This window comes from Chiloscyllium plagiosum, unplaced genomic scaffold (genome assembly GCF_037043375.1).
Source record: "Chiloscyllium plagiosum isolate Xiang-an unplaced genomic scaffold, Cpla_swu_hap1 HiC_scaffold_23, whole genome shotgun sequence".
In the NCBI taxonomy this organism is placed as follows: domain Eukaryota; kingdom Metazoa; phylum Chordata; class Chondrichthyes; order Orectolobiformes; family Hemiscylliidae; genus Chiloscyllium; species Chiloscyllium plagiosum.
The window spans coordinates 3,585,780-3,874,137 of NW_028270161.1; the positions used below are offsets into that span (position 1 = coordinate 3,585,780).

The following is a 288,358-nucleotide window of genomic DNA, read 5'->3' on the forward strand; positions in this document are numbered from 1 at the left end:
CAGTTTATAGCCATTCAAGTCAGAATTGTCCATGCTACTTTTGAAACCAAAGAGGATAGCCTCACAACTATCCACGTTATATTTCAGCTGTCATGCATTTTCCACTTAGTCAGCTTGTCCAAATAACACCCCAATAACTTTTCATTCCCTTGTTTAACAAGATTTGGAGATACCGGTGTTGGACTGGGGTGTACAAAGTTAAAAATCACACAACACCAGGTTATGGTCCAGGTTTAATTGGAAGCACTAGCTTTCAGAGCGCCGCTCCTTCATCAGGTGGTTTAACAAGAATCGATCTACTTCTGTCTTAAAAAGATTTAAAGACTCTGCAGCCAACGTGTTTTGAGGAAGAGACGTCCGCTGTGAGAAATTAAAACTTCTTATCTCTGTCCTGAATGTGTGACCCCTTATATTTAAATGGTGACCCTTGGTTCTAGATTCTCCCTGAAGAGGAAACATCTTCTCCACATCTTCTGACGCCTCAGGATCTTGTATGTTTCTTTTCCCGCTACAATCCACAGATTTTTAACTCTCAGGCATGATACCACCAATCGCATCTCTCTCTGTAGCTTGTCATCTCTGCTTCTCTTTTCTCACTTCATGCTTTGTCGTGTTTCAGGAAAATGACACTTGCCCCTCAAAGAGACTAGCTGCCAGTTATATTTAAGATAGAAATAAATTGAGGCAACGTTTTATTGCTGACAACCACTAGCATTTTATATTTTATTTATGTTGGGTTTATTCAAAGAGAAATATATTGTATGGATTTGTTCTAATCATGAATTTGCTAATCATAGAAAAAGTCATGATTCAAATGACGGAAGGAAGTGTTGTAAATGGAGACAATATGACATCAAAAGTCCATTTTTTAAAAAGTCAGCACAAGACCATACAGAACCTTCAGAAGAAATGACAATATATGCTGTACAACCAAAGGTGACAACTAATCCATATAGTGTAAACTGTCTAATAAATTTGAATACTATAAAATACAATAAGGTACCAATATTTGTTTTCATTCTATATTTTCTGCTAGCATTGTACTTTCTTTTCCTTCAGTCGATTTCAACAAAGTAATACTGCCTCTCACCGTGTGATGTTATTCAATTTGGCATTAGTGGTCATAGGGTCATACAGCATGGAATTTTTAAAATTAGAATCCCTACAGTGTGGAAACAGGCCCTTTGGCCCAACAAGTCCACACCAACCCTCCAAAGAGTAACCTTGACCCATTCCCCTACATTTACCCCAACTAATGCACCTAACCTACACATCCCTGAACACTATGGGTAATTTAGCATGGCCACTTCACCTAACCTGCACATCTTTGGACTGTGGGAGGAAACCCACACAGACACGGGGAGAATGTGCAAACTCCACACAGACAGTCACCCAAGGCTGGAATTGAACCCTGGCACTGTGAGGCAGTAGTGCTAACCACCGAGCTACCATGCTGCCCAGAAACAGACCCTTTGGCCCAACCAGTCCATGCCGAACATAAGCTAAACTTGTCTCACCTGCCTGCTCTTGGCCCATATCCCTCCAAACCCTTTCCTATTCATGTACTCATTCAAGTATCTTTTAAACGTTGTAATTGCACCCACATCCACCACTTCCTCGGGAAGTTCATTCCCTCACAAACCAACCTCTGTGTAAAAGAAATTGTCCTCTCAGGTGTTTTTTAAATCTCTCTCTTCTTACCTTAAAAATGTACCCCCTAGTCTTGAAATTCCCTACCCTAAGGAAAAGACAACTACCATTAACTCGGTCTATACCTCATTATTTTATAAATTTCTATAACATTGCCTTTTAACTTCCTGCACTTCGGTGAAAAAGCCTTTCTCTGTAACACAAACCTTTCATACCCAGCAACATGCTGGTTTGTTGAAGATCTAGTGTTCAAACACTTTTGGTAACCCTGGATAAGTGCCTTAATGTCTCAGTTATGAGTGTTTATACTTACAAACACAATCCCATACAGCGTTTAAAGTTAAAGATCAATGTTTCCTGTACCTGCAAAAGGCTGTTTTATTTTGTCCTGCATTGCATTCTGACGTGCGTATAAATCAGCTTGCAAACTGACTCAGGATCAGAACATCTCAGCAATTCAGGGACAGCATATATATTTTTTTTTCAACTCATCTGTGGGATGTAGGCATCACTGGTTGACCAGCATTTATTGTCCGTCCCTAGTTGCCCCTTGAGAAGGTGGGGGTGAGCTGTCTTCTCGAACCGCTGCAGTCCATGTGCTGTGGGTAGACCCACAATGCCCTTAGGGAGGGAATTCTCGGATTGTATATTTGCATTGTATAATCATGTCCAATTGTTTGATGATTTAGTAAAAAACCATCATCAGCATGTGCATAACAGGAGATCACTAAAAAATAGTACATTTGATTTCTTCTTTACCAGAAAGTTTTACAGTAAAGATGAGGCCCTTTGGCCCATCAAATCTACACTGACTATCTACACTTATCCCACTTCTAGTTCTTGGTCCATGGCATTGAATGTTATGATATTTCAGGTGCTCATCCATGTACATTTGAACATGTTAAGAGGTATAGACTTCAACTACCGTCTCAGGCAGTGCATTCCAAATTCCCACCATCCTCTGGGTGAAAAACCTTTTCCTCAAATCTCCTCCAAATCTTCTGCCCCTCACCTTAAAATGATGCCCCCTCACTACTGACCCTTTCCCGTGGGGTAAGTGTAGCCGCAGTATTGATGTGACCGCTCCAGATAAGTTTATATTGAATGGTAAGCTCCTGGAGATATTGTTAGTTTCAGAGGCACTGAATCCAGCATCTTCCAGTAGGTGAAATTCAAAACATTGAATGTTTTCAAGCAGGAGGTAGATATAATTCTCAAGGCTAAAGGAATCAAAGATTACGGGTGGATGATGGGAATAGGGGATTGTGTTGGATGATCAGCCATGATCAGGTTGAATGACGGAGCAGGCTGGAAGGGCGGATGGTCCCACTCCTCCTCCAGTATTTTCTATGTCTTTATTCTGATTGTCATAAAACATAATATTTTTACAAAACATGGTACGTCCTAGTTTTCTTTCTGACCGAGGGCGTGTAATTCTCTGCCCCCGTTCAGTCTTGCTGGAGTGCTGGACCAAGGGCCTGGATCTATATTTCCTTGTTAGTATTAACATATAGCCACAGCTTCTGTCTTAATCTTTCCCTGTGCATCGGGCCTTGCTCTGTGATGAAGACAAAAAGACTCAAGAAAATGTTGGAGCAACATTATGACGTAATATGCAAACAAGCAACAAGACTTTATATCATTCTCACAATTTGCATCATCAAATGTGGCATCATTTGACTCCTGCATAAAGAGTGGGGGAAAACCTTTTCCACCACTTTCTCACATGTATGCCAGCTCGATCTCTCAAAGTCGACTAGATTTGGGATGTTATTGTCTTCATTTGGAAAGATTTCAATAGATACTACATCCTTGACAATATTGTAGTCTAGCACGATACAACATATCCCCTTGAAGAGATTTTCCAGTTGTTCTTAACCTATCTGCTTCTTAAATTGTTAAATTTATGTACTTGAAGCCCTCTGACTGATAGAAATGGGAAAACATTGAGTTGTTATCACACTTCCGAATACTCAGAGTAATTATCCTCAACCAGCTGAGTTCTTGTAGATAGAAATATTATGTACATCTTTATTTGTGCCTTTTAAAACATCTTTCATAGGTCTTCGAATCCAAAATCCTCCACTAGTAGTTACTATTAATTTAAGTTTGCTGGTTTCCTTCATTATCCATTGTTCAGAATAGTTTTAGAATGTTCATTTGTCTTTTTCTTGAATTCACATTTTTTTGTGTAATTCTTCTCTTTTACTAACTATTACTTTTCATTTAACCTCCTCCCCCATTTCTAAGATTGCTACTCTCTTGTCTTGTAAATCCACACTCATTTCAGGTCTTACTTGTTGCTTACCCTGAAGAGGAGGTGATAGCTCAGTGATATTATCGCTGGACCAGAGATCTAGATAATGTTCTGGGGACCTGAGTTTGAATCCTGAAACTGCAGATAGTGGAATTTGAATTCAATAAGTATCTGGAATTAAGAGATTAATGGTGACCATGAATCCATTGTCAAGCAAAACACATAGACTATACAATAGAAAGATGCAGCAAACTGTTGAGTGAGTTATTTTGTATTTAAAATAACCTGGAATGGAAAAAAAATAGCAATCTATATTGACATGTTCTCATAGCACCATAGAGTCATAGAGATGTACAGCACGGAAACGGACCCTTAGGTCCAACCCGTCCATGCCGACCAGATATCCCAACCCAATCTAGTCGCACCTGCCAGCACCCAACCCATATCCCTCCAAACCTTTCCTATTCATATACCCATCCAAATGCCTCTTAAATGTTGCAATTGTACCAGCCTCCACCACATCTTCTGGCAGCTCATTCCATACCCGTACCACCCTCTGTGTGAAAAAGTTGCCCCTTCGGTCTCTTTTATATCTTTCCCCTCTCACCCTAAATCTATGCCCTCTAGTTCTGGACTCCGTGACCCCAGGGAAAAGACTTTGTCTATTTATTCTATCCATTCCCCTCATAATTTTGTTAATTTCTATAAGGTCTTTTCTGAATCTTTTCTGAACCATTTCAAGTTTCACAACATCTTTCCGATAGGAAGGAGACCAGAATTGCACGTAATATTCCAACAGTGGCCTAACCAATGTCCTGTACAGCCGCAACATGACCTCCCAACTCCAGTACTCAATACTCTGACCAATAAAGGAAAGCATACCAAACGCCTTCTTCACAATCCTATCCACCTGCGACTCCACTTTCAAGGAGCTATGAACCTGCACTCCAAGGTCTCTTTGTTCAGCAACACTCCCTAGGACCTTACCATTAAGTGTATAAGTCCTGCTAAGATTTGCTTTCCCAAAATGCAGCACCTCGCATTTATCTGAATTAAACTCCATCTGCCACTTGTCAGCCCATTGGCCCATCTGATCAAGATCCTGTTGTAATCTGAGGTAACCCTCTTCGCTGTCCACTATACCTTAAATTTTGGTGTCATCTGCAAACTTACTAACTGTACCTCTTATGCTTGCATCCAAATCATTTATGTAAATGACAAAAAGTAGAGGACCCAGCACCGATCTTTGTGGCACACCACTGGTCACAGGCCTCCAGTCTGAAAAGCAACCCTCCACCACCATCCTCTGTCTTCTACCTTTGAGCCAGTTCAGTATCCAAATGGCAAGTTCTCCCTGTATTCCATGAGATCTAACCTTGCTAATCAGTCTCCCATGGGGAACCTTGTCGAATGCCTTACTGAAGTCCATATAGATCACATCTACTGCTCTGCCCTCATCAATCATCTTTGCTACTTCCTCAAAAAGCTCAATCAGTTTGTGAGACATGATTTCCCACGCACAAAGCCATGTTGACTATCCCTAATCAGTCCTTGCCTTTCCAAATACATGTACATCCTGTCCCTCAGGATTCCCTCCAACAACTTGCCTACCACCGACGTCAGGCTCACTGGTCAATAGTTCCCTGGCTTGTCCTTACCGCCCTTCTTAAATAGCAGCACCACATTTGCCAACCTCCAGTCTTTCGGCACCTCACCTGTGACTATCGATGATGTAAATATCTCAGCAAGAGGCCCAGCAATCACTTCTCTCGCTTCCCACAGAGTTCTCGGGTACATCTGATCAGCTCCTGGGGATTTATCCACTTTTCCTCGTTTCAAGACATCCAGCACTTCCTCCTCTGTAATATGCACATTTTCAAGATGTCACCATCTATTTCCCTATAGTTTATAGATTCCATATCCTTGTCCACAGTAAATACTGATGCTAAATACTCATTTCGTATCTCCCCCATTTTCTGCGGCTCCACACGAAGGCCGCCTTGCTAGTCTTTGAGGGGCCCTATTCTCTCCCTTGGTTATCCTTTTGTCCTTAATGTATTTGTAAAAACCTTTGGATTCTCCTTAATTCTATTTGACAAAGCTATCTCCTGATTTCCCTCTTAAGTATACTCCTACTGCCTTTATACTCTTCTAAGATTCACTCAGTCTACCCTGTCTATACCTTACATATGCTTCCTTCTTTTTCTTAACCAAGCCCTCAATTTCTTTTGTCATCCAGCATTCCCTATACTTACCAGCCTTCCCTTTCACCCTGGCAGGAATATACTTTCTCTGGATTCTCTTTATCTCATTTCTGAAGGTTTCCCATTTTCCAGCCATCCCTTTACCTGTGAACATCTGCCCCCAGTCAGCTTTCGAAAGGGCTTGCCTAATACCATCAAAATTGGCCTTTCTCCAATTTAGAACTTCAACTTTTAGCTCTGGTTTATCCTCTTCCATGACTATTCTAAAACTAATAGAATTATGGTCACTGGCCCCAAAATGCTCCCCCACTGACACCTCAGTCACCTGCCCTGCCTTATTTCCCAAAAGTAGGTCAAGTTTTGCACCTTCTCGAGTAGGTACATCCACATACTGAATCAGAAAATTGTCTTGTACACACTTCAGAAATTCCTTTCCATCTAAACCTTTAACACTATGGCAGTCCTGGTTTTTTTTGGAAAGTTAAAATCCCCTACCATAACTATCCTATTATTCTTACAGATAGCTGAGGTCTCCTTACAAGTTTGTTTCTCAATTTCCCTCTGACTATTAGGGGGTCTATAATACAATCCCAATAAGGTGATCATCCCTTTCTTATTTCTCAGTTCCACCCAAATAACTTCCCTGGATGTATTTCCGGGAATATCCTCCCTCAGCACAGCTGTAATGCTATCCCTTATCAAAAATGCCACTCCCCGTCCTCTCTTGCCTCCCTTTCTATCCTTCCTGTAACATTTGTATCCTGGAACATTCAGCTGCTAGTCCTGCTCATCCCTGAGCCATGTTTCTGTAATTGTTATGATATCCCAGTCCCATGTTCCTAACCATGCCCTAAATTCATCTGCCTTCCCTGTTAGGCCTCTTGCATTGAAATAAATGCAGTTTAATTTATTAGTCCTACCTTGTCCCTGCCTGCCCTGACTGTTTGACTCACTTCTGTTCTCAACTGTACCAGTCTCAGGTTGATCTCTTTCCTCACTATCGCCCTCGGTCCCACTCCCCCACCTTACTAGTTTAAGTCCTCCCGAGTGGCTCTAGCAAATCTCCCTGCCAGTATATTAGTCCCCTTCCATTTTAGGTGCAATCCGTCCTTCTTGTACAGGTCACTTCTACCCCAGAAGAGATTCCAATAATCCAAAAATGTGAATCTTTCTCCCATGCACCAGCTCCTCAGCCATACATTCATCTGCTCTATCCTCCTCTTCCTGTCCTCACTAGCTCATAGCACCAGGAGTAATCCAGATATTACTACTCTCGAGGATCTCCTTTTCAAATTTCTGCCTCACTCTCTGTAATCTCCCTTCAGAATCTCAACCTTTTCTCTTCCTATATCGTTGGCTCCAATGTGGACAATGACCTCTTGCTGGCCCCTCTCCCTGTGAGAACATTCTGCACCCTCTCTGAGACATCCTTGATCCTGGCACCAGGGAAGCAACACACCTTTCTGCTTTTTCACTGCTGGCCACAGAAACGTCTGTCTGTACCTCGGACTAGAGAGTCCCCTAACACAGTTGATTTCTTGGAAGCCGACGTACCCCTCATTGCATTACAGCCAGTCTCAATACCAGAAACTTGGCTGTTCGTGCTACGATCCCCTGAGAATCCATCACCCCAAACATTTTCCAGAACAGCATACCTGTTTGAAATAGGTATATCCACAAAAGACTCCTGCCCTAGATGCTGACCTCTCTTACCCTCCCTGGAGTTAACCCATCTATGTGACTGTATCTGAGACTTTCCCCCCTTCCTATAACTGCCATCCATCACATACTGTTGCTCTTGCAAATTCCTCATTGCTTCTGTCTCTCCAACCAATGTAGGGATTGTGGCAAAATCAAAGTTCAACAAGGGTATAGGATAGCAGGATGGGCAGTTAGGTGGCAGATACAGTTGAATGTGAAAAAACAGCTGAAGAACTTAAATCTGATTTTTAATGTACATCAGAATAGACATTTCTTTGTTCACATGTGGGACGTGAGTGCCTCTGGCCAGCATTTATCGCCCATCCAAAGCTGTTCTTGAACTGAGTGGCTTGCTAGGCCATTGCAGTGAAGAGTTGACCATATTGCTGTGGGTCTGGAGTCACATGTAGGCCAGACCAGGAGAGGATGACAGATTCCTTCCCTCGAGGACATTAATGAACCAGATGGATTTTTCTCACCCTGACAATTTACAATTGTTTTATGATTATTAGTAAATTCTTAATGAGATATTTTTATTGAACTCAAATGTTATCAAATGGCAAGGCAGGATTCAAACCTGAGTCCCCAGAGCATTAGTTGAGTTTCTGGATTAATAGTCTGGCAATAATACCACTACGCAATCACTTTCTCCAACGTGATTAATTTTACCTGCCTCTTACTGGTGAGGCATAGGATAGGGGAGAACAGAATGGAAGGGAACCTGAGAAATCTTCATAAATGTGAGATAATGCTGTTGGGCAGACAAAAAGGCAAGGTCACAGATGATGAACAGTCAGACCCTGAGAAACCTGGAGGATCAGAGAGACCTTGGTGTGCAAGTACACTGGTCCCTTATCAGGACAGGTTAATAAGGTAGTTAAGAAGTATATGAGATACTAGCCTTTATTAGTCAAGGCATAGAATTTAAGAACAGGGAAATTATGCAGGAACTAAGTAAAATGTCAGTTAGGCCACACAGCTGGAGTATTATATTCAGTTTTGGAATCCACATTATAGGAGGGATGTGATAGCACTGGAGAGTGTGCAGAGAAGATTTACCAGGTGGCCTGGGCTGGGAAGCTTTCAAAATAAAGAGAGATTGGACAGACTGGAGTTGTTTTCCTTGGAACAGAAGAGACTGAGAGGGGACATGATTGAGATGGATAAAATTATGATGGGAATAGAGAGGGTAGACAGGAAGGAAATTTTACTCTAAGTGGATGGATCAATAATCGAGGTGGGGAGGCATAGGTTTAAGAAAAGGGACATGAGATTTGGAGGGAATGTAAAGAAAATGTTTTCACTCAGAGAGTGGTGGGGCATCTGGAATTCACTGCCTGTAAGGAGGGGAGAGGCAGAAACCCTTGTCACATCGACAAAGTATTTAGATGTGCACTTGCAATGTCAAGGCTGTGGGCCAAGTGCTGGATAATTGGATCAGAATAGTTAGTTGGCTGTTTTGACCAGCACAGACATGATGGGCTAAAGGGCCTTTTTCTGCATTGTAGTCCTCTGTGACACTGTGAGTAAGAAGCGTTAAGGAAGTGTGGATGGTGAAATGAAAGAAAGGAGAAGTGAGAAATGAAAGGGTTTGGGGCGAGAAGCCTGAAGTGTAATTTGAAGTGAAATTGAGGGGTAATTTGAGTGAAAACGGGAAGGATGTAAGGGAAGCTGCAAGAATGTGTAGACTAATGGAGAGATTCTCGGCTGGGATGGCTATAGGCATAATGGCGATGGAAGGGTGTGTCTTGGCTCAAATGAAGGCGAATTGTTTCCATTATTCTCTCCTCTGTTGGCCAGACTGTCCCCTCCCCTCTCTGCCTGTGTACACCCCAATACCATTTCATGGGGTAGATGACACCAGTCAACAACAGAGTAAAATGATTGTAATAGATGATCAGAGAATCAGGGCGGCGCAAAGTTCAGACTGCCAGGGAGCAGAAATCTCGGGTTAGCTGTGTGTTACAAGAGATGCCTGGTCAGGTCAATAGCTGCAGTTGGAGGTGGTTGCAATTTTCCACAAGTTTACCATGGGAGCCTTCACAAGAGCTCTGTTACAGAACTATACATGCATTTAGTACAAATCAATCCTATCCTATTCCTCACTTCACAGGAAACCATAAGACCATATGAGATAGGGACAAGAGTAGGCCATTCGGCCCCTCAAGCCTGGTCCACCATTCAATAGGAACATGGCCAACCTGACATTCCTCACATTCACTTCCCTACCCTTTCTCTGTAACCCTTGATTCTCCAAGTGATCCAGAGTTTATCAATCTCAGCCTGAAACAGGTGCAAGGGCTCTGCCCTCACAGCTGTCTGTTCCAAAGACTCACAACCCCCTGAAATAAGAAATCTGTCCTCATCTCAGTCTTAAATTGGCGCCCCTTTATTCTGGGGCCTTCCCATGAGGGGAAACATCTGCTCAGTAATTTCCCTGTCAAGTTCCTTAAGGATCCTGTACGTTTCAGTGAGATCACCTCACATTCTTCCAAACTCTGGTGAGTGGAGTGCCAATCTATTTAGCCGTTGCTCATAAGACGATCCCTCCACTCCAGGGATTATCCAAGTGAACTGTCTCTGAACCAATGAAATGATAACTTCCTTAAGTAAGGCCACCATTGATGCACTTGCCTCTTGAAAGACTTCTTTGTTCACCAGCTGAGTACACATGGTCAGACAGAAAGCAAACCCTGTCTCCATCCACTGTGAATGTGGCCACAGTATGTGGTTCCTTTCCACTGAGAATGGAAGCCATTGCAGTTTGTGTGTAACACAGTGAACCTCAGACTTAGCCAGGTCATCAAACAATCCCCCTCCCTTCACTGAAGCCCCATGATCCTTTGCTCACAGCACTCCCTGTCAACTGTGGGAGGTTTTTGCTCATGGGCATAACTTGAGACATCGGTGCTGGATTTCCAAGGCAGAGAGCTCTGTGGTGATCAAGTAGAGCATCTAGTGAGAACCTTTATGCATGGTCCAGATAGTAGCTGCTATTTCTCTTGTTCTCTGAGCAGAGAAAGGAAATGTCTGACCTGTTCGTGATGCTTTTGAAAGGCTGTGTTGCTTTTAGAAAACAATTTTTGGAAGCAGCATAAAGTATCTCTAATATTTTCAGTTATAATTCGATAAGTTTAATTTGAGACAGAGTGTCAGGCATGTCGCCTGTCACCCTGTGCACTGTGAAGGACAGCTTTGGATTGGTTGGGATTAACCTGGTACACGGCCAGGTGTTAAATATGTAGCCGGCATCAGGCATCCGGGAGGCTTGGGCCGTGGTGAGGACTTTAAGAGCTGGGCACTATGAAGACTCAAAGTGTAACAATGGAGGCAAGGAATGGAGAACAGAGTGAGAAAACTCAGCAGTACTCATGGAGAGAAACCCTTCAGGTAACTCACCGAAATCGACACTATGGTAAAATTCAGCCTCTCATCGAAACATAGAAAATAGGAGCGGGGTAGGCCATTCGGCCTTTTGAGCCTGCTATGCCATTCAATAGGATTATGGCTTGCTCAATACCTCATTCCCACTTCCTCACCAAAACCCTTTGATGCCTTTAGCCTTACAAACTCTATCCAACTCCTTGGAAATGTTCAATGTTTTGGCCTTGACCACTTTCTGTGGCATTTTTCCGATCCCACCATATTTGCCCAATGACTCGTCCCTGACCACATTGTTCAGGGGTTGGGGAACCTCAGTGTGGAGAAAGCCAGTAAAAATTAAAGTCTATAAACAGCAACTCATGTTTGACCAATCAGCAATGTTTAGTTATCTTCTGTCTGTCTGTCTCCTGTCAGTGTAGAAGATCTCTCCCTTTTAAGGCAGAACTGAGGAGACTTCTTTTCTGGTCTCAGACAATTGTGTTTTTAGATTAGATTTCCTGCAGTGTGGAAACAGGCCCTTTGGCCCAATAAGTCCACACTGAACCTCCAAAGAGTAACTCACCCCCCTACTCCCTTCTAATACACCTAACACTCCAGGCAATTTAGCATGGCCAATTCACCTGACCTGCACATCTTTGGGCTGTGGGAGGAAACTGGAGCACCTGGAGGAAACCCGTGCAGACACGGGGAGAATGCGCAAACTCCACGCAGACACAGTCACCCGAGGCTGGAATCAAACCTGGGACCCTGGTGCTGTGAGGCAGCAGTGCTAACCACTGAGCCACTGTTGTTGATCTGTGTAATTCTCATCCCGAGAAACAAATGACAGCTGGATCACGGAATCAATTCAAGGCTGAGATTGATTGTTTGTTGATGGATGAGGGAATTTGCAGCCATGTGAGGCAAACAGGGCAATAGAGCTGACAGCAGTGACCTTTCTGAATAAGGGATGTGCAGCCTACAGCCCACAGGGCATTTATGGAGCATTTCAAACAGCCCAACTGGTGGAAGAACTTTAATTCATTCATAGAGTTTCCAGAATCAATCATCTCATAACCTTACACAAGAAGAATTGTAGACCAGGAAAGCTAATGGAAAGTTTAAAATGTATTGTTTCTTGAAGTCTTTTTTGTTTTGTTTGTGTTTTTTTTTTAATCTGGATATTTAACTACAGGTAAATCAGAAGTGGAAGATTTTACAAAGAGCTGGCTCCTTCAATCAGATGCCCATGGGTGCTGCTGCAGGCTTAACAATGGGCCAATGAGCTGCAAATGTGGGAGAGAGTCTGTCTGTGGTGAGAACCACAAGAAGCCCGAGGCCCAGAGCCACAAGGAAGTCAAGGCCAGGAGCCATGAGGAGGCCTAGTCCTGTAGCCATGAGGAGGCAAAGGCTTGAGGGCCATGAGGAGGCAGAGGCCTGAAGCCTGCCTTTGAAAGTCTGCAGCCAGGTCTTGGGATAGGAACTTTTCAGGGAGTCTCTGGTTTGGAGAGGAGAGGAAGGAGATAAGAGTCGGCGAGAAGCTGATGAGAGTCAGATGGAGGAGGGAATCTGTGAGTCATGTTGTGACACTGAGGGAGTGATAGTTGGGTTGCTGCTGCCAATTTCTTTCTCAATTCATTTTTTAAAGACTTTTAGTCATAGAGTCATAGAGATCAATAGCACAGAAAGAGGACCTTCAGCCCATTGAGTCTGTGCCAGTTAAAAACAACACCTAACTATTCTAATCCCAATTTCCACCATCTGGGCCATGAAGGGCTTTTGCCCGAAACGCCGATTTTCCTGCTTCCCGGATGCTGCCTGACCTGTTGTGCTTTTCCAGCACCACTCTAATTTAGACTCCAATTTCCAGCATCTGTAGTCCTCACTTTTGTCATAACCTTGTGTACCTTGAACATCGAAATCCCTCTTCAATGTGATGGGGGTTCCTGCCTCTCCCACCCTCACAGGCAGTCAGTTCCAGATTCCCCACCAGCCCCTGGGTGAAAAGACTTCTCCTCACATCTCCTAAACCTCTGCCCATTACCTTCAGTCTCTGCCTCCTGGTCATTTATTCCTCCATCAAGAGAAAGGTTTCTTCCTGTCCACCCTAGCGATGTCCTTCATCATTTTCTATCCCAATCCTGTCCTCCCTCAGTTACCTCTGCTCTATTTAGCAAAGTGCATCTAAAACTCTCCGGAAAAGAAAGCTTGCATTTCAGCACAAAATGTTTGCTGATGTGGTAATGGAGCTGGTCGAAAGCTTTGGAGACCAGTGCTCTGTGGATCATTTTCCTGAAGTTATACGGTGCAGAGTATAACAGAGTGAGAGGGGTCAGAAAGAGGGGGAACAAAGGGTAAAGGGCACAGGGAGAGGGTTAGAAAAGAATGAGAAAGAGAGAAAGGGATTAGAGTGTGGGGGAAAGCCAGGGAAAGGCAGGCTGTGACAGGAGAAACCCCAGAAAGACATAAGAATATAAAAACTAGGAGCTTGGAGGAGGCCATTCAGCCCTTTGAGACTGCTGTCATTTAGTATGACCATGGCTGATCTCAGCTCAGCCTTAACTCCACTTTCATGCCCGCTCTCCAAAGCCCATCAACCTATTAGTCAGTACAAACCTGTCTATCTCCTCTTTAACTTTACTCAATGTCCCAACATCCACCGCACTGTGAGGGGAGTGAATTCCACAGATTCACAATTCTTTGAGAGAACGAATTTCTCTTCATCTCGGTTTTAAGTCAGCCAGCACTTATCCTAAAATTATGACCTCTCGTTCCAGATTGCTCCACAGGAGAAACCATCCTCTCTACATCTACTTTGTCAATCCCCTTTAGCATCTTACATCCCTCAATTATTCTACTCTCATTCTTCTAAACTCAAGAGAGTATCAGCCCAAACTGCTCAATCTCTCTTCGTAAAACAAACCCCTCATCTGTGGGATCAATCTAGTGAAGCTCCTCTGAACTGCCTCCAATACAACTTCATCCCTCCTCAAGTAAAGGGACAAAAACAGTGCATAATACTCTAGACACAGTCTCACTAATGCCACATATCATTGCAGCAGCCCTTCCCTATTTTTTAGACTCCACTTCCTTACAATAAATGACCAGGCTGAAATTGAACTCACTTCTGAGCTCCACTATTGTGTGAAGCTTGCCAAGGCTAGCTCAGGTTCTGCCTGACCAAATTAGAAGTGAAGATTTTACAAGGAGCTGGCTCCTCCAATCAGAGGCCTATTTGTGCTGTTGCAGGCCTTAACAATCAACCAATGAGCTGCAACTGTGAGAGAGAGAGTCTTTCTGTGATTGGAACCACAAGAAGCCTGAGGCCCAAGCCACGAGGAAGTCAAGGCCTGGGGCCATGAGGAGGCTGAGTCCTGGGGCCATGAGGAGGCCTAGACCTGGGGCAATGAGGAGGCTGAGTCCTGGAGCCATGAGGGGGCTGAGACCTGGGGCTATGAGGAGACATGTCCTGGTGCAATGAGAAGGCCGGGTCCTGGAGCCATGAGGAGGCTGGGTCCTGGGGCCATGAGGAGGCAGAGACCTGGGAGCCATGAGGAGACATGTCCTGGGGCCATGAGGGGGCCTAGACCTGGGGTCATGAGGAGACGTGTCCTGGAGTTATGAGGAGACAGGTCCTGGGGCCATGAGGAGGCCGAGTCCTGGGGCCATGAGGAGACATGTTCTGGGGCCATGAGGAGGCCGAGTCCTGGGGCCATGAGGAGGCCGTGTCCTGGGGCCATGAGGAGGCCGTGTCCTGGGGCCATGAGGAGGCCGAGTCCTGGGGCCATGAGGAGGCCAAGTCCTGGGGCCATGAGGAGGCCAAGTCCTGGGGCCATAAGGAGACATGTCCTGGGGCCATGAGGACGCCTAGACCTGGGGCCATGAGGAGACATGTTCTGGGGCCATGAGGAGGCCGAGTCCTGGGGCCATGAGGAGGCCGTGTCCTGGGGCCATGAGGAGGCCGAGTCCTGGGGCCATGAGGAGGCCGTGTCCTGGGGCCATGAGGAGGCCGTGTCCTGGGGCCATGAGGAGGCCAAGTCCTGGGGCCATGAGGATGCCGAGTCCTGGGGCCATGAGGAGGCAGAGACCTGGGGCCATAAGGAGACTTGTCCTGGAGCCATGAGGAGGCCACGTCCTGGAGCCATGAGGAGGCCAAGACCTATGGCCATGAGGAGACATGTCCTGGGGCCATGAGGTGGCCGAGTTCTGGGGCCATGAGGAAGCATGTCCTGGGGCCAGAGTCAGTGTTAGTTAAACCCAACACCTCACTCAGCCCCAGTCACCACCTTTTCCTCCCCCAGCCGTTACCATGACACAGACTGATTCTTTATCTCTCTCGAGCTCTGCTTCTTAATGAAGAAAGTAGAGATTAACTGTTAGCTGTATTATTAATATTTGTTTTAAGTTTGGAACTCATTGATGGTCACTTGTGTTAATTGCTCATCCAAATAATCAAATTACTGCTTACAAATTTTTTTTTGATGAAGTTCACATTTACTATCCCACCTTTCTGAAACATTCTCACCGGCTTCTGAGGTAGACAGAAATTGAAATGTGTCCTGTCCCCCCTCCCCATGTGAAAGGCTGACCCCCGCCCCACCCCCCCAGTCCTGAATGACAAACAGACTGAAGGCTTTATGTCTGTTCCTCAGTCCTATGTTGCCGTCCTCATACCTCTGAAAATTCCTCTAACAGATCATGACAGTGCAATTTGAGGCATTTTGTAGAGGAACCGTTCAAATTCACACGTCGATTTTGAGTTCATAAATCTCCCTTTGAGCAATAGAATTAATTAAATTCTAAAGTCAAGCTGCTGGAGATTTCCTCAAATGGGAAATGCATGGACATTCTACATGTGTTTCCCACTGGTTTGGAGTTACTGAACTGTTTAAAATGCATGAGTTAGGTATGGAATTATCAAGGTTTACATTTATACAGTGCTAAATTCACAATGTAACCCTAAAAATATGAAAGGTCAGTATCATTCTCTGAGGAATAATTTCATCATCCATAATGATTATGACAGTAATATTGATGATTTGGAGGAGCCGGTGTTGGACTGGGATGGACAAAGTTAAACATCACACACCAGGTTATAGTCCAACAGGTTTATTTGGAAGCACTAGCTTTCGGAGCGACGCTCCTTCATCAGGTGGTTGTGTACCACCTGGTGAAAGAGCAGCGTTCAGAAAGCTAGTGCTTCCAAATAAACCTGTTGGACTATAACCTGGTGTTGTGTGATTTTTATCAGTGACATTTACCTTGATTTTAAGGTACTTTCCTTCATTCAGTTTTGCTCATCTTGCTAAGCGTAAATATTCAAAGAAAAATGAATGGAAACAAATAAACAAATAAGTCAACAGGCAAAAATCATCCAAAATAGGTCTTGGGACAGAATTAGACTGCTGTGATAGTGAGGATTAATCTGTACTTCTGAAGTAAATTCAGAGGGCACATGCACACTTGTTACTGCCTATGAATGATAAAGATGGTGATGTACAGAACATTGCTTAAAGACTGACTGAGTAACTGTAAACCTCAGCAGAATAACAAAGCTGGCAGTGTTTAAAAGCTCACCATAAACTACTTAACAGGAAGCATCAACTCCACTCCTCTCACTGCAGATGCTGCCTGATCCATTGAGTAATTGTTTTTGTGTCTTAAAGCCAGTCTGACTGCGTTGAAGCAAGTGCAGTACATGTACAGACTGAAATAGGTGACACCCATTCCTCAGGGCAATGCCTTACCCAATTAGATTCAACCTGTCCGACATATAGTTTTAAACTAAACTTGGTGATTAACTGTCAGTCGTTATTACATTGTACATTCCCCATGACAATTCCTAACGTAAACCAGAGTCCATTTTCCAATCAGTTAGCACTCTCCCCTTGTACAGTACAAATGTCATTTTCCTGTTCCTTTGCTATTCTTGTGAATTGTCCTGTTGAGTACAAGACAAAATGTATATCTTTTCAAAATACCCAGGTTCTGTACATCTAAACTATTGATTATAACTCTCTTAAATGCTAATAATAATGAATACTGCAAACTGTTTTTTTAATGCCACACAGGGTCAGAAACTCCATCCAAGTGTGAGTCTCTGGCTGACTCCTCCAATTACTGAGATTTCCTACCTTACCCAGAAACCCCAGATCATTAATCATTACTGTGAACATCAGACTGTAGCAGCTTCACAAACAGGAGGTGTCTGACATTAGGACTTGCCTTTGCTGTAGTGTGCTGAACATATGTTAAACTATTTTAACTGCCTTGCAGTCAATAAATTCAAATGGGAAAGAAATTGCAAGTTAAAGCATTCATTTGATTGATAATCAAATATATTAACTTTTACTTCATCTTGTATTTTAGGAATTTTAAATGGAATATAGTTACTTCCAAATCAGTGGTGATTAAAGACAGAATGATGACAGAAAGCAGATTAATAAAGTGGCAAATTATTTTCAAGTTTGCAATTAAGACACTCAAAATGATTAGAAGGCCCCAGTGCAGCCTGAGGGGGTAATGTGAGGGGTAATGTGAGGGGTTGTGTGAGGGATATTGTGAGGGGCTGTGTGACAGAGTAGTTTGAGGAATATTGTGAGGAGTTGAGTGAGGGGTGATGTGAGGGGCTGTTGACGGGGTAGTCTGAGGGATATTGTGAGAGTTTGTGTGAGGGGTTATGTGAGAGGTTGTGAGAGGGGTGATGTGAGGGGTTGTGTGAGGGAATAGTGTGAGGAATATTGTCAGGGGTTGTGAGAGGGGTGATGTGAGGGGTTGTGTGAGGGAATAGTGTGAGGAATATTGTGTGAGGTGCTATGAGGGACTGTGTGAGGGGTTCAATGTGGGGTAATCTGCACGGCAGACAGCATGAACCGAGGTTCCAGGTGTAACTGTAAATGGGACTATATCGACAGACAAAGGGAGTGCCCGAGTGATATTCATAAAGAACATTTGAGCCCCCTCTGCCTTTCAATAAGATCTTGGCTGATTCTCCATCTCAGCACCATAATCCTTACAGTTAGTAAGTTTGCAGATGACATCAAAATTGGAGGTGTAATGGACAGCGAAGAAGGTTACCTCAGATTACAACAGGATCTTGATCAGATGTGTCAATGGGCTGAGAAGTGGCAGATGGAGTTTAATTCAGATAAATGTGAGGTGCTGCATTTTGGGAAAGCAAATCTTAGCAGGACTTATACTCTTAATGGTAAGGTCCTAGGGAGTGTTGCTGAACAAAGAGACCTTGGAGTGCAGGTTCATTGCTCCTTGAAAGTGGAGTCACAGGTAGATAGGATAGTGAAGAAGGCATTTGGTATGCTTTCCTTTATTGGTCAGAGTATTGAGTACAGGAGTTGGGAGGTCATGTTGCGTCTGTACAGGACATTGGTTAGGCCACTGTTGGAATATTGTGTGCAATTCTGGTCTCCTTCCTATCGGAAAGATATTGTGAAACTTGAAAGGGTTCAGAAAAGATTTACAAGGATGTTGCCAGGGTTGGAGGATTTGAACTATAGGGAGAAGCTGAATAGGCTGGGACTGTTTTCTCTGGAGCGTCGGAGGCTGAGGGGTGACCTTATAGAGGGTTACAAAATTATGAGAGGCATGGATAGGATAAATAGGCAAAGTCTTTTCCCTGGTGTCGGGGAGTCCAAAACTAGAGGGCACAGGTTTAGGGTGAGAGGGGAAAGATATAAAAGAGACCTAAGGGGCAACTTTTCACACAGAGGGTGGTACGTGTATGGAAAGATCTGCCAGAGGATGCGGTGGAGGCTGGTACAATTGCAACATTTAAGAGGCATTTGGATGGGTATATGAATAGGAAGGGTTTGGAGGGATATGCGCCGGGTGCTGGCAGGTGGGACTAGATTGGGTTGGGATATCTGGTCGGCATGGACGGGTTGGACCGAAGAGTCTGTTTCCATGCTGTACATCTCTATGACTCTATGACTCTATGACAATACCCCAGATATCGTTTCACCAAGGTCCACAGACCACACAGGAGAGGCCAACTGATAATATCACTGGACTCCAGGTTAATGTTCTGGGGACAACGATTTGAATCCCACAATGGCAGATGGCGAAATCTGAATTCCGGAAGAATCCGGTCTGAAGGTGACCATGTAACATTGTGGATTGTTGGAAATACCCATCTGGTCCCCTACAATAGAATAGAATAGAATAGTCTTTATTGTCATATGTATCCAAAGAGTATAGTGAAAGGTTTATACATTGCCAATTACAGCACAGATACGAGATACAGCTTCTTTTGTTACAAGGTTTTAGATAACACTGAAATAAAATGTCCAGCATTAAAAAAAAAGAGTTCAGTACTTCAGACCATGCTGGCACCTAGCTTCCAGTCTACACCGGGTCCTGACTCCACACCACACCGGCAACACGCCACGCTAGGAGGCCACTACACCAGACCGGGATTGTCACTCACCAGGCACCGGGGATCATCACTCCTCATCGGGATTATCACTCCTCACCAGTGATCATCGCTCCTCACCAGTGATCATCGCTCCTCACCAGAGATCATCGCTCATCACCGGGATCATCACTCCTCACCGGGATCATCACTCCTCACCGGGGGTGATCGCTCATCACCGGGATCATCGCTCCTCACCGGAGATCATCGCTCCTCACGGGGGTCATCACTCCTCACCGGGATCATTGCTCATCACCGGGATCATCGCTTCTCACCGGAGATCATCGCTCCTCACCAGGGGTCATCGCTCCTCACCGGGATCATCGCTCCTCACCGGGATCATCGCTCCTCACCAGAGATCATCGCTCCTCACCGGGATCATCACTCCTCACCGGGGGTCATCGCTCATCACCAGAGATCATCGCTCCTCACGGGGGTCATCACTCCTCACCGGGATCATCGCTCCACACCAGTGATCATTGCTCCTCACCAGAGATCATCGCTCCTCACCGGTATCATTGCTCCTCACCAATATCATCGTTCCTCACCGGAGATCATCAATTCTCACTGGGATCATCGCTCCTCACCGGGATCATCGCTCCTCACCGGGGGGTCATCGCTCCTCACCGGGATCATCGTTACTCACCGGGGGTCATCGCTCTCACCGGGAGTCATCGCTCCCCATCGGGGATACTCGCTCCACACAAGGGATCCTCGCAGATCACCGGGATCATCGCACCTCACCGGGATCATCACTCATCACCAGAGATCATCGCTCCTCACCGGGAGCATCACTCCTCACCGGGGATCATCGCTCCTCACCAGTATCATCGCTCCTCACCGGAGATCATCACTCCTCACCGGAGATCATCGCTCCTCACCGGTTATCATCGCTCCTCACCGGAGATCATCGCTCCTCACCGGAGATCATCGCTCCTCACCGGTATCATCGCTCCTCACCGGAGATCATCGCTCCTCATCGGTATCATCACTCCTCACTGTGATCATCGCTCCTCACCGGTATCATCGCACCTCACCGGGGATCATCGCTCCTCACCGGGATCATCGCTCCTCACCGGGGTCATCACTCCACACCGGGATCATCGCTCCTCACCGGTATCATCGCTCCTCACCGGAGATCATCACTCCTCACCGGAGATCATCGCTCCTCACCGGTTATCATCGCTCCTCATCGGAGATCATCGCTCCTCACCGGTATCATCACTCCTCACCGGTATCATCACTCCTCACTGGGATCATCGCTCCTCACCGGTATCATCGCTCCTCACCGGGATCATCACTCCTCACCGGGATCATCGCTCCTCACCGGAGATCATCACTCCTCACCGGAGATCTTCGCTCCTCACCGGTTGTCATCGCTCCTCACCGGAGATCATCGCTCCTCACCGGTATCATCGCTCCTCACCGGAGATCATCGCTCCTCACCGGTATCATCGCTCCTCACCGGAGATCATCGCTCCTCACCGGTATCATCGCTCCTCACCGGAGATCATCGCTCCTCACCGGTATCATCACTCCTCACCGGGATCATCGCTCCTCACCGGAGACCATTGCTCCTCACCGGGGTCATCGCTCCTCATTAGGATCATTGCTCCTCACTGGAGATCATCACTCCTCACCGGAGATCATTGCTCCTCACCGGTTATCATCGCTCCTCACCGGGATCATCGTCCCTCTCCGGGGATCATCGCTCCTCACCGGGGGTCATTGCTCCTCACCAGGTATCATCACTCCTCACCGGGATCATCGCTCCTCACCGGAGATAATCGCTCCTCACCAGTATCGTCGTTCCTCACCGGGATCATTACTCCTCACCGGGATCATCGCTCCTCACCGGAGATCATCGCTCCTCACCGGTTATCATCGCTCCTCACCGGTATCATCTCTCCTCACCGGAGACCATCGCTCCTCACCGGGGTCATCGCTCCTCACCAGGGATCATCACTGGGATCATCATTCCTCACTGGTATCATCTCTCCTCGCCGGAGACCATCGCTCCTCACCGGGGTCATCGCTCCTCTCCGGGATCATCACTCCTCACCGGTATCATCGCTCCTCACCGGGATCATCGCTCCTCATCGGGGGTCATTGCTCCTCACCGGGATCATCACTCCTCACCGGGATCATCACTCCTCACCGGTATCATCGCTCCTCACCGGGATCATCACTCCTCACCGGTATCATCGCTCCTCACCGGGATCATCGCTCCTCATCGGGGGTCATTGCTCCTCACCGGGATCATCACTCCTCACCGGGATCATCACTCCTCACCGGTATCATCGCTCCTCACCGGAGATCATCGCTCCTCACCGGGGGTCATTGCTCCTCACCAGGGATCATCACTCCTCACCGGGATCATCACTCCTCACCGGTATCATCGCTCCTCACCGGAGATCATCGCTCCTCACCGGGGGTCATTGCTCCTCACCGGGATCATCACTCCTCACCGGGATCATCACTCCTCACCGGGATCATCATTCCTCACCGGTATCATCTCTCCTCACGGAGATCATCGCTCCCCATCGGGTTCATCGCTCCTCACCAGGATCATCGTTCCTCACCGGGGTCATCGCTCCTCACCGGTTATCACTGCTCCTCACCAGGTCATCGCTCCTCACCGGGAGTCATTGCTCCTCACCAGGGATCATCACTCCTCACCAGGATCATCACTCCTCACCGGTATCATCGCTCCTCACCGGAGATCATTGCTCCTCACCGGTATCATCACTCCTCACCGGGATCATCGCTCCTCACCGGAGATCATCGCTCCTCACCGGTATCATCGCTCCTCACCGGGATCATCACTCCTCACCGGGATCATCGCTCCTCACCGAGATCATCGCTCCTCACGGGGGTCATCGCTCCTCACTGGGATCATCGCTCCTCACCGGGATCATCGCTCCTCACTGGGGTCATCGCTCCTCACCGGAGATCATCGCTCCTCACCGGGATCATCGCCCCTCTCCGGGGATCATCGCTCCTCACCAGGGGTCATTGCTCCTCACCGGGATCATCACTCCTCACCGGTATCATCGCTCCTCACCGGAGATCATTGCTCCTCACCGGGGTCATCGCTCCTCACCAGGATCATCGCTCCTCACCGGGATCATCGCTCCTCACCGTGGGTCATTGCTCCTCACCGGGATCATCACTCCTCACCGGGATCATCACTCCTCACCGGTATCATCGCTCCTCACCGGAGACCATCGCTCCTCACTGGGATCATTGCTCCTCACCAGGGATCATCACTCCTCACCGGGATCATCACTCCTCACCGGGATCATCACTCCTCACCGGAGATCATCACTCCTCACCAGTATCATCGCTCCTCACCGGAGATCATCGCTCCTCACCGGTATGATCGCTCCTCACCGGGGGTCATTGCTCCTCACCGGTTATCATCACTCCTCACCGGGATCATCAATCCTCACCGGTATCATCGCTCCTCACCGGAGACCATCGCTCCTCACCGGTATCATCACTCCTCACCAGGATCATCGCTCCTCACCGGAGATCATCGCTCCTCACCAGTATCATCGCTCCCCACCGTGATCATTACTCCTCACTGGGATCATCGTTCCTCACCGGAGATCATCGCTCCTCACCGGGGTCATCGCTCCTCACTGGGATCATCGCTCCTCACCGGAGATCATCACTCCACACCGGGATCATCGCTCCTCACCAGTATCATCGCTCCTCAACGGATATCATCACTCCTCACCGGAGATCATCGCTCCTCACCGGTTATCATCGCTCCTCACTGTGATCATCGCCCCACACCAGGGATCATCGCTCCTCACCGGTATCATTGCTGCTCACCGGAGATCATCGCTCCTCACCGGTTATCATCGCTCCTCACCGGTATCATCGCTCCTCACCGGGATCATTGCTCCGCACAGGAGATCATCGCTCCTCACCGGTTATCATCGCTCCTCACTGTGTTCATCGCCCCTCACCAGGGATCATCGCTCCTCACCGGGGTCATCACTCGTCATCGGGGATCATCGCTCCTCACCGGGATCATCGCTCCCATCGGGATCATCGCTCCTCGCTGGGGATCATCGCTCCTCACTGGGGATCATCGCTCATGACCGGGATAATCACTCCTCACCAGGGTCATCGCTCCTCACTGGGATCATCACACCTCACCGGGGATCAATGCCCCTCACCGGGGATCATCACCCCTCACCAGAGATCATCGCTCCTCACCGGGGATCATCGCCCCTCACCGGGGACCATCTCTCCTCACTGGGATCATCGCTCATCACCGGGGATAATCACGCCTCACCGGGGTCATCGCTCCTCACCGGGGATCATCGCACCTCACCGGGGATCATCGCACCTCACCGGGGATCATCGCTCCTCACCGGGATCATCGCTCCCATCAGGAATCATCGCTCATCACCGGGGGTCATCGCTCATCACCAGGATCATTGCTCCTCACCGGTATCATCCCTCCTCACCGGGATTATCACTCCTCACTGGGGTCATCGCCCCTCACCGGGGATCATCGCCCCTCACCAGAGGTCATCGCTCCTCACCGGTTATCATTGCTCCTCACCGGTTATCATCGCTCCTCACCAGGATCATCGCTCCTCACCAGGATCATCGCTCCTCACCGGAGATCACCACTCCTCACCAAGATCATCACTCCTCAAGGAGATCATCGCTCCTCACCGGGATCATCACTCCTCACTGGGATCATCGCTCCTCACCGGGAGCATCACTCCTCACCGTGATCATCGCTCCTCACCGGAGATCATCGCTCCTCACCGGTATCATCGCTCCTCACCGGGATCATCACTCCTCACCGGGATCATCGCTCCTCACCGAGATCATCGCTCCTCACGGGGGTCATCGCTCCTCACTGGGATCATCGCTCCTCACCGGGATCATCGCTCCTCACCGGGGTCATCGCTCCTCACCGGTATCATCGCTCCTCACCGGAGATCATCGCTCCTCACCGGAGATCATCGCTCCTCACCGGTATCATCGCTCCTCACCGGAGATCATCACTCCTCACCGGTTATCATCGCTCCTCACCGGGATCATCGCCCCTCTCCGGGGATCATCGCTCCTCACCGGGGGTCATTGCTCCTCACCGGGATCATCACTCCTCACCGGTATCATCGCTCCTCACCGGAGATCATTGCTCCTCACCGGGGTCATCGCTCCTCACCAGGATCATCGCTCCTCACCGGTTATCATCGCTCCTCACCGGGATCATCGCTCCTCACCGTGGGTCATTGCTCCTCACCGGGATCATCACTCCTCACCGGGATCATCACTCCTCACCGGTATCATCGCTCCTCACCGGAGACCATCGCTCCTCACTGGGATCATTGCTCCTCACCAGGGATCATCACTCCTCACCGGGATCATCACTCCTCACCGGAGATCATCACTCCTCACCAGTATCATTGCTCCTCACCGGAGATCATCGCTCCTCACCGGTATCATCGCTCCTCACCGGGGGTCATTGCTCCTCACCAGGGATCATCACTCCTCACCGGTTATCATCGCTCCTCACCGGGATCATCGCCCCTCTCCGGGGATCATCGCTCCTCACCGGGGGTCATTGCTCCTCACCGGGATCATCACTCCTCACCGGTATCATCGCTCCTCACCGGAGATCATTGCTCCTCACCGGGGTCATCGCTCCTCACCAGGATCATCGCTCCTCACCGGTTATCATCGCTCCTCACCGGGATCATCGCTCCTCACCGTGGGTCATTGCTCCTCACCAGGATCATCGCTCCTCACCGGTTATCATCGCTCCTCACCGGGATCATCACTCCTCACCGGGATCATCACTCCTCACCGGAGATCATCACTCCTCACCAGTATCATCGCTCCTCACCGGAGATCATCGCTCCTCACCGGTATCATCGCTCCTCACCGGGGGTCATTGCTCCTCACCAGGGATCATCACTCCTCACCGGTTATCATCGCTCCTCACCGGGATCATCGCCCCTCTCCGGGGATCATCGCTCCTCACCGGGGGTCATTGCTCCTCACCGGGATCATCACTCCTCACCGGTATCATCGCTCCTCACCGGAGATCATTGCTCCTCACCGGGGTCATCGCTCCTCACCAGGATCATCGCTCCTCACCGGTTATCATCGCTCCTCACCGGGATCATCGCTCCTCACCGTGGGTCATTGCTCCTCACCGGGATCATCACTCCTCACCGGGATCATCACTCCTCACCGGTATCATCGCTCCTCACCGGAGACCATCGCTCCTCACTGGGATCATTGCTCCTCACCAGGGATCATCACTCCTCACCGGGATCATCACTCCTCACCGGAGATCATCACTCCTCACCAGTATCATCGCTCCTCACCGGAGATCATCGCTCCTCACCGGTATCATCGCTCCTCACCGGGGGTCATTGCTCCTCACCAGGGATCATCACTCCTCACCGGGATCATCAATCCTCACCGGTATCATCGCTCCTCACCGGAGACCATCGCTCCTCACCGGTATCATCACTCCTCACCAGGATCATCGCTCCTCACCGGAGATCATCGCTCCTCACCAGTATCATCGCTCCCCACCGTGATCATTACTCCTCACTGGGATCATCGTTCCTCACCGGAGATCGTTGCTCCTCACCGGGGTCATCGCTCCTCACTGGGATCATCGCTCCTCACCGGAGATCATCACTCCACACCGGGATCATCGCTCCTCACCAGTATCATCGCTCCTCAACGGATATCATCACTCCTCACCGGAGATCATCGCTCCTCACCGGTTATCATCGCTCCTCACTGGGATCATCGCCCCTCACCAGGGATCATCGCTCCTCACCGGTATCATTGCTGCTCACCGGAGATCATCGCTCCTCACCGGGTATCATCGCTCCTCACCGGTATCATCGCTACTCACCGGGATCATTGCTCCGCACAGGAGATCATCGCTCCTCACCGGAGATCATCGCTCCTCACCGGTTATCATCGCTCCTCACTGTGTTCATCGCTCCTCACTGGGGATCATCGCTCATGACCGGGATAATCACTCCTCACCAGGGTCATCGCTCCTCACTGGGATCATCACACCTCACCGGGGATCAATGCCCCTCACCGGGGATCATCACCCCTCACCAGAGATCATCGCTCCTCACCGGGGATCATCGCCCCTCACCGGGGACCATCTCTCCTCACTGGGATCATCGCTCATCACCGGGGATAATCACGCCTCACCGGGGTCATCGCTCCTCACCGGGGATCATCGCACCTCACCGGGGATCATCGCACCTCACCGGGGATCATCGCTCCTCACCGGGATCATCGCTCCCATCAGGAATCATCGCTCATCACCGGGGGTCATCGCTCATCACCAGGATCATTGCTCCTCACCGGTATCATCCCTCCTCACCGGGATTATCACTCCTCACTGGGGTCATCGCCCCTCACCGGGGATCATCGTCCCTCACCAGAGGTCATCGCTCCTCACCGGTTATCATTGCTCCTCACCGGTTATCATCGCTCCTCACCAGGATCATCGCTCCTCACCGGAGATCACCGCTCCTCACCAAGATCATCACTCCTCAAGGAGATCATCGCTCCTCACCGGGATCATCACTCCTCACTGGGGTCATCGCTCCTCACCGGGAGCATCACTCCTCACCGTGATCATCGCTCCTCACCGGAGATCATCGCTCCTCACCGGTATCATCGCTCCTCACCGGGATCATCACTCCTCACCGGGATCATCGCTCCTCACCGAGATCATCGCTCCTCACGGGGGTCATCGCTCCTCACCGGGATCATCGCTCCTCACCGGGGTCATCGCTCCTCACCGGTATCATCGCTCCTCACCGGAGATCATCGCTCCTCACCGGTATCATCGCTCCTCACCGGAGATCATCACTCCTCACCGGTTATCATCGCTCCTCACCGGGATCATCGCCCCTCTCCGGGGATCATCGCTCCTCACCGGGGGTCATTGCTCCTCACCGGGGTCATCGCTCCTCACTGGGATCATCGCTCCTCACCGGAGATCATCACTCCTCACCGGTATCATCGCTCCTCACCGGGGTCATCGCTCCTCACCGGTATCATCGCTCCTCACCGGAGATCATCGCTCCTCACCGGAGATCATCGCACCTCACCGGTATCATCGCTCCTCACCGGAGATCATCGCACCTCACCGGTTATCATCGCTCCTCACCGGGGTCATCGCCCCTCTCCGGGGATCATCGTTCCTCACCGGAGATCATTGCTCCTCACCGGGGTCATCGCTCCTCACTGGGATCATCGCTCCTCACCGGAGATCATCACTCCACACCGGGATCATCGCCCCTCTCCGGGGATCATCGTTCCTCACCGGAGATCATTGCTCCTCACCGGGGTCATCGCTCCTCACTGGGATCATCGCTCCTCACCGGAGATCATCACTCCACACCGGGATCATCGCTCCTCACCAGTATCATCGCTCCTCAACGGATATCATCACTCCTCACCGGAGATCATCGCTCCTCACCGGTTATCATCGCTCCTCACTGGGATCATCGCCCCTCACCAGGGATCATCGCTCCTCACCGGTATCATTGCTGCTCACCGGAGATCATCGCTCCTCACCGGTTATCATCGCTCCTCACCGGTATCATCGCTACTCACCGGGATCATTGCTCCGCACAGGAGATCATCGCTCCTCACCGGAGATCATCGCTCCTCACCGGTTATCATCGCTCCTCACTGTGTTCATCGCTCCTCACTGGGGATCATCGCTCATGACCGGGATAATCACTCCTCACCAGGGTCATCGCTCCTCACTGGGATCATCACACCTCACCGGGGATCAATGCCCCTCACCGGGGATCATCACCCCTCACCAGAGATCATCGCTCCTCACCGGGGATCATCGCCCCTCACCGGGGACCATCTCTCCTCACTGGGATCATCGCTCATCACCGGGGATAATCACGCCTCACCGGGGTCATCGCTCCTCACCGGGGATCATCGCACCTCACCGGGGATCATCGCACCTCACCGGGGATCATCGCACCTCACCGGGGATCATCGCTCCTCACCGGGATCATCGCTCCCATCAGGAATCATCGCTCATCACCGGGGGTCATCGCTCATCACCAGGATCATTGCTCCTCACCGGTATCATCCCTCCTCACCGGGATTATCACTCCTCACTGGGGTCATCGCCCCTCACCGGGGATCATCGCCCCTCACCAGAGGTCATCGCTCCTCACCGGTTATCATTGCTCCTCACCGGTTATCATCGCTCCTCACCAGGATCATCGCTCCTCACCAGGATCATCGCTCCTCACCGGAGATCACCGCTCCTCACCAAGATCATCACTCCTCAAGGAGATCATCGCTCCTCACCGGGATCATCACTCCTCACTGGGGTCATCGCTCCTCACCGGGAGCATCACTCCTCACCGTGATCATCGCTCCTCACCGGAGATCATCGCTCCTCACCGGTATCATCGCTCCTCACCGGGATCATCGCTCCTCACCGAGATCATCGCTCCTCACGGGGGTCATCGCTCCTCACCGGGATCATCGCTCCTCACCGGGGTCATCGCTCCTCACCGGTATCATCGCTCCTCACCGGAGATCATCGCTCCTCACCGGAGATCATCGCTCCTCACCGGTATCATCGCTCCTCACCGGAGATCATCACTCCTCACCGGTTATCATCGCTCCTCACGGGGATCATCGCCCCTCTCCGGGGATCATCGCTCCTCACCGGGGGTCATTGCACGTCACCGGGATCATCACTCCTCACCGGTATCATCGCTCCACACCGGGGTCATCGCTCCTCACCGGTATCATCGCTCCTCACCGGAGATCATCGCTCCTCACCGGAGATCATCGCTCCTCACCGGTATCATCGCTCCTCACCGGAGATCATCACTCCTCACCGGTTATCATCGCTCCTCACCGGGATCATCGCCCCTCTCCGGGGATCATCGCTCCTCACCGGGGGTCATCGCTCCTCACTGGGATCATCACACCTCACCGGGGATCAATGCCCCTCACCGGGGATCATCACCCCTCACCAGAGATCATCGCTCCTCACCGGGGATCATCGCCCCTCACCGGGGACCATCTCTCCTCACTGGGATCATCGCTCATCACCGGGGATAATCACGCCTCACCGGGGTCATCGCTCCTCACCGGGAATCATCGCACCTCACCGGGGATCATCGCACCTCACCGGGGATCATCGCTCCCATCAGGAATCATCGCTCATCACCGGGGGTCATCGCTCATCACCAGGATCATTGCTCCTCACCGGTATCATCCCTCCTCACCGGGATTATCACTCCTCACTGGGGTCATCGCCCCTCACCGGGGATCATCGCCCCTCACCAGAGGTCATCGCTCCTCACCGGTTATCATTGCTCCTCACCGGTTATCATCGCTCCTCACCAGGATCATCGCTCCTCACCAGGATCATCGCTCCTCACCGGAGATCACCGCTCCTCACCAAGATCATCACTCCTCAAGGAGATCATCGCTCCTCACCGGGATCATCACTCCTCACTGGGGTCATCGCTCCTCACCGGGAGCATCACTCCTCACCAGGGATCATCGCTCCTCACCGGGATCATCGCTCCTCACCGGAGATCACCACTCCTCACCGGAGATCATCGCTCCTCACCGGTTATCATCGCTCCTCACCGGAGATCATCGCTCCTCACCGGTATCATCGCTCCTCACCAGAGATCATCGCTCCTCACCGGTATCATCACTCCTCACTGGGATCATCGCTCCTCACCGGTATCATCGCTCCTCACCGGGGATCATCGCTCCTCACCGGGATCATCACTCCACACCGGGATCATCGCTCCTCACCGGTATCATCGCTCCTCACCGGAGATCATCACTCCTCACTGGAGATCATCGCTCCTCACCGGTTATCATCGCTCCTCACCGGAGATCATCGCTCCTCACCGGTATCATCACTCCTCACTGGGATCATCGCTCCTCACCGGAGACCATTGCTCCTCACCGGGATCATCACTCTTCACCGGGATCATCGCTCCTCACCGGAGATCATCACTCCTCACCAGTATCATCGCTCCTCACCGGTGTCATCACTCCTCACTGGGATCATCGCTCCTCACCGGTATCATCGCTCCTCACCGGGATCATCGCTCCTCACCGGAGATCATCACTCCTCACCGGAGATCATCGCTCCTCACCGGTTATCATCGCTCCTCACCGGTATCATCGCTCCTCACCGGTATCATCGCTCCTCACCGGAGATCATCGCTCCTCACCGGTATCATCACTCCTCACTGGGATCATCGCTCCTCACCGGAGACCATTGCTCCTCACCGGGGTCATCGCTCCTCACTGGGATCATTGCTCCTCACCGGAGATCATCACTCCTCACCGGTTATCATCGCTCCTCACCGGAGATCATCGCTCCTCACCGGAGATCATCGCTCCTCACCGGTTATCATCGCTCCTCACCGGAGATCATCGCTCCTCACCGGTATCATCACTCCTCACTGGGATCATCGCTCCTCATCGGGATCATTACTCCTCACCGGGATCATCGCTCCTCACCGGAGATCATCGCTCCTCACCGGTTGTCATCGCTCCTCACTGGGATCATCGCTCCTCACCGGAGATCATCACTCCACACCGGGATCATCGCTCCTCACCGGTATCATCGCTCCTCGCCGGATATCATCACTCCTCACCGGAGATCATCGCTCCTCACCGGTAATCATCGCTCCTCACCGGGATCATCGCCCTCTCCAGGGATCATCGCTCCTCACCAGGGGTCATTGCTCCTCACCAGGGATAATCACTCATCACCGGGATCATCATTCCTCACCGGTATCATCTCTCCTCACCGGAGATCATCGCTCCTCACCGGGGTCATCGCTCCTCACCGGGATCATCACTCCTCACCGGGATCATCACTCCTCACCGGCATCATCGCTCCTCACCGGTTATCATCGCTCCTCACCGGGATCATCGCTCCTCACCGGGGGTCATTGCTCCTCACCAGGGATCATCACTCCTCACCGGGATCATCACTTCTCACCGGTATCATCGCTCCTCACCGGAGATCATCGCTCCTCACCGGGGTCATTGCTCCTCACCGGGATCATCACTCCTCACCGGGATCATCACTCCTCACGGGTATCATCGCTCCTCACCGGAGATCATCGCTCCTCATCGGGTTCATCGCTCCTCACCAGGATCATCGTTCCTCACCGGTTATCACCGCTCCTCACCGGGTCATCGCTCCTCACCGGGGGTCATTGCTCCTCACCAGGGATCATCACTCCTCACCGGGATCATCACTCCTCACCAGTACCATCGCTCCTCACCGGAGATCATCGCTCCTCACCGGTATCATCGCTCCTCACCGGGGGTCATTGCTCCTCACCAGGGATCATCACTCCTCACCGGGATCATCACTCCTCACCGGTATCATCGCTCCTCACCGGAGATCATCGCTCCTCACCGGTATCATCACTCCTCACCGGGATCATCGCTGCTCACCGGAGATCATCGCTCCTCACCGGTATCATCGCTTCTCACCGGGATCATCACTCCTCACCGGGATCATCGCTCCTCACCGAGATCATCGCTCCTCACCGGGATCATCGCTCCTCACCAGGATCATCGCTCCTCACCGGGATCATCACTCCTCACTGGGGTCATCGCTCCTCACTGGGATCATCGCTCCTCACCGGGGTCATCGCTCCTCACCGGGATCATCGCTCCTCACCGGAGATCATCACTCCATAACGGTATCATCGCTCCTCACCGGATATCATCACTCCTCACCGGAGATCATCGCTCCTCACCGGTTATCATCGTTCCTCACCGGGATCATCGCCCCTCACCATGCATCATCGCTCCTCACCGGAGATCATTGCTCCTCACCGGGATCATTGCTCCTCACCGGAGATCATCGCTCCTCACCGGAGATCATCGCTCCTCACCGGTTATCATCGCTCCTCACCGTATTCATCGCCCCTCACCGGGGATCATCGCTCCTCACCGGGGTCATCACTCCTCATCGGGGATCATCGCTCCTCACCGGGATCATCACTCCCATCGGGATCATCGCTCCTCACTGGGGATCATCGCTCATGACCGGGATAATCACTCCTCACCAGGGTCATCGCTCCTCACTGGGATCATCACACCTCACCGGGGATCATTGCCCCTCACCGGGGACCATCTCACCTCACTGGGATCATCGCTCCTCACCGGGGATCATCACCCCTCACTGGGATCATCGCTCCTCACAAGAGATCATCGCCCCTCACCGGGGACCATCTCTCCTTACTGGGATCATCGCTCATCACCGGGATAATCACGCCTCACCGGGATCATCGCTCCTCACCGAGATCATCGCTCCTCACCGGGATCATCGCTCCTCACCAGGATCATTGATCCTCACCGGGATCATCACTCCTCACTGGGGTCATCGCTCCTCACTGGGATCATCGCTCCTCACCGGGGTCATCGCTCCTCACCGGGATCATCGCTCCTCACCGGAGATCATCACTCCATAACGGTATCATCGCTCCTCACCGGATATCATCACTCCTCACCGGAGATCATCGCTCCTCACCGGTTATCATCGTTCCTCACCGGGATCATCGCCCCTCACCATGCATCATCGCTCCTCACCGGAGATCATTGCTCCTCACCGGGATCATTGCTCCTCACCGGAGATCATCGCTCCTCACCGGAGATCATCGCTCCTCACCGGTTATCATCGCTCCTCACCGTATTCATCGCCCCTCACCGGGGATCATCGCTCCTCACCGGGGTCATCACTCCTCATCGGGGATCATCGCTCCTCACCGGGATCATCGCTCCCATCGGGATCATCGCTCCTCACTGGGGATCATCGCTCATCACCGGGATAATCACTCCTCACCAGGGTCATCGCTCCTCACTGGGATCATCACACCTCACCGGGGATCATTGCCCCTCACCGGGGACCATCTCACCTCACTGGGATCATCGCTCCTCACCGGGGATCATCACCCCTCACTGGGATCATCGCTCCTCACAAGAGATCATCGCCCCTCACCGGGGACCATCTCTCCTTACTGGGATCATCGCTCATCACCGGGATAATCACGCCTCACCGGGGTCATCGCTCCTCACCGGGGATCATCGCTCCTCACCGGGATCATCACTCCCATCAGGAATCATCACTCATCACCGGGGGTCATCGCTCATCACCAGGGGTCATCGCTCATCATCAGGATCATTGCTCCTCACCGGTCTCATCCCTCCTCACCGGGATTATCACTCCTCACTGGGGTCATCGCCGCTCACCGGGGATCATCACTCATCACCGGGATCATTGCTCCTCACCAGGGGTCATCGCTCATCACCAGGATCATTGCTCCTCACCGGGTTCATCGCTCCTCACCGGGATCACCGCTCCTTTACCGGGGATCATCGCTCCTCATCGGAGATCATCACTTCTCACCGGGATAATCGCTCCTCACCGATATCATCGCTCCTCACCGGTATCATCGCTCATCACCGAGATTATCACTCCTCACCGGGATCATCGCTCCTCACCGGAGATCATCGCCACTCACCGGGATCATCGCTCCCATCAGGAATCATCGCTCATCACCGGGATCATCGCTCATCACCGCGATCATTGCTCCTCACCGGGGATCATCACCCCTCACCAGTGGTCATCGCCCCTCACCAGGGTCATCGCTCATCACTGGGAATCATTGCTCCTCACCGGGGATCATCGCCCCTCACTGGGGATCACTGCCCCTCACCGGGATCATCGCCCCTCACCGGGGGTCATCATTCCTCAGCAGAGATCATCGCTCCTCACCGGGATCATCACTCCTCAGCAGAGATCATCGCTCCTCACCGGGATCATTGCTCCTCACCAGGATCATCACTCCTCACTGGGATCATCGCTCCTCACCGGGATCATCGCTCATCACCGGGGGTCATCGCTCCTCACCGGGATCATCGCTCCTCACCGGGGTCATCGCTCCTCACCGGGATCATTGCTCCTCACCGGAGATCATCGCTCCTCACCGGGCATCATCGCTCCTCACCGGTATCATTGCTCCTCACCGGGATCATTGCTCCTCACCGGAGATCATCGCTCCTCACCGGAGATCATCGCTCCTCACCGGTTATCATCGCTCCTCACCGGGATCATTGCTCCTCACCGGAGATCATCGCTCCTCACCGGAGATCATCGCTCCTCACCGGTTATCATCGCTCCTCACCGTATTCATCGCCCCTCACCGGGGATCATCGCTCCTCACCAGGGTCATCACTCCTCATCGGGGATCATCGCTCCTCACCGGGATCATCGCTCCCATCGGGATCATCGCTCCTCACTGGGGATCATCGCTCATGACCGGGATAATCACTCCTCACCAGGGTCATCGCTCCTCACTGGGATCATCACACCTCACCGGGGATCATTGCCCCTCACCGGGGATCATCACCCCTCACCAGAGATCATTGCCCCTCACCGGGGACCATCTCACCTCACTGGGATCATCGCTCCTCACCGGGGATCATCACCCCTCACTGGGATCATCGCTCCTCACCAGAGATCATCGCCCCTCACTGGGGACCATCTCTCCTCACTGGGATCATCGCTCATCACCGGGATAATCACGCCTCACCGGGGATCATCGCTCCTCACTGGGGCTCATCGCTCCTCACCGGGGTCATCGCTCCTCACCAGAGATCATCGCTCCTCATCAGGGGTCATCGCTCCTCACTGGATTGTCGCTCCTCACCGGAGATCATCGCTCCTCACCAGGGACCATCGCTCCTCTCCGGGTTCATCGCTCCACACCAGAGATCATCGCTTCTCACCGGGGGTCATCGCTCATCACCAGGATCATCGCTCCTCACCGGGATCATCGCTCCTCACCGGGTTTATCACTCCTCACCGGGATTATCACTCCTCACCAGGATTATCACTCCTCACCGGGATCATCACACCTCACCAGAGATCATCGCTTTTCACCAGAGATCATCGCTTCTCACCGGGGGTCATCGCTCATCACCAGGATCATCGCTCCCATCGGGAATCATCGCTCCTCACCGGGATTATCACTCCTCACCGGGATCATCACCCCTCACCAGAGATCATCGCTCCTCACCGGGGATCATCGCTCCTCACTGGGATCATCGCTCCTCACCGGGGATCATCACCCCTCACCAGGGGTCATCGCCCCTCACCGGTGTCATCGCTCATCACCAGGGATCATCGCTCCTCACCGGGGATCATCACCCCTCACCAGGGGTCATCGCTCATCACCAGGATCATTGCTCCTCACCGGTATCATCGCTTCTCACCGGAGATCATCGCCCCTCACCGGAGATCATCGCCCCTCACCAGAGATCATCGCTCCTCACCGGGGATCATCGCTCCTCGCCAGAGATCATTGCTCCTCACCGGGGACCATCGCTCCTCACCGGGGATCATCGCTCCTCACCAGGGGTCATTGCTCCTCACCGGGATCATCGCTCCTCACTGGGATCATCGCCCCTCACCAGGGGTCATTGCTCCTCACCGGAGATCATCGCTCCTCACCGGGGATCATCGCCCCTCACCAGAGATCATCGCTCCTCACTGGGATCATCGCTCCTTACTGGTGATCATCACGCTTCACTGGGGATCATCGCTCCTCACCAGAGATCATCGCTCTTCACTGGGGGGTCATCGCTCCTCATGGAGATCATCGTTCCTCACCGGGGATCATCGCTCCTCACCAGAGATCATCGCTCTTCACTGGGGGGTCATCGCTCCTCACGGAGATCATCGTTCCTCACCGGGGATCATCGCTCCTCACCAGAGATCATCGCTCTTCACTGGGGGGTCATCGCTCCTCAAGGAGATCATCGTTCCTCACCGGAGATCATCGCTCCTCACCAGAGATCATCGCTCCTCACGGAGATCATCGTTCCTCACCGGGATCATCGCTCTTCACCGTGATCATCGCTCCTCACTGGGGATCATCGCTCCTCATCAGAGGTCACCGCTCCTCACCAGGATCATCACTCCTCACCGGGGATCATTGCTCCTCACCAGGGATCATCGCTCCTCACCGGGGATCATTGCTCCTCACCAGGGATCATTGCTCCTCACCAGGGATCATCGCTCCTCACTGGGGATCATCGCTCCTCATCAGAGGTCACCGCTCCTCACCAGGATCATCACTCCTCACCGGGGAGCATTGCTCCTCACCAGTGATCATCACTCCTCACCGGGGATCATTGCTCCTCACCGGGGATCATTGCTCCTCACCAGGGATCATCGCTCCTCAACGGAGATTATCGCTGTTCACCGGGGATCATCGCTCCTCACCAGAGATCATCGCTCCTCACCAGAGACCGGAGATCATCGCTGTTCACCGGGCATCATCATTCCTCAACGGAGATCATCGCTCCTAACCGCGGATCATTGCTCTTCACCAGGGTCATCGCTCTTCGCCGGAGACTGGAAGTTGTCATCACAGGCTGGGACTTGAAGGGGGAGCAAAAAGAGCAAAGAAGAAAAAAAAGCACTAGGAGAAAGAAAAGGAGGAGAGAAAGAAGGAAAGACGAAGGTTGAGTGGAGTGACCAGCTCCATCTGGTGGATCCTCCTCCACCACCATCTTGTAGCGAACAAATGTCCTTTAGGAATGGAAATCTGCTGTCGTTACCTGGTCTGGCTGACATTTGACTCCAGACCCACAGTGATGTGGTTAACTACTCTCTGGGTAATCATTCCTGGGCTAGCCAGTGACACTAATGTTGCATGAATAACTTTTTTTGATGAAGTCAGTTTGGATGTATGTCAATCATCTGTCCTAGTTCCTTTACTTAACTGCATCCTCCCTTGAAAATACAGTATTGCCTGTCATAGCCCGTTTCCTTGACTATTGAAGTACAAAATATACTAGGAGGTTAGTCCTGTTAATAAGTTCACACTCGAGGTGATTACCAGCAGAACCAGGAGCAGGATCCAGGCTCAACATTAGAGTGGTGCTGGAAAAGCACAGCAGTTCAGGCAGCATCCAAGGAGCAGGAAAATCGACGTTTCAGGCAAAAGCCCTTTATCAGGAATTGCTGATGAAGGGCTTTTGCCCAAAACCTCAATTCTCCTGCTCCTCAGATGCTGCCTGACCTGCTGTACTTTTCCAGCACCGCAGTCTTGACTTTGGTCTTTATAGCCCTAAGAACTGTATCTAACTCCTTCTTGATAACGTTCAATGTTTTGACCTCACCACTTTCTGTGTCAGAGAATTCCACAGGCTCCCCACTCTCTGGATGAACACATTTCCCCTCCTCTCAGTTCTAATCGGGTTACCCCTTGTCCTTAGATAGTTCTGGACTTCCTGCCATCAGGAAGATCCTTCTTTCAGTTACAACAACAAAATAGAGGTTGCTGTAAAAGCTCAGCAGGTCTGGCAGCATGTGTGAAAAGAAATCAGAGAAAATGTTCCGTGTCCAGTGACTCTTCCTCACAGCATTCTAAGGAAGGGTCACTGAACCCGAAACGTTAACTCTGATTTCTCTTCTGAGATTCTGCCAGATCTGTTGAGCTTTCCAGCAACTTCTGTTTTCATGCCCTTTAGAGAGGTCAGGTACTCCTGGGGAAATGCTCCCAGCACACCTTGTGGTGGGGGTGGGGGGTGGGGGGGTTGGAGGGGGGGGGGAATTTCAGGTCCTCTTTGTAAAAAGTACAGAAGAATGTGCCTGAAGATTGCATACTCCTCTTGGAACTGCCAAAAATGTCAAAACATTGTGTGGAATAAAAACTTACAGAATTGGACATTTCGGTGTGACATAGCTATGAGAGGGTTTGTGGTGAATGACTGATTTTTCAATGAATCATTTTCACAACTGGGTGTCTGACAAGTGAGCATTCAGATGGACGTCTACAACTGCTGAGACAGCATTTGTCTCAAAGAGATTGATTGAAGGAATTTCAATGTATTGAATTATTTTGCAAGAGGAAGATTTTTAATCGCGATGTTTTCAACAGGTCCGTAACTTTAAATTCTTCCTTTTTACTTTTCTAAGATCCAGGCAACAATGGTGGGCCGAATATATTGTGCGTCCCTGATTGTCCATGAGATAGTGGCATAAAATGCTTTCTTCGACTGTTGGTGTCCTTGAGGTGTGGGAATACCCATAGTGCTGTCAATGAGGGAATTCCACGTTAGAGAGGCAGTGTACCATTCATGCAATGCACTGCAAAATTCTACAAGGCTCCTTCAACAACACTTTCCAATAGCCCTCTATCATAGAGGAGGACAAGGTCAAAATCCTGGGAATACCCTCCCTAAGGGCATTGTGAGTCAACCCACTGCACATGGACTGCAGCGATTCAAGAAGGTAGCTCACCCCCACCTTCTCAAGGGGCAACTAGGCTCAGACAATAAACGCTGACCCAGCCAGCAAAGCTTAAGTACCAACACTGGATTAAAAAGAACTCTGGGCATGATACCTACAATAAAACTGAGACCCAGAAATAAACTCTCTGAGATATCTATAAATCTACAAGGGTGTATCTCTTATGGGACTATGGTCATAAGCAATGTGGCATCTACAGAATCAGTCACTGTTTCATTTCCCTGTGATTATAAACTCCAGTTCAAGGTCAATCTGAGGGCAGTTTGGGGCTCCATTTGCCTTTTTGTTTGCTTTGTTTCTTATAGAATGGTTGTTGCATGTGGAGACTTGTCTGAGGAAGGGCCTGTCAGTGTGAGGTTGATATGTGTTATCCTGCTTTTCATTGGATACGTCTGATCCTGGAATGAAATGTTTGGCTTTGTTCCTTCATTCCAATGATTTGCATAAATGATGGCTGAGAGTTTCATTGTGCATTCAAATGATCAGCTCGCTTCCTGATTTTTAATAAAGATTGTTTGAATGACTTTAAGCCAAATTGCTGTGAGAAATTTGACTGGAATATATTTGTCTATAATTAAATGTGACAGGGCAATACGGTGCTGGAGATGGAAGCTGATTAGCGTTGTGACATTTATTATGAGCAGAATGAAGCTGATTCCACTTATACATTAAACTGTAAAAGGGCAGGGATTTAAGCAAATCGCTAGTATCAGCATGGTGGGAGTATTGTAACCAACATTAGTGGCTTCAAACTCCATGGGTTTGAACTCAGAAGGTAGGGTTCTGTATAAATGTAGATCCCCCTGAATTGATCTCCCAAGGAACAACAGAATGGGAATAAGGATTAATTGTAACCTTAAACCAACATGGGGCTAAAGACCAGGGATGATTGGACCAGAACGTGCAAAGATCATTCCAACTCCATTGTAAAGTTAATTGTTATGTCCTTACTGATATTTTGGAGTGGAACTTTACTTTTAGAGCCACTGGGCAGAATCTAAGAGGAGTCGGAGTGACACAGACTAGTCCAAGGTTGGTTCCAGAATCAGTTGAGAATTTGGGTGAGGCCCAACTCAATATTGGGACAATTTCACTCTCCACCTTTACTGTTTTTGACAAGTGGTGAGGTGAGTTTCTCACTAGATAGCAGCAAGTTGCCAATTAAAGAAGATTATCAACACCAGATAGCCACATTAATATTCAATATCCTATCTCACCAAGTCGCTTGTTGAGAAAAATCAACATGGAAGCAAAGAATGGGAACCTGGTGAATTCATCTCATCCCTTGCCCTGAACAACTTCCATGTTGGACACTAAGCACCAAAATCCCAGGACAAGCTTCAAAGGGCACAAGATACAAACACACACACACACACACACACACACACAAATAAACTATCATGTCAAAGAATAAAGAACAAAGAAAATGTACAGCCCAGGAACAGGCCCTTCGGCCCTCCAAGCCTGAGCCGATCCAAATCTACTGTCTAAACCTGTCAGTCAATTCCTAAGCATCTGTATCCCTCAGCTCCCCACCTACTCATGCATCTGTCCAGATGCACCTTAAATGAATCTACCGTGCCTGCCTCTACCACCTCTGCTGGCAACGTGTTCCAAACGCCCACCACCCTCTGTGTGAAGTACTTGTCACGTGTATCCCCCTTAAACCTTTCACCTCTCACCTTGAAAGCGTGACCTCTCGTTATTGAATCCTTCACTCTGGGAAAAAGCCTATCTCTATCCACCCTGTCTATACCCACTCAACCTCTCTTCATAGCTAGCACCTTCCATACCAGGCAACATCCTCATAAATCTTCTCTGCACCCTCTCCAAAGCATCCACATCCTTTTGGTAATGTGGCAACCAGAACTGTACACAGTATTCGAAATGCGACTGAATCAATGTCTTGTACAATTTTAACATGACTTGCCAGCTCTTAAACTCAAAACCTTGACCAATGAAGGCAAGCATACCATATGCCTTCTTGACCACTCTACCCACCTGTGCAGCAACCTTCAGGGTACAATGGACCTGCACTCCCAGATCTCTCTGCTCATCAACTTTTCCAATGGCCCTTCCGTTCATTGTATAATTCGCTCTAGAATTAGTCTTGCCTAAATGCATTACCTCACATTTCTCTGGATTGAAAACCATCTGCCACTTTTCTGCCCAACTCTCCAGTCTGTCTATATCCTCCTGTATTCTCTGACAGTCCCTTATGCTTTCTGCTACTCCACCAATCTTCGTGTCATTTGCAAACTTGCTGATCATACCAACAGTCCCCTCTTCAAGATCATTTATGTATATTACAAACAACAGTGGCCCCAACACTGACCCCTGTGGAACACCACTGGTCACCTTTCTCCATTTCGAGAAACTCCCTTCAACTACTACTCTCTGTGTCCTGTTGCTCAACCAGTTCTTTATCCACCTAGCTAGAACACCCTGCACACCATGTGACTTCACTTTCTCCATTAGTCTATAATGGGGAACCTTATCAAACGCCTTACTAAAGTCCATGTATATGACATCAACAGCCCTTCCTTCATCTATCAACTTGGTCACTTCCTCAAAGAACTCTATTAAGTTGGTAAGGCACGATCTCCCCTGCACAAAACCATGTTGCCTATCACTGATATGCCCATTATTTTCTAAATATAAATAGATCCTATCCCTCAGTACCTTCTCCAGCAACTTTCCCACCACCGTCAGGCTCACTGGTCGGTTGTTACCCGGAATATCCCTACTACCCTTCTTGTACAGGGGGACAACATGAGCAACCTTCCAGTCCTCTGGCACCTCACCTGTGTTTAAGGATGCTACAAAGATATCTGTCAGGGCCCCAGCTATTTCCTCTCTCACCTCCCTCAGCAACCTGGGATAGATCCCATCCGGTCCTGGGGATTTGTCCACCTTAATAACCTCTAGCCTACCCAACACATCTTCCCTACTTATGTCAACGTGATCCAGACTAATCAAACTTCTCTCTCTAATTTCAACATTCATCATGTTCCTCTCCTCAGTGAACACTGATGCAAAGTAATCATTCAGAATCTCACCCATTCTCTCAGGTTCAGCACACAGCCTTCCTTCATTATCTTTTAGTGGACCAATCCTTTCTCTAGTTACCCACTTGCTTCTTATATAAGAATAAAATGCTTTGGGATTCTCCTTAATTCTGCTCGTTAAAGCTATTTCATGACCCCTTTTAGCCGGCTTGATTCCTCGTTTAAGACTTGTCCTACTCTTCCGATATTCCTCCAGGGCCCGGTCTGTTCTTAGCTGCGTAGACCTTATGTACGCTTCCCTTTTCCTCTTGGCTAGTCATACAATTTCTCCTGTCATCCATGTTTCATGAATCTTGCTCTTCCTATCCTTTGCCTTCAACGGGACATGCCTATCCTGCACTGCCGTTAACCTATCTTTGAAAGCCTCCCACATCTCAAATGTGGACTTCCCTTCAAATAGCTGTGTCCAATTCACATTTCTGAGCTCCTGCCTAATTTTGATATAATTGGCCTTAACCCAGTTTAGTGCTCTTCCCTTAGGACCACTCTCATCTTTATCTACGAGTATTCTAAATCTCACAGAATTGTGATCACTGTTCCCAAAGAAATGCCCCACCGCAACTTCTACCACCTGTCCTGGCTCATTCCTCAGTACCAGGTCCAATATGGCCCCTTCCCTCGTCAGACTATGGTCGCTTCTTACAAATTCTACCCCATTCAGACCTCTGACGCTAAGTGTATCCCAGTCAATGTTGGGAAAATTAAAATCTCCCATCACCACTACCCTATTGCCTCTACATCTTTCCATAATCCATTTACCTATTTGTTCTTCTACCTCACGCTCACTGTTGGGAGGCCTGTAATACAGCCCCAACAATGTAACTGTACCCTTCTTATTTCTCAGCTCCACCCATAGTGCCTCATTACCCAAGACCTCCATAGTGTGCTCCTTTAGCATAGCCATGACATCGTCCTTGACCAGCAATGCAACTCCACCCCACCTTTTACTTCCCTCCCTGTCCCTGAAGCGTCTATATCCTGGAACATTTAGTTGCCAATCATCATGCCCTTCCTTCAACTAAGTCTCTGTGATTGCTATAACATCATACTCCCGGGCACCAATCCAAGCCCTAAGTTCATCTGCCTTACACACTATATCCTTGCATTAAAGTAGATGCATTTCAGGCCACCGGTTTTTTTTGCGCTCATCTGCTCCCTGCGTGGGTGGCATGGTGACACAGTGGTTAGCACTGCTGCCTCACAGCGCCAGAGACCCGGGTTCAATTCCCGTCTCAGGCAACTGTTTGTGTGGAGTTTGCACATTCTCCCCGTGTCTGTGTGGATTTCCTCTGGGTGCTCTGGTTTCCTCCCACAGTCCAAAAATGTGCAGGTTAGGTGAATTGGCCATGCTAAATTGCCTGTAGTGTTAGGTGAAGGGGAATGGGTCTGGGTGGGTCACTCTTCGGAGGGTCGGTATGGACTTGTTGGGCTGAAGGGCCTGTTTCCACACAGTAAGTAATCTACTCTTCCCCTTGTTAATGCTATCTTCATAATTCTTACAGTCTCCAGTCTCCACCTTGCTGCCTACTTGTTTTCTCTTCTGGTTCCCAGCCCCCTGCCACATTAGTTTAAAACCTCCCCAACAGCAGTAGCAAAAACTCCCCCAAGGACATTGGTTCCAGTCTGGTTTAGATGTAGACCATCCATTTTGTAATAGTCCCACCTTCCCCAGAACCGTGAATCCAATGTCAATTGTCAGAAAAAACCATCTGGTTCACTAATGTCCCTTAGGGAAGGAATCTGCCAAGCTTACCTGGTATGGCCTACATGTGACTCCAGAACAACAGAAATGGGGTTGACTCTTAACTGCCCTCTGGGATATTAGGGATGGGCAATAAATGCTGGGCCTAACCAGCGATACCCTCAGCCTGTGAATGAATAAAAAAAGCCTTAGATTGCCACAGTAATTCCAATTGTAATGCCACAGCAAGGACACTGTGTGCCACCCCTCATCCACCAGCTCAGGGACATCACTGGGCTGTATCTCCAGGCTCCTCACTCACTGCCGTAACATACACTTACTCTGAGCCTTCCCCAATGCCCTCACCATCCTTGCATTGCCTTGCCTACCAGACTCACTGTTGTCTCACCTTTAAATCAAACATTAATGGCTTCAAATCATTTAGCACCAACACATACAAAGTGTTATTCAAAAATAATGATGCAAGGAGTATATGGCTGGATGGACATATACAACCATTCTCCAAGTTATCCAACAGCATCGATAAGACCTATCATTTTCGAAATCTGATTTGATAAAACTTGTGGATTATTACTCTCTTAACTAATGCCAGTTCCTAGTTCCTGATTGTATAACCATATATAAAGCAATTAGGAGAAAGTGAGGACTGCAGATGCTGGATATCAGAGTTGAGAGGGGGCACAGGAAAAGCACAGACAGTCAAGTGACACCTAAGGAGCAGCAGAATCGACATTTCAGGCAAGAGCCCTTCATCAAGAATCAGACTGGGAGCCAAGGGGGCTGAGAGATAAATGGGAGGGGTGGGGGGGGGGGGGGGGGGGCTGAGGGGAAGGTAGCTGAGAAGGCAATAGGTGGATGGAGGTGGGGTAATGGTAATAGGTCAGAGAGGAGGGTAAAGCGGATATGTGGGAAGGAAGATTGACAGGTAGGACAGGTCATGAGGGCAGTGCCGAGTTGGAAGGATGGATCTGGGGTAAGGTGTGGGGAGGGGAAATGAGGAAACTGGTGAAATACGCTTTTATGCCATGGGGTTCTTCCTCCAGGCGTTGGGTGGTTAGGGAGTGGCAATGGGAGGAGGCCCAGGACCTACATGTCCTCGGCAGAGTGGGAGGGGGAGTTGAAGTATTGCAAAGGCTATAAAGAAATGCCTATTAATTCAGCAGAAAGGATTATTTTAGTTTCCCCCACAAATTTGATGTGTAACTTTACCTATTGCATGGTGCCAAACCTTACAAATCAGCAAGATCCCATAATCAATCTTTGACTTTTTGTGAATTTAGAGTAATGGGCAGAATCCATTTTTGTCAGGTGTCAAGCTTGTTGATTCGATTTGATTTTCAATTGTCGCATGGACCAAGATACAGTGAAAACTATTGTCTTATGTACTTTCCAGAAAAACCATGCCCTCACATAAGTACGGCAAGTACTGACACTGACTGGTACACATTGGATGCCACTGTCCATAGACGTGTGTGTTAGACGTGTGTGTGTGTGTGTATGTGTATGTGTGTGTGTGTGTGTGTGTATGTGTGTCCGTGTGTGTGTCCATGTCCTTGTGTGTGTGTGTCTGTGTCCATGTGTGTGAGTATGTGTGTAAGTGTGTGTGTGAATATGTGTGTGTGTCAGTGTGTGTGTATGTCAGTGTACATGTGTGTGTCAGTGTGTGCATGTGTGTGTGTCTATGTGTGAGTGTCCGTGTGTGTGTCTGTATGTGTGAGTGGATGTGTGCGTGTGTCCGTGTGTATGTATGTATGTATTTATATGTGTGTGTGTGAGAATGTGTGTGTATGTGTGTAAGTGTGTGTGTGTATGTGTGTAAGTGTGTGTGTGTATGTGTGTATCTATGCGTGTGTGTGTGTGTCAGTGTGTGCATGAATGTATGTGTGTTAGTGTGTGTGTCAGTGTGTGTGTGTGTCAGTATGTGCGTGCGTGTGTCCGTGTGTGTCTGTGTGTGTCTCCGTGTGTGTGTGTGAGTGAGGAGTGAGAATGTGTCCACGTCTGTGTGTCTGTGTGTGTGTCCGTGTGTGTGTGCCTGTGTTTGTGTGTATCCGTGTGTGTGTGCATGTGTGTGTGTGCCTGTGTGTGTGTGTGTATGTGTCTGTGTGTCCGTATGTCCATTTGTGTGTCTGTATGTGTCTGTCTGTCCCCGTTCGGTGCCCATGAATATTGTCCTGGGATGTTGGTGTTCAGTGTCCAGCAAGGTGTCTGTATAGGGCAAGCAATGAGTTGAATTCACCAAGTTCCCATTTCTGTTTCCCTGTTCACGCAAACCAGCGTGAGACTATTTGAGGAAGGGCCTATGGAATCTTCTCAAAATTCAGGCAGTTCAGAAGGTAGCCTTGGGGGTTTCCTCTGAAGTTGAGTTACCGGGAGCAGAGGCCCTGCTCAGCTCAAGCCTGGTGGCCAATCGGAGGCCAGCAGTACTTGCACTCAGTAATATCATGGAGAAAACCATGGCCGTTGACATAAGGAGAATCAACATCACGAGGTCCAAGATGTCAGCTGACTGTTCTGTGCTCATATTTGGGTTTGGGGACACTGGGGGGTTGAGGGGGGGGTGCTAAGGGAAGGCTCAGGGAGGTGCCTCTTGTGGCCACCATTCTACTAATGACCAGACAGTCTGCCCTCACTGGCCTATCACTGGGTTATTACCTGGTGACCAACGTAGATAAATAGCAGGCCACACACACGGACAAACTCACACGCAGCCACACACACACGGACAAACACACACGCAGCCACACACACACACGGACAAACACACACACACATGGACACACACACACATGGACACACACACACGCAGCCACACACACAGACAAACACACACACATGGATACACACACACACACACGCAGCCACACACACACACGGACAAACACACACAAACACTCACACACACGGACAAACACACACACACACACACACACACAAACACTCACACACACAGCGCCTTATCAGAGGCTCACTGATGATGTTACCTAGCATGATAACGAAATGCCTGAGAATAAATCTACCAGCTCAGTGAGCAAATGTACAATCTGAGTGTCGGTAAGTCATGGTGCTACACTGTTTCAGTACCAGGTAGTGTTTGATAGAATCTTGGGCTGATCACATCAATAAAAGAATTCAAATCAGCCCAGCTTTTTCTAGCATGATCAGTGGGTAACTTGTAAGCAGGTCATGGTCAAGGTGTCCATAATACTTACTGTCATTTCTTGTAAAAGCAGAAAGAAGGAATTACAATGCCCAGAGTACAGAAAGAAGCCATTCAGCCCTTCATGTCTGCACCAACTCTCCAATAAGGATCCCATCCAAACCCACCCTAGTAACTCCGAATGAGGAATTTACCATGGCTGACCCACACATCCCTGGACACTACTAAGCATTTTTTAAAGAAAAAACACAGTCAATCCACCCAACCTATGCACCTGTAGACTGTGACAAAAACCAGAGCACCCAATGGAAACCCACATAGACACAGGGAGAATATGCAAACTTCACGCAGACAATTGCCTGATGCTGGAATTGAATCCTGGTCTCTGATGCTGCATGGCAGCAGTACTAACCACTGAGCCACCATGCCATTTGATAAGCTCTTAAAACTCTGACCTACATGTGACTCCAGACCCACAACAATGGGGTTGACTCTTAACTGCCTTCTGAAAGGGCTCAGTAAGTCACTGAGATCAAACACATTTGGGAATAGGTGGTAAGTACTGATTTTGCAACACCTCCCACATCCCAAGAAAGGCTTTTAAAAGTTAGTGTTGTCAGTGTCAACTTTATTCTCAATACAACCTACGGACAGTTATATTACACATCCAAAACAGACAAGCCCGGTGTCCGATTTCACCCCAGCTCAGACAAAAGGTGGGAGAATATTTAAAGGCTAGTGATCATAACACATTGAGATTTACAGTTAGATTAGTTGTTGAAAACATTTTTGGAGAGAAAAAGGTTGCAAATTTCAGAGAAAAGGAAGGAGACCTATTCCAAACATAATCAGTTGCTTCATAAAGAGACTGACAGTGAGAAATCACTAAATAAGTGATGGATACAAATATTCTAATCAATAAGAATGGATTTATTGTAAAAGTCATAGATAAATAAATAATTACTTCTGCAATCTTACAGCAGAAAATGGAGCAAAAGGTGACACATGATAAATGAGTTCCACTCTCTATATTTACAAAAGGTGAGGAAATAATTATGCTTTCTGAGTGAATTTCTTACACTAACAGCCTCTAGTTTTCTCATAAGAGGAAACGTTTTCTCTGCATCCATGCTGACAAAACCTTTCTCAATTTTAAAGAGTTCTATTAGATGGCCCATCAGCCTCCTTTCTGCAAGAGAGTAAAACAATCTGTCAAACCTTTCCCGATATTTAAGCCAACATTTATGGTATTGAAAAATTCTCTATATCCCGCTCCTCCTTGAGCTGGCCAATCTCACAGTAAATTTTTCTATCATGTAACATAGAAGCTAATTTCAATTTAATTTTTATTTTGAGCTACGCAAGATAAATATAGTGAAACCTGACCTGTGGTTTATTTTAATTAATTTCACAGGTTCATTATCCATAGAGCAGCAATTCCTTTGTTTTTAATCTATCCAAATCTGGAAATCAAACTTTGGAAATGAAGGAACTGTAATGACAGTGAGCCAGTGGCTCAAAGTCAATGTTTGATTGATGACCTTAGAGTTTCATATCAAAGTACAAATCAGGAGCAGAAGCAGGTCACTCAGCCCTTCAAGCGTGCTCTGACATGTCTGACTGCAACTTTCAATCTGCATTCCCAACAGCCTTTTCACCCCCTTGCTTAACAAGAAGCTATCCACCTCTGTCTTTAGATGTTGCTACCACCAGCTCATTGTCATAGAGTCATAAAGCATGGAAGCAGACCTTTCATTCCAACTCATTCACACCGACCATGTTTCCCAAACTAAACTAGTTCCATTCGCCTGTGTTTGACCCATATCCCTCCAAACCTTTCCTACTCAAGTACCCATCCAAATGTCAGAGTTCCAAAGACTTGGGACCTCTGAGAGAAAGATTCCATCCAATGTCTGGTCCAAGTGGTTGACCTTATACAGTGATCCGTCTGCCCAGTACCACACTCAATTCTTTCGCCATTTGGCTAATTAAATGGCCTCAAAGGGAAACGTACACTGCGACAGTGAGAAAGATATTTGCAACTTCCCTTACTGGCTAAGTGCATAAAACTAACCAAATCAAATCAAATTGACCAATGGAATTAGTTGTATGTAAAATTTAAAACAAATGTGAGAAATAACTCCACAGAGGCTGGTACACGTAGATAATACATGACACTGACCCAGCTAGTTCAGAGTCAGAGTGAGCAGAACCCCTGAAATTTCTATTTATATCTGTCAGCCTGAATGGACCAGGTTATCAGCCCCAATCAGGGAACTCATATTCTATGACATCTACCTGACTGACTTCATTACAATCATTACAAGACCAACATATAAAGTTATATTCTACTAACAGTATGGCATACAATGCACTAGCTGGAAATGTGGTGGAGGTAGTTTCAGTTGAGGCATTGAGTGGTTATTCGGATAGAATTGGTGTGCAGGGATATGGAGATAAACAGGAGATTGGCACTCAGTAATACCGCTTGAGTGAAGAACCACTGCAGGCACGATGGGTCAAATGGCCTCCTTCTGTGCCAAACAGTTCTGTGATTTTGTAGCATGGTCAGATACAAAGTAAAGATGATTCCATATGTTTGCTATCCCAGTGTGAGGACAGTTTCTACAGTTACCCCACCACACAGACCCAAATGTTGTGCTACACTGAGCCCACGAGTCAGCATTCGCTCCACAGATGACAGACTCAATATCAGTATGAATATCGTTAAAGTAAAATCCCCACATGATAAATCATCATCTTCCAGAAATGTGCCTCAGAGAAATGTCATTTCTGCCACAACAGAAAGATAGATTGCTGCAGGTGAATGCAAACATAAGGATTTTTGTTTAAGCCATACTCACTGTTCTTTGAAAGATTCAGGAACGCTTAAGTATTTTAGTTAATTTACAAATATTAAAATAGTCTTTTCATTACAAAATATATTTGTGTTGACTTGAATGTGGTGTAATTGTCAGTTCACCTGCAAATGTGAGCACTTTAATTTGCATTATAAAATGAAAGAATTTCTGAAAAGGGCGCAGTCTTCGGGACAGTATGAAAATCTCTCTGGATTTTTGCTGTTGCAATTGCCCTGACCCACTGGGATACTGAGCTTGAAATTCCCAGAATATGACAACATGAAAGTTGTATGAAACTATCATCGATCCCAATTTGCCCCTGACAGTAAGCTGTCCAGGATAAAAAACAAACCACACCAGATTCCTTCAGTAACAATTTAAAAAAAACAATTTATTGTAACACTTTTAACTTTAACATGAGCGAATAAAAAGAATTTCTAATTTATATATCCTACACTTTAACCTTTTTATAAAACACACGTGAGCGCGCGCGCACACACACACTCACAGACACACACCCGCGCACACACGCAGACACAAACACACACTCACCCACACGCGCACATGGACACGCGCACATGCACACACTCGCACATGCACACAGTCACACGCATGCGCACAAACACACCCACACACTCACCCACACACACGCACCCACACACACACACACAAACACACACTCACACACACGCACATGCACACACACACGCATGCGCACAAACACACCCACACACACACACCCACATACACGTACCCACACACACACACTCACACACACATGCACACACACGCACACATACTCACCCACACATGCACACACCCACACACACAAATGCACCCACACATGTACCCACACACACGCACCCACACACACACTCACCGACACATGCACACACACGCACACATGGACACACACGCACACACACACACCCACATACAAAAACACACACGTGCACATGCACACACACGCACACACACAGACACACATGCACGTGCACACACACCCACACACATCCACACACACACACGTACCCACACACACACTTACCCACACATGCACACACACACACATGCACACACACTCACCCACACACACACACACCCACACACACAAACGCACCCACACACGTACCCACACACGCACCCACACACACACCCACACATGCACACACACACATGCACACACACACATGCACACACACACGCGCACACACTCACCCACACACGCACACACACACCCACACACTCACCCACACATGCACACACACACACGCACACAAACTCACCCACACACGCACGCACACACCCACACACGCGCACACGCACACACTCATGCACACACACACACACACAAACACACACTCACCCACACACGCACACAAACACACACACATACACACACACACACACACACACACACACACACACACACACACACACAGTGGAAAGTATGAGACTTTTTCCTCGGGTGGAGGGGTCAATTACTCGGGGACATAGTTTCAAGGTGCAAGGGAGATGTTTAAAAGAGATGTGCGAGACAGGTTTTTCTCACAAAGGGTGGTGGGTGACTGGAACCTGCTGCCAGAGGAGGTGGTGGAAGCAGATACAATAGCAACATTCACAATGCACCTGGACAAGTACAGGAATACGAAGGCAAGTGAAGACAGTTTTAATATAGAAGGGCAAAATGTGTCAGCGCAGGCTTGGAGGGCCGAAGGGCCTGCTCTTGTGCTGTATTATTCTATGTTCTTTGATTCCCACTAGGTCTGGGTTGGGTAGGGGGACCTGTATCTCTGAAAAAAAGATCCAATGCCCCCCTCCACCCCATTTCTCTTTAAAAAAGGAACTGAATGTTTTATCACACTGTTTCTACAGCGCTTTAAAAACATTCAATGACTGTATATTTTGTCATTGCAAAAGATGATGAGTTGACTTTGTTGCTTATAAACAAGCTCCATTATTGACAACATTGAACAACATGCCCTACATTTTGCAGGTGTTAATGGGATTGGACTTTCTAAATTGATCTCAGCCATTCCAATTGGAATCTGGAATTGCTTTTATAAATGTTGTCGTTTGGTAATGTAAGTGTCGCAATGCTTAGCTGTTGATGCCAGATAATATAGATATGAACAATGAGGCTTCTTGTCCATCTGCTTTCATTTATCAAAGAAATAGAAAATAAAAGCAAGACAGGAATTTTCCAATTACGCACAAAGTGTTGACTTTTGTTGAGATGCTCATTCATTATATTTCCAACATGATGTGCAGATATACAAATCACTACTGTCTTACTGTGACTCCTGCAAAAAATATAAATCATCTTTTGAAACTAATCATCCAGACTTCACAGAGCATACACAACTTGATTATTCACAAATATCATTGGGATTCCCCACTGCCTCTATATATCCGGATAGTTAAATTAATCAGAAAACCAGAAGAGTTTACAAAGATAGTGTCAGCAAGAAGCCACATTTATCAGCTCAGTTTATCAAGAAGTAATTATTGCCAGTGACAACCACCACTCCAGTCTGTAATTTGGACCATATAACATCAATTAAAGTCTAACAATCTTCCATACGATGAGGCTTTTGCAGCATTTTATAAACGTTGCTGTGAGCTTATTGCTCCTCGTAGAGTCATAGAGTCATAGAGATGTCCAGCACGGAAACGGACCATTCGGTCCAACTCATCCGTGCTGACCAGATATCCCAACTCAATCTAGTCCCATTTGCCAGCAATTGGCCCATATCCCTCTAAACTCTTCCTTTTAATATACCCATCCAGATGCCTTTTAAATGTTGTAATTGTATCAGCCTCCACCACTTCCTCTGGCAGCTCATTCCATACACACACCACCCTTTGCCTGAAAAAGTTGCCCCTTTTATATCTTTCCCCTCTCCCCCTAAACCATTGCCCTCTAATTCTAGACTCCCCATCCCTGAGAAAATACCTTGTCTATTTATCTAAACTATGCCCTTCATGATCTTATAAATCACAAAGGATGTAGACATATTCCTGTGACTTCCCCAACTCCCTAGCAGTCAGCCTGCGACACTGCTGACATTGTCAACGCTCAGCTTAAAATCTATCCAGTGCCTTTCTTTCATCTTGCCAGTGAGTTTCTTGAAGGCTTTTCTGGAAGGTGAATGTGCTATTCTAATCTTCCTGTTGTGATTTCCTTTCAAACTGAATTCTTTGAGGTGTTGTTTCTTCTATGGCAGTAATGATTTTCATGTAATGATTTTCTGTCCTACCAACCATGGCTGCTATTTTATTGTCTTGACTGGGTGATAACTGAGTAACTCTGCCTCCTTTTCTTTATGTTCAGCAAGTGTTAAGGATAAGTCTCTCATTGATCCTGTTTCTAAAATGCTTTTATTGGCAGGGGTTTAACAGGTCACAGTATTTATAGAAGATCCACCACAAAGTCTGCGGAAGGTCAGCCAACAACCAATGGGATGGTTTAAATAACTGATGATAACATGATGATTGCAGTGGAGAGAAAATGATTGGTCAAATTATATAAGGTTAACATATGAGGTTAACACCTTTACATTCAGCATTTCATGTCTTCTAAAGACAATCTCCTGAAGGGAAATGGACTTGTTGAATTTTACACCCAATATTCTCTGGTTAATCACCTCCATCTTTATCCACTGCAGGAAACAACAAATTACAATCAACAAATAAATTGTTGTTAGTTTTGGAACCAATCCATCTGTTCCAGGTTAATAAGTGTTGTACATACACTGTTTGTTACAATGATTATGTCTTGGACTGTCTTTTTAATTCAACGTAAAATGGACTAGTGAAGAGGGTCATGTGACCTGCTATGCATTCACCCAACAGCAAGCATTGTGATTTGGGCCCAGGATGAGAATTACTGACATCAAGGTGTAAGATTGTTTTGTTTTATTCACTTGTGGAATATGGGGGCAACACAGTGGCACAGTGGTTAGCACTGCTGCCTCACAGTGCCAGGGGACACAGGTTCAATTCCAGCCTTGAGTGACTGTCTGTGTGGAGTTTGCACATTCTCCCCTTGTCCACATGGGTTTCCTCCATAACATGGGAATCCACCGAACATGGGTTAGGTGGATTGGCCATGCCACATTTTCCCATAATGTTCAGGGATGTGTAGGTTAGGGGTAAATGTAGAGCAGTGGGTCTGGGTGGGTTGCTCTTCAGAGGGTTGGTGTGAACCTTTGGGCTAAATGGCCTGTTTCCACGCTGCAGGGATTATGTGATTTATACAAGAAAATGGAACGTGTACATAACTGGCTGGCCAGCATGTTTATTAGCCATCCCTATATTCACACCTGAAAGGAGGACAGAAGCAGCTGGCCTGTCTATGGACAGAGAGTTCACACAGACACCGAAAAGCACTGGTGTGGTCAGCAGTCAGGGAATAGCAGTGAATACTCTGTGAGTGACCAGGAAGAATATTGCCAGACGGATGGTCTCTGGTGGAAGGGATACACCAAATGGCCATCTGAAAACTCTAAAAGATTGTTCTTGCTGTAGTCAGAAGAAGAAATTCCTGGAACGGGCCTTACTGCTGCTAGTCAGTTCAGGAATCCTCTGCTATTCATGTCTGCAGTTTAGAGTATTAGTTGATTTGTTCCAGTAAAAGCCTTAAAACTTCAAATCTTATTATACAATTCCTTTAAGTTGGTCTTTGGAAATTCAAAGCTCTTGTTTAAAAATATCTCCACAGATATTGAGTCATAGAGATGTATAGGACTGAAACAGACCCTTCAGTCCAACTCGTCCATGCCTACTAGATATCCTAACCTAAATTAATCTCATTTGCCAGCATCCGGCCCATATCCCTCTAAACCCTTCCTATTCATGTACCCATCCAGATACCTTTTAAATGTGGATTGTGTCAGCCTCCACCACTTCCGTCCAACAAAGGAAAACGTACCAAATGTCCTCCCCAACATCCCATCCACCCACAATTCCACCCTCAAGGAACCGCCAACCTGCACTCCAAGGTCTCTTAGGATGAAATGCAAGGCTGGTAGATGTAGGGAATGCTGGATGACTCATAACGAAAAATTTGAAACAAAGAGATGCTTTTGAGCTATATTACTAAGATGGGATGATATATATGGTGCCAAAACATTGCAAATATTCCACTCAGCTGTCCTTAAAAGAGGCAAATCAGAAATCCAACTTTCCATATCATCATACTTCAGATCATTGTGGTTTTTAAAAACCAGAAGTTTCTCTCAGATGTAAATGTACTATTCAGCCACTGGTAAGCACAGAAACATAGCAAACAGACACAGATGTCAGCCATTCAGTTCTTCAAGCCTCTCTACCATTCAATCTGGTCATGGCTGATCATCTAGCTCAGTCCTCTGTTCCTGCTTCCTCCCCATTCCCTTTGATCCCTTTCGCCCTAAGAACTATATTCAACTCTTTCTTGAAAACATTCAATGTTTTGTTCTCTGGGACAGAGAATTCCATAGGCTCCCCACTCTCTGAATGAAGATATTTCTCCTCCTCTCAGACCTAAACGGCCCACCCCCCCCCCCCCCCTCCCCTGCCCACCTCCATCCCTGCCCCAGTTGTGGATTCCCTCGTCATTGGGACCATTCTTCTGGCATTTATCTGAAAGTGGTTAAGGAATGGTGAAAGAACAATGCAAGTTCTTTAATTGAAGATAAGATTCAGTACAGATAATGTTCCCTTTGAGACTGTGTGCAGTATATCTGAATGCTACCACTGCTGCTTCAGACTGACTGACAAATCATGAGACTAACATTTCATATCCTGTTGAGGTGGGTAGTGATTGACAGTAGTTTTAAGATCTGTCCCTTACAGGTATATGCACAGCATCTCACTACATTCTGCAGTTATCTTCTTTCACTAAGTCACATTATATTTTGGAACGTACTTTTCATAGAGTTCACTATCATAAACTCAGAGTGCCATCTATAGTTACTGCAGACATTTTCATTCCTGATGCTTCACTACAATTTCTGGAATATATATTATCAACACTTTATGATCAGAGGTGTAAAGTGCTCTTAAAATGGAAAGATCTGCAGATGCTGTAGTTTTCCTCCAACTGGGAAACATAGACAGATCAGCATCTTGTTCACATTTGCTTACATGTCTGTAAAAGTAGAAGGCCAAAGAAAAGTGAGCATCAATCAAAGCAGATTTTACTGTATTAAGAAAAATGAAGGATTGCTCCGATGCTAGATCTGAGAATTTACAGACTGTCCAACTGAAATGTAACTCTCATTATGACAGCACTCTGACATCCCAGTGCAGAGGGTCTGAGACCAGCCCCTCGGGCAATTGCTTACTACAAGTCTTCACAATCTCCAAATCACTTTGACCCAAACAGTGACCTAAGATATACTCAGGAGCTGAAGAGAATGGAAAATGGAAAGATCTTCAGATACTGGAAATCAGAAACAAAAACAGAATTTGCTGGAAAAACTCAGTAGCTCTAGCAGCATCTGTGGAGAGAGAAACAGAGTCAATGTTTTGAGTTCAGTGACCTTTTTTCAGAATGGTTCTGAAGAATGGGTCATGGATCCAGAACACTAACTCTGTTTTCTCTCTCCAGATGCTGCCAAAGCTGCTGAGATTTTCCTGCAATTTCTTTTACTAAAAAGAATGGTCTTGCTTTGCACATGCTTCACTGTTTGCAATGACCATCGCAATATTGCCACCCCATGGCAGTCTGCTCTCGCTTCCCATCTTCTCAAATATTTACCCCCGCACACTTCTAATGACTCAGTTCAATAACAGGAAAGAAACTAATTTCTGAATTCGATCTTCATCTGCCACATATCTCTCTTCTTTGTCCTGGTGATTTGTTCCTGAGAAATTCTAAAAAAAATGTTGTTACATTGACTACCAGGCGGTGAATAAACTTGGAGGTAAAGGTGGACCATTCTCACTCACCCTGGACACTACACCAGAAAACAGGGTGACCCACTGGCCCATACTTGAATGGACTGTCCTTTAATCTGGCTATTTCTCCCAATATTTAAAGAGGCAACATTTGCCCTGTGTTTGAAGGAAACCCTGTTAGAGATTGAGCTGGAGGCTCAGCTGAATAACTGTAATGGTAATCATAGTCTCCCCACAGCATGAAAGCAGGCTATTTGGCCCATCGAGTCCACATGGTCCCTCTGAAGAGCATCCCACCTGGACTCCCTGTAACCCCGCATTTCCCATGGCCAATCCATCTTGCCCAGACTGTGGGAGCATGCTGGGGCACCTGGAGGAAACCCCCGCAGACAAGGAGAGAATGTGCAAGCTCCACACAGACAGTCGAAGATGGAATTGATCCCAGGTCCATGGCACTGTGAGGCAGCAATGCTAACCGCTGAGCCGCCGTGCCGCCCAATATTAAATTTGATGTATTGGTATAACATCCATTCACTGCCACACCTTGATGTTACGATCTGAACGCCCAGACCCCACTCTCATGCTCACTGACTCCCCTCCCCACTCTCCCTAACCCCACTCTACCCACACTAACCAAACCCGTTCCTCCCACTGTCACTAATCACCCTCCCCTCCCCCGACACTCTCATTAACTGCCCTTCACCCACTCTCACACACTCCCCTCCCCCCACTCTCACCCACTCCCCTCCCCCCACTCTCACCCACTCCCCTCCCCCTCAACTCACCAGCCCCTCCCCGACACTCACCCACTCCCCTCCCCCCACACTCACTGACTCCACTCCTCCACACTCACCATCCCCCCTACCCCTTGCTTACCGACCCCCCCTCTCCCCACACTCACTGACCCCCCCCACACTCCACTGTCCCCCCTCACTAACTAGCAAACTCCAGTCAGAAGAGGGCTTTGTGGCTGGTTAATGGGGGAAGAGGTTGACTGTATGACCACGTAATCCAAATCAGAGCAAAATGGAACTTAGGCTGTGTGTGTATGTAGAACATAGACCAGTACAGCACAGGAACAGACCCTTCAGCCCACAATGTTGTGCCAAACATGATGCCAAATTAAACCAATCCCTACAGCCAGTCTTTGGTCCATATCCTTCCATTCCTTGCATATCCATGTGCTTATCTAAAAGCCTCTTAAATGCCCCGATTGTATCTACCTCCACCACCACCCCTGGCAGTGTGTTCCACACTCCTACCACTCTCTGGGTAAAACATCTGCCCCTCACACCTCCTTTGAACTTTCCCCCCTCACCTTAAATACATGATCCCTAGTATTAGACATTCCAAATCTGGGAAAAAGATTCTGACTGTAAACCCTATTCATGCCTCTCATGATTTTATAGACTTCTATCAAGCCTCCCCCTCAGCCTCCAGAAAAAACAACCTGAGTGTTTCTAGCCTCTCCTTATAGCTGATACTCTCTAATCCAGGCAGCATCCTGGTAAACCTCTTCTGCACCCTCTCCAAAGCCTCCACATCCCTGCTATAGTGTGGAGACCAGAATTGAACATAATACTCTAAGTGTAGTCTAATCAAAGTTTTATAAAGCTGCAACATGACATCCTGGCACTTGTGCAGGAAGTTTCTCCACTATCTTTGAACAATTACTGTATATAGGATCATCATGTAGGCTGACCTTTTTAATGTTGTCATTTTGCAGCCCCATTCCGTCCGCCCGGTGATATGGACAGTGAAGTCAAGTTTGATGAGAATGGAGATGGGATTGGTCGTTACAATGTCTTCAATTTCCAGAAGATTGCAGGAAAATACACCTACATCAAGGTGGGCCAGTGGGCAAAGTCTTTGTCTCTGAACACAGCCCTAATTCACTGGCCCAGGCATCATATCCCCACGTCACAGTGCAGCGATCCGTGTGCCCTGAACGAGATCAAGAACATGCAACCGGGGGATGTGTGCTGCTGGATCTGTGTACCCTGTGACCCCTATGCGTACCTGGAGGATGAGTTCACATGCAAGGACTGTGGGCCGGGCAGATGGCCCAATGAGGACCTCACAGGTTGCTATGACCTACCGGAGGAGTATATCCGATGGGGAGATGCCTGGGCTGTGGGACCAATCACCATCTCGTGTGCTGGGATTGTCACTACACTGATGGTTGCCACTATCTTTGTAAAGCACAACAACACACCTCTTATCAAAGCGTCAGGGCGTGAGCTCTGCTACATTTTGTTGTTCGGGGTCTTCTTTTCCTACTGCATGACCTTTTTCTTCATCGCAAAGCCCTCACCTGCCATATGCACTTTGCGCCGATTGGGACTGGGCACCTCATTTGCTGTGTGCTATGCAGCACTGCTTACGAAGACTAACCGCATCGCCAGGATATTTAACGGTGTGAAGGAAGGGGCTCAGAGACCCAGATTCATCAGCCCTAGTTCCCAAGTCTTCATCTGTCTGAGTCTCATCTCCGTTCAGATTATCATTGTCTCAGTCTGGCTCATGCTGGAGGCTCCTGGTACAAGAAGGTACACTGTCCCTGAAAAAAGAGAGACAGTCATTCTGAAATGTAACGTAAAAGACTCCAGTATGCTAATGTCTTTGACATACGATGTGGTGCTGGTGACCCTATGCACTGTCTATGCCTTTAAGACTAGAAAATGTCCAGAAAATTTCAACGAAGCAAAATTTATTGGATTTACCATGTACACAACATGTATTATCTGGCTTGCCTTTCTGCCTATATTTTACGTGACTTCCAGCGATTATAGGGTAAGTGATGAACTCTTTGTATGTTATCACCAGGTTTTAAGATCCAAATGTGTTCAGTCGTATTTATATTTCATTTTATTCACTCATGGGACATGGGTGTTGCTGGCTGGTTCACATTTATTGCCCGTCCTTAGTTGCCTTTGAGAAGGTGAGCTGCCCTCTTGAACTGCTGTAGTCCACGTGCTCTTTGTGATTTTCATAAATGACTAGGATGAGGAAGTGGAAGGGTGGGTTAATAGGTTTGCCAATGACACGAAGGTTGGTGGAGTTGTGGATAGTGTGGAAGGCTGTTGCAGGGTTGCAATGGGACATTGACAGGATGCAGAGCTGGGCTGAGAAGTGACAGATGGGAATTCAACCTGGAAAAGTGTGAAGTTATTCATCTTGGAAGGTTAAATTTGAATGCAGGTTACAGGGTTAAAAACAGGATTCTTGGCAGTGTGGAGGGAGCTAGGGCTTTCCTCATTGGAGCAAAGAAGGATGAGAGGATGATAGAGGTGTACAAAATGATGAGAGGCACAGATAGAATCATAGCCATAGACTTTTCCCAGGGCAGAAATGGCTATCACAAGGGGCATAATTTTACGGTGATTGGAGGAAGGTTCATGGGAGATGTCAGAGGTCGGTTCTTTACACACAGAGAGAGATGGGTGCATGGAATGCACTGTCAGCAGTGGTAGTGGAGTCAGATACATTAGGGACATTTAAGCAACTTTTGGAAATGCACATGGATGATTGTACAATGAAGGGTATATAGGTTAGTTTGATCTTAGAGTAGGATAAAAGGTCATTGAGAGCTGAAGGGCCTGTAATGTGCTGTTCTATGTTCTATGTTCTATGTGCTGTAGGTAGACCCATAATACCTTTATGGAGGGTTTTCCAGGATTTGATCCAGAATTACTGAAGGAACGGTAATATATTTCCAAGTCAGGATGGTGAGGAGCTCAGAGGGGAACTTGAAGCAGGTGGTATTCCCATGTATCTGCTGCCCTTGTCCTTCTAATTGGAAGTGGTCGTAGATCTTGAAGGTGCTGTCTAAGGATCTTTGTTGAATTTCTGCAGTCCGTCTTGTAAATAGTACACACTGCTGCTACTAGGTGTCACTGGTGGAAGGAGTGGTTGTTTGCGGATGCAGTGCCAATCAAGCACATTGTTTTGTCCTGAACCCCCAGGATGTTGATGGTGGGGAATTCAGGGATGGTAACACCATTGATGGTCTGAATGTCTCTTATTAGAGATGCTCATTTTTTGGCATTGGTCTGATGTTTACTTGAATGTTACTTGCCATTTGTCAGCCCAAGATCAATTTTGCCCAGATGTTGTTGCATATGAACATGGACTGCTTCAGGAGCTGAAGAGTTTCTGATAACTCTAAGTACTGGCAATATTATAAAATGTGTTTAATTGAAACAAAATAATTTAAAGGTCCAGATGAAAAATCCCCAAAAAGATGTAAACTTATTTGTAAAGCCTGACCTACTGTGTCCTTTCAGATTGAGTGTCAAATTTGTGGCATTTGCCATTGGTCACATGTCTCCAATAGCATGTAGAAAATAGTCTCAGCTCCCAGTGTAACTCTTTGTGCAGAGAGTATTGATTTGATTTCTCATCTCTGTTTGCATATCTGATCTTATAAAACGTTTGTTTCCCTCACTATTGGATACGAGGATGATGTAAACCTCGACCTTAAATTAAATATGGATTTTAAATTCATTCACCAAATGATGACAATGGTGTCTGTAACTTTCTACATCATTCAGCATTCTCTCTGTATTACCCACAAAGATTGTATGTGGAATGAATTGCCAGAGGAAGTGGTGGATGCAGGTACAGTTACAACATTTAAAAGATATTTGGACATGTACATGACTAGGAAAGGTTAACAGGGCAATGGGCCAAAAGCAGACAGGTTTGGGAAACCTGGTCGACATGGACAGGTTGGACCGACTGTGTGACTCTCTTACAGATAGATTGGACAGACTGTGTAGGAGGCATTAGTTTAATGGTACTATCATTAGACTGTTAATCCCGAGACCAAGATAATGTTCTGGGGTCCCAGGGAAGATGGTGAAATTTGAATTCAATTTTAAAACGTCTGGAATTAAGAGTCTAATAATAACCATGAATCCATCATCAATTGTTGGAAAACCCATCTGGTTCACGAATGTCCTTTAGGGAAGGAAACTGCCATCCTTACCTGGTCAAGATATGACTCCAGACCCACAGCAATGGGGTTGACTCTTAACTGCCCTCTGTGCAATTAGGGATGGGTAATAAATGCTGCCTAGTCAGTGAGGCCCTCATCCCATGAATAAATAAATAAATAATTCATAGTCATACAGATCTACAGCACAGAAAAAGGCACGTCGAGGCTGGTCAAAAACAAACACCTAACCGTTCTAATCCCATTTCCCAGCACTCGGCCTAAAGCCTTGTCTTCACAAAAGCACATCTAAATACGTCTTCAATGTGCTAAGGGTTTCTGCCTCTATCTCACTTACAGGCAGAGAGTTTCAGATTCCCCACCACCCTCTGGCTGAAAAGCTTTATCCATTCCCCCCCTCTAAACCTCCTCCTGCCCCTTACATTCAATCTATGGCCCCTGGACATTGAACCCTCCATCACGGGGGGAAGTTTCTTCCTGTTTACCCTGTCTATGCCCCTTATCACTTTATACCTCTCAATCATGTCCCCTCTCAATCTCCTCTGCTCCCATTGGACAGAAATCCCCGTCTGTCCAATCTCTCTGTAAGAGAGTCACACAGTCGGTCCATGTTGACCAGGTTTTCCAAACCTGTCTGCTTTTGGCCCATTGCCCTGTTAACCTTTCCTAGTCATGTACATGTCCAAATATCTTTTAAATGTTGTAACTGTACCTGCATCCACCACTTCCTCTGGCAATTCATTCCACATACAAACCAGCCTCTGTGTGAAAAGGTTGCCCCTCAGGTACCTTTTAAATCTTTCTCCTCTCACCTTAAAAATATGCCCCCTAATTTTGAACTCCCCACCCTAGGGAAAAGACTCTTTGCTATCTACGCCCCTCCTGGTTTTACAAACCTTTATAAGGTCACCCCTCAGCCTCCTATGCTCCAATGAAAAGAAGTCTCAGCCTATTCAACCTCTCCTTATAACTCAAACCCTCCAGTTCCCTCTCCAATTTAGTAATATCCTTCCTAAAGAGAGAAAGTGAGGACTGCAGATGCTGGAGACCAGAGTTGAAAAATGTGGTGCTGGAAAAACACAGCAGGCCAGGCAGCATCTGAGGAGCAGGAGAATCAACGTTTCGGGCATAAGCCCTTCTTCAGGAAGCAGGGTGACCAGAACTATACACAATACTCCAAATGTGGCCTCACCAATGTTCTGTTCCACTGCAAATTCCAACTCCTATATTCAATGGTCTGAGCAATGAAGGCAAGTGTGCCAAACATCATCTTCACCACCCTGTCTATCTGTGACACAACGTTCAAAGAACTGCTAAATGTACCTGAACCTTTAGGTCTCTCTGTTCAGCAATACTATCCAAGCCTTAACATTAACTGCATAAGTCCTGCCCTTGTTTGTTTTACCAAAATGCAATGCCTCACATTTATCCAAATTAAACTCCATCTGCCACTCCTCAGCCTATTGATCCAATTGATCAAATTCTCGTTATAATCTTACACAACTTTCTTCACTGTTGACTATATCACCAATTTTGGTGTCATCCACAAGCTTACTAACCATGTCTCTTAAATTCTCATGAAAATCATTTATATAAAATACAAACAAAAATGGACCCAACTTTCCAGTCCAGGCAACATCTTGGTAAATCACTTCTCCACTTTCTCCAATGCAATTGCTAGACTCCAGAACTGCACATGATACTCGAGTTGAGGGCTAACCAATGTCTTTTTTACAGTTCCAGCCTAACCTCAGTGCTGTTAAACTCTGTGCCTTGACTAAAAATAAGAATACCATATGGCTTCTTAGCCACTTTATCTACCTGTTCTGATAACTGAAGAGAAAGGTGTATAATCTCCCCCAGGTCCCACTGATCCTTGGTGTTTCTCAGGGTCCTGCTGTTCAGTATTCTCTTGTTTGTTTGTCCTGTCCACATAGATCTCACCTTTATCTAGACTGCATTCCATTGCCAATGATCAGCCCATCTGACTAGCCATCTATATCCGCTTCTACTCTGATATCCCCCTCCACTTATTACCATCCCACCAATTTTTGTTTCATGTGCAAACTTACTAATGGACCCTCCTACATTCAAATCTAAATCATTTATATAAACCACAAATAGCAAGGGACCCAACACTGACCCCTGTGGAACCCCACTGGACACAGACTACCAGTTAGAAAAATACCCCTCAACCATCAGCATCTGCTTCTTACTACTCAGCCAATTGTGGATCCAATTTGACATATTTCACTGGCTCCCAAGGGGCCCTACTTTTGCTATCAGTCTCCCAAGTGGAACCTTATCAAAAGCCAAGCTAAAGTCTGAGTAGATGACATCAAATGCACTGCCCTCATCTACACATCTGGTTACCTGTTCGAAAAATTTAATCAAGTTGGTCAGACATGAGCTCCCCTTAACAAAACCATGCTGACTGGAATTGATTAATCCCTGCCTCTTCAAATGCAGATTAATTCTGTCCCTCAGAATTGCTTCCAATAGTTGCCCACCAGAGGTTAGATTGACTGGTCTGTAGTTTTCTGACATACCCTTGCTCCCTTCTTGAACAGGACCCCCATTGGCTGTCCTCCTGTCCTCTGGAGCCTCCCTGTGGTCAGAGAGGAATTGAACTTTATTGCTCGTATCCCTGTTATTTCCTCCCTTGCCTCACTCAACAGTCTGGACACATTTCAACTGCCCCTGGAGATTTATCTACTTTTAAGACTGTCAGACCACTCAGAGCCTTCTCTCCCTCTCTATTTATGCTAATTTCCTAAATTGTATCATAGATCTTCTTCATTGCTATGCTTTACTATAATCTTACAGTGAGCATGAGATGGTTTAGTGCTTTATTCCTCAAACTTTCCAAATATCTTTGATTACCTTCATGCATTTCCAGCAACCTTTCCTCACTATTCCTAGTTGCTAAAGTCTCTCTTTCTAGCTGATAAATGTTGTCTCATGATAAGCAGAAAGCACTATTTGGTGACAGGAATACAACAGTGAGTCTATGGTTTTAGGCCAGGAACATTATTTCTTTTACAGCCTTCCACTGAGATTCAGAAACTTTTCATAAAAACACTTCCTTTTTGTACTTCAGGTTTTGAATGAATTCTAGAGGGTGAGAAGTTTAGTCTGAGTTTGAGTTCCTACTTTATGCAGGTCAATTCTTCTACTAAAGTCGTCAAAAGACTGAATGTTGGCATTTCTTCCCCACGATCCAAAAGCAATGTTTACAGCAAAACAGTTTTGAGGTCAGAGCTGCTTCACTGCATTTCTATTGATATATTATTTGAGTAATCACAGAAGTGATATTTCAAATATGATCAAAGAAAATCCCACACCTATTTTTAAATAATTAATTCATGCGGTGCAGGTATCGCTGGCTGGACCAGCATTTATTATCAATCATTAACTGGCCTTGAACTGAGTGACCTAATGGTGCAATTTAGAGGGTTCTTAGGAATCAACCAGATTGCAGTGGGTCTGGAGTCAGATATCGGCCAGACCAGGTAAGGGCAGCAGATTTCATTTCCTAAAGGACATTTGTGAACCACATTGGTTCCTACATATAGCTACCATTAATTCCACATCTTTTTATTGAATTCGAATCTCACCAATCCCTGCCCTGCAGTGATTCATCCCCCATCCCAGATCATTAGCCTTAGGTTCCAGATTACTGGCCCAGCGATATGATTACTAAACTGCACCATCTCTTCAGTGTTAGCGAGACTTTGTCCCCACTACTCAGAGACAGAATAGTTTGTTTTTTTATTATTATTTACAGAAAGAAACATTGTATTGATTGAGATCAATAAGTGATCAGAAATGTTCCATTGCAATGTTCACTAAAAAAAATCAAAACAGGTTTAGTTCTGCTTTGTTCTGGGCTTTCTCACTGCAGAAAAATATTGAGCTGACTGCAAGATTGGGTGGCATACTTATCCAAAATACTGGTGAAATTCTGTAGGTCTGGCAATAACCGTGGAGAGAAAAGCAGAGTTAATGTTTGGAGCCCAGTAAGACTAATCTTTGGGACTGTATCCAGTTTGAATGAGAGACATATTATCATGTCCCCAGGGAGGTGGTGCCTTAGCTGTAATTGACATTATTCAGAGAAAATCAATTTCAAAATGGTAATAGATGTGGAATCCTGTTACAGGAGTTACTGATATCACTGAACAGAAAACCTACTTTAGCCTCAAATTTGTAGCAATATTTTGTTGATGTCATCAAAAAAGTGTAAAATAATTCAGTTATTCTGCCTGATGAGGTACAATGTTGGTTTTGTCCCTGTTTGGTTCCTGAAAGTTGATCGTGGTCTGCTCAAGTCAACTAGAGACCACAGTGGAACAGCTTTTCATTACCAACAAGACCAAAATTCATAATTAATTATAATGAGTCCAATAAGCCACTTGGAAATCAGGTACCATTCCTGATACATGAACTCTAACTTCTATTAATGAAAGCTGATGACAGATTCCATCAGTTGTTCTTTCCCATGAGGCCAGTAATCCCACCATATGTGATGGCTGATACAATGTGACAACATGAATAAGATTTAAAATCACGGGGATTAAAAGTAACACCCTCTAAGTGCTCTAAACAGAAGAGATTGAGTCGTTACTGCTTGTTCATCCCAAAGCATCACCAAGCCCCAATGTATTTATGCCAGGGGAGATATTGTCCTACCCAAACCACGTTAAGTCCTGTAATAAAAATGAAATGATCCTAATTCTGGTTCACTTCAACATTGCAGCATTTACGAATGTCATTCAGAAATTAACTTTTAATAAGTAGGTGATGCAAATGCATCTGAATGCTGCAAAGTAAAAGAATGCAGATCCAATCAACTGTTTAAATTGCTCAAAATTGACAGTCCCCGGTAATGGAGAGTAGTTAGCTCCATTTGCCCAGAACAGTTAGCTGCCTGAGTTCGGTGGAGACAGTGTATGTGAACCATATCCAAAGTGGGAACAAATGCTTTAAAATCACAGCATGACAACAGTGACTAATGTATCGGTACATTGTTATACTTTTCCTTTGTTTGAAATTTGAATGTAGGTGTTATTTCCATTTGTTAAAGTGGTGAACCGAGGGATTTTACAGGATCAACACTTTACAGAGTAGTGGGAGCGCGTGAATCCTAGGTCACCAGAACTCAATTGTCTCACTCTATTGCAACTCCTACTGAGGTGAGATAACTCAGTAAAATACAGTAATTAAACCTGTGAGCCTCTAATTTGTACAACTCTATATCACACCTTTCAATAGATTCTGGGTCATGGGGAATGAAACTTACATATTCACTGAAATCTGTGTCCTTTCCCTTTTGTGTGGGTTTACCCAAACAGTGCCTGAGTTTGCAGATGGACTATCAAATACTGAGCAATCCACTTCACCTTTCTTTACAACAGAGATACGTCTCCATTATGTTTCAATAACATTTTGCTCTCGTGTGAGTTATTCACAGGTAAATGGTTGAATCACCCAAGCCTCCAACACAGTACCAGCATTGTCCATACAAATAGAATTCAGCACTTTCTTTTGCTCCTTCATGGGATGTGGGTGTCAGCATTTATCTCCGAGCCGCGATTACTCAAGAAGGTGGTAGTGAGCTGCCTTCTTCACCCACAACATTCGATTATTTCAGTTTTATTTTAGACCTTTTGTACAGTTTTGATACAATGTGAGGCGCTGCATTTTGAAAAAGCAAATCAGAGCAGGACTTATACATTTAATGCTAAGGTCCTGGGGAATGTTGCTGAACAAAGAGATCTTGGAGTGCAGGTTCATCGTTCCTTGAAAGTGGAGTCACAGTTAGAATAGGATAGTAAAGAAGGTGTTTGGTACAATTTCTTTTATTGGTCAGTGCATTGAGTACAGGAGTTGGGAGGTCATGATGCAACTGTACAGGACATTGGTTAGTCCACTTTTGGAATCCTCCATTCAGTTGTGGTCTCCCTGCTATAGATACGATGTTAGCAAGTTTTGAGAAGATTTGTAGCTCAGGTTGAGGTTCTGGATGTAGGTTTGCTCACTGAATTGGAAGGTTCATTTTCAGACATTTCGTCACCATACTAGGTAACATCTTCAGTGAGCCTCTGAATGCAGCACCGGTGGCATGGCCTGCTTTAGATTAGATTAGATTACAGTGTCGAAACAGGCCCTTCGGTCCAACAAGTCCACACCGACGCGCAACCCACCCATACCCCTACATTTATCCCTTACCTAACACTACGGGCAATTTAGCATGGCCAATTCACCTGACCTGCACATCTTTGGACTGTGGGAGGAAACCGGAGCACCCGGAGGAAACCCACGCAGACACGGGGAGAAGGTGCAAACTCCACACAGTCAGTCGCCTGAGGCGGGAATTGAACCCAGGTCTCTGGCGCTGTGAAGCAGCAGTGCTAACCACTGTGCCACCGTGCCGCCCAAACATATTTATATGTTTGAGTTTCTTAGGGTTAGTGATGTCATTTCCTGTGGCAATGTCATTTCCTGTGTTGATGTCATTTCCTGTTCTTTTTCTCAGGAGGTGGTAAATGGGATCCGAGTCAATGTGTTTGATCATAGAGTTCTGGTTGGAATGCCATGCTTCAAGGAATTCTCATGCATCTTTCTGTTTGGCTTGTCCTAGGATGGATGTGTTGTCCCAGTCGAAGTGGTGTCCTGTGTATGTTCATGTATGCTGGTGGCTAGTGTCCTGCTTGTTTGTCCAATGTAGTGTTTGTTATAGTTCTTGCAAGATATTTTGTAAATTACATTAGTTTTGCTTGTTGTCTGTAGAGGGTCTTTCAAGTTCATTAGCTGCTGTTTTAGTGTGTTGGTGGGTTTGTGGGCTGCCATGATGCCAAGGGGTCTGAGTAGTCCAGCAGTCATTTCCAAGATGTCTTTGATGCAGGCGAGAGTGGCTAGGGTTTCTGGACTTGTTTTGTCTGTTATTGGTTTGTTGCTCAGAAATCAGTGGACTGTGTTCATTGAGTACCCGTTCTTTTTAAAGGACTCTATACAGACAGCAAGCAAAATTAATGCCATTTACATTACATGAAATCAAATAGCCACAAAACGACATGACCCACTCTCAGTAATATCTTTACAAATGGATGAGGAAGGACACCACTTCGACTGGGACAACACATTGATCCTAGGCCAAACAGAGACACGCACAAGAATTCCTATAAGCATGGCATTCCAACCAAAACTCTATCATCAAACACATTGACTTGGATCCCATTTAGCACCCGCTGAGAAAAAGTACAGGAAATGACATCACCATAGGAAATGATGTCACCACAGGAAATGAAATCACCAACCATAGGAAACTCAAACATATAAATAGAAAACGGGCTATACCACCTGTGCTTCATTCAGATGCTCACTGAAGATGTTACCTAGTATGGTGACAAAACATCTGGAAATGATCCTTCGAGCTCAGCGAGCAAACCTACATCCAGAAAGGGTTCAGAAAAGATTTACAAAGATGTTGCCAAGGTTGGAGGGTTTGAGCTATAGGGAGAGGCTGAATAGGTTGGGACTGTTTTCCCTGGAGCGTTGGAGGTTGAGGGATCATGTTGCAGCTATACAGGACATAGCTTATAGAGATTTATAAAATCGTGAGGGGCATGGATAGGGTGAATAGGTCTTTTTGCCAGGGTAGGGGAGTCCATAACTAGATGGCATAGGTTTAAGGCAAAAGGGGAAAACCTTAAAAGGGACCAGAGGGACAACCTTCTCCCACAGAGGATGGTGTGTGTATGGAATGTGCTGTCAGAGAAAGTGGTGGAGGCTGGTACAATGACAACATTTAAAAGGCATCTGGATGGGTATATGAATAGGAAGGGTTTAGAGGGATATAGGCCAAATGCTGTCAATGGGATTAGATTTATTTAGGATATCTGGTCAGCATGGATTAGTTGAAACAGGATCTGTTTTCATGCTGTACAGCTCTATGACTCTGACTGAGTTGCTTTCTGGATCATTTCAGAGAGCAATTGAGAGTCAGCCACATGGCTATGTGCCTGGAGTCACATGTAGGCCAGATTGGGTAAGGATAGAAGTTTCCTTCCTTGAAAGGTTTCACTGAGCTAACTGTGTTTTCATGGCCATCTGGTAGTCACCATTACTGGCTGGTAACCATTATACCAGTAGCTTTCTATTCAAGAACTGTTTCATCTGAATTCTCCAGATAGCACTGTCGAATATAAACCCATCTGGATCATTCGTCAAGGCTTCTGAACTCTTTTAATTAGAACAAAATCTGGAAAAGCTCAGCAAGTCTGGTGGCAGCTGGAGAGAGAGAGAGACAAGTCAAAGTAAAATACTGAGGCTGCTGGAAATCTAAAACAAACTCAGAAAATGCTAGAGAAGCTCAGCAGGTCTGTCAGCACCTATGGACATTGAGACAGAGTTAACATTCTGAGTCCAATATGACATTTTAGAACAGTTCAGAAGTGGAAAATGAGGTGTTGTTCTTCCAGCCTGCACTGAGCTTCCCTGGAGCACTGCAGCAAAAGCGGGACAGAGATGTTGGCCAGAGAACAGGATGGGGGGTTAAAGTGGCAGGCAACTGGAAGCTCAGGGTCATTTTTTTTTGCAAAAAGAACACAAATGTTCTGCAAAGCGTTCACCCAATCTATGCTTTGTCTCCCCAATGTAGAGGAGACCACATTGGGAGCAGCGAATGCAGCAGACTAGATTGTGGGGAGTGCAGGTAAAGTGCTGCTTCACCTGGAAGGTGTGTCTGGGCCCCTGGATACTGAAGAGGGAGGAGGGAAATGGGCAGGTGTTATACATCCAATTATATGGGTCATTCTCTATCTCTCTCTCTATCTCTCTTGGCTCCACCTTCGCCCATGCACTCGCTGTCTTTCCCCCCACCCCTGACTTCAGCATATAAGTGACCTTTTCCTAGGTTTAATCAGTTCTGAGGAGGGTCACTGGACTTGAAACATTCACTCTGTTTCTGTCTCCACAGATGTTTCCAGACCTGCTGAGTTCCTCCAGCACTTCCTGCTTTGGTTTGCCCTTACTTGATTGATTGATTTATTGTTGTCGCATGTACCAAGATACAGTGAAAAGGGTTGTTTTGTGTGTTCTACAAGCAGATCATACCATACACAGTGCATCAGGGTAACAGAACCGAGTGCAGAATACAGTGTTACAGCTACAGAGAAGGTGCAGAGAGAGAGATCAACATTAACATTTGAGAGGTCCATTGTAAAGTCTGATAATAGTGGGGAAGAAGCTGTTCTTGAAGTTGTTCTTTCGTGTATTCAAACTTTTACATTTTCTGCCTAGCAGAAGAGGTTGGAAGAGAGTATAACCAGGGTGGGAGGAGTCTTTGATGATGTTGGTTGTTTTCCTGAGGCAGTGGGAAGTGTAGATGGAGTCAGTGATTGGAAGGCTGGTTTGCGTGATGGAGTGGGCTGTGTTCACAACTCTCTGTAGTTTCTTGCGGCCTTAGGCAGAGCAGAGACCAAACTGTGCTGTGACACATCCACACAGGATGCACTGTCCTTTATTAAGTTCCCCTGCTTTTTCTCTCTCCCCAGTGTTCCCCGTCCTCAACATGCAGGTCCTGCCCTTCCCTGTCCCAGTGACTATCGCCTCTGCATGCTAGTTTGCTCCCTTCCTTCCTCATGCTCATTTCTGTGCCCCCCAACCACCACATCCTTGATTTTCCATTGCCTGCCAATCAATCCACCTAGCCCACTTTTCTGTCCACCTTTTGAGTAGATCTTCACTTGCCTGGCCCAATCAAGTCTGATGGAATCAACCAGAATGGGCCGGCTAGCCTTCACCCTGATCAAAGCAGAGAACTGATGACTCAGGCATGTCATTGGCTGGTGGATCCTGTGAGGCCTCAGTCCTTACATTGAAAGTCTTTGAGCAAATAAATGGTTTGTTTACATTAGAATCATAGTATCCCTACAGTGTGGAAGCAGACCATCCATCCCATCAAGTCATACCAACCCTCTGAAGATCATCCACCCCAACTCTGTAACCCTGCATTTACCATGGATAATCCATCTAATCTGCACAATCCTGGACTGAGAGAGGAAGTCCAGACAGAGGTTTGGAGAATGTACAACGCGCAACAGGGGCAGGGGTCACCTGAGACTGGAAATGAACCCAGGTCCCTGGTGCTGTGAAGCAGCAGTGCTAACCACTGTGCTACCATGCTGCCCACGTTAGTGAGGATGTTTCTACTCACCCAATCTTGGTGGGAGCAGTCTGCCTCAGCAGTTAAACACCTCAAAGCTATGAGGTGCATAAGCGTATGTTTCCCATTCCTGACTGACAACCATTGTACCTGTTAACAAAGTTCCACTCAGTTGAGGAGTTAATAAGCTTTATAACATTATAATCCTATTGCAAAACTGCTTCCCAACTATTGGGAGACCTGACCCAACTGAAAAGTTTTGAAAATTAAACCAAAGCACTTGAACCTGTCATCGGGAAACTATATTTTTGACTCCTTCCCATTAATGTTCCTGAGCCACCGTTCAGAAAGCATGAAGAATTCCAACCATTAACTCTGTTTCTCTTCCTCTCTTTCTCTCTCTCTTCAAAGATGCTGTCTGATTTGTTTTCTGTTTTTTTTTTCAGATTTCTGGCATTCATAGTATTTAGTTCTTTTCCTGTACAATATTGGCCCAGTAACATAGCCACTATGTTGCTGAAATGTACAATTAGCACATTAGAATAAAACTGTTTTGCACATTGTCATCAACTTAGTTTGACAAGTGATTTCAGACAATACGTAATACAGCAATCTCGGAGTCAAATTATACTTGGATCAGTTGGTATCTCCATGTAACATTACGAAGTGAAAATGTCGCAGAGTCAATTTCAAGCCAAAATTCTAACATGAATTTGATTTCTTATGTCACAAAGCTGGTCCCTTTTTTTCTAAAAGCTGTTCCTTGGCTCAAGGAGACTCTGTCCTTGGTTTTTCTCAGAGGGGTGATAAACTGGGCCGAGCTCCGATCAGACTGGTTTGGTACAGAGATGAAAAGGATTGAGAGGCCTTTTGTTTATATGTAAACAGATGAGATTTCAGGGCAAAGTGGTCATGTTTTAGCAGTGACCTGTATAATGAAAGGGGAGTGGTCAGCTCTCTAGCTGAGCAGTTTTAGTTCAGTCTTGAACTGGGAAATTCAACACGGAGCTGTGTGGGGACTCTTGCTCTCTCTTTTCTGTCCTTTAATTTTAACCTGTAAGCATGTGTTCTATTTATACTGGTTTTTAAAGAGAGTTTGCTTATTGAGACTGTTGTGTATATTCGGAACAGAATAATTAAGTCTAGTTGGATAGGCTGAGTTCTGTAGGGATTCTTTATTCTGTTCTTTGTGTTTCATTGTGTAATTTTGTGAATAAATTTTTGTCTGTTTTAAAATCTAGTAGTCTACCTAGCTATCTTACTCTGGGTAATTTCCGTTGTACACTTACCGAAACAAATTGCAAAGTTAGGTCTAGGGCTGTTGCTTTGAGTGGTCTGGCCTAGTCCATAACAGATTGGGGGCTCTTTGCGGGATTTTAACAGCGAGTGGTAGGTGCTCGTGTCTTTATTTCAGGTGTTGGTTTGGTTGGGTAGACAAAGCTTGGAATCGTAAAGGCTCTTTCAGTCGCCGAGGTTCTCTGGGTGTGGATGCCGTGACTTTGGAAGGTTTGTAAAAAGTGAATAAGACCAAGTTGCAAGAATTAGCAGAGAAGCTTCATTTGGAACTGCCTGCTTCTGTGAGGAAAGGAGAGATAACTACAGCAGTAGCTCAGCATTTAAACTTGCTGGAGAAACCATCAGAATCTATAACGATGGCAAGGATTCAATTGTAAATGAAGCAGCTTGAGTTAGAGGCGAGAGCTAAGGAAAGGGCAGCAGAAATAAAACAGTTTGAGTGACGATTAAAAGCAGAACAGACAGAAAAACAGAAAGCTTTTGAACTTCAAAAGCTGACACTTAAAAAGGAAAGGCAGCTTAAAAGGCTGGAGATAAAGGCTGAGGGTCGGCCTAGTGAGGAAGAGAGTGAGGAGGAGCAAGCCCCTGGTAGTCAGGAGCCGAGTCAAAAACTATTTAAGTATGTTCAAGCATTGCTTACATTTGATGAGAAGGATGTGGAAGCCTTTTTCATCTCATTTGAGAAGGTGGCTAAACAATGCAGTGGCCAGTGGCAATGTGGGTTTTGTTGATCCAAACAGAACTTGTAGTAGGGCTAGTGAGGTATTCACATCCCTATCAGAGGAGGTATCTGGGGTGTTTGAGGAGGTGAAAAAAGTCATTTTAACTGCAAATAAGCTTGTACCAGAAACCTACAGACAATGTTTCAGGAATCGAAGGAGGGGCCCTGGTCAAACCTACTTTGAGTTTGAAAGGATCAAACAGAGCAATTTCAATAAAAGCGAATTACTGCGGATGCTGGAATCTGAAACCAAAAGAGAAAATGCTGGAAAATCTCAGCAGGTCTGGCAGCATCTGTAAGGAGAGAAAAGAGCTGACCTTTGACAAAAGGTCAGTTAGACTCGAAATGTCAGCTCTCTTCTCTCCTTACAGACGCTGCCAGACCAGCTGAGATTTTCCAGCATTTTCTCTCTTGGTTTCAGAGTAATTTCGTTAGATGGATAAGAGCTTTAAAAATCGAGCAAATCTATGATGACCTTAGAGAGGTATTATTTTGGACATGATTTGGAGATGCTGGTGTTGGACTGGGGTGTACAAAGTTAAAAATCACACAACACCAGGTTATAGTCCAACAGGATTAATTGGAAGCACACTAGCTTTCGGAGCGACGCTCCTTCATCAGGTGATTGTGGAGGGCTCAATCGTAACACAAAATATATAGCTAATTCTGTGTTACGATCAAGCCTACCACAATCACCTGATGAAGGAGGGTCGCTCCGAAAGCTAGTGTGCTTCCAATTAGACTGTTGGACTATAACCTAGGAGGAGAAAGTGAGGTCTGCAGATGCTGGAGATCAAAGTTGAAACTTTATTGCTGGAACAGCACAGCAGGTCAGGCAGCATCCAGGGAACAGGAGATTCGACGTTTCGGGCACAGGCCCTTCTTCAGGAATGAGCAGTGTTGTATTATTTTGGAGGAATTCAAAAATTCACTGCCTGAAGTAGTGCGAACTCATGGGGAAGAGCAGAGAGTTAAAACAGCAAGGTTAGCAGCTGGAGGGGCTGATGTTTATGAGCTGGTTTAGCTTCCAGAATCAATCTCAGTCCATGAGGGATAGAAACTGCGGCAAAGAGAAATCCTCATGTGGAAAGGGAAAGGTAGATCTCAGTGATGATCATATGGAGAACTTAACACAGGGTAAAAAAGAAACCCTTGAGGGGGACAAAGAAGTTAAAAATCTCCGGTGTTTTCATTGTTATAAAGTGGGCCACACAAAACCACAGTGTTGGTGGGTAAGGAAAAAGCCAGATGTAGGTAAACCAGACAAGCCTGGGGGTTTTGTTGGACTGGTAACAAAAAGCACAAGGGAAGTTAGACAACTGCCTCAGAGTGTACAAGATGTCCAGAGGTTGGTTAAGGAGGAAGTGCCAGATCTGCTGAAAAAATGTACACGCAAGGGTAAAGTTTATTCACATAGGCCAGGAGCAGCAGGTAAGGAGGTTACAATATTAAGGATCACAGGATATGTACTCCTGAGGGACTATTGCCAGGAAGGGTGCTGGTAACAGGAATTCATGGTGAGACAAAAAGTGCTCAATTATGTAAAGTGAGGCTAGAGTGTCCAGAGAAGAGTGGAGAATCTGTGATAGGAGTACTGGACAAACTCTCCTCTAGCTTATCTCTCCATACTTCAGGCTCTCTGCCTTTATTCCTGATGAAGGGCTTTTGCCCGAAACGTCGATTTTACTGCTCCTCGGATGCTGCCTGAACTGCTGTGCTCTTCCAGCACCACTGATCCAGAATCTGATTTCCAGCATCTGCAGTCATTGTTTTTACCCCGTACTGGACAAACTCTCAGCTCAAAGAATATAATCTGTCCTTGCAAATGATAGAGCTGATTCACCAATAGGTGGGCTGCCTACTCTAGTTGAAAAGCCAGTGGAGACGTAGACAACTGAAGACCTGGAGAATGTTTATCCAGGAATGTTCCCTGATTGTGTGATCATAAGATCACAGGGGCACAAGTTGAAACAGGAGAGATCAAAAGGCACAGATAAGGAAGCTGATGTAGTGTTATCTGAAACTTTCTTTGATCAGATAAGTGGAGCAGAGAAGGGGCAAATAGGTAAACATGCCAATAATTTTAGCTCTGCTAAGCTGATTGAATTACAGCAAAAAGATGAGGAATAAAAACAGTTATATCAAAAGGCATTTACAAAGAAAGAAAGTGAATGCATTCCTGTGTGTTATTACTTAACAAATGATGTCTTAATAAGGAAATGGAGACCATCACACATTCAAGTAGATCAGAAATGGGCAGAGATTCATCAAATTGGTTTGCCAGTAGGATATAGAAAGGAGGTGCTGTGAGCGGTGCATGAGCTACCACTTGGAGGTCATTTAGGGGTGAGGAAAACACAGGCTAAAATACAAAGACATTTTTACACAAGGATGTAATTGAGTTTTGCCAGACGTGTCATACATGTCAGCTAACCGGAAAACCACAGGCAGTAATAAAACCTGCACCTTTAATACCTATTCCTGCATTTGAGGAACCTTTCACAAGAGTCTTGATTGATTGCATAGGTCCCCTACGTCAAACAAAAAGTGGGAATAAGGATTTATTAACAATAATGGATGTGTCGACTAGATTTCCATAGGCTATCCCATTACGCAACATCTAAAAGGGCTGTAGAAGAAATACTTAATTTTTTCTACTAGATACAGACTACCAATAGAATTCCAGTCAGATTAAGGATCAAACTTCACATCCAAACTATTCAAGGAGGTTATGGATAACTTGGGAATAAAGCAATTCAAACCTACTGCGTACCATCCGGAATCACAGGGAGCGCTAGAGTGGTGACATCAAACACTGAAGACCATGTTGAGGGCTTATGGTCAGGATTATCCAGGCGATTGGGAAAGGGAGTTCTGTTTGTACTTTTTGTGATCAGAGATTCACCGAATGAATCAACCAAATTCAGTCCATTTGAATTAATTTTGGGGCATGAAGTAAGAGGACCGTTAAAATTGATTAAGGAGAAATTAATTAGTCAGCATTCAGAGACCACCCATTTGGACTATGTGTCAAATTTTAGAGAACAATTAAATGGAGCTGGAGAACTGGCTGGGCAACATTTAAAGGTATCACAGCACACAACAAAACAGGAAGCCAATAAAAAATCACATTCGCAATTTTGTAATTGGGGAATAAGATATTGGTGTTACTTCCAGTAATAGGTGAGCCTTTAAAAGCAAGGTTTAGTGGACCTTGTCAAATTCATAGGAAATTGAGTGAAGTGAACTGCTTGATAAGGACTCCAGACAGGAAGAAATCTCACAGAGTGTCGTGTGAATTCGCTGAAAAGGTAATTTGATCGGGAAGGAAAGCAAGAGGAGAAGGTGTTAATGATTACAGCCCAGAAGGAAGAACCAAGTTCAGAGGATTCTGAATTAGACAATCCTCAAATCAAATCGGACAATGGGGAAGTTGCCAAAAATTGGGATAAATTATTCAGTTACCTTCGACAAGAAAATCGAAATGACCTGAAAGAGTTATTGCTATCTCATGGGAAGATAAGTGGAAATAAACTGGGAAGTACTAACATAATTGTGCATGATATAGAGATAGGAGATGCTATTCTGATTAAGCAACATCCTTATAGGCGTAACCCTCTAAAGTTGGCACAGGTTCAGAAGGAGATGCCAGTAATGTGGGTGTTGGTGCGGTGCTCCTGCAGGAGGATGACGAGGGAATAGAAAGATCCATTAGGTATTTTTCCAGGAGGTTAAACGTTCGTCAACAGAAATATTTAATGGTGGAGAAAGAGACTTTAAGCTTGATGGTGACATTACAACATTTCAGTGTTTATGTTACCAGCAATGCATCTGAGACAAACATATACACTGATCACAACCATTGACATTTGTGGAAACATTTAAGGACAAAAACACCAGCCTGTTTGGATGGAGCTTGTTGTTGCAGCCGTTCAATGTGACAATTGTGCAGGTGGCAGGTCACGGAAACGTGATTGGCGATGTGTTATCGAGTTTCAAACGAGATACGGAGGCATTCGGTGGTGGGTGTACAGGGTTGTGCATGTTTGCCATGTTTATTGTTAGTATAGTGCATATGTGTGTTTAGACTACTAACTGGGTTTTACAGGGTTAAAAGTGAAGCCATCTTTTGGTATTGACGGTTCATTTTTCTTAAGGGGGGAGATGTCACAAAGTTAGTCCCTTTTTTTCTAAAAGCTGTCCCTTGGCTCAAGGAGACTCTGTCCTTGAATACTTTCAAAGGGGCAATAAACCAGGCCGGGCTCCGATCAGTCTGGTTTGGTACAGAGATGGAAAGGATTTTTAGAGGCCTTTTGTTTGTATGAGACATCAGGCCAAAGTGGTCATGTTTTAGAAGTGACCTGTATAAAGAAAGGGGAGTGGTCAGGTCTTTAGCTGAGCTGAGGAGTTTTAGATCAGCCCTGAACTGGTGAGAAATTCAACAGGGAGCTGTGTGGAAACTCTCTCTCTCTCTCTTTTCTGCCCTTCAACTTCAACCTGTAAGCATGTGTTCCATTGAAAGGGAGTTTGTTTATTGGGACTGTTGTGTATATTCGGAACAGCATAATTAAGTTTCGCTGGATAGGTTAAGTTCTGTAGGGGTTCTTTATTCTGTTCTTTGTGTTTCACTGTGTAATTTTGTGAATAAACTTTTGTCTATTTTAAAATCTAGTAGTCAACCTAGCTATCTTACTCCAGGTAGTTTTCACCGTACACTTACCAAAACAAATTGCAAAGTTATGGTCTGGGGCTGCCTGCTTAAGAATGTTTTGAGTGGTCTGGCCTAGTCCATAACACTTTGAAAACAAAGGCAAGAATTACCATTAACATTGTAGCCATTGTAAATATCACAACACAATCGTCAAACTGCTTGAGAATTGTTACAATTCAGAAGGAGGCCATTCAGCCCATCGTGATTGCACCGTTTCTCTGAGCATTGACTTAGTGGCAAACCCCTGTCTTTTCCCCATAACCATGCACATTATTCTATTTAAACAATCAGCCAATACCCTTTTGAATACCTCAATTGAACAAACACATTGGCTGTTCCAAAGATAGCAATATCAACAGTAATTTATACTCTATGGCTTTTTGAAAAGTTAGATTGATTTTAGAACACCTTGATTCCTGGATTCTCAATCCATGGAATTCCCTCCTTAATGGCATTCTGGATATACCCACAGCATCTGTTCTGCAGTAGTTCAAGAAGGCAGCTCACCCCCACCTCCTCAAGACACAACTAGGGATGGGCAATAAATGCTGGGCCCAGCCTGCGATGCCCACATCCCCTGAATGAAAACCATGTCAGGAAACCTAACTCTTGATTTTGATCTGGAACAAGCACCTTTATAATTTGGGGTCAGTTTTATCTCCAAGCTATAAGAACGAGTTCAATAGTTTAATACTTGCTTTTGTTCTGCAGGTTCAGACGACGACCATGTGCATCTCCGTCAGTCTGAGCGGCTTTGTGGTGTTAGGCTGTCTCTTTGCACCAAAGGTGCACATTATTGTGTTTCAACCACAGAAGAATGTAACCAGCCACAGACTGACCATGAACAGGTTCAGTGTCAGCGGAACTGTCACTAGTCACTCACATTGTAAGTAAATAAAGGGGGATAATTCCGTTGCTTTTCTGTTTGTTACCTGCACCTTTGGCAGCAGAACATGTGAAACCCTGAAATAACAGACATCAATGCCGCAGCCACCACCACTCGGAAATTTTTAACTTGTATAAATTACCATGAAACCTTTTTCAATCATCCTCACCACTCACAAGGTTTTAGATCAGAGTGGTGCTGGAAAAGCACAGCAGGTCAGGCAGCATCCGAGGAGCAGGAGAATCGACGTTTTGGGCAGAATACCTTCATCAGGAATAGAGGCAGGGAGCCTCCGGGGTGGAGAGATAAATGAGAGGGGGGTGGGGTGGGGGAAGACAGCAGAGAGTACAATGGGTGATTGGGGGTGGGGATGGAGGTGATAGGTCAGAGAGGAGGGTGGGGGAAGGTAGCAAAGAGTACAATGGGTGAATGGGGGTGGGGATGAAGGTGATAGGTCAGAGAGAAGGGTGGGAGAAGGTAGCAAAGAGTACAATGGGTGATTGGGGGTGGGGATGGAGGTGATAGGTCAGAGGGGAGGGTGGGGGAAGGTAGCAAAGAGTACAATGCGTGAATGGGGGTGGGGATGGAGGTGATAAGTTAGAGGGGAGGGTGGGGGAAGGTAGCAAAGAGTACAATAGGTGAATGGGGGTAGGGATGGAGGTGATAGGTCAGAGGGGAGGGTGGGGGAAGGTAGCAAAGAGTACAATAGGCGAATGGTGGTGGGGATGGAGGTGATAGGTCAGAGGGGAGGGTGGAGTGATTGGTGAGAAGGGAGGTTGGCAGGTAGGACAGGTCATGGGGACAGTGCTGAGCTGGAAGGTTGGAACTGGGTAAGGTGGGGGGAGGGGAAATGAGGAAACTGGTCACATCCACATTGATGCCCTGGGGTTGAAGTGTTCCGAGGGGGAAGATGAGGCGTTCTTCCTCTAGGCATCGGGTGGTGAGGGAGCGGTGGTGGAGGAGACCCAGGACCTCCATGTTCTCCGCAGAGTGGGAGGGGGAGTTGATTTTTGGGCCACAGGGCGGTGGGTTGATTGGTGCGGGTGTCCCAGAGATGTTCCCTAAAGTGCTCTGCGAGGAGGCATCCAGTCTCCCTAATGTAGAGGAAACCGCATCGGGAGCAACGGATACAATAAATGACATTGGTGCATGTGCAGGTAAAACTTTGATGGATGTGGAAGGCTCCTTTAGGGCCTTGGATGGTGGTGAGGCACCGTCCCCATGACCAGTCCTACCTGTCAATCTCCCTTCCCAACTATCCACTCCACCCTCCCCTCTGACCTATCACCTCCATCCTCACCCCCATTCACCTATTGTACTCTTTGCTACCTTCCCCCACCGTCCCCTCTGACCTATCACCTCCATCCCCACCCCCATTCACCTATTGTACTCTTTGCTACCTTCCCCCACTGTCCCCTCTGACCTATCACCTCCATCCCCACCCCCATTCACTTATTGTACTCTTTGCTATCTTCTCCCCAGCCCCACCCCCCACCCCCCCCATATATCTCTCCACCCTGGAGGCTTTCTGCCTCTATTCCTGATGAAGGGCTTTTGCCCGAAACATCGATTTTCCTGCTCCTCGGATGCTGCCTGACCTGCTGTGCTTTTCCAGCAACACTCTGATCTAAACTCTGGTTTCCAGCATCTGCAGTCCTCACTTTTGCCTAGTTGATCCTCCCCATTCAAAATCCCACCTACATTTATGTCCTCAGTTAAGTTGGAAATACTACATTTTATACCCTCATTCTAATTGTTGATATCCATGATGAATAATTGGGGCCCAGTACTAATCTCTCCGGCATCCCACAAATCCATTCCGAAAATGAACCATTTATTACGAATCCCTGTTTCCTATCCGTGAACAAGTTCTTAATTCATGTCAGTATTTTACCGCCCATCCTATATGCTTTAATTTTGTACCATAATTACTTCATGTGAATAGCTTTCCGAAAATCCAAATATATCACATCCTCATGGTTCACCCTCATTTACTCATTATCCTCAAACATGATTTGTCAAACATGATTTGTCAAACATGATTTCTCTTTCGTAAACCAAAGCTGACTCTATGTGACACCATTGATTTTTTTTTAAGTCTCCTGTTATTTCATCCCTTTATAATAGACTCCAGCATTTTCCCGACACTGATATTAGGCTAAAGGTTATGTAATTCCTGTTATTCTCCATTCATCCCTTTTTAAACAGTAAACATGTGCAATCCTCCAAACTATGGGGATTATTACAGAATCTACAGAATTTTGAAAGATGACAACCAATACAAGCAATATTTCTACGGCCACCTCCTTTATTACCCTGGGATGTAGACTACCAGATCCTGGAGGTTTATCAGCTTCCAGTCACATTAATTTCTTGGCACTGCTTTTTACTAATTTCCTTCAATTCTTCCTTCACAAAAACCTTTGCTTTCTCTAGGAAGTTTTTTTTTTACTTCTTCTGTGTAGACAGATCAGAAGTTATTGTTTAATTACTCAGATGTTCCCTTTATTCTCCATTATCAATTCTGTAATGGGTTAACATTTGTCTTCAATAATCTTTTTATTTTTACAAATTCATAGATGTTTTTACAGTCTGATTTTAATGTTCCTTACACGTTTACTGTCATACTCTACTGTTCCTCATAATCAACACCTTGGTCCTCCTTTGCTGAATTCTAAACTGCTCCTAGTCTTCAGGCTTGCTACATTTTTGAGCAACATTATCGATCTCCTCTTTGGATCTGATACTATTTTTAATTTTCTTTGTTAGCCATGACCGTTGTGGTTTTTTTTGCCTGAAGTGGATGTATAAAAGCTGGAGTGCATGCAATTATTGCTTAAACACTAACCATTGCCCTTAGGTAATGTTATCTAGTTTATTGTGATATCAATCATGATTGGATGTTGGACCAGACTCAATGAGCCAATGGCCTAATTCTGCTCCTATATTTTATCGTCGAATTCACCCTCCATACCTTTGAAATGTCCTTGTTTAAATTTAAGGATCCTAATTTTGGAATGGACTACTTGACTTTCAATTCCAGTGAAATCATGTTATGATCACTTTTTCCTAAAGGACCTCTCACTTGAAGATTTAGCATTCTCATAGCACAAAACCAAATCTAGAAATGTCCATTCTTGAGTTAGTTCCTCAATCTACTGACCTAAAAAAAATTGTATACACTCCAAGAATTCATCTGCTACGGTTTTATTACTAATGTGGTCTGTCCAGTTTCTATGTACATGAAAGTCACCCATGATCACTATGGCTTGCTTGTTGCATGTGTATCTACCTTCCTGTTTAATGCCTTCCCCTAGCTCTCCATTATTATTTGGAGATGTGTAGATAACACCCATGAATGCTTTCCATCCCTGTTACTTCTTAGCTCCACACAAATTGATTCCACACCCAATTGACCTATGTCAAGAACCTTTCTCATTACTGAAGATGTTTCCATTTGTAGGAGAGACTAGGACCCAAGGGCACAGCCTTAGAAGACCTTTTCAAATGGAGACAAGAAGAATTGTCTTCAGCCAGAGAGCGGCGAATCTGTGGAATTCATTGTTACAGAAGGCTATGGAGGCCAGGTCATTCAGCATACTTAAGATGGAGATAGATAGGTTCTTGACTATCAAGGGGATCAAGGGTAATGGGGAGAAAACAGGAGAATGGGATGAGAAACTTATCAATTCAATGGCAAAAGACTTGACGGGTTGAATGGCCTAATTTCTGCCTTTGTGTTTTCTGGTCTTTATGGTTTTATTGCAGTAACTTAATCTTCCACCTCACCTCCATTTCTGTTCTTGCATTGGTCACCCTACAGCCATAAAGATAAGGGCATCATGGTACCAAAGTGCTGCACCCCCATCAGAGAGAGATACCTGGGAATGTGATGTAACCTGGGGGTTGCCACGCCCCTAGTGAGGGGATGGGTTGAGAAGGACCAGCCTTCATGGTCACCTCAGCTGGTGTGGAAATTGAGCCCACATTGTTGGCATCACTCTGCATTGCAAAGCAGAGAATCCAGCCACCTGAGCTAACTGACCACCATCCCTACAGCTTGGTCTCGATAATTGTAACCATATCATATCCATATTCGTGCTGTAAATACATCTACCTTATTGTGAATGTTCTGTCCTTGCAAGTTTTCTGTCATACTCTATTGCTCCTCTTAATTAACCCTTTAGTCCTGCTTTGCTGAATTCTCAACTGTTCCTAGTCTTCAGGCTTACTACAATTTTGAGCAACTTTATCTCTGTCCTCTATGGATCTGATACAATCTTTAATTTCCTTTGTTAGCCATGGCTGTTGCCTTTTTGCCTGAAGTGAATGTATAACTGCTTGAGAGCATGCATTTGTTCCTTAAATATTAACCATTGCCTTTTAGCGATGTTATCTAGACTAATTATTACAATTGAATTAATGTAATTATTATATATGAGAGAGGGAGAGCTATGGCATAAATAGTTGATATGAGTTTTGACCATTACACTGTTGAAAGTCTGGAGTTGACCTCATCACCATTGAGTCAGACTGAGAAAACTGACCAATATTCAAGCCCCTCATCAGTGCACCTGGGAAACACCTGATTGTGGACTTGTGCATGAGGATGGGATTGGACTCAGCTGTGATGCCTGTCTGAGTTGAACAGCCTCTAACACATGTAGCCTTGGCTGACATCAAGAAAGGACATTAATGCTGAGGAATCAAACAGCGAGAAGAACCAGATCAAACAGGAACGAAAGCAGTGGAAGTATAGAATTTTATTTGAATGATTGTGTATTGCTACATTCGGAGTAACTTGTCTTGATACTCTTGCTTTTACAGCATCTGCCAGTGCCCATTATGTTCCTACTGTTTGCAATGGAAGAGAAATTCTAGACTCAACTACGTCATCTTTGTGAGATTGTTTCCTAATACAGCTGTCAAACTGTTGTACTGTTAAATCTGCGCACACTGTGCTATGGTGAACCAGTAACCTGTTTTTGTAGAAACAGCGTAATAAATTATTTTTAAGGGCTGTAAATAACTAATAGTACTCTTGGATTTTTTTGGTTAATAGTATTTTATCCTGTAAATAACTATTATTTACATACATTGTTATAAACTGTTTACTTAGGACAAGTACTGTATGAAATATGACAAACTGACTATTATAAAGTTTTGAGGTTTTATTACCACTTGATGTATTTGCAATAGAATGCTTAGTAATTTTTATGTTGTATATATAAATAGTTACATTATGTAACTTATGGTTCTAACAGCACAAAACAAGACTTCATTGTAAAATAAACTGAATAAAAACCTGACTACTGATAGGACTGATTTAGTACTCAGTATTTTTAATTTATGTAGCATCTTTCTCTCAATGGAGTTGTCCGAGATTTTTATAAGACTCAGTAGAAATCATTGCAAAACTATACCTTGTTCTCCTGCCTAACCACTTCTCTGTAAACAAAAAGGTGTTAAATAACTTATTACAATGATTTTTCCCCAACATGTCGTGCATCCACCCTCCCCCTCCCCCACCTCGGTCATATACAATAAACAGCTATTTTGTTTGACAAATCTCAGTTGTTTCCTTTTTTAATACTGAAATGATTTTATTATAATGATGAATGCAGCAGCAATTTTTCTCGCAAGGTGTGAAGGTAATGGTCTGGATCTTTTGAAATAACTGGTTGAACCAAAGTATAACTAAATGGTTCTTATTTGGATTAGGTTGGAAGTTGAATCTGTTATTCCTCTCCAGTCAGAAGTCACACCACACCAAGTTATACTCCAATAGGTTTATTTGAAATCACAAGCTTTCAGGTTTACCTAACGAAGGAGCAGTGCTCTGGAAGTTTGTGATTTCAGATAAACCTGTTGGAAACACCCTTGAGGTGTTCAGGGAGAGGTGGGCACCGCAGGGAGTGGAGTGTTTTATTTCCCCCTCCAACTCTATTTTGATTTAATCCCTGCCCTCCCCTTCACTTTTTTGGTCACACAGCATTTCTCATTGATGAGAAGGGTACTACTTGTCACTGGCCACTCGGGTGTTTCTTCCTGGTGGTGGAAAATGAATAAAGATTTGTACACCTTAAGTCTTTCACTGTGTCTCACACCTGCACACACACAACATGGGTGCTGGGGAAAATATAAGCACTACTGCTGCTAGGTGGTAGTGTGGAGGATGGGGAAAACCAGGAGATTTAGAATCTCCTTAGTTAAAAAAAATTAAACTAGGAGATTGAGTCTCCTCAGTTTAGGGGACTGACTCTGTGAAAAAAGAATAAACCTGTTGGACTATAACCTGGTGCAGTGCGACTTCTGACATCGTCCACCTCAGTCCAACACCAGCCCCTCCACATCACTCTCTCCAAATTAATTTCCTTAGATATTTTACAACCACAGTTATCACTAACATTGCTTCTCTCCCCAACCCCATGCAAACCTTGAAGTCCCATGAAGATCGATCTGGCTTCCTTCTTTTCCTCATTTTCATACAGCATTTTTGTAGATATGGGGCAGCTGCTGTGTGATGCCATCTCTCCCATTTCTTTCAACCCTCCTACTGGGCTCTGTTGAACAGACTGCTCCAACAGGCAGTCTTGGGGATGTCATATCTTATTCAGGCAGATCTAAGCCATAATCTTTGGTTTAAATATAAATCCAGGTTCAGATCACCCTCCCATCACCCAATCAATGGTTGGCATTTTAAGCACCCCCTCCCACTGGGGTGGAGTGACATGGAGAGAAATTGCAGCACTGTGTGGTACAGAGTGATTGAAGAGACCTCACCATGAAATACAAAAATAGGTCAAATGTAGCTTCAGTAAGTGATCGGGGAAGCAAATGGATTGTAGGTTAGTTACAGCTATATACGGCCTTGAGGAGACCACATCCACAGTTCGATCTCCTCTTTGAGAAACCAATTTAATTGCTTCAGAAGAAGTTCAGAGAAAGTTCAATCAACTCCTTTTTGGGGTGAAAGGCTTATTAAAGGGTCTGTATCTGTTGTAGTTTAGAAGAACACAAGTCAGTCTTTTTAAAAAAAAAATAGGATCCTGAGGAGTTTGGGTGAAGTGGATACAAGATGGAAGTTTCCTCTTGTGAAGAAGAATAATAACAATTTCAGGCACAGTTTAAGAATAAGAGGTCTCCATTTTGTAATGCAGATGAAGAGATTTTCTTTTCCCTGACGATGCTGAACTATTGAATTCTCTTCCACAGAAGGTAGCGGAGGCTGTGTATTTACATTTGTTCAAGATTGAGTCAGATTATTAACTGACAAAGGTGTCAAGGGTTATAGCTGCAGACAGGAACATGGAACTAAGACACCAATCAAATCAGCCATGATCTTACAGCATGGCAGAGGAGAATTGAAGGGCTGAATGGCCTCCTACAGGAAAGGGGAGGGGGGTGTAACTAAGTAACGATACAGAGGTTATCATACCTGTATTCCAGCTGCCTCACCTGAATATTTCTGTACCTGTGTCTGTGTGTGTGAGAGAGAGAGACAAAGAGAAGTGCGGCGGGGGGGGGGGGTGGAATAGAGAACAGTTCTGATCCGAAATCTAGTGCCCAGCAAATGTCTCCCACCTCATGGTTCTACCCAACCTGATGTGCTGCCCCACCTTCTCTCCTCTTCAGATCCAAGCCCCCCCCCTCCCTAAACCCCCAGACTGGTCCTGCCTGCCAGCTGCCAACAATATTCCCCAACCACCTTCCAAGGGGGCAGCACTGAGAGTTTCTGGGACTGAAGAACCGGTAACCATTTGATTGAGGGAAGAGGTAACTGTCAAGGGCAGAACCTGCTCCCAAATAAGGGCAGAAATCTTGACTAGAATCACAATTAGTAGTCATGGTGATCGGGGGCAATATACCTGGTGGTAGAGATTACTGAGTGCAGTAATTAACATGACACAAGGCGGCTGTAGGGCTGCTTGATACCAGCATGCAGGACATCTCCACAGAGCTGCTGAGGAACCTGGAGTGGGAGCAGATCGATTGAATTGTCATCATCCACCAATGACATTCGCTGGACTAGAAAAGATTTTAAACAGATAGGATCAGAAACTACAAGTTAACATTCCATTAGCCCTTCCTGGTTGCCTGCTGTCCCTCTGTGCTAGTTTTCAGTGCACAAGTCCTTTTGCGTTGTAGCTTTCTGCAATTTCTCTCCATTTAAATAATTCTCTGTTCTTCCGTTCTCCCTTCCAAAATGAACAACTTCATATTTTCCCACATTACAAACCATTTGCCAACTTTTTGCCCACTTACTTAACCTACCAATATCTCTCTCTAATCTGTTCATATCCCTCTCACACCCTGTCTTTCCACCTATTTTTGTATTGTCTGCAAGCCAGTCGCTTCCTTCCAAGTCATTAATGTATATTGTAAACACTCATGGTCCCAGCACTGATCCCTGTGGAACTCCATGGCTCACAGATTTCCAACCTCAAAAACAAACCCTAATCCCACTCACTGTTCCCTGTCCATTTGTGAATTCTCTATCCAGGCTAATATACAACATCCAAAACAGTGGGCTCTTACCTTAGCATATAGAACATAGAATATTGAATATTACAGCACAGTACAGGCCCTTCAACCCTCGATGTTGCACCGACCTATGGAATCAATCTGAAGCCCATCTATCCAACACTATTCCATTTCCATCCATATATTTATCCAATGACAATTTTAATTCCCTTAAAGTTGGTTAGTCTGCTATTGTTACAGATAGTGTGTTCCATGCCCCTACTATTCTGAGTAAAGAAACTACCTCTGACATCTGTCTTACATCTATCACCCCTCAATTTAAAGCTATGTCCCTTTGTGAAAGTCATCACCATCTGAGGAAAAAGATGGTGATGTCACTGTCCACCCTATCTAACCCTCTGATTATCTTATATGTCTCAATTAGGTCACCTCTCAAACTTCTTCTCAACCAACGAAAACAGCCTCAAGGCCCTCAGCCTTTCCTCATAAGACCTTCCCTCCATACCAGTAAATCTCCTAGCAAATCTCCTCTGAACCCTTTCCAAAGCTTCCGCATCCTTCCTATAATGCGGTGACCAGAACTGTACACAATACTCCAAGTGTGGCCGCACCAGAGTTTTACAGCTGCAGCATGACCTCATGGCTCCGAAATTCAATCCCTCTACCAATAAAAGCTAACACACCGTATGCCTTCTTAACAACCCTATGAACTTGGGTGGTAAGTTTCAAGGATCTATGTGCATGGACACCGAGATCTCTCTCTGCTCTTCTACAGTAACAAGAATCTTACCATTAGTCCAGTATCTTCATTTCTGTTACTCCTTCTAAAGTGAATCACCTCACACTTTTCCACATTAAACTCCATTTGCCACCTCTCAGCCCACTCTGCAGCTTATCTATGTCCCTCTGTAACCTGCAACATCCTTCAGCACTATTCATAATTCCACCGCAAATTTATTAACCCATCCTTCTACGCCCTCATCCAGAACATCTATAAAAATGACAAACAACAGTGGCCCCAAAACAGATCCTTGCGGTACACCACTAGTAACTGAACTCCAGGATGAACATTTCCCATCAACCACCGCCCTCTGTCTTCTTCCAGCTAGCCAATTTCTGATCCAAACCACTAAATCACCCTCAATCTTGTTATGACAGAGGGTAAACCCTCCTGCTCAATCTAACACAGCAACACAGAAAAGATTTATCCCATGCAGTAATCTGCAAAAATTCGAGAAGCCAAGAAATATTTAAAGTAAAAATTAACAACTTTATTTCTTAAAGTATAACTGTGAATAATGAACTAACAACTATTTACAACACCTTCCTCTAACCTATCTTTTACCTTGCCTTCTACAATACTAGTCCGATAAAACTCCCGATTAAGATTCACAAAACAAACTTCTTATCTCAAAACCAGGCAGCTTTCGGTTCTTGTCTGTATCCCAGTCTTCTTTTCTCCTCCCAACTGTTCAAATTTTCCATGGTCTTATACCCCCAAAGCATCGAATTGTGACATTGGCTTTTAAGATTGTCAATGTACTAAATTCAAACTGGATTGGCAGGTGGCATTTTTGAGGTATAATATAAACTGATTGGCCGAATTCAAATTTGGTTTTTTTGTTTCATAGCAACTCAGCCAATGCTATCTGTTCTGAACCAAATGTAAATTCTCCGGCACTCAGTGTGCTTGACAAGTCCTTCAGTCTCTTAAAGGTACAGTACACTTCTACACCTTCATAACATCTCCCTCCCTTAAGAAAAAATGAACCACCATATTAAAAAGATGGCTTTTTTTTCTTTTTGTTTTAACACGTTACCCTAACATACAGATAACTTTAATATAAGCTCACCTTAACTTTGTTTCATATATAATTAAATAAATACAAATCTCATCTAAACTCTATCAGTTAAATCCACGATAACGCATCTGCAATTACATGTTGCAGGTTGTAAGGATGTATGATTTTCAAATTAAAAGTCTGTAACAGAAGACTCCAATGAAATAGTCTCATATTCTTGTCTTTAAAGCATTCTAAGAATGTAAGCAGATTGTATGAAACCATCTCTGACACATTGTTCATGACATACACATTAAAATATTGTAAGGCCAGCACCAAATTCAATAGCTCCTTTTCAATCATGGAGTATTTCCTCTGGTGGATGTTGATCTTCTTCAAAAAGTAACCAACTGGCAGTTCAATCCCATCCTCATCTTCCTGCAGCTCCAACTCCAATGTCACTAGCATCGATGGCAACTTTAAAAGATTTTGAAATGTTTGATGTAGCTAAAACTGGTTTGGTGGTTAATATTGATTTCAAATGGTCGAATGCCTCCTGGCATTGGTCTGTCCTGCAAAACTTTGTGTTCTTCTTCAGCAAATCAGTTAACAGTGCCATTACACTGCTGAGGTTTGGAACAAACTTCCAATAGAATCCACTGAGTCCTAAGAATTGAAGTACCTCTTTCTTCGAGGTTGGTCGTGGAAATTCCTCGATGGCCTTCGTCTTTGTGTTCTGTGGGGTCAACCTTCCATGACCAATGTTATGTCCAAAAACATCACCTCTACTTTCGCGAATTCCATTTTATTTAAGTTTATCACCAGTTTTACTTCTCGTGGTTGTTCAAAGAGCTCTGCCAACTGTACCATGTGACCTTTCCAGGACTTACTAAAGATCACTATATCGTCCAAATAGACTGCACAGTTTGTTAACCCAGCCACAGTTCTGTTCATAAGTCTTTGGAATGTGTCATTCCAAAGGGCATCACTTTAAACTGAAACAGCCCATTTGGGGTTACAAGCACAGAAATTTATTTTTCCGACTCTGGTAAAGGTACGTGACAGTAACTACGGATTAAGTCCAACTTGGTGATGTAACTGGGTAAAAACAATGACTACAGATGCTGGAAACCAGAGTCTTGATTAGAGTGGTGCTGGAAAAGCACAGCAGTTCAGGCAGCATCCGAGGAGCAGGAAAATCGACGTTTCGGTCAAAAGCCCTTCATCAGGAAGGGTGATGTAACTGGCTTGTCTGACTTTCCTGATACAGTCCTCCAATCTAGGATTTGGATAGGAGTCTGATTTTGTAATGGCACTGACCTTCCGATGATCTACGCAGAATCATTGAGTCCCGTCCAGTTTGGGAACTAAGACAATCAGTGAACTCCACTCACTCGGGATTGGTTCGATGATATCCTCATCGAGCATGGCCTCCACCTCTACCTGGACCTATCTGGCTTTGAAAGGGTTAAGCTGAGAGGGCTGTTGTTTTATCAGAGCAGTATTCCCTACATCTACTTCATGTACAATAGCATTGGTCCTCCCCATCTGATTCTTACAGATGTCCTGAAACTGCAGTAACAAATCTTTCAACTGTGTTCTATACCCCTGAGACAGATAGCTTACTAACCTATCCCACTCCTCAAGGACTTCCTCATTTTTTAATCCATTTTGAGGCATATCAAAATCCACATCATCTGGATTTGATTCCTCACCTTGCGGGGCAGTAACTAACACCTGTCTCTCCAGTTCTTTCTCTGAAGTATAATACGGTTCAACATGTTCCCATGACATACCAGAAACCTTTTTCTCTAACTGACATCTTTACTAAATAGCTCACCTGAATCAACTTTTTCTCAATTTGATAGGGACCACTAAACCTGGCTTTGAAGGGATCTCCTATCATTGGTAACCGTACTGACATGTCATCCCCTCGGGAAAGCGTCCGAGCCTCAGGGCTTTTATCTGCCACCTGCTTCATTCTACACTGTGCCCTCTTTAGGTGCTGGGTGAAAATGAGGACTGCAGAGTCTAGATTAGAGTGGTGCTGAAAAAGCACAGCAGGTCAAGCAGCATCCGAGGAGCAGGAACATCGACGTTTCAGACAAAAGCCCTTCAGCTCTTTAGGTGCTGTTTAGCTAACTCACCTACTTAATTTAATCTCTCCCTCACCTCCAATATATATTCTAAGTCTGAGATCTCTGACTTTGGTCCTGTAAATTTTTCTTCAATTAATTTCAAAGGATCCCTCACTTCCTGACTGAATACTAACTCAAAGGGAGTAAACTGAGTAGATTTGTTTGGGGCATCTCTAATGGCAAACAATATGAATGGAATACCTTTATCCCAATCAAAGAACAAAGAACAAAGAAAATGTACAGCCCAGGAACAGGCCTTTCAGCCCTCCAAGCCTGAGCCGATCCAAATTTACTGTCTAAACCTGTCGCCCAATTCCTAAACATCTGTATCCCTCTGCTCCCCACCTACTCATGCATCTGTCCAGACGCACCTTAAATGAATCTACCGTGCCTGCCTCTACCTCCTCTGTTGGCAATGCATTCCAGGCACCTACCACCCTCTGTGTAAAGTATTTTCCACGTATATTCCCCTTAAACTTTTCACCTCTCACCTTGAACGCGTGACCTCTTGTTATTGAATCACTCACCCTGGGAAAAAGCCTATCTCTATCCACCCTGTCTATACCCTTCATGATTTTGTAGACCTCAATCATAACCTACTCAACCTCTCTTCATAGCTAGCACCTTCCATACCAGGCAACATCCTCGTAAAGCTTCTCTACACCCTCTCCAAAGCATCCACATCCTTTTGGTAATGTGGTGACCAGAACTGTCCAAAGTTGTCCAAATACGGCCAAAACAATGTCTTGTACAATTTTAACATGACCTGCCAGCTCTTATACTCAATACCCTGTCCAATGAAGGCAAGCATACTATATGCCTTCTTGACCACTCTATCCACCTGGTCAGCAACCTTCAGGGTACAATGGACCTGCACTCCCAGATCTCTCTGCTCATCAACTTTTCCCAAGGCTCTTCCGTTCATTGTATAATTCACTCTGGAATTAGTCTTCCCAAAATGGATCAGCTCACATTTGTCTGGAATGAACTCCATCTGCCACTTTTCTGCCCAACTCTCCAGTTTATCTATATTCTCCTGTATTCTTTGACAGTCCCCTATTGTTTCTGCTACTCCACCAATCTTCGTGTCATCTGCAAACTTGCTGATCATACCAAGAGTGCCCTCTTCCAGATTATCTATGCATATCACAAACAACAGTGGCCCCACTGATCCCTGTGGAACACCGTGGGTCACCTTTCTCCATTTTGAGAAACTCCCTTGGGTAATCCTGACAGTATGCTCTCAACATAGTCTTCAAAGTCTGATACCATCTTTCTAAAGCTCCCTGGGATTCAGGATGATACTCACTGATTTAAAGTGCTGTATACCTAAGCTATCCATAACCTCCTTAAACAGCCTAGCAGTAAAATTTGTCCCTTGGTCTGACTGAATCTCTCTGGGTAACCCATACCGTGTGAAGAAAGTTACTAACTCCTCGACCACCCTTTTTGCTTTGATACTCCGTAATGGAATTGCTTGTGGAAATCTGGAAGACATATCCATTCTGGTTAACAAGTACTGGTTCCCACTTTTAGTTCTCAGGAGGAGACCTACGCCATCAATTATAACCCCTGTGAAAGGTTCTTCAAATGTGGGAATTGGCAACAGAGATACTGGTTTTAATACCGTCTGTGGCTTTCCTACCATTTGGCTCATATAACACGTTCACCAAAAGTTAACTACATCCTTGTGCATTCCAGACCAATAAAAATGTTTTTGTACCTCAATCTGAGTCTTTCATACCCCTAGGTGACCTCCTACAGGTAGTTCATGTGCTACCTGTAACACCACCTGTCTGTATGCTACCGGCAACACAACCTGGTGCACATCAGCCCATTTCTCCTCTGCACTAACCTGCCGTGGTCTCCATTTCCGTCTGAGGATTCTATCTTTCAGATAATAACTCTCAGGAAATAACTCTCAGGAAAAAAAAAGTATACAGCTTTGGAAACTGTTGGGGGGGACAGCGTTGCAGGTGTAAGCTGCAGTGAAGGGGTCTGTGACTCTGAGACTCAGAAGGGAAAGGGGGAGAGGAGGAGAGCGCTAGTTATAGGGGACTCTCTAGTTACAGGCGGTTCTGTGGACATGGGCGAGACTCACGGATGGTTTGTTGCCTCCCGGGTGCTAGGGTCCGAGACGTCTCAGACCGTGTCTTCAGAATCCTTAAGGGGGAGGGTGTGCAGCCAGAAGTCATGGTACACATTGGCACCAACGACATAGGTAGGAAGAGGGGTGGGGAGGTCATTCAAGAGCTCAAGGAGTTAGGCTGGAAGCTAAAAGCTAGGACAGACAGAGTCGTCATCTCTGGGTTGTTGCCGGTGCCACGTGACAGTGAGGCAAAGAATAGGGAGAGAGTGCAGTTGAACACGTGGCTGCAAGGCTGGTGTAGGAGGGAGGGCTTCAGATATTTGGACAATTGGACTGCATTCTGGGGAAGGTGGGACCTGTACAAACAGGACGGGTTGCACCTGAACCAGAAGGGCACCAATATCCTGGGGGGTAGGTTTGCTAGCACTCTTCGGGGGGGTTTAAACTAATTTGGCAGGGGGATGGGATCCGGACTTGTAGTCCAGCAAGTAAGCTAGCTGTGTGTCAGGATGCCCAAGACTGTAGGGAGGCTGTGGAGAAGGTAGCACTGACAGGGACTACTTGCGGACACAGAGATGGGCTCAAGTGCGTATACTTCAACGCAAGGAGTATCAGAAATAAGGTGGGTGAACTTAAGGCGTGGATCGGTACCTGGGACTACGATGTTGCGACCATCACGGAAACGTGGATAGAAGAGGGACAGGAATGGCTGTTGGAGGTTCCTGGTTACAGGTGTTTCAGTAAGATTAGGGAGGGTGGTAAAAAAGGAGGGGGGGTGGCGTTGCTAATTAGAAATGGTATAACGGCTGCAGAAAGGAAGTTTGAGGGGGATCTGCCTCTGGAGGTAGTATGGGCTGAAGTCAGAAATAGGAAAGGTGCAGTCACCTTGTTGGGTGTTTACTATAGGCCCCCCAATAGCAGCAGAGATGTGGAGAAACAGATTGGGAAACAGATTTTGGAAAGGTGCAGAAGCCACAGGGTCGTAGTCATGGGCGACTTCAACTTCCCAAATATTGATTGGAAGCTCTTTAGATCAAGTAGATTGGACGGGGCGGTGTTTGCGCAGTGTGTCCAGGAAGCTTTTCTAACGCAGTATGTAGATTGTCCAACCAGAGGGGAGGCCATATTGGATTTGGTACTCGGTAATGAACCGGGACAAGTGGTGGGCTTGTTAGTGGGTGAACATTTTGGTGATGGTGACCACAATTCTGTGACTTTCACCTTGGTTATGGAGAGAGAAAGGTGCGCACAACAAGGTAGATTTTATAATTGGGGGAAGGGAAATTACGATGCTGTAAGGCAGGATTTGAGGAGCATACGTTGGGAGCATAGGCTGTCAGGGAAGGATGTGGTGGAAATGTGGAACTTTTTCAAAGAGCAGATACGACGTGTCCATGATATGTATGTACCTATCAGGCAGGAAAGAAATGGTCGTGTGAGGGAGCCTTGGTTGACGAGAGAGGTTGAATGTCTGGTAAAGAGGAAGAAGGAGGCTTACATAAGGTTGAGGAAACAGGATTCAGACAGAGCAGTGGAGGGATACAGGATAGCCAGAAGGGACCTGAAGAAAGGGATTAGGAGAGCTAAGAGAGGGCATGAAAAATCGTTGGCGGATAGGATCAAGGATAACCCCAAGGCATTTTATGCGTATGTGAGAAACCTGAGAATGACGAGAACGAGGGTAGGTCCGATCAAGGACAGTAGTGGGAGACTGTGTATTGAGTCGGAAGAGATAGGAGAGGTCTTGAACAAGTACTTCTCTTCAGTATTTACGAACGAGAGGGACCGTATTGTAGAAGAGGAGAGTGTGAAATGGACTGGTAAGCTAGAAGAGATACCTGATAGGAAGGAAGATGTGTTGGACATTTTGAACAACTTGAGGATAGACAAGTCCCCCGGGCCTGACGGGATATATCCTAGGATTATGTGGGAAGCAAGAGAGGAAATTGCAGTACCGTTGGCAATGATCTTCTCGTCTTCACTGGCAACGGGGGTGGTACCAGGGGACTGGAGAGTAGCGAATGTTGTGCCCCTGTTCAAAAAAGGGAATAGGGATAACCCCGGGAATTACAGGCCTGTTAGTCTTACTTCTGTGGTAGGCAAAGTAATGGAAAGGGTACTGAGGGATAGGATTTATGAGTATCTGGAAAGACACTGCTTGATTAGGGACAGCCAGCACGGATTTGTGAAGGGTAGGTCTTGCCTTACAAGTCTTATTGAATTCTTCGAGGAGGTGACCAAGCATGTGGATGAGGGTAGAGCAGTGGATGTAGTGTACATGGATTTTAGTAAGGCATTTGATAAGGTTCCCCATGGTAGGCTTATGCGGAAAGTCAGGAGGCATGGGATAGAGGGAAATTTGGCCAATTGGATAGAAAACTGGCTAACCGGTCGAAGGCAGAGAGTGGTGGTAGATGGTAAATATTCAGCCTGGAGCCCAGTTACAAATGGAGTTCCGCAGGGATCAGTTCTGAGTCCTCTGCTGTTTGTAATTTTTATTAATAACTTAGATGAGGGAGTCGAAGGGTGGGTCAGTAAATTTGCAGATGATACGAAGATAGGTGGAGTTGTGGACAGTGAGGAGGGCTGTTGTCGGCTGCAGAGGGACTTAGATATGATGCAGAGCTGGGCTGAGGAGTGGCAGATGGAGTTCAACCCTGCCAAGTGTGAGGTTGTCTATTTTGGAAGAACAAATAAGAATGCGGAATACAGGGTTAATGGTAGGGTTCTTAGTCAGGTGGAGGAACAGAGGGATCTTGGGGTCTATGTACATAGATCTTTGAAGGTTGCCACTCAGGTGGATAGAGTTTGTAAGAAGGCCTATGGAGTATTATCGTTCATTAGCAGAGGGATTGAATTCAAGAGTCGTGAAGTGATGTTGCAGCTGTACAGGACTTTGGTTAGGCCACAGTTGGAGTACTGTGTGCAGTTCTGGTCGCCTCACTTTAGGAAAGAGGTGGAAGCTTTGGAGAGGGTGCAGAGAAGATTTACCAGGATGTTGCCTGGAATGGAGAGGAAGTCGTACGAGGATAGGTTGAGAATTCTCGGCCTTTTCTCGTTGGAACGGCGAAGGATGAGGGGTGACTTGATAGAGGTTTATAAGATGATCAGAAGAATAGATAGACAGTCAGAAACTTTTTCCCCGGAGTGTTACAAGGGGACATAAATTTAAGGTGAAGGGTGGAAGGAATAGGGGAGATGTCAGGGGTGGGTTCTTTACCCAGAGAGTGGTGGGGGCATGGAATGCGCTGCCCGTGGGAGTGGTAGAGTCGGAATCATTGGCGACCTTTAAGCGGCATTTGGATAGGTACATGGATGGGTACTTAATCTAGGTTAGAAGTTCGGCACAACATCGTGGGCCGAAGGGCCTGTTCTGTGCTGTATTGTTCTATGTTCTATGTTCTCTGCCTGCTTTTCAGAGTTTCCATCTACATATATATCTTTTATTGTCTTGTCTTGCCTTTCAGGACGAAACACTTCTGTCTGGCCCTCTGCCTGTTCAGGTTTTTCCTGCACCATTACACCAGCAGGGTGTTCACTAACTGAACCTCAACTCCTTCACCTTTCTCTTTACTTTTCGCTTCGTGCTGTGACTTATGAGAGTGGGATCTGTTTACCACACAGCCTGGGAAAATACCAGGATTTTCTGTTTTTACTCCTCAGTTTCTTGGTTTTCCTTGGGTTTCTCCACAACAAGGGGTGTCACTCCCACCTTGGATCCTGCCAAATCATTGTCAAGAACAAACTGAGTTCCTGGAACTGACGCTCTGTCAATCACTCCCACTGTAACTTCCCTAGACTTGAGTTGGCACTCCAACCTAATCTTACATAGGGGAACGCTAAATTTGTGTCCAGCTATCCCTCAAATTACCACACTCTCGGGTAACAGATCAGAAACAGTGCATATTTGCTCATCCCTTACTATCAGTGACTGGTTAGATCCTGTATCTCTCAAAATTATAACTTCTTGTCCTTCTCCCCCTGTTCTTTCTGAGTAAACTTTACCGACAGAGGTGAATTCTTTGTAGAGATCAGGCACCAACTCCATACCCAGCCCCTGCCTAGGCTGTGCGCTCTCCTGCAGCTCTTCTTGGGGTCTCCTTTACTCCCTTCACCAATGCCACTGGTTTAGTTTCTTTTACCATATCTTTTCTCACAGTGTATTTCTTTAACGACTAGTTCTGTGACTTTACGTGTCCCACTTTACCACAGGGGAAACACCTGAGGCCTTTCACCTCCTTTCCAGCCTCTTGGCCTTCTTTTTTATCCTGTGGTAAATTCTTATCAGTGCTCTCTACTCTTGGTTTAGTAGTGTAGGGTCTCCCCTTCTATCCCCCACAGGATGAAATTCTGGATGGAAGCTTGTCTTATGCACCAACATGTACTCATCTGCTAATTCTGCTGCCCTTCTCACTTCCTGAACTTTCTGTTCCTCCACGTGAATTCTTACCATCTCTGGAAGTGAGTTTTTAAACTCCTCCAGCAGAATAATCTCTCTTAGAGCCTCAAAGGTCTTATCTATTTTCAAAGCATGCACCCACCGATAAAAATGACTATGTTTAATTCTTTCAAACTCAACATAAGTCTGATCTGGTTCCTTCTTTAGGTTTCTGAACTGCTGTCTTTATGCTTCTGGTACCAATTCATAAGCATTTAAAAATAGCCTGTTTAGCATCTTCATAGGCCGATAAAACCCCCGATTATGATTTACAAAACAAAACGTTGGAGGAGTCGGAGGAGTTGTTGACAGTGAGGAAGCATGTGGCAGGTTACAGCAGGATATAGAGAAGCTGCAGAGCTGGGCAGAAAGGTGGCAGATGGAATTCAATGTAGCTAAGTGCGAGGTGATTCACTTTGGGAAGAATAACAAAAAGATGGGGTACTGGGCTAATGGTCGGATACTTGGTAGTGTGGATGAACAGAGGGATCTTGGTGTCCATGTACACAGATCTCTGAAAGTTGCCACCCAGGTAAATAGTGCGGTGAGGAAGGCATATGGCGTACTGGCTTTTATTGGTAGAGGAATTGAGTTCCGGAGTCCTGAGGTCATGATGCAGTTGTATAAGACTCTGGTACGGCCGCATCTGGAATATTGTGTGCAGTTTTGGTCGCCATACTATTGGAAGGATGTGGAGGCATTGGAACGCGTGCAGAGGAGGTTTACCAGGATGTTGCCTGGTATGGAAGGAAAATCGTATGAGGAAAGACTGAGGCACTTGGGGCTGTTTTCACTAGAGAAAAGAAGGTTTAGGGGTGACTTGATTGAGGTGTACAAGATGATTAGGGGGTTAGATATGGTAGACAGTATGAACCTTTTCCCGCGTATGGAGTCGGGTATTACAAGGGGGCATAGCTTTAAATTAAGGGGGGGTAGATATAGGACTGATGTTAGGGGTAGGTTCTTCACTCAGCGAGTCGTTAGTTCATGGAATGCCCTGCCAGTAACAGTGGTGGACTCTCCCTCTTTATGGGCATTTAAGAGGGCATTGGATAGGTATATGGAGGATAGTGGGTTAGTGTAGTTTAGGTGGGCTTGGATCGGCGCAACATCGAGGGCCCAAGGGCCTGTACTGCGCTGTATTCTTCTATGTTCTATGTTCTATGTTCTATCTCAAAACCAGGCAGCTTTTGGTTCTTCTCTGTATTCTGGTCTTTTTTTCTTCTTCAAGATTCGGCTTCACAGGTCACTGATTGATAAAGGTACCTTTAAGAGAACTATCTTTCAGGCATTCCTGACATGCTGGCTTGGCAGTTCTTTCTCAATTGTTCAGGTTTTCCCGATCTTATACCTCCAAAGCATCGGATTGTGTCACTGGCCTTTCAGATTGTCAATATACTCAATTCAAACTGGATTGGATTTGGTATTTTTGAGGTATAATTTAAACTGATTGGCCGAACTTGAATTTTTTTTATCTCATAGCAACTCAGCCAGCGCTATCTGTTCTGAACCAAATGCTACTTTGTAAATTCTCCAGCACTCGGTGAGTTTGTCAAGTCCTTCACTTTCTTAAAGGTACAATACACTTCTACACTTTCATAACAATCCAATGCCTCCATATTTTGTGCAATAGCCTACTGTAGCAAACCTTATCAAATGCCTTACTGAAATCCATATATACCACATCAACCACTTTACCCTCATCCACCTGTTTGGTCACTTTCTCAAAGAACTCTAAGGTTTGTGAGACACAACCTACCCTTCACAAAACCATGTTGACTATCCCTAATCAAGTTATTCCCCTCTGGATGATTATAAATCTTATCTCTTATAATCTTTTCCAACACTCTACCCACAACCAAAGTAAGGCTCACTGGTCTATAATTACCAGGGTTGTCTCTACTCCCCTTCTTGAACATGGGAACAACATTTGCTATCCTCCAGTCTTCTGGCACTATTCCTGTAGACAATGACAACATAAAGATCAAAACCAAAGACTCTGCAATCTCTTCCCTGGCTTCCCAGAGAATCCTAGGATAAATCCCATCTGGCCCAGGAATACAGAGGAAAAATATTCATTTGGTGCTTCCCCTATCTCCTCGGATTCCACGCACAACTCCCCACTACTATCCTTGATTGGCCCTAATCTTACTATAGTCATTCTTTTATTCCTGATATACCTATGGAAAGCTTTGAGGTTTTCCTTGACCCTATCTGCCAACGACTTCTCATGTCCCCTCCTGGCTTTTCTTAGCTCTCTCTTTAGATCTTTCCTGGCTAACTTGTAACTCTCAAGCCCCCTGAGCCTTCATGTCTCATCCTAACATAAGTCTTCTTCTTCGTCTTGACCTGATGACTTAAGATTCTGTGAGGTACCTTGTCGAATGCCTTCTCCAAATCTTTTGGTTCCCCTCTATCCACTCTGGTTGAGACTTCCTTGAAAAACTCTCGGAAGTTAGTCAGACATGCTTTCCCTCTCATGCACCCACTAAGACCCTGGTTCTGCAGCCTCCAGTCATTTGGAATGTCCTTCATGCATTTATCCTGTACAGTCCTGGTAGAGTTCTTTCAGTTTCTATGTGATAGGAATATAGAAGATAGGAGCAGGAGTAGGCCATTCAGCCCCTCGAGCCTGTTCCACCATTCTATAAGATCATAAGAAGTAGGAGTGGAAGTAAGGCGATTCAACCTATTCAGCCATTCAATCATGGCTGTTGGGCATTTCAACATCACTTACCCACACTCTCCCCATATCCCATAATTCCTTGTGGGATTAAGAATTCATCAATCTCTGCCTTGAAGACATTTAATGCCACGGCCTCCACTGTGCTCCGTGGGCATTGACTGGAAGCAGAGCCCAGTGGCTGATGAAATTCAACTTGAGCAAAGGTGAAGTCATGCACTTTGGAAAAAAGAATACAGGCATGGACTATTTTCTAAACTGTGAGAAAATTCATAAGGCCAAAGTACAAAGGAATCTGGGAGTGCTAGTCCAGGATTCTTTAAAGGTTAACTTACAGGTTGAGTCCATGATTAAGGTAGTGGCACTGTGGCTCAGTGGTTAGCCTCACAGCGCCAGGGACCCGGGTTTGATTCCTGTCTTGGGTGACTGTCTGTGTGGAGTTTGCATATTCTTCCCATGTCTCCAGTTTCCTCCCACAATCCAAAGATGTGCAGGTTAAGTGGACTGGCCATGCTAAATTGCCCATAGTGTTAGGTGCATTAGTCAGGGGGAAATGTAGAGAAATAAGGGAATGGGTCTCGGTGGGTTGCTCTTTGGAGAGTCAGTGTGGACTTGCTGGACTGAATGGCCTGTTTCCACACTGTAGAGATTTGAAGTAACTAAGTAAAAGCGAATGTAATGTAGTCATTTATCTCGAGAGGGTTGGCATGTAAAAGCAGCGATGTGCTTCTGAGACTTTATAAAGCTCTGGTTAGGCCCCATTTGGAGTACTGTGTCCAATTTTGGGCCCCACACCTCAGGAAGGACATACTGGCACTGGAGCGTGTCCAGTTGAGATTCACATGGATGATCCCTGGAATGGTAGGCCTAACATACGATGAACAGCTGAGGATCCTGGGATTGTATTCATTAGAGTTGAGAAGGTTGAGGGGAAATCTAATAGAAACTTAGAAGATAATGCATGGCTTAGAAAGGGTGGACACTGGGAAGTTGATTCCATTAAGCGGGGAGACTAGGACCCGTGGGCACAGCCTTAAAATTAGAGGGGTCAATTTAAACAGAAATGAGGAGATATTTCTTCAGCCAGAGAGTGGCGGGCCTGTGCAATTCATTGCCACGGAGCGCAGTGGAGACCAGGACGTTAAATGTCTTCAAGGCAGAAATTAATAAATTCTTGATCTTGCAAGGAATTAAGGGCTACGAGTAAGTGGAATTGAAATGCCCATCAGCCATGATGAAATGGCAGAGTGGACTCGATGGGCCAAATGGCCTTACTTCCACTCCTATGTCTTATGGTCTTATGGCCTAAAATCCACGACCACTACTATCTAGAAATTCAAGGGCAGCAGATACATCGAAACACCCTGCAGGTTTCCCTCCAAGCCACTCACCATCCTGCCTTGGAAATATCTCACCATTGCTTCAGTGTCGCTGGGTCAAAACCTTAGAATTGCCTCCTCAAGGGCATTGTGGGTCAACCCATAGAAGGTGGACTGCAGCGGTTCAAGAAGGCAGCTCATCCCACCTTCTCAAGGGGCAACTAGGGATGGGCAATAAACACTGGGCTCAGCCAGGACATCCCATGAAAGTATTTTAAAAATCCGTTCTACTGGGCCATTTCATTGTGGGTCATAGAGAGAAAGTGTGATATCGGTCACTCTCCATTTTGCACTCCTTTCAACTTAAAGAACAGAATATGAGACACCAGAAAGTCCCAAAACTGCTCACATTTATTTAAGAAAGGTGACAGCAAAGACCATGACCATTGTGGTTAACAAAGACTGTACAACTTGGCAGAAAAAAAACCACATAATGTATGACTCCAAAATACACAAACAATGCACACATTCTCAAAAAAAACTCGAATGTACAACACGTGGAAGGAATTTTAAATGGTGTAACCTCTGTCTCTAAACATAGCATCATACATTTGTACTTCAGAAAACTTTCTTTCTCTATATACTTATGCTTCACTGTGTTTGGAGAAATTGACCAGCAGTGGACTTAATATCGAACAGTGCAAGTAATATTCAGAAAAAACTAATTTATTATAACTAAGCACACAATTTTTTTAAAAATTAAAATGATACAGAGTTTTATGTTGACTTGGATTTCCCAGTTAATCTCATAATTTTTCCTGGTGCTATTCTCTGCAATATCTGCACAAACTAGCATAAAGCATTGAGAGATTTTAAGTTAAAAATCACACGACACCAGGTTACAGCCCAACAGTTGGTGCAAGCTTTCAAAGTGCTGCTTCTTCATCAGGTAACTAGTGGAGTCAGATCATTACTCCACCACATCCCTACTCCACTAGCTACCTGACAAAATAGCAGCGCTCTGAAAGCTGGTACTTCCAAATAAACCGGTTGGACTGTAACCTGATCTTTAACTTTGTTCACTCAGTCCAACACCAGTACCTCCACATCAGAAAAATTTTAAGTATAACTTAAGTTTCCCCGAAATATTGTGCTAGTTTTTAAAAAAGACATGGCCCAAAAGGAGGATCACGTCCCCAGTCTGAGTTAAATCACCATGCCAAGGTTCCACCCACCGCATCTTTCAGCAAACTCCAGTCCCCAGAATCTTTGGGAGTAAAGTGACTGTTAGGTAAGTCATGAAAGGGTTTCAATTTAAAAAAAGAATTTAAAAACAACCGATCACCCCAATTTACAAAATAGCTCTGTATGTGTTTAAAAAGTACGCACAGATATTTAAAATCACAAATGGTGAACTGATCTCGAGAGTCAAATGCTATTTTTTGCAATAAATCTATTTTTAAGTGTATTAATCAAAGTCTTCAAAATTATCAAGCACATTAAGGAATATTGTTTAAAAACAATATTTCTAAAAATTGAACCATGTTTTAAAAATGTTGCCCAGCTGCTGATTCTGTGCAGATCTTACACAGATCAAAATGAAAATAGGCTTGAACAGAAACTCAAGGAGAAAGTGGGGACAGAGGGACCAATTAGCCAAAAGGATATAGTCTTAGACACAGTATACTGTACCAATCACCTCCACCATGGAAACACTGCCCTCTTGTGTCAAAATATAGTTATGCACAGCTCAAAAGTATCTTTTGTAAAAGGGTAAAGTCACCAGAGCCCTACTGGACCATAGGGCTGCTCCCTCAGAGAGAGAGAAGGGACTGATTTAACCTGAGGCTCACCATGCTTCAGGTGAAGGGAGAGATTGAGAAGGAGAGTCCTTTATAGTAACATTAGCCAGTGTAGGAATCGAACCTATGTTGTCACTCTATTGTAAACTTGTTATCCTACCAACTGAGCTTTACGTTTTGCAATTAATGTCTAACTAAAACTAGTAACTGCTTTACTAGAAGTTAAATATGTGCATTAGAGAAGTAATCTATGAACTTAATCAAAATATCATTCTTCATTTCCAGTTCTCTAAGTGTGCTGAGATGTTTGTTCATTAGTTTCAAATTATTTTTCTAAATTCTGAATCTTCCAGTTCTAGTTTACAGCCAAATTAGCATGTTATTAAATAACAAACAAAACACCTCTCCCCTTAGTCAAAAGACATTCATTGAACTAAAATATCTTTATGTATATAATTTTCGAACTCACTGTAATACCTAAATTAACTGAGCCTTGATTTAATCTAAAGGGAATCCGGCAGCACTGTGTCCTCAGTGTGCTCCATCTACAACTGCAACAAACACAAAATTACAAAGAAACATTTCACCCTCATATTTATATCAAAAATTGCACCCCCACTTCACAATTTCAAAAATTCAAATCACTAAATCATTTATTATCATAAACATTGCACAGTTCAGAACTGAGGATCAAAAGTCACGGTCACTCCTTCTGATTACACAAAACAGCACTGCCCTGGAAAGGATTTCTGACCTGGCTAGCTGAGTTTGTTTTTTTTTATATATAAAAGCGAAAGGTATCTGTGGTCACCTGACGGGTGGGTTGTGACTATTCTGCCTTGCTCATGAGTGAAGCAAAACTTTGATTCGGTTGACAAGTTTGTGACACGATAAGCTTGCCTGCTAAATATAACATCACCAAGATCTAGAGGAAAAGGAGTAATGTCGATCAGTACTTTGACGAAGTAAAACTTGTTTAATACATTCACTCACCGACATTTGCAAATGGTTTTAATGAGACTTGCTGCCACTTGATGGTTGGTGGGAGGAACAATCTGTGTAGAAGATCTTTCCTGGGCACATAGTGTTATTAATTAAATAAAAGCAAATCAGTGCTGTAAAATATGAAACTAAAACAGAAATTGTTGGAGAAACTCAGCAGATCTGGTAGCAGCTGTGGAGAGAAAACGAGGTTAAGTTTTTGAGTCTGATACGACTTCTTCAGAATCTTTCTTCAGTTATTAAGCAGTTCCCTGTTGTAGCAAAACTATCTATTAAACTTTCCATAATGTTTCTTTAATGCAGAGATCAATTTTTACACAGCCTGTACAGAAATCAATTAATTCACTATGCACTTTATACACTGAATTTTAAAAATGTGACAATGTTTTTCTGCTCCCTTTGGTAACACAGTCCAATGCCTGTTTCATCCTAGCAACATCCTGCCCCAACCCTTAGTGACTTCTGACAGTGATCACAGTTACAACAGACAAAGCATTAAAAACTGGGTCCTTGTTTCAGTAACTTTTCTCAAAGAGCTACAAGCCTGTGTTTCTGTGCAGTTACTAAAAACAAGTCAGTCTTCGACTGATACATTGAATGTGGTCAACTCTGCAGCATTACTTTTTTCATTGTCAACAATTGAAAATAATGAAGCATTAGTAAACATTACAGAAATAACGTGTAAAATGTCATAAAGGATGGTGATTAAAATAACAGGCTGCAAATGACTTTCAGGGAACACCATGGACCGGCTATACCTTGCATCAGCCACAAGAGGGCACAATGAGCAAGTGTCAACTAAAACCATTGGAAGTGAAGAAATGATTTAGCATCAGCTCTCACAGCCCAACACCAACACTTTAAACAGTCTGTTAGGTATTTGCAACAAATGTTCAATTTCTGTAATAACATACAGACTGAATCATGTTCAATGCACACTCCAGGAAGTTTAACCTTCCCAATACAAAAAGAGTTTTATCAAGTCAAGATAAGATGAGATAGTGTTAGAGGGTTTTTCACAGAATCCTTCATAGAATCATAGAATCCCTTCAGTGTGGAAGCAGACCATTTGACCCATCAAGTCCACACCAACCCTGCGAACAGCATCCCACCCAGACCCCAAACATCCTTGTAACCACACATTTCCTATAGTTAAACCCAACTCCCCTAGCCTGCACATCCCTGCACAGTATTGTCAATTTCCCATGGCCAATCCATCTAAGCTGCATATCTTTGGACTATGGGAGGGAACTGGAGCACCTGGAGGAAACCCACACAGACACTGGGAGAATGTGCGAACTCCACAGAGACCGTCTCCTGAGGTGGAATCGAACTCTGATCCCTGGACTTTTAGAAAATAATGTGATGCTCACTGTCTTGTAAACATTACAAGGTTATTTTCATCATTGAGACACTGACTTACCTGCTGCTTTGTACATTATAAACATAATCCAGAGTTTAAATCCATCACTTTAAATTATGGAACTTACTGTTGCAGTATACAGCTCAATGCAGCTATATTGAAAATTTGGGAAATAAAGTAATGCAGTTAACTGCAAGGAGAAACAAGGGAATAAAGAAAAATAACTTAGCAAACCACACAAATGGTAAAAGAAAAATAACATGTCCAATTATATTGGTGACATAGTAAAAAGAATGAATATAAGCTCTTCCTGAGATTTATGTTGTCAGTTTGGCAACCAGCAGTGTCTATCACATTTGGCAACTTACACCTGATACTCCCCACAATTAGCACAATAAGGCAATCACACTGTTCCTATTTGCAAACGTTTCTTTTCAGTAGTATTTCAGGTACAGTAGTACTTGTGATGTCTTCATGGTTCAAGCTGGTACACACGCTTGCATTTTGTTGTAGGGATTACTGCCAACATTTCCGTAGCCAACTTTCCATCTTCATATATTGCGAGCTCTTGGTGACTTGAGTTGAACAGACTCAAAAATATCTTCTTTGTCCTTGTGTGAGAAAAGTCGTAAAAGATTTATCGATCAGATTTAGTTCCTGATAATTTAATTAAGGCAAATGTTGCCATGTGATAAAGCAAAACCAAATTAAAATTAATCCTAACTAATTGGAAGAAAGAGTTTGACTTTCTTCACGTTAAAACTGTGGATTTGCTCATGCCTCGTGCTATATGACTCGTGCCATGTTTTCAGTTTGCTCCCCCCACTCCCCTTCCCCATTTCCCATTCGGGATCGTCACACCATCCTCCTGCTTTATACCACCACTCTTCCATCCTTGCTGATTCTAAACCTTCATTCACTGGCTCCCGATCCTCTCCTGCACCTTCCTTCGTCCCTTACACGATCCTCGGTTCAAATATCCTCACACCCTCTGATCCTGCTCTCAACCCCATATGTGTAAAACATAAGAGATTAAGTAAAAGATATTGTAAAATAAAATGCCATTTATTGTCACATGAGATAATAACAGAATAGAGAGCAGGAGGAGACCATTCAGTCTCTCAACCCTGCTCCATCATTTAATATAATCACTGCTGATCTAACCATCACCTCAATTCCAATTTCTGGATTAGTGGTGCTGGAAGAGCACAGCAGTTCAGGCAGCATCTGAGGAGCAGTAAAATCGAGATTTCGGGAAAAAACCCTTCATCAGGAATAAAGGCAGAGAGCCTGAAGCGTGGAGAGATAAGCTAGGGGAGGGTGGGGGTGGGGAGAAAGTAGCATAGAGTACAATAGGTCAGTGGGGGAGGGGATGAAGGTGATAGGTCGGGGGGGAGGGTGGATTGGATAGGTGGAAAAGGAGATAGGCAGGTAGGACAAGTCCGGACAAGTCATGGGGACAGTGCTGAGCTGGAAGTTTGGAACTAGGGTGAGGTGGGGGAAGGGGAAATGAGGAAACTGTTGAAGTCCACATTGATGCCCTGGGGTTGAAGTGTTCCGAGGCGGAAGATGAGGCGTTCTTCCTCCAGGCGTCTGGTGGTGAGGGAGCAGCGGTGAAGGAGACCCAGGACCTCCATGTCCTTGGCAGAGTGGGAGGGGGAGTTGAAACGTTGGGCCACAGGGCGGTGTGGTTGATTGGTGCGGGTGTCCCGGAGATGTTCCCTAAAGCGCTCTGCTAGGAGGCGCCCAGTCTCCCCAAAGTAGAGAAGACCGCATCGGGAGCAACGGATACAATAAATGATATTAGTGGATGTGCAGGTAAAACTTTGATGGATGTGGAAGGCTCCTTTAGGGCCTTGGATGGAGGTGAGGGAGGAGGTGTGGGCGCAGGTTTTGCAGTTCCTGCGGTGGCAGGGGAAGGTGCCAGGATAGGAGGGTGGGTTGTAGGGGGGCATGGACCTGACCAGGTAGTCACGGAGGGAACGGTCTTTGCGGAATGCGGAAAGGGGTGGGGAGGGAAATATATCCCTGGTGGTGGGGTCTGTTTGGAGGTGGCAGAAATGTCGGCGGATGATTTGGTTTATGCGGTGGTTTGTAGGGTGGAAGGTGTGCACCAGGGGCGTTCTGTCCTTGTTACGGTTGGAGGGGTGGGGTCTGAGGGCGGAGGTGCGGGATGTGGACGAGATGCGTTGGAGGGCATCTTTAACCACTTGGGAAGGGAAATTGCAGTCTCTAAAGAAGGAGGCCATCTGGTGTGTTCTGTGGTGGAACTGGTCCTCCTGGGAGCAGATACGGCGGAGCTGGAGGAATTGGGAATACGGGATGGCATTTTTGCAAGAGATAGGATGGGAAGAGGTGTAATCCAGGTATCTGTGGGAGTCGGTGGGTTTGTAGAAAATGTCAGTGTCAAGTCTGTCGTCATTAATGGAGATGAAGAGGTCCAGGAAGGGGAGGGAGGTGTCAGAGATGGTCCAGGTAAATTTAAGGTCAGGGTGGAATGTGTTGGTGAAGTTGATGAATTGCTCAACCTCCTCGCGGGAACACGAGGTGGCGCCAATGCAGTCATCAATGTAGCGGAGGAAGAGGTGGGGAGTGGTGTCGGTGTAATTACGGAAGATGGACTGTTCTACGTAGCCAACAAAGAGACAGGCATAGCTGGGGCCCATACGGGTGCCCATGGCTACCCCTTCAGTCTGGAGGAAGTGGGAGGATTCAAAGGAGAAATTGTTAAGGGTGAGGACCAGTTCGGCCAAACGAATGAGAGTGTCGGTGGAAGGGTACTGTTGGGGACGTCGGGAGAGGAAAAAACGGAGGGCTTGGAGGCCCTGGTCATGGCGGATGGAGGTGTAGAGGGATTGGATATCCATGGTGAAGATGAGGTGTTGGGAGCCGGGGAAACGGAAGTCTTGGAGGAGGTGGAGGGTGTGGGTGGTGTCTCGAACGTATGTGGGACGTTCCTGGACTAGGGGGGATAGGACAGTGTCGAGGTCGGTAGAGATGAGTTCAGTGGGGCAGGAGCATGCTGAGACAATGGGTCGGCCAGGGTGGTCAGGCTTGTGGATCTTGGGAAGGAGGTAGAACCGGGCAGTGCGGGGTTCCCGGACTATGAGGTTGGAAGCTGTCGGTGGGAGATCTCCTGAGGTGATGTGGTTCTGTATGGTCTTGGCCTAAACTACTCAACCTCTCTTCATAAGCCAAAACCCTCACCTCTAGGATCAATCTCCTTTGAACTGCCTCTAATACAACTACATCCTTCCTCAAGTAAAGGGATGTACAATACTTCAGGGGAACCTTAGAGTAGCTTTTAATTCCAAGATTTATATTGAGTTTAAATGCCATTGGCCTGGGGTTCTGGATTACTAACCGAAGGATATTAGCGCTTGTCCCCCACACCCGTATATTGAACTAACTGTAAAATGAATCAAAATGTGTGGCGCTGGAAAAGCACAGCCAGTCAGAGAGCATCGGAGGAGCAGGAGAGTCAATGTTTCAAGCATACACTCTTCATCGTTGACTCTCCTGCTCCTCGGATACTGCCTGACCAGCTGTGCTTTTCCAGCGCCACACGTTTTGACTCTGATCTCCAGCATCTGCAGTCCTCACTTTCTCCTAACTGTAAAATGAATCAATCCTTTTACTACATTTTGCATTATGTCCACAAGGCCTGCACAAGTAGCAGCCAGAGAAACCTACTGCATGAGAGAGAGAAACGGATATTTCTCACCTTTGAAGTTAATGATTTCAGTTTCCCCAGTAAGGAAGGTTTATTGGAATAAACAATTTCATCTTCATTATCTTCACCTTCCATTATAGCACAGCTGTCAGCTGCAGGGAGTTCCACTTCCCTCGAGTTTGTGTTCATCACCAGTCTCGAGTATTTGTACTCTAACCTAAAAGGAAAAAGCAAATCGAGACTGAGAAGGAGGAAGGGCTGGTGGAACACACAAATCTCTCACAAGGACACAAATCCAAAACAAATGTGGATGCTGTGAATCAGAAACAAAAACAGAAGTTGCTGGAAAATCTCAGCAGGTCTGGCAGCATCTGTGGAGAGAAATTAGAGTTAATGTTTCGGGTCCAGTGACTCTTCCTCAGAACTGATGGTAGCTAGGGAAAGGATGGATTTGTACAGAAGATGGGGTGAAGTGAGGGGGAGGGGTAAGGTGGAGCTGGAGCCCAAGTAGAGAGAAAATCCATTGGACAGACAAAAGACTGGTTAAAGGTCATTGTGGGGAAAAGTGGCACCATCAGAATAGATGCAACAGAGACAGAGGAACTGGGAGAATGGAATAGAGTCTTTACAGGGAGCAGGGTGAGAGGATGTGTAGTCAGACCTACTGTGGGAGTTGGTCAGTTTGTAGTGGATATTAGCGGCCAGTCTATCTCCAGAAATGGGAATAGATGTCGAGGAAGGGAAGTCAGTGGGGGGGAGGGGGTTGGAGAAATGGAGCTAAAGAGGGAGGCGAGTCCTCATAGAACATAGAACATAGAAGAATACAGCGCAGTACAGGCCCTTTGGCCCTCGATGTTGCGCCGATCCAAGCCCACCTAACCTACACTAGCCCACTATCCTCCATATACCTATCCAATGCCCGCTTAAATGCCCATAAAGAGGGAGAGTCCACCACTGCTACTGGCAGGGCATTCCATGAACTTACGACTCGCTGAGTGAAGAACCTACCCCTAACTTCAGTCCTATATCTACCCCCCCTTAATTTAAAGCTATGCCCCCTTGTAATACCCGACTCCATACGTGGGAAAAGGTTCACACTGTCAACCCTATCTAACCCCCTAATTATCTTGTACACCTCAATCAAGTCACCCCTAAACCTTCTTTTCTCTAATGAAAACAGCCCCAAGTGTCTCAGTCTTTCCTCATACAATCTTCCTTCCATACCAGGCAACATCCTGGTAAACCTCCTCTGCACCCGTTCCAGTGCCTCCACATCCTTCCTATAGTATGGCGACCAAAACTGCACACAATATTCCAGATGCGGCCGTACCAGAGTCTTATACAACTGCATCATGACCTCAGGACTCCGGAACTCAATTCCTCTACCAATGAAAGCCAGTACGCCATATGCCTTCCTCACCGCACTATTTACCTGGGTGGCAACTTTCAGAGATCTGTGTACATGGACACCAAGATCCTCCTTCTTCCTCAACCAAGGATTCTCCAACACCATGGTTGACAGGGTCCTCAGTCGGTTCTGACCCACCTCCCACACTCTGGCCCTCACCCCCCTCTCTCCCCTCCCACAACTGTGATAGGATACCTCTTGCCCTTACCTACCATCCCACCAGCATTCACATCAAGAGGATCATTAGCCGCCATTCTCACCATCTCCAATGGGATTCCACCACCACCAGGCACACATTCCTCTCCCCTCCCCTGTCCAGCTTCTGCAGGGACCGTTCCCATCAGAGCACCCTAGTCCACTCTTCCTTCACTCCCAACAACCCCCCACAGCCCAGCTACCGCTGAAGGTGTAACACCTGCACAATTCCCTCCGCCCTACTGAGTATCCAAGGACCCAAACACACCTTCCAGGTGAAGCAGCACTCCCCACAATCTGGTCTGCTGCATTCACTGTTCCCAATGTGGTCTCCTCTACACTGGGGAAACGAAGCGTTGACTGGGTGAGTGTTTTGCAGAACATCTACATTCTGTCTGTGAAAAAAAGACTGAGCTTCCAGTTGCCTGCTTCGTTAACACCCCACCCTGTTTCCTGGCCAACGTCTCTGTCTCAGGTTCGCTGCAGTGCTCCAGCAAAGCTCAGTGTAAGCTGGAAGAACAGCACCTCATCTTCCACTTGGGGACCCTGCAGCGTCTCAGACTCAATACAGAGTTCAACTGTTTTCGGACCTGAGAACCTTTCCCCACGATTTCCCCCAACCCCACACTCTCGGCCTTGTCATCACATTGGCTGCTGCCACTGGACACATACTCAGTTTAAGGTTAGAGGGGAAAGAATAAAAGGGAACTTAGGGGCAAGTTTTTTTACGCAGTGGGTAGTACGTATATGGAATGAGCTGCCAGCAGAAGTGGTTGAGGCGGGTATATTAACAACATTTAAAAGGCATTTGGAAAAATACATGGAAAGGAAAGGTATAGAAGGATATGGGGCCAAGTGCAGGGAAATGGGGTTAGGTTTGATGGATATTTTGGTTGGAATGGACCAGTTGGACATTCCAACCAAAATGTCTCCGTGCTGTAGGACTCTTTGATACACAGCCCATTGCCAGCCACTAATAGTTCCCCATTAGTAGCTATTGATTCCCCCAGACTGACCTTTAACTACTTCTTTGTCTGTCTTAATGTTTTTCTCTCTCTTTGGGCTCTATCTCCACCGATCGGTTTCTCTCCCCACCCTATTTTCTGTATAAAAACCTAGCTTTTCTCTAGCTACCATCGGTTCTGAGGTAGGGTTACTGAACCTGAAATTATAACTCTAATTTCACTCCACGGATGCTGTCAGACTTGCTGAGATTTTCCAACAATTTCTGTTTTTGTGCCTTCACAAGTCCATTTTGTTGCCAAATTTCTTATGAATGTAAACAACATAAGCAAGTATTTATATACCACCTGGAACTGAATATAAACTCCCAAGGTGATTGACAGGAGTATAAGGAAACTAAGACACATCACTAGGTATCAGCACAGACAGCCAAAGTCTTGGTCAGAGTGTTCAAAAGGGGGAAAGCAATGTAGAAATGTTTGATGCAGGAATTCCAGAGTTTAGGGTCTGGGCAACAGAAAGTACAATCACCAATGGGCCAGTGATTAAGATTGGGAATGTCCACGAGGCTAAAATTAAACCAGGTCAAAATGCTGATAACACCCATGTAGCATTTAACTTTTGAATACTCTCTCCCAGTGCTTAAAATTCCTACATCATTGACACAAGGAGGTCAACAGCGCAGAAAAAGGCCGTTTGACCCATCAAGTCTGTGCTGGTAAAAACACCACTTCACCATTCTAATCCGGTTTTCCAGCACTTGGCCCAGTGCCTTGTCTGACTTGGTATTGCAAGTGCATGTCTAAATACATCTTAGTGCGATGGGGGTTCCTGCCTCTCCCACCCTTACCGGCAGTCAGTTCCAGATTTCCACCAGCCTCTGGGTGAAAAAGGTTTCCTTACATTCCCTCTAAACCCTTAAATAAATGTGCCATGGTCATTGACCCCTCCGCTAAGATCCTTCCTGTCTATCCTATATCTCTCATAATGTTATATAACTCAATCATGTCTCCCCTCAGTCTCCTCTGCTCTAAGGAAAGCAACCCCAGTCTGTCCAATCTCTCTCCATCACTGAAACTCTCCAGCCTGGGCAACATCCTGGTAAATCTCCCCTGGAACTTCTCCCAGTGATATCCCATTCCTCCTTTAAGGTGGGTTCCGGAACTGCACACAATAACTCTAGCTGTGGCCCAACCAACATCATACAATTCCAGCAAAACGTCCTTACGAGAACTGAATCAAATGACATTTGTTTGGAAATAAATACCATGTATTCTCAAACATTCAGATCATTTCTCTGTGAACTTACTTCTTGTTCTTTTTCCAGAAATAACAGGTTAATATCACCAGCAGCACTGCAGTAAAAGCTCCAATTCCTACAACAACTTTCAGCCAAAAATCTATCATCTCACAGTTGCTGATGCTTTTTGCAGGAAGTTTGACACCTTTGCTGCACACTTTCGGCTCCTTCCATACGTACGTGGTTTCCTAAAATGAGAAGTTATTAAGTTTCATGATTAAAACAACTGCAGCAAAATGTGAGATCGCTTACCACGGGTGGTCTTCCTTATTCCTAAAAAACACGTCCCAGCCCTACCGATTGAGAATTTGTAACAAGGGAACACCATTCCTGACTATCTAGTTTACATTGGTTCAAGTGTTGGATAAATGGGTTGGTCAGAACCATGAGAGCAGAGTAGGCCAATCAGCCCATTGACTCCACTTTGCCATTCAATAAGATCACGGCTAATCTGATCATTCTCAACTCTACCTTCCTGCCTCTTCCCTGAGGATAACAAGAATGATCCTGGGCAATCTATTCAGAGCGAAGGGATGACCCTTTTGGAATGAGATGAGGAGGAATTCTTTCAGCCAGAGGTTGGTTAATGTGTGGAACACATTGCGACAGAAAGGCTGTGGAGGCCACGTCAGTGAGTGTAGTAAGACAGAGATAGATAGGTTTTTGACTAGCAAGCAGATCAAGGGTTATGGGAAAAAGGCAGGAAAATGGGGGCAAGAAACATATCAGCTACGATTAAATGGCGGAACAAACTCGATGGGCCGAATGCCCTCATTTTGCTCCTCTCTCTTAAGGCCTTATAACTTCTGCAAAGGTTGTATGACAAGGGCTCTGGAATAATTATATGTAAAATATTATCGCTAAGGTGGGGACAGTAAAGTTATATTAGACTGAGTAGCCATTTGATGAACAAGCTTTGGGTGCAATGATGGTTTAACAGTTAATTTGTAATGAGGACACATTGAGGTTCAGATGGAACATACGGATTCCCTCATCTCTTCCCTCCATCTTCATCAAGCCCTTTCCTCCTCATATTCATTTAGTCTTGACTTTTTTTTATCAGGCCTGTACGAGGCTGGTAAGGCCAGCATTTGTTTACCATCCCTAATTGCCCTTGGAATTGGTTTGCTCATCCATTTCAAAGGGTAGTTAAGAGTTAACCACACTGCAGTAGGTCTAGAGCCACATGTACTCAGGCCAGGTAGAAACAGTAAATATTATTCCCGAAAGGACATTAGCAAACCAGGTGGTTTTACAACAATCAATGATAGTGTTGTTGCTGATGTTGAGCCAAAATTAAATTCTACCAATGGCACTTCAACCCATCAGTGCAGACCACTAGCCTGGCTGTCTGGGTAATTAACCCAATAACATTACCTTAAAGCTGCTCTGCACAATTCCTGACGTTTGACCCGGACAGGGGGTAGCTGTGCCCTGCTTTGTGGACAGGAGCTGCCGCTCCTTCTGGACAGGGGACATTTCCCCACCCACCCCCCACTGGGACCAGCAAAGGAGGCTACAACACCAGACCCTAACCGTCCTGGAGCCAGGCTTCCACCCGGGCCAGAACAGTCTCACCGTCTGGACGAATGTCCAGTGCTATAGGAAGAAGGTCCACGCTGCCATTCTCTGTCTGAGGCCTCACCCTCACCCTCACCCTCTCTCTCTTTGTTACTGCACCAACCTCCCACCAAGGCTCATGCTCAACCACTCTCACTACTTCTTGCAACACCTCCCCCCTCACCCACCCCGAACACTAACACCACTAACCCTGCCTGCTCTCTGTGCTTCACCTGCGCCAACAGTAACATCTGCCATCTCCCTGAATACCTGTCCCTCTCTCAGTCCAGGAGGAAAACAGCCCCCAACAGCGCACAAAGATCAAGGCGGGATGTGGGGTGTGTGATATCTATCACCTCACTCCCTCTGTGCACAGCATCCTGACTCCGACCGCTTTGAGCTGCTGACTAACCGTGTCTAAACCCCTGGACTGGTATCAGAGGCTGCCCTTGACCTTCAGTGCCAGGGCTCCCTGAACCAAGGCTATCACCCTTGACTTGACAGAGGACTAATGACAACTACGACAAACTTCCTGACTCTGTCCCTGCATTAAACAGCAAGGCCAGGCAGGGGCACCGTGAGCATCGGGGTCAGCTCAGACTGAGTGAGCACTCTGACAGGGTCCCTGAGCTGGGCGGCAGGGGGGTGGGGGTCGTAGTCTCCCTGAGCTGGCAGGGGGGCAGTCCCTGAGATTGGGTTGGAGGGTTTGTGGTCTCCCTGAGCTGGGGTAGGATGTGGGGTTTGTCCTGAGCACACAGTGTCTTTGCTGCAGTGTTACAATGAGTGTTCCTTGGGTAGCCCAAGGGCACCATTGAAGGGCAGAGTGGCCTTTAAGTGGATTGGAGAGGTGCCATAGGGTTCCTAGAGACTGGCAGATGTCAAATACCAATGTTCATTGATATGCAGTGGGTGTGTGTGATCAATACCCACAGAGAACACCCGTTCTGATTTCTATGTTGAGAATTCTAACTGTTGAGTCTGTTTGGTGTGCTTGTTAAGATGAGAAGCTGAATATTAATTAAGTGTTTAACATGCACTCATCCTTATCAATTGGCATTTCACGTTGCCTTGTGAAAATCTCACCACACTGATTGGCATAAGCAAAAAGGTTGGAGCGAGATGCTCCCGATGTTGAGATGGGCTTTGCCAGAATTCTCATCTGATTCTGCCATCAACGTCACTATCGCCCCTTCAGTCAGAGCCCTGTAAGATTCTGCCTTAAGGTTCTAACCCAGTACTTTACTCGTTAAATCTAATGATGCCCATTCATGAAATAATGAACAATAAATATTTGAGAAACGACCACTGCCTTATGAACATGCAACGCTGCTAAATATAGGATTCATCTCGACGATGTAATATTCTGCTAGCTCTCTCCTCCAGCTTACCTGAAGACCCCCTTTGCAAGCTCCCTCGATTGCATGGTAGTCAGCTGTTGTGCAGAGTGGACAGGCTTGGACAGTTTCCCACAGAAAGAGGAATGTGCATCCATCACATGTCCCACCCGGACAGCCACTGGATCAGAAAGAGAAACTGCAGTCAGACAAACAGCTCCTGCAACGGAGAAAACTGGGAGGACGTTTCTCTAACAAAAATGAAAAGATGCTGTAAACATCAGTAACAAAAGTAGAAATTGTTGGAAATGCTCAGAAGGTCTGGCAGGATCTGTAGACAGAAATCAAAGTTAATGTTGCAGATCGAGTGGCCCTTTCTCAGTAACGTTCTCTCCCTGATTAACCTTCCCGTCTCCCAGCAGGTGATGATAAAACAAGGAAGCAATCTTTGGAAAATAAATCACTCCAGTGCAGTAGGGAGATCTGAGCAAGTTTACATTCAAAAGGAATCCATTCTTTAGAACGGGAAAATAAAATCCATCAAGTGGTCATTCACAGGGTGAGGGCATCACTGGCTAGACTAGCATTTACTGTCCATCCCTAATTGCCCAGAGGGCAGTTAAGAGTCAACCCCATTGCTGTGAGTCTGGAGTCACACGTAGACCAGACCAGGTAAGGATGACAGTTTCCTTCCCTAAAGGGCATTAGTTACCCAGATGGATTTTTCATGATTACAGGAAATTGGCAGGAGTCTGTGCTGCTCATTAAGAGGGCTAGCACAAACATAGCAGACCAAATGGTCTCCCACTGTGCTGCCACCATTCCACGGTTCTAGAATTCTTAACTGTATTACTCTAAGTAACCCCAATTGCTACACAATGGAGGGGTAACAATGGGGTTCCCCAACTGAAGGACAAAAGAACAGTGCTGTCTCCAAGGAATCTACCAGCAAACATATTTCTGTACATTTAGTTCCAGTGATTATGTTAAATTTAAAGCTGTAATGAATCCAGTGGATAGACTAAACATTCTGTTATAGGCAAAGGAATTGGCCAGTTGGAGAATGAAGGATGTGTGGATACAGGAATAACTACACATCCTATCAGCTCTGAAGCCAATGGCCAAGAATCTCATCAACTGAACTAATCCGCAAAAGCAGGAAAGAGAAAGCAAGGAGAAACAGAAAGAAGTATGGGAAGAGATGAAAGACACCAGGAGTGAGAGGGAAGTCAAAGGAAGGAGAATGGGAGCTTGCATGTTTTTACTATTAAAAGACAGCAACTTTAACTTGAGTAAATTTATATATGCAAATTGTCTCATTGTCATATGTCACGATATTAACATTACAACATGTCATAACATGTATGTTAGATTCAGCAATAGAAGTCAGTTAGCTGAGTTGGCTGGATGGCTGGTTTGGTGATCCCAGCAGCGTGGGCTTGATTCCCATTGCCATGGTTACCATGAAGGTAACCTCTCCCCTCACATGAGGCATGGTGACCCTCAGGTTAAGCTGTACGATAAATTAGGCCATTCCATGAGAGAGTGCGAACTACGGCAACTTTACTTTTCATTCAGTGAATGTAATGAATACCTTGGTACAGAGATTTCTCCTTGCCCATCCTTTCCTGGATCACATCTTATTGTTATGACTGTTCCACGGCCATTTTCACATGATGCTGTTGACAGAGATGACCTGCAGTGAGAAATCAAACAATAAATCCTTTAGGCTTCACCTCAAAATCCTCCACGTGTGAACCAGTCAAAACCTGATTCAGAGTCTGCAAAAGAACATCAGAGAAAAGAAACAATCTGCGAGTTTCACAATAATTGGAAATTTGGTATGAAATGACAGGGATACAGGGTTTCTCACTCTGTCACAAACAGCATGGTCAAAGGTTAGAATCCAGCCTCATATTTCAATCAGAGAGCACAAGGATCAGATTGCATATGGTTGGGTCAAGTTTGGGGGAAGCCTATCAGGGGGGATGAAAATGGTTTTGTTATGGCAGTAATCACATTGCTCTACCTAGTCATAAACATTTAGTGTAACACAATCAAAAGTGACAACTCTCATGTTTAAAAAGATTGTTCACGGGATGTGGGTATCACTAGTTGGACCCAGCATTCATCGCCCGTCCCTAGTTGCCCCCTGAGAAGTTGGGAGTGAGCTGCCTTCTTGGCCCACAATGCCGTGAGGGAGGGAGTTCCAGGATTTTGACCCAGTGACAGTGAAGGAACGGCGATATATTTCCAAGTCAGCATTGTGTTTAACTTACACCCTTTTCATTTTAACTCTTACAATGCCTTTGAACAATCAAACTGCTCAAGTCAAAACATGATACAAATAACAGCTAGCAAATTAATAAAGTGGAGATTGAGCCACCGTACTATCCTAGGTCTGTACATTGGGAACACTCAGTTGCTATTGTCCTTGTGAGGTTCAGAAAGGCAATGTGTGGGGAATCATCTACTGGTCATGTTCCATATGCCACCAAAAATTATTAAGCTGCACAAATTGATTAGTGCTCCCAACACACCCTGTCCACTCACATGTAGAAGAAATGGATGTCAGGTACGTGGTTTGTAGGGGCAGGAAAGAACTCTGGTCTTGCAGTAATATTTTGAATGGATGTTTCAACAGTTGCTCCTGACAAAACACAAATTCCAAAACAAAATATTTAAGTGCAAAGCATGAGAAAACATTGGTTTATTAATTTTCAGTGTTACTGAAGAAGAGAGCCACAATCTCCAGTGAGTAAACATTCCCAGATAAACCTGGAGTCAGATACAGTAGTGGTTTTAGGTTACACAGCTCGTTCAGTCCACTATAATCAGCCTATAAAAAACATACCCTGGCCTCGAAACATACGGAACAGGATAAAGTTACTGCATTTACCTGAAAAGTACATGCTAAATTCACAGGAAAAATTAACATGTACCCATTCTAGAATTTGTATTGGCATGTTAAGTCTTAATGACTATCAAACAACAAACTAACTTCTAACAAGTATAGCATTTCATTTCTTCAGATTTTAATTATTGCTAGAGATGTTTTCAACATGTCATTTCATTTTACATTGACTTCTTTTTCAATTCAGAATTCCATTTTCTTTCCCCCTCTTTTGTTAAAGACTTTTTAAAAAGTTTTGGTCCATTGACTGAAAAAAAAATGGACCCTGCCTTTAAAAGGCAGAGAAAATACAGGAGCTGTTTGTAACTTTGGAAAAACAAGTGAGTGATGCATACTTTGGGGGTCATTGAGTCCAAAAGCTCAGTCATCATTTGTTGTGGGACCAGAAGGGCTCAGCGTAGTAACAACCCTCTGATTGGTCAGACTGCAGTTTAACACTGATCCTGTGAACAGTGAAAGAGAGGGAAGCAAGGATAACTCCAGACACTATCTGTGTTGATCTCCCTCTCCTCTTTCTCTGTAAAGTTACATCCTTCAACTTTCTGCTGAAAGAGCAGGACAACTACATGCAGAGAAACTGCAAGAAGTAATTCTAAAACCCAACCAAAGTCCAACCAAGCAACCAGTGAACTACAGATTGATTGTTGCTGTGTAATGACCATTGAGGCATCGTCAAAGGATTGAGGATTGGGAAACACACGAATCCAGTTGAGTTATTTTGGACTGGTGGTACAGAATTGTGCGATCCTGAATATTGTGTCTATTCATTCATAAAATTTTGATTCTGATTTTTTTTCTGTTATGTTTGTTAGTTTATCAGTGTGTGTGTGTGTTTGTGCTTGTATGCATATGTGTCTGTGTGTATTTGTTAAAAGAACATAGAACAGTACAGTACACTACAGGCCCTTCGGCTCTCAATGTTGTGCCGACGTTTTATACGACTCTAAGATCAGACTAACCTGGGTGGCACGGTGGCTCAGTGGTTAGCACTGCTGCCTCAAAGCACCAGCGTCCCAGGTTTGATTCCAGCCTTAGGTGACTGCCTGTGTGGAGTTTGCACATTCTCCCTGTGTCGGCGTGGGTTTCCTCCCACAGTCCAAAGATGTGCAGGTCAGGTGAATTGGCCATGTTAAATTGCCCATAGTGTTAGGTGCGTTAGTCAGAGGGAAATGGGTCTGGTTGGGTTACTCTTCGGAGGGTTGGTGTGGCCTGGTTGGGCCAAAGAGCCTGTTTCCACACTGTAAGAAATCTAATCTAATCTACATACCCTTCATTTTATTATCATCCATTTGCCTATCCAAAAGTCGCTTAAATGTCCCTAATGTATTGAACTCTACTACCACCGCTGACAGAGCATCCCACACACCCACCACTCTCTCTGTGTAAAGAACCAATCTCTGACATCTCCCCTAAACCTTCCTCCAATCACCTTAAAGTTATACCCATTGTGGTGGCCATTTCCACCCTGGGAAAAAGTCTTTGGCTATCCACTCTATCTAAGTCTCTCATCATCTTGTACACCTCTATCAAGTTACCTCTCATCCTTCTTTGGTATTGTTTAAGATATATAAGTTAGAAATCTCATTCTTGTTCATTTCAAAGTATCACAATAAATGTTGTTATTGTTTATTGTTACTGAAGGAACCAATTTTGGTTTGTTTTTATCATGGGGAATTAGAATTAGATTTTATTGTCATGTGTACTCAAGTACAGGGATACTGGAGTATAGTGAAAAGTGTACAATGTCACCATTCCCTGGGCCATCTTAGGTACAAAGGTATAAGACCTTAGGTATAAAGCAGAAAAATAAAGAAATAAAGTTAAAAGTTCAATATTATGGTCCTTTTTAAGTGTTTAGCCATGGGCCTGGATCTTTCACCATGAATTTGAAGACCATCACCAGCACAAAGCAGTCTGCCTGCCTGGAGTCCCTCCACCATACCACCCCCACAGAACCATGTCACCATTCTGAGGCACCATCTTGCCTCTACTGATGACATCGCTGTCACAACGTCCATGCTGGGCCAACCTCAGCAAGGCCTACACCGCCTGAAGCTACCGGATCCCCATATCGGGCACTCAGCCCAACCTTGCCTCCCTCTGCCACCGCCATTACCATGAGCACTAACACGGTGCCCTCTGCCACAGGGAAGAGCCCTCACATCAAACACGCTGAAACCGCCGAGCCCACCAGGGAAGAAAGAAAAAGCAGGGACAGACAGAATAAAGTAAAAGGGAATGGGGCTGACATGCTCCATGCAGGAGGCCAGATGTTGCACTGCTACTCCCTGTCATCTTGAACCCGGAGCAGTCAGTCTGAGGTAAACTGAGGTATTTTCAGGTACTAACTCATCATGCTGTCATAAATCTAGGAGGAGTGGGGCCTGACTTCCAGCTCAAACTCTCAGTGGGTCAGGACACTTCACATAATTTTGTCTTTGTGTAATTTGGCACTCAATTAAAATGTTGTCCTTCACCTCCCTGCCCTCCATAAGATTTTGTCAATCTGACTGGTTGAGGTGAAAAGCTGGTGTGAATTTTGCATCTCCTCCACATCCCCACCCCCTGATACACATATAAAATAAAACCAGTGGCCAGAACAGTGCTGCTGCACACAACTCTGAGCAGCGTCAATGTTGCAGGAAATGAGCCACATTTAGGCCTATTCGGGCCTTGAAATTACCAGCTAAAGACTATTTAAGGACCTCATTCCCCTCTGCCACCTGAACATAGGGTGAGGAAGAAAACATAACTCCCAGCCTTCACCTCTACCAGCTCAGGACGAAAGATGGGAAGGGAGGAGGTGTGAGTTGGTGGGGGTGGGGAGGGGAGGAACTAAGGAGCTACCCCCTTTGTCCACCAGAAGTACATCAGCCCTCATCCACCCCATGAGATGGCAACCACTCCTGCTGTGCCTCCCAAATCTCTGGAACACCATCCTCCACCCTCCCCTTGCCAGGATCCCTGACAGAAATCTCCAGGCTTGGACAGAAGTCCAGAATCCTTCCTTCTCTTGGGACTCCTTTGGGTCCCAGCAAGGATCACCACCTGCTTCTGCTGTTGCTGGGGCAACTCCACAGCCAGGCATACAGATTGTCTGGCATCTGTCTGAAGGAGGGACTTCCTGTGCCTGTGGGCGGGACTAGTCCCAGAAACTCTCTTGAGTGTCTAAGTACAATAAATGACCGCTGACTGTGAATCATTGCTAATCACAGAAATACAAACCATGCTGAAAAAAATATTTCACTCAGTGTGGTACCCAGCTGTTGTTTACACTTACATCATATGCAGCATGTCTAATTTTATAGCTAAAAAAAGAGAGAACGCAACAGTACAGAGGGATGTGGTAGTTTCTACATAATTACAAGAAGTCATTATGCACTTACACCAACTGATAGGAAGATAAATGGGAAACTGGCCTTTATTACAAGAAGTTGAAATATAAAGTAGTGAAATCTTGGTATAACTGTGCATGGTCATGGTGAGAGGGAATCTACAATACTGTGTACAGTTTTAGTCTCCTTATTTAAAGAGGGATACGCTTGCAGTAGTTCAAGGAAGGTTCATTCTGGCTGAAGAAATTGTAAATCAGTCTTAGCAATTTTTCTAGCTGCACCATTCTATCAGGATGCATCACAGCGTGCTACTGCAGCTGTTCTGCCCAGGACGGTCAGAAACTACAGAGAGTTGTGAACACAGCACATTCTGTCATGGGAGACAACCTTCCACCCACTGACTCCATCGTCACTTATCGCTGCTTTAGAAAGGCAGCCAACATCATCAAAGATTCATCCTACCCTGGTTATAATTTCTCCCAACCACTTCCTTCAGGCAGAAGATATAAAAGCTTAAACAAACACATCAACAGATTCAAGAACAGTTTCTTCCCCTCTGTTATCTGAATTCTGAGTGAACTCTCAAATTTTAAATTTAATGTTGACCTTGTTGTTTGTGCACCTTCTCTGCAGCCGTAACATTGTATTCCTCACCTTGTTCTATCACCCAGTGATCTTAATATGGTATGACCGGTGTACCACATGCAAAACAAAACTTTTCACTGCACCTAGGCACAGGTAACAATAATTAATCAAATTTTAAAAAAGTCAGAGGGTTCCTGATGCTCGATAACTGTCCATCGGAAATTTTAACTTCCAAGGAAATTCCTACGTAGCCAGTGCATATGGTATGTCCCACCGCAGAGTATCCAGAGACCAGAAGATCTGGACTATCATCCATTAAGAAACACAGATCATGCATCCTACTGAATGACATGTGATATTTTCTAACATTCAGGTAAAGAAGCTTCTCTAAATCTGTTCTAAAATTACGTGACTGTCACTGACCTAGAAAGGCGTCGGCCAGACTGATAGACTGAGATGACAGTGCAGTTCGGAAACTCCTCCCATCTGAGGGAATAATCGTCGATTGACAGACAAAAGAAGCAACAGAATTGCTCAATTCATTGGGATCGCTGTGTACATCCTGGGCCGTTACATCAGTTACATTATCAGAGCAAATGGCTATCTTTTTCCCCTACAAGGAGAGAGAGAAATTCAAACAGTTCAGCATTAATACTTAAAACCAATGACTTTATGGAAAATGCCTTTTACAGGCTGCATGTAACATCAGGGATTGAGAAATTGAGAATCATTGAGAAATTAATACCCTGAAATTTTTTAAAAACCTGTAATCCAAATACACACTGTGACACTCAAGTAACTTTAACAATGTTTAGGATAAAATGATCAAAGCCTTTGGATCGGTTTAGGCTCTATAATTTCTGATGTTCCTCAGATATTACAGACCCTAATGTGTTGCATTAAAGGGGGTCAGAATTTGCAATCAAATAGCAAGCAGAGGACATTCCAAAGTGTTTCACAGCTAATAGAGTCCTTCTGAGGACAAGGGAGTACTCAATGAATGGCAGTACACTAGGAACAGAGGAAACTTGGGGTGCTTGTCCACAAATCCCTGATGGTGGCAGGACAGGTTAAAAGGAAGTTAAGAAAGCATATGAGATGTGTCTTTATCAGTCGACACATAGTTTAAATGAGTAGGAAGGTTCGGTCAGAGCTGTACAGGACTTTGAGGCCACAGCTGGAGGACTGTGTGTCATTCTGTTGTCCCTCTATAGGAGGGATGCGATTACCCTGGATGGGGTGCGGAGGAAATTCGCCTGGGATGGAGCAGTTTAGCAATGAAGAGAGGCGCTTGGGCTGTTTTCTTCATAGCAGAGAAGGCTGAGGGGGTATAAAAGATTATGAGGAGAATGTCTGGGAGGGTAGCTGAGGCGGGAAACCTCACAACTTTACAAAGTACTGGGATGAGCACATGATGTATTCAATGCTATGGGCCATGTGCTGGAAAGTAAGAGTAGTGTAGATTCAGTGTGTCTTTGGCAGATAGACGTGATGTACTGAAGGGCATCTTCAGTACTGTGTGATTCTATGATTCAATAAATTCTAGTTATTGTATCACATTGAAAATGTGGGAATAAAACTATAACATTGCAAGCTCCAACAAACAGGAAAAGTCCAAAACTCAAAATCAGAATGTAGTCCCATAAAATGTAAAACACTCTTTAATCAAGAAAGAGTAAAATTCTGCACATCATAATCTGATGACCTCATTCAGATTGCAATTCCCTTGCACAGTTCAGAGCGAAACCAATTTTAACACAGAAACATACAAAATACAAGCGTCTAAACTCACCGCTTTGTTTAATAAGAATTGAGCACCTTATGTTTAAATTTACTTTGGGTTTGTGATTTAGTGGATTTATTACTAATGAATAACCAACATCAGCAAAATGCTCTGAATTTTACATTTCCCATGCTCCCAATCAGAAATCTCTCTTTGTTTCAACAAATCTGCATCGCCACAGATGAGATCGAAGTGAAATATTCATGGAGAGATAAACAAAAACTTACCTCATTCCCACATAAGCTAATGTTAAAAAAATGGTAATACTTTGTTCCTCTTGAGGTGAAACTGGGTCCATTCATGAAGGAAGCCACACCACTGATATTGCTGAGCTCAAATGTTAGAGTCCGATTCTCCAACATGTGTGTAAGTGAACAATCGCTGAAACAAATAGAGTGATCCTGTTTTAAAGAGAGGGTGAAGACAAATCAGCTTTGAAGTCAAATTACAGCATCACCCTCCACACACTTACACACAAATCCTGTGGCATTTGCTGGTTGTTGAGAAATATTTCCAAAACTTGTAGGTCAGTAACCAGGAGTGCGCACACCCTGGAACATCCACCCACATCTGGTGTGGAACAGTTAAATTGCATTGGCAACATCCAAGTCAGAACCAATCAAACCAAAACACCTGGTTAAATGGTCACTTGGTTCTAATGGAGGTCAGTACTGGTGTGGCTGTTACAGTGATTGCAGAACCAGGCTTTTAACAAAATTCACTCTGGACTCCAACTCTTCCATTTGTGCAAGACTTTGACTAGACTGAGAATCTATACTGGGGAACTTTTACAGATTAAGGGTATAACTTCAGTTCCAGTCTCTTATGACAAGCAGCTGGTTCAGTTCCCGCTGATTGTAGTAAAAGACTCGGGCCCAAGCCTGATGGGACAGAACTGGTTGAGCACGGTTCACCTTGATTGGCTGAACACTTTTCCATTAGAAAATGGCTGCCTGAGTGAAATCCGAATTAAATAGCCAGAGGTTTTTCAGGAATAGTTAGGGAGTATCAAAAGAGACAAGACTACCTTGCACGTTGGCCAGGACGCAATTCCACGATCCTGCAAGGCCCACCAGTGCCATTTTTAGATTAGATTAGATTCCCTACAGTATGGAAACAGGCCCTTCGGCCCAACAAGTCCACACTGACCCTCCGAAGAGTAACCCACCTAATGCACCTAACAAATTTGGACAATTTAGCATGGCAAATTCACCTAACCTGCACATATTTGGAATGAGGGAGGAGGCCGGAGGACCCAGAGGCACCCCACGCAGACACGGGGAGAATGTGCAAACTCCACGCAGACAGTCGCACAAGGCCCTTACAGGCAAATCAGGAGGCTGGAAAGGGAACAAATCATCAAACCAATCCAGTTTGTGGCAGCTCCAGTCATACCAATTGTGAAGCCCAACAACTCAATTTGCCTTTGCCTGGATTTTAAGCAAACGGTAAACTGCTTCTGGCAGCTGGATAAATACCCAGTCCCTCACATAGCGGATTTAGACACAAAGCTGGCGCGGGGGGGAGGGTTGTCCTGCACAAAGCTGGACATTAGCCACATGTACCTGCAATTGCTGTTGGTTGATGATTGTAATTTTTCAGTGGACAATGGAAAACATTTTACAAGGTCTACCCCAGGTCACTATTTATCTAGATGAGGTACTAATAATAGGGGAAGACCAATAAGTAGCACTTAGAGAACTTAGAAATAGTCCTTAAATGTTCCTCCTACTGGACATATGCCTTAGAAAGGGAAAATGTGTGTTTAGGCCACTGCAAGTGACTTGTCTGCAGAGTTGACAAGACCAAGTTACACTCATTAAAAGATAAAGGGGAACCAAAGGTACCCCAGCTCCCACTGGAGCTTAGACCTTTACTTGGGCTGGTGAATTGTTACATAAAGTTAATTCATAACCTGACCTCCGTCCTAGCACCTTCACACCAACTCCTAAACAAGGGTCCTAAACTTGGGAATGGTCGTGTAGCTGCCATAGCTTTCAGTGAAGTGAAGAAATAGCTATCATCTTCGAAGGTGTTGGATCACTATGCTCCCAAGCGAGATCTGATATTGGCACATGAAGCCTCCCTGTATGGCATTAGGATGGTATTAGCTCACAGCAACCCAATGGCGAGGAACGCCCAAAATCCTGTGAATCCAGGACCTTGGCAAATGCAGAGCATAAATACGCCCAGACAGACAAGGAAGGTTAGGTGGGGGTCATACTTGGAGTCAGAATGTTCCACCAACACCTTTATGAATGTAAGTTATGAATGCAATAATAACGGACCATAAACCCCTGCAGTGTCACCCATAGCTTCAGACTGTATTCAGCAGTGGGCTGCAATACCAACTGCATATAATCACAAGTTGGAACACTGTCCAGGAGGCCAAGTAGCAAATGCACTTGCACTGAGTTGCCTCCTGCGAGTACAGCTGCAAATGTCCCAGGAAGAGTCCGTAAGTTTTAAATTTTCTGGACACACTTCCAGTCACAGCTGACAATTTCAGACTTTGGACACAGAAAGATCCGGTCCTGGCAAAACTGAACCAGCTGGTGATGATGGAGGAAACCAAAGGGTCATCACAACCAGAACTGAAACCTTTTTGGACCCAGAGAGACCAGATCACTGTAGTGGAGGGCGTATTATTACAGGGAGCATGAGTGATTGTCCTGAGCAAAGGTCACCGCCAGATACTGGCTAAACTCCACCAGGGGTTTCCAAAATGATGGTGTCGGTGAGAAGTTATGCCTGGTGGCCAGGACTGGATGTAGTCATAGTCGATTTAGTGTGGCAGTGCCCAGAGTGCCAACAAGGACAAAAATTACTGCCAGCAGCCCCTTAAGTTCATGGGAATGGCTGGATAAATCTGATCATCCCGGACTTGAGGCAGAGGGTGAAATGGCACCAGGAACCCCGATGCCAAACCCAAGACTCCACTAAGCGTGAGAGGAAGTTTACTTCAGGGGATGATGTTTGGAGTAGAAACCTCAGGAATGGCCCTGTGAGAGGCATGGTCAACACAAAATCAGATCCCGTGATGTATAAACTTCGGATCATTACGATGGTCCTGAACAAGTACGTGAACCACATAAAAGCTTCAAACGCACAAACAGTGCAGGAACAAAACACATCCAGCCCCATGACTGCCTTCCTGACTGTGCTGGAACCTGTGGAATGTTGTTTGTGATGGACTAAAGTGGGAAGGCAGCAAGAGGTTTGAATCGGGGTTTCACTGGGAGTAATGTGGGTGATATTGTGGAGGCAGCAATTGATGCATTTGTTCGTGGTTAGCACATGGATTTAAAGCTGTGCCCAGAGTTATATAGATTTTTTTGGCAACAGATGAAGGTTTGATACAGAATTGTCAAAATTATGTTGAAGGAAATGGTTGCTCATGATGGCAACTAATCAGCCAGCCGGTACAGTGACAGTTATTCAGGATGGTGACAGCAAGGTCAACACATCTGTTTTCAGAATCAGTAAAAACTGTCATATTAAATGGCCTAAAAATTAGTCAATTGTCAGGGATTAACTTTATGGGTTAGTTTATATAAAACAGAGAAATACATAGCAAGTTATAAAGCAGACATTGCAGGCTGAGGTAGAGTAAAACCAAGTAAGCTACAGCTATGGGTACAATAGACAATAGGTGCAGGAGTAGGCCATTCTGCCCTTCGAGCCTGCACCACCATTCAATATGATCATGGCTGATCATCCTTAATCAGTATCCTGTTCCTGCCTTATCTCCATAACCCTTGATTCCACAATCCTTGAGAGCTCTATCCAACTATTTCTTAAACGAATCCAGAGACTGGGCCTCCACTGCCCTCTGGGGCAGAGCATTCCACACAGCCACCACTCTCTGGGTGAAGAGGTTTCTCCTCATCTCTGTCCTAAATGGTCTACCCCATATTTTTAAGCTGTGTCCTCTGGTTCGGCACTCACCCATCAGCGGAAACATGTTTCCTGCCTCCAGAGTGTCCAATCCTTTAATAATCTTATGTGTCTCAATCAGATCCCCTCTCAGTCTTCTAAACTGAAGGGCATACAAGCCCAGTTGCTCCAGTCTATCAGCATAAGGTAGTCCCACCATTCCAGGAATTGACCTCATGAACCTACGCTGCACTCCCTCAATAGCCAGAATGTCTTTCCTCAAATTTGGAGACCAGAACTGCACACAATACTCCAGGTGTGGTCTCACCAGGGCCCTGTACAGCTGCAGAAGAACCTCTTTGCTTCTATACTCAAACCTTCTTGTTATGAAGGCCAGCATGCTATTAGTCTTCTTCACTACCTGCTGTACCTGCATGCTTACCTTCATTGACTGGTGTACAAGAACACCCAGATCTCTTTGTACTGCCCCTTTACCTAAATTGATTCCATTTAGGTAGTAATCTGCCCTCCTGTTCTTGCCACCAAAGTGGATAACCATACATTTATCCTCATTAAACTGCATCTGCCATGCATCTGACTACTTGTCCAGGTCACCCTGTAATCTCCTAACATCCTCCTCACATTTCACCCTGCCACCCAGCTTAGTATCATCAGCAAATGCCTGCCATTCCAAAATGGAACCGTTTATCACTACTCTTTGTTTCCTGTCAGCCAACCAACTTTCAATCCAAGTTAGTACTTTGCCCCCAATACCATGCGCCCTAATTATGCTCACTAACCTCCTACGTTGGACTTTATCAAAAGCTTTCTGCAAGTCCAGGTACACTACATCTACTGGATCTCCCTCGTCCATCTTCAGAGTTACATCCTCAAAAATTTCCAGAAGATTAGTCAAGCATGATTTCCCCTTCATAAATCCATGCTGACTCTGACCTATCCTGTTATTACTATCCAGATGTGTCATAATTTCATCCTTTATAATAGACTCCAGCATCTTTCCCACCACTGAGATCAGACTAACTGGTCTATAATTTCCTGCTTTCTCTCTCCCACTTTTCTTAAAAAGTGGGACAACATTAGCTACCCTCCAATCCGCAGGAACTGATCCTGAATCTATCGAACTCTGGAAAATAATCACCAACGCATTCACAATTTCTCCAGCCACCTCCTTCAGTACCCTGGGATGTAGACCATCAGGCCCCGAGGACTTATCAACCTTCAGACCTAACAGTCTCTCCAACACCAATTCCTGGCAAATATACAGGTGAATGGAGGTAATATCTGTGTCCAACACAGCATCACAGCACCATTTTTAACTGCTCAGACTTTAAGATGGTAATGTAAGCACATACAGACCTTATCACTTTTGCTGCCCGGTCCACAGGGGATGCATGCCTCTATACCATACGCGTGATGAGCTGACAGATAGGTATCTGGAGGACATTCCTTGCACTGATTTGTCTCTTTCTCAATATAGTGTCCAACTGGACAAGGCACACAGGAAGAACTCTGCTGATCAGGGCCAAGGGCACAAGGCCGGCAATGTGAAGACACACCATTTTCCGCATTGCTCACCGTGATGGAGTAGATCTTTACATTATCATTCACAAACTTTCTGATCTGAAACATGAATTTGACAAATTAAAATATGCCTTCATGTATTCCATTCAGAATGAAGACCTGGAAAAACAAATACTGATTTACCTCTTGAGGAGAACTCGATCGTTGGAAAGCCCAAGTGTAAGTAATTGGTACATTCTTCGTTAAGACATGAGCGTATGATTGTCGCTCTTTAGTACCTTCCCAAGATTCAACAACACTTGTCGTCTTTCTGTTTATATCCTGAAAGTTAAAAGGAGTTCATTTCTGCTGGTACTTTTCATGGATGCACTGCAATAATGTTACTGATTATTCCTCTGAGAAATCTCCCCATAGACATTTGCCAAGAACACAATCACTCTATAGAACAAGAACAATCACCCTATAGAACAAGAACAATCTCCCTATAGAACAAGAACAATCACCCTATAGAACGGACTCCTCTTTAACTAATTGTGAGAAACGGGGAGATTATCCACAACGCTCTCATGGCCCCTGGACATGTGCAGAGCTGGACTGTGATGTTAGTGACTGTGACAGGTCACAGGAAGAAGCTGCACAGGTGTTGCTGACATCACCAAGCTCTGTGCACGGACATCAACAACAGTGCATGCACTACTGGCCAGGGGCTGAGGGGGGGACGTGGGGCTGGGGAGAGTGAGGGGTTGGGGGTGTGGGCGAGGTGGAGCTGGGGGATGGCATGAGGGTTTGGAGCTGAAGGGTGGGGGGAGTGAGGGGCTGTGGGGGAGGTGGAGCTGGAGCATGGAGGGAGTGAGGGAGAGGTAGAGCTGAAAGGGGTGAGGGTGTGGGGAAGGTGGAGCTAGGGAGGGGTGGGGGAGTTATATCTGGGGGTTGAGGGGAATGTGTGGGGGGGAAAGCTGAGGGTGTTGGGGAGGTGGAGCTGAAGGGTGGGGAGGTGGAGGGGGAGGTGGAGCTGAAGGGTGGGGAGGTGGAGGGGGAGGTGGAGCTGAGGAAGTACAGGAAGCACACAAAGGCTGGGAGTGAGAGAGAGTGGAGATTTTGACTAGGAGCTTGCCTGCATTGTGGGCAGGGGTGCTGCGGGATGGAGAGGGAGGAGGATTTGGAAGGCGGCTGGCATGAGGTGGGGGTGGCACTGAGCTGCTTGTTCTGTGGTGAGGAAGACAAATCAGAATGGAATGCATTACTTATATTATATTAAACAATAATAAATCCGAGGCATGTTTCTCAACACACATTCTGCAGTGCCATCTTTGAGATTGCTGTCTCCCATTCACTGACCAATGACATTGGCTTCTCTTAGTACCACCTGCAGGTGGCATTTTATCGCAGCCGTGGTGGGAATCAAACCCAATTAATAATCTGGCGGCTACATTCATGTTAGTTTACTTTCGTCAATGTATCTCCCTCACCATCCTGATGACACTGATGTTGGAGAGAAAAGTGGTTCCTCACCACCTCACCAAATTAGCATCTGGTTAATGGTAGAGAGCACCAGAATCGATAATATTCCCATCTCGGACCTAACTGTTTTCCAACACTGGCCCCTGGCCAGTCATCAGGAATGGGAATTCTGGCTGGTTTCACTGCCAAGGCCTGGGAAGCTGGGGTCCCTTTTTCCAATCCAAGCTGGGATCATTCAGCCCAGAAATACTCAGAAGACATTTGAAACTCTCAGGGTCAGTCTGGGTTGGCACTACACTGGGGAAGTTCACAGATCTTAAGAAAACTCTTAGCTTTCAGTTTGGTTATGGCTGACCAGTATCATTATAAACAGACACTGAAACAGAACCTGGGACCTTGGTGCTGTGAGGCAGCAGAGCTAACCACTGAGCCACCGTGCCGTCACTGAACTAATAATCTAGAACCCCAGATTCATCTTAACGGGTGGGTTCAAATAGCAGATGGTAGAATTTGAATTCAGTAAAAATCTGGTATTAAGAGTCTACTGATGTCCATTAATCCATTGTAGATTGTTAGAAAGAGAATTCTGGATTAGTGGTGCTGGAAGAGCATAGCAGTTCAGGCAGCATCCAGAGAAAGAGAAGCCACCTCTTCATTAATGTCCTTTAAGGGAGGAAATCTGCCATCCTCGCCCTGTCTGGCCTACATGTGATCCAGACCCACAGCAATGTGGCTGATTCTTAACTGACCCCTGGCAGTAAACACTGGAATAGCCAGTGAAGCTCACAATCTGTAGCTGAGCAATAACAGAAGAACAACTTTTTTTTTAATGATTTAATACAGACAGTATAGAACCAGGAAGTATACTACATTTAGCCCTGACCTATTTATTAAAGTTAAAATTTTATATTTGCTTCCACAATCCCAAGAGGGTAAATCCACATGGAGTAAAGCAAAAACCTACAAGGACTAGTGAAAGAATTCAGAAAAGACTTACCAGGATGTTGCCAGGGTTGGAGGGTTTGAGCTATAGGGAGAGGTTGAACAGGCTGAGGCTGTTTTCCCTGGAATGTCGGAGGCTGAGGTTTATAAAATCATGAGGGGCATGGATAAGATAAATAGACAAAAGTCTTTTCCCTGGGGTGGGGGGAGTCTAGAACTAGAGGGCATGGGTTTAAGGTGAGAGGGAAAAGATTTGCCCCAGAGGGCAGTGGAGGCCCAGTCTCTGAATTCATTTAAGAAAGAGTTGGATAGAGCTCTCAAGGATTGTGGAATCAAGGGTTATGGAGATAAGGCAGGAACAGGATACTGATTAAGGATGATCAGCTATGATTATATTGAATGGTGGTGCAGGCTCGAAGGGCAGAATGGTCTACTCCTGCACCTATTGTTTATTGTCTATTTAAGAGGGACCTAAGGGGCAACGTTTTCACACAGGGGGTGGTGCATGTATCGAATGAACTGCCAGAGGAAGTGGTGGAGGCTTCAACATTTAAAAGGCATCTGGATGGGTATATGAATAGGAAGGGATAGAGGCCAAATACTGGCATATGGAATTAGATCAGTTTGGGATATCTGGTTGGCATGTACAAATTAGACCAAAGGGTCTGTTTCTGTGCTGCATAATTCCACTACTTTATGACCTCAAAGGGGAAATGTACAGTTGGGAAGGGCTGTACTAAGACTGGTGCTCACAGTCCCACACTGTAAGGTTGTTTGTTTGACTTGCATCTCACACAAGGTGAGCTCATCACCAAATGGCAATGTTCCAGAACCCAGGTCAATAAAAGTGAATAATGGAACACCAGGAGTAGATCATATAGCAAAGGACTGTTGGACATTTCAGAAACAATCCTGCAATCCAGAGCAAATTGACTGGAGGCAGACAAAGGACAATGTCAGGATCAACACTTCTAGAGAATATGGAATAACCTATCAGCAACAGAAACAAGGTAATGGATGAAAATTTGTATAAGATGAACAGACAAGAGGAATGTAGCAGAGTTGATAGCTCAATGGGTCAGCCTACGTGTAACGGGTCAAATGGTCTCTCATGCTGTGAAATGATTTCACGTGAAGCACTTACCACCATGAAGTATAACTGACAGTCTCCAGTACAGCGGGTCTCAAAAATAAAGGTCATCCTCCCCACTTCCATCCCATTGGAATGTGCTGATGAAGTCGGTGGGCTAAACACAAGAGCAGAACTAACGTCAGAAATGTCCATGAAAATTTTAGCAAGGCTTTCAAATAATTTTTGAATTAAGTCAGCAAAAACTATGCAAGTCAAACCTGAAGCTGGGAATGTGGAGATTTAAGATCAGGTAGTCATTATCAGAGCCTCCGACCGCACTGTGAATGTGATCACCTGCTACCTCCCACCCTACAAGTAAACAGCAAGAATAAAGGTCAACTTTATTTCCTCAAACTCATTCTTCACAAAACATTTAGTTTTCACTTTCTTGCACATTGCTTTGGCAGCTTGATGGTGCTCTCAATTAAAAGCTTCTCTTATTCCTGTTGTACCTTGGTCAAATACTTCACAGAACCTTGGAAACCATCCCTTTCCCAACTGCATGTAAGAGTCTTCCAAAACAACAATTATTCTGGAAATCAACTCAATCCCCACCTGAACAAAATGGACCAGAATCCAGTGATGTGAGCTACGGTGTTGCTCTGGGGTGACGGCTGACTGAAGTACACACACTCACTTTGGAGCGAAAACACTTTGGTAAGACAGAATGAGTAGAGCTTCACTCCACAGACAAACATGTCATAGCAGATTTCAAAATATATTACCCTCACTTTCAATGACTAAAGTAACATTTATGTTAATTCTCAACACTAACATAAACTGATGACAAAAGTATCATTAAATACGTATTACATAATTAACTGCAGTATCTATAGACCAGAGCCAGTATTAATCCCAAATAAATGTGAACTAAATGTTATTATTGCAAAGTTAAAAATCACACAACACCAGGTTATAGTCCAACAGGTTTAATTGGAAGCACACTAGCTTTCGGAGCGACGCTCCTTCATCAGGTGATTGTGAATCACCTGATGAAGGAGCGTCGCTCTGAAAGCTAGTGTGCTTCCAATTAAACCTGTTGGACTATAACCTGGTGTTGTGAGATTTTTAACTTTGTACACCCCAGTCCAACACCGGCATCTCTGAATCATGGTTATTATTGCAGGCAGCTTTCCACATTGATTTAGATTCATACCATCACAGCATCCAGTTGCATTTCTAATTTGTTCCTTCAACCCAAAGTTATTACCCTGGATGCAGTCACAAATTTTATAATTATTCTTAAGAGGATTAAGAGGATTAATAAAAACATATGAACAAGGAACAACAGTTAGCCACTCAGCCCTTGGAACTTGCTCTCCCATTCAATAAGATCGTGGCTGATCTAATTCTAACCTGAACTCTACATCCCTCTATATCCCCCAGTAATCTTCTATCCCCCTGGTCATCAAGAATCTATCTCCCTCTACCTTCAGAATATTTAAACATTCTGTACCCACTGCCTTTTGAGGAAGGGAATTCCAAAGACTCACAAATGTCTGAGAACATTTTTCCATCATCTCTGTCTTAAATGGGCACCCCTTTATATTTAAACTATGACCCCAGTTCTAGATTCTTCTAGGAGAGGAAACATCCATTCAATATTCAGAAAAACATAAAAACTTGGAGCAGGAGGAGGCCATTCAACCCCTCGAGCCTGCTCCACCATTTAACACGATCATAACTGATGTCATCTCAGCCTCAATTCCACTGTCTATCCGTTCTCCATGACCCTTCAACCCATTACTAATTAAAAATCTCTGTTCTTTAAATTTATTCAATGTCCCAGCATCTATTACACTCTCGGGTACTGAATTTCACAGACTCACCACTCTTTCAGAGAATTAGTTCAATCATTAAATTTCCCTCAGGATCTTTTAAGTTTCAATTAAGTCACCTCTGACTCCTCCAAACTGCAGCAGAATACAAGCCCAGCCTGTCCAACTTTACCTCATCCAGCAGTCAACTCGTTCCAGATATTAGTTGAGTAAATCGTCTCTGAACTGCTTCCAAGTAATGTATGCTAAAACAAACACTGCACTTTTTGAATTCTATCAATCCTCAAATAGTTATGTTTGTAACTTTCAAATGAGAAGTTTCTCTTTTGCAAACATTTGTAAAAGCAGCCACATGCACTGAAATCGAACACTCTGACCCAGTCATTTCAATGTGACCTTACTGCTAGAGACTCTGCTAGCACTGATAATCAAACTACGAGATTATCCTTTATGAAAACTTACCATTCATTCCGTCACACATAGAATTTCCAACATTGAAGCATGAAGTTTTCATATTCGCTGGTAAAGTGTTCCACCATTTATACTCAAAGCCCAGCGTGGGCTCTGTACCAGCTGGGCACTGTTTACATGCTGTGTTAAAATGAATTTAGAGAAACAATTTGAAACACCCAGGAACATCTCGTGCATTTAAGCCTGCTGGTTTTCTCGATTTCTCAATATTACCCATACCACACTTACCAACCTGTCCAGCTATGTCACTTTGAACATTACCCCTGACCCTGTTACACTATTTCCATTTATGAGATACTGCCGCTGATTAATGGCACTATGTAGTTATACACAGTAGGGGACCAGGGTGGTTACTATTCACTTTACAAATGACAGAAATCACAGTCACTTCAGCTTGTTTTTTCACTTCCTTGATTACACAAACTTCTAAAAGTTTACCTTTGTGGAACTGAAAGTCCACAGAGAAAGGAGATTCCAAGCATTTTGTTGCAGAAACTCAGCACAAAGTGCATTCAAATCACCAACAGAACAGCTTAGAGCCTTAAACCATCACTGATGTAAAGATACAAAACCAAATTCCAGCAAAGGCAGATAATTTCCTTTCCTCAATCTCCAAAGTAAATACTGATTAGCACTGCTGCCTCATGGCGCAAGGAACACAGGTTCGATTCCACCCGCAGGTGACTGTCTGTGTGGAGTTTGCACGTTCTCCCCGTGTCTGCCTGGATGTCCTCCAGGTGCTCTATCTTCCTCCCACAGTCCAATGACCTGCATATTAAGTGAATTGGCCATGGGAAATGCAGGGTTACAGGGATAGGGTAGTAAGGTGAGTCTGGGTGGGATGCTCTTCAGAGAATTGGTGTTGGGCCGACTGGCCTGTTTCCACACTGTGGGCATTCTGTGCTTCTTTCCTCCCTGTAATATCTCTTATTGGGGTTGACCTGCAACCCTCCAGTTCACCCCCCAGCTAACCATCCCTTACACCCACAACTTCACAATCAGTATTTACAAGCTATTCAATCACAAATGCTATCATAACTAAAGCCAACATCCCACTTTCCAAAGTCAAACTAATTGAAAAGCGGTAGAGATTTTGAACTTTACCCTCTATAAACCCATTGGAGTATCTCCTGATACCAATCAACATATTCAGCATAAGCTGGGAATGAAACATTGGATCGTTCGATCTAAGTGACTGTGATTTACAACAGAATAGTCACCACATGCTCAACAACTGTGCATTTATAAAGCTGGTTACAAAATAAAGTCAATAAATCAAACTCCAGGATACTTACGACTCATTCCATCTGAGAATGTACCCGTAGGGCAGGGGGCACAGACTGAAGTCTCATTGTTGTAGAAACCAGGGTTACACGGTGGGCAAGGCTTCTTCTCTCCAGATGGAGGGAGCTGGACGGCATTTTTCATATCCTCCCTACAAAGCTTCGGTGTAATCCACTTATACATGATCTGAGTCTGAAAAACAAGGAGGAAACGCTCTACTTTCCATCAGTCCAAAGATGTGCAGGTTGGGTGAATTAGCCATACTAAGTTGCCCATTGTGTTCAGGGATATGTAAGTTAGGTGCATTAGTCAGGGATAAATGAAGGAGATAGGGCAGGGAAATGGGTCTGGGTGGGTTACTCTTCCTAGGGTCAGTGTGGACATGTTGGGCTGAAGGGCTTGTTTCCACACTGGATGGAGTCTATGATTCAAGTTTCAAGCATGTAATGTACTAATAGTGGAACCATATGAACACATTACATGAACAACGTCATTTCTGATTTCTTTTTACTCATTCATTGGATCTGGGCCAACATGAGGCTGTTTGGGCCAATATTGAATGTCCATCCTGAATTTCTCCTTGAACTCAGTTGCTTGCTAGGTCATTTCAGAGAGTAGTTAGGAGTCAACTGCATTACTATGGGTCTGGACCAGCTAAGATCAACAGATTTCCTTCCTTGAAAAACATTAATGTCAGGGCTTTTATAACAACTGAAAACAGCGACCTGGCTGCCATTAGACTCACTTTTCATTTCATGACTTTGATTTCCATTTTTATGCACACCAACTACAATGGGCAGCATGGTGACACAGTGGTTAGCACTGCTGCTTCACAGCACCAGGGTCCCAGGTTCAATTCCAGCTGCGGGTGACTGTTGTGTGGAGTTTGCACTCTCTCCCCTTGTCTGCGTGGGTTTCCTCCGGGTGCTCCGGTTTCCTCCCACAGTCCAAAGATGTGCAGGTTAGGTGAATTGGCCATGCTAAATTGCCCATAGTGTTAGCTGCATTAGTCAGAGGGAAATGGGTCTGGGTGGGTTACTCTTTAGAGGGTTGGTGTGGACTTGTTGGGCCGAAGGGCCTGTTTCCATGCTGTACGGAATCTAAGCTAATCATTCCTCCCACAGTCTAAAGATGTGAGGTTAGGGTGAATTAGCTGTGGAAACTGCAGGGATAAGGTAGGAGGGGTGGGTCTAGGTGGGATACTCTTCAGAGACTTGCTTTCACATTAAAGGGATTTTGTGAACTCTTAGTCTGAAGACATCAGTAGACAGAACTTCTGCCCATCTTCCCAACCTAACTCACACCACTGATTTTCCAAAAACCAAAAGCAATATTTAGAGCAAAACAAATTAGAGCTCAGAGCTGTATTTTTGTATTTATGACTGAAGTAGGTAAATGTTATTTGAGTAATCATGAGTAGCATTTCAAATATAATCAATGAAAAGCTCCTATCCATTTATCCTTCATTCATTCACAAGGTGTAGGTATCATTGGCTGGGCCAGTATGGCCTTAGTTGTCTTTAAACTATTTGGGTCTCTAGGGTTTTTCAGAGGGATATTAAGAGTCAACCACATCACTGTGGATCCCAGTCTCATGTAGACCAGACCAGGTAAGGACAGCAGATTGCCTTCCTTTAAGAACATCAGTGATCTAGATGGAATATTACAACAATTGATGACAGTTACATTGTTATTAGGTTTTCCTTTAGTTCAAGACGTTATTGAATCCAAATTTCACCAGCTGCAATCAAAGGATTTGAACCCATGTCCCCCCAGAACATTAGCTTGCCTGGTTTAGCTTTTTGAATCCAGCCATATTCACAGCATGCCACCACCTCTCCAGGACAGGAGGGGAAGAATTGCAGGTTGCATTTAAATTAGGTAAACTGGGTAGTAATGAGATGCAAATACATGGAAATAAGGTACTAGGAAGATTATCATCCTGCTGTTGAAATCTTAAAGAAAATCAATGTTAAGCAACAGATTTTTTTGATTCCTGACATATTTTCCCTAACCAAAAGAGAAAATGTGGAAAATCTCAGCAGGTCTGGCAGCATCTGTAAGGAGAGAAAAGAGCTGACGTTTCGAGTCTAACTGACCCTTTGGTTTCAGATTCCAGCAACCGCAGTAATTTGCTTTTATATTTTCCCTATTACCCACATCAATCAAGGAACAGGGAAATTCTGCCCATGATAACAATCTCGTATATAAAACAGGAGGAAACACAATGTCTCTAACCTACTCAATGCATCACACATTGAGTAGGTTAGCAGCTCTGACTGATTTCACAACAAGTCCCGGAGGCAATATTCCCTGGAATCCTTCACCATAATTAAAGGCTAGTGAGTAATTTTATGGTGATATCAAAACCACCCGGTGGCTCAGTGGTTAGCACTGCTGCCTCACGGCGCCAGGGACCTGGATTCAATTACAGCCTCAGGCAACTGCCTGTGTGGAGCTTGCACATTCTCCCTGTGTCTGCATGGGTTTCCTCTGGGTGCTCTGGTTTCCTCCCACTGTCCCAAGGTGTGCAGGTCAGGTGGCTTGGCCATGCTAAATTGTTCAGTGTCCAGGGATGTACAGGTTAAGAGAATTAGCCATGGGAACTGCAGGGTTATAAGGTGTGGGTGGGGCTCTTCAAAGGGTCAGTGTGGACTTGATGGGCTAAATGGCTTCCTTCCATACTGCAGGGATTCTATGGTATCACCTCTTGAAATCTGGGTTGAGTAATTGGCAGAGTCACGTGATGACAGTGAAATCACTGCTTCCATTCTACCTTAGTAACATCTCATTCAATGCAACTTAATCAGGTGATTTTCTGCCAACACATATTCCTTCTTAGTATTAAAAAAATGACTTTACTGCTACACGTAATTTATTTTTGCACAAAACGTACAGAGGTTGCAGAGAGGAAGCAATAATGCCACTGGACCAGTATCCCAGGCTAATCATCTGGAGGAGAAAGTGAGGACTGCAGATGCTGGAGATCAGAGCTGAAAATGTGTTTCTGGAAAAGCGCAGCAGGTCAGGCAGCATTCAGGGAACAGGAGAATCAACGTTTCGGGCATGAGCCTGAAGAAGGGCTCATGCTCGAAACGTCGATTCTCCTGCTCCTTGGATGCTGCCTGACCTGCTGCGCTTTTCCAGCAACACATAATCATCTGGAGGATGTGGGTTCAAATCCAATGGTGGCATATTGTGAAAATATCAATCCAATTTTGAAATAGGGAACGGGACTAAAAATAACAATGTAACAACAGTTGATCGTTGTACAAACCCATGTCCTTTAGAGACAATACCCTTCCTTCAGGGAAGGAAATCTGCCATCCTTACCAGCTCTGGCCTATATGTGACTCCAGACCCACAGGAATACGGTTGACTCTTGACTGCACTCCCGGTAAATTGGTTTGGGCAATATATGCTGGACCAGCTACATCCCATAAATTAATAATTGATTTTAATTAAAATGCAAGTAATAAAATTAATAACATTAAAAACAAAACAAACAAAATCCTAGAAAAAAGCCAAGCCTTCTCAAGAGGAGCAGCAATATCCTACAAATGCTGATTTCATGTCAGAAATTTAATGAATGGGGGAGAGAGCAAATGTAGCTATATTTATGTCATAGAGTCATAGAGCTGTACAGCATGGAGACAGACTCTTCAATCCAACTTGTCCATGCTGACCAGATATCCTAAATTAATCTGCTTCCATTTACCTGCATTTGACCCATATCCCTCTAAACCCTTCCTATTCATATACCCAACCAGATGTCTTTTAAATGTTGTAATTGTACCAGCCTCCACCACTTCCTCTGGCAACTCGTACCATACACGCACTACCATCTGTGTGAAAAAGGTGCCCCTTGGGTCCCTTTTAAATCTTTGCCCTCTCACCCTAAACCTATGCCCTCTAGTTATGGACTCCCTACCCTGGGGAAAAGACGTTGGCTATTCATCCTCATGGTTTTATAAATCTCTATGAGGTCACCACTCAGCCTCCGACGCTCCAGGGAAAACAGCCCCAGCCTGTTCAGCCTCTCCCTGTAGCTTAAACCCTCCAACCCTGTCAACATCCTTGTAAATCTTTTCTGAACCCTTTCAAGTTTCACAACATCCTTCCTATAGGAAGGAGACCAGAATCGCACACAATGTTCCAGAAGTGGCCTAACCAATGCCCTGTACAACTGCAACATGACCCCCTAATTCCTAACGTAATTAATGAAAAATTACACAGACATCAGACAAGACAACTGAAGGTCAATGTCTACAGCACTGCGCTGTAACACCTCACCAAGGTTCATATCAATGCTTTCCAAACCAACGACCACTTCCACCCAGAAGGACAAGAGCTGCAGATACATGAGAACACCACCCCCTGCAAGGTCCTCTCCAAGCCACTCCCTATCATGACCTGGAAATATAGCGCTATTCCTTCAGTGTCACTGGGTTAAAATCCTGGAATTCTTTCCCTAAGGACATTGTGGGTCAACTTACAGCACATGAACTGCAGCAGTTCAAAAATGCAGCTCACCATCTTGTGATCACTCTCTCTCTCTCTGTCTCTCTCTGTCTCTCTCTGTCTCTGTCCCTCTCTCTCTCTGTCCCTCTCTCTCTGTCTCTCTGTCTCTCTCTCTCTCTGTCCCTCTCTCTCTCTCTGCCTCTCTCTCTCTGTCTCTCTCTCTCTGTCTCTGTCTCTGTCTCTCTCTGCCTCTGTCTCTCTCTCTCCCACTGTCTCTCTCTCTCTCTCTCTCTCTCTCTGTCTCTGTAGCTGTAACACTGCACTCTGTTCTGCTACCCTGATGCACTGTGTATGGTGCAATCTGCCTGTATAGCATGCAAAAAAATACTTTTCACTGTATCTTGATACATGTGACATCAATAAATCAAACTCCAACAGGGGATGGGCAATAAATGCTGACCCAGCCAGCAACACTTACATCTCGTAAATTAATTAAAAACATTGTATATTTTTATCAAGAGTCCATTACTTGGTGGTTGTAAAGGTATACTTGCAGATAACGTTCATATGGGTAGAAAAATTAGCATTTATACTTAAGTGCTATTAGTAAGACTACAAACCTTTCTCTCATTGTCACATCGTGTATGTATCTGAAAATAGTCTTTCTCTGTACACGGTGGGCGGTCTTTGCACTCACTGGATCCTTCTTCTAGAAAAACAGCAATGAGGTAAAAAAGTGTAGTTTAGCAACATTAGACCTCTTATTTATTTGAGAAGCAATGAAAATTAACTGCTAAAGGATCCATTTGGAAAACACACAATTCCAGAAATCTTCTTGTTTCTATCACTAAATCATGAACCCTCTCAGTGATTTTAATGAAAAACCATGTCAAACATATCACAATCAATTGTATCATGATATATCATCTCTTAATCTATCAATGAAGAGAAATCTCACTGACTCCCCACCCCCCACACCACGTCTACCCTTTAGGAACTAGACATTGTCTCTACACGCTAACAGGAAGTGCTGGAGAATCTCAGCAGGTCTCTAATATCACGCTTCATTCAAACTGCTCTGAAGAAGTCATGCCAAACTCAAAATGTAGCCTGTTATCTCTCTGCAGATGCTGTCAGACCTGCCTGCCAAGGTTTCCAGCATTCTCTGTGTTTGTTTTGGATTTCCAGCATCCCCAGTATTCTGCCTTTGTCATCTTTGCAAATTCCTGTATCAAAGCAGTTGACATCCCTACTCAGTAGGAATTGGGAAGGAAGTCAGACCACTATGCGCTTGTGTTTCAATGTGTACTATAACCTCAAGCATCACCCCACCAGGTCACAGATCCTGTTAAGCTAAAAAGTGGCAGAGAATTATGTGATTTACCTTATTCGATTTATACATGTTTTGTACCATAAAATCCACTTTAGTTAAACAGCAGCATCATTATAAAGAGCCTGACTTTAGTCAGCAGGAGATGTCTGTCAGAAATCAGCAGTGAGCTGTCACAATCCAGTTCAAAACATTGTCAACTTCATTAACAATCATGTGGCAGTCTGCCCTGATATCACCTTACACAGCACTATGTCAAATTATGTTTGAGAACACTCTTGTGAAGCATCTTGTGACATGTTACTGCATTAAAGGCACTATATAAATGCAACTTGTTGCAACATCCATGGGCAGGATTGTAAGATTAGTGTTAATGCAATGGTGCAAACTGTTAACATTGGGGACACCTCCCGCAAGGAACTCGCAATCTCTGTCGCTTGCATTTTCAATTCCCTGGCAGCAATTTATATCTGATGCTCATGGTGTCCAACAGCAGTCAAACTGTTGGGGAGGTAGTGGTGTCAATGGACTCATAATCCAGAAACCCAGGCAATGTTCTGGACCACAAGGTTCAAATCCCACCATGGTGCAATCTGTATTTTTGTAAAGATCTATAATTAAGACTCTACTAATGACCATGAAATGATTGTTAATTTTCATAAACCTGCCGTCCTTACCCGGTCTGGTCTACATGTGACTCCAGGCCCACAGCAACATCATTGATTTGTATCTGCCCTAACAAACAACTCATCTGCATCAAACATTAAGAAATCTCAAAATTAGGATTGCTACTGGAAGGACAAACTAGAATCAAAACAATGACAGAAACATCCTAGTACCAAACTTGGGAGAGCTATCTCACAGACTGGTCTAACAACAGCCTGACATAGCCATATTCATGGAATCATACCTTACAGACAATGTGCCAGACACCACTATCACCATCCCTGGATACGTCCTGTCTCACCAACAGGATAGACCCAGCCAGTTGGGGGGCGTGGAGAGGCAGCAGCACAGTGGGATACAGTCAGGAGGGAGTTGATCTGGGAATCCTCAACATTGACTCTGGACCTCATGAAGTCTCGTGGCTTCAGGTTAAACATGGGCAAGGAAACCTCCTGCTGATTACCATGTACCATCCTCCCTCGGCTGATGAATCAGTACTCCTCCATGTAGAACAACACGTGGAAGATGCACCGAGGGTGGCAAGGGCATTGAATGTACTCTGGGATGGGGGATTTCAATGATCACCACTAAGAGTGGCTCAGCAGCATTCCTACTGATCAAGCTGGTCAAGTCCTAAAGGGCATAGTTGCTAGACTGGGTCTGCAGCATGTGGTGAGAGAACCAGCAAGAGGGAAAACATACTTGACCTCATCCTTACCAGTGTGCTGCCTGCAGGTGCATCTGTCCATGACAGTATCGGTGAGAATGACCACCACACAGTCCTTGTGGAGACAAAGTCCCACCTTCACATTCAGAATACCCTCCATCATGTGTGGCATTTTCACCGTGCCATATGGGACAGACTTCAAACAGATCGAGCAACTCGAGAGTGAGCATCCATGAGGCACTGAGACCTTCAACAGCAGCAGAACTGTACTCCAGCACAATCTGTAACCTGATGGCCCGGCATATCCCTCACACAACCATTACCATCAAGCCAGCGGATCAATCCTGGTTCAACAGAAAGTGCTAGGAGCAGACAATTCACAGGAGACGGCAGCTCCACAAATACCCACATCCTCAATGATGAAAGAGCCCAGCACATCAGGGCAAAAGATAACACTGAAGCTTTTGCAGAAATCCTAAGCCAGAAGTGCAAAGTGGATGATCGATCTCAGCCTCCTCCAGTGGTTCCCAGCATCACAGATACCAAACTTCAGCTAATTTGTTTCACTCCATGAGGCACTGGATACTGCAGAGGCTATGTGCCCTGACAGAGGTGTACTCCAGAATTTGCTGCTCCCCTAAGCAAGCCGTTCCAGTACAGTTACAACTCTGGCATAGAGTCATAGAGTCACACAGCATCTGCCCAGTAATGTGGAAAATTGTCGAGGGTGCAATTGAGCACATTGATGGCTGCAGCAATCTCATGTTGAATGAAGGAATGTTGGAAAGTAAAGGGATCAAGGGTTACAGTGCGAAAGCAGGTAAATGAAGCTGAGAAATATATCAGCCATGAATGAATGGCAGAGCACTCGATAGACTGAATGGCCTCATTCTGCTCCATGGTCATATGGACCTCAAATAGTAACTCTGCTTTCTCACCTGCTGCTAGATCTGCTGAGTTTCTTCAGCAATTTCAACTTTTTATTCAGATTTCAAGCATCCACAGTATTTTGTTTTCGAAAGAAATATAAGTTGTCTGCAATTATGGGTAATGGCCACTGGGTGTCACCATCAATCAAACACTTTGGTGCACTCATTTCACTAATTTTCCCTGAGTCACTTGGGAGGTAACATTTTAATATACATATATGCAAGTTTCATGTTTAACTTCCCCAGATCACTTTGTACCTGTAATACAGACTCACCAATACTTGAGTATGCTTCATTAATACACTTTGGGTCCTATTCTGACCCACTCTGTTTTAATGAAAACAGCATCTTTTCAATAACTTGTTGCATTGTCTGTAAAGAACTAGGTGCTAATTAATGAGGAACCCATTTATGTTCTAATAGCTCCCATGGACAATATTCATAACAGCATTAGATTGCCAATAACATAGAAGACCAGTCTGACAGCCTGTTAGAATTAAACAAATACAACTGTCATGTTTACAAACCAAAGGTATGATTAACTAAATGACAACCAAAAGATCAAACAGCCACTGACACAACTCCAGTGCTTTACGGTACTGCTCTCGATGCTCCTAACGTGGTCTTCCTTCAGCTACCATTGCTTGTGCAGGTACTGTACCAGAACGCAGTTTAAAAGGATGAGGAAAGATCTGATTGAAACTTAAAGATGACTGAGAAGCTTGGATACAGTGGACGTGGAGATGTTTCTACCAGTAGAAGAGACTAGGATCCAAGGGCACAGCCTCAGAGTGAATCCTTTAAACCGAAATGAGGAGGAACTCCTTCAGTCAGAGGGAGTGGAACACAATGCTGCAGACAGCTACGGAGACCAAGTCACTGAATGTATTTAAGACAGAGATAGGTAGGTTCTTGATTAGTAAGGGAATGAAAGGGTAATGGGGAGAAGGCAGGAGAATGGGTTTGAGGAACATATCAGCCATGATTGAAGGAAGGAGCAGACTTGATGGACTAAATGGCCTAATTCTGTTCCTATCTCTGAAGGTCTTGTGACCTGCTGCCAATGGATAGAGCCAAGCATGACCAACCTTTCTCTATAAGATAATCCATCCATCCAACCCGGTATCAGTTCAGTGAACCTTCTCTCAGATGCAACTGTAGTTATATCCTTTGCTAAGCAAGGACACCGATACTGTATACATTACTCCAGATGTGGCCTCATCAATGCTATGAGTAACTATGGCAAGCCTTCTCTACCTTTACCTTCCTTGCTACAAACACCATTCCTTCTCCCTTTCTAATCCCATGCTATACATGTAGGAACAGCCTTTGATAAATAGATAGTTGAGTTTCTGCAGTATGCTGTGATGTTGCTGTGACCTCAGTAGTCATGCGGTAAGACTCTGCTAGAAGGTTGGAGCTTGTACAGCTCTGAACATGGAGCTCTGAAGCTTTGCCGTCATGTGCAGATTCTTAATAAATGTCACTCAAGACAAACCTAGAGGTCTGAACTGAACTTCAATAAAGAACAGAAGAATTCATAGTAAATCTGTACCTGCGTGTTAGCTGTTTATGATTTATGTTCCAGGACACCCAGATCCCTCTGCACTGCAGCATTCGGCAATCTCTCTCTAATTAAATAAAATGCTGCTTTTCTATCCTTTCTGCCAAAGTGAGTAAGTTTGTATTTTCCCATATAATCATGTTGTGAATACGATGCATCTCAGAGTCAGTGGAAACTACAAAGCGTTCAGAATTCTTCACGTAGTAAACAACTCAGAATACTTTCACAATCCATAGATTCGTGGAAACCCCAGGAATTTGCATTGAGGAATTGGTTAAAAATAAATTGAGTTACGCCCATTCAAACAACGTAATACAAACCAGCTATACCTGAAAACTGTTTGGTTTCATCACATTTCTGACAGGAACTGGCTCCTCTTCCAGAAAACATATTTCGAGGACAGGGCTTACAGACTGAGGAACCAGCAGTATCACTAAACGTTCCCGGTTTACACAGGAAACATTCTGAAGTATAGGCTACACCTGTTCAAAATAACATAAGACATTCAATGTATGTACCTTCACATGAGACTTTGTGGTTAAACTCAAAGTAAACAGTTAAGACTTCCACCAGGTAAAGGAAAAAATGACGTTCAGGCGTATTTATGTCTCATGGGTTTCTAAGGGAAGTCAAACAATGAACTGTAGATTGTTGAAAAAGCCACTCTCTTTTGTAACCCCCACCCCAATCTGAACATTTCAGGCTAATGTTTTGGACCACCGGCAAAACAGGTTTATCAATGAGCAACTCAACCTTATTAGAATCAAGAAAGTTAAAGAACAACACGAACTCCAGAGATTCAATGACGCTGATCTAGTTGTCATTAGGTACCAGTTAGAACAACTCTAACATTTCATGATGACAGCTTGCACTGAATACACAGCAACAGGAGGGATTAATGAAATATTCCTGAATAAACATTTCTATCGAGGATCCAACGTGGTCTTGAGAGGTCTAATAAGGGAAGGAAGAATGGCAGATTGAATGGCAGATCCTAGGGAGAACTGAGGAACAAAGGGACCTTGGCGTACAAGCCCACAGATCCCTGAAAGTGTTGGGGCGGGGAGACAGGGTGAAGGAGGAGGCATATGGGATGCTTGCCTTCATTAAACAGGGCATAGAATACAGGAGCAAGGAAGCCTTGATACAACTTTATAAAACATTGGTTGTGGATGGAATATTGTGGATGAGCAGTTAAACTGGCACAGCATAGTAAGCTATGGACTAAGAGCAGGTTAATGGAAGAGAGAGAGAGAGAGAGAGAGAGAATCTGTGTGCATGTGTATGTGTGTGTCTGTGTGTGTGTATAGTCTCTGTGCGTGTCTGTGTGTATATAACAGGGAATGGGTCTTCTTTAGCTTCGCAAGTTGTAACGAATGGTTGCCACAGGGATCTGTGCTGAGACCTCAACTGTTTTCACTTTACATGAAGGATCAGAAGGCACAGTGGACAAATTTTGAAAAACGATACAGAGACAGAGTTGAGAAGGCAGTTGTGAAGAGGACACAAGGTGTTTACAGAAAGATATTATTGGTTAAATGATTTGGCAAAAAGACTGCAAAAGAAGCATAATGTGGGAAAATGTGAAATTTTCCATTTGAAAGAAAGGATTTAAAAGAAACAAGTTATCGAAATGGCGAGAGATTACAGAGCTCTATGATGCAGAGGGATCTGGGTGTCCATGTGCAGGAAACTCTAAAGGTTAGTATACAGGTACAAGTAAGAAAGCTAGAAGAATTTTATCATTTAGCACAATCAGAGAATCCCTACAGTGTAGAGGCAGTCCATTCCACCCAAATCCACAGCATTCCATCCAGATCCACCCTATCCCTGTATCTCCCATGACCTAACCTGCACATCTTTGGACTGTGGAGGAAACTGGAGCACCCGGAGGAAACCCACGCAGACACAGGGAGAATGTGCAAACTCCACACAGACAGTCACCTGGTGGATTTGAACCGGGGTCTCTGGCGCTGTGAGCCACCATGCCACCCTGAAGGGGGCTATGCTCCAGTTAAGCAAAGTTTTGCTGAATTGCCTTTGTAAAACTGTGAACAATATTGGTCACTTTATTTAAGGAAAGATATAAACACGTTGCATGCAGCTTAGAGAACTCTTATTAAAGTAATGCTTGGAATGGACAGGAGGAAAGGGTGGACAGGTTGGGACTGGTGTGTAAAAGAGGAAGAGCTGACTTCATTGAAACAGAGAAATCCTGAGCAGTTTCAATGGGGAGCTTCCAATGGTCCAAATACAGGGGCATTTTTATGTACAGATAGGGAGCAAATGGGTAGCCTCCAAAACCATCCCTCCCCCATACCTCCAATTCCCCTCTCCTCACCCCATAAGATTGAAAACAACTTGTTTCCTCATCACTGGGTCCCCACAAGGACTAAGTCAGCCTTTAGTATCCAGAATTTGAAGGCCTCTGATTGGCCTGCAGCTTCTGGCACTGCAGGTCACGAGTGTCCAGGCCTATGAGAGGGTGAGATGCTCACTCTCACTCATCAACCAGCTCCTAATAATCCGGTTGGTGAGCACCAGCTGAGTTCTCTCATCAATGGGGATGGTGTGTCAATCACTAGCTAACACGACAGAATCTTCGTCAGCAAAGCTGCATAGTATAAATCCTCTGAACTGTACTTAAAATAAACATTAAGCCACAACACTGAGCAAGTTTCAGGCAGGCTCTGAATCTAAACCGGAGGATTTGAGAACAATAAACAGTCAAACCGTGAGCTGAATCAATTTTCAGATTGGTCACTGTCACTATATGAATGACACAATCTTCACATTAATAACTAATTAATTGGTTAATTGATGGATTTTGGAACATATCTTATTTCTTTTAAATTTATACATCAGACTGGGACGTTTTTCACTGGAGCGTAGGAGGTTGAGGAGTGACCTTATCGAGGTTTATAAAATCACAAGCAGTATAGATAAGGTGACAGGCAGGTGTCTTTTCCCCAGGGTGGGGGATTTCAAGACTAGGGGACGTATGTTTAAGGTGAGAGGAGAAAGATTTTTAAAAGACTTGGGGGTAACTTATTTTTAACACAGTGAATGGTTCATCGGTGGAATGAACTTCCAGAGCAAGTGGTGGATGTGGGTACAATTACAACATTTAAAAAGGCATTTGTATCGATAGATGAGTAGGAAAGGTTTGGAGGAATATGGACCAGGAGCAAGCAAGTGGGACTAGTTTAGTTTCAGATTATAGTTGGCATGGACTAGTTGGACTGAAAGGTCGGTTTGCGTGCTGTGTGACTCTATACATGAGCAATGCAGGCTGGCCCGCAATTATTGGCCAACGTTAATTTTCCATCAGCAGGGAGTGACAAGCCACTTTCTTGAGTAATACAAGTGGTGTGCGGGGTCAATTAAGAGGGCAATTAAGAATTAACCACATTGCTCTGAGTCTGAAGTCAGTCATACCTTGCTAGACTGGGTGAGGATAATAGATTTCCTTCCCTAAAGGATGTTAGTAAATCAGATGGATTTTTATAACAATCTGGCCATAGATTGGTTACCATTCTCAGTACTAGCATTTACTTCTAGATACATTAAACTCATTCAATTTACATTCCTCAGCTGCTTTGCTTGGATTTGAACTCATGCCCCTGGACTACCTGTTACATAACCTAAACACTTTGCTCCCACACCCAGAAACGGAAGAAAAAGCTTTATTGATTATGAAAGGAGAAAGAATGTGGAGTTATTACTTACAGGCAAATTGAAACTAAGACCCATAAGAAAGATTTTCTTACCAATGCTTCCTGAGCTGGGATTGTCATAAGGCAAAACACAAGGATGGAAATTGAGAAAATGCTTAAAAATAACGTTAAACAGTTCAAAATAACCAAAAATGGAACAAAACTTGCACTAAATTCAGTTTGTTTAAATCCAAAAATTGTGCAATGATTGCCAATACACATTGGTGAACAAAATACTAATCTGAACAATGCTTTAAAAATAGAATAACTCAGCTTGTTATATACAAAAAAACCTTCAGTCAAGGATTCTCGCAAAACTTACCTTCAATATGGATGTTTTTCAAGAGAACTGGATTGGTTATTTTCGTACCCAACATAATTCCTGTGGTCCTCCAGTATAGGACATTTGTCCCAGTATTCAAATCCATCTATACAAACAATTATTCAAGGAATTAGTGTACCTTTTCGTTATCATAATTTACTTTCTTCAAGGATAGGTTTCTAAGCCGCAGAATGTTTGAAGCACAACAAAAAGATTTTAAATACCCAGTTCTACTTTTAGCAAAGGTACCAATTAAGTTTAAACATCAATAGGATTAACTCGAAAGTTGCAGGTAAAATAGGTAATAATGAGACCAACTGTTCATCAGTTACAAGACAGGATGACTTTTCCAATTCCAGTAGCATAACGGCACTTAACCTTCCAATGACAATTTAAGACTTTCAATCAGAACTCAGCTTATAATCATGATGTGCACTATCTAAACTTAGCTGAGACAAATATCACTAAAACTAATCAATCCTGAAGTCACTTACCTATACTGGCTTCTGGATTAGTGCTGCTGGAAGAGCACAGCAGCTCAGGCAGCATCCAAGGAGCTTCGAAATCGACGTTTCGGGCAAAAGAAGGGCTTTTGCCCGAAATGTCGATTTCAAAGCTCCTTGGATGCTGCCTGAACTGCTGTGCTCTTCCAGCACCACTAATCCAGAATCTGGTTTCCAGCATCTGCAGTCATTGTTTTTAACTATACTGGCTCCCAATCCATCTGAAATCAACCAGTCAGTCACTGATGGACTTGCTTGTCTTCATCCCTAACCTCTACAAACTCACTATTCCAATTGTAGTTCTTCCCTCTTCTATCAACTCTCTGTTTCCCTTCATTCTGCCATACGCCTGGCCCCATGTTCTCTGTAAACTCCTCTCTCTTTCTGCGCTTGCATCAATCTCCTTAAATTCCACCTCTTTTAGGAAGTTTTTGATTACTTTTTCAGTCACTAGCCATTCATCCTTACAGCTTTGTGAGTTTGGTTTCTAGATTAAAGATATGATATGAATGCACATATTATCTCCAAAATGATCAACTGCCATTTTGAATGTTAGTGAACCCATCATGATTGAGAAGTGGTATCTGCTATCCCAGGTAAATTCAGAACAGGGAGAAACCCAAAGAAGTTCATCCTTGTTTATTTAGAAACATTTCCTGAAGATCTATAAAGTTGGTTAATTTGTCTGAGTAGATACAAATAATTTCACATTTAGAGGGATCAAGTCTGCACATAGCAGGAGAAGACATTACACAGAAAATGACCCTTCATCTCATAGAAATGTACAGCACAGAAGTAGACTGTTCTGTCCAACTTGTCAATACTGACCAGATATCCCAACTCAATCTAGCCCCACCTGCCAGCACTTATCCCTCCAAACTCTTCCTATTCATATACCCATCCAGATGCCTTTTAAATGTTGCAATTGTACCAGCCTCCACCACTTCCTCTGACAGCTCATTCCATACACGCATCATCATCTGCGTGAAAAAGTTGCCCCTTAGGTCTCTTTCATATCTTTCCCCTCTCACCCTAAACCTATGCCCTCTAGTTCTGGACTCTCCCACTCCAAGGAAAATATTTTGTCTATTTATCCTATCCATTCCCCTTATGATTTTATAAACCTCTATAAGGTCACCCCTCAGCCTCCGACGCTCCAGGGAAAACAGCCCCAGCCTATTCAACCTCTCCCTATAGCTCAAATCCTCCAATTGCTTTATAAATATCTTTAAACTTATCAGTCCAAGTATGTCTCTTAACTATTTCAGTATTTTGAGTTTTTACTTTGCTTAGAAGTAATTTCAATGTTTTTCACTCCACAACTGTTTTTCTACTCACTGAAATATATTCCCATTTTACACTGAACTTTCTGTACTAAATAATGCGTTTTAATTTCCAAGCTCTGAAAAGGATCAGGTAGCATCTTCTATTCCAAACAGAATGGAGTTCAGCTCTATTCACAGCAACCTTTCTTTTACCATGCCATTCCGGATCATTGTCGAAGCTTTCCTCTTGCAGTCATGTATTTTGAACAGTCAGGTGCTATATCCCACTTACTGAATAATTTTTCCATTCATCCCTTTCTGTTTTGGGCATCCATTTTTGTTCTGCCATTTCTGTATCCTGACACCGATCATTTTGTACCTGGAAATAACGGATTTGGAATAAAAAATCATGAAAAAACAATTGCATATTTCTTTTCATTACTTGAAGCAAAAAAAAATTTTCAGATAATATTAAGATAGCTTCATCAACCTATAAACAAAATAACATTTGGGTCCTCACAATGATTTGATTATTGCTTACATAGAGTTTTGTTTTGTTATGACCACACAAGGTATGTCTGAGGAGAGGTCCATGAACCGTAAATCTGTTCAGCTCATTTCATTCCTCCCTTCATTTCTGATGTATTTCAATTTAAAGAACTTAGCTACACTTCCTGTTCATATTGCACTCCAGAAGTGCATATTCACCAACATTAGTAAAGGACAGTCATACACCAAGAGCCATCACTTGACTAAGCCACAGTTACAGGTGCCAAAGAATAAGCCAACACCTTCAGTGAATGCTGAAGGTGTTCACCCATTTTTGGGCAAAAACGACGAGGGGATAATGAGTTTATATCATTCTAAAACACCTACCTTCTCTTTCTAACATGACACTTCTGGTCTAATCTTTCATTTATCCATCAAGTGGATTCAGATCAAGTTACTGCACGTCTTAATCTAGGTGGAAGTATACTACCAGGTGGTACCTTGCTGTCATGTTAAAAGTCTAGTCATTCTGACTGAAGGTGACATTACCCCCCACAGTAACCAGCATCTTCCCCACCAGCACCAATCTCACCTCCCCACAACAAAATAACTCCAGTTCTAGAAAGATCAGGATTACCACGGATTGGCCAAATCTTTTCCCAGTGATACCTTCCTGTGCATTTTTCTCATTACTGTGTAGGTGCTGTGTAACTACGTCAGCTTGTCCACTTTTGAAAGTTACGGTCCTGAAGAAGCTACAAAATACAAATCGCTACTCCACTGCCTTTACTCTTCCTTCTCTACTTACATCACAAAAGCAATAAAGATATCACTTGGCTCCTCATGGCATAGCAGGGAGAAAGTGAGGACTGTAGATGGCTGGAGATCAGAGTCAAAAAGTGGGACGCTGGAAAAGCACAGCAGGTCAGGCAGCATCCAAGGAGCAGGACAGTCAACGTTTTGGGCATAAGCTCCTCATCAGGAATTTCTGAAGAGCTTATGCTCAAAATGTTGACTCTCCTGCTTCTCGGATGCTGCCTGACCTGTGCCACACTTTTTGACACCTCATTGCATAGCAACCTAACATAGAAATGTTAACAACTTAATACAAACAATTTTTAAAAACTGAAATGGTCATTCTACAAAAAACATCTCTTTACAATAGCTGAACATAGAAATTATGGCAATTACATCGTACTAGATTCAGCTTAACTCAGTGAGAGTCTTCAGAGACACAGCAGTTTCAAGCCCTATTCCAGATAATAGAACATAGAATCCCTACAGTGTGGAAGCAGGCCATTCAGCCCATCAAATCCCCATCAACCCTCCAAACAGCATCCCACCATATCCCTGCATTTCCCATGGCTAATCCATTGAACCTACATACCTTTGGACTGTGGAGGAATCCCACACAGACACAGGGAAAACATGCAAACTCCACATAGCCAGTCACCCGAGGCTGGAATGGAACCCAGGTCCCTGGCACTGTGAGGCAGCAGTGCTAACCACTGAGCCACTGTGATACTTCAGTATATTGTTAAAGGTGCCAACTTTCAGATGAGACATAGAATGTGATGACTAAATCAATTCAGATTAGCATAAACCATGACGTTGCAGTTCTCCCTGTCCGGTCCATCATTTATTATTAACAAAACAGATCAACTGTCATCAACCTCATTCCCATTTGTGTGATCTTGATATGGATGAATGACCTGCTTTTGTTTTTTTTTTCAGAAAACTATAATTCAAAATAATCCACTAGTAGTGATGTCTGTAGGAATATTCTGCGCACAACAATGGCACTACTTAAATTCAACTTCTCTCTTTGTCTCACAGAATGTTGGCCCTGTGGTAATTTATGTCTTTTATTAACTCAAGAGAAATATTTAACTAAACTGCACTTACAAAAAATTCAAAGAAGATAGAGTTATCCAGATATTGATAATCAAATGTAACACTTCCTGATTTCTTCAGGTGTACGGAGTAGATGAGGGAAACTGTGCAATCATCCCTGTTTGAAGCAATATAACGTCCTCGGGGAACCCAGGAGGATCTGTAAAAGAAATAGTTAATTGCAAGCAAAATTACTCCAAATGATGCAAGATATAAAAGTCAGGTCTCGCTTTCTCTCAGAAGTTTCACTGAGATGATAACAAGGTGAGTATGCATTTTTCTTTAATGAAAGGCATTTTCTTTAGGGAGGGGCTGTGTACTTTCTCCTCAGCTTATTTCCAATGGCAAATTGTAAATACTGGACAGTTGCCAGCAGACTGCTGGTTTCCTCAAACTCAGTAATAGCAAACTTCAATTATTCAATAAAACCAGCAAATGCACTTATTAGGTGAGCAAGTTGCAATATCATTCAAAGTTCTGGATTCTAACCTCAGGCATGTCAATTTCAAAATACAATTTATTATATTCTAGTTCCTTGCTTGCACACTGGAAGCTATGGTTTTTGGAATATTTTCTGCAGATTTAAGTGCTAGATATTCTAAATGCTGCCCGTTAACCATTTTCAAATGGTGTGTGTTCAGTTTGAATTTCCTTTTCTGTATCTGATTGTAATATGGCCACACCCATCAACTGGATTTCATGACACAGTGATTGTGCAAGAAGGCAGGGAGGTAGTGGTGTAGCTGTAATGTCAAATTCCTCCACATTAGCTGCTGGAATGTAAATTCACATAATAATGTTGGAATGTAGGGCTAATCCAGAACTCACATGCTTCTCCTGACCTTATACCTGATCCAAATGCAATTTCCTCCTGGAGCACTGGACCCTGATGTACAACCCAAAACACACACAGACCGTGGTGCATGTGTGACACACACACACATGCAAACAGACAGTCCTGATGGTGACTGTGACAGGTACTAATTGTGGTAAAAACTCACCTAGTTCGCGAATGGAAGAAAGTGCACTGTCCGTACATGACTCCAGAGCCACAGTAATGTAGCTGACTCAGACCATATAGAAACAAATCCTGTCTGCTCCCAAAGTTACACATGAAAACACACTTGGTAGTAAGCTTCTTTAAAAATTCATTTTGATAACGAGCAAATTGGCTGCAGGCACAATCATTAGTTTCTACACAAATTACAGCAAAAATGTTGGTTTCTAATCAAGAAATAACAGACAATACAGAAGAACTGATTATCAAAGCAAAACAAATCTCAGTGAAGGTTTACTTGACTAAGCCCTGGGGAGTGGGTAAATGGTTTAACGAGGAAATGTTGGACAGACTGGGCTTGCATCTGCTGGTCTTTCAAATAGTAAGAGGCCATTTGATTGAAATATAAGATCCTAAGGTGTTTTGACACAGAGGATGTGGAGATGATGTTTCCATTTGTGTGAGAATCTGGAAGTAAGGGTCACAGTTTAAAAATGAGAGTTTGCCCATTTTAGACAGAGACAGGGAACACTTTTTTTCCCTCATAGAAGGTTGAGAGTTTTTGGAACTCTCTTCTGTAAAGGTAATGGAGGCAAGTCTTTAATTATTTTAAGGCAGAGGTGAAAAGATTCTTAGGGTTGAAACATCATCGGGGTGGACAGGAATATGGAGTAATCAGATCAGTCACACTCGTACAGAATGACGCAGCTTGCCTAAGGGCTGAATGGCCTACTTCAAACTTATTTTTAATCATTTTTTGGATTTGGGTGCCACTGACTGGCCAGCATTGAAAGCCCATCCCTAGTTGCCTCTTGAGAAGGTGGGGGTGAGCTGCCTTCTTGAATCGTTGCAGTCCACCTGCTGTGGGTTGACCCACAATGCCGGTAGGGAGGGAATTCCAGGATTTTGACCCAACGACTGTGAAGGTATGGTGGTATATTCCCAAGTCAGGATGGCTTGGAGGGAACTTGCAGGTGGTGGTGTTCCCAAGTACCTGCTGTCCTTGTCCTTCTAGATGGGTCATGGGTTTGGAAGGTGCTATCTAAGGATTCTGATTCTTATAAAAAAAAGAAAGATCCAGTTCTAAGGAATGATTTCTTGTCCAGAAACATTAACTCTGATTTCTGTCCACAGATGCTGCCAGACCTGTTTAGATTTTCCAGCAATTTCTGCTTTTGACCCCAATTCTTCTATTTGTGAGTAGCTTATATAAACTCTCAGCATAGACAGAATGGAACAATAATCTGTTGCTGGGTTACTTACAATTTGCAATTGTCACTACTGGTAATACTCTTTCCAAACTCATCAAAAAAGGCTGCTGCAGTTGAGAATCCAACTGGCATCGTATCCCAATCGTCAAATCGAATGCCACTCCCCAGTGAGTAACTCCCTGCTGCACATTTACTGCAGCTCTGGTTTTGTAGTTCCAGAAACTCCCCAGATCCACAAGAAAAGGCTGGAAAACAGGGAAAAGAATAAGATCATAAGACACAGGAGCAGAAATTAGGCTTTTCGACCCATTACGTCTGCTCCACCATTCAATCATGGCTAATAGATTTTTCAATCCCATTTTCCCACTTTTGCCCCATAACCTTTGATCCCCTTTGCAATCAAGAACTTATCTATCTCCGTCTTAAATATACTCAATGACCTGGCCTCTACAACCTTCTACGGCAATGAATTCTATAAAATCGCCACACTCTGGCTAAAGAAGTTTCTCCTTATCTCCGTTCTAAAAAGCCTTCCCTTTACTCTAAGGCTGTGCCCTTGGGTCCTAGTCTCTCCTACCAATGGAAACATCTTCCCAATGTCCACTCTGACCAGGCCATTCAGTATTCTGTAAGTTTCAATTAGGTCCTCCCTCATCCTTCTAAACTCCATCGAGTATAGTCCTAGAGTCCTCAAGCATTCCTCATAAGGCATGATTGCAAGTCACACAGATTTCAGTCTGTTTTTTTTGGTTCAGTGAGAATGTTCAAATCCCCAAGTTTGAAAGCTGGTTAACTCCTAGGACCACTAATGCATTTTGCATAGAGATTTTACAGCATGAAAAAGGCCCTTAAGCCCATTGTGAAATATACTTTTTTTAATGTAACTGGTAGGGTTGATAAGGGTGAGCCCGTGGATATGGTTTACTTGGACTTTCAGAAGGCTTTTGATGAAGACCCACAAATGAGACTAGCATGTAAAATTAAAGCACATGGGATTGGGGGTTGGGATAGTGTACTGATATAATTAGAGAAATGATCAGCAGACAGGAAACAAGGAATAAACACGTTTTTTTCCAAGTGGCAGACAGTGAGTAGTGGGAGGCTGCAGTAATGAGTGCTCGGACCCTAGCTATTAATGATATTTATTAATGGCTTAAATGAGTGAACTTGTATTTCCACGTTTGCTGACAACAGAAAGTTGGTTGAGGGGTAAACTGTGAGGAGGATGTGGAGATGCTGCAGTGTGATTTAGACAAATTGAGAGAATGGGAAAATGCAAGGCACATGGAATATGTGTATAAATGTGTGGTTATCCAATTTGGTAGCAAAATCAGGAAGGAAGATTATTGTCTAAATGGAAATAGATTGGGAAAGGGAGTAGGGCAATGAAACCTACTTACATGGAAAGTAAGTGCACATGTGTTGCAGGTATCATTGAAGGGAAGTGATTTGTTGGTCTTCATAGTGAGAGGATTTGAGTCCAGGAGCAGTGATGTCTTGCTGCAGTTATACAGGGCCACGTGAGACCACATCTGGAGTATAGTGTGCAGCTAGAATCTCCTTATCTGAGGAAGGATGTTCTGGTGTTGGAGGGAGTGCAGCAAAGGTTTACCAGACTAATGGAATAGCAGGATTGACTCAGAGTGGTGAGCCTGTGGAATTTTCTGCCACAGAAAACATTGATTGCCTTAAAGAAGTTAGATATAGCTCTTGGGTCTGAAGAAATCAAAAGTATGGGGAGAAAGCAGGAACAGGGGATTAACTTGAATGATCAGCCATGATCATATTGAAAGTTCAGAAGGCTAAAATGGCTGAATAGCCTTCTCCTGCATTTATTTTATATATTTCCATATTTTTATTTATGGTAAGAGAAAAATCTACATCAACTTGTAATGTTAACTCTGCCCTTTTGACAGACCTTATCAAATCTATTGATGACTTCTAGAACATTCTATTTGGCAAGTCTGGCATCAGCATTGAACAATTGTTAATTATTTCTGTGCTTACTTTTCCAGTAGATGATTTAACTACAACAATGTCAATTCCAATATCTATTAATCTGCAAATTAATCATTCTGACACTAACATTCATTCAGTTCTGACAGAAGCAGATTAACAAAAGATATATTCTGACTATTGGATCGCAGGTGCATCCAGCTGCTTCTCTATTCCCAAAAAAATGTTAAAAATGAATTTTTAATATCTAAAATAATATTTAAAAGATGATAACAAAATATATTCTTGACCAATAGACTAACTGGCAATATTATTTGAGTGCCAGCGTCTTCTTCCTGTTCTAATACATCCAATCAACATCTAACAAAGGAAGGAGCATGTACAATCCTGGTCACCCTGCTGTAGGAGGGGTGTTGTTAAACTCGAGGGAGGGAAGAAAAGATTTACAAGGATGTTGACTAGACTGGAAGATTTGAGCAATAGGAAGAGGCTGAACAGGTTGGGTTTTTTTTCCTGCATCAGAGGTTGAGGGGTGACCTTATAGAGGTTTATAAAGTCACAAAGGGCATGGATAGGGTGAATAGACGAGGTGTTTTTCCTAGAATTGGGGAGTCCAAAACTAAAAGGCATAGGTTTAAGATGAGAGGGGAAAGATTAAAAAAAACCTGACGGGTAACTTTTTCATACAGAACTGCCAAAGGAAGTGGTGAAGACGGGTACATTTGCAACATTTAATACGATGGGTACATGAATAGCAAGGGTTTAGAGGGATATGGACCAAGTGCTAGCAAATGGGACTAGGTCAGACTGGGATGTCTGTTTGTTGCGGACCAATTGGACAGAAGGATCTGTTTCTGTGCTGTATGACTATATGAGTACAGACTGATTACATGTCATTTCCAAATTTTGTCACTTCTTATCATTTAATCTCTCATTTTTGGTTTGTTTGTCCCATAACATTGCACTTTCACTACGTTACTGTCCAACCCAACAGACTGGCAATGTTAGTTTGTAACATCAACTTCAATTGCCTCATTTTAAAAGTGCCAAATACGGCAAACACTTGAAATCAGAAACAAAAACAGAAAATGCTGGAAATGCTCAGCAGGTCTGGCAGTGTCACTGGACAAAGTTCACAATTCAGCTTCCTGACTGTCAGAATTTGTGGTTAGATTCTGGTTTTCATTCAAAAAAGAATGACTTTTTGGGGTAAGATACTAGGATCTTCCGTGTTGGAGTAAACCATTCCAATGTCACAAACAAATACAGGAAACACTGGAGAGATTCAGCAGGTCTGGCAATATCTATACAGAGAAAAACAGAGTTCATGTTTCGAGTCCAATGAACCTTTATCAGAACTCACTGAATTCAAAACATTAACTCGGTTTTTCTCTCTCCACAGATCCTGCCAGGCCTGCTGAGTTTCTCCTGAAATTTCTAATTTTATTTCAGATTACCAGCATCTGCAGTTCTTTATTTTAAACTCAATATCCCAAAGTCAATTAATTCAATTCAAATTTCCCAAGTCTGGAGAGACTTGCATGTGTGCCTCCTGGTGATTAGTACAGGCCTTGGATTTACTAATCCAGCAACATCACCATGATGCCACCATGCCCTCTATTGAGAATAACCTGGAAATGGGATGGCTCAGTTGGCTGAATTGTTGAGTTGCAATGGAGAGTGATGCCAATAGTAAAGGTTCAATTCCCTTGCCAGGTGGGGTCACCATGATGGCCCTGACTTATCATTGATCATACAGCACAGAAACAGGCCCTTCGGTCCAGTTCATCCATGCCAACCAGGTATCCTAAACTGAACGAGTCCCATTTGCCTGTGTTTGACCCATATCCCTCTAAACCTTCCTCATCCATGGATCTATCCAAATGTATCAACCTTGCCCTTAGCTGAAGCACAGTGACCTTCATGTAAAACCCACCAGCAGCTGTCACTTCCACCCTTTCTCTCTCTCTGATAGTAGAACATTCTACAGCCCTCTAGGACTATGTCAACTTTCACTTCACAAATAATAAGCTAGAATATAAAAATTGCTTTGGTTTAAATAAAATGCAATTTTTTGTATTAAATGCCTATGTGATTGTAGAAAAAGCAACAGTTGATAGGGAGCTCGACATGACGAGGTTGCTTAAATACTTTGGTTTTACGCCAACAAATAGTTTTAAACAGTAACTTACAGCATTCTCTGCCTTTGATTGGCTCAGGCAATCCAGTGCACGTCCCTGGAGATTTAGGAATGGCAACTCTCCACCGGGACCCAGTGTTGTCACATTCTGTGTACTCATAGTGGTAATCATTCTGTATAAAAAAATACAATAGGAACGTCTATCACATTAAAGAAAGGAAATGACCTGGGACAGCACAACAGCTGCCAAAAGTGAAGTGTGGGGATAGGAGTTTCCAAATCTCAAACATAATTATCTCCAAACTGCCAGATGTAGATGTTCACAGGGTTGTGCTATTTCTGCACAATGAAGAGTTAGATGGAATTAACCCTTCAATGTTTTTAGAAAATGTAATCACGCTACAGGAAAGGAAAACGTTATTGGGAAACAGACAACACTTATTCCTCAACCATCGACGTGATAAAGCTAAAAATCACACAACACCAGGGTTAAAGTCCAACCGGTTTATTTGGAAGTACAAGCTTTCGGAGCACTGCTCCTTCATCAGGTAGCTAGTGGGCAGGATCATAAGACACAGAGTTAATAGTTAAAAAATCAAAAACTGTCATACAACTGATGCGATGACATTGTGAAGGAGCAGAGCTCCGAAAGATAGTGTTTCCAAATAAACCTGTTGGACTATAACCTGGTGTTGTGTGATTTTTAACTTTGACCACCTCAGTCCAACACTGGCTCCTCCACATCATCGATATGATAGACTGTCCAGTCACCTTCCATTTCCCATTGCTGTTTGTGGGATCTTACTGTGCACAGCTCAATTACAAAACTTCTACGCAGAAGCACAACCACTGTACTTCTAAAGTACTTTCATCAACTTTACAGCTCTTTTGGGCTTCTGAACCAGAAAAGACATATAAATAGATGACTTACTTTCTTAAAATCTGGTATTAATGGTGTGCTTTTGTCATCGACTATATTTGTCCTTTGCCTGCCATTTATGTTGATGCGAAGCTTCTCCCAGAAACAAAATTACACAGTGTAGAATTTTAGATGAGTACTAGTGATTTTTTAGGATTTGAAATACACCATATGTAAAACCAGGGAAAGGGGGAATCTAGAAATAAGATCAAAGCCTGGGCAAAGAGGAGGGTTTTTGGGAGATTATTTTGAGGAAGATTGCATGGTAGAGACTTTGGAAGGAACATCTAGAAGCAGGTAGTTCAATGAGGTTGCTACCGTTTGCCACTTTAATGTACCAGGCGAAAGTGAGGACTGCAGATGCTGGAGATTAGAGTCAAGTTTAGTGTGGTGCTGGAAAAGCACAGCAGGTCAGGCAGCATCCGAGGAGCAGGAGAGTCGATGTTTCGGGCAAGAGCCCTTCCTGATGAAGGGTTCCTGCCCGAAACATTGATCTTCCTGCTCCTTGGATGCTACCTGACCTGCTGTATTTTTCCAGCACCACTCTAACTTTGGTTTTAATTTACCAGCCCATGCTAACATCTATATCGTGTGCCGAATATAATTTGCCACTGAAGCTCAACACAAGCTCAAGGAACAGCTATTCATCTTGTAATTCAGGACTTCACAGCCTTCAGGCCACATCACGGAGTTCAACCGTTTCAAACAATGAACTCTGTGGTCCGTTTTGATTGTTTTGTTTTGCCATGCGCAAATCTCAATTTAGTTTCTTCATGCTTTTGTTTTTGGACAAAGGCTGTTCGTTATGCTGTCACTAACACTCACTTCAGTCTAGTGCTTAGTTTCCTTATTATAATCATTACCACTCCCTCTGCCTTCTTATCCACGACATCTTTGTGACTTCATCTCTCCCACCCTCTACTCTATCCCAGATCTCCCAGTTCTAAAGAGGTTATGCTTAACTCAAAACAATAACTCTATTTCTGTCTCCACAGAGGCAGCCAGACCTGCTGGGTACTTACTTTGTGTTATTATTAAGGAGAGAGTAGGAGAAGGTGAGGACTGCAGATGCTGGAGAAGTCAGAGTAGTGTTGGAAAACGCACAACAGGTCAGGCAGCATCTGAGCAGCAAAGGAGTCAACGTTTCATCCTGAGGATTATTTCCAAAACATTGACTCTCTTGCTGCTCAGGTGCTGCCTGACCTGCTGTGTTTCTTTGTTCCAGTGCCACACTTTATTGACTCTTATTAAGGGGAGAGGAAAGGCAGTCATATTTATAGGTGGATGAGACACATATGACAAAGAAAGGCAATATAACAAGAGGAGAATTAGGTAGTCATCATGATGAAAATGTATCCGGTTTTGTTTGCTGCTACCTTGGTAAATTTTATTCCCATGGTAATGGAATCTCTTTCACCATGTTGAACAAATTGTATGGATAAACTCCTTCATCCCTGTCGTAATCTTGAAAATTTAAATTCTATCAGTTGAACTATCAACTTTCCTTCAAAACCATACATTTCCAAGGCTGAGAATTACTTAGGAACAGGAGTAGACCATTCAAATCCTTGAAGCATTCAGCGAGATCAACGACTGATCTGTGACCTATCTCCATATAATTGCCTTTGGCCCACATCCCTTCATACTACTCTCTCAGACTTAAAATTAACGACTGATACAACATCCACTGCCATTTGTGGGAGAAAGTTCCCAACCTCTCCCACCCTTTGTATGTGCAGGTGCTTCCTAACATCTCTCCTGAATCGACAGGCCCTAATTCTGAGACTATGTCCCCTAGTTCTAGAATCCCCAACCAATGGAACTAGTTTATCTTTATCTACCATCTTTTCCTGTTAATATCTTGAAGACTTTGATCAGATCACTCCTTAACCTTCGAAATTCCAGAGAAAACAGGCCTAATTTATATAATCCCTCCTAATGACTTAACCGCTGAAGACCAGGTATCATTCTTGTAACTGTTGTAGTCCCTCCAAGGCCAAACCATCTTTTACAGTACTCCAAGTGGGTCTAATCAAGGTTTTGTATAACTGCATCATAACCTCTACATCCTCGTACTTCATTCCTTGAGAAATAAAGGCCAGCATTCTATTAGCTTTCTTGATTCTTTTCAGTACCAGCTGTTTGTGACATTTTAAAGATCTATGCACCTCATCCCCCAAGTCTCACTGATATCCAAGATGGAGGACGGGAACATTTTCTGGCTGTAACAGCTGCTCCTTTTTTGAAGTATTTTAGGTGTTGGAGGTGATTTCCTTGAATCCCAGGAGCAGCAATTCCTGTTTTAGATGCTGTTACATTGTTTTGGAACTTTGGAGAAAAAAAAGTCAAAACAATAACAGTTTTAAAAGGGAGAAGAGCAGACAAAGGAAGCACATGGTGAGGACAGTGCAAGAGAGAGAGAAAACCTGCACAGTTGCCGCCTTTGCTGTTTGAATTCGTGTATCGCTGCACATCGGAGTGCATCTGGGAAAATTAACAGTGACATTCACAACTGATCTCAGAGGAACTGTTGGGTAAAGTTCACAGCACAGAATCAGATAAGTTAATTGTTGTTTTAAGTGTAGCCTACAGAGAATCTGCACTAGTGAGTAGAGTGGGTTATTTCTTGATTATATGTTTTTGGAGATATATCTCTTGATTAAACTTAAAATGTAAGCCATAACTATGAATTTAACCTGGGGCAGTGTTTGTAGAGGAATAAGACAGTGTTAATTTCTGGGTCTGTAGATTGTGAAGGAGCAAAAATGGCCTTTGCAGTGATATGTACTTCTTGTCAGATGTGGGAGTTTAAAGAGAGTTTAAGGGTTTCTGCGGATTATATCTGCCATAAATGCTACTGGCTGTGAATCTTATCAGATCAAATGGATCGGTTGGAGAGACAGATAGAAGCAATGAGGAATTTGCAACAGTATGTGATGGATGGCAGTTTTCGGAAGGGGGGAAAATCTCACATACGGTCACATAGATGGGTTAACTCAGGAAGGGTAAGAGAGGTAGGCAGCTCGTGCAGGAGTCTTCTGTGGATATACCCATTTCAAACAGGTATGCTGTTTTGGACAAAGTAGGGGGTGATGGATTCTCAGGGAAACGTAGCACGAACAGCCAAGTTTCTCGTATTGAGACTGGCTGTAATGCAATGAGGGGTACGTCAGGTTCCAGAGATCATTTGTGTTAGGGGATTCTCTAGTCCAAGGTACTGACAGACATTTCTGTGGCGAGCAGAGAAAAATCAGAATGGTGCGTTGCTTCCCTGGTGCCAGGATCAAGGATGTCTCAGACAGGGTGCAGAAAGTTCTCACGGGGGAGAGGGGCCAGCAGGAGGTCATTGTCCACATTGGAACCAACGACATAGGGAGGGAAAAGGTTGAGATTCTGAAGGGAGATTACAGAGAGTTAGGCAGAAATTTAAAAAGGAGGTCCTCGAGAGTAGTAATATGTGGATTACTCCCAGTGCTACAAGCTAGTGAGGGCAGGAATAGGAGGATAGAGCAGATGAATGCATGGCTGAGGAGCTGGTGTATGGGAGAAGGATTCACATTTTTGGATCATTGGAATCTCTTTTGGGGTAGAAATGATTGGAACAAGAAGGGCAGATTGCACCCAAATTGGAAGGGGACTAATATACTGGCATGGAAATTTGCTAGAGCTGCTTGGGAGGATTTAAACTAGTAAGGTGGGAGAGTGGGACCGAGGGCGATAGTGAGGAAAGAGATCAACCTGAGACTAGTACAGTTGAGAACAGAAGCCAGTCAAACAGTCAGGGCAAGCAGGGACAAGGTAGGACTAATAAATTAAACTGCATTTATTTCAATGCAAGGGGCCTAACAGGGAAGGCAGATGAACTTAGGGCATGGTTAGAAACATGGGACTGGGATATCATAGCAATTACAGAATCATGGCTCAGGGATGAGCAGGACTAGCAGCTTAATGTTCCAGGATACAAATGCTACAGGAAGGATAGAAAGGGAGGCAAGAGACGAGAGGGAGTGGCATTTTTGATAAGGGATAGCATTACAGCTGTGCTGAGGGAGGATATTCCCGGAAATACATCCAGGGAAGTTATTTGGGTGGAACTGAGAAATAAGAAAGGGATGATCACCTTATTGGGATTGTATTATAGACCCCCCCAATAGTCAGAGGGAAATTGAGAAACAAACTTGTAAGGAGATCTCAGCTATCTGTAAGAATAATAGGGTAGTTATGGTAGGGGATTCTAACTTTCCAAACATAGACTGGGACTGCCATAGTGTTAAAGGTTTAGATGGAGAGGAATTTGTTAAGTGTGTACAAGAAAATCTTTTGATTCAGTATGTAGATGTACCTACTAGAGAAGGTGCAAAACTTGACCTACTCTTGGGAAATAAGGTAGGGCACGTGACAGAGGTGTCAGTGGGGGAGCACATTGGGGCCAGCGACCATAATTCTATTAGATTTAAAATAGTGATGGAAAAGGATAGACCAGATCTAAAAGTGGAAGTTCTAAATTGGAGAAAGGCCAATTTTGATGGTATTAGGCAAGAACTTTCGAAAGCTGATGGGGGCAGATGTTCGCAGGTAAAGGGACGGCTGAAAAATGGAAAGCCTTCAGAAATGAGATAACAAGAATCCAGAGAAAGTATATTCCTGTCAGGGTGAAAGAGAAGGCTGGTAGGTATAGGGAATGCTGGATGACTAAAGAAATTGAGGGTTTGTTTCTGAAAAAGAAGGAAGCATATGTAAGGTATAGACAGGATAGATTGAGTGAATCCTTAGAAGAGTATAAAGAAAGTAGGAGTATACTTAAGAGGGAAATCAGGAGGGCAAAATGGGGACATGAGATAGCTTTGGCAAATAGAATTAAGGAGAATCCAAAGGGTTTTTACAAATACATAAAGGAGAAAAGGGTAACGAGGGAGAGAATAGGGCCCCATAAAGATCAGCAAGGCGGCCTTCGTGTGGAGCCGCAGAAAATGGGGGAGATACAAAATGAGTATTTAGCATCAGTATTTACTGTGGAAAAGGATATGGAATCTATAAACTGTAGGGAAATAGATGGTGACATCTTGAAAATGTGCATATTACAGAGGAGGAAGTGCTGGATGTCTTGAAACGAGGAAAAGTGGATAAATCCCCAGGACCTGATCAGGTGCACCCTAGAACTCTGTGGGAAGCTAGAGAAGTGATTGCTGGGCCTCTTGCTGAGATATTTATATCATCGATAGTCAAAGGTGAGGTGCCGAAAGACTGGAGGTTGGCAAATGTGGTGCTACTATTTAAGAAGGATGGTAAGGACAAGCCAGGGAACTATTGACCAGTGAGCCTGACGTCGGTGGTAGGCAAGTTGTTGGAGGGAATCCTGAGGGACAGGATGTACATGTATTTGGAAAGGCAAGGACTGATTAGGGATAGTCAACATGGCTTTGTGCGTGGGAAATCATGTCTCACAAACTGATTGAGCGTTTTGAGGAAGTAGCAAAGACGATTGATGAAGGCAGAGCAGTAGATGTGATCTATATGGACTTCAGTAAGGTGTTCGACAAGGTTCCCCATGGGAGACTGATTAGCAAGGTTAGATCTCATGGAATACAGGGAGAACTAGCCATTTGGATACAGAACTGGCTCAAAGGTAGAAGACAGAGGGTGATGGTGGAGGGTTGTTTTTTAGACTGGAGGCCTGTGACCAGTGGTGTGCCACAAAGATCGGTGCTCGGTCCTCTACTTTTTGTCATTTACATAAATGATTTGGATGTGAACATAAGAGGTACAGTTAGTAAGTTTGCAGATGACACCAAAATTGGAGGTGTAGTGGACAGCAAAGACGGTTACCTCAGATTACAACAGGATCTTGACCAGATGGGCCAATGGGCTGACAAGTGGCAGATGGAGTTTAATTCAGACAAATGCGAGGTGCTGCATTTTGGGAAAGCAAATCTTAGCGGGACTTATACACTTAATGGTAAGGTCCTAGGGAATGTTGCTGAACAAAGAGACCTTGGAGTGCAGGTTCATAGCTCCTTGAAAGTGGAGTCATAGGTAGATAGGATAGTGAAGAAGGCGTTTGGTATGTTTTCCGTGACTGGTCAGAGTATTGAGTACAGGTGTTGGGAGGTCATGTTGCGGCTGTACAGGACATTGGTTCAGCCACTGTTGGAATATTTCCCATGGAAAAGATGTTGAGAAACTTGAAAGGGTTTAGAAAAGATTTACAAGGATGTTGCCAGGGTTGGAGGATTTGAGCTATAGGGAGAGACTCAACAGGCTGTTTTCCCTGGAGCGTCGGAGACTGAGGGGTGACCTTATAGGGTAAATAGGCAGTTTTTTCCATGGGGTTGGGGAGTCCAGAACTAGGGGGCATAGGTTTAGGGTGAGAGGGGAAAGATATAAAAGAGACCTACGTGGCAACTTTTTCATGCAGAGGGTGGTACGTGTATGGAATAAGGAAGTGGTGCAGGCTGGTACAATTGCAACATTTAAGAGGCATTTGGATGGGTATATGAATAGGAAGGGTTTGGAGGGATTTTGGCCGGATGCTGGCAGATGGGATTAGATTGGGTTGTGATATCTGGTCGGCATGGACAGGTTGGACCGAAGGGTCTGTTTCTGTGCTGTACATCTCTATGACTCTATAATATCAATTGTACTTAACTACATATCATCAGGAAAGTATCTGCTCTATCTTTTCTTGGACCATACACTCCCTCTTTCACTTCGTATAAAGCTACAAAGAAATACCAGTAGGCTATCTCCTGCCCTCACTCACAATAATGATTTGCTCTCCATGGTCAAGTGACCAAATTCCTGATGGGATCTGATACCAATGTTGATTGCAGCAATATAACCTCTGGATATGTAATCTTACTAAGGTGCACTTAAGTACTTTCTCACTTTCTTTCTGTAAAGCCCACAGCCAAGCACGAGATTATTACATAGCTTTAACTGCAATAAATTGTGTTTAAATAGCACCCCTAACACAGCAATCAGTACCAAGGCACTTTATGGGAGTATTCCATTATAAAATATGCCACTGAAGGATAGAAGGATTTACTCAGTCAGACATCCAAAAGAGAAGAACAGCATTTCGCTTCAATTATTTTTTTGGCAAACTTATACCACAAGCTGAACTACTGTATGCTTGAGCCAAATATTCTTGGGAAAGGCACCAGGCTAAAGATGGTGGAAATAAACATTTCCTGCTATTATTAAAAAGCTCCATGGCGTGCAGTGGTTATTAGAGCAGAACAAGGAAGCCAGGCTGTGATAGTCCCAGATTTGATCAAATAATCCACAGGATGTAATCATCCAGCCCCTGACGTAAATGTCAGATATTCAGAGGAGGGGTCAAAGCAGCAATGGCATCTGGGATACAGTAAGCAAGAGCCCTCAGAGGAGAAACAAAAAGAGAAAGTAAGTTATAAGTTGTGCATTTTTCATATTTTAAAAACTTTAAGCACTGTCACACTGAAGAACAATGATAGGTTCTTACCAGTCTTCCATTCTGCTAATAGCCCCATGGCTCTTTTGTTTATAACAGCATTTCACCAATAAATATGAGCACACTGTGTGATAAGGAGTCACTGACAGGATTTGTTTTCATTTTATCCCAGCCCCTCCCTCTTCCTAGAACCATTTGGCTCTCATTCTGTTAAACAGGAATCCAACACAGGGCACTAACCACCAACAATCAGCACAAGGGACGACAACTTTGCAAGAATCTGAAAGGCAGTCCAAACAAATAATTTTCTTCCCCAAGACATCGTTCAGAAGTTTGAAAGTCATCGAAAAATAGGTGCTGAAGAGTACACATTACAAATTCTACTGATCAGAGTTTAACAAGTCATCCTCAAAAGGTGGAAAATGCCAACATGTTTCAAATTTTAAAGAGTCAGCAAGAGTCATTCTGTCCCTTCCATAAATATCAGCAACCCAACCCTTACCCGACTGAGCCCAGGCAAAACTGACAGGATGATACTTGATTAAGCTAACAGTACTTGCTTTTTAAAAAAAGTAAATTATATTCTCACTTAAATATTGTTTCTCCCACGCACAAGGACAAAGAAATTAGTTAGACCATCAGACATGATGATCTGTAGCTTCCTGAAAGAAAAGTTGGCAGGCTTGTTTAAAAGAAGAGGCACTTTCAAGATTACAAGTGTACCTGTTTCCTTCAGTTAAAAATCACTCAGTGTGGAAATTTATACACAGGGCTCTCTTTGGCTACGAATCAAGGATAAAGTTCATATTTGCTAACATTATTCACTCAACAAATTAAGACTTGAGACATTATCTTAAGGCAGAACTTACCATAAATGTAGTTTCTGGCATATGATCACCTTAAATCATTGAGAATTTCTTTCAGGATACTGGGGAAATAAAGAAATCGTCAAGCAGCCATCCACTTGAGGAATAACATTCACTCAGTGGATTGCTTTGATATTGACACATCAAAATGCCATCTTCACTCAGGCCACCATGTCAGTAACCTGTTGCCAATCCCTGAAATCTATTTAACTTTGTTTGAGCTTCATATCCAAATACTGCACTGCACCACAATGATTGACTTCACCTCCAGATTATCACACATTCCGGCTTCTACCTCACACAGTTTGCTGTTGAATCCATGGTAAAATCACCTCTCAAACTGACAATTGCACAATATTCAGCACCATTCACAATCCCTCAATAAGTGAAGCAGTCCATCTCCACACACAGCAAGACTGGATAATAATCATGCTACTGGCTAAAACAGTAACTCAGATGCTAGGAACACTGTGATAACTTACCTCCTGACTCCTCAAAACCTTTCCACCATCTACAAGGCACAAGTCACGAGAGAGAGGAAGTGAGAACTGTTGAATCCCATTCCTGATGAAGGGCTTATACCTGAAATGTTGACTCTCCTGTTCCTTGGATGCTGCCTGACCTACCGTGCTTTCCCAGCGCCACACATTTTGACCCTGATTTTCAGCATCTGCAGTCCTCATTTTCTCCTGGATGAGTGCAGCTCCAACAACACTAAAGAGGCTTGACACCATCCAGGACAAAGCAGTCCACTTGATTGGCACCACATCCACAAACATCCACTCCATCCACCACTGACGCTCAGTAGCAGCAATGTGCACTATCTACAAGACACACTACAGCAACTCACCAAGACTCCGTAGACAACACCTTCCAAATCTATGACCACTTTCATCTAGAAGCACAAGGAAAACCCCATTAGCCCTCCAAAGCCACTCACCATCTAATGTGAAAATATATCACCATTTCTTTTGAGTTTCAGGATTTTAACTTGGTGACACTTTCTCCTAACACCAAGGTTGTGCCTCTATCACATAGTTTGCAGCAGTTCTAGGTGATAGCTCCCCACCACCTCCTGAAGAAAATCTAGGCGTGAGCAATAGACGTCCACATTCATAATTGAAAAAATAAATAAAAACTTCCAATGCTGACTGCCATCAATCTCAAACAATTACTCTGCTCCACATATCCTATTCTATGCAATGCTCGTTACCCTTTACTTTGGTATTTATTGGTGTAAAGAGGTTTCCAGTCTTCATTTGTCAGAAGTTAAAATTCTCATCCACATAGGTCATAATTTTCCACAGCCAAATAACTGCTACCAGCTCTCCCACGCCATCTCTCTGCATTCACCTGTTTGTCTGACTCTGACGTTTATGCTTCACCACCTCCCTTCCCTTCCCCATTGATTGCTATTCAAGAGTCAAGACCCCACACTCTCGGACCCCCTTCCTGAAGCCCTATGCCTTTCTATTCACTTTTACGTTCTGTTTAAGAACCATCTCTTCAACAAGCTTTCAGTCATCCCTCTTTATTATGGAATCCATTTTTGATGGAGTCACACATCTTCACCGTAGGCGTTCATCGATGCTAAAGACACGACACATAAAAAAATTGTTGTAATTGCTCCTTTAAACATTAATGTTCAGCTTCAACTATTTTAATCCACACATTTTATTAATCGCAGTTAGATTAGGGCATAGATGAACAAACAAAATCTTCAAGATTTGACTCCAAACTCTTGACCATCTTTCATATACAGAACAAACACTTTCCATTCAAGAGTCAGATCCTTAGCTCTTAAATTCAGCATCAAACTGACACTCAACCCACAGCACAACATAAAAGCAGTCAGTATGATAAAACCACTGAGGTCGAGGGCAACAAATAGGGAACTTTGCTTTGCATCTTACCAGTGCCATGCAGTGTTTGATCAGATTAATTAGTACTAAATAGGTACAGCGTTCAATTCCCACAACAGCTGAAGTTACCAGGAGGAATTCTCCTTCTAAGCCTCTCCCCTTCCCTAAGGCATGGAGACCCTCAAGGTTAAACCCCCACCACCTGTCTCCTTCTGATGAGAGAGTAGTCCCATGGTCGGGTAGGACCACAGCAACTTTACCTTTCATTTTGTCTTGTGAAAAAGTAAACATATTTCCAGCATTGACATCGACCATTAAAGTAACCAGGGAAAAAAGGCTTTAAAACTATCAAGTCAAGAGCACTCTTTAATTTTTAAAAGGCTAGAAATGACTGGTACTAGCCCATATATTTGTTTTAAATCTTTTGCTTAGCTGTCATATCCTGAGGGGCCTGTCTTGTAATAGCTATTAATTCACTGGGCAACAACCCAAATTAATATGAGCAGACATTAGCTAAGTAATGGTATTCATTAACGACTTTGCTTAAGCTCTGTATATTTAAATGGAGCTCAACTTCATCAAAAGTTGTTTCAGGGAGATACCTGCATCAACTTGACAGCGATGTTCACATTTGACAAAACAATTTGCTCAGCTTTTCTCTATGCAGAATCATTTTTTTCCCAGGGAGAAAGAATAAATCTTTTAACAGCTCCACTGATTGAATTGAGTTCACTGTTTACAATCATCCTATTTTTAAAACAGAGGCAGCAATGGCCCTAGTGCTATTATTGCTCGGCTATTAGTCCAGGCAGCAGGTAATGTTCTGCATACCCAGGTTCAAATCCTGCCATGGCAGAAGGTAGAATTTGAATTCAACGAAATATCTGGAATTAAGAGTCTAATGATGTCTATGGAACTGTTGTTGACAGTCCAGAAAAAAAACATCTGTATCTAGTTTAGCGCTACAAGTGATCCACGCAGTAATGTGATTGGCTGTTTAATGCCTATTTCCATACAGGATGGGCAAAAAACACTGGCCGGGCCAGCAATACCCATGTCCAGTGAATGAATAAAGAATAACAAAAAAAGAGAGGATGAAGCATAATCCCGGAATAATGAGTTCAAATATCCTTTTTAGAACTTAGTCCAGCACAGTACAGGCCCTTTGGCCCACAACATTGTGCCGAGCATTCATCTTAATCTAAGATCAACCTAACCTACACGCCACTCAATTTACTGCCATCCATGTGCTGGTCCAGCAGTTGCTTAAATGTCCCTAATGTCTCTGACTCTACTACCACCACTGGCAGTGCATTCCACACACCCACCACTCTCTGTGTAAAGAACCTACCTCTGACATCTCCCCTATATCTTCCTCCAATCATCTTAAAATTATGACCCCTTGTGACAGCCATTTCTGCCCTGGGGAAAGGTCTCTGGCTATCTATTCTATCTATGCCTCTCATTACCTTGTCCACCTCTATCAAGTCACCTCTCTTCCTTCTTCTCTCCAGTATGAAAAGCCCTAGTTCACTCAACCTCTCTTCATAAGACATGCCCTTCCAATCCGGGCAGCATCCTGGTAAATCTCCTCTGCACCCTCTTTAAAGCTTCCACATCCTTCCTATTATAAGGCAACCAGAACTGGACACAATATTCCAAGGGTGGTCTAACCCGGGTTTTATGGAGCTGCAGCAAAACCTTGCAGCTCTTACACTCAAGCCTCCTGCTAGTGAAAGCCAACACACCGTATGCCTTCTTAACAACTCTATCAACTTGGGTGGCAACTTTGAGGGAATCTATGCATGTGAACCCCAAAGTCCCACTGTTCCTCCACACAGCCAAGAATCCTGTCTTGGATTCAGCATTCAAATTCGATCTTCCAAAATGAATCACTTCGCGTTTATCCAGGTTAAACTCCATCTGCCACTTCTCAGCCCAGCTCTGCATCCTGTCAACGTCTTGTTGTAGCCTGCAACAGCCCTCAACACTGTCTACAACACCACCGACCTCTGTGTCATCGGCAAATATACTAACCCACCCAAGTCACTTATAAAAACTACAAAGAGCACAGGCCCAAGAGCAGATCCCCGCAGGACACCACTAGTCACTGACCTCCAGGCAGAATATTTTCCATCCACTACCATTCGCAGTCTTCTTTCGACCAGTCAATTCTGTATCTAGACAGCCAAATGTCTCTGTATCCCATACCTCCTAACTTTCTGAATAAGCCTACCTTGGGGAACCATATCAAATGCCTTACTGAAATCCATATATTGATCTTCGTCATCTTTCTCGTCACATCCTCAAGGAACCTAATAAGGCTTGTGAGGCATGACCTGCCCCTCACAAAGTCACGCTATCTTTAATCAAACTATGTTTTTCCAAATAGTCATAAATTCTATCTCTCAGAATCCTTTCCAGTACCTTGTTTACTACAGACGTAAGAAAGACTGACTGGTCTGTAATTCCCAGGGATTTCGCTATTCCCTTTCCTGAACAGAGGAACAACATTCGCCTCCTTCCAATTATCTGGTACTACTCCCATGTCATCATACAGGCGCAGCAATCTCATTCCTCACTTCCCGTAGTATGTCTGGTCTGATCCTGGGGACTTATCTATCTTGATGCTTCCCAGGATTTCCAGCGCATCCATTTTCTTAATCTGTTCAAGACTATTAACTTGGTCCACAGTGTTCTCACTATCAATAAGTTCCCTCTCTTGAGTGAATACTGAAGCAAAAAACTCATTTATGGCCTCCCCAATCGGTCCTATCCTCTCTCTGATCATTCTCTTATTCCTAGTATGGTGGCAAAACGTCTGAAAACGAACCTTCCAGCTCAGCAAGCAAACCTATATTCAGATTCTCTTATTCCTCACGAGAACACCTTTGGGTTTTCCCTAATCCTACCTACCAAGGCTTTTTTGTGCTCCCTCCTAGCTCTCCTCAGTCCATTTTTGAGTTCTTTCCTAGCTACCCTGTAATCCTCTAAAGCTGTGCCGGATCCTTGCTTCCTCAACCTTAAGTAAACTTCCTTCTTCCTCTTGATGAGAAGCTCCTCTTCTCTTGTCACCCAAGGCTACTTCTCTTTACCATTCCTTGCCTGTTTCAGTGCGACAAAGTTATCCAACACTCACAACAAATGCTCCTTAAACAGCCTCCACATTTCAGGTATGCATTTCCCATTGAACAATTGTTCCCAATTTATACCCCACAGCTCCTGTCTAATAGCAGTATAATGTCCTCTCCCCCAATTAAATACCTTCCCATTCTCCGCTGAGGGATGTGAATCTGTGGAATTCTTACCCACACAGAGCTATTGAGAGTGGATTATTAAGTATGTTCAAGACTGAGATAGACAGATTTTTAATCAGGTCATGGGGAAAAGGCAGCAAAGTGGAGTCGAAGGTTATTAGATCAGTCATGATCTAATAACCTTCGTGGGCGGCATGGTGGCACAGTGGTTAGCACTGCTGCCTCACAGCGCCAGAGACCCGGGTTCAATTCCCGACTCAGGCGACTGACTGTGTGGAGTTTGCACGTTCTCCCCGTGTCTGCGTGGGTTTCCTCCGGGTGCTCCGGTTTCCTCCCACAGTCCAAAGATGTGCAGGTTAGATAAATTGGCCATGCTAAATTGCCCTTAGTGTTAGGTAATAAGGGGTAAATGTAGGGGTATGGGTGGGTTGCGCTTCGGCGGGTCGGTGTGGACTTGTTGGGCCGAAGGGCCTGTTTCCACACTGTAAGTAATCTAATCTAATCAAATGCATGATCTCATTGAATCAGACAGAAACTCGATGGGTTGAATGGCCTACTTCTGCTCCCAATAGACTGAACAGAAACAAAATACTGTAGATGCTGGAAATCAAATCAAGTCATAGTCTGGGTTACTCTTTGGAGGGTCGTGTGGACTGGTTGGGCTGAAGGGCCTGTTTCCACACTGTCGGGAATCTAATCTAATCTAAGGAAATTGGTGCAAGAATTCAGCAAGTCAGGCAGCAACTGGAGAGTTCAATTGTGACGGAGTTCCCCTTTGACTCTCCAGCATTCTCAGTTTTATTTTACACAATAAGCTGACAATGATTTTTGGTGGAGGTTAATAATCACAGGTAAATGTCACTAATGAACATGAAAGCTGCAATGATTTATTTACCTGCAGTGTTCCAATGGAAATACTATCCCTACCCCCAATCCATCCCTTTAATCTTATTATTTTCTGCTACTTCTCTTTAAGAGTATTCTTACAAACTAGGAACAGGAGTAGGCTAATCAGCCCCTTGAGCCTGTTCAATGGGACTATGGCTAATCCTTGGCCTAAACTCCATATCACTACCTTTGAACCATATCCCTTAATATCTTTGCTTACTAAAAAAATCTGAGAATTAAACTTAGCTGCTGATCTAGCATCAGTTGCCATTTGTGAAGACAGTTCCAAACATCTACCACTCTGCTTGGCGTAAAGCTAAACAAACGCATGCTGTCCAGTCATACAGTCGGAACAAAAGTTGAAGTTATAAGCCACTGGAGAAAAGTGAAATCCTGACCTTTTTCTAAACTGCATTGCACCATTCAAATAAAACTGCACATCCATTGCCAAGTTTCCATTTGTTTCACAATTCAACTGAAATCAACCAAATTAGTGGAAAAGGATTACTGTTATTATCATAACACTAAGACAAATCACCTGGAAGCTCAATCTTCAGCAGTACAGAACAGAAATTGAGGAGTACTTACATCAGTATAGTGCAATATCAGACTAAAGGGCTGGCTACAAATAAAACAGAATAGCATATCGCAATTTAGAATAAGAATCAGCTCAAACTATCGACTCCTGAATTGATCCAAACCATCAGTTATTAATCAAATATCAAGCAAGATTTTTTTAAGCAGTTTTTTGCACTTGATTGACAAGTGGACTATTTGTACATTCCTGTATATGTGCTTTGAAATATTTGCCACAATGGCAATTCAATAACCTGCTAGACCAGTTTCTCTCCCTGGGGAAATCAGAACCTGTTTAAAAATAGCTGAATTACCACAACAAATTGACACAAGGTAGAAATGCAACACTTATTTTCTGATTCAAAATGAAACACTAAACTTTCATTTAATAAAAACAGAAAGTGCTGGAGAAACTCAGGAGATCTGGCAGCATCTGTGGAGAGAAAGCGGAGTTTACATTGAGAGTCCAACATTTCTCTTCTTCACAACTTAATTTATACATGACCTCATTCATGACCTCAGGGTGACCCAAGGTACTTTGCAACTAATTAAAGTTAATCCCTGCTGCAGTGGTGGAAATGCAGCAGCCGAATTGTGCACAGCAAGCTCCCAAAAACAGCAACAAAGTTCAACAATGAGATTATTGGTTTGATATATTGTCTGAGTATTGGATGTTGACCAAAATACCATGTGAATACTCTGCTCTCCTGTGAATGGTGCAATGTAACTCCAAAAGGTACTTGAGTTCTCATTTTAACATCCCATCCAAAAGACAGCTCCTTCAACACCACAGTGCTCCATGAGTAGTGCACTGAAGCACTTACCTGAATTAGGTGCTAAATTGGAGTGATATTTGAATTGGCAAACCTCTGATTTGGAGATGAGAATATTCAGCCAAGATTGACATTGAACAAATATTAAAGGAAGAAGTACCTATTCAACTTAATTAAGACCATAAGAAATAGGAACAGGAGTAGGCCACTCAGCCCATCAGGTGTGCTCTGCCCTTTAATGACTGATCTGATAATTATTCGCTGCAAATTCCTGCCTTATTCCCCTAGCATTTGATTCACTTACTGATTAAATATCTATCTTCACTCTTATTATATTTAAAGTCTCTTTTTATTCATTCTTAAGACAGTGGTCACTGACAAGGCGAAAGTGAGGACTGCAGATGCTGTAGATTAGAGTTAAGAGTGTGGTGCTGGAAAAGCACAGCAGGTCAGGCAGCATCCAAGGAGCAGGAGAGTCAACATTTCAGGCAAAAGCCCTTCATCAGGAATGATCTAGGGCTTGACTTTTCAGGCATAAGCCCTAGATCATTCCTGATGAAGGGCTTTTGCCTGAAATGTTGACTCTCCTGTTCCCTCAGATGCTGCCTGACCTGTTGCGCTTTTCCAGCACCACACTCTCGACTTTGAACTCCAGTACCTGCAGTCCTCACTTTCTTCCAGTTGATTTTAACCTCACTGCAAAGTCACTTCCAAAGATGCCTACCTTGAAGAAGTTCTCCTCTCTCTACAAGGATCTCAGTGAGTCCATCTCTCACTGCAACCCCCAGATCATCTCCTCTGCCCTGAAGCTCTTCAGTCATGTCTCACTGACAAGGCTGACAATTCTTACCCATCCCACTTTCCTGAGAAGCAGGTGATACACTGAGAGTCTCAGGAACCTTGGAATGCAGTCAGGTTAGGAGATGACAACATTGTGGGAATACAGTTACTCATCAGCTAGATTTAGGGAAATTCAGCAGATGTCCTTTCAGTGAAGGGATCAGATATCCAGTTAGCTTTTTATGATAATTTGATACCTTCACTTCCTTTCCTAATCAATACCAGTATTTTATCTCAGATTTATTTATTTGTTTTCAACTGAAAATAAATTCTCAAGCTATCATAATGGAAACTGCACACTCTCAACTACCAGTTCAGAAACATAATGATCACAGTGCCACACCCTTCAACCAAATCTCAAAATGAAGAAAGCAGAATTTTTTTCCCTATATTTACCAATTTATTGGAATCCATATATAAATATGTCCATTAACAACCAGCCAATGAGTAATTTTTTTTAGATTACTTACAGTGTGGAAACAGGCCCTTCGGCCAACAAGTCCACACCGACCTGCCGAAGCGCAAACCACCCAGACCCATTCCCTTACATTTACCCCTTCACTAACACTACGGGCAATTTAGCTTGGCCAATTTATCTAACCTGCACATTTTTGGACTGAGGGAGGAAACCGGAGCACCCAGAGGAAACCCACGCAGACACGGGGAGAATGTGCAAACTCCACACAGTCAGTCACCTGAGGCGGGAATTGAACCCAGGTCCCTGACGCTGTGAGGCAGCAGTGCTAACCACTGTGCCACCCATAATGAATCGCCTTCGAGTCGGAATCGAACCAGCGACCTAAGGACGTCGCTGTTAACTCTACAATCCCGACGCTCTACCAGCTGAGCTATCGAAGGAGAACTATATATTCTACACATCCAGTTCTATCAATATTCACAATGCTTTTTGCATCTTCCTCATGTGAATAAAGCATATTTCCTTTGTTCTAGTGAGAGTGCCAACCAGAATCACAAGAAACACTATGAATATTTTAATACAGTTTTCAAATTGGAAACAATGTAAAGCATGTTAATTCCATGTCTTAGTACATGACATGGCAAAACCTGTAACATTACCCAAGCAAGATCAGACATCACATGACACCAGGTTATTGTCCAACAGATTTATTTGAAATCACAACCTTCATCAGGTAATGAAGGAGCAGCGCTCCGAAAACTTGCAATTTCAAATAATTCTTTGGACTATAACCTGGTGTTGTGTGATTTCTGACATTGCCCACCCCAGGAGAAAGTGAGGACTGCAGATGCTGGAGGTCAGAGCTGAAAAATGTGTTGCTGGAAAAGCGCAGCAGGTCAGGCAGCATCCAAGGAGCAGGAGAATCGACGTTTCGGGGTTCTGTCCTGGTGGCGATTGGAGAGGTGGGGTTCAAGGGCGGAGGAGCGGGAAGTGGAGGAGATGCGGTGGAGAGCATCGTCAATCACGTCTGAGGGGAAATTGCGGTCTTTGAAGAAGTAGACCATCTGGATTGTTCGGTATTGGAATTGGTCCTTCTGGGAGCAGATGCGGCAGAAGCGAAGGAATCGCCACCAGGACAGAACCCCACTGGTCCTCACCTACCACCCCACCAACCTCCATATACATCGTATCATCCTTCGTCATTTCCGGCACCTCCAAGCAGATCCCACCACCAAAGATATATTTCCCTCCCCTCCCCTATCAGCGTTCCGGAAAGACCACTCCCTCCGCGACTCCCTCGTCAGGTCCACACCCCCCACCAACCCAACCTCCACTCCCGGCACCTTCCCCTGCAACCGCAAGAAATGCAAAACTTGCGCCCACACCTCCCCCCTTACTTCCCTCCAAGGCCCCAAGGGATCCTTCCATATCCGCCAAAAATTCACCTGCACCTCCACACACATCATCTATTGCGTCCGCTGCACCCAATGTGGCCTCCTCTATATTGGGGAGACAGGCCGCCTACTTGCGGAACGTTTCAGAGAACACCTCTGGGACACCCGGACCAATCAACCCAACCGCCCCGTGGCTGAACACTTTAACTCCCCCTCCCACTCCACCAAGGACATGCAGGTCTTTGGCCTCCTCCATCGCCAGACCATGGCAACACGACGCCTGGAGGAAGAGCGCCTCATCTTCTGCCTAGGGACCCTCGAACCACAAGGGATGAATGCAGATTTCTCCAGCTTTCTCATTTCCCCTCCCCCCACCTTATCTCAGTCCCAACCCTCAGACTCTGCACCGCCTTCTTGACCTGCAATCTTCTTCCCGACCTCTCCGCCCCCACCCCCACTCTGGCCTATCAACCTCACCTTAACCTCCTTCCATCTATCGTATTCCCAACGCCCCTCCCCCAAGTCCCTCCTCCCTACCTTTTATCTTAGCCTGAAGAAGGGCTTATGCCCGAAACATCAATTCTCCTGCTCCTTGGATGCTGCCTGACCTGCTGCGCTTTTCCAGCAACACATTTTTCAGTATTGTCCACCCCAGTCCAACACTGGCACCTCCACATCATAACCCAAATAGATATTCAAATATGAAGTGTTGCCTTTATTTGATCTTTATTTATAGCTCACCCAAATTCAAACACAACCAGGTCAACAGATTGCTCTGTGAAGCTTTGAACGGCTTTATTTTATGTAAATGTTTACAGCTTTCATCTCTTTGTTACAGGACTCACCACTAGATATTTCCTTAGAATTTCCTGCTATCTCAGGAAATTTAAATATAATTATTCATGTTTAACACGGAGGTGCATTTCCATCCAGTAAGTACATGTTTGAACATCGTGTAATTGTTCTGATTAAATCAATCAATCAGCAGTTCTTAGTCATGTACTGTTTTAAAAATTGGATTTTGCATTTAATTAAAATAAGGAACTTACAAACACCTAAGAAACACGTTTATTTAAATAACTTTAGCTCATATCAGTCTTAAACCATTCTAAAACTGACTTCATCAATTCTTTCAGTTAAGCACTTTCAGATTTTAACATCCTGGATCTGAGGTAAATTTGAAAAGTCCATGAGGAAGGCTCTTGTAGTGCAGTGGTAGTGTCCCTACCTACAGCCAAGGGGCCTAGGTTAAGGTCCCATCAGCTATCTAATAACAACTCTAAACAGGTTGATTACAAGCTATCGAGAAAGTCCACAATTCAGGAGCGAGGGTAGCACTAAGCTACTTTTGAAGCAGAGTTTTTCCCATATTATTGCCTCTCACCAGCACTGCACTGCGAGATCCACTCTGTCGTTTTGTTCTCAGCTTCTGGTGCCAATAACTGCTTCTTTCAGACTCCATAACCTTTTTAAGGCTCTTGGTTAGTGTTTGCTTAGTTTCTTGGTTGCAATGCCTGGGATAAAATCTGTACTGCAGAGTTTACAAGTAAAGTGACATGGTGCAGGTACCAGTTTAGATCCAGTGTGATCTAAATCTGCTAATTACTGCCAGGCTAGCTACACCTGCCTCTTTGTCCACAGGTACCTGCCCCAACACCATACATCAACGACTGCGTCGGTGCTACACCCTGCACCCAGGCTGAACGGAGGCAGTTCATCGGCTTCACCCACAAACTTCCACCCTGCCCTTATGAAGGGCTTTTGCCCGAAACGTCGATTTTGCCTGTCCTTGAATGCTGCCTGAATTGCTGTGCTCTTCCAGCACCACTGATCCAGAACTTAAATTCACTTGGTCTATCTCAAACACCTCCCTCTACTTTCCTGACCTCTCTGTTTCCATCTCTGACAAAAGTTTACAGACTGACATTTACTATCAACCCACAGACTCTCAACCAGATCATACCCATCACACATTCAGGACTACATCTCCTCCCACCCTGTATCCTGCAAGAACTCCATCTTGTTTTCCCAATTCCTCCAGCTCTGTCACATCTGCTCTGGCAAAGAGACATTCCACACCCAAGCCACACAGATGTCCACCTATTTTGAACAATGTGCTTTCCCTCCCCAACATCATCCAGGCAGCACTATATCACACCTCCTCCATTCACCGCTCCACTGCTCTAAACCACCCGTCCCTCCAAACTTAATAAAGACAGGAGGCCTCTTGTCCTTATTTTCCACCCCACCATTCTCTGTATCCAACGCATCATCCTTAGACACTTCCAACAATTCCAAGTAGACCCCACCACCAAGAACATCATCCCCTCCCCTCCTCTCTCTCCCTTCTGCATGAATCATTCTCTCCGCCAATTCCTGGTTTGTGCCACTGTCCCCACCGACTCCCCCCACCACCCCCCCCCCAAACCCCCAGGTACCTTCCCCTCCAACCTGAAAAGATGCAAAACCTGCTGGTACACCACCTACCTCACCTCCATCCAGGGCCCCAAACAGAACCTTTCAGGTGAGACAGAGATTCACCTGCCTCTCTTCCATCCTAGTTTACTGCATCAGGTTTTCCTGGGAACATCAGGGAGACCAAACATAAACTAAGGGACTATTTCACCAGGCATCTCAGCCGGGCCCTTAGGGGCCGATCAGACCTCCCAGGCACCACCCATTTTAATTCCCCAACCACTCCCTCTCTGACATGTCCACCCTTGGCCTCCTCCATTGCCACAATGAATCAGACTGCAAACACCTCATCTTCTGCCTGGGCAGCCTACAGGCATTGAGCCTACAACATTGAGTTCTCCAATTTCAAATAATCTTTCCATTTATCCCACAACTCTCTTTCCAACCCTGCCTCCTCCCTTCCATTCTCCTACCAATCCTTCCTTCGCGCTACCAACCAGATTCGTCCCTCCCATCGACAAGAAGATCCCACCACCTGTGTTCACCTAACACTACCTCACCACATCCTCCTACTCTTTATCCATAACTCCCCCTACACCCACCCCCAGTCCTGAAGAAGGATTATACCTGAAACATTGACTTCTCCAGCTCCTGATAAAGGGCTTATGCCCAAAACATCAACTCTCGTGTTCCTCAGATGTTGCCTGACCTGTTGTGCTTTTCCAGCAACACACTTTTTGGCTCCACCTCCTGATGCTGCCTGCCTTGCTGTGTTCTTCCAGCCTCCTGTTTGTCTACTTTGGATTCCAGCATCTGCAGGGTTTTTTTGTCTCTAATTACTGCCAGGCGGCTTCATTATGTTTTATTCGATACAGTGATGAAAGTAAATGGTCCTGGCCAGACAGTGGGTAGCTATTCTGATACAATAAAACTATAGCTGAAGAGGGAAATAAATGAAGCCTTTATTTTTCAATACGTTATACAAAATGAAACGTCAACCTCGGAGCATGTAGACCATTCCGCCCATCGAGTCCCCTCCACCATTCAGTGAGATATCGCCTGATATGATAGTCCTCAACTCCACTTTCCTGCCTTTTCCCCATGACCCTTGATTCCCTTTCCAGTTAAAAATCTGTCGGAAGATTGGGTACATTGGGGAAATAAAATTGTGATGATGGGATCAACTATCATGTACAGAGACTGAATAAACTGAATGAGTTCTAGTCCTTCAAAATATCAAATTCCAGTGCATTCAGCTTTGATCATTAGCTGTTAAATTGCTGATTTCTGTCAAAATTTGAAACACATTTTATTTTAATAGGCAACGTAATTAAAATTATTGACATAATTTCCTCTCCAAATAGTGTTGTTTTAACATTGTGCAAATTAGAAGTTAACTTCATTAATTGCATTTTGAATTTAGCAAATGCAAATGTAAACATCAGACAATAAAAAATTCTTCTTACTAAGTAATAATATTGATTTATTCAACACTTAATAAAGTACATTCAGGAGTAATCTCACTAGCAGCAATACTAATGTAATGAGGTAGCCTTATTGTTATAGTTGTCTCATTACCCCAGTCTCATTACTCCTAATCTTAACACTCCAATCAGATTCTCTTGTATTAATGAGCAGTGGCAACTTCCATTTTCTTCCATTGCCTCACACAATTTAATTGGGATTTTCTGGCAAAATACACTAAGCTTATAAAATCAAACATCATGCAATAAGTTATGCAGTACCCTTTTAGCTTCACATCAATCAGCAACATGGGAGCATCTTCATCACAGAGACTGCAGCTGTTCGAGAAGGCAGCCCATCACCACTTAAGAATAAGCAATAAATCCCAGCCTTATCCCAAACCTTAAGTTTTAAAATTATTTTATCACAATATTTGGAAGCAATATCCAACAAATTACTAAAAACCTCGATTACTAGACAACCGTCTAGTAATTACTCATTCTTCAAAGGAGAAATTCTCCAAGTCACCTGTCATTCTGACCTGAAACCATAATACCGTTCTTTCACTGTTGTTGGATCAAAATTCTGGAACTGCCTCCCTAATAACACTGCAATGGATCAAGGTAGTAGCTCACCACCACCTTCAACAAGCTAATTAAAGCTGACCAAAGCCAGCACCACCCACTCCAGTGAATAAATCAAAAGGAAAATGAATTCCTTCATTCAAAAGGTTGTGAATCTTTTCAATTCTCTTCCCTGGTGATTATGGATGCTCAACTTTTGAAAATATTAAAGCTTGAGAGAGAGAGAGAATCTTTGCCTGTAGGCATGAGGGATATGGGGAATGGAAAGTGAAGTTCAGGCTGAAGATCAATCATGTTCTACATAAACAGCACAGCAGGTTGAAGGGGCCTCATGCTCTAACACTGCTCCTGTTTCTTGACATCCAATTTTCTTTATAACCTAATAACTAATTTTCCAAACCCCTTTAGTTCTGAAGAAGTCATATTGGACTCAAAATGTTAACTTTATCAGTACATTTCTACTTTTATTTCAGATTTCCAGGATTTACACTACTTTGCTTTTGTTTTATTACAGTTTATTCATACGCTGCAGTACCACACACACCCATTACCTCAGCTCTTCAAGGACAGCTGGGTCAATGTGCTACAATATTTCTTTGATACTTTCAAACCCCTTTAGGGAATCACCACATCCTACCTTAACAATCTTCTCAAGAACAAAGTTCCAACAAGCACCTTTTAACACCAATTTATTCCCCAGTCCCTTGCACCAGGGATTAGAGTCATGACCTATTTTAATTCCATTCTCGAGATTGCTCCTCACTTAGAAAAATTTCCTTCAAAACGTCAGCAGTCAAATAAACATTTTCTCCCTTCTCAGTCTTCCCTACCTTTTCAGCCAGGTTCGATTCCCGCCTCAGGCGACTGTCTGTGTGGAGTTTGCACATTCTCCCCGTGTCTGCGTGGGTTTCCTCCGGGTGCTCCGGTTTCCTCCCACAGTCCAAAAATGTACAGGTCAGGTGAATTGGCCATGCTACATTGCCCGTAGTGTCAGATGCATTAGTCGGGAGTAAGCATGGGGTGTGTAATGGGTCTGGGTGGGTTGCTCTTGAGGGTCGGTGTGGACTGGTTGAGCCGAAAGGCCTTTTTCCACACTGTAGGGAATCTAATCTAATCAGCTTTTCCACTGCACAATACAACTAAGCCATTTCCCTCTAACGTTAGAGTGGGTGCTGTGGAAATGTTAATGTATCACTGCAATTCCCAGTCATGTGTGAATCTGGCAGCAGGTGATTCTACATTACAGCAAAAGACATAGGAGCAGAAGTAGGCCAGTCAGCCCATCAACCTGCTCTGCCATTCAATGAGCGAATGGCTGGTCGGATAATCCTCAACCCTACTGTTTAGCCGTTTCCTTATAAATGTTGACTATTTACTGATTGAAAATCTCAGCCTTGAATATACTTAATGGCCAAATGTCAACAGCCCTCTGCAGTAAAGAATTCCAGAGATTCACAACTCTCTTAAGAGATGAAATTCCTCTTCATTTCTGCCTTAAATGTGTGACCCTTTATTCCGAGATAAATGTTCTCAAGTCCAAGATTCACTCACAAGGAAAAATAACCTATCCACATCTACCCTGTCAAATCCCTAAGAATCTTAAATGTTTCAATAAGGTATCCTCTTATTCTGCTAAACTCCAAAAGTAAAAGGCGCAATCAACTCAATCTGTCCTCATAAGACAGTCCCTCTATACCCAGTATCAGCCGAGAGGACCTTCTCTGGATTGCTTCCAATGCCAGTATATCTTTCCTTAGGCAAGAGTCCCCAAAACTAGAATTAGAATCCCAACTGTGTAGAAACAGGCCCTTCGGTCCAAAAAGTCCACACCAACCCTCCAAAGACTATCCCACCCAGACCCATTCCCCTATATTTAACCCTGACTCATGCCCCAAACTGACACATCTCTGAACACTGTGGGTAAGTTAGTATGGCCAATTCACCTAACCTGTATATCTTTGGATTCTGGGAGGAAACCCACACAGACACAGGGAGAATATGCAAATTCCACCCAAGACTGGAATGGAACCCAGTTCCCTGGCGCTGTGAGGCACATTGCCAACCACTGAGCCACCGTGCTGCCCTAACTGTCTCCCAGCTGTGGTCTGATACCTTTCACCAGTTATTGCTGGGCTCTCAGCAGTGTTGGAAGGCAGGAAATCTCTCCCGGCTGCTACACTCTCTCTCTGAGATTTCTCTGGATACCTTTAGCAAAACATCCCTGGCTTTTTGTGATTCATGAACATGACTCCCAAATCCCTCTATAACATAGCTTTCTGTAATCTTTTTCCATTTAAATGATATTCAGCTCCTCTATTCTTCCTGCCAAAGTGCATAACCTCACATTCCATTTGCCATATGTTTTCCTATTTGCTTAACCTGTCTCTATCCCTCTGCAGATTTTGTACCATCCTGACCATTTGTCCTCCCACCTATTTTTGTGACATCCACAAACCTGGTGATAGTACATTCACAGTCCTCATTAGAAAAGGTGGGTAGAGGGCATTGCACCAGAAAGAAATTTGAACCCAACTTCACTGCTGCCTCTTTAACTGGATTCAGTGATGAGAGTAAGAATTCAAATTGAATACTGGGCCATTTGAATCTGCTATGGCCATCTAGACCAAAATCTCACTTAGCACAAAGCAAAGATATAACATCAGAAAGTATAAAGTGCTGGAGAAACTCTGCTGGAAGAGAAACAGCATTAACATGGTGTGACCAACATTAGTCTTCTTCAGAACTTCAAAACAGTTCCAAATAAGAGTCCATCTGACTCGAAATTTTAACTCCATTTCTCTCTCCACACACGGTGCCAAAACTGGAGAGTTTCTCCAGCACTTTCTGTTTTTATTTCAGATCTCCAGTACCTGCAGTACTTTGTTTCTGAGCAAGAACACAGAAATTCCAGATCTGGGTATCTCTGCAACTCACCCAATATATCCACTTCACTGCTACAGGAGTTTATGATCTATACTTTGGAGGTTTCTTGACTAGATATGGACCAAATTGGCAAACACGTGATGACCTAAGGAACTTGGAACTTCCCATAACCAGAAGATGAAGCCCATCTACAAGGTGTGGGCTGGTGAAGGAGCACAGAGCAGGACTGTAGCAGCGGAGAAGGAAAAGTTGGATTCTCTTGAAGTTACCTATCCTTATTTTTCATTTTATTTGAAGTTAATGAAACAGTGAGAACGTTTTACTATATTTTATATTGAATACATGTGATAATAAATGATTCAAGCTTCACTATTCAATGCAAGGGTAAATTTAGATTGGATTGCCACAGACTATGAGTGCGCTCTGGATTAGTGGTGCTGGAAGAGCACAGCAGTTCAGGCAGCATCTGAGGAGCAGTAAAATCGACGTTTCGGGCAAAAGCCCTTCATCAGGAATAAAGGCAGAGAGCCTGAAGCGTGGAGAGATAAGCTAGAGGAGGGTGAGGGTGGGGAGAAAGTAGCATAGAGTACAATGGGTGAGTGGGGGAGGGGATGAAGGTGATAGGTCGGGGGCGGGGGGAGGGTGGAGTGGATAGGTGGAAAAGAAGATAGGCAGGTAGGATAAGTCATGGGGACAGTGCTGAGCTGGAAGTTTGGAACTAGGGTGAGGTGGGGGAAGGGGAAATGAGGAAACTGTTGAAGTCCACATTGATTCCCTGGGGTTGAAGTATTCCGAGGTGGAAGATGAGTCGTTCTTCATCCAGGCATGACGCCTGGAGGAAGAACACCTCATCTTCCGCCTCGGAATACTTCAACCCCAGGGCATCAATGTGGACTTCAACAGTTTCCTCATTTCCCCTTCCCCCACCTCACCCTAGTTCCAAACTTCCAGCTCAGCACTGTCCCCATGACTTATCCTACCTGCCTATCTCCTTTTCCACCTATCCACTCCACCCTCCCCCCGCCCCCGACCTATCACCTTCATCCCCTCCCCCACTCACCTACTGTACTCTATGCTACTTTCTCCACCCCCACCCTCCTCTAGCTTATCTCCCCACAGTTGAGGGTCTCTGCCTTTATTCCTGATGAAGGGCTTTTGCCCAAAACATCGATTTTACTGCTCCTCAGATGCTGCCTGAACTGCTGTGCTCTTCCAGCACCACTAATCCAGAACTTGGTTTCCAGCATCTGCAGTCATTGTTTTTACCTATGAGTGCACTCTTCTCTATTATCGGTAAAATGCCATCAAACTGACACTAGTTAATATCCCGACTTTCCATTTTGACAATATGCATTCAGGGAATATTTATCCTTCTGCCTACAAATGTATGAATTCACTCAACTCTTTATGGCAAGCCCCACACTGGACTGTAATATGTCATGCTTTTCTATAGTCGACACCTTGCCCAAAAATGTAAATTTGTTTAAATTCACACATATTAACCCAAAAATCAAAGAAAACTCAAGTCTTACATATTGTTGCCAGTTACCAATTCTGACAAGCACAGAAAGGTTAAAATTTAACTTTGAAACAGAGCAGGAAGACCAACCAATACTCTTCAATCATTCGTAACTCACAAAGAACTGCCCAACAGAGGAATTTTCAGGCTCCTTTGTGCAAAATGGCAATTCAGCAGTTTATGAATCCTGAGCAGAAAAATCTGGCAGAACCTGCTTCAACCACATTATTCAGAATGCACACAGTGCTCAGAGAATGGCAGGCATGACTTTAATCAAATCTACCATTGTGCAAGCACATCACTGATACATCAAATTAAGAGATACACTGATGAATATGAAAACAAAATCACTGATCTGTGAGAAATATGTAAATATATTAAATATAAACATGCAATGTGCCTGTGTTGACGGAATTTTCCCAGTCCCTGAACGTAATGGGTAATGGTGATAAAGTATGGCTAGTTTGGAAAGATGAGATTCTCAACTTCAAGAAATCGGTCCAACTTTCCACCCAAGGTTTGAACAGTAGACTGAGCAATGGCAAGAGGCCGATTTACAAACATTACCAACTCATTGCTACCTGCATTCACATCAGTTAATGCAGTTTGCTGCTCTCCCAGGCAGGGGAGACAGATTAGATAGTGACAATTCCTGACAAAGTTCCGAGCAGATACCTGGCGATTTTGGCTCGCTGCTCGCTCTTTCTTAACCGGCAATATCTCAGGGTACGCTCTATGGGCAGTCAGTGTTTGTACCCAGCCCTCGCCCACACAAGTCAGCATTAGATATACAACACTGCCCCATGTCATCACGGCATATCTCTAACCCACAGTTCACAACTGCGGAGTGCACTGGCACTTTCTGTGGCAATGCTGGTGTCAGGTTAGTATAGGGCCACCCAGTTCATCCATCGGAGCAGCTCACTCACAGGTCTTTGTTTTCTTAGCACTCACTCACTCACTCAATATTACTTGGATGCTCACAGTGTCTCTGTGTTGCCTTGACTTTCTTTTTGCTTTTATGCGCTTTGCCACATCAGAACCTATATCTTAGTGTTATTTCTGTCTCGCCTTGCCTTTTGGCACAAACAAAGGCAGTTTGTCATGGCTGTCAGCAGCAGACAGTGAAGGAGTGAATGTGTTGCCATGCTACGTCAGTGTTGCACCTACAATACATATCAGCTACAAACTCAGCAAACACATAGCACCGACTTCAAACAAAAGGCCATGTCTCAAAGTCTAATGGGAGTAGTCCACAGACAACTCCAGAAAGGCACTCGTCAGGCAGGAATCCCAGTCTCTGTAATTAGTGCAGGGGTTTGGGCACTGGGAGGGTCACAGCATCCATGCCTGAACAATCTGGGGAGGGGTCAATGGTCAATCCTGTACACCCAGTCAAGAGTCACAGGAACACAGTTTTGAAGCTGTACAAACATTAGTCAGGGGTCTGGTCATTTGGGATGAAGTTGCTCAAATGGGTGGACCATAGTCAGTGCTGAGGGGCTGACCACCAAGAAGTCAAAAAGAGGTTATAAAGGACCACTGCTAAGGGAAGGAAATCAGGGAATCTTTTCAGGGATTGGAAGTGGATTGCTGGGCTGCAGAGGGAATTATGATGTTGAAGGGGGCAGCTCAATATATACCAAGGGGAGAGATCACAGAGCATTGAGGGGAAGAAGATGAATTCAGTAAGTGTATGCAGTACCCCAGCATTAATGGGGTCAGACAGAATCATAGAATCCCCTCACAGTGCAGAACCAGGCCATTCAACCCATTGAGGAGAAAGTGAGGACTGCAGATGCCGGAGATCAGAGCTGAAAATGTGTTGCTGGAAAAGCGCAGCAGGTCAGGCAGCATCCAAGGAGCAGGAGAATTGACGTTTCGGGCATAAGCCCTTCTTCAGGATTCCTGAAGAAGGGCTCATGCCCGAAACGTCGATTCTCCTGCTCCTTGGATGCTGCCTGACCTGTTGCGCTTTTCATTCAACCCATTGAGCCCACATTAACCTTCCAAAGACCATTCTGTCCAGACCCACTCCATTATCCTATCCCTGTAGCTCTGCATTTCCAATGGTTAACCTGTACATCTTTGGACTGTGGACGGAAAGTGGAGCACCCAGAGGAAACCCACACAGCCACAGGCAGAATGCACAAACCACATAAGACAGTCCGAGGTTGGAATTGAACCCTGGCTCTGTGAGGCAACAGTGCTATCCACTGAGCCACTGTGCCAAAGCACAGAGCCAATGAGATTGAGGGTTAACAGGAAGAAAATGTGTACATTTGGACATTCACCAAAAAGGGAGAGGATGAGCCTGAGACTCACTGTAGGAGGAGGAGTGACCACTGTCTCCTTCCATCACAATGACAATAACAAGTGTTACAATGGAGCTGCCATCACACCCAGAGTCAATGGGGTGAGTGTTTCATTCTGTGATGGAGGGAACTTCAATTTCAAAGAGATATGAAACCCTTTTTTACACAGATCAGCCCAACACACACACACACACACACACACACACACATAAAGTCAATCACAGTTGTTAGTGCTGGTACAGCTGAGGGAAAGTTGGAGAAGCACAGTGTATTGCAATGCCACTTTACACACTTCCTGAAGAACGGCTTTTGCCCGAAACGTCGATTCTCCTGTTCCTTGGATGCTGCCTGACCTGCTGCGCTTTTCCAGCAACACATTTTCAGCACTTTACACACTGGGCCAAGCTTCCACTTCCTGCATCAGAACAGGGTGTTTCTCAGGACTCTTAGTTTGTTTTCTTAATGTTCACTCATTATGGCCCTACTTGGAGATTAACAACACTTATCTTGCCTTGCATTTAGCCTGGAGAGAAAATCAGGCTACTTGTCAGGTTTCGCAACATGATCACTGCAAGGAGATACTGGTCAGTCAGGGGCTGGTAATGTTTTAGTCAGGAAAGGAGTGGAGCAAGTTGTCTCGAGTGAGGGCAGCAAGGGTGAGTAGCTTGATAGTGGGGGAAGGAGGGGATAGGAGGTGGTGCAGGGTCATTGTGGGAAGGTAGTGCAGGCAATAGGGAGACAGGTAGAACATGAGCCTCAGTGTGAGCTGGGTGCAATGGCAGAGATAGAGTGAGTGTGAAGTAGCAGAAGGAAGAGTGTGGCACTTACGCTGACAGAGACTGAGACAGAATGTCATTGACCTTCTTGTGACACTGCTGTGCACTCCTCCAGCCCACAGACATTGTATTGAAACAACATTCAACTCATTGATTAGGTCTGATATTGAAAACAATGCAGGGGAGAATCAGTGAATCCCACACTGAGGAAGCACGTCATTTGGCCCATCAAGTCCCACCAACCCTCTGAACAGCATGCTACCCAGATCCACTCCCCTTAACTGTAACCCCACATTTAGCATGGCCAATACACCTAATTTGCACAACTTGGATTGTGGAGGAAACCTATGTAGATATGGAGAGAACATGCAAACTCAACAGTCACCCAAAGCCTGAATCAAACCTGGGTCCATGGTGCGATCAGGCAGCAGAGCTAACTACTGAGCCTCAACTTCCAAAACATCTATACATCAGACTAGAGCTGGGTAGTAGCTTCAGACCAGGTGGCAAAGATTGATATGGTGAGCAACTGGTGTTTACATGGCATGAACATCAATAGGTTCCAACTCTAGCAAGCATTTTGCCGCTGCTGAGCACAAGATATCGCAAGAGCAGCGCCTGCAAGACTTAATGAGATGAACACTGGCAAATGAACAGCATGACATAACTCACTAGAGCTCAGACAGAAACCCTCCATGAAACTCCATGGAATTGTCATTTAGTCAATTTTTGGTAAAATCCGGCCCGTAATACCGTAGACCAAATAGGGCAGGCTTCGAAAAATAATGGTCCTGGACTCACAACAGTTCAAAGTCATTAAGGCAGGGTTGCCCGTTCTGTATAATGTTTCCTTCAGGCAAAATAGGAAATTTGAAATTGGAGAAAAAAACAGAAAGTGCTGACACACTTAGCAGGTCAGGCAGCATCTGTGGAGAGAGAAAAGGACTCGATAACATTACAAAAGCAGCATAACTTAGAACTCTGTATTTCTGGCAGAACGTAAAGGTTGCAGCCCCAACTCAAATTTATTTGTCAAGCTAAAACTCTCCTAAGAACAGCTAGTGGGGAAGCACAATAAGACCAGAAGACATAGGAGTGGAAGCAAGGTCATTCGGCCCATCGAGTCCACTTTGCCATTTAATCATGGCTGATGGGCATTTCAATTCCACTTCATTTCCTGCACTTTCCCCGTAGCCCTTAATTTCTTACAAGGTCAAGAATTTATCAATCTCTGCCTTGAAGACATTTAACATCCCGGTTTCCACTGCGCTCCATGGCAATGAATTCCGCAGGTCCACCACTCTCTGGTTGAAGAAATGTCTCCTCATTTCCATTCCATATTGACCGCCTCTAATTCTAAGGCTGTGCCTATGCGTCCTGGTCTCCCCGCCTAATGGAAACAAATTCCCAGCATCCACCTTTTCAAAGCCATGCATTATCTTGAAAGTTTCTATTAGATTTCCCCTCAACCTTCTAAACTCTAATGAATACAATCCCAGGATCCTCAGCCGTTCATCGTATGTTAGGCCTACAATTCCAGACATCATCCGTGTGAATCTCCGCTGGACACGCTCCAGTGCCAGTATGTCCTTCCTGAAGTGTGGGGCCCAATATTGGACACAGTATTCTAAATGGGGCCTAACTAGAGCTTTATAAAGTCTCAGAAGTACATCACTGCTTTTACATTCCAACCTTGAGATAAATGACAACATTACATTTGCTTTCTTAATCAAGGACTGAATCTGCAAATCAACCTTTAGAGAATCCTGCACTAGCACTCCCAGATCCCTTTGTACTTTGGCTTTATGAATTTTCTCACCATTTAGAAAATAGTCCATGCCTGTATTCTTTTTTCCAAAGTGCAAGACCTTGCATTTGCTCACGTTGAATTTCAGCCATTTCTTGGACCACTCCCTTAAACTGTCTAAATCTTTCTGCAGCCTCCCCACTTCCTCAGTACTACCTGCCTGTCCACCTAACTTTGTATCATCGGCAAACTTCGCTAGAATGCCCCCAGTCCCTTCATCCAGATCATTAATATATAAAGTGAACAGCTGCGGCCCCAACACTGAAACCTGCAGGACCCCACTTGTCACCGGCTGCCATTCCAAAAAAGAACCTTTTATCCCAATTCTCTGCCTTCTGTCAGACAGCCAATCCTCAATCCATGCCAGTAGCTCACCTTGAACACCATGGGCCCTCCCCTTACTCAGCAGCCTCCCGTGAAGCACATTATCAAAGACCTTTTGGAATTCTAGCAGGTTTATCAGGCATGACTTCCCATTACTAAATTCATGCTGACTTGTTCTAATCCGGCTCTGCACTTCCAAGAATTTCATCCTTAACAATGGATTCTAGAATTTTACCTACAACCGAGGTTAGGCTAATTGGCCTATAATTTTCCATTTTTTGTCTTGATCCTTTCTTGAACAAGGGGGTTACAACAGCGATTTTCCAATCATCTGGGACTTTCCCTGACTCCAGTGATTTTTGAAAGTTCACAACCAATGCCTCCGTTATTTCCTCAGCCACCTCCCTCAGAACTCTAGGGTGTAGCCCATCGGGGCCAGGAGATTTATCAATTTTTAGACCTTTTAGCTTTTCTAGCATTTTCTCTTTTGTAATGGCCACCATACTCAACTCAGTCCCCTGACTCTCCTTAATTGTTGGGATATTACTCATGTCTCCCACTGTGAAGACTGATACAAAGTACTTATTAAGTTCTTCAGCTGTTTCCTTATCTCCCATCACTAGCCTTCCTGCATCAATTTGGAGCAGCCCAATTTCTACTTTTGCCTCTCGTTTGTTTCTTATGTATTGAAAGAAACCTTTACTGTCATTTCTAATATTACTGGCTAGCTCACCTTCATATTTGATCCTCTCCTTCCTTATTTCTCCTTGTATTCCTCTGTTTATTTTTGTAGTCTTCCTAATTTTCTGATTTCCTGACGCACTTGGCCACTTTAAAGGCTCTCTCTTTTCCTGTGATACCTTTCCTGACTTCCTTTGTCAGCCATGGCTGTCTAATCCCAGGAAATGGCTGATGAAATTCAACGTGAGCAAATGCAAAGTCTTGCACTTTGGAAAAAAGAATACAAGCGGGACTATTTTCTAAAGGGTGAGAAAATTCATAAAACGAAAGTACATAGGGATCTGGGAGTGCTAGTCCAGGATTCTCTAAAGGTTGACTTGCAGTTTGAGTCCATGGTTAAGAAAGCACATGTAATGTTGTTTACCTCAAGAGGGTTGGAATATAAAAGCAGCGATGTGCTTCTGAGACCTTATAAAGCTTTAATTCAGACTCATTTAGAATACTGTGTCCAGTTTTGGGTGCCACTCCTCAGGAAGGACATACTGGCACTAGAGCATGTCCAGCGGAGATTCAACGGATGAATGTTGCGTCTGAATTATCCGGATAATCTTTCTTTTCTTTGGGATGAACCTCCGTACTGTGTCCTCAATTATACCAAGAAACTCCTGCAATTGTTGCTCTACTGTCTTCCCCACTACGCTCTGCTTCCAGTCGATGTTCATCAGTTCTTCTCTCATGCCTCTGTAATTACCTTTATTTAACTGTAACACCATTACAACCAATTTTGCCTTCTCTCTTTCAAACTGCAGACTGAATTCGACCATATTATGATCTCTGCCTCCTAAGTGTTCCTGACTTAAAAGTCTGGCTCATTTCTTAGCACTAAGTCCAGAATAGCCTGCTCTCTTTATAGAGTTTCTCTCTTTGTTGAACTCTCCCAGTGAAAAGCCAAATTAATCCCTCAAACACAGAAATTGAAACTACCAAATAACTTCTTAATCCAAGGTTGTTGAAGCAAGTACTAGGTTATGGGAAATCAGTGATTTCCGGTTATGTACTCCATTGCAATACATTCAAATCTGTGCTCTGAATAGTCACATCGAATATATTAAAAAAATCTGAAGTTGCTACATGCACCTGACTGGTTCCTATCTGTCAACACAGATGCATTGGTGAAAAATGTAAGTTTTGATGCTGTTTTCTCTCAGGCTTAACACCACTGGCCACCCTTGTAATTGGATCTCGTGGTCTCTATAATTTGGAGCATAATTATTTTCTGCCCAGATAAACAATTCAAAGGCACAAGATCCAAGGAGACAACCTTTAAAAATATTTAAATAGGCAGAATACCAATGAATAATTCAAAACACAGAATAATGTACATTCCAAGCAAATCAAACTTCAGGCTCCAAATCAACAAATTGTGTATTTAAGCAAGGTCAGTCTGCAAGTAAAATGATGAGTCATACATTTGCATAAATATCTTACACACTCTCTCTCTAAACGAAGGTGTTAATGCAGACATACACTTGCACCACGGAACCAGCTGCTGTTTCAGCTGACAGAGCTGTTTGCTGTAAAGATGAAATCACCTTTTTGGTAAAACATCTTTGCTACAGAAATACAATATCAACCTCCTTTGAAGTTGTACTGAAGCAAAGTAAAGCAACAAGCATATTCTGTAGCTACACTGGATTAACATGAATCCAACAGCACCTTGTCTTCTGCTTGGGAACTCCGCAGCTTCTGGACATAATATTGAATTCAACAATTTTAGGGCTCAAGGCCATGTCCTCACCCTCACACACCAGGCCTTATCACCACATGGGTTGCTACCACACACAACCCATTGTCAGCTCCTAATTGCCCTCATTCATAGGGCAATTATGAATTGCCCCCAGACTGACCTTTAACTACTCCTTTGTCTGTCCAACAGATTTTCCCTCTCTTTCAGCTCTATGTCCACCTATCATTTCTCTTCCCTGCTCCCCGACACTACCTTCTATATAAATTTAAACATTTTCCCAGCTAATAAACAAAGCCATTTGAAGTGTAATCATCATTTTAATCTAAAGACGTTCCAACCAGCTAGTGAGTTAGGCATTAAAAAACTGGCACTTTTCTTTCAAATTGCATGTGTCTAATAAGTGATACATATTGAAGATGAAGTGTTGCCTGTGGATTGTCCAGCTTGGATGGATAATGACTTGAGAATATACAATGGAACCATATTTCAGCATCTGCTTTTGAACAGTAGGAGGGACAGAGAAATGTGGATTGGTAACATCAAGGACTGGAAGTCCCTCTGTCCTGTTGTCTCATCTCAAAAGTATTGTCTGGTAAGAAAAACAATGTAGAAAAACAAACATTAACCACAAAGATATCCAAAAAGTTTGCTACTGCTAAGGATTCTGATCAACCAATAAACAACTGTGGTCTCAGGTTAAAGTCTAGCAACTCAGGGGACTCCGAATATTTTAAATAGTATCGGCTTTATTTTTACTGTCTGTATTCGACAGTCTGCTTTTAAAACTTTATACCTGTGTTAGAGTGTGCACCTCTAGTATTGCATCTCTAATTGAAGTGTGATTGCTTCATGATAAATAGGAATTGTTGTGACTAACTAAAAGGCTGTTAGAAAGAGGGGAACCAAATTAACAGTCATCTGGTTGTAACACAAAATATACTAAAACATGTAAAAAGAAACAACGCATTTCAATACTTGAAAATAGAATCAGTAAGGTTACTTGTGAAGGCCTAAAAAGCTCACTGAAGATTATTTTCTGATCTCCTGCAAGGCTTGTAATCATGACCTTCTCCTGTATAAGTTGCTTTGTCTACGCATTAATCGGTTTTATTTTGTCGCATAGCAGAACTTGGAAAAGAATTCAACTGGATACTTCTATAAAGTACTTAATAAGAGGCTGGAGCAGTGCTATTGGAAACAAACAGTAAAAACTGAAGCACATTATCTGACGGCTGTTTTAGTGAATCCATTTGGAAGGTGGTTTGCAAAAAATAAGGAATACCAAAATGTTTCCAAGGACCTGATGAACTAATGGGTTAGAAAGCTGAAACGACAGGAAATTGGTTATTTCTTAAATCACTGCCAATGCTGCTTTGAGCTCTCCAGCAACATTTTGATAAATTGGAACATTATAGCAGGCTGTGTTCCAACAGGATAGCTGACCCACTCAGCTATTAATTGGATCTGCCCCTGCACTTTTCAGGCCCAGTACAATTTACTTAAAGTGTGAGCTGATACAAATACTGAGGAAACAGGACATCTCCTTAACAAGTGAAATGAAAGGATTAAGAAATAACCATCAGGCGGGAAGGGGCAAATTGAACAGCAGGTTCAGAAAGATAAATCAAAAAAGTTTGGGTTTAGAGACAGAAGTTGACAGGTATTTATGCTATTAATTACCAGACTTAACATGTTGAGGTGAATTTACTGAATATTTAAGGTATAAATTCAGAAATTTCAAAATGATGGATAATTGATGGTGAAATCTTATTTCAATAAAGCAAACAGCAAAAATTGATCAGCATTTTATGCCCATTCAGGGAAATTTCTTCCTCATCATACGTTGCAGCTGATTTATGTGTGAATAGGCAAATCACTGATATTTTAAGTAAATTCAGAGTAAAATCATTGATATTATTTCCATCATAGGCATTCTCAAAAAATAACAAACTTTCTGACAATTACAATGTTAAAAAAGCATCTGGATGTGTATATGAATAGAAAGGGTTCAGAGGAATATACATCAAGTGCTGTTAAATGGGACTAGATTAATGGAGAATATCTGGTCAGCGTGGACAGGTTGGACTAAAGGATCTGTTTCTGTACTGTACAACTCCAGGACTCTAAGTGATTTTCATTAAAAACAAAGAACAAAACGTTTAGGTTTAGAGATGGGTTTTTTTTCATGCAATCATGAAGACTCTAACAGTTTCCTACAATGATATAAAATATAAAGCCACTCAAAAATTTCAACAATTCCAGATTTTGTTTACAGAGAGCTTAGGTTCAGCAGTCACATGAAAGTCTGCTTTTCCTGGCAAATAATCAATTGCTTTGAGCTAAAGAACCAGGGAAATCAGTGATGGTTATTGTGCTATTGAGATTTTGGATAGTTTTGAAGGGTTTTAACACTCAACAGCCTATAAACATTTCATAAACTATCTACACGTTTACAACCTGAAAAACAGACTTATCGCTTTATTCCCTTGCAGAGTGCATAGGCTTCAGGACTACCCTATTTTTGCTAAAATAAAGCACAGAACTGTGGATGCTGGAAATCTGAAACAAAAACAGAGAGCACTAGGGAAATTCAGCAGGTCATAGAGTCATGTACAGCATGAAAACAGACCCTTCGGTCCAACCTGTCCACACCGACCAGATATCCCAACCCAATCTAGTCCCACCTGCCCGCACCTGGCCCATATCCCTCCAAACCCTTCCTATTCATACACCCTTCCAGATGCCTCTTAAATGTTGCAATTGTACCAGCCTCCACCACATCCTCTGGCAGCTCATTCCATATACGTACCACCCTCTGTGTGAAAAAGTTGCCCCTTAGGTCCCTTTTATATCTTTCCCCTCTCACTCTAAACCTATGCCCTCTAGTTCTGGACTCACCGACCCCAGGGAAAAGACTTTGCCTATTCACCCTCATAATTTTGTAAACCTCTATAAGGTCACCCCTCAGCCTCCAATGCTCCAGGGAAAACAGCCCCAGCCTGTTCAGCCTCTCCCTATAGCTCAGATCCTCCAACCCTAGCAACGTCCTTGTAAATCTTTTCTGAACCCTTTCAAGTTTCACAACATCTTTCCGATAGGAAGGAGACCAGAATTGCATGCAATATTCCAATAGTGGCCTAACCAATGTCCTGTACAGCCGCAACATGACCTTCCAACTCCTGTACTCAATACCCTGACCAATAAAGGAAAGCATAACAAATGCCTTCTTCACTATCCTATCTACCTGTGACTCCACTTTCAAGGAGCTATGTACCTGCACTCCAAGGTCTCTTTGTTCAGCAACACTCCCTAGGACCTTATCATTAATTGTATAAGTCCTGCAAAGATTTGCTTTCCCAAATGCAGCACCTCGCATTTATCTGAATTAAACTTCATCTGCCACTTCTCAGCCCATTGGCCAATCTGGTCAAGATCCTGTTGTAATCTGAGGTAACCCTCTTCGCTGTCCATTACACCTCCAATTTTGGTGTCATCTGCAAACTTACTAAATGTACCTCTGATGCTCGCATCCAAATCATTTATGTTAATGACAAAAAGTAGAGGACCCAGCACCGACCCTTGTGGCACTCCACTGGTCACAGGCCTCCAGTCTGAAAAACAACCCTCCACCACCACCCTCTGTCTTCTACCTTTAAACCAGTTCTGTATCCAAATGGCTAGTTCTCCCTGTATTCCATGAGATCTAACCTTGCTAATCAGTCTCCAATGGGGAACCTTGTCAAACGCCTTACTGAAGGCCATGTAGATCACATCCACTGCTCTGCCCTCATCAATCTTCTTTGTTACTTCTTCAAAAAACTCAATCAAGTTTGTGAGACATGATTTCCCACGCACAAAGCCATGCTGACTATCCCAAATCAGTCCTTGCCTTTCCAAATACATGTACTAGCATTTTTGGAGAGAAAGACATTTCGAGTCCAGTGACCCTTTGTCTCTTCACTCTTAAAAGCTTCACCCTGTTTCTGTCTCCACAGATGCTGCTAAACCTGCTGCATTCTTTGTATTTGTTTCAGATTTCCAGCATCTGCAATGTTTTGCTTTTAAACACTTTATTGAAAGCCTTTTGAAAGTTCAAATATATTACATCTAACATATCTGCCTTATTTATTCTCTCTGTTAATTCTTTGAAATAATTCAGTCGGATTAGTTACCTTTTGGAAGCTGACCAAGTCACTAAACTTCAGCTGGATTTTAAAGTTCCTGGGAAGTGGGGGTTGATGGGTAGGAGGTGTAAATTGGTCTGAAATCCTTGGGTAAACCTTTTTAAGCTTCCTTTTTATACCTAAGAATCAAATGAGCTGTCTGCCTGTTTGCCATATTGGTGGTAATGTAATACTCTATAGTTAGGCGGCTGTTTGTGATCAGCACAGACTCAAATCAGCCAAAAGACCTTTTTCTGTTGAAGTGCTTATGCCCAAAATGTCGACTCTCCTGCTCCTCGAATGCTGCCTGACCTGCTGTGCTTTTCCAGCACCACTCTAATCTTGACTCTAATCTCCAGCATCTGCAGTACCCACCTGTACCTCTAAGCCTTTGTTAATTTTCTTTTGTTATTTATGTTTGAGAGTATTTACTTAATTTTTATATTCCTTGATAATTTAAGTCCACCATTTGTCTTTGCCTTTCTGATTGTTCTTTGGATTCTTTAATTCCCAGTCAGTATTCTACATTACCTATTACCATCCTTTCCTTTATGGTGTATGCACTTAATGGATATCTTTCTGTTTAGTTTCACTTTTTCTCTTGTATCCGAATTCCTCCATGATGTGCTATTACTGTTTAGTTTCACTTGCTTTAGCAGGAAATATTTTACCAAAACTGTATTGTTCACTGTTTTTAATGTTCCCACACCTCTTCAATTTGCTTTGCCAGTACATCTTTCCCACTTTTGTTTATTTACCTCGACTAATTCTCATCCTTTACAATCATGTTTTTCCTTTGATTTTTGTCTTATTTTTGTCATTTGCAATCGTTTAAAACTTTGTCATTTTGTGACCGCTATTGCAAAGTCATTCTCCTGCACTCACTTCACTTATATACTCTGGTTCATTTCCTATCATTCCATTCAGCAATGTTGTTTTGAAGAAGAATTGTTTTGGGCTCAAAACATTAATTCTGTTTCTCTCTCCGCTGATGCTGCCAGACATGCTGACATTGAAGCAAAACAGAAAGTGCTGCACAATGTTCCCTCTTGGGTTGGTCATTTTACAAACAGGGTAAGAAGGAAATCTGTGCGTACTCGTGAAATCTTTTGTTCATTTTCCTTGTTCTGCTTTTATTCCGAATTCATTTGCTATTAAATAAATATCTCACATGATTTTAATCAAAGTCCTTTAGTCATTTTTTAAATTCCTACTCCCCCTCTTTTCTACCATTTGCTTGACTATAGTATACTTTGACTAATGTGATTGATCTTGTCTTTTATTTCAATCCATATGATTCTGTTTTTAATCTTCTGCTAGTTAAGTGTCTTTTTGCCTTCTGCATTATGTAATTTCTAACTATTACAGCTACCCTATGTGATTCGTCTGCACTGACCTTCCTAATTAGGCTGTAACCTGCAACAATTTATTATCAGTCTTGTTCTTTGACAGCCATCTCTCACAGTGATTCCTATTGCATCTGATTCCTGATTCTAGATTATTATCTCCAGTCCTCTGATATTATTCCAGATGCTATATGTATTAAATATGAGACATATGAGCCTGCCCACTACCTACGGGTGACACGATGGCTCAGTGGTTAGCACTGCTGTCTCACAACGCCAGGAACTCAGGTTCAATTCTAACCTTGGGTGACTGAGTGGAGTTTGTACAATCTCCCCGTGTGGGTTTTCTCTGGGTGCTCTGGTTTCGTCCCACAGTCCAAAGATGTGTAGGTTAGGTGCATTGGCCATGGGAAATTATCCATAGTGTTCAGGGGATGTGTAGGTTAGGTGCATTAATCACAGGGAATGGGTCTGGGTGGGATACTCTTCAGAGGGTTGGTCTGGGCTAGGTTGGCCAAATGGCTTGTTTCCACACTGTAAGGGTTATATGACTCTTCTGTAGGGATTTTCTGACAAGTGAATACAATCAGAGCTGATCTGATTTCGTGTTGACACCTACTATCCAAAATTCATTGATTAGATTAGATTAGATTACTTACAGTGTGGAAACAGGCCGTTCATTTGTGAGATGGGAGTGTTGCCAGCAAGGCCATCATTTATTGCCCATCCCATAATGTCCTGGACATATTGAAGTGCTGCAGTCATTTGGGTGGCACAGTGGCTCAGTGGTTAGCACTGCTGCCTCACAGTGCCAGGGACCTGGGTTTGATTCCTGCCACGGGTGACTGTCTGTGTGGAGTTTGCACATTCTCACTGCATGTGCATGGGTTTTCTCTGGGTGCTCTAGTTTCCTTCCACAGTCCAAAGATATGCAGGTTAGGTGGATTAGGCAAAAGTGAGGACTGCAGATGCTGGAAACCAGAGTTTAGATTAGAGTGGTGCTTGAAAAGCACATCTGGTCAGGCAGCATCTGAGGAGCAGGAAAATCGATGTTTCAGACAAAAGCCCTTCATCAGGAATGGAGGCAGGGAGCCTCTGGGGTGGAGAGATAAGTTGGGTGGGTGGATTAGGTTAGGTGGATTGTCCATGGGAAATGTAGGGATAGAGTAGATCTGGGTGGGATGTTCTTTGAAGACTTGATGGGCTGAATGGCCTGCTTCTACACTTTAGGGATTCTATGATTCATTCAGCTACAGGTAGATTCACAACATTAAGGTGGGGGATTATAGGATTTTAGAGTCATAGAGATGTACAGCACAGAAACAGACCCTTCGGTCCAACTCATCCACGCCGACCAGATATCCCAACCCAATCTAGTCCCACCAGCCAGCACCAGCCCATTTCCCTCCAAACCCTTCCTATTCATATACCCATCCAGGCGTCTTTTAAATGTGGCCATTGTATTCACCTCCACCACTTCCTCTGGCAGCTCATTCCATACACGTACCACCCTCTGCGTGAAAAAGTTGCCCCTTAGGTCCCTTTTAAATCCTTCCCCTCTCACCCTAAACCTATGCCCCTCTATTTCTGGATTCCCCAACTCCAGAAAAGAGACTTTGCCTATTTATCCTATCCATGCCCCTCATGACTTTATAAATCTCTATAAAGTCACCCCTCAGCCTCCGATGCTCCAGGGAAAACAGTCCCAGCCTGTTCAACCTCTCCCCATAGCTCAAATCCTCCAACACTGGCAACATCCTTGTAAATCTTTTCTGAACACTTTCAAGTTTCACAACATCTTTCCGATAGGAAGGAGACCAGAATTGCATGCAATATTCCAACAGTGGCCTAACCAATGTCCTGTACAGCCGCAACATGACCTCCCAACTCCTGTACCCAATACTCTGACCAATAAAGGAAAGCATACCAAACACCTTCTTCACTATCCTATCTACCTGCGACTCCACTTTCAAGGAGCAATGAACCTGCACTCCAAGGTCTCTTTGTTCAGCAACACTCCCTAGGACCTTCCCATTAAGTGTATAAACCCTGATAAGATTTGCTTTCCCAAAATGCAGCACCTCGCATTTATCTGAATTAAACTCCATCTGCCATTTTGATACAATTATGAATGATCATAACTTATTAGATTAAAGTATGAGCTTGTTGAGCTTGTTAAACTGACTAACTGAGTATAAAAGTCATGTAAAGCTCCAAATTGTTCTATTGTATTGTCTTGCTTGGCTGTGCCTTAAAGTTCAACTTACTCCCCCCAAAAAAATAAATTAGACAGATAAAGGCAGAGCCTACCCCCAAGTTCAAAGCAGTAAGTGATACCTAATGAAGTAACAGAAATAGATCAGATAGACAGAAAATGCTGGAGATAAAGGAAAGATGATTCTTTAAAGTACAGTCACATTGGAATCAAAATGTTAACTCTCTTTCTCTCTTCACAGATGCTGCCACACCTGCTGAGTTTCTCCAGTATTGCCTGTGTTTGTTACAATAATGTGTTTTGCTAGCTTGCTGTAATTTTTAACATACTTCAGAGCAATGCAGACACAACACTAGTTTCTAATTGTGTAAGATTTATTCACAAGTATTTTAAAATATTGATCCAATCATTCTATGTCTGCACCACATTTATCCCAGCTCTAGATCATTTGTGTATACTTCAGCTCTGTGTCTACATCCAGGGTTAACCGTTCGAGTAAAGAAGATATGGATCAGTTACCAGTCTCGCATAATCGAACACAGAATCAATTGCACGTGACAGATAATAAAACGACACAGTAGACTCATAACATAGGTCAAAACCTGTGGAGCCAGAGAACAATCATTATTCCTGCCATTATTAGGGCAAAGGTAGGATGTTCACTGATGATTGCACAGTGTTCAATGCCATTCACAAATCTACCGATACTGAAGCAGTTCATTTCCATATTCAGTAAGGCATGGACACATCCCCGGGCTTGTGCTAATAAGAGGCAAATAACGTGCACTTAGCTAATGCAAAGCAAATGAGCATCTCCCTTACCATTACCATTGCTGAATTCCGCTACCCATTAGCAACTCAGTGCTCACCACTGATCAGAAACCAAACAAGGTCAGCCACACAAAAACAATATAAGAGCACATCAGCAGCTGAGATTTACGTGAAAAGATATTCACTTCTTGCCTCCCTGGTTTTCCTTAGTGCCTAGCTATAATGATATTTGTTTGAAATATAGGTTTGATTGAGAAATAATTATAACTAATAAGGTAGGATGTACACAAATGTTAAAACAACGTAAAAGATAAAGATTCATGTTGGAATTAACCACAAAGAGCTCCATCACAGCTCTCAGGGAAAGAATGTACCTGTTATACCAGAAAGGGGATATGAAGATGGCACATATATGCTATTAATTAAATTAGCACTCAGTACAAAGAATACAAATGTATAAACAAAAGGTTAGTTACTGAAAAGACACATGGCAAAATCATTCCTGGGCATGAAAGCAAAATATCAATTACAGGTGAAAGGCAGGAACCATTTAACTGTCAATAACAGCAAAAATGCTATCATACAAATACCATTAGAAACTAGGGTAAGAGAACACGCAAACACAAAATTGTTTTTTAACTGATAAATCTTTATCAAAGCATCATTTTAAGATTGAAAGAATAGGGAAGAGATGTAAGAAATAAAGTGTATGAAACATTACAAATACATTGATTTGATAAAAACTCAAAACTTCATAAAGGAGACTTTATCAAATAGTTAAGGAATAATGTGAAAAATAATGCAGCATTATTGACTAGTAGTAGACGGAAAGTATTCAGCCTGGAGCTCGGTGACCAGTGGTGTTCCACAGAGATCTGTTCGAAGACCTATGCTCTCTGTGATTTTTATAAATGACTTGGGTGAGGAAGTGGAAGGGTGGGTTAGTAAGTTTGCCAGCACAAAGGTAGTGGAGTCATAGAATCCCTACATAGAATCATAGAATCCCTATAGCGTGGAAACAGGCCCTTCAAACAGGCCTAACAAGACCACACCAACCCTTCAAAGAGTAACCCACCCAGACCCAATTCCCTTCCCTATTACTCTACATTTACCTCTGACCAACGCATCTAACCAACATATCCCTGAACACTATGGGCAATTTAGCATGGTCAATTCACCTAACCTGCACATCTTTGGATTGTGGGAGGAAACCAGAGCACCTGGAGGAAACCCACACAGACACGGGGAGAATGTCTGTGTGGAATTTGCCGTCACCCGAAGCTGGATTTCAACTCAGGTCCCTGGCACTGTGAGGCACCAGTACTAACTACTGAGCCACTGTATGGAGGGCAGTTGTAGGTTGCAGCGGGACATTGACAGGATGCAGAACTGGACTGATAAGTGGCAGATGGAGTTCAACCTGGAAGCGTGTGAAGTGATTCATTTTGGAAGGTTGAATTTAAATGCAGATTACAGGTTAAAGCCAGGACTCTTGTGGAGAACAGAGGGATCTTGGGTCCATGTTCATAGATCCCACAAAGTTAACAACCCTATCAACTTGGAGAAAGTGAGGTCTGCAGATGCTGAGATCAGAGTCGAGAGTGTGTTGCTGGAAAAGCACAGAAGGTCAGGCCGCATCTGAGCAGCAGGAGAATCGATGTTTCTAGCCAGAGCCCGTCATCAGGAATCATTCCCGTGTCGATTCTCCTGCTCCTCAGATGCTGCCTGACCTGCTCTGTTTTTCCAGCAACACACTCTCAACCCTATCAACTTGGATGGCAAGAAGGCATATGGTGTGTTGACTTTCATTAGCAGGGAAGATTGAGTTTAAGAGCCATGAAGTTATGCTGCAGCTCTATTGAGTCCTGGTTAGACCCCACAGAATATTGTGTTCAGTTCTGGTCGCCTCATTATAGCAGGGATAGAGTGCAGAGGAGATTTACCAGGATGCTGCCTGGACGGGAGGGCATGTCTGATGAAGAAAGATTGAGGGAGCTAAGACTTTTCTCACTGGAGCAAAGAAGGGTGAGAGGTGACTTGATGGAGGTGTACACGATGATGAGAGGCGTAGAGAGAGTGGATTGTCAAAAGACTTTCTCCCAGGGCGGAAATGGCTATCACGTGGGGCCATAATTTTAAGGTGATTGGAGGAAGGTTTAGGGGAGATGTCACAGACAGGTTCTTTGCACAGAGATAAGAGTGTGGTGCTGGAAGAGCACAGCAGGTCAGGCAGCATCCGAGGAGCAGGAAAATCGATGTTTCGGGCAAAAGACCTTCATTAGGGGTTGTGGGTGCACGGAATGCACTGCCAGCAATGGTAGTAGAGTCAGATACATTAGGGACATTTAAGTGACTCTTGGATAGGTGCACAGATCATAATAAAATGAAGGGTATGTAGGTTAGTTTGATCTTAGAGTAGGATACAAGGTTGGCACAACATCGAGGGCTGAAGGGCCTGTACTGTGCTGTACTGTTCTATGTCTACATTTTATTACCTGTAAGTGGAGGAACACATACCCATATTTGCAAAGTAGGAACTGTGCAAATATTATAAAAGTAAGACTGCTTCATTGAAATTTGCAAATTATTGGGGACCCTTACAGAACACTTCTCTGAAGATATTTTCTTCAACTGGGAAAAGAACTCTCACACTCAGGCCTGTCAAGCAAAACTTTAAATATCGATGGCCATTTTATTCTTAGATATTCCAACATCTTCTCAGATATTCTTGAATAGTTGCAAGCAACATTAAATTGGATTCTGTTAGGTTGGTATTCCAGCTTTTGCTAATTTTGGTACAGCAATATACTAATCCACTTGAAGTATATTGCTTGTTAATTTCTGTTAATAAAATTGTAAAATTAGTAAATTGGCTCGTTTAGGTTTTTTGTAATAATCAAGTCAAACCCTAATATAGAACATAGAACATTATAGCGCAGAACAGGCTCGTTGACCCTCAATGTTGCACCGACTTGTGGAACCAATCTGAAGCCCATCAAACCTACACCAATCCATTCTCGTCCATATGCCTGTCCAATGACCATTAAAATGTCCTTAATGTTGGCAAGTCTACTACCATTTCAGGCAGTGCGTTCCACGCCCCTGCCACTCTGAGTAAAGAAACTACCTCTGACATCTGACCTGTTTCTATCACCCCTCAATTTAAAGCTATGTCCCCTCATGCTAGCTAGCACCATCTGAGGAAAAAGGCTCTCCCTGTCCACCCGATCTAATCCTCTGATTATCTTATGTGTCTTAATTAAGTCACCTCTCAACCTTCCTCTCCCCAACGAAAACAGCTTCAAGTCCCTCAGCCTTTCCTCGTAGGTCCTTCCCTCCATACCAGGCAACATCCTGGTAAATCTCCTCTAAACCCTTTCCAAAGCTTCTACATCCTTCCTATAATGCGGTGACCAGAACATTACACAATACTCCAAATGTGGCTGCACCAGAGTTTTGTACAGCTGCAGCATAACCTCATGGTTCCGAAACTCAGTCCATCTACTAACAGAAACTAACACACCATATGCCTCCTTAACAACCCTATCAACCTGGGTGGCAACTTTCAGGGATCTGTGTACCTGGACACCAAGATCTCTCTGCTCATCTACACTACCGAGAATCTTACCATCAGCCCAGTACTTTGCATTCCTGTTGATCCTTCCAAAGTGAATCAGCTCACACTTTTCCGCATCTTAGACACTTTTATATACTTTTACAATTCCTTACGTGTTTCCTGAAGAGAAATCCCAAATCCAGAAAATATCTAGGAAGTTTGTTACGCATACCTGAGGCTTATTAAAATTAAACAAACTATTTGGATGAAAGGAACATTTGCAGTCAGCTGGTTCTCCTGTGGGATAGTTACCTAAATCCCAAAACTAAGCATTTGTGAAATTAACTAGCTCAAATGCAGCAGGTGAGTATTATTAGGGAAATACTCCTTACATAAGTTAACTTTAAAGGAGAATAAAAAGTTATAAGTCATTTCATGTCTACAAGGCATTAATCAGAAGTGTGATAGAATATTCCCCACTTGCCTGAATAGGTGCAGCTCTAATATTTAAAAAGCTTGACACCATCCAAGACAAAGCAGCCTGCATGACTGAAACCCAATTCACTACCTTTAAACACAAGACCATAAAACCATAAGATATATTAGCAAATTAGGCCATTCAGCCCATCAAGCGTGCTGCGTCATTTAATCATGGATAATATGTTTTTCAATCCCCATTCTCCTGCCTCTTCCCCATAACACTCCATCCCCTTACCACTCAAGAACTTATCTATTTCTGTCTTAAATACACTCACTGACTTGGTCTCCACAGTCCTCTGTAGCAATGAATTCCACAGATTTCCCACTCTCTGACTGAAGAAATTCCTGCTCATCTCAGTGTTAAAGGGTCATCCCTTCACTCTTCCTACTGGTGGAAACATCTTCTCAATGTCCACTCTATCCAGGCTTCTAAGTATCCTGTAAGTTTCAATATAATCCCCCCTCATCTTTTTGAACTCCATCAAGTACTGACCCGGAGTCCTCAACTGCTTCTTGTATGACAAGTCCTTTATTGTGGGATCAATGTTGTAAACCTCCTCTGGACTCCCTACAATGGCAGCACATCCTTCCTTAGATGTGGGGCCCAAAACTGCTTGCAATATTCCAAATGCAGTCTGACCAGAGATTATACAGCCTCAGCAGTAGGTCGCAGCTTGTGTGCTCGCTTATATTGCATTTGCCTTCCTAACTACCATCTAACCCCGAATTGAATTGAATTGAATTCATTGTCACATGTACCGAGGCACAGTGTAAAGCTTTATCTTGTAACCAATACAGGCAGATCACAGAGTTAAGTAGCATAGATAGTAAATAATAGGTAAACAGCAGCAAAAACACAAACTCAGGTGCATGTTATCCTTAAAAGAATCCTGTACTAGGACCCCCAAGTCCCTTAGTGCTTCAGATTTCTGAAGCCTTTCCTCGTATAGAAAATAGTCTACATCTCTATTCTCCCCAGCAAAGTGCAAAACCTCACACTTTCCCATGCTGTATTCCATCAGTCACTTCTTTGCCCATCTCCTAGCATGTCCAAGTCCTTCTGCAACCTTCCTGCTTCCTCAACACTACCTCTCCCTCTATCAACTTGGTGTCATCTGCAAACTTAACAACAATCCCCACATCTGCAAACTTAGCAATAAGCCCCTCGTTAATGTATAATGTGAATAATTGTGGTCCCAATGCTCAACCCTGAGGAACTCCACTGGTCATCAGCTGCCATCTTGAACAAGACCCCTTTATCTTAATCTCTGCCTTCTGCCAATCAGCAAATCCTCTATCCACCTTCCTACTAACACAATGGACTCTTACCTTATTTACCAGCTTCCTGTGTAACACCTTGTGAAATACCTTCTAGAAATCCAAATAGATCACGTCCACTTGCTCTCCTTTGTCCAACTTGTTTGTTAGCGCCTCAAAGAACTCTAACAGATTAGCCAGGCATGACCTCCCCTTGAAGTCGTGCTGACTGAACCCTATTTTACTGTGAACATTCAAGTACTGTTTGATGTCATCTCTAAAAATGGACTCTCAAATCTTACCAATGACTGAAGTCAGGCTAACTAGTCTATAGTTTCCTGTCTTCTGCCTCTGTCCCTTCTTAAACGTGGATGTTCACCATTTTCCAATCCTCTGGGACCCTTCCTGACTCCAGTGATTCCTGAAAGATCACCACCAATGCCTCCAAAGTCTCCACAGCTCTCTCCTTCAGATTGCTGGTGTGTAACCCATCTCTTCCACAAGATTTATCCACCTTCAGATCTTTTAACTTCCCTAGCACCTTTGCCTTAGAGAGGGTCACCCCGACTCTCTTGAAGTTCTGATATGCTACAGTGTATATATATTCAGTACCTAATCAGTTCCTCTGCCTTTTCTTTGATTCCCCATTATTACTTCTCCAGCCTTATTTTCCAGTAGTCCAATGTCTGCTCTTTTCTCTCTCATCCTTATCTAGTACAAAAATTTCTTGCAATCTTCTTTTATATTAGCAATTGGCTTACCCTCCTACTTCACACTACCCCCTGCCCCTTTTGCTTTCGTTTTTGTGCTGTCCATGATGTCCCTTGTCAGCCATGATTACCTAGCCCTCCCCTCAGGATGTTTCTTCTTTCTTGTGATCAATTTCTGTTGCAATTCCTGAATTACCCCCCTCGAAACTCCTGCCATTGCTGCTCCATCGTTTTCCCTGTTAGGCTCCCCTTCCAATCAACTCTGGCCAGCTCCTCCCTCGTGTCTTTATAGTTCCCCTTACTCAATTGTAATCCCGTTACATCTGATTCCAGCTTCTCCCTCTCAACTGCAGGATGAATTCTATCATATTATGGTCACCAACCCCAGAGGTTCCTTCACCTTAAGGTAGAGTAACCAGATCAGCCATGATGTTGTTTAATGGCAGAACAGGTTTGAGGGACTGAGTGCCCCACTCCAGTTCCTATGTTTATGCCTGAATTTATAAAGGGTCTAAAACATTATAACAGCTCTCAGCAATGTTATTACTCATTGAGAATATACAACAGTGTCATATGGAACCTAACATGAGAATTAGAAATCTGTTTCTGTCCAACACTGAGCTACTGGAACTAAATCAAAACTACAGCAGACTATGACAACTCACCATAGTCCCTTACCACCCTTATACAACATGGCACTGATTTATAAAATATGGACTCTAGGTTTATGAGCTATTGGAGACCATTCAGCCCCTCGAGCTGGTGCCACCATTCAACAAACGTATTCATTTACCTCAACCCCATCTTCCAGATCCTATCATTCCTTCAATGCCCAATTAATCTCTACCTGGAATACAACCAAGATCTAAACTTCCACAGCTCTCTGAGGGAGGGATTCCAAAATTTACTGCCCTCTGACTGAAGACATTTCTCTCCATCTCAGACCAGCATAGCCGATCCTTCAGAGTGAGATTGTGAACTTGTGTTCTCAATTCCCCAACCAGTAAGCGATTTGTGGTAGCTCCACATGAAAAAAAAACAAGCAAACCTTCTAGAATATTAGAGGTGGTGTTAATGCAATCTAGAACCTCAGGCTAGTGTTCTGAGGACATGGGTTCAAATCTCAGCATGGACAGATGACGAAAATTTGAATTCAACAAAAATCTGGGATTATGAAGCAAGCTGATGGGTGTCCATATTATCATTGTTTTAAAAAGCCATCTGGCTCACTGATGTCTTAGGGAAGGAAACTTTATCTGGTCTGGTCTACACGTGACTCCAAACCTGCAGTGATTCTTAGCAGCCCTCTGCCATTTTCCATCTACAGGATGAAATGAAGCACGTACACCCAGGGTCCTTCGAAAGCATTTTCCAAACCTGTAACCTTTACCACTTAGAACAACAGAGACACCAGGTGCATGGGGGCATCACGCCTGCAAGTGCCCCTTTGAGCCACACACCATCCTGACTTGGAGCTATCTCTGTTCCTTCATTGTCACTGGGTCAAAATCCTAGGACTCCTTCTCTACAGTACCATGGTACCATGTGGTACCTACATCACATGGACAATAGCAGGTTAAGACAGCAGCTCATCACCAAGGCAGTTTCTCGTGGACAATTAGGAATCGCCAATAAATGCTAGCAGAATGGAGAGCTAGCAGGTTCCAAATTAATATAGAATTCAGATTAAAAGTGCCTGCTCAGATTGACAATGGTGGGCATGGCACTCCATAAGGATCAACACTGGTTGTTTACTATTCATATAAATGATCTGCACTTTGAAATGGTTAATTATATTCAAGTGATGTTTCCACTGATTGGAGTCCTGTATTGCTTACTGCAGAATGGAAACAGTGTGCTGGGCTAGATGGAGTTCTTTGTCATAAAAATTCTTCTGAAATAATGTTAACATGTTATTTCAAATAAAGGCCATCTCCTAGGAAACATGACCTTAAATTCAGTTGTTTTGACTGCAATTAATTTCGATAGTAGGGTAATAGTACAAACAAAACAAGCAATTTTGCTGCTTTGGTGCAATTCATAAACTTTGTTCTATTTTGAGACAAACAAATTTCAGTAGGGTGTGTGGAAGAGGTGCCAACCAATTAACCATCACAAGCCTGAGAATACGGTAAAAGCACTTTTTTTATGATGTGGAGCTGCTGGTCTTGGACTGGGATGGACAAAGTTAAAAATCACACAACACCAGGTTTTAGTCCAACAGGTTTATTTGGAGGCACTAGCTTTCAGAGCGCTGCTCCTTCATCAGCTCCAAATGAGAGTCCTTCCAAATGAACCTGTTGGACTATTACCTGACATTTTTTTTGTGTCACCAGTAAGCACCAGAGGAAACCTAATTCTCATCAGTGAAATCATTTTAACAAAAATAATAAATTTGTTCATTTTTATGAAACCCTCAAAAGGCAAAACAAAAGGAAGGTATTGTTCTTTTCTCCAGAAGTAGGGCTGGTGAAGGGCTTTTTTCCCCGAAACGTCGATTTTCCTGCTCCTTGGATGCTGTCTGGCCTGCTGTGCTTTTCCAGCACCACTCTAATCTTGAATGTGAAATACATGACAATGTGGTAACAATGGGTTTATTCCACTTACAGACATTAAGATTATAAGATATAGGAGCACAAATAGGCCATTCAGTCCATCAAGCCCACTCCACCACTCAATGAGTTCATGGCTGATCTAATAATCTTAAACTCTACTTTCCTGCCTTTTGCCTATAACCTTTGATTCTTTTACTGATTAAAATTTGTCTGTCTCAGCTGTGAATATACTTAATGAACCAGTTTCTACAGCTTTTGCCAAAAAGACTTCCACAGATTCACTAATCTGACCCATTACATTGAGATTCTACCCGCTGGTCCAAGGCTCTCCCACAAAGGGAAATCAACCTCTCAGTGTCTGCCCCATCAAGCCCCCGAAGTAAACGAAAGGTCATGCCTGAATCTTCTAAACTCCACTGAGGACAGGCCCAACATACTCAACCTCTCCTCATAAGAATATCCTTCCAAAGCCAGAATCATGATGGTGAACCTCCTCGGAACTGTCCCCAATGGCAGTATACCTTTCCTCAGATATAGAAAAAATACTTTTCTCTCAAAAATAATTAACTTTTCAAAAATAACTTTTCTCTTTAAAAATGTTCTTCTTAACGAGCGGAAGAGAACTTTTACAGTATTCTTGGCATGGTCTAACTTGTGCCATGTATAGTTTTTAAAAGACATTCCCTTTGAATGAAATGCAAACATTCCAATTCCCTGGTGAACTTGGATGCGAGCATTTTGACATTTGTGCACAAAGACTCCAAATCCTTCTATGCTGTAGCTTTCTGCAGTCTTTCTCCACTTAAATAATATTCAAGTCCTCTACATTTCCTCTCAAAATGCACAGCCTCACATTTTTCCACATTATATTACATGCTCTAAGTTGATGCCAACTTGTTTAACCTGTCTATTAATCCCTCTGCAGACTCTTTGAGTCATCCTCACCACTTGCCTTCCCATCTATTATTCTGTCAATTGCAAACCTGGTAATAGTATCTTCACTTTCCTCATCCAAGTTATTATACATATTATAAATAAGATAACCTTTACAGTAATCCCTCTGGCACTCCAGGAGCTAAATTACATCTGATACCTTTGGTTAATTGATTTCCATTATCATAACTCAGAACTTAAAATTAAATTTGCTCATCCACCTGCCTCTGCCACACACTAGATAGATTGTTATTGTTTCCTTTACTAAATTACAAAGGACTGTGTGAAATTTTCAAATAAAACAAAATATTGCAGATGTTGAAAATATGAAATTAAAAACAGAAAGTGCTAGAAATACTCAGCAGGTCTGGCAGCACCAGAGATGAGAAATCAATCCTGACTTGGAAATACATCACCATTCCGTCACTGTCACTGAGTTAAAACCCTGGAATTCCCTCCCTAAGGGCATTGTGGGTCAACCCACAGCACACGGACTGCAGCGATTCAAGAAGGCAGCTCACTACCACGTTCTCAAGAGCAACTAGGAATGGGCAATAAATACCAGTCCAGCCATAAACACCCACGGCCCACAAATGAATTTTAAAAATAGAGTTAACATTTGAGAGATGAGTAATGTGTCTTGTTCAGTGTGAAACAAGACATTGGTGTCTAAATGGTATGCTTCACTATTGTCTCAAAAACATTGAAAGTAGAACATCATAACTGTCTTTGGCCATCCCTCCACATAAGCTTCACCTCAACAATTCTCTGTCATTTTAGGTTGGCTTATGTCTTGTTTGTCAATCACACAGCACACCTGGGCCCAACCGAATTCCCTAAAGTATGCTGGCTGAGGTGAAGGAGAGGTAAACAACACAAGATTGACGAGATGAAAATAGCAACAGCCAATCTGAATGCATCACATGTTGTGTCTGCTGCAGTGAAAGCAGCTCTATGGGTCAATATGACAGGCATGGAAATTCAATTTTAACATCAAAATGTTCATGGTCATTCCACAAACTAAAAATAACTAAAATGAAATAAGGACTTTTCTAATACATTTGATATATAATGCAAATTATATATACCAAAATATTTCTGTCAATAAGTATTGTCGTGTTACTCATTAAATTTTACAATTGAAAACTATTTTTCACCATAATTAAGCCAAAGAGCCCTTTTCCAGCACGTAATCAAGAATCCTCAAATTTTGGTCATACACTTAAAGTACTATAAACCTTTTCAACATACCAACAAAAGGAGCATTATGCAATTCTATTCAGAAGAAAATTACAAATACAAATGACAAAAGGTGATATATAATGTGACCATGTCTTGTGCAAGACTTTGTTCTGTTAAAATTCTGCTAAATAATAGAAGGGTGGATAGTGTAGGATCCATTGGACATTTGTATCTCAATCCTGTACATTAACAAACAGAAGAAGATATGAATGTTAGTTTAACAAAGAGGCTATTCACACATAATGGGCACTCAATTCAAAATGGAAAAAGTCTTTACAAAAAAATAAACTTTGTTGTAAACAAACATTGCTCCATGATGAATCACAATGAAACATGATATCACTTGCACATGACAGTGACCCAAATGTCATGCTGCATTTACATATAAAGACAGTATCCCATTTATCAAGTTTATTTCAATTAAAATCCAGGCATAGGACACTAAAACAAATCAGGATAGAGAACTGTGAATAGATTAAATGAGATTTGAGGTAGAAATAATGCATACAGAATATATCTTTCAAAAGTAATTTCAACAATATTAAGTTCCCAGACATTGGAATATATCGATATGCTCCTTCAGCATGTTCTGTCATTCAGCAAAATTAGAGGTTTTTCCTCTCCCTGCTTTCACAGGATAAGGGCATTGCTGGCAAGGCTAGCTTTTGTCACCAGTCATTAATTGCTAGATCAGTTCATAGAGCAGTTAAGAATCACCCACATTACTGTAGATCCACACACACAAAGGTCAGACCATGTAAGGATAGTAGATTGACTTCCTGAAAGGATATTAACAAACCAACTGGGTTTTTGCAACAATTACTAATGACTGCAGAGTCACCATTGGAGTAGCTTTTGAGTCTCGGTTTTTATTAAATTAAAATTTCTGCCACGGTTGGATTTGAAACCATGCCCCCACAGAAAAGCATCTGCAGTCCTCACTTTCTCCCCACAGAAACAGTCTCAGATGCTGGATTATTAGGTCAGTGATATTACCACTACACACCACTTCCACTAAATGCAGTGCCATGCGAAAAACATCTTTGCTCTATCCTTTTTGTGTCAAAACTCGATCAGTCGAGTCTCCTTCAAGTCGATATTGCTCCCATCTGTAGGAATAGCACTTTAAAAGGGGACGTGTAGGTGATAAAGTGCAGAAAGTATTCACAAGCATTGTTCCAAGAAGAACTTTAGCTATACAGATAGATTGCACGGGTTGAGTCTAGCACCAGGTGAGGATGGGTGAATTGGTTCCCCTCTGAACAACTGCAAATGTGAACAGAACATACCTGGAGCTTTATTCAATTTTGAGATGGCCCTTTCAACAAATCATGGCAGGACTTTATTGAAAGTATTTATCATGAACCACATAGTTAAACCCACACAAACTTATTGTGGTGATAACTGAGGTCAGAAATTAAGATTGGGCAATTGCATATGAATGCAAACTGTTTAGGCAGGGTTTGTGCTTTTTGAAAACCAATCTGTTCAGAGATGCAACTACAAACCACTGGAGCAGACTTGAACCCAGGACTCTTGGCTCAGGGGAAGGGACACTACCACTCCACCATAACAGCCCTCATATGCAGTTAGCATTCCAGGTGCATGGTCAAGCCTTTCACCAATGCTTACTTGCAGGAAAGTCGTCAAGTCTATTCCACAAGAGACAAGGAGAGCACAAGTGTATCCAAACTCAATTTGTACTTCTCCTACCAATCTGGGACCATAAGAAATAGGAACAGGTGTAGGCCTTTTGGCCCTTCAAGCCTGCTCCACCATTCAATAGGATCATGGCTGATCTGCAATTCCTCATGTCCACTTTCCTACTCTTCCCCATAACCCTTCGTTCCCCTGGTTGATTGAGAATCTATCGCAGCCTTAAATATACACAAGAACTCTGTCCCCACAGCTCTATGTAGCAAGACTCATTAATCTCTGAGAGAAGAAACTCCTCCTCATCTCAGTCTTAAATTGGCACCACATTATCCTGTGATTATACCCTCTGATCCTAGGCTCTCCCCTGAGGGGAAACATCCTCTCAGCATTCACTCTGTTAAGCCCCTTAAGAATCCCATATGCTTCAATGAGATCACCTCTCATTTTTCAAAACTCCAGTGATTGGAGTCCCTACAATGTAGCCTTTGTTCATACGACAATCCCTCCATCCCAGGGATCATCCCAGTGATCCTTCTCTGAACTGCCTCCAATGAAATGAGATTTTTCCTTAAATAAGGGGACAAAACTGCTCACCTGTTAGTCATGAGATGAATATGAATTGCACAGGTGCTGGTTTAGCCATTTGGGTGTAATTATAGGATAATATAAAATCATTAAATATCCATTGCAAATAACAAATAGATTGATAACAGCAGGTGCCACGCGAGGGTTACAGGGGAACAGTGCCCCCGGTTTCTCCAGGAAATGAACTTGAGTCAGTATTTACCCTAACCGCTTTCAGATCGCCTCTGCCCCGAACTAAAAACGCCGTTCAATTTCTGAAAGGTTTGCTCAAATAAAAATACCTGCGGACACGGAAACGGAGTCTCAATTATTTACAGATCCCCAAAAGCTGTTTGAATAGTTTGAAAGGCATTCGTTTGGTTTCAAGTGAATTGTAATTGACTTTCATCTGTGGGTGAAATGCACTGTGGTTTAGACCCTGGTGACTGCTTTAAACAGGTAAGATTCGTGTTACAAATCTGGGCTTCTAGCGCTGCTGTGTACCCATGGTGTTGTCAGCGAGGTGACCGGGGCAATTAAAAAGGGCTTAAAGTGATAGGCAGGCAGTTCCAATTCAGTGGCTTCAATCCTTGGCCACAAACACCAGATTTCCAGATTTGTTTGTTCACCAGCCCCGGGAATCCCTCAGAACTCCCAACTTCACGCTTTGTAAAGAGGGAGGAAATGGCATTAGTTTATCGCATCGCAGCGTTGAAAATGACTCTGATGGTTCAGTGCACCGCCCCAGAGGATTAAGCGTTTACCCAAAACACAACAATTGCTACCCGACGCGATGAGGCAAGCTTCTGCAAACTGCTGAAACACAGCAAATGCAGAATCAGGAGGCCAGCCCTGGAGAGGGGCAACGCATCCTCATTTTGAAAGGATTCTTATTAAAGCAATAAGATACACAGAAATAATGATCAGCCCCTTATGAGTGGGAAAGGGGGGGGGGGGGTGATGTTGCCTGGAAGATACATTGATGCTGTGCATTCACCGTCACATTCTCACCCCACCGCGATCAAACCCTGGATACAGAGCCCCTCATCATTAAATAATGGCAGACAGAGGAGATCGGGAGCTGTCTCTGGGACTTACCTTGCCACACACTCGGAGATCTGAAGCCACAGCAGAGACCAGCAGCGCACTCAGGATGAAGGCTTTCGGAACCCAGGAGGAAGGGGCAAGCTCTGGCCAAGACATCAGGCTGCTGGCTGTGCACGGAATCACCAAGAGGCAGCTAGCTCACTCACTCACACAGGCAGACAGTCTGCCTTTCACCCTCTCTCCCTGTGCCACAAATAAATCCAATCCCTTTCCTCCTCCTCCACCCAGGCTGCGCGTGCACCTCCCAGGGACCAGCCGGCACGTAATGCGCGCACCCGCCCTCAGGCACGCGCCCTGTGCCTGGCGGGCGCGCGCGCCAGCTCTTCAGCGCTCTCTGCATATCCTTGTATGTGTGTGTCTTGTGTGTTTAGTAAATACATCCTCTGCCATCATCACCTTCCAGGTTCCTCAGTCTGGATCCCTTGAAATCCTTCGAGGGTCATTCAGTCTTCCTTCCTAAGCCAGTCCTTCCCAGAATATCAAATCACTCTGACTTCCTCTAACCCGACAAGTTCAACCTCTCCAGCCTGGAAATGTAACTCGTCACTTTTTCTTTCCACTTTAAATAAAGCTGAAAATTAAAATTTGCTGTTCAGCCCTGCTATTTCAATGTCCTGTGTCAAAATTTGAAATATCCCAGAATTTGTAGTAACCAATATAAATGACCAATTTAAATGTTGAGTAGGCAAAAGTGAGGACCGCAAATGCTGGAAACCAGAGTCTAGATTAGAGTGATGCTGGAAAAGCACAGCAGGTCAGGCAGCATCCGAGGAGCAGGAAAACCGACGTTTCGGGCAAAAGCCCTTCATCAGGAAACTTTTCCAGCATCACTCTAATCTAAAATTTACATGTTGAGTCCACTAGGCCAGTATTGTCCAGAGTTTAGACAAATGAAAAGTAATCCAATTTGGAATGGATAAAGTTCTTAAAGAACAGGGCAGATTAGATGTTCAGAGGTTGCTTTCTCTGGCAGTATTTCAGATGACAATAAACTAGGAAGAATTGTAAATTGTGAGGAGGGCAGTGTGGAACTCCGAAAGGACAAAGAGAAGTTGGTGAAGTGCTCAGCTAGGTGACAGATGGGGCTCAATACAGAGAAGTGTGAGGTGATCCATTTTAGTGGGAAGAATATTTGAATGACAATATAACTAGGAATATAACTCTACAGGGGGTGCAGGAGCAAAGGGTCCTGGGTGTATATGTACACAGGTAGAAAGAGCAGTTAATAAGACATACATAGAGGGGCTGAAAATGTGTTGCTGGAAAAGTGCAGCAGGTCAGGCAGCACTGACCTGAAGAAGGGCTCATGCCCGAAACGTTGATTCTCCTGCTCCTTGGATGCTGCCTGACCTGCTGCACTTTTCCAGCAACACATTTTCAGCTCTGATCTCCAGCATCTGCAGTCCTCACTTTCTCCTATACATAGAGGGGCACAGAGTACACCAGCAGGGAGGTGATGTTGAACTTGAATAAGACACATGTTAGACCTCAGCTGGAGTATTGTAAAGATGTGTAGGCACCACATTACAGGAAAAATATGAATGCATTCGTAAGAGTGCAGAATTGATTTATCGGCATGGTTTCGGGAGTGAGAAACCTCAGTGCTGAGGATAGATTAAAGAAGTTGGGACTGTTCTCCTTCGAGAGAAAAGACTGAGAGGAGATCTGATAGCAATTTTCAAAATCATGAGAATCTGAATAGAGTAGCGAGGGAGAAGCTGTTCCTGCTAGGAAAGAAAAAAAAGAGAGGGCATACATTAAAGTGACGTACAAAATCAGCAAGGGTGATGTGCGAACAAGTGTTTTCACACAGCCAGTGGTTAGGGTGTGGAACACACTGCCTAGAAATGTGGTGGAGGCAGGTTCAATTGAAGCATCCAAGAGGGAATTGGTGTGCAGGAATATGGGGGGGAAAGGCAAGAGATTGGCATAGGTATTTGAAACTGTGCAGGGATGATGGGCTGAACAGCCTCCTTCTGTGATATTTTACACTGGAGGGCACAGTCTCTGAAAAAAAGCTCAGCCATTTTCGAATGGGATACAGAGAAGTTTCTTCCTTCAAAGAATTAATAATTGTAGAATTGTCTGTCTCAGACTGTTGTGGCTGTTTGGTCACTGAATAGAGACAAGACAAAGATTGATGATTTTTGGGCACACATATAGAATCAAGAGAAAGGGGGAGAATGTAGGAGTTGAGGAAGAAAAGCTAGACACCTCAGCTCCTCATGGGTATGCCCACACGAGCAGTTCTGCTCAGTGACAGACTTTTGATTGGTTTTTCAAACAGATCCGGTTGCAAATCTTCAGGTGTACTCAGCACAGTAACAACTCCTTGATTGGATCCTGGGTGAGTGGATAACACAACAGAAACGTTCGTGAAGGAGAAACCATCTCCATCTGTCTCCTTTCTGTGAGTGGAGCAGCCGAAGTGAATGCTGAGCAACTCATCACTCACTCACTCTGTCTCTCTCTGCAAGTTCTCTTCTTGAAAGACAAAGGGATAAACCAACTTCAAAAGTGGTTTTGGAAAAGTGAATCTGCAACCAGTGAATGCAATGTTAAGAATCAATGTAACCACAAACTTGTATCCTTGTCATAGAGTCATAGAGATGTACAGACCCTTCAATCCAACCCATCCATGACGACCCAGATATCCCAACCTAATCTAGTCCCACCTGCCAGCACCCGGCCCATATCCCTCCAAACCCTTCTTATTCATATACCCATCCAAATGCCTCTTAAATGTTGCAATTATACCAGCCTCCACCACTTCCTCTGGCAGCTCATTCCATACACGTACCACCCTCTGCGTGAAAAAGTTGCACCTTACGTATCTTTCATATCTTTCCCCTCTCATTCTAAACCTATGCCCTCTAGTTCTGGACCACCTCCCCGCCCCAGGGAAAATACTTTGTCTATTTATCCTATCCATGCCCCTCATGATTTTGTAAACCTCTATATGGTCACCCCTCAGCCTCCAATGCTCCAGTGAATACAGCCCCAGCCTGTTCAGCCTTTCCCCATAGCTCAAATCCTCCAGCCCGGGCAACATCCTTGTAAATCTTTTCTGAACCCTTTCAAGTTTCACAAATCTTTCCAATAGGAAAGAGACCAGAATTGCACGCAATATTCCAACAGTAGCTGAACCAATGTCCTGTACAGCCACAACATGACCTCCCAACTCCTGTACTCAATACTCTGACCAATAAAGGAAAGCATACCAAATGCCTTCTTCACTATCCTATCTACCTGTGACTCCACTTTCAAGGAGCTATGAACCTGCACTCCAAGGTCTCTTTGTTCAGCAACACTCCCTAGGACCTTACCATTAAGTGTATAAGTCCTGCTAAGATTTGCTTTCCCAAAATGCAACACCTCGCATTTATCTGAATTAAACTCCATCTGCCACTTGTCAGCCCATTGGCCCATCTGGTCCAGATCCTGTTGTAATCTGAGGTAACCCTCTTCACTGTCCACTACACCTCCAATTTTGGTGTTATCTGCAAATTTATTAACTGTACCTCTTATGCTCACATCTAAATCATTTATGTAAATGACAAAAAGTAGAGGACCCAGCACCGATCCTTGTGGCACTCCACTGGTCACAGGTCTCCAGTTTGAAAAACAACCCTCCACCACCACCCTCTGTCTTCTACCTTTGAGCCAGTTCTGTATCCAAATGGCTAGTTCTCCCTTTATTCCGTGAGATTTAACCTTGCTAACCAGTCTCCCATGGGGAACCTTGTCGAACGCCTTACGAAGTCCATATAGATCACATCTACTGCTCTGCCCTCATCAATCCTCTTTGTTACTTCTTCAAAAAACTCAATCAAGTTTGTGAGACATGATTTCCCACGCATAGATCCATGTTGACTATCCCTAATCAGTCCTTGCCTTTCCAAATACATATACATCCTGTCCCTCAGGATTCCCTCCAACAACCTGCCCACCACTGATGTCAGGCTCACTGGTCTACAGTTCCCTGGTTTGTCCTTACCACCCATTTAAACAGTGGCATCATGTTAGCCAACCTCCAGTCATCCGGCACCTTACCTGTGACCATCAATGATACAAATATCTCAGCAAGAGGTCCAGCAATCACTTCTCTAGCTTCCCACAGAGTTCTAGAGTACACCTGATCAGGTCCTGGGGATTTATCTGCCTATATACATTTCAAGACATCCAATACCTCCTCCTCTGTAACATGGACATTTTGCAAGGTGTCACCATCCATGTCCGTACAGTCTATATCTTCCATATCCTTTTCCACAGTAAATACTGATGCAAAATATTCATTTAGTATCTCCCCCATTTTCTGTGGCTCCACACGAAGGCCGCCTTGCTGATCTTTGAGGGGCCCTATTCTCTCCCTAGTTACCCTTTTGTCCTTAATGTATTTGTAAAAACCCTTTGGATTCTCCTTAATTCTATTTGCCAAAGCTATCTCATGTCCCCTTTTAGCCCTCCTGACTTTCTTCTTAAGTATACACCTACTTCCTTTATACTCTTCTAAGGATTCACTCAATGTATCCTGTCTACACCTTACAAATGCTTCCTTGTTTTTCTCCACCAAACCTTCAATTTCTTTAGTCATCCAGCATTCCCTATACCTACCAGCCTTCCCTTTCACCCTGACAGGAATATACTTTCTCTGGATTCTTGTTATCTCATTTCTGAAGGCTTCCCATTTTTCAGCCGTCCCTTTACCTGCGAACATCTGCCCCCAATCAGCTTTCGAAAGTTCTTGCCAAAACCGTCAAAATTGGCCTTTCTCCAATTTAGAACTTCAACTTTTAGATCTGGTCTATCCTTTTCCATCACTATTTTAAATCTAATAGAATTATAGTCGCTGGCCCCAAAGTGCTCCCCCACTGACACCTCAGTCACCTGCCCTGCCTTATTTCCCAAGAGTAGATCAATTGTTGCACCTTCTCTAGTAGGTACATCCAAATACTGTATCAGAAAATTGTCTTGTACACACTAACAAATTTCTCTCCATCTAAACCCTTAACACTATGGCAGTCCCAGTCTATGTTTGGAACGTTAAAATCTCCTACAACCACCGTATTTTTCTTACAGATAGCTGAGATCTCCTTACAAGTTTGTTTCTCAATTTCCCTCTGACTATTGGGGGGTCTATAATACAATCCCAATAAGGTGATCATCCCTTTCTTATTTCTCAGTTCCACCCAAATATCCTCCCTCAGCACAGCTGTAATGCTATCCCTTATCGAAAATGCCACTCCCCCGTCCTCCCTTGTCTCCCTTTCTATCCTTCCTATCGCATTTGTATCCTGGAGCATTAAGCTGCCAGTCCTGCCCATCTCTGAGCCATGTTTCTGTAATTGCTATGATATCCCAGTCCCATGTTCCTAATCATGCCCTGAGTTCATCTGCCTTCCCTGTTAGGCCCCTTGCATTGAAATAAATGCAGTTGAATTTATTAGTCCTACCTTGTCCCTGCCTGCCCTGACTGTTTGACTTGATTCTATTCTCAACTGTAGCAGTCTCAGATTGATCTCTTTCCTCACTATCTCCCTGGGTTCCTCCCCCCCCCCCGCCACACCTTACTAGTTTAAATCCTCCCGAGCAGATCTAGCAAATCTCCCTGCCAGTATATTCGTTCCCTTCCAATTTAGGTGCAATCCATCTTTTGTGTACAGGTCACTTCTACCCCAAAAGAGATTCCAGTGATCCAAAAATATGAATCCTTCTTCCATACACCAGCTCCTCAGCCATGCATTCATCTGCTCTATCCTCCTCTTCCCATCCTCACTATCTCGTAGCACCAGGAGTAATCTAGATATTACTACTCTCAAGGACCTCCTTTTTAAATTTCTGCCTAACTCTCTGTAATCTCCCTTCAGAATCTCAACCTTTTCCCTTCCTATGTAGTTGGTTCCAATGTGGACAATGACTTCTTGCTGGCCCCTCTCCCGCATGAGAACATCCTGCACCCTCTCTGAGATATCCTTCATGGCGTTGAAAGAACTTGAAGATAAACATCTCATTGATTCCTGCAATCCAGAATGGTGCCTGAACTGTGCAGCATTGTTTGTTCTTTCCTCACCTGTAACATTTGTATCTTGTCTTTTTGGGATTGTTTTAAAAAGGAGAAATGTAAGTTATAGACATAACTTTCCATTATAAGTTAATAATTAGACTTTATTTTCTGACATGTGTTAAAAACAATCTGTTTGAAACAAATAGAAATGTAAAAAAAATGCTGGAGAAACTCAGCAGGTCTCGCAGCACTTCTGGAGAAAAAAACAAAGCTAACATTTCGAGTCCAGTGACCCTTCTTCAGAAAGGTCACTGGACCCAAAACGTTAACACTGTTTTCTCCCCACCGATGCTGCCAGACATGATGAGTTTCTCCAGCATTTTGTTTTTGTTTCATATTTACAACATTCGCAGGTCTCTATTTTATTGTAATAAGTTGATGTTTTATTGTTAAGTACAAAATCACAATGAGTGATTTCTTCAAACCTGGGTTTGTCAGTCAAGAAAATTGAGGACTTTGGATAGTTTGACTCCATGTTTTTCACATTCATGGTAACAGTCACGTTCAGTGTTCAAACCTGAGTAATAGTTCAGTTAGTCAAGGTGCCAGAGCATGACCAGCATTTGTGGAAACACAGTCTTGACAAAGAATCAATGTCTTTGGGAAAGAAAGGGAGGACATGGAATGGGAGAAAAGTACTAACAAACTAAAACAAAAACATTCTAACACAAGACAATTGAAGTGACTTAATTAAAGCACAGAAGATCATAGGTTACCTGAGGTTACAAACATAACATAAACAATTAGTAACCCCCAGCTTAAATTGAAATTGAAATGTTTAATGATTTGTATTAAGATCAATTAAAAATCCTTATTGTAAGGAATCTGGTGGTGTTGTGGGTGAGATAGTCACTTTGTTCCTCTCAGACCGGAGGGTAAATTCAATTCAGGTTGATATGATGAATGTCTCTTTGTTCTCCTGGCTTCAAGAGAGCCAGTATGAAAAATGTAAATATATCACTCTGATATGGCAGTAGCTTCTTTTCTCAGTTTGAGTACATGCACACTAATTGGTATGATATCTATTTGCATCTAACCAATGTTTAATAGATGTAATGGCTGAGTTTGGAAAGTGCACTCTCTCTCTCTTACTGGCATTTTCTATCTCCTGATTTATCTTCTGCCCCACATCCCGACTACTGCTAGGAGACCTGAACATAACTTCATCCTTTATATCTTTGCAGTTCCTCAACTGTATCCACACAGAATTGATGCCTTCCAACCCTATATTGTCTCTTATTATTGATTTATTTCATTCCTTACTAACAAGGCAATCCCGCTTTCTCTGCTCATCTGCCTGACCTTTCAAAGGGATGCTAATCCTTGGAAATTTAGTTCCCAGTGCTCATTCCTTTGCAGCCATATCTCAGTGATGCTCACAACATCAAACCTATCCATTTCAATCTGCACAACAAGCTCATTTACCTTATTTTGTATACTATGTGCATTTATGTATAACACCCTCAGCCCTGTGTTGACTACCCTATTTCTCATAGCTGTCCCCTTATCTTCTGTACCTTAAATTAGATTCCTGACCCTTTCCACACTCTCTGATATTACTTGCTCTGGAAACTTTAATAAGCTCTGCCAAGTCCTCCTCCTCTTTAACTTTTTCCATATTTTTCCATGCAGCTGAACCCACACCCCCACTATTTAGTTTAAAGCTCTGTCCACTTATGTTTGGTACATGTATTGCTGAAAAGGATTGGGAGTCAGGCTCACAGTATGCTGCACTTGTATGTACTGGAAGCTACAGTCATTAATACATAGAGCTCTGTTCCTTACAGACTGAAAGCACATGCACATGCTCTGCATCAGCTTCAATTTGACAAATTATGTGACAGCCATTTGCTGGATAATTTCTCAGGGCAATACCCTGATCAACCTGCTGATTTAAAATTGAACAAAGCATGGCAATTAACTGTCAATCAACATTAACAGGTACACTGTCCATGACAGCACCTCTACCAATCAGAGTCCTCTTCTCAGAAGAGAGCAAATGATGAGGAAGGCAGAGAGGAGACAGGTGCAAGAGACCCCGGGAGAAGTACCTGTCAGGAACAAGTTGAAGCTTTTGGAAGCAGAGACTGATGACACTGCCAGTTCGCAAGGCGGCCAAGTTTGTCAATCAAAAGTTGCCGCAGAGGCAGAGCGGAAGAGTCGGACATCGCACAGAGCCGTGGTAATAGGGGACTCCATCGTGAGAGGAACTGACCGGGGTTTTTGTGGCAGCAGACGGGATTTAAGGATGGTGTGTTGCTTTCCTGGTGCTAGAGTGAAAGACAACGCGGACAGAGTGCAGGAAATCCTCAAGGATGAGGGTGAAGAGCCAGAGATGGTGGTACATGTCGGCACAAATGATGTCGGGAAGAAGAGGAGGAACATACTACAGCGAGACTTCGGAGAACTAGGAAGAAGGTTGAAAAGCAGGATGTCCAAGGTGGTTATCTCCGGTTTGCTTCCAGTTCCTCGGGCAAGTGTGGCCAGAAACAGGGAGTTAATGGACTTGAACGTGTGGTTGGGGAACTGGTGCAGGAAGCAAGGATTTAAGTTCTTGGATCACTGGGGTATATTTTGTGGTAAACATAAATTCTACAAGAGAGACGGCTTGCACCTTAATAGGTTAGGGACCAGTATTCTGGCAGGCAGGTTTTCTACTGCAACACCGCTACATTTAAACTAAGTAGCGGGGGGGGAGGGGACAAGCTGGATGTTTAAAAAGGAAATTGAAGGGAAAGTTAGAACAAGAGAAGTCAAGAAAGACAACTGTATTAATGAGGCAGAAAACTCGGAAAGGCATCATGCTGTAAGGTTGAGTGAAATAAGGGTTGATGGGAAGGGTGAGAGCAGTAACAAATTAAAAATACTATACATGAATGCACGAAGCATTAGACATAAGATGGATGAGCTTGAGGCTCTTTTGGAAATTGCCAGATACGATATTGTGGGGATAACTGAGACGTGGCTTCAAGTGGACAGGGCCTGGGAAATGAATATTCAAGGATGCACGTGTTATCGTAAGGACAGACTGACGGGCAGAGGGGGTGGGGTGGCCTTGTTGGTAAGGGACGATATTCAGTCCCTTGTGCGGGGGGACCGAGAGTCAAGAGATGTAGAGTCAGTGTGGATAGAGCTGCGAAATACTAAGGGTAAAAAGACCCTCTTGGGAGTCATCTACAGGCCCCTAAACAGTAGTCTGGATGTTGGATGTAAGTTAAATCAGGGGCTGAAATTGGCCTGTCGCAAAGATGTCACTACAGTTGTTATGGGGGATTTTAACATGCAGGTAGACTGGGAGAATCAGGATGGTATTGGGCCACAAGAAAGAGACTTTGTGGAGTGCCTCAGAGATGGATTCTTAGAGCAGCTGGTGCTGGAGCCGACCAGGGAGAAGGCAATTCTGGATCTGGTATTGTGTAACGAACCAGAATTGGTCAGAGACCTCGAAGTGAAGGAGCCATTGGGAAGTAGTGACCATAATACAATAAGCTTCAATCTGCAATTTGAGAGGGAGAGGGTACAGTCGGAAGTGACAGTACTTCTGTTGAATAAAGGGAATTATGGAGCTATGAGGGAGGAGCTGGCCAAAGTTCAATGGTGCAATACCTTAGCAGGGATGACCGTGGAGGAACAATGGCGGATATTTCTGTGTATAATGCAGAAGTTACAGGATCAGTTCATTCCAAAAAGGAAGAAAGATCCCAGGAGGAGGCATGGGCGGCCGTGGCTGATGAGGGAAGTAAAGAAACATATAAAGTTAAAAGAGAAAAAGTATAACATAGCTAAGATAAGTGGGAAAACTGAGGACTGGGAAGCTTTTAAAGAGCAACAGAGGATTACTAAGCAGGAAATACGCAGAGGAAAAATGAGGTACGAAGGTAAACTGGCCAAGAATATTAAGGAGGATAGTAAAAGCTTTTTTAGGTATGTGCAAGGCAAAAAAATGGTTAGGACAAAAATTGGGCCCTTGAAGACAGAAACAGGGGAATATATTACTAGGAACAAAGAAATGGCAGAGGAATTAAATGGGTACTTCAGATCTGTGTTCACTTGGGAAGACACAAGCAATCTCCCTGAGGTAACAGTGGCTGAAGGACCTGAACTTAAGGTAATTTATATTTGCCAGGATTTGGTGTTGGAGAAGCTGTTAGGTCTGAAGGTTGATAAGTCTCCGGGGCCTGATGGTCTGCATCCCAGGGTACTGAAGGAGGTGGCTTGGGAAATCGTGGATGCGTTGGTGATTATTTTCCAGAGTTCAATAGATTCGGGGTCGGTTCCTGAGGATTGGAGGGTGGCTAATGTTATACCACTTTTTAAGAAAGGTGGGAGAGAGAAAGCAGGTAATTATAGACCAGTTAGTCTAACCTCAGTGGTGGGAAAGATGCTGGAGTCTATTATAAAGGATGAAATTACTGCACATCTGGATAGTAGTAACAGGATAGGACAGAGTCAGCATGGATTTATGAAGGGGAAATCATGCTTGACTAATCTTCTTGAATTTTTTGAGGATGTAACTATGAAGTTGGACGAGGGAAATCCAGTAGATGTAGTGTACCTGGACTTTCAGAAAGCTTTTGATAAAGTCCCACACAGGAGGTTAGTGAGTAAAATTAGGGTGCATGGTATTGGGGGCAAAGTACTAGATTGGATTGAAAATTGGTTGGCTAATAGGAAACAAAGGGTAGTGATAAACGGCTCCATTTCGGAATGGCAGGCAGTGACCAGTGGGGTACCGCAGGGATCCGTGCTGGGACCACAGCTTTTTACAATATATGTTAATGATATAGAAGATAGTATCAGCAATAACATTAGCAAATTTGCTGATGATACAAAGCTGGGTGGCAGGGTGAAAAGTGATGAGGATGTTAGGAGATTACAGGGTGACCTGGACAAGTTAGGTGAGTGGGCAGATGCATGGCAGATGCAGTTTAATGTGGATAAATGTATGGTTATCCACTTTGGTAGCAAGAACAGGAAGGCAGACTACTACCTCAATGGAATCAATTTATGTAAAGGGGCAGTACAGAGAGATCTGGGTGTTCTTGTACAGCAGTCAATGAAGGCAAGCATGCAGGTACAGCAGGTAGTGAAGAAGGCTAATAGCATGCTGGCCTTCATAACAAGAGGAATTGAGTATAGAAGCAAAGAGGTGCTTCTGCAGCTGTACAGGGCCCTGGTGAGACCACATCTGGAGTACTGTGTGCAGTTCTGGTCTCCAAATTTGAGAAAAGACATTCTGGCTATTGAGGGAGTGCAGCATAGGTTCACGAGGTCAATTCCTGGAATGGCAGGATTACCTTACACTGAAAAACTGAAGCGACTGGGCTTGTATACCCTTGAGTTTCGAAGATTGAGAGGGGATCTGATTGAGACGTATAACATTATGAAAGGATTGGACACTCTGGCAGGAGGAAACATATTTCCGCTGATGGGTGAGTGCCGAACCAGAGGACACAGCTTAAAAATATGGGGTAGACCATTTAGGACAGAGATGAGGAGAAACTTCTTCACCCAGAGAGTGGTGGCTGTGTGGAATGCTCTGCCCCAGAGGGCAGTGGAGGCCCACTCTCTGGATTCATTTAAGAAGGAGTTGGATAGAGCTCTCAAAGATAGTGGAATCAAGGGTTATGGAGGTAAGGCAGGAACAGGATACTGATTAGGAATGATCAGCCATGATTATATTGAATGGCGATGCAGGCTTGAAGGGCGAATGGCCTACTACTGCACCTATTGTCTATTGAGTTTCTATTAAGTTTCTCAACCAATCAACATCATCCTCTTATGCAGAATAAATGTTGGTTTCCCCTTGAATTTGTATTCTTGTAAAACGTGCTAATGAGTTCAAGGTTAAAAAAAACTTTAATAAAATTTGTCTTTTCTAGCAATAATAAATGTAATTGCTTTGCCCAGTTTCCAATATGGCCAATTTTATACTTTAGAAGTAACAAAGAGGATTGATGAGGGCAGAGCAGTAGATGTGATCTATATGGACTTCAGTAAGGTGTTTGACAAGGTTCCATGGGAGACTGATGAGCAAGGTTAGATCTCACGGACTACAGGGAGAACTAGCCATTTGGATACAGAACTGGCTCAAAGGTAGAAGACAGAAGGTGGTGGTGGAGGGTTGTTTTTCAGATTGGAGGCCTGTGACCAGTGGAGTGCCACAGGATTGGTGCTGGGCCCTCTACTTTTTGTCATTTACATAAATGATTTGGATGCGAGCATAAGAGGTACAGTTAGTAAGTTTGCAGATGACACCAAAATTGGAGGTGTAGTGGATAGCGAAGAGGGTTACCTCAGATTACAACAGGATCTGGACCAGATGGGCAATGGGATGAGAAGTGGAATATGAAGTTTAACTCAGATAAATGCGAGGTGCTGCATTTTGGGAAAGCAAATCTTAGCAGGACTTATACACTTAATGGTAAGGTCCTAGAGAGTGTTGCTGAACAAAGAGACCTTGGAGTGCAGGTTCATAGTTCCTTGAAAGTGGAGTCGCAGGTAGATAGGATAGTGAAGAAGGCGTTTGGTATGCTTTCCTTTATTGGTCAGAGTATTGAGTACAGGAGTTGGGAGGTCATGTTGCGGCTGTACAGGACATTGGTTAGGCCACTGTTGGAATATTGCGTGCAATTCTGGTCTCCTTCCTATCGGAAAGATGTTGTGAAACTTGAAAGGGTTCAGAAAAGACTTGCAAGGATGTTGCCAGGGTTGGAGGATCTGAGCTATAGGGAGAGGCTGAACAGGCTGGGACATTTTCCCTGGAGCATCGGAGGCTGAGGGGTGACCTTATAGAGGGTTACAAAATTATGAGAGGCATGGATAGGATAAATAGACAAAGTCTTTTCCCTGGGGTCGGGGAGTCCAGAACTAGAGGGCATAGGTTTAGGGTGTGAGGGGAAAGATATAAAAGGGACCTAAGGGGCAACCTTTTCACATAGAGGGTGGTGCGTGTATGGAATGAGCTGCCAGAGGAAGTGGTGGAGGCTGGTAAAACTGCAACATTTAAAAGGCATTTGGATGGGTATATGAATAAGAAGGGTTTGGAGGGATATGGGTTGGGTGCGGGCAGGTGGGACTAGGGTGGGACTAGATTGGGACTAGATTGGTTTGGGAGATCTGGTCAGCATGGACGGGTTGGACCGAAAGGTCTGTTTCCATGCTGTACATCTCTATGACCCGATGAGTCTCTGTATGTTATAGTTAAAATTTAAAAAGAGACATCAACCATGTTTCATTACTAAGCAATTATGAATTTATTGGGAATACATGATTTACTTGACGATAATGTAAAGGTGGTTAACGTACAGTTGGAAATGTGAAGTATAAACAGCTAGCCATCTAAATTAATTACACATACACATGCACACACCATTTATAGAGCCATAGAGTCAAAGAAAAGAAAAGCATAGCTTTGTCTGCAGAGTTTTTTTTGAATGAAACACTTTGGATAGTCCTTGAAAGAAAGAGGAAAATGTATGAAATGGTCAAGCTGGTTTTCAGTCAACATCCTGGCACATGAAATGTCACTCAACACATATTATATTATTTTACCAATTAAAAGCAAAGATTTTGTGTTAATTAATGTCTGTGCTGGTGAATCTAGTATTTTCTATTTTGGATAGTCTTCTGTCAACATCAAGTACTTCTGGATCAGTGCTATGGAGATGCATCGTTTTTTAATGCCTTTTTTGGGAACTCATACCTTGAGGATTGTGAAAATTGGTTGATCTGGAGTGCTGAGAAGATAATTGAAAGAAACCTTCTAAAACAAGTCATTAAAAGATCACAATGGGAGTATTTTTAAAGACAGCTCTTGGAAGTCACAAAGCTGAACCTAATGGCTTGAACGTATTTGATGGAAATCACATGCCTGGGTTTATGTCTGTCAGAGTTGATTTCACACAGAACAAGAGATGTTATGCTGTAGAAGAAGGCCATTTTACCCATTGTGTCGGCATCAGCTTTCCTAATGAGCAGCACAACTTAGTGCAAGTCTTCTGTCTTTTCCCCAAAAACCTGCACATTGCTTTTATTCAAAGAAATCATCCAATGCCCTCTTTTAATGATAAGGTCCTGGGGAGTGTTGCTAAACAAAGAGAACTTGGAGTGCAGGTTCATTGTTCCTTGAAAGTGGAGTCACAGGTAGATAGGATGGTGAAGAAGGCGTTTGGTATGCTTTCCTTTATTGGACAGAGCATTGAGTATATGAGTTGGGAGGTCATGTTGTGACTGTACAGGACTTTGGTTAGGCCACTTTTGGAATATTGTGTACAATTCTGACCTCTCTCCTATAAGAAGGATGTTGTGAAACTTGAAAGGGTTCAGAAAAGATTTACAAGGATGTTGCCAAGGTTGGAGGATTTGAGCTATGGGGAAAGGCTGAACAGGCTGGGGCTGCTTTCCCTGGAGCATCAGAGGCTGAGGGGTGACCTTCTAGAGGTTTACAAAATCATGAGGGGCATGGATAGGAAAAATAGGGTAGGGGAGTCCAGAACTAGAGGGCATAGGTTTAGGGTGAGAGCGGAAAGACATAGAAGAGACATAGGGGGCAACATTTTCATGCAGAGGGTGGTACGTGAATGAGCTGCCAGCCGATGTGGTGACGGCTAATACAATGACAACATTTAAAAGGCATCTGGATGGGTATATGAATAGGAAAGGTTTAGAGTGATTTGGGCCAAGTGTTGGGAAATGGGACTAGATTATGTTAGGATGTTAGGATATTGTTACGTCATGCGGTAAACCCTCCTGCTTAATTTAAACCAGCAACACAGAAAAGGTCTATCCCGTGCAGTAATCTGTCAAAATTTGAGACGCCAAGAACTAGTTAAAGTAAAAAGCAACAACTTTATTTCTTAAAGTATAACAGAGAATAATTAACTAACAACTATTTACAATTCCTTTCTCTAACCTATCTTTTACTTTCGCCTTCTATAATACTAGTCTGAAAAATCCCCTGATTAAGATTTACCAAAATATTCAAATTTCAAAACCAGCCAGCTGTCAAATCTTCTCTTTATATCTTCCTGTGTAGCTGTGCTCTCCAGATCAGTGTTGATGTTTTTTCCCTCTGTGCAAACTCCTTCTTTAGACAGGTACCTCTCAGAGAGCTCTCACCAGCAGCCTACATCCGTTGGTCTTTTGACAGTTCCCTCTCAACTGTTCGGATTTCCCTGATCTTATAACCCAAAGCATCAGATTGTGTCATTGGCTTTTAAAATTGCCAATATATTAAATTCCACTTGATTGGAGTTTGATAGCTTTTGGGGTATAATTTAACCTGACTGGCTGAATTTGAATTTGTTTTGTCGTCTCCAGGCAACCCAGTTAATCTAGCTGTTCAACCAAATGTTACATTGTTACCTTATTCAGAACGCGTGGTGTTGTGTCAGGTAGTTCTGCCGGCTTTTAACTCTCTTAAAGGTACAGAACTCCTTACACCTTCATAACAACATCTGGTCGGCATGGATGTGTGGACCACAGGGTCTATACCGTGCTGTACATCTTGATGACTCTAATTGAATTCTTGTTTGGGTATTGCTGGAAGTTCAGTGTGCATTGAGAGAGAAGCTGTCAAATTCATTGTCTGCCTTTCTGTGAAGAAATCTAGTCCCACCTGCCAGCACCTGGTCCATGCCCCTCATGATTTTATAAACCTCTATAAGGTCACCCCTCAGCCTCCAATGCTCCAGTGAAAACAGCCCCAGCCTGTTCAACCTCACCCTATAGCTTAAATCCTCCAACCCTGGCAACATCCTTGTAAATCTTTTCTGAACACTTTCAAGTTTCACAACATCTTTCCGATAGGAAGGAGACCAGAATTGCACGCAATATTCCAACAGTGGCCTAACCAATGTCCTGTACAAGCGCAACATGACCTCCCAACTCCTCTGCTCAATACTCTGACCAATAAAGGAAAGCATACCAAACACCTTCTTCACTATCCTATCTACCTGCGACTCCACTATCAAGGAGCTATGAACCTGCACTCCAAGGTCTCTTTGTTCAGCAACTTGAGCCGCTGCAGCCCATGTGCTGTGGCTAGACCCATATTGTTGTTTGGGAAGGAGTTCCAGGATGTTTTCCAAACTACACTGAAGGGATGGTGATATATTTCCCAATCAGGATCGGAGTGACTTAGAGAGGAACTAGTCTAGGGTGCAGCTATTACGCACATTAATATACAAATATACAGTGGGAAACACACTTGGTAGACTTCACCCAAGGGGACTCCCCAATACACAGTCAACAGAAAAATTTATGGTCTTAATTTTTACATGTCATCACAAAACGTTTAGAAGGAATTTCTTCAGCCAGAGGGTTGTGAATCTGTAGAGTTTATTGCCGCAAAAGGCTGTGGAGAGACCAAGTCATTACTGCATTTAAGACAAAGATAGATGGGTTCTTGATTAATAAGGGAATTAAGGGTTACAGGGAGTTGGCAGGAGAAATGGGGTTGAAAAAACATATCAGCCAGGAATGGCAGAGCAAATGTAATAGGCTCAATAACCTAATTCTTCCCCTGTATCTTATGCTCTTATGGTTTTCTCATCACAGCTCACTTGTCATTGACTATCTTAGCACTTGCATCAATAAACAGGGTATGGCTGCCCTATAGATGCCCCTTTTACTTTCTCATTAGCCCTGGGATTTTTGTTTTCACTATGTGACTAAAGGCATCCTCCTGCCCATTTGCTTATCACCCTAAGACTGTGATGTTTAAGTTGTACAACTTACATTATGAGCCAGGTTCCTGCAAGAAAGGTTTGATATACCTTGCAGCCCCAAGTATTGGCTACTTTCTTATCTCCCTAAGAAAAAAATGCTCATTGCTACATTTCTCTACACCATGGTTATTAAAATATCAATCAGTCAATTGTTACAAATAGTCTGACTTCAGGTCCACATATCAAACTGCATGCTAGGGGAGGTACATTCAGTTCAGAATACTCGGTGAATGCTTCTCGTTGATCTTTGAACACTCCCAAATGACTGCCTTATTTCCTTTTCACTGGTCAATGATTAGCCAATGAGGATAGTAGGGTGGAAAACTCAAACATTTTCATAGTGACTCACTTGTTCAATTTAATTGGGAAGCCCCAAGAAATTCTGCAGCAGCACCTTGGAGATTGAGGGGCTTGGCCTAACAAATCTCCACTCATCTTTGCTGTTGCTACACCTGGGAAATTGATGCTCTCTAAATGCAACAAAGAGGAAGACTGACTTGAATTCATTTCTATTTTTAGGTAGAATTCTTGAGGCAATTTTAACCCAGGATAAAATGAGTGAAAATTTAAAAAGCACAGTTACTGAAACACTGAAATAAAAAGACAAGTGCAGCTTTTCGTGGAAATTCGGCAAGTCTGGTAATATCTCTGGAGAGAGAAACAGAGTTAAAGTTTCAAATCTAGTGACTCTCCGATGGAACTGCAGTTCTGAAGGAGTGTGAAACTAAATGACTGGCTACAGGTCACTGTTGTTTAAAAGGCATGTGCAGATCAAACAATGCCTCTCGATGTGGGGCAAAATTAATTACTAAAAATTATTTAGCGAAACACATTGGTTATAACCAAAAACTGAAATTGCAGGAGAAACTCAGCAGGTCTGGCACAACCTGTGGGAGAGATAGTAGAGTTAACGTTTCAGGTCCCGAGAATCCTCTTCAGAACTGAGTGGAAATAAGACTTGGTGCAGATTTTCCAATTTCTGGATCAGTGGTGCTGCATCTAAGGACAGGCAAAATCCGAGGACAGGCAAAATCGACGTTTCGGGCAAAAGACCTTCATCAGGAATAAAGGCAGAGAGCCTGAAGCGTGGAGAGATAAGCTAGAGGAGGGTGGGGGTGGGGAGAAAGTAGCATAGAGTACAATAGGTGAGTGGGGGAGGGGATGAAGGTGATAGGTCAGGGCGGAGAGGGTGGAGTGGATAGGTGGAAAAGGAGCTAGGCAGGTCAGACAAGTCCGGACAAGTCAAGGAGACAGTGTTGAGCTGGAGGTTAGAAACTAGGATGAGGTGGGGGAAGGGGAAATGAGGAAGCTGTTGAAGTCCACATTGATGCCCTGGAGTTGAAGTGTTCCGAGGAGGAAGATGAGGCGTTCTTCTTCCATGCGTCTGGTGGTGAGGGAGCGGCGGTGAAGGAGACCCAGCACCTCCATATCCTCGGCAGAGTGGGAGGGGGAGTTGAAATGTTGGGCCACGGGGCGGTTTGGTTGATTGGTGCGGGTGTCTCGGAGATGTTCCCTGAAGCGCTCTGCTAGGAGGCGCCCAGTCTCCCCGATGTAGAGGAGACCGCATCAGGAGCAACGGATACAATAAATGATATTAGTGGATGTGCAGGTAAAACTTTGATGGATGTGGAAGGCTCCTTTAGGGCCTTGGATGGAGGTGAGGGAGGAGGTGTGGGCACAGGTTTTACAGTTCCTGCGGTGGCAGGGGAAAGTGCCAGGATGGGAGGGTGGGTCGTAGGGGGGCGTGGACCTGACCAGGTAGTCATGGAGGGAGCGGTCTTTGCGGAAGGCGGAGAGGGGTGGGGAGGGAAATATATCCCTGGTGGTGGGATCTGTTTGGAGGTGGCGGAAATGTCGGCGGATGATTTGGTTTATGCGAAGGTTGGTAGGGTGGAAGGTGAGCACAAGGGGCGTTCTGTCCTTGTTGCGGTTGGAGGGGTTGGGTCTGAGGGCGGAGGTGCGGGATGTGGACGAGATGCGTTGGAGGGCATCTTTAACCACTTGGGAAGGGAAATTGCGGTCTCTAAAGAAGGAGGCCATCTGGTGTGTTCTGTGGTGGAACTGGTCCTCCTGGGAGCAGATACGGCGGAGGCGGAGGAATTGGGAATACGGGATGGCATTTTTGCAAGAGATAGGGTGGGAAGAGGTGTAATCCAGGTAGCTGTGGGAGTCGGTGGGTTTGTAGAAAATGTCAGTGTCAAGTCGGTCGTCACTGATAGAGATGGAGAGGTCCAGGAAGGGGAGGGAGGTGTCAGAGATGGTCCAGGTAAATTTAAGGTCAGGGTGGAATGTGTTAGTGAAGTTGATGAATTGCTCAACCTCCTCGCGGGAACACGAGGTGGCGCCAATGCAGTCATCAATGTAGCGGAGGAAGAGGTGGGGAGTGGTGCCGGTGTAATTACGGAAGATCAACTGTTCTATGTAGCCAACAAAGAGACAGGCATAGATGGGGCCAATACGTGTGCCCATGGCTACCCCTTTGGTCTGGAGGAAGTGGGAGGATTCAGAGGAGAAATTGTTAAGGGTGAGGACCAGTTCGGCCAAACGAATGAGAGTGTCGGTGGAAGGGTACTGTTGGGAACGTCTGGAGAGGGAAAAACGGAGGGCTTGGAGGCCCTGGTCATGGCGGATGGAGGTGTAGAGGGATTGGATATTCATGGTGAAGATGAGGCGTTGGGGGCCGGGGAAACGGAAGTCTTGGCGGAGGTGGAGGGCGTGGGTGGTGTCTCGAACGTATGTGGGGAGTTCCTGGATTAGAGGGGATAGGACAGTGTCGAGGTAGGTAGAGATGAGTTCAGTGGGGCAGGAGCATGCTGAGACAATGGGTCGGCCAGGGTGGTCAGGCTTGTGGATCTTGGGAAGGAGGTAGAACCGGGCAGTGCGGGGTTCCCGGACTATGAGGTTGGAAGCTGTGGATGGGAGATCTCCTGAGGTGATGAGGTTCTGTATGGTCTGGGAGATGATGGTTTGGTGATGGGGGGTGGGGTCATGGTCGTGGGGGCAGTAGGAAGAGGTGTCCTCGAGTTGGCGTTTGGCTTCAGCGGTGTAGAGGTCAGTGCGCCAGACTACCACTGCGCCCCCTTTATCCGCTGGCTTGATGGTGAGGTTGGGATTGGAGCAGAGGGATTGGAGGGCTGCGCGTTGTGAGGGTGAGAGGTTGGAGTGGGGGAGGGGGGTCGACAGGTTGAGGCAGTTAATGTCCCGGCGGCAGTTGGAAATGAAGAGGTTGAGGGCAGGTATTAGGCCAGCGCGGGGTGTCCAGGTGGATGCAGTGTGTTGGAGGTGGGCGAAGGGGTCCTCGGAAGGTGGGCGGGAGTCCTGATTGTGAAAGTAAGCTCGGAGGCGGAGGCGACGGAAGAAGTGTTCGATGTCACGGCGTGTATTAAATTCATTGATGCGTGGACGGAGGGAGACAAAGGTGAGTCCTTTGCTGAGGACTGATCGTTCGTCCTCAGTGAGGGGGAGGTCTGGAGGGATGGTGAAAACTCGGCAGGGCTGGGAGCTGGGAGCTGGTGTGGGTGTGGAACTGGGAGTGGGGTCGGAGCCAGTACCTGGAGTGGGTGTGATGGTGGGGGGAATGGGGGTAGAGTCATGAGCAGGGGTAGTGTTCCCCTCGGGGTTCTGGGGGGTGGGGATAGTGACAGTTGGGTCTGTGGGGGGCGTGTCAGCAGAATGCAGTTGAGTGGCGCTGGTGGGGGTGGAAGTGGTGGCAGACACGGCAGTAGGGGTGGTGGAAGTCACTGAGCTTGTGGTATCAGCGATGATGTGAGGGCCGGAAGTGGCTGTGGGAAGTGGCTGTGGCTCCCACAGCCACTTCCGGCCCTTACATCATCGCTGATACCACAAGCTCAGTGACTTCCACCACCCCTACTGCCGTGTCTGCCACCACTTCCACCCCCACCAGCGCCATCACCTGCATTCTGCTGACACGCCCCCCACAGATCCCACTGACACTATCCCCACCCCCCAGAACCCCAAGGGGAACACTACCCCTGCTCATGACTCTACCCCCATTCCCCCCACCATCACACCCACTCCAGGTGCCCTGAAGCAGATTTTCCAATCCCTGTTGTGGCATAAGGGCAACAAAGGTAGGAAAATATAGTGAGTTTTTGTTTAAATCAGGTTTCTGACTTTGTAATCTTGCCATTGAGTGGCAGATACCTTATTTTCATGCACTTGCAAGTCATCAAAGCTCCAAACCCACTCCTATGTCACTTCCTGTTCTCTCCTTTCTTGATAAACTAGGGGGTGCAAACTCCCACCACGTTAATCAGAGACAGGTGTCAGGAGGCTTCAGCTGATTGAGTGCTTATCCCAGCCATCATCTAACTGCTCCTTCAGCATAACATCCCAATGTGCTCCATCCTCCCTCAACCCCTCACCCACGTGTCAACATCGACAAATCCCCAGCCTCACCACAATATCATGCCATGAAGAACGTACAACAGTACAGCACAGTATCAGCCCTTCGGCCCTTAATGTTGTGCTGACCTTTTATCCTATTCGAAGATCAAACTAACTTACATGCTATAAAGGACCAGACCAGACCCACTCAAAATATTTCAAGAAAGTAGCCCAGACCCTAACTTTGCTAGTTGTTTTAAGCAAGTGTAACATGGATATTCCAGGAGAGATGCAGCTGATCAAACCACTTAATTTTAAATAAAACAGCATTTACGAGATTCCTGAAGGAAACACAAACAAAAGAGAACAGAATACCGAAAAACGTAACCTACCCGAAAACCGAACAGATTATCTCAACTTAATGATGCTGTTCTCAATACTTGCAACAATCCCCATAAACACCCCTTGGCACAAAAGGTAAAATAAACCCCAGGGTCTTCCTGGAAAGAAGCCAGAGAGAGAGGAGGATAAGCCCGGACCTGCTTCTTTGGGGTCCAGCAGCTTTTTCAACTCTACTGTGCTAAAACCAAACCAAACTAGAGAAAGGCTGAGCTGGGAGAATTGGCCACTCCCCTTTCATTGCAGAAGTTTTTTTTCCCCAAACACTTGAAAGTCTGTTTCCTGAGGCAGTATCTGTTAGCTATAATCAAATTGGCCCTAATAACCTTCCACCTAGATTTTTTGGAGTCTATGTCTTTTACGACCTCTCTGAAAGAAAAATAAGAACAGCATAACCTTGTTAAAGGAGCAGCATCATTACAATAACCTTCATTTTACTATCATCCATGTGCCTATCTAAGAGTCACTTAAATGTCCCTAATGTATCTGACTCTACTACCACTGTTGGCAGTGCATTCCACGCACCCACCATTCACCACAGAGGTAGTTACCTCTGATATCTCCCCTAAACCTTCCTCCAATCACCTTAAAATTATGCTCATTTCTGATAGCCATTTCTGCCCTGGAAAAAAGTCTCTGACTATTCACTCTATCTATGCCTCTCATCATCTTGTACAACTCTATCAAGTTACCTCTTACCCTTCTTCGTTCCAATGAGAAAAGCCTTAGCTCCCTCAACCTTTCTTCATAAGATATGCCATCCAGTTCAGGCAGCATCTTGGTAAATCTCCTCTGAAGCTTCCACATACTTCCTATAATGAGGTAACCAAAACTAAACACAATATTCCAAGTGTGGTCTAACCAGGGCTCTATAGTGCTGCAGCATAACCTCACGGCTCTTCAACTCAATCCCCTTGCTAATGAAAGCCAACACACCTTATGCTGTCTTAACAACCCTATCAACCTGGGTGGCAACTTTCAGGGATCCATGGACATGAACCCCAAGATCCCTCTGTTCCTCCATTCTGCCAAGAATCCTGCCTTTAACCCTGTATTCTGCATTCAAATTCAACTTTCCAAAATGAATCACTTCACACTTTTCCAGGTTGAACTCCATCTGCCACTTATCAGGCATTTCTGCATCCTGTCAATGTCCCATTGCAACCTACAACAGCCCTCCATACTAGCCACATCTCCACCAATCTTCATGTCATCGGCAAACTTACTAACCCACCTTTCCACTTACTCATCCAAGTCATTTATAAAAATCACAAAGAGCAGAGGTCCGAGAACAGATCCCTTTGAAACACCACTGGTCACCGAGCTCCAGACTAAATACTTTCCATCAACTACAACCCTCTGCCTTCTATGGGCCAGCCAATTCTGTATCCAGACAGCCAGATTTCTCTGTATCCCATGCCCCCTTACTTTCTGAATGAGTCAAAAATGGGGAACCTTATCAAATGCTTTGCTATAATCCATGCACAGCACATTCACTGCTCTACCTTCATCAATGTGTTTTGTCACACCCTTAAAGAATTCAATAAGGCTTGTGAGGCATGACCTGCCCCTCAATGCCATGCTGACTATCCTTAATCAAATTATAGTTTTCTAAGCAATCATAAATCCTGTCTCTCAGAATCTCTCCAATAATTTGCCCACCACAGACATAAGACTGATTGATCTGTAATTCCAGGATTATCCATATTCCCTTTCTTGAGCCATTCTCACTATTTCAGCCCTTCAACACTTCAGGGACCACCTACAACTGGCATGAATCTGCGGAGTCTCTTTGTGTGCAGGGACACACACACATATCCAAGCAGATGCACTTGGGGCTCTCAGATTGCATTCATGGTGCTTGCTTACTTTACGCCTACTTGGAGGTTGTCAGTCCCAGGATACTTCACGTTGCTTTCTTCATGCACTCACTGACTTACAGGCTGCTAGCCTCTGAGTGGCTGACATTGCTTTCTTAGTGCAATTTTTTTTTAACTCAGATACAAGTTGACTCTGTGGTTTGCACTGCTATTTAGTACCTAGAAATAGAGGAGGACAGATTGTCATTGTGAGCAATTCTGAACAGTCAAGGGGGATGGACATGTTGTTGTGCAGCTCTACACTGTGCCACTGTCACACCTGCAGCATGTGCCACATCTTACACAGTAAACACACTACATGTGCATCAAGCTGCAAGTGAACATCAAAGGACAGCAGTTCTTAATAGGGTGTAGCAGGAACTATGGTCAGTCAGGGAGTATTGCCACAATGAAAGCATTCACCTAATTCCAGTCCAGAGGTTGCCTTTGGTCCTCCCAGAGTCCGGAGAACCATGTCTTTGCAGTTAAACGGGTTGGACAACTCTCAGTCCTTTAGGTCATGTGCAACCAGTCTGACTGTACATCAGTTAGAGCTTGGGGAGTGGACCAGTTTTTCCTGCAATGAGACAAATGGAGGCTTGAAGATGGTGGAATAGATGGAAGAGCATCTAAGCGGTGATGTACAAGTAGGAGAGGTAAGCTGTCCCAGTGAGTGAGCAGGAAATGAAAAGATCAGGAAGGATTAGCAGTTTGGGAGCATGAAGTGGGTGAGGGCTGTTGAAAGGACATAGTGTGTTCAACATGGAGAATTGTGATCAATGAGCCATGTGAGATGTGTATGTTTGCAATAGCAGGGTTAGCATGAGTAGTGACCTTGAAGTGTGAGGTAGCAGAGAAAGAATATAGTGGCACTTCACTTTATGTGCAGATCCATGACCTTCTTCCTTCTTGCTTTACGTTGGACACAATGTGTGCTCATGTTGGCTTGGTCTGGTGGCATGGCATCCTCTAGAGGTCAGCTGGAAAAAGGACCACTCTCCTTTCCACTACCCAGTCCACCAACACCTTTAGGTCCTTTTGTGCAAAGCAGTGAGTAAACTTGCCTTTTCTCTGGGCCAATCCTAGATGGTATGCTGTGTCCGGGGTGCCAGAGTCAGAGATGTCTTGGATCTAGTCTGTGGCATTCTTAAAGTGGAGGGTGAGCAGCCAGAAGTTGTGGTACATGTCGGTACCAATGACATCGCTAGGAAAAGGATGAGGTCATGAAAAGTGAATTTAGAGAGTTAGGAAGAAAGTTAAAAAGAAGGACCTCAAGGCCAGTAATCTCTGGGTTGCTGCCTGTGCCACACATTTAGTGAGGGCAAAAATAGGAAGATATGGCAGACAAATGCGTGACTGAAGAGTTGGTGCAAGGGGCAGGGTTTCAGACCTGTGGATCATTGTATTCTCTTCTGGGGAAGGCCTTGAATAACTATTTTGTGTCAGTCTTCACAGTGGATGAAGTGTATAACATGCCAAAGAATGACATTAAGGATACGAAGGGAGATGAGGACCTCAACTCAATTATTATCAGTAAAGGGGTAGTTTTGAGCAAACTTGAGGGTCTAAAGGTAGATAAGTCCCCTGGTCCCGAAAGAATGCATCCTAGGGTGCTGAAAGAAATGGCAGAAGTTATAGTAGATGTGTTAGCGGTAATTTACCAAAATTCAATTAACTCTGGGCAAGTCCTGGGGGACAGGAAGACAGTGAATGTCACACCTCTGTTTAAAAAAGGGTGTAGGCAAAAGGCAGGTAACAATAGGCCAGTTGGCTTAGCATGTGTAGTCGGGAAAATGCTGGAGGCTATCATTAAAGAAGGGATAGTAAGACATCTGGATGGAAAGGATTCCATCAGGCAGACACAGCATGGCTTTAGGAAGGTAGTGTTTGACAAACTTCCTGGAGTTCTTTGAGGATGTAACAAGCGTGGTGAGTGGATGGATGTTGTATACTGAGACTTCCAGAAGGCATTCCATAAGGTGCTGCATAAAAAACTCCTCCATAAGATAAGAATGCATAGAGTTGCAGGGAATGTACTCCATGGGTAGAGGACTGATTTCCCAATAGAAAGTAGAAATTTGGGATAAATGGGTGTTTCTCTGGTTGGAGATCAGTGGTGAGCAAGGTGTCGCAGAGGTCGGTGTTGAGCCCGCAACTATTTATGATATATATATAAATGATTTGAGAGAGGAGACTGAGAGTAACGTAGTTGAGAGTGTGGTGCACCACATTCTCAACTCTGATCTCCAGCATCTGCAGTCCTCACTTTCGACTGAGTGTAATGTATCCAAGTTTGCTGGGGACGCTAAATTGAGTGGAAAGGCAAACTATGCAGAGGATGTGGAGGGTGAAGATTGCGTGAGAAATGTTGTTCCAAGCCATGGCATCATGGCACACCAAGAATCTCAGTCCACTAAATACTTCAGATGAAAGAGGGAAAATGCTACTTTTAAATTTTCAATGTTATTGTGCAGCTTTCAGTTGCATTTAAATGTATAAGTAGAGAAAAAAAAATTAAAATCAGCTGCAAAAATGTTCTTTCCCTGGAGCATCCAAAGCTGAGAGGCGACCTTATAGAGGTTTATAAAATCATGACGGGCATAGACAGGGTGAAAAGCCAAGGTTTCTCCCCCAGGATAAGGGAGTCCAAAACTAGAGGGCATACGTTTAAGGTGAGAGGGAAAAGATTTAAAAAGGGACCTGAGGGGCAGCTTTTTCACACAGAGAACAGTGCGTATATAGAATGAGCTGCCAGAGGAAGTGGTAGAGACAGGTACAATTACAACATTTTAAAGACATTTGACAGCTACATGGTTAGTAAAGGTTTAGAGGGATATGGGCCAATTACAACTGGACTAGTTCAATCTGGGAAACCTGATTGGCATGGGCAAGTTGGGTCAAAGGCCCTGTTTCCGTGCTATATGACTCTATGACTCTACATGTGGCTCAAAGGATGTTAATCGTTCTTTATTCAGAGCTTTAATTTAAACAAAGACTCATCAAAACTACTTATTTTCTCTTTAGAAAGGAAGATTGAAGGCAATATGACTCACACCTATAAAATGCTAAGCGACACCGGAGCTGCTGGTGTAAACAGACTACTTTATTTGGATTGTGAGCATAAAATTTCAAATTAACAGATTTAAATGGGCAAGTTTCTAACAAAACCTAAGGTGAGATCATTATATTCAACACAAAAGTGGAGATGAGGCATAGACAGCAAACATAAAGAGACAACATTCATTTTCTTGGCCAATTCTTCAAAAAAAAGAGCAAGGGTAAATATCTAGTGTGAGATGAAAATGCATAAAATTAGGTATTTCCAAAGAAAATCAATTACTCCATGGGGCATGATAGTCCTGAGTTCCTGAATAGAGATGGTGTGTGAGAAGCAGAACAAGATTGCCTGTTACAGTTTGATAGTGGCTGACAGTTTTGCCTTTGATTGCATTTGAGGGCTATAAAGATAAGTATGCATGTGGGAGGCATTCAGTCTGCTTAACTCATCTTTCTCTAGAAATCCAACACTAGCTCATAGCATCCATCTAACCCTTTAAGTAATCTATGATTTTTGCCTGCACTGACCTATCCAGAAGACCACTATAGATTATCGGCACTTGAAAACATGCTCCTTGATTCAATCCTCAATCTTTTTGTAGATTTTTACTGGCAGGAGTGAGGGACTTCAATTACATGTACAAACTAGTAAAGCTGGAATCAGTAACGAGATAGCACAGATTTAATGGGGAGATTAACAAAATGACTCTTTCTCATCTTGATGTTCATGTTATGTCAAGATTTATAACTGAAGCCAACACTTCAGTGCAAAACCGAGAATGTTTTGTCAAAAGTCCAGTAATTTAGCTAACCCATTATCATTGGCAGTGAGGAATAGGGAGTTATCTCCTCCCAAGAGGTTGTTGGGCAAGTGAAGCAGAAAGGGAAAATAATTAGGCAGGTTGGTTCTGCTGAAATACCCACTCCCATCCACAACCTCAGCAATTAAGATTGGGCAGGGAGGCCCATGGATGCCCTTCTTGACCTGCTATCAATGAGAGAGCTTAATATTCAGCCATTAATGGCCTCAACTACCACCAGTCATTATGTGCCTTCTCAAATAGTGAGAAAAATGGAAACCAGGGCATCCTGCTTTCTGGGTTGGGTGGGGTCTCTATTTGCCACAGCCTGAGAGCAATTGGAGGTGGCAACAGGTTGGCCATGAAAGCCATTCCCTTGCCATTGCCAGCAACGCTCCTGACACCTTTCTCCTCATGGCCCCTACCCCATGATTCCCTTCAAAGAAACCAACTACACTCACAAAAACAGATCTTCATGGCTGCGCAGCTTATGTCAAAGGGTGGAACTTTAGTCATCATAGAATCTCTCCAGTGCTGAAGCAGGCCATTTGGCCCAATGAGTCTACACCAACCGTCCACACAGCATCCCACCCAGACCCACCACCATAACCTATCTCTGGAACCTTGCATTTCCCATGGCTAATCCACCTGACCTGCACATCTTTGGACAGTGGGAGGAAACCAGAGCACCGGGCGGAAACCCACTCAGTCATGGGGAGAATGTTCAAACTCCACCCAGTCAACCGAGGGTAGAATCTAACTGGGTCCCTGGCACTGTGAGGCAGCTGTGCTAATCATTGAGCCACTGAGATGCAGTGTCGAGGCTCCTGATAGATTAAGAATCTGCCAGATGGCTGGTTGGAGGCGTTTCCAGTGGGCTTTCGAACTGGTGTGGTGAGGGGGGGGTGAGGGTTTAGTCTCCCTGAAGATGCCTTCTACTACACATAAATCAACACTATGGCCCCAAACCTGTGCTTCAGGTGAACATCTCTGAACTCATGGCATTGGTGAAGAACAGTAGTTAATTCTCCTCATCAAAATTCTTCCCTTAATAAAAAGAGATTAACTAGTCATTTATTGTTTACAAAGTATTACTATGTGTACTGGCTGGAGACTTGCCTACATAACTACACTGACTTCTTTTCAAAGGAATTCATTGAATTTGAAACATGATTCCGAGAGATGTGATAAACACATGTTCATTCTGTCATTTATGCCATCTTGTCCTGAAGATAAAGTTTAACTGAAAATGTGTTTTGGGTGAACATTTTCTAATCTATTTAATACCTTAATATCTCTGATAAATTATCTTTCATTCATCTGTTTTGAAAGCCAAGAAATGATTTGTTTTGTCGGAATTCATCATATACTGACTTCCTGAAAGTAAGTCTTATATTTATGTGGTGCCTTTCATGATCTCAAGACATCTCAAAACTGTTAAGAAACTTAAAACAAAGTACCTTTGAAGGGTACTTTAAATGAACAACTAACATACACACAGCAAGTTCCCATAAACAGTCATGGGAATATGATCAGATAATCTGCTGCTCAGCAATGTTAGTTGTGGGATAAATACTGATCACATCAGGGATCACGAGTATTTGTATTTAAATGCCTATGGAGTTTTTAATCATATCACAATATGTTAAACTACAGCAAGATTCAACTAACGTTATCAGGAAAAAAATCTTGTAAGTCTTATAACACAGTCAGAAAATATCAAGTTTGCTTGGAGTAATCTCCTAGCAATGAATAATAATGTGTTTCTCTTATCATGATTTATTTTATACAACATTTTTTCAAAATATGATGTGGTGAAATTGATATATTCTGTCCAAATTGAGGTATAATAGTCCTACATTATCTGATATATGTATGTGTATATATAACAGATTGGGTTGTCTTAGACAAACCTGACCAATTATATTACTTTGCCATTATTTTTGAAAACAAAACCTTCCCAGCCAAAGCTTTATTTTTTAAAACCAGGAAGTCATAAATCTACTCCACCTGTGACTGCACAGGCAGTCCTTCCAGCTGAAAAGGGAAAGTTTATGTAAAGTTGCCATTCCTTGGTCACCATCCCTACTGCATAATGCACAGAGTAGACTTCAGAGTAGGATCCGATAAATGGAGGTTGAAATAGAAAAATAGAAAGTCCTGGGCAGGCAATGGCCTACTGGTATTATCAATCGAGAGTGTGGTGCTAGAAAAGCACAGCAGGTCAGGCAGCTTCAGAGGAGCAGGAAAGTTAGGGGTATTATCACTACAGTATTAATCTCGAGACCCAGATAATGTTCCAGGGACCCAGGTTCGAATCCTGCCACAGCAGATGGTGTAATTTGAATTAAAGAAATATCTGGAATTAAGATTCAAATGATGACCATGAATCCAATGATTGTTGGAAAAACCCACCTAGTTCACTAATGCCCTTTAGGGAAGGAATCTGCCATTCTTACTTAGTCTGGCCCTCTGAGCAATAAATGCTGACCCAGCCAGCGACACTCTCATCCTGTGAATTAATGCATTTTTAAAAATCCCAGCAAGTCTGGCAGCATCTGTGGAGAGAGAAACAGAGTTAACAGTTCAATTCCAATGGGGCTTCTTCAGAACTGGTAGCTTCTGAAAAACAAGGTGGTATTTATCTTGATAATAAAGAGGTGGGGGAGAAGGAATTAGCTGATAGGAGCTGAGTCCAGAGACAGAAAAAGACAGGAACAAAGGCATTGTTGATAGGAAGCCAGGGAAAAATGTAAGTTAGATAGGTGGAGACTAAGAGTGGGTAAAAATGACTTGGCTGTACTGAAAGCAGCCAAAGTCATGACAGAACATGGAGAAAACGATTGAACTTGATATAGAGCCCCGAAAGCTGCCACAGAAAATGAGATGTTGTTACTCCAGCTTGCACTGAGCCTTACTGGAGCACTGCAGCAAGCTCCAGACAGAAGTGTTGGCACGGGAATATGGTGGTACATTGAAGTGCAGTTGTAATATTGCCTGCCAATATTTACCATCCAGGGCTAAATTAGAAAGAACAGGAACTTGCTTGAAGAATGCAAGGCTTATTAGAATAACACAGCAGCAAAATTAGTGCCTAGAAGAAAGTAGATATTAACTCAGAAAGTGAGAAATTCTGTTTAATTTAAAGTGCCTTTGAAATGCAATATTAAAACAATACCAGCTTGAATAGATTTTTCAAAACTGTGCCCTTTAAACCACTCCTTTCATTAAATTGTTTTGATTAAGTTCTACCAGGATATTGTAAGTCTCCAAGATCTGAATGTTTGTTTGATCTGCAAATAAGTGACATGACATATAGAGAGAATGTGGGATGGACCATATACCATGCCTATTATATGTTCCATGTTTGAAGTGGCAGGTTTGAAATCTGTTGTAACAAGGAAATCAAGGTTTATAAATACAGAAATGATAGTCACTGTTTTCACTGGAGCTGCCAAGAAAAGAAAGTAAGTTTCATTTCCTGGATGACTTGTGAAATAATTCCACAGAAGCCAGTATCTTGTAATCAAGTTACCCTTTATCTACTACACACAGTCCTTGTCACTGGTTCGGTTTCCTCACAGCCAACTCTCAAAAGTGACCAGAATCTCTGACACACCTGTTTATTTTTTTTAAATTAGAAAGGTGTGTAAATTGAAATAACTTCATTCAGGCCAGTATCCTGTCACCATGTCATCCTTTATGGACACGTGCATAGTTCTTGGCACTGATTCAGCTCCCTCAGAGCCAGCTCTAGGAGTGAACAGAACCTCTGTCACTCCTGTGTGTGCAGGTGTGAGACACAGTGAAAGACATGAGTTGTACAACTCTTTATTTGATTTCCACCACCAGGAAGAAAGGAAACACCCAAGTGGCCAGTGACAAGCAGTGCCCTTCACATCAAAGAGCAATGCTGTGTGATCAAACAGTGAAGGGGAGGGCAGGGGTTAACTCAAAATAGAGACTCCTGTTTATTTTTTTTATTTTTTTCTTTCTCTTTTTTTGCACACACACTGATCCAGCTCCCTCAGAGCCATCTCTCAGACTGTCAGGATGTTGGACACTCCTGTTTTTTTTCTAACACTAATCTCCAGCATATTATTTTGTCTTTTTTTCTCTTTCTTTACCCCCACACTACCACCTAACTGCGGTAGTGCTTATTTTTTCCGCAGCAGCCATGGTGTGTGTGTGCAGGTGTGAGACACAGTGAGAGACACAAGGTGCACGAATCTTTTATTTTTTCTTTTTTCTTCCTCTTCCTTCCTTCAGCTCTCTCAATGTGGGGCAGCTGGTCCAGGGACAGTCCCCTTCAAGGAGGAGAGTCCTTGCACGTTTGCGCGCACACACTCTCACACTGATCCAATTCTCAATAGGAAAACTCCCGAGTGGCTAGTGACAAGCACTAACTTTCACGTCAAAGGGCACTGCTGTGTGATCAAAACAGTGAAGGGGAGGGTAGGGACTAAATCAAAATAGAGTTGAAGCGGGAAATAGTGCACTCCACTCCCTGCGGTGCCCACCTCCCCCTGAACAACTCTAGGGTGTGGTGGAGACCACGTGCTCCTTCGCCAAGGACACCCGGGCTCTAACGTAACTGCGGAAGAGGGGCAGGCAGTCGGCCCTAACGACCCCCTCCATGGCCCTGTTGATGGCCAGTTTGGCCAGGCCCAGGAGCAGACCCACGAGGAGGTCTTCAGACCTGCCCTCCCTCCTCCGTACCGGGTACCTGAAGATCAGGAGCATGGGACTGAAGTGCAACCAAAAGCAGAGGAGGAGGTTTTTCAGAAAATCAAAAAGGGAGTGCAAACGCCCACACCCAATATACACATGGTCCACGAACTCCCCACAGAGCAAGCAGTTGGGCTGGGAGTCCGTGAACCACCGCAATCTGCAGTTGCAGGGGACCGCTGCGTGCAGCGCCCTCCACCCCAGATCCACGAGAGAAAGGGGGAGGACTCCCGCGTAGAGAGCCCTCCACTGGGGATCCCCACCGCCCGGTGGCAAATGGGCACGCCAAGGCGCGTCCGGACGGTGGATGAGGGAGAAGAGGTGTACGGTGTGCAGCAGCAGTCGATACAGGGCCTGCCTTTTTACCCCCTGGAAGGGAACAAAATGAAACTTCCTGAGGCGGCTCAGGTTGTGGGGCACAGGCTCCCGCGGGAAGTACAGGACCAATGTGAAATTGCGTCCGGGCTGGGGTGAGCGCGGACGGGATCCCACCGCACACCTGAGCGTCCTCCAATTGGTGCACTACATCAGGCCAGAGCACCACTGTTTTAAGGCATCGGATGGCAGTGGCCACGTACTGGACGTCTACCGCTGCCCTGCTCGCTATGTCCTGTGGCAGGGTCCAGCCAAGGGCCCGGGCACCCAGCACGTCCCCGACCCTGGTCACCCTCGACGCCATGGCCCACCCCTCCGACAGCCACTCAAACCCGCGGATTCCTGAGCAACGGCTCCCTGACAACAGCCGCTACTCCAGGCGGACGGTAGGCGCGGCGCGATTCGACCATATTCCAAACAGCGATTAGGTCCTGGTAAAAGACAGGCAGCGTCTCGAGGGCGACCTCCAAACCGTCACGGTCGACGAACAGGAGTTGCGTGTCGTAGTGGAGGCTACGCACATGGTGGAAAAAATACGTCGCCAGGGCGCACCACCTAGGAGGAGGCTCGATGTAAAGGTATCGCTGCAAGGTCTGAAGGCGGAACGTCGCGACCTGGGTGCGGACGCACACCAATGACTGACCGCCCTCAAGAGGGAGATTCAGAACCTGCGCAGCGACCCAGTGCATCTTTTGGTCCCAGAAGAAGTCGACCAACGTTCTCTGGATGCCAGCGACAAAGCCAGGAGGAGGGACCAAAGTGACCAGCTCGTACCACAGCATGGCGGCCACCAGTTGGTTTATGACCAACACTCGACTCCTGTAAGATAGTACTCGGAGCAGTCCTGTCCAGCGGACTAGGCGAGCCGAGATTTTAGCCACCAGCTCCTGCCAGTTGGCCGACCAGGATTCATCAGCCAGGCTGAGGTACTCCCCCAGGTAGAGGAGATGGGTGGTACTCCAGCTGAACCCCCGTAACTCCTCCGGCAGAGAGTCCACCCGCCACGGACCGACCAGTCGTCCGGAACATTTGGCCCAGTTGATCCTGGCGGAAGACGCTGCCGAGTACACAGCCTGGCACTCGCGCATCCTCCCCAGATCAGCCGGGTCGGTGAGAATGAGGAGCACATCGGTGGCGTAGGCCGAGAGGACCACCCCCGTGCCCGCGCCGTGCAGAACCAGCCCCGACAACCTCCTCCGCAAGAGGCGCAGGAAAGGCTCCACGCACAGGGAACACAGCTGGCCGAACAGGGGGCAGCCTTGACGCACTCCTCTCCCGAAGCGAAGGGGCGCCGTCAGGGACCCGTTAACTTTAACCAGACACTCTGCGGCGGCGTACAAAAGTCAGATCCGGGCGACGAACTGCGTCCCGAACCCGAATGCCCGCAGAGTCCCGAGCAGGTACTCGTGATCGACCCTGTCGAGCGCCTTCTCCTGGTCGAGAGACAGGAAGGCGCTCGGCAGACCAGCCCGTCGACAGAAATGGATCAGGTCCCGGACCAGGTGGACGTTATCGTGTATCCTCCGGCCTGGGACCGTGTAGGACTGGTCCGGGTGAATCATGTGGGCCAGCACGGAGGCCAGGCGAGAAGACAACACCCTGGCGAAGATTTTATAGTCCATGCTGAGGAGGGAGACCGGACGCCAGTTCTTTAAGGAACGAAGATCCCCCTTCTTTGGCAGCAGGACGATGACCGCTCTGCGCCAAGAAAGGGGCAGGTCTCCGGCATTTAGACACTCCCCCAGGACCTGTGCGTAGTCACTCCCCAGGACGTCCCAGAATGCCCTGAAGAACTCCACAGTCAGCCCGTCCAGCCCCGGGGTTTTGCCCCTCGAGAGCCGGTCAAGGGCGCCGGTCAGCTCCTCTAAGGTGACGGGAGCGTCGAGCCTTCTGGCGTCCTCTGGGCCGAGCTGCGGCAGGTCATCCCACAGAACTCTGCGAGCATCCTCACTGGATGGATCCGGAGAGAACAGAGCCGTGTAATAGTTTCGGACGTGGGCCCTGATGCCCTCCGGATCCAAGACAAGGGACCAGTCGTCGGCCAGCAGCACAAGGAGCTGCTGATGGGGGCCACGCCTTTTTTCCAGCGAGTAGAAGGGGGAGCCGCGGTCCAGGTCCTGGACGAACTGGTTCCGTGACCTCACGTACGCGCCCCGAGCCCCGACGAGCTGCAGGTCCCGGAGCGCGACCTTCTTCTCTTCGTACGCCCCGCGCAGGGCCGGGTCCGCGTCAGGCTGACCAAGGCGTGACTCCAGGTCGAGCATCTCCCTCTCCAACTCCCCGATCCTGGATATCCGCCTTTTTGTCGACCCCCTCGTGTACTCCTGACAGAAGACGCGGACGTGAGCCTTGCCCACGTCCCACCATAGCCTCAGGGAGGGGAATCTTCCCCGTTTCCTTCTCCAGCCGGCCCAGAAACGACGAAACGAGTCCCGGAACCGCTCGTCCTCCAGCAGCAGGTTGTTAAAGTGCCAGTACACGGAGCCGAGCCTGGCCTGGCGCCGAACCGAAGGAGTTCTGCCCACACCAGGTGATGGTCCGTGCACGACACCTGCCGCGTGGAGGCCTTCGGAAAACAGGAGGCGTACGCCTGCGAAACGTACAGGTGTCCGATTCTGGACGCTCCGACCCCAGGCCTCACGAAGGTGAAGGCGACGGAGTTGGGATGGAGATTCTGCCAGACGTCCTCCAGGTCGAAGGACTTGACCAAGTCCCCCAACCTCCTCCCCGATGCCCAACCCATGCAGGCACGGCCGTGGTCCCTGCCCTCGAGGACACGGTTAAAATCTCCCCCGAGGACGACACACTGGTTTTCGTCGATGGAGGCAAGATGAGCGGACACTTCTTCGAAGAAGCTCGCTTGCCTCGGCCCGGCCAGGGGAGCATAGACGTTCACCAAGTGAAGCACCGCGCCTCCCTCAGGTGAAGCAAACGGCCTGGCACGGGCTCCCTGACCCCCAAGATCTCCAGCTGAAAATGCGGGCCCAACAAGACAGCCACCCCGCCAGATCTGCGGGTGAGGTGACTCATGTAGACCACCCCCCTCACCACTCCAGGAGCCAGGTGGCTTCGTCTCCCGGGGTAGTGTGGGTTTCTTGCAAGAAGCACACCGCATACCTCCCGTCCCGAAGGACCGAGGGGGTCTGGAATCTGCGCTGTGACTCCCTGCTGCCGTTGATGTTGAGGCTGGCTATAGTTGTCTCCATGTTGGAAGCGTTGTGCAACCACCACCAGTACAGTTAGAAACCTATATACACATTTACTGGGAGGACGGGGTGAGGGGCACAGAAGTCCCTCGCCCTCACCAGGAGCTTTCGCTCGTTAATGTCGAGCCCAGGCGCCTGGCGGGCAGCGAGGGCCGACCAGTAAACTTTCTCAAAAGAGCTCCAGCGGTCGAGCGCCAGTTGGGCTCTATCCCGGCGACTCAGAGTTTCCTCGACAAATTCCCGGAGTTCCTCAAGGGGGATGAGGGGGAGATTGGTGGGGGGCACCTGGGACTCGAAAATGTCACTGCAGACATAGTCCGCGTTGTCCCCGCTGTCCGCCACCAATTCCGAACCCTCCTCCGGGAGGTCGCCCTTGGTCACTGACCCCTCCCCCACCGAGAGGATGGGGGCTGGTCCAGCGCTGCCAACTTGCCTCAAACCTCCGGCGACCCCACCCCTAGGGTCACCAGCGGTACCTTCCTCGGCACACGCCCTCCTGGAACGCCCCGAGTTCGGGTCGTCAGGCGGCAGAAGCTCATGGCCCCACCCGTCTCCCGACACCGGGACGCCCAGTTCCTCGGGGAAAAGGTCCTCCCCCAGCGCCGAGGCCCCCAGAAAAACAGTCTGGGAGGGAGGAGCGAGGATAACATCTTCCTCCCCTCCACCGCTCCATGACCCAGCAGAGGATCCTCCATTGTCCCCCGCACCACGACACGTGTGGTTATTAAAGTCCCCCCCAGGGACCGGAGGAGTTGAGGCAGCAGGAGGCCCTGCTGTAGCCCCTGGGGGTTCGGGTACGTCAGGCTGCCATGCGGGACAGTCAAGAGGTACCGTAGGCTCTTCGCCTGGAGTGGGGCAGCGCCACCGGCACGCTAGTGGAATGTCTCTTCCCCAGCGAGACAGGGGAGAATTTATTTATTTATTTTTCCCCTTTAACCCCCACACTACCACCTAAGTGCGGTAGTGCTTTTTTTTCCCCAGCACCCATGGTGTGTGTGTGCAGGTGTGAGACAGTGAAAGACACAAAGTGCACCAATCTTTATTCAATTTCCACCACCAGGAAGATAGGAAAACACCCGGGTGGCCAGTGACAAGCACTGCCCTTACTGGCTGAGTTATATTTTTTTTTATTTTTAAAACAGTGAAGGGGAGGGTAGGGACTAAATCAAAATAGAGTTGGAGGGAGAAATAATGCACTCCACTCCCTGCGGCGCCCACCTCTCCCTGAACAACTCCAGGGTGTTGGTGGACACCGCGTGCTCCTTCTCCAAGGACACCCGGGCTCTAACGTAACCGCGGAAGAGGGGCAGGCAGTCGGCCCTCACGACCCCCTGCACGGCCCGCTGCCTGGACCTGTTGACGGCCAGTTTGGCCAGGCCCAGGAGCAGACCCACGAGGAGGTCTTCAGACCTGCCCTCCTTCCTCCGTACCGGGTGCCCAAAGATCAGGAGCGTGGGACTGAAGTGCAGCCAAAAACAGAGGAGAAGGTTTTTCAGGAAATCAAAAAGGGAGTGCAAACGCCCACACCCAATATATACGTGGTCCACGGACTCCACAGCGCCACAGAACAAGCAGTTGGGCTGGGAGTCCGTGAACCACCGCAATCTGCGGTTGCAGGGGACTGCTGCGTGCAGCACCCTCCACCCCAGATCCCCGAGAGAAAGGGGGAGGACTCCCGCGTAGAGAGCCCTCCACTGGGGATCCCCACCGCCCGGTGGCAAATGGGCACGCCAAGGCGTGTCCGGACGGTGGATGAGGGAGAAGAGGTGGATGGTGTGCAGCAGCAGTCGATACAGGGCCTTTCTCTCCACCTCCTTAAACAAAACGAAATTAAAATTTCGGAGGCGGCTCAGGTTGTGGGGCACAGGCTCCCGCGGGAAGTACGGGACCTTGGGGCCAATGTGAAATTCCGTCCGGGCTGGGGTGAGCGCGGACGGGATCCCACCGCACACCTGAGCGTCCTCCAACTGGTGCACTACGTCGGGTCCGAGCACCGCCGTTTTAAGGCGTCGGATGGCGGTGGCCACGTACTGGACGTCTACCGCTGCCCTGCCTGCTATGTCCTGCGGCAGCGTCCAGCCCAGGCCCCCGGCACCCAGCACGTCCCCGACCCTGGTCACCCTCGCCGCCGCGGCCCTCCCCTCCGACAGCCACTCGAACCCGCGAGTACGGAGGTGCGGATTCCTGAGCAACGGCTCCCTGACGACAGCCGCTACTCCAGCTGGAGGGTAGGCGCGACGCGATTCGACCATGTTCCAGACAGTGATCAGGTCCTGGTAAAAGACAGGCAGCGTCTTGAGGGCCACCTCCAAACCGTCACGGTCGACGAACAGGAGCTGCGTGTCGTAGTTGAGGTTACGCACCTGGTGGAAAAAATACGTCGCCAGGGCGCACCACCTAGGAGGAGGCTCGACGTAAAGGTATCGCCGCAAGGTCTGAAGGCGGAAGGTCGCGACCTGGGTGCGGACGCACACCAGCGACTGACCGCCCTCCTCAATAGGGAGACTCAGAACCTGCGCGGCGACCCAGTGCATCTTTTTGTCCCAGAAGAAATCGACCAACGTTCTCTGGATGTCAGCGACAAAGCCAGGAGGAGGGACCAAAGTGACCAGCCGGTACCATAGCATGGCGGCCACCAGCTGGTTTATGACCAGCACTCGACTCCTGTAAGATAGCACTCGGAGCAGTCCTGTCCAGCAGCCTAGGCGAGCCGAGACTTTGGCCTCCAGCTCCTGCCAGTTGGCCGGCCAGGATTCCTCAGCCGGGCCGAGGTAGACCCCCAGGTAGAGGAGATGGGTGGTACTCCAGCTGAACCCCCGTAACTCCTCCGGCAGAGAGTCCACCCGCCACGGGCCGACCAGTAGTCCGGAACATTTGGCCCAGTTGATCCTGGCGGAAGACGCCGCCGAGTACACGGCCTGGCACTCGCGCATCCTCCCCAGGTCAGCCGGGTCGGTGAAAGTGAGGAGCACGTCGTCGGCGTAGGCCGAGAGGACCACCCCCGTGCCCGCGCCGCGCAGAACCAGCCCCGACAACCTCCTCCGCAAGAGGCGCAGGAAAGGCTCCACGCACAGGGAATACAGCTGGCCGGACAGGGGGCAGCCTTGACGCACTCCTCTCCCGAAGCGAAGGGGCGCCGTCAGGGACCCGTTAACTTTAACCAGACACTCTGCGGCGGCGTACAAAAGTCGGATCCGGGCGACGAACTGCGTCCCGAACCCGAATGCCCGCAGAGTCCCGAGCAGGTACTCGTGATCGACCCTGTCGAACGCCTTCTCCTGGTCGAGAGACAGGAAGGCGCTCGGCAGACCAGCCCGTCGACAGAAATGGATCAGGTCCCGGACCAGGTGGACGTTATCGTGTATCCTCCGGCCCGGGACCGTGTAGGACTGGTCCGGGTGAATCATGTGGGCCAGCACGGAGGCCAGGCGAGAAGACAACACCCTGGCAAAGATTTTGTAATCCGTGCTGAGGAGGGAGACCGGACGCCAGTTCTTCAAAGAACGAAGGTCCCCCTTCTTTGGCAGCAGGACGATGACTGCCCTGCGCCAAGAAAGGGGCAGCAGTCCGGCATTTAGACACTCCCCCAGGACCTGTGCGTAGTCGCTCCCCAGGACGTCCCAGAACGCCCTGAAGAACTCCACAGTCAGCACGTCCAGCCCCGGGGTTTTGCCCCTCGAGAGCCGGTCGAGGGCGCCGGTCAGCTCCTCTAAGGTGACGGGAGCGTCGAGCCTTCCGGCGTCCTCCGGGCTGAGCTGCGGCAGGTCCTCCCACAGAACTCTGCGAGCATCCTCGCTGGACGGATCCGGAGAGAACAGAGCCGTGTAATAGTTCCGGACGTGGGCCCTGACTCCCTCCGGATCCGAGACGAGGGACCCGTCGTCGGCCAGCAGCACAAGGAGCTGCTGACGGGTGCCACGCCTTTTTTCCAGCGAGTAGAAGAAGGGGGAGCCGCGGTCCAGGTCCTGGAGGAGCTGGATGCGCGACCTCACGTACGCGCCCCGAGCCCCGACGAGCTGCAGGTCCCGGAGCGCGGCCTTCTTCTCTTCGTACGCCCCGCGCAGGGCCGGGTCCGCATCGGGCTGACCGAGGCGTGACTCCAGGTCGAGCAACTCCCTCTCCAACTCCCGGATCCTGGATTTCCGCCTCTTCGTCGACCCCCTCGCGTACTCCTGACAGAAGACGCGGACGTGAGCCTTGCCCACGTCCCACCATAGCCTCAGGGAGGGGAAGCTTCCCCGCTTCCTTCTCCAGCCGGCCCAGAAACGACGAAACGAGTCCCGGAACCGCTCGTCCTCCAGCAGCAGGTTGTTAAAGTGCCAGTACGCGGAGCCCAGCCTGGCGCCGAACGGAAGGAGTTCCGCCCACACCAGGTGATGGTCCATGCACGACACCTGCCGCGTGGAGGCCTTCGGAAAACAGGAGGCGTACGCCCGTGAAACGTACAGGCGGTCGATTCTGGACGCTCCCACCCCAGGCCTCACGAAGGTGAAGGCGATGGAGTCGGGATGGAGATTCCGCCAGACGTCCACCAGGTCGAAGGACTTGACCAAGTCCCCCAACCTCTTCCCCGACGCGCAGCCAGTGCGGGCACCGCCGTGGTCCCTGCCCTCGAGGACGCAGTTAAAATCTCCCCCGAGGACGACGCACTGGTTCTCGTCGATGGAAGCGAGATGAGCGGACACTTCTTCGAAGAAGCTCGCTTGCCTCGGCCCGGCCAGGGGAGCGTAGACGTTCACCAAGTGAAGCACCGCGCCCCCCAGCCGAACCGTCAGGTGAAGCAAACGGCCTGGCACCGGCTCCCTGACCCCCAAGATCTCCGGCTGAAAATGCGGGGCCAACAGGATAGCCACCCCGCCAGATCTGCGGGTGAGGTGACTCATGTAGACCCCCCCTCGCCACTCCAGGAGGCAGGTGGCTTCGTCTCCCGGGGTAGTGTGGGTTTCTTGCAGGAAGCACACCGCATACCTCCCGTCCCGAAGGACCGAGAGGGTCTGGAATCTGCGCTGTGACTCCCTGCTGCCGTTGATGTTGAGGCTGGCTATAGTCGTCTCCATGTCGGAAGCTTTGTGCAACCACCACCGGTACAATTAACAAGCCCGTGTATATATTTACAGGGAGGACGAGGGAGGGGCACTGAAGTCCCTCGCCCTCACCAGGAGTGCCCCCAGGAAGTTCCTGACTCGCTTTCGCTCGTTAATGTCGAGCCCAGGCGCCTGGCGGGCAGCGAGGGCCGACCAGTAAACTTTCTCAAAAGAGCTCCAGCGGTCGAGCGCCAGTTGGGCTCTATCCCGGCGACTCCGAGTTTCCTCGACAAATTCCCGGAGTTCCTCGAGGGGGATGAGGGGGAGATTGGTGGGGGGCACCTGGGACTCGAAAATGTCACTGCAGACATAGTCCGCGTTGTCCCCGCTGTCCGCCACCGATCCCGAACCCTCCTCCGGGAGGTCGCCCTTGGTCACTGACCCCTCCCCCACCGAGAGGATGGGGGCTGGTCCAGCGCTGCCAACTTGCCTCAAACCTCCGGCGACCCCACCCCTAGGGTCACCAGCGGTACCTTCCTCGGCACACGCCCTCCTGGAACGCCCCGAGTTCGGGTCGTCAGGCGGCAGAAGCTCATGGCCCCACCCGTCTCCCGACACCGGGACGCCCAGTTCCTCGGGGAAAAGGTCCTCCCCCAGCGCCGAGGCCCCCAGAAAAACAGTCTGGGAGGGAGGAGCGAGGATAACATCTTCCTCCCCTCCACCGCTCCATGACCCAGCAGAGGATCCTCCATTGTCCCCCGCACCACGACACGTGTGGTTATTAAAGTCCCCCCCAGGGACCGGAGGAGTTGAGGCAGCAGGAGGCCCTGCTGTAGCCCCTGGGGGTTCGGGTACGTCAGGCTGCCATGCGGGACAGTCAAGAGGCACCGTAGGCTCTTCGCCTGGAGTGGGGCAGCGCCACCGGCACGCTAGTGGAATGTCTCTTCCCCAGCGAGACAGGGGAGAATTTATTTTTTTTTTTTTTTTTTTTTTTTTTTCTTCTTTTACACTACCACCTAACTGCGGTAGTGCTTATTTTATCCCCAGCACCCATGGTGTGTGTGTGCAGGTGTAAGACACTGTGAAAGACACAAAGTGCACGAATCTTTATTCAGTTTCCACCACCAGGAAGACAGGAAAACACCCGGGTGGCCAGTGACAAACACTGCCCTTCACATCAAAGGACAGTGCTGTGTGATCAAAACAGTGAAGGGGAGGGTAGGGACTAAATCAAAATAGAATTGGAGGGAGAAATGATGCACTCCACTCCCTGCGGCGCCCACCTCTCCCTGAACAACTCCAGGGTGTTGGTCGACGCCGCGTGCTCCTTCTCCAAGGACACCCGGGCTCTAACGTAACCGCGGAAGAGGGGCAGGCAGTCGGCCCTAACGACCCCCTCCACGGCCCGCTGCCTGGACCTGTTGATGGCCAGTTTGGCCAGGCCCAGGAGCAGACCCACGAGGAGGTCTTCAGACCTGCCCTCCTTCCTCCGTACCGGGTGCCCAAAGATCAGGAGCGTGGGACTGAAGTGCAGCCAAAAACAGAGGAGAAGGTTTTTCAGAAAATCAAAAAGGGAGTGCAAACGCCCACACCCAATATACACGTGGTCCACGGACTCCACAGCGCCACAGAACAAGCAGTTGGGCTGGGAGTCCGTGAACCACCGCAATCTGCGGTTGCAGGGGACTGCTGCGTGCGGCACCCTCCACCCCAGATCCCCGAGAGAAAGGGGGAGGACTCCCGCGTAGAGAGCCCTCCACTGGGGATCCCCACCGCCCGGTGGCAAATGGGCACGCCAAGGCGTGTCCGGACGGTGGATGAGGGAGAAGAGGTGGACGGTGTGCAGCAGCAGTCTGTACAGGGCTCTCCTGTTCACCTCCCTAAACGAAACAAAGTTAAAATTTCGGAGGCGGCTCAGGTTGTGGGGCACAGGCTCCCGCGGGAAGTACGGGACCTTGGGGCCAATGTGAAATTCCGTCCGGGCTGGGGTGAGCTCGGACGGGATCCCACCGCACACCTGAGCGTCCTCCAACTGGTGTACTACGTCGGGTCCGAGCACCGCCGTTTTGAGGCGTCGGATGGCGGTGGCCACGTACTGGACGTCTACCGCCGCCCTGCCTGCTATGTCCTGCGGCAGCGTCCAGCCCAGGCCCCCGGCACCCAGCACGTCCCCGACCCTGGTCACCCTCGCCGCCGCGGCCCTCTCCTCCGACAGCCACTCGAACCCGCGAGTACGGAGGTGCGGATTCCTGAGCAACGGCTCCCTGACGACAGCCGCTACTCCAGCCGGAGGGTAGGCGCGACGCGATTCGACCATGTTCCAGACAGTGATCAGGTCCTGGTAAAAGACAGGCAGCGTCTTGAGGGCGACCTGCAAACCGTCACGGTCGACGAACAGGAGCTGCGTGTCGTAGTTGAGGTTACGCACCTGGCGGAAAAAATACGTCGCCAGGGCGCACCATCTAGGAGGAGGCTCGACGTAAAGGTATCGCCGCAAGGTCTGAAGGCGGAACGTCGCGACCTGGGTGCGGGCGCACACCAGCGACTGACCGCCCTCCTCAATAGGGAGACTCAGAGCCTGCGCGGCGACCCAGTGCATCTTTTTGTCCCAGAAGAAATCGACCAACGTTCTCTGGATGCCAGCGACAAAGCCAAGAGGAGGGACCAAAGTGACCAGCCGGTACCACAGCATGGCGGCCACCAGCTGGTTTATGACCAGCACTCGACTCCTGTAAGATAGCACTCGGAGCAGTCCTGTCCAGCGGCCTAGGCGAGCCGAGACTTTGGCCTCCAGCTCCTGCCAGTTGGCCGGCCAGGATTCCTCAGCCGGGCTGAGGTAGACCCCCAGGTAGAGGAGATGGGTGGTACTCCAGCTGAACCCCCGTAACTCCTCCGGCAGAGAGTCCACCCGCCACGGGCCGACCAGTAGTCCGGAACATCTGGCCCAGTTGATCCTGGCGGAAGACGCCGCCGAGTACACGGCCTGGCACTCGCGCATCCTCCCCAGGTCAGCCGGGTCGGTGAAAGTGAGGAGCACGTCGTCGGCGTAGGCCGAGAGGACCACCCCCGTGCCCGCGCCGCGCAGAACCAGCCCCGACAACCTCCTCCGCAAGAGGCGCAGGAAAGGCTCCACGCACAGGGAATACAGCTGGCCGGACAGGGGGCAGCCTTGACGCACTCCTCTCCCGAAGCGAAGGGGCGCCGTCAGGGACCCGTTAACTTTAACCAGACACTCTGCGGCGGCGTACAAAAGTCGGATCCGGGCGACGAACTGCGCCCCGAACCCGAATGCCCGCAGAGTCCCGAGCAGGTACTCGTGATCGACCCTGTCGAACGCCTTCTCCTGGTCGAGAGACAGGAAGGCGCTCGGCAGACCAGCCCGTCGACAGAAATGGATCAGGTCCCGGACCAGGTGGACGTTATCGTGTATCCTCCGGCCCGGGACCGTGTAGGACTGGTCCGGGTGGATCATGTGGGCCAGCACGGAGGCCAGGCGAGAAGACAACACCCTGGCGAAGATTTTGTAATCCGTGCCGAGGAGGGAGACCGGACGCCAGTTCTTTAAGGAACGAAGGTCCCCCTTCTTTGGCAGCAGGACGATGACCGCCCTGCGCCAAGAAAGGGGCAGCTGTCCGGCATTTAAACACTCCCCCAGGACCTGTGCGTAGTCGCTCCCCAGGACGTCCCAGAACGCCCTGAAGAACTCCACAGTCAGCCCGTCCAGCCCCGGGGTTTTGCCCCTCGAGAGCCGGTCGAGGGCGCCGGTCAGCTCCTCCAAAGTGACGGGAGCGTCGAGCCTTCCGGCGTCCTCCGGGCCGAGCTGCGGCAGGTCCTCCCACAGAACTCTGCGAGCATCCTCGCTGGACGGATCCGGAGAGAACAGGGCTGTGTAATAGTTTCGGACGTGGGCCCTGACGCCCTCCGGATCCGAGACGAGGGACCCGTCGTCGGCCAGCAGCACAAGGAGCTGCTGACGGGTGCCACGCCTTTTTTCCAGCGAGTAGAAGAAGGGGGAGCCGCGGTCCAGGTCCTGGAGGAGCTGGATCCGCGACCTCACGTACGCGCCCCGAGCCCCGACGAGCTGCAGGTCCCGGAGCGCGGCCTTCTTCTCTTCGTACACCCCGCGCAGGGCCGGGTCCGCGTCGGGCTGACCGAGGCGTGACTCCAGGTCGAGCAACTCCCTCTCCAACTCCCCGATCCTGGATTTCCGCCTCTTCGTCGACCCCCTCGCGTACTCCTGACAGAAGACGCGGACGTGAGCCTTGCCCACGTCCCACCATAGCCTCAGGGAGGGGAAGCTTCCCCGCTTCCTTCTCCAGCCGGCCCAGAAGCGACGAAACGAGTCCCGGAACCGCTCGTCCTCCAGCAGCAGGTTGTTAAAGTGCCAGTACGCGGAGCCGAGCCTGGCGCCGAACGGAAGGAGTTCCGCCCACACCAGGTGGTGGTCCGTGCACGACACCTGCCGCATGGAGGCCTTCGGGAAACAGGAGGCGTACGCCCGCGAAACGTACAGGCGGTCGATTCTGGACACTCCGACCCCAGGCCTCACGAAGGTGAAGGCGATGGAGTCGGGATGGAGATTCCGCCAGACGTCCACCAGGTCGAAGGACTTGACCAAGTCCCCCAACCTCTTCCCTGACGCGCGGTCAGTGCGGGCACCGCCGTGGTCCCTGCCCTCGAGGACGCAGTTAAAATCTCCCCCGAGGACGACGCACTGGTTCTCGTCGATGGAAGCGAGATGAGCGGACACTTCTTCGAAGAAGCTCGCTTGCCTCGGCCCGGCCAGGGGAGCGTAGACGTTCACCAAGTGAAGCACCGCGCCCCCCAGCCGAACCGTCAGGTGAAGCAAACGGCCTGGCACCGGCTCCCTGACCCCCAAGATCTCCGGCTGAAAATGCGGGGCCAACAGGATAGCCACCCCGCCAGATCTGCGGGTGAGGTGACTCATGTAGACCCCCCCTCGCCACTCCAGGAGGCAGGTGGCTTCGTCTCCCGGGGTAGTGTGGGTTTCTTGCAGGAAGCACACCGCATACCTCCCGTCCCGAAGGACCGAGAGGGTCTGGAATCTGCGCTGTGACTCCCTGCTGCCGTTGATGTTGAGGCTGGCTATAGTCGTCTCCATGTCGGAAGCTTTGTGCAACCACCACCGGTACAATTAACAAGCCCGTGTATATATTTACAGGGAGGACGAGGGAGGGGCACTGAAGTCCCTCGCCCTCACCAGGAGTGCCCCCAGGAAGTTCCTGACTCGCTTTCGCTCGTTAATGTCGAGCCCAGGCGCCTGGCGGGCAGCGAGGGCCGACCAGTAAACTTTCTCAAAAGAGCTCCAGCGGTCGAGCGCCAGTTGGGCTCTATCCCGGCGACTCCGAGTTTCCTCGACAAATTCCCGGAGTTCCTCGAGGGGGATGAGGGGGAGATTGGTGGGGGGCACCTGGGACTCGAAAATGTCACTGCAGACATAGTCCGCGTTGTCCCCGCTGTCCGCCACCGATCCCGAACCCTCCTCCGGGAGGTCGCCCTTGGTCACTGACCCCTCCCCCACCGAGAGGATGGGGGCTGGTCCAGCGCTGCCAACTTGCCTCAAACCTCCGGCGACCCCACCCCTAGGGTCACCAGCGGTACCTTCCTCGGCACACGCCCTCCTGGAACGCCCCGAGTTCGGGTCGTCAGGCGGCAGAAGCTCATGGCCCCACCCGTCTCCCGACACCGGGACGCCCAGTTCCTCGGGGAAAAGGTCCTCCCCCAGCGCCGAGGCCCCCAGAAAAACAGTCTGGGAGGGAGGAGCGAGGATAACATCTTCCTCCCCTCCACCGCTCCATGACCCAGCAGAGGATCCTCCATTGTCCCCCGCACCACGACACGTGTGGTTATTAAAGTCCCCCCCAGGGACCGGAGGAGTTGAGGCAGCAGGAGGCCCTGCTGTAGCCCCTGGGGGTTCGGGTACGTCAGGCTGCCATGCGGGACAGTCAAGAGGCACCGTAGGCTCTTCGCCTGGAGTGGGGCAGCGCCACCGGCACGCTAGTGGAATGTCTCTTCCCCAGCGAGACAGGGGAGAATTTATGGGACTTCCCCTCCTCACCCACGTTGGTGGTCATGGGGCCAGAGGTCCCTCCCCCCAGCCTTTCCCAGAATACGATTGGCTAGGGGAAGACAGGGGGCGTGGCCAGGGTGGGGAGGGTCAGCCGTGTCACTTCCTGCCCCGCCCCTGGATTATCAGGTGATGGTGGGCAGGGCAGGGGCCCAGAGACATGGTCGCTGCAGGAGGTGGGGCAGTGGTAGTTCCCCCCAAGTCAGTGCCAGGGTGTGGCTGGGTGGGGCAGGGCTCGGGCTCGGGCTCAAGGGCCAGGTGTTGCAGCGCCAGGGGCAGGCGTTGAAGCCCCAGGGGTTTCTGTAAGTGGTGGGGGTTGCGTTGGGGTCAGTGGGGCCAGGATCAGGTACGGGTTTGGGGGTCAGGGTTCCCGTGCCAGGGCGACGTTGGCACGGCCGCATGGGCATTGTCGTGCCGGGGCGGGCAGGTCGTGGGCTAGGTGTCGGGGAAGGGGATAGGGTGGTCTCCCCGTGGGCGGGCCTGACACGTTGCGTGTTCCTGAGCACCTTCTGGCCGGTCGGACGGTCACCCCCTCCCTGCTGGAGGCTGGAGCATTGGAAGCCTCCTGCTTAGTCCCCGCTGCTGGGGCTTGTGGTGTTGTCTTCGGGGGAGGGGGAGTGGGTGCGGCAGCGGCACCACCCTCAGCGGTTGGCGTGGGCTGGCCAGCCTTCTGGGTGGGGCAGTTTTTCATATGTGCCCCACCTCGCGGCACAGGTGGCACCGCACGCCGTCCGCCGTCCAGAAGGCGTGGTAGGCCGCGCCCTCGTGGAGGAAGGTGAAAGAGCCCTCGGTGACCTCCTCCCGGGTCAGGCAAATGAACACCTGGCGCCGGAAGGAGTAGATGTATCGGAGGGCGAGGTCCTTAAGACCGAGCAGGAGCGGTTGGACACCCGACCGGATCTCCCCCAAGGTGGTGAGATGGGGGAGAACGAGCTCGCTGGCAATGAAGGGCGGGACGTTGGAGATCACGACCCTCTGGGCCGTAACCTCCAGAGGGTCGATGGGCAAATGTGTCCCGCCCACAGTGAGCCCCCTCTCTACGGCCAGGTGGACCGCCTGCTCGGTCTTGAGGAAAAAGACGGCCTTCCTGTACATCCGGGCCGCAGCGATGATGGCCAGTGGGCCGACCACACTAGCCATGGCCTTACTGCAGGCCTCGATGGACATATTGGGATGGGGATAGGTCTTTACTCCCAGGCGTTTAGTCAAGTGCCTGAAGGGGGCCGCGGTTGCAGCCAGGGTTGGAGCAGCCGAGCCTAAGGCAGCGGCTATCCCAGCGTAGGTGCGGCTGGGCCCTGCGACCTTCCGGCTCGCCATACTCTGCTGCTGGATGTTGGAAGGCCTCAGGCAGCAGCAGTGGAGGTGGACCTCTGGCAGCAGCAGCGGCGGAAGTCCTGGGGAGGCACCCAAGCGAGTCCCAGGCAGCAACGGTGGAGAGCGGCCTCAGACAACAGCAGCGGTGGAGGCAGGCCTTGGACGGGTCCCAGGTAGGCCCTTGGTCGCAGCGGTGGGACAGACCTGTTGAGGAGGGTCCCCAAGGCAAGTCCCAGGCAGCCCCAAAATTGAGTCCCAGGCAGCAGCAGTGGAGGTGGGCCTCTCACAGCAGCGGCAGTGGTGGAGGTTCTGGGAGGGGCCCCAAGGCAAGTCCGAGGCAGCCCCCAAGCAGTAACAACAGAGGCAAGTGCAGGCGGGGTCCCAGAGACCAGCAGTGGGAGTGGGCCCCAGGTCAGCAGCAACACTCCCTTGACCTGGGTGAGGCCCAGGCTGCAGCTCCAAGAGCAGGCCCAGGACTCAAAGCTCTCACCTCCTTCTGCTTCTACTTCCTCCTTCTTCCTTCCTTCTTCTTTCCTTCAGCTCTCTGGATGTGGGGCAGCTGGTCCAGGGACAGTCCCCTTCAAGGAGGAGAGTCCTTGCACATGCACACATACACTCACACTGATCCAACTCTCAAAATAGGCCAGTGACAAGCAATCAGGAGGAGGACGAGGACGACGACGATTTGAGTCTGGGGCCTACTTCTGGAGCTGCAGCCTGGGCGCATCCAGGTCAAGGGAGTGTTGCTGCTGACCTGGGGCCCACTCCCGCTGCTGACCTGGGGCCACTCCCGCTGCTGGTCTCTGGGACCCCGCCTGGACCCGTCTCAGCTGTTGCTGCTTGGGGCCTGCCTCACTGCTGCTGCCTGGGCCTTGCCTTGGGGCACCTCCCAGGATCTCCACCACTGCCGCTGTTGTTAGAGGCCCACCTCCACTGCTGCTGCCTGGGACTCAATTTTGGGGCTGCCTGGGGGACCCTCCCCAACAGGTCTGCCCCCACCGCTGCGACCAAGGACATGCCTGAGGCCTGCCTCCAATGCTGAGCCCTGCCTCCACTACCGTTGCCTGGGACTCGCCTCGGGCCCCTCCCCACAACCTCCACCACTACTGCTGCTGCTGCCTGGGACTTGCCTTGGGGACCCTCCCCAACAGGTCTGTCCCCACCGCTGCGACCGAGGGCCCACCTGGGACTTGCCCGAGGCCTGCCTCCACTGCTGCTGTTGCCTGAGGCCGGTCTCCACCGTTGCTGCCTGGGACTCGCCTTGGGTGACTCGCCTGGGCACCTCCCCAGGACTTCCGCCGCTGCTGCTGCCAGAGGCCCACCTCCACCGCTGGTGCGTAGCCTCCACTACGACACGCAGCTCCTGTTCGTCAACCATGACGGTTTGGAGGTCGCCTCAAGACGCTGCCTGTCTTTTACCAGGACCGGATCACTGTCTGGAACATGGTCGAATCCTGCCGCGCCTCCCCTCTGGCAGCAGTAGCGACTGTCGTCAGGAAGCTGTTGCTCAGGAATCCGCACCTCCGTACTCGCGGGTTCGAGTGGCTGTCAGAGGGGAGATCCGTGGTGGTGAGGGCGACCAGGGTCGGCGACGCGCTGGGTGTCGGGGGCCTGGGCTGGACGCTGCCGCAGGACATTACGAGCAGGGCAGCGGTAGACGTACAGTATGTGGCCACCGCTGTCCGACGCCTTAAAACGGCGGTGCGCGGACCCGCCGTAGTGCACCAGTTGGACGACTCTCAGGTGTGCGGTGGGATCCTGCCCGCGATTACCCCAGCCCGGACGGAATTTCACATTGGCCCCAAGGTCCCGTACTTCCCGCGGGAGCCCGTGCCCCACAACCTGAGCCGCCTCTGGAATTTTAATTTTGTTCCCTTTCATGGGATAAAAAGGCGGGCCCTGTATAGACTGCTGCTGCACACCGTACACCTCTTCTCCCTCATCCACCGTCTGGACACGCCTTGGCGTGCCCATTTGCCACCGGGCGGTGGGGATCCCCAGTGGAGGGCTCTCTACGTGGGAGTCCTCCTCCTTTTCTCTCGGGGATCTGGGGTGGAGGGTGCTGCACGCAGCGGTCCCCTGCAACCGCAGATTGCGGTGGTTCATGGATTCCCAGCCCAACTGCTTGTTCTGTGGCCCTGTGGAGTCCGTGGACCACATGTATATTGGGTGTGGGCGTTTGCACTCCCTTTTTGACTTTCTTAAAAACCTCCTCCTTTGCTTTTGGTTGCACTTCAGTCCCACGCTCCTGATCTTTGGGCACCCGGTACGGAGGAGGAAGGGCAGGTCTGAGGACCTGCTCGTGGGTCTGCTCCTGGGCCTGGCCAAACTGGCCATCAACAGGTCCAGGCAGTGGGCCGTGGAGGGGGTCGTTAGGGCCGACTGCCTGCCCCTCTTCCGCGGTTACGTTGGAGCCTGGGTTTCTCTGGAGAAGGAGCACGCGGTGTCGACCAACACCCTGGAGTTGTTCAGCGAGAGGTGGGCGCCGCAGGGAGTGGAGTGCATCATTTCCCCCTCCAGCTCTATTTTGATTTAGTCCCTGCCCTCCCCTTCACTGTTTGATCACACAGCATTGCCTTTTGTGAAGGGCACTGCTTGTCACTGGCCACTCGGGTGTTTTCTTATCTTCCTGGTGGTGGAAATTGAATAAAGATTCGTACACCTTGTGTCTCTCACTGTGTCTCACACTTGCACACACACACACCATGGGTGCTGGGGAAAAAAATAAGCAAAAAAAAAAGAACAGGAGTATAAAATAAGCACTACCACAATTAGGCGGTAGTGTGGGTGGTTAAAAAAAATTAGGATGGTCACAGGGAGTGGAGGGCATTAGTTCCCCCTCCAACTCTATTTTGATTTAATCCCTGCACTCCCCTTCACTGTTTGATCACACAGCATTGCCCTTTGATGTGAAGGGCACTGCTTGTCACTGGCCACTCGGGTGTTTCCTTTCTTCCTGGTGGTGGAAACTGAATAAAGATTTGTGCACTTGTGTCTCTCACTGTGTCTCACCCCTGTTCTCGCACACCATGGGTGCTGGGGAAAATATAAGCACTACCGTGGTTAGGCAGTAGTGTGGGGGTTAACAAAAAAAAAATTTTTTTTATAAATAAACAGGAGTCTTGGGCTCTGAGGGAGCTTGATCGGTGTGAAAAAAAAGAAAAAATGTTTAAAAATAAACAGGAGTCAAAGGCACCTAATACGGAGGAGGGAGGGCAGGTCTGAAGACCGCCTCGTGGGTCTGCTCCTTGCCCTGGCCAAACTGGCCAAAAACAGGTCCAGGCAGCGGGCCGTGGAGGGCCGACTGCCTGACCCTCTTCCGCGGTTACGTTAGAGCCTGGATGTCTCTGGAGAAGGAGCACGCGGTATCCACCAACGCCCTGGAGTTGTTCAGGGAGAGGTGGGCGCCGCATGGAGTGGAGTGCATTATTTCCCCCTCCAACTCTATTTTGATTTAACCCCTGCCCTCCCCTTCACTGTTTGATCACACAGCATTGTCCTTTGATGTGAAGGGCACTGCTTGTCACTGGCCACTCAGGTGTTTCCTTTTTTCCTGGTGGTGGAAACTGAATAAAGATTCAATAGACAATAGGTGCAGGAGTAGGCCATTCTGCCCTTTGAGCCTGCACCACCATTCAATATGATCATGGCTGATCATCCTTAATCAGTATCCTATTCCTGCCTTATCTCCATAACCCTTGATTCCACAATCCTTGAGAGCTCTATCCAACTCTTTCTTAAATGAATCCAGAGGCTGGGCCACCACTGCCCTCTGGGGCAGGACATTCCACACAGCCACACTCTCTGGGTGAAGACGTTTCTCCTCATCTCTGTCCTAAATGGTCTACCCCGTATTTTTAAGCTGTGTCCTCTGGTTCGGCACTCACCCATCAGCGGAAACATATTTCCTGCCTCCAGAGTGTCCAATCCTTTAATAATCTTATACGTCTCAATCAGATCCCCTCTCAGTCTTCTAAACTCAAGGATATACAAGCCCAGTCAGTCCAGTCTTTCAGCGTAAGGTAGTCCCGCCATTCCAGGAATTGACCTTGTGAACTTATGCTGCACTCCCTCAATAGCCAGAATGTCTTTCCTCAAATTTGGAGACCAGAACTGCACACAATATTCCAGTTGTGGTCTCACCAGGGCCCTGTACAGCTGCAGAAGCACCTCTTTTCTTCTATACTCAATCCCTCTTGTTATGAAGGCCAGCTGCTATTAGCCTTCTTCACTACCTGCTGTACCTGCATGCTTACCTTCATTGACTGGTGTACAAGAACACCCAGATCTCTCTGTACTGCCCCTTTACCTAAATTGATTCCATTTAGGTAGTAATCTGCCTTCCTGTTCTTGCCACCAAAGTGGATAACCATACATTTATCCTCATTAAACTGCATCTGCCATGCATCTGACCACTCACCTAACTTGTCCAGGTCACCCTGAATCTCCTAACATCCTCCTCACATTTCACCCTGCCACCCAGCTTAGTATCATCAGCAAATTTGCTAATGTTATTACTAATACCATCTTCTATATCATTAATATATATTGTAAAAAGCTGCGGTCCCAGCACTGATCCCTGCAGTACCTCACTGGTCACTGCCTGCCATTCTGAAATAGAGCCGTTTATCACTACTCTTTGTTTCCTGTCAGCCAACCAACTTTCAATCCAAGTTAGTACTTTGCCCCCAATACCCCCTAATTTTGCTCACTAAACTCCTATGTGGGACTTTATCAAAGGCTTTCTGAAAGTCCAGGTATACTACATCCACTGGATCTCTCTTGTCCATCTTCAGAGTTACATCCTCAAAAAATTCCAGAAGATTAGTCAAGCATGATTTCCCCTTCATAAATCCATGTTGACTCTGACCTATCCTGGTACTACTATCCAGATGTGTCGTAATTTCATTCTTTATAATAGACTCCAGCATCTTTCCCACACTGAGGTTAGACTAACTGGTCTATAATTTCCTGCTTTCTCTCTCCCACCTTTCTTAAAAGGTGTTACAACATTAGCCACCCTCCAATCCGCAGGAACTCGAATCTATCCAACTCTGGAAAATAATCACCAATGCATCCACGATTTCTCGAGCCACCTCCTTCAGTACCCTGGGATGTAGACCATCAGGCCCTGGGGACTTATCAACCTTCAGACCTAACTGTCTCTCCAACACCAATTCATGGCAAATATAAATTCCCTTCAGTTCAGGTCCTTCAGCCACTGTTACCTCAGGGAGATTGCTTGTGTCTTCCCCAGTGAACACAGATCTGAAGTACCAATTCAATTTTTCTGCCATTTCTTTGTTCCCCGTAATATATTCCCCTGTTTCTGTCTTCAAGGGCCCAATTTTAGTCTTAACCATTTTTTTGCCTTTCACATACCTAAAAAAGCTTTTACTATCCTCCTTTATATTTTTGGCCAGTTTACCTTCGTACCTCATTTTTTCTCTGCGTATTTCCTTCTTAGTAATCCTCTGTTGTTCTTTAAAAGCTTCCCAGTCCTCCGTTTTCCCACTTATCTTTGCTATGTTATACTTTTTCTCTTTTAATTTTATATGTTTCTTCACTTCCCTCATCAGCCATGGCCACCCCTGCCTCCTCATAGGATCTTTCTTCCTTTTTGGAATGAACTGATCCTGCATCTTCTGCATTATACACAGAAATATCTGCCATTGTTCCTCCACTGTCATCCCTGCTAAGGTATTGCACCATTGAACTTTGGCCAGCTCCTCCCTCATAGCTCCATAATTCCCTTTATTCAACAGAAGTTCTGTCACTTCCGACTGTACCCTCTCCCTCTCAAATTGCAGATTGAAGCTTATTGTATTATGGTCACTACCTCCCAATGGCTCCTTCACTTCGAGGTCCCTGATCAATTCTGGTTCGTTGCACAATACCAGATCCAGAATTGCCTTCTCCCTGGTAGGCTCCAGCACCAGCTGTCTTTCACTGTGTCTCACACCTGCACACACAAACCATGGGTGCTGTGGGAAAAAAATAAGCACTACCGCAGTTAGGCGGTAGTGTGGGGGTTAAAAAAAAAATTTTTTTTTAAATAAACAGGAGTCAAAGGCACCTGGTAGGGAGGGGGGAGGGCAGGTCTGAAGACCTCCTTGTGGGTCTGTTCCTGGGCCTGGCCAAACTGGCCATAAATAGGTCGAGGCAATGGGCTGTGGAGGGGGTCGTTAGGGCTGACTGCCCGCCACTCTTCTGCGGTTACGTTAGAGCCCAGGTGTCTCTGGAAAAGGAGCATGCGGTGTCCACCAAACACCCTGGAGTTGTTCAGGGAAAGGTGGGTGCCACGGGCAGTGAAGTGTATTATTTCCCTGTACAATTCTATTTTGATTTAACCCCTGCCCTCCCCTTCACTGTTTGATCACACAGCCTTGCCCTTTGATGTGAAGGGCACTGCTTGTCACTGGCCACTCGGGTGTTTCCTTTCTTCCTGTGGTGGAAACTGAATAAAGATTTGTGCACCTTGTGTCTTTCACTGTATCTCACACCTGCACACACACACACACACAACATGGGTGTGGGGGAATAAATAAGCACTACCACAATTAGGTGGTAGTGTGGAGGTAATTAAAAAAAAAGAAAAATTAAATAAATAAACAGGACTTAAAGGCATCCGGTTGCAGAGCAGGGAGGGTAAGTTGGAGGATCTCCTCATGGATCTGCTCCAGGGCCTGGTCAACCTAGCCATAAACAGGTCCAGGCAGCGGGCCGTGGAGGGGGTCATGAGGACCAATTGCCTGCCCTTCTACTGCTTTTATATCAGAGCCCGGGTGTCTCTGGAGAAGAAGCACGCGGTGTCCACCAACATCCTCGAGATTTTCAGGGAGGGGTGGGCACTGCAGGGAGTGGAATGTATTATTTCCCCCTGCAACCATATTTTGGTTTAATCCCTGCCCTCTCCTTCACTGTTTGATCATGCAGCATTTCCCCACTGCTTATCACTGGCCACTCGAGTGTTTTCGTTTTTCCTGGTGGTGAAATATAAATAAAGATTTACACACTTGTTGTTTTTCACTGTGTCTGACACCTGCACACACACGACATGGGTGCTGGGGAAAAATAAGCACTACCGCTGCTAGATGGTAGTGTGGGGGAAAATAAAAAGGAAAAAAAAGGAGTGTCAGACATCCTGTTCACTCTGAGAGCTGCCTCTGAGGGAGCTGGATCAGAGTGTGAAGGACTCCCCATTTTGTGTCAAGGAGGGGTCTGACCGCTAAAAAAGAAAATAGACGGAAAAAAAGGAGGAAAAAAAAGAATAAACAGGAGTCAAGTGCAACCGGTGCAGAGAGGAGAGGGTAGGTCAGAGGATCTCCTCGTGGGTCTGCTCCTGGGCCTGGCCAAATTGGCCATAAACAGGTCCAGGCAGTGGGCTGTGCAGGGGGTCGTTAGGGCTGATTACCTGCTCCTCTTCTGCGGTTATGTTAGATCCCAGGTGTCTCTGGAGAAGGAGCATGCGGTGTCCACCAACACCTTCGAGATTTTCAGGGAGAGGTGGGCGACGCAGGGAGTGGAGTGCATTATTTCCCCTTCCAATTCTATTTTGATATAATCCCTGCCCTCATCTTCACTTTTTGATTACGCAGCATTACCCTTTGATGAGAAGGGCACTACTTGTCACTAGCCACTCTGGTGTTTCCTTTCTTCCTGGTGTTGGAATAGAAATAAATATTTACACACTTGTTGTTTCTCACTGTGTCCAACACCTACACACACACAACATAGCTGCTGGGAAAAATAAGCATTACCCTGTTAGGCGGTAGTTTGGGGGAAAATAAAGAGAAAAAAACAGGAATGTCAGAAGAGAAAGAAAAAAAGAAAAGAAGGTGTATCAGACATCCTGTTCACTCTGAGAGGTGGCTTTGTGGGAGCTGGATCAATGTCAACAACTCTCCATTTGCGGAAAAAAAATAAACATGAGTCAAAAAGTGTGGTGCTAGAAAAGCAGTGGTCAGGCAACATCCGAGGAGCAGGAGAGTCGACATTTCAAGTAGGTATAAACAGGAGATACAGTAGGTCTCCTAAGTCTAGGGACTGGCTTTGAGGTGGTCAGAGCCCATGTATTGCACACATGTAAATAAAGGAGGACTTGGTAACAGGCTATGGTCTCTGTGCATATATTTCAAACTCCAAGCTGTCCCTCTCTATGTTGTTAGTTCCCACATGAACCATTAGCACTGGTTGTTCACTTTCCCTTCTAAAAGTTAATCTGGCTGTCCCATTATGTCCTAAACTCTTGCACCCAGGAGGCATCGGTTCATATGGGACTCATGATCTCGGCTGCAAACCAGACTGTCTATCTTCAAACTACTGAGTCACATGAAGTGGAAATGGTTAATTTACATATCCTGGTTTAGACATTGTGTGGTTCTGAGGATTTTTAAATTTGGTTAGAGCGTCATGTTGCTGCTTGCCCTGCCACAGATTCCCCCAGTGAGCAAACTGCACTAACAGTATCTTCAGTCATCATAAAGTGCCACTTAAAATCCCATCTGTGGGTATCTGTCAACATAATGAATAGTGAGCAACACTGCGCTGCTGACTGCAAATTCTGAGCCATATTACTAATTACAATACAGTCATGTGCATCTCATTAGAATATTATTGAGGCTTGTAATGAAGTAAACTTTAGCAAGTGACATTTTGTTGGTGATTCAGTCATTTTTATGAACTTGTTTTCTCCAGTTTGCGAAAATTCAGTCAGTGGCAAAAATTGGTCTCCAGATTAACTGGAGAAATACAATCACATAATAGTTAAATAGCAGCATGACATGCTTCAGCTTTCTCAATTTTACAAAGGCAGTTTTGGGAATAGCTCATTGGGATGTGCTGACTTTGAACAATTAGCTTTGCATGGATTTATTTTACCAATATCAAAATTCAATGTGACTTTGCTAATGTTGTTGATTTCTCACGCATTGTTTATTTCATGAAGCAGATAGCAGGCACTTCTTTCATTTGCACAGTTGTTGTACTTGTTGAAAACAAAGCTTAGACATTTGCTTGTGGGACCTGAATTTGTTTACAATGAATGATCTGTGCCCGAACAGGTCGAACAATTTTTTGATATATATATGCTTTTGATTTATATTATGTTCTTAACTGTCACATTGCACAGAGAATTTACATTATTTTTTTTTAAATGTAGGAGCTTATTGAAAGAATAGCTCACGTGATCATTCCCCATTTAGCACTTTAATCAGCCATTCCCTTCATCACAGACACACTACAGTTATACCATCACAGGATGTAGAAGACACCAAGACTCAAAGCTGAAACTTTATTGCTGGAACAGCACAGCAGGTCAGGCAGCATCCAGGGAACAGGAGATTCGACGTTTCGGGCACAGGCCCTTCTTCAGGAATGCCATTCCTGAAGAAGGGCCTGTGCCCGAAACGTCGAATCTCCTGTTCCCTGGATGCTGCCTGACCTGCTGTGCTGTTCCAGCAATAAAGTTTCAACTTTGATCTCCAGCATCTGCAGACCTCACTTTCTCCACCAAGACTCAAAGCCACAGCTTCAACCACCAAGATGGCATTGGAAGCATGTGCACAAGAACTCAGTCACTTCCCAGGTCTTCACAAAGTGAAATACCAGATAGAAGGGTACAAGACCTACAGCAAGGGATTTGGACAGACTAGCTTACAGGATAATGGACAGTCACCTGCACAATGCACTGCCTGTGTTCACACACTGGCTGTACATTGAGGGAATGAGATCACTATCTACTGATAAGGATGAAAGTCTGATGATAAGAACACTAAACAGGTGCAGTCTATAGTACTCTTCAGCCTAAGGAAGCCTGTCGCACAAGCAAGAGCTAAAACTCTTTTGTCTTACTTCACTGTGCTCATGGGGAAGGAGATGTAGGTATTATTCCTGGGGCAGGGAACCTCAATGAGCTCCCTGTTATAGCAGTTGCTGCAGTCTGATAGGAGATGGAGTCATAAATGTTAAGAGATCCTGTCCCATATTCTTGTGTTAGGCTAAAGCAGGTGACATTACTCAGGGATTGGGTGGCACGGTGGCATAGTGGTTAGCACTGCTGCCTCACAGCGCCAGAGACCTGGATTCAGTTCCCGCCTCAGGCGACTGACTGTGTGGAGTTTGCACGTTCTCCCCGTGTCTGTGTGGGTTTCCTCCGGGTGCTCCGGTTTCCTCCCACAATCCAAAGATGTGAGGGTCAGGTGAACTGGCCATGCTAAATTGCCCATAGTGTTAGGTAAGGGGTAAATGTATGGGTGGGTTGCGCTTCGGCAGGGCAGTGTGAACTTGTTGGGCTGAAGGGCCTGTTTCTACACTGTAAGTAATCTAATCTAATCTAGAACAGTCTCGTTTGTAAATAAAAGATGGCTCAAAGATTTGTGGGGAAAATACTTCCTGAATGATCACTATAGATGTGACCTATAACTGATTATGCAATGACTTGCTCCCTCTTTTGAACACGCTCCAAGATGGTGGTAGTTAAGCATCAACATTCATGCGCCTGCTTTTCTTTTCTTCTTTTACTTTTCTCCATTTTTCTTTTAAAAATTTCTCTTACATTTTCACCTGAGCTGTAGCAGCATTGACGACAGCAGGCCCTTAAGTGGAATTCCAGATGAAGACGGTAGTGCAGGGCAGAGGAATGGCAAGACCAAGTAAGTGTTAAAGGAGGAGGCGTCCCACCAGGGCAGCAGTGCCAGGACAAGGTGAATGCAGCTCCACCCCAATTCAAGGTCTCCCAAAAAGTGAGGAGCAGGTCCCAGGCATAATCTCCTGGTCCAGACTCACAGGCTGAGCTGCGGCTTCAAGTCCATGACCAGGCCCAGGCACCTGATGGCAGAGGTGGTAGGTTTGGTCCAAGTGCAGAACCCTGCAACACCAGCTGCATTGACAAGGTCGGTATAGCTTGAACACATGGCGGTGGCAAGATGGCACCAAAGAGTGGCAACACTTTGTTCCAGTGGCGTTTACGCCGTGTAGTCAGTTTAGCAGCAGCGATTCAAGGTGTGGAGTGGAGGAGCCCTGATCCAGGCCCAAGGCTGAGCTTGAAGCAGGAGCTGTTCCAAAGACCATCTAACTTTATTGAGATAAGACTATAAAATGAATTTTATTATTTTATTTTTCTGGCTCTACTTTCCATGTGTTGGTTTATTTTCTGGTGTTTTAAGATGGCACTGGAGAGTGGCGACACAAAACAACACTTTTCACTGTATTCTTAATAAATGCAACTGATAATAAATTATTTTGGTCATTCAACTCTCTACTATCCTCCTCATCCTCCAGCCTCAAATACTGTCAACTAGACCATCCATGATGACAGTCAAACGATCTACGAGGAAGCCAACAACAATGCAACAACAGTAAAATCATGTTCTTGGCAGAGAGTTCGATAAAACACACCTTGAATCTCCCTGTTACCTGCAGCCTCAAAGGCCAAAGCAAACTAGAGACTTTTTAAAATACATTGGTGAGGGATCTCTTTTGGAGGGTCATCCTACATGTTGCTGTGGCATTGGGATATAGGAAGTCTGACACTGGTGCTAACTAAGATCAGAAAATGGTTTTATTTTATCTGTTGGGATAAGGGCATCACTTGCTGGGTCGTGATTTATTGCCAAGCCCTAACTGCCCTCAAGAAGGGTTAACTACCTTTCTAAACCATTGCAGTCCATTGGTGTAGACACCCAAGGTACTAATAAGAAAGGAGTTCCAGGATTTTCACCCAGCAATAGTAAAGGAACATGGATGCCTCGTGGCTTGGAGGGGATGCTGCAGATTATGGTGCTCCCATGCATCAGCTGCCTTTGACTCTCTAGGTGGTAGAGATGTGTAAGACCTTAATAAAAGAACTTACTGAGTCTTTTAAATGCAGGTGGTGCTCTTGGTGGATTAAACTTTCAACTGGAAATCTGCATTACCTGACTAGCATATTGATGCTTAGCAAACTGTTTTTAGAAGCTGAGAATCAGATGTTGTGCAACCTGCTTTCTAGACACAATCTTTCCAATAATTCTAATCAATCAGCTGCACTTCCAATGTTGCAATTTCTATTCTTCATTTCTGCACTGTTGTTTCATCACCTTTGGCATGAAAACGTATGGCTGTACAAACTGACAGCAACTTGGCATTGCTCATTCCTGAAGAAGGGCTTATGCCCGAAACGTCGATTCTCCTGTTCCCTGGATGCTGCCTGACCTGCTGCGCTTTTCCAGCAACACATTTCCAGCTTTCATTGCTCAAAACCAGTTTGGTGGGCCAATAATCAATGAGCACTGGTCATCTTACCTGCCCTCACAGCTATCATAGATGTGGTAGAGACAAACTATAATAGAGAGAGTAATAAATAACCTTTGCTTTAAATTGGGGATAAATGCTATTAATTGTTCCACATGCTTTTCTTTGGATGACCTTTCTCATAACACACGTGATTGTAAACATTATTCAATTCCTCACCACACTTACTCATCCTCCACTTATCTCATGTCTTCTAAACAATAATTCAGCTGCTAAACAGAATAACCACAAATCTCTAGAGTGAGTCACAAATTGTTCAATTGGATGCTGCAGATTTTCAATTGTTGAATAAAGAGAATTGTTTTCAAAGGGATAACATTTTCAGATTCAACTGAAAGCAGCTTCAGGGAAAACAAGGATATGATGGCGAGGAATGCAATTTAAAACAACAGGGCTTCAGAGAAGTTGACGATACATTGGCTCTGTTCTAGATCAATTAAAAATATAACACTCAAATGAATCGTTGTAAACACTGGATTTATATTTTTGTGCTTATCGGTTTAAAGGTTGTGAACACTGAGTAAAATGCAGCTTGCTTGTTATCAACCAATCAAGAATTTTCAAATCTATGAACTAAATCATGTAGTAAATTATGAACTAAATCATATAGTACTCTGACATAGTAATTTATCTTAGCTCTGGTTTACAAAGAGCTCCATTACAAGACCAATGCAAATCATTCCCTTTCTCTGAATGAGGCTCCAATTTATTTATATATTGGAAATTTTGACCTTAAAATGATCCACCTGCTGAGCTATGCTTCAAGGTCAGGCATTTGCACAACCAGGGGAAGGTTCCGCTAACTTTAATGTCAGCAAGAGTCTGTAACGAGACAAGGTCAGCATTAGAGATGCATGGAAATGGCCCTCACCACTTGTGATGGTGAGGCATCAAGAAGGTAGGAAGCGCACAGGAGTGTGCCTAGGGTGACGTAATGTTTTATGTGAGGTTTGGAAGAATACTCCTATTCCTTATCATAGAAGAAACTTAAGTATCATCATAAATATACCAACTCTAGTTTAAGTTCCAATTGCTGATAGGGGTTAGAAAATTAGCATTGATGAATAGGGTAATCGTACCAAAGAGGTTAATGTTAATGTTAAATCAACACCACCCATTCTGCTGAATAACAATTAGTCTGTGGGTTAGCTTTCAGAGGGAGCAGATGTATTTGTACCAGCAACCTAAGGTCCTAGTAGTTATTCCTGAGCAAATGCTGTATGACAGTATTTCTTACTGTCATACATTAAACCTTCTTGTTTTTAAGAACAGTGAGTCTTTTGTAGATATGATGTGGAGGTGTGGGTGTTGGACTGGGGTGGACAAAGTTAAAAATCACACAACACCAGGTTATAGTCCAACAGGTTTATTTGAAAGCTTGTTCTTTCAAATAAACCTTTTGGACTATAACCTGGTCTTTTGTAGATACTCTACTCTGGTATATGGTCTATCAGTAATCACTTAATAGTCCCAATCTAAAGTAAAACTAAAGGAGAACTGGGGTTGGCAAACTACCTCTAATAACTTATACCCGGTATCATACACTGGTGACGGTGGTATATACCACAGGCACCATGAGAGATAATCTGGTAAACATGGTTGCAACAGTGTGTATCTGACATGCACATGAGCTGATGATTTCCAGAAGACCCAGATTAAAACAACTAAAGCAAATGAGTTTATCATTTGAAGAGCATTATTGTTTTAAGAAGACAGTCATCAGCTGAAATACAATATAAAAAGAGACAGCAGCAAACAGGCAAGCTCAGTATTCCAAATGCACAACTTCATTTAGAAACTGATAAAAGGGAATGAGGCAAGAGAGTAGGTGATGTAAAGAGAGAAAAGGCAACCATATTTAGAAAATACACAGGCTTCTTAGTGACGATGGTCTATAAAGAATAAATGAAAGGTCAGAAGGTAAAGTTAGAGAACCCTAAAAGCAAAAGGAATCATTTTATGGATGACAACACAAAAACCAGAAAGAGAAGGCAAACAGCCGTATAAGAAAATTCGCACCTGCACTACAGGCATCACAGTCATCAACATTAAGGTCCACTAGGCTCATTTAAAATAAACAGTGAAAAGGCCAGAAAATAAATTTTGTTTGAGGCTATAGAATCCAGAAGGCCTCACAATTTTTATGCAGCTGAGCAAATTTAAAGAAATCTAGTAGAAGTATCTAGCAGAAGAAATATCTGGAAAAATGAAAGATTTAAAAGTACTGGGACTTGTTAATAAGTTGTGATTTCAGTTGTAAGATACATAAAGGCTACAGCTAGAGAATTTAACTTTAAAACTTGTGTAGAAGGAAGTGTTTGATGATTAAATTGTGAAAGGTGGGGAAACGACCATTTCACCTGGGAAGAAGAAAAAGAATTCCATCTTGGATACAGAAGGTGGGAAACCCCGAGATGAAGCAGCACTGTGATTGTTCAAGAAAGGTGTGAAAATCCTGAAAAGGACAGGTAACCCAGTAAGCAGTACAGAGATACAGTATTTGAGGACTGCTGAAAAAAAAGACATATTTTGTCAAAGTTTTTCATCTTGCTCTCATCAGGACAATTCACAAAAATACCAATTCAAGGGAAAACAAACATGTATATTGCCTGGGAGGAGTGTTGGTTCATTTTCTTCGTAGGGTATGTGGAGCCCCAGCTATGCCTGCCTCTTCGTAGGGTATGTGGAACAATCCATCTTCCGCAACTACACTGGCCCCACCCCCCATCTTTTCCTTCGCTACATTGATGACTGTATCGGCGCTACCTCGTGCTCCCACGAGGAGGTTGAACAGTTCATCCACTACACTAACACCTTCCACCCCGACCTCAAATTCACCTGGACAGTCTCGGACTCCTCCCTCCCCTTCCTAGACCTTTCTGTTTCTATCTCAGGCGACCGAATCAACACGGACATCTACTACAAACCAACCGACTCCCACAGCTACCTGGACTACACCTCCTCCCATCCTGCCCCCTGTAAAAACGCCATCCCATTCTCCCAATTCCTTCGTCTCCGCCGCATCTGCTCCCAGGAGGACCAGTTCAAAATACGTACAACACAGATGGCCTCCTTCTTCAAGGACCGCAATTTCCCCCCCGACGTGGTCGACGGTGCCCTCCACCGCATCTCCTCCACTTCCTGCTCCTCCGCCCTTGAGCCCCGCCCCTCCAACCGCCACCAGGACAGAACCCCACTGGTCCTCACCTACCACCCCACCAATCTCCATGTACAGCGCATCATCCGCCGTCACTTCCGCCACCTCCAAACAGACCCCAGCACCAAGGATATATTTCCCTCCCCTCCCCTATCAGCTTTCCGTAGAGACCACTCCCTCTGCGACTCCCTTGTCAGATCCACACCCCCCACCGACCCAACCACCACTCCCGGCACCTTCCCTTGCAACCGCAGGAGGTGCAACACTTGCGCCCACACCTCCCCCCCTCACTTCTCTCCAAGGCCCCAAAGGAAACTTCCATATCCGCCACAGATTCACCTGCACCTCCACCCACATCATCTACTGCATCCGCTGCAGCCGGTGTGGCCTCCTCTATATTGGGGAGACAGGCCGCCTACTTGCGGAGCAATTCAGAGAGCACCTCTGGGCCACCCGGACGAACCAACCCAACCACCCTGTAGCACAGCATTTCAACTCCCCCTCCCACTCCACCGAGGATATGCAGGTCATTGGACTCATCCACCGCCAAACCACAACAACCCGACGGTCGGAGGAGGAGCGTCTTATCTTCCGACTGGGAACCCTCCAACCACAGGGGATGAACTTGGACTTCACCAGTTTCTTCATCCCCCCTCCCCCCACCTTGTCTCAGCCGGATCCCTCCAGCCCGGCACCGCCTTCCTGACCTCAGTCTTCTTCTTGACCTCTCCGCCTCCATCCTACTCCGACCTATCACCCTCACCTTGACCTCTTTCCACCTATCACATTTCCAACGCCCCTCCTCCAAGTCCCTCCTCCCTACCTTTTATCTTCTCCTGCTGAACACTCTGCTCATTCCTGAGGAAGGGCCTGTGCCCGAAACGTCGAATCTCCTGTTCCCTGGATGCTGCCTGACCTGCTGTGCTGTTCCAGCAATAAAGTTTCAACTTTGATCTCCAGCATCTGCAGACCTCACTTTCTCCTCATTTTTTATGAGACAAGAAGATGCACTGGATCACTGCAGAGGTTTGGAATCTCTCCATTGAGGAGGGCGGTCAGTTGCTGGTGTGCCTCAGCACCTGGATGATGACTTTCTGTATTCGGACCATGCAGCGATACCTTTACATTGAGCCTTCCAGATGGTGTGCCCTGGCAACATCCTTTTTCTGCCAGGTGCGCAACCTCAATTACAACACACAACTCCTGTTTATTGACTGCAAGGATCCTGAGCAAGTCTCTGTCAGGACACAGTCTGTCTTCTACCAGGACCTGGTTAATGTTTGGAACATGGTCAACCCGCGCTGGGTCTTCCCGCCGTCAGGAGCAGCGGCTATCGTCAGAGAGCAGCTGTTGAGGAATCCGCGCTGCACCATCATGGGTTCGAGTGGTTGATGGAGGGGAGGTTGTGGCCATAGTGGTGACAAGAATCAGGGACCTGCTGGGTGGCGGAGGCCTGGGCTGGATGCTGCCGCAGGAACTGGCAAGCAGGGTGGCAGTGGTCACAGCCAAAGCCATCCATCGCCTGAAAATGACGGTGCTCAGACCTGATATTGTTCACCAGATGGAGGATGGTCAAGAGTATGGTGGAATCCTGTTTGCACATACCCCCGCTCGGACAGAATTTCACATTGGCACCCCAAGTCTTGAACCTCACTCAGGAGCGTGTGTCCCACAATCTGAGCCACCTCCTTAATACGTATAGTGTGTCATTTCACTTTGTGAAGAAACGGTTTTTGTTCAGGCTGCTGCAGACCATCCACCGTCCAGACAAGTCTTGGCATGCTTATCTGGCACCAGGCAGTGGGGATCCCCAGGGTAGGGTTCACGACACAGGTATTCTCCCTCTTTCTATCAGAGACCTGGGGTCGAGGGTGTTGCACACATCAGTCCCTGACAACCGCAGAATGCGGTAGCTCACCAACTCCCAGCCCAAATGTTTATTTTGCCCGCTGTGGAGTCTGTGGTTCATGTATATACCAGTTATGGGCATTTGCACTCCCTTTTTGTTATTCTATTGCATTTTTTGTTGCACTTCAGTCCCATGCTCCTGATCTTTGGACACCCGGTGCAGTAATGTGGGCAGTAAAAGGACCTCCTTATGGGTCTCCTCCTGAGCCTGGCAAAGCTGGCTATTAATATGTCCAGGCAGAAGCCTGTGACAGGGTTTAATCTGCTGGCTGCTCTTCTGCGGTTACATTTGAGTTGGGTGTCATTGGACAGAGACCACACAGCATCTACCAACGCTCTCGATGCTTTTAGAGAGAGATGAGAACAACGGGGGTTAGAGTACTTTAATCCCCCTCCAACTCCATTTTGATTTAGTTCCCCCCCACCTGTTTTTACGTCAGCATTGCCCTTAACGGGCTTTGATTATTAATTCACAACTGGCCACCTGGGTGGTTTCCTGGTGATAGAAAAAAAAATTGATAAAATCCAACAGGCTTTGGGATAGACAACCAACATTCTTAGCACACTGGTACTGAAATTTGAGGAGTTCTCTTAAAAGACTGAGCAACAGGTTGGCTATTTTCCCAGAACAGGTTACCTGTCCAACAAGTGGCAGGCGGTTAATTAAGGGAAATAAGTGGTTTATTAAAGCCTACAATCAGATACTAATTGAAAGCCAAGGTTTGACACCCTCCCTATCTGCTTGAGTCTAGCTGCAACCTCAGGCTATCTTCATGGAGGGGGTTTGATCCTGGTCCAGGCATTTTTAAATTAAAAAGTTTCAAAAGTTGGACAGAACAGGCTTCTTTCTCTATCTGAACTGCTCCTTCAGTGGTAGAGAGCCCCCTGCTGGCCCATCAGTGGTAAACAACCCCTTAATGGCTTTTCATTCATAGAATCCCTACAGTGAGGAAACAGGCCATTTGGCCCAACAAGTCCACACCAATCCCCGAAGAGTATCCCACCCAGACTCATTCCTCTACCCTTTTACTCTACATTTCCCCTTTGCATCTAACAGTGCAGCTAACCTCTACATCCCTGAACACAATGGGCAATTTAACATTCCTGATGAAGGGCTTTTGCCCGAAACGTCGATTTTACTGCTCCTCGGATGCTGCCTGAACTGCTGTGCTCTTCCAGCACCACTAATCCAGAATCTAGTTTCCAGCATCTGCAGTCATTGTTTTTACCTGGGCAATTTAACATGGCCAATTCACCTAACCTGCACATCTTTGGACTGCGGGAGGAAACTGGAGCACCCGGAGGAAACCCACACAGACACGGGGAGAATGTGCAAATTCCACACAGTCACCTAAAGCTGGAATCAAAGCCAGGTCCCTGGCATTGTGAGACAGTAGTGCTAACCATTGAGCCACCATGCCACCCGAAAGAGAGTTTCCTATTAAGTCTTCACTGCGACAGTGCTTCCTATCCTTCGGTTTTAGAGGGCTTCTTATTGGCCCTTCAGTGCTGTAGGATTCCCTACTGATCCTCAAGAGGATCCTCCCATCCCCATTGTCATTGATTTTCTGGAATGGCCGTCTCTAACCATTGAACCTTCTGGTGGATTCCTCAGCCAGTATTGGTCTTTCTGACACCCCCAGCAACACACTGTCCCAACACTGACCCTTCAATTTCCAGAATCCACTCACCACCTTAAATTTGATGCCAATCTCTCCTCTCATCACTAACGGTCCAATTTTGAAGAAATCACTGTCAAATTAGATAGATTTCGGATCTGCACAAAGTCAAGGGTTATGGGGACAAGCAGGAAAGTAGAGATAGACCACAATAAGAGCAGCCACAGTCTAACTGAATGGCAGAATAGTCTGAAAAATCTAAAAGGCTAAGTCTCATTTCCTCTTCATATGTTCTTACATGACAGTTTACCCAATATCAGTATCTGACCCAAACCCTTGTCTGATCAAATGTGACAACCCAAAGCCTGTCTAAAATTAGGACACTTTTATTTATCGGTTGTGGTGAATATTTTCTGCTAAGAAGATAAACGAAATACTTTGTCGAAGAGTCACAGAAAAGTTAACATTTCCAAATGTTAAAGATTTCCTGCCCTTAGTGCTACTTAGCCATTTAAAGAGCAAATGAAAACATGTAGTCCAGTTTATGTTTAGCATTTATGTATTTTTAGCAGAAACTTTTAACAATCTTTCAGTGGTATGAAACTAAATAGAATTGACATTTTTACTGGAGTTCATTTCAGATAGTGGATTGAAGGTTGGAGGAGTAGTAAATTAATGGTTTATCAATCAGTAGATTAAATCTCCAGTAAACCTCATATAGCCCACTGCACCTAATCATCAATAGGTCAACTTAATTTAATTAAAGTTCAAACAAAGACAGTTAAGAGTCAATACCTCAGAACCATCAACCCTTTCTTGTTCAATACTCGGAATCAGTAATTACGCATTTTGAGCCCTTTAATCATTTTACATAATGAATTTTGCTTAGATTATTGGCAATTTTGTTAGTCACGTTACTGAATAGATAGAGCAAATAATTGTTAA

General features: G+C 45.5%; 2 protein-coding genes across 2 annotated transcripts in view; one reads left to right on the plus strand and one right to left on the minus strand.

Annotated features, from left to right (window-relative positions):
* grm3 (glutamate receptor, metabotropic 3) overlaps nt 1-84,729 on the plus strand; it is a 252,265-nt gene extending 167,536 nt beyond the window's left edge. Inside the window, exons 5-7 of the mRNA XM_087999321.1 lie at nt 58,396-59,462; nt 79,234-79,408; nt 84,236-84,729. Of these exons, the coding sequence (XP_087855447.1) occupies nt 58,396-59,462; nt 79,234-79,408; nt 84,236-84,312 (1,319 nt within the window). The 3' untranslated portion in view covers nt 84,313-84,729. The remainder of the gene's footprint in view (nt 1-58,395; nt 59,463-79,233; nt 79,409-84,235) is intronic.
* An 18,004-nt stretch (nt 84,730-102,733) lies between these two features.
* On the minus strand, nt 102,734-220,634 carry LOC122561882 (endosome/lysosome-associated apoptosis and autophagy regulator family member 2). Its single transcript, XM_043714206.2, has 22 exons — nt 220,439-220,634; nt 162,205-162,325; nt 158,109-158,301; nt 155,861-156,008; nt 153,759-153,845; nt 151,699-151,804; nt 147,990-148,142; nt 143,125-143,213; nt 138,055-138,235; nt 136,751-136,879; nt 134,729-134,819; nt 134,523-134,625; nt 131,159-131,296; nt 130,811-131,074; nt 125,785-125,958; nt 124,198-124,387; nt 119,494-119,590; nt 118,535-118,636; nt 116,995-117,121; nt 114,056-114,234; nt 110,232-110,397; nt 102,734-107,118 (listed from the first exon to the last, which is right to left on the minus strand). Exons 1-22 carry the CDS (start codon nt 220,541-220,543, stop codon nt 107,059-107,061), a joined length of 3,003 nt encoding a protein of 1,000 aa, XP_043570141.1. The 5' UTR covers nt 220,544-220,634; the 3' UTR covers nt 102,734-107,058.
* Nucleotides 220,635-288,358: the final 67,724 nt, after the last annotated feature.

Excerpts from the sequence above, each read along its gene's own strand:
- LOC122561882 (XM_043714206.2), bottom strand. The coding sequence starts at position 220,543 with ATGTCTTGGCCAGAGCTTGCCCCTTCCTCCTGGGTTCCGAAAGCCTTC. Across the intron at positions 131,075-131,158 it reads GATCGAGTTCTCCTCAAGAG|ATCAGAAAGTTTGTGAATGA; the intron begins GTAAATCAGTAT and ends TTCATGTTTCAG. Across the intron at positions 117,122-118,534 it reads GGAGAAATCTCTGTACCAAG|TGGCTGTCCGGGTGGGACAT; the intron begins GTATTCATTACA and ends TTTCTGATCCAG.